General features: G+C 34.1%; 1 pseudogene; it reads right to left on the bottom strand.

Moving 5' to 3' along the window:
* Positions 1-114,314: 114,314 nt before the first annotated feature.
* Positions 114,315-240,051, bottom strand: LOC130708066 (dysbindin-like; annotated as a pseudogene).
* Positions 240,052-288,358: the final 48,307 nt, after the last annotated feature.

Below are 288,358 nucleotides of genomic sequence, written 5' to 3'. Positions count from 1 at the left end.
TGTTAAAGCTCAAAAATGTAAATACATGCAGAAGATTCAAAGTTACAAAACCTGTTTGGGTTCAATTACTCCAACAGCAAATTCTATGTTTTTGTTTATTTGTTTGTTTGTTTACTGCACCTTGGTAAAACAGGTGCCTAAGTAAAATAAATACTAAGTAATTCAAACAAAAATGTGTTTAAAATATAAATAAGGCAGTACTTCAAAATGTTGTACTTATTTGGGCTCAATCACTTTGGAAGGAAATGTAACACCCTACTTTGAAGTTGGACATTTATATTTTATATAACCCATCAATTCTGGTCCTGGATACACACCCCAATAACACTCTTGCACATGTGTATCAGGATACATGCCCACACATTTTCTTATCAGCACCTTTCACAATGGCAAAAATATGGAGAGAACTGAAATGTTCATTGACAGGAAATGGATAAATAAATTATGGTATATGGATTATTATATGGAAGTGAAAATGAATGAGCTAGGTTTATATACAGAAACAAAGATGGATCTTAGAATCAGTGTAGAGTAAAAATAGCAAGTCCCAGATGATTTCATACTGTATGATAGCATTTTTATGTCTTTACAAAAATAGAAAGTAAACAGTTTATTGATAGGGAAAACTACGTATTTGACCAAGATAAACCAGAAAAGTAAATAGAATGATGAACAACACAAAAAATTAAGGGGACAAGATGAGAGAGGAATATATAGATGCAATGGTTTTAAATTTTTTTAATTCATAAAATTAAGAGTGGTTCACAGGTTTTTGTTAATTATATTTAAATATATATCTATAAAATATCTTTTTATATATCATATATCTCTGCTGCTTAAATACTTAAATCCACCATTCAGTTCAGATTATCTGACTCAGTTTTTGAAGGCTTTACCCCCATTACTCCTTCCATAAGTCCAGGCAGCCCAGCTAAGAGAGAGACACCTTCCTTGTGGGAGAAGGAGAGTAAAGTGAGCCCCAGACTTCACTGTGGACACCAGAGTTGGCCTGTCCCAGCACTAGGCTGCCTTCCACATCTCTAGGTAGCTCCTGCCTGCATGTGGCCCCAAGCACCTAGCAGGGCCCCAAATAGCATCCTTGGCAAGCTCCACGTGGGCTCCCACAAACTCAAGGAACAGCTGAGCCTGCTACTCCAGCAAAGCTCCCAGGTGGATTTTATGGCAGGGCTCCCGGGAACCCAGATGCCCATCTCACTCTATACCTGCTGGTTTCAGTGACTCCAGAAGGCTCCTGTGACACCAGGCTTCCAGTGGGCTCCCAGGAGCCCCAGGTAACAGTAGGATGGCACATTCAAAGTGCTGGGAAAAAAACAACAACAACTGCTAACTAAGAATACTTTACCCAGAAAATTGTCTTCTAGGAATGAAGGAAAAGTACAAACTTTCCTAAAGGAGTTTATTAACACTAGACCTGCTGAGGGAGTTTATCAACACTAATTATGTGAGGGGATCGAGTTGTTAAGTGACCTTATTGTAGTAATCATTTTGCAATACAATGCATACATGTATCAAATCACATTGCACACCTTAACCTTACATATTCTATATGTCAATAATATTTCAGGAAAGCTGGTGGGAAATTAACAATAAAAATAATTTAAAAAGTCCAATAAGATATTTCGAAAAAAAAATTAGAAACATGCTAAAATTGAGAAGGGAATTGCATGTTTTTATTCTGGAAAATACTTCATTAGAAAAATGCATAAAATTCACTGTATAATTTGGAGCAGAGTAACCTGGTCAGACTTTCAAGGTAATGTGTCAGCTGTGTGAATAAGAGACCATAGGTAGGCATCGATGGATGTTGGGAAACTAATTAGGAGACTGTTTCAGTTGAGGAATGATTCTAGTTGGAGTAAACTTAGTGGTGGATGTGGTGAGAAGTGTTTGGGTTCTAGATATATTTCACAGTTATATCTATTCATGTAAAATGTAAGAGAAAAAGAGACTTCAACATATGGATTTTGAATTGGAGTAGAAAGGAGTTTTCATTCGCTGAAATGAAGAAGTCTGTTTGAGGGGCATGTTTAGGGGATGAAACACAAGGTTGCGTTTTTGAACATTTTAGATTTGTGATGTCTGTTACACATCCGTAGGAAGATGAGGGATACGTGTCTGAAGTTCAAGGGAGGCATCAGTGCTGCAGCTATAAATGTGGACATCACCGATGAGAGTTTGATATTTACAGCCCAGTGTTGAGAGCTGAAATGATGAAGAGTGAGCCAGGAATGAGCCTTGACAACCTAAAGAGACTGAGCTCAGGGAAGCAGATAGTTAGAACACTGAGAGAAGGCAGTCCTCACGTCCAGGAACGACAGTGTTTGAAGAAAGGAAGAATGAATGAGCAGTTGTGTCAAATGTGGCTGATTACGGTGTAAGAGCAAGTTGAGAAATGACACTGGGTTTGGCACCGTAAAGAGCATCTGTAACTGAGACAGTGGAGGCCCACATCCTACGCCTATTACAAGTTATACATCAAGACAATAGATTCTTTTTTATTTATTTATTTATTTATTTATTTATTTATTTATTTATTTATTTATTTATGGCTGTGTTGGGTCTTCGTTTTCTGTGCGAGGGCTTTCTCTAGTTGCAGCAAGTGGGGGCCACTCTTCATCACGGTGCGCGGGCCTCTCACTATCGCGGCCTCTCTTGTTGCGGAGCACGGGCTCCAGACGCGCAGGCTCAGTAGTTGTGGCTCACGGGCCCAGTTGCTCCGCGGCATGTGAGATCTTCCCAGCCCAGGGCTCGAACCCGTGTCCCCTGCATTGGCAGGCAGATTCTCAACCACTGCGCCACCAGGGAAGCCCCAAGGCAATAGATTCTTAAATAAAATAATCTCTACACTTCCAGCTTGACAAAAACACCTTCAACACAATAAAATAGAAAAACGTGACTAAATTTTGTCACTTTATTAAAGAGGAGCCACAAATTAGATTACAAAGAAAAAAAAAAAGAAAAAATGGCATATGGCGCCACTAGGAAATGATACATTTCTCTGCAATATTCTACTGTATTCACCCTGAGAGGAAGAGTTAGTGACCTTGCCTTTCCTACTGTTTATATACTCAAATCCACCATTCAGTTCAGATTATCCAAGTCAGTCTTTGATGGCAGAAGGTTGAGAAACTACCAACTTTCATGGCATCTGGTTGCAGGCACTGTTTTCTTTGAGAAGACAAGAGATGAAGAGAAAAAAGTGTTCTTCAGGGCCCAGAATAGTGCCAAGTATGTGAATGAATGCTTTAGGTCACAATGTGCTAAAGATCAGATGCTAAATGATGGCGGCATCCATGCATTCTTTAATAACATCTTGAGCCTTGGGAATGGGGAGTAGGACGTTCATGATCTGTCTGGGTTTACAAATATAAGCATATAGGATTGTTTATGAACCTATTCCACTGTACTCTTAAGTTTGGCGTGACTAAAGGTGAGGAGTCCCAGAGTCTTTGCTTCCTTAGGATTCATTGCGTTGCTCTCTCTCTGATTCCAGTGCTTCAGAATGGGGAACACATACAGAACACAGAAATCCTGGACTTGAACAGACTCTGCATGTTACAGCTGAAATTTTTTTTCCTATTAAAGGATGTAGATACTGGGAAAAAACTTGGACTTGGACTTGGAAATGAGTTAGTGCATTCCTTCTTTATTCCATGCCACTTTATATTTCCTAGAGCTAAGGAGATGATCTGGTATCATTTTTATGCATTCCTGACACTCACAGTAAGATCAAAGCCTACTTTCTAAGAACTGAATATAGCACAACTGCTTCTTTTGTTTAAGATTACTTCTCATATACTTTCTCTGACAAGCCAAAGAAATTAAAATTAGAATGAGGAGATTTAATGAGAAGAAAAATAATTTTCTTTGCTCAATGGAATTCATAAATGTGGCTTTTAGAATTCAGGTATCACAGATACTTATTTTTCCACACATTTGAAGTTGAATATTACACTGCATATGAAAGTCAAGAAATTATTTTATGAAATGAAATTAATCATTTTAGTTTGATTGCATAAAAATATGTTATTAGAAGCTATGGCAAATTGATTTTTGGATGGAGAGGGATTTCCAAGGCATTAAGCGATTTGCTTTTGCTTGTCAGCAAGACAGAAACAAGAAATATTTTATCTCATTTGGGCCTGTGGTTCTTGTTTGGTTCATTAGTTTTCATTCAAGTTCATCTACATGCCACAGTTAATACACTAATGCTTTAATGAGTGTGTATAAATAAGCTGAGGCAGAACTTGGTCTATAAATTCCCAAGATACAATTGCTTCTATAATGTATAGTTCCTTTCTTCTAATTATCTTCAATTAATATAGACTATAAGCCAAACTAGTACTTTTCACATACAAATGTGTGTGTTGTCACTGCATTATCCAGAGCGCTAGAAATTTGTATAATTAGAATTTATGTAAATGATGGTTTAATGATTGCAAAATCTAAGCATAATAAAGCTTGAAAACTTTCATGCAGATCTATTTAAATATCAACCCCCTTCTAAAATTTTTTTTTAACTTTTCCACTTCAGTGCAGGTATAAACAACTTCTTTCCATGGAAACTTGATTAATTTTTCAGTTTTAATATATGCCATGTTTATTACAATATAAATATAATTCTCACTGTGAAAGCATGGGCCCCTTGGGGGCAGGGACAATAAAGCATTCATTGGTGTTCTCAGTAAAAAAGTACAACAAATAAAGCCAAGTAAGCTTAGCAAATATTTGTAGGCTCTTCTTATAATGATCCTCTTCCTCTTTCTCCCTCCTAGTAAATCCTCTCCTCTCCTCTCCTCTTCCTGTGTCCCTCCTCCCAGCATTTAGTACTATAAGCTTATAGCCTTATATATGTTTATTATATTCTTTCAGAGTTCATCTGGTTTATAGCTACAGCTGCTGCCTCCAAAGTGTCAAGTCATATTTGCCCTTGTCTTCTCATTTGCTCTCCATCTCATATGTAAAATTGTTACATAGGGTTTCACATTTCTCCAGCATATTTCTCCTGGTCTCCTAATTACTCTTACTTCCTACAATCTGACCTAATGTTATAACCATCTCTTAGTTTGTATCCTTGACTTCAGTATCTTTCCTTTCAACTCTATCCTGTTCCATTTCACACCTCCAGCTTTTATTCTCACACCAATTTTTTTTTCTAAAATACTTATTTAATCATATCACTATTCTGTTTCAAGATCTGTACTACATATAGCCCTCTACTATTTGATATCCACTGTGCAACTTAACCCAGATTTCTAGACTCATTTCTTATGACAATTCCCATACTCTACCAGATTACTCATTAGTCTCCAAATATGCCATGGGATTATCTACCTTGGTGTCTTTTCTTATGATTTATTTTCTATCTTGAAATAATATTATCTCATCTATTCTTTTCTCATTCTTCAACAGTGAGTTCAAATGTAAAGCCTTTTCTGCAGTTGGAATTAATCTCATTCTTTTGGAAATCACATTTTATTTAAACTTTATATGTTGAAAATTAAATACTTATCTTTCCTGCCATATTTTAATCTTCCTAAAGACAAATAAGACATAGCTTTCACCTTGGTAGAACTCATCTTCCAGCATGAGTGATGGTAATGTTCTCTAACTGTATCCTTCTTTCCTGACTCTCTCTTTCCATAACATATTTACAAGGTACTAGGAAGGCTTTTATCTCTGTAATAAACTTTCTGGACTTATGGCATTGCAAAGAGTGAACCCAGCTCAATAGTTCTATATTATACCAATTCTTGACAAGCAGTCAGGGTCAGTAATGTAATTTACAAAATGCCACTAAAAGATTAATATTTAATTATATCCTCCATCATCTTGTTTCCTCTTTTTTTGTTGTTGCTGTGCTACTTCTATTTGCACAATTAACCAGAAAGTTCCTAAATAATAGCAACCATTGCCTTGCCTCTTTTTGTGTTTACCTACAGATGCTACACATAATACTGAACAGAATTTTGTAAACACAGTGAAATCTGACTTGGTAATTGGGTTTTTTGTTTTTTTTCTTTATTTTTCACCCCTATAATTCTTGTCTTGAATCACTCAATATACAATACTTAAAGTTGCATTATACTGACATTTTAAAGTCCCCTATCTATCTATCTATCTATCTATCTATCTATCTATCTATCTATCTATCTAACTGTCTAGTACATTTTTCATCACAATCAAATATACTAGATGTTTAGGTGAGTATATTTCCTTCTCTCATTTAAAACATTTTAAATTATTTGTTCTACTTTAAAAAAAACCAAACTATTCTATTAATATCTTCTTCCTTTTGGCTCAGATTTAGTCACCATCTTTGAAAAACACAACATGTTCACAAATAGAATGTGAGCAACCAAATAGAAGTACCTATAATTTGGCTACTAAGTTTTGCAAAAGATATTCAGTTGAAAATAAAAAGGTTTTCCCTTATAGGAAAAGAGATTATTCTGTAAACATAGTAGTAATAAGTAACCAAAATATTTAAGTTTTCATTTCTGTGGTACAAATGCCCAAGAGTATGATGACTAGGTTATGTGATGGTTACATTTCTAGTTTTATAGAAAACTGCCAAACTATTTTCCAGAGTGTCTGTACCATTTTATATTCCCACCAGCAATGTATGAGAGATCCAGATTCTCTGTATCCTTGTCAGCATTTTGTATTATCATTGTTTTTTATTTTATTCATTCTAATAGATGTGTAGTAATATCTCATTGTGATCTTAATGTGTGTTTCTTTTATGGCTGATGATGCTGAACATCTTTTTCTATGCACATTTCCCATCTGTATATTCTCTTCAATGATATTTTCTGGATATAGATAACAATGTCAGGTATATGGTTTGTAAATATTTCTTCCCAGTCTATAGCTTATCTTTCCATTTTCTTAACAAGTTCTTTCACAGAACAAAGATTTTTAATTTTAATAAAGTCCAATTTATCCATTTTTTTTCTTGCATGGATTGTGCTCTTGGTGTTATGTTTAAGAATTCTTTACCAAACCCTAGTTTCCAAAGATTTTCTCCTATTTTTATTTCTAAATGCTTTATAGTTTTATATTCTACATTCAAACATTCAATATTGAGCTTTTGTATAAGGTATAAGATTTAGGCTAAGGTTCATTATAGATAAATTATGATATAAAATTCAATCAAAAGAATAACATACACACCATACAAATGAAAAAGTCTACCTAAGACACTTTAAATAAAAGGTAGGATTTGTTAAATAAAACGCAGGATTCACAATGGTGTATTTACCTTGACAAAAGCTATGTAATAAATTTAACTTAATTTATTTACTAATCTACTCTTCAAAAATTGACAACTTGGTTTTAACGACTTAACTGTGAATCCCTGGATGTTAAAGATTGGAAGCTTTCAAAAGTTCTTGTAAGCAGGATATGTTTTGTCATGACAGTTTATTTTCTGTCATTAAACTGCTGTTGTTTTTCTTTCTTCAGACACCTCTCTAAAATACACTATGTAATTATGTTTATTATGAGTAAGAAAGAAAATACAAACTTAGAAAGTGAAAATAAAAATTCTGCATTTTATATATAAAAACATATTAATAATAGTAGCCAGTTACGACCAAGAAATTGCTTGTAACAGTTGCAAATTTTTAGATGACCCTGTCTGCTGATAATGGTGAGTCATTCTTGCAAATAAGATGAATATTAATAAATGTCCAAATAGGGAATGCTTTATACAAATCCTATGAGTGTTATTTCAAAAATAAAAATTTTTGGATGCAAAATCTTCCTTAAGGCAATGATGAAATGTGATTCTGTTAATCTTGCTAGGATATCCAATGTGATGTTATTTGGATATTACCAATAACACTTTCTAACATTTATGATAATTTCCTAGTATTCATTTCTATGCAAATAGAAACAATAAACAGTACAACTACTAAACAATAGTTTTAATTATGAGAAATGTAAATAAAATATTATAAAATTATAGAAAAATTAACAATTTGAAAATTCTTGAGAATTCTGATTTTCATTACCAAATGTAATAATTTATGTCTGTTGTAAATTTGGAAAGAATAAGTTAAAGAATTTTAGATGGATGAACTGAAAAGTAAATTATATAAGAAAATAAGTTTACAATATTTAAAAGGGTATAAATCCAAAGGAAATCACTGGAACAAAATTAATGTCCCTACTTGAAAGAAAAAGATTAAAAAGTAAAAAAAAATATAGTACATTTTATTTGAGAAATATAAAAATTATAAAGTATTTTTTTGTTTTTATATTTACATTTTTATTTTTTAATTTAATTTTTAGCATCTTTATTGGAGTATAATTGCTTTACAATGTTATGTTAGCTTCTGCTGTATAACAAAGTGAATCAACTATATGTATAAATATATCCCCATATCCCCTCCCTCTTGTGTCTCCCTCCCACCCTCCCTATCCCACCCCTCTAGGTGGTCACAAAGCACCTAGCTGATCTCCCTGTGCTATGTGGCTGCTTCCCACTAGCTATCTATTTTACATTTGGTAGTGTATATATATCAATGCCACTCTCTCACTTCGTCTCAGCTCACACTTCCCCCTCCCTGTGTCCTTAAGTCCATTCTCTATGTCTGTGTCTTTATTCCTGTACTGCCCCTAGGTTCTTCAGAACCATCTTTTCGGTTTTTTTAGATTCCATATATATGTGTTAGCATACGATATTTCTTTTTCTCTCTGACTTACTTCAATCTGTATGACAGACTCTATGTCCATCCATCTCACTACAAATAACTCAATTTTGTTTCTTTTTATGTCTGAGTAATATTCCATTGTGTATATGTGCCACATCTTCTTCATCCATTCATCTGTCGATGGATACTTAGGTTGCTTCCATGTCCTGTCAATTGTAAATAGTGCTACAAGGAACATTGAGGTACATGACTATTTTTGAATTATGGTTTTCTCAGGGTATATGCCCAGTAGTGGGATTGCTGGGTCATATGGTAGTTCTTTTTTTAGTTTTTTAAGTAACATCCATACTGCTCTCCATAGTGGCTGTATCAATTTACATTCACACCAACAGGGCAAGAGGGTTCTCTTTCCTCCACACCCTCTCCTGTATTTATTGTTTGTAGATTTTTGATGATGGCCATTCTGACTGGTGTGAGGTGAAGCCTCATTGTAGTTTTGATTTGCATTTCTCTAATGATTAGTGATGTTGAGCATCCTTTCATGTGTTTGTTGGCGATCTGTGTATCTTCTTTGCAGAAATGTCTATTTAGGGCTTCTGCCTATTTTTGGATTGGGTTGTTTGTCTTTTAGATATTGAGCTGCATGAGCTGCTTGTATATTTTGGAGTTTAATCATTTTGTCAGTTGCTCTGTTTGCAAATATTTTCTCCCATTCTGAGGGTTCTCTTTTCGTGTTGTTTATGGTTTCCTTTGCTGTGCAAAAGCTTCTAAGTTTCACTAGGTCTCATTTGTTTATTTTTGTTTTTATTTCCATTTCCCTAGGAGGTGGGTCAAAAAGGATCTTGCTGTGATGTATGTCGTAGAGTGTTCTGCCTACGTTTTCCTCTCAGAGTTTTATAGTGTCTGACCTTACATTAGGTCTTTAATCCATTTTGAGTTAATTTTTGTGTGTGGTGTAAGATAGGGGTCCAATTTCACTTTACTGCATGTGGTTATCCAGTTTTCCCATCACTATTTATTGAAGAGACTATTTTTTCCTCTTTGAGTATTACTGACTACTTTGTCAAATATTAGTAAGAATTTCAGGCAATGAATTTTCATTCCTTAGTTTCTTTGGTTGTATCTATTAATTTCTAACGAATCAGATCTTTCTCATAATTTTTTGGACATGTTGCATTTGAGATCCTCTATGAGTAAGAGTTAGGGAATTCACTGTTTATTTGTTTACTTGTTTGTGTGTGTGTGTTTTCAAATAATCTACAGCTATAGGATATTTTGTGTTCATTTTACTTTCTAATTTTGTTATGTGTATATATATATATTTTAGTTTTCCTATTATCATTCAATCATTGAAATTTTAAAATATAAACAAAACAATCAGGCTTTGTGTACATTTATCTTTTTGGACAGTTTGAAAATTTAAACTGTGACTATAAACTTATTGTCAATTTAAATGTTATACTAGTTGATTTAAAAATTTTATAGATTGCAATACTAACGTTAGCTTCTTCTATAGTATGCTGATTTTTAAGCAAGATTATTATACAACTGTTAGACAGAATATATTAGAAACTACATGTATTTAATAGTTATTTCTTAAATACATATACACAATTTACTATGATAAATTATGCACATTCCCCCCTTGTCTTTGTATTTTTTAATTGAATATATTGGCATAGGAATTTGGAATCCATTTTTATTGAAATTATATGCTAATATCCATCTGCTCTCTTTCATTAGAGATTTAATTTTAAAGGAGAAATTATTTGTATTCAAATTCAAAACTTTTACTGAATAGTTTGAAATCCTGGATTATCTTGGGTAGTGAAAGACAAAATATGCCTACTTTCAATAATTATAGGCAATTCATAAATGAACATCCTTTTATATAAGTCCATGTAGGCATATATTGCAAATCTCTGGATTTTTCATTTCTTAAGTAGCTATTTAAATGAAGCAAAATCCAAATACCAAGCAAAAACATTTAATCTATGCAAAACACATTATAATGTTTAAAAGTAAAAGGTAAAGCAGATTTGTTAGCTCAAAGTCAAGCTGGCTCTGTGTGATCCAATTCCTTTGACAATTTCTGTAGATAAAAGGGAGCATAAATTGTGTGTTAAATTGACCTGAACTCTCCAATTGGGTAAAGGGTATGATAGGACCAAAAATTTAGAAAAAGCCTAGACAGGGCTGCAAATCTTACTGGGAAAATTAAGAATCATGATAGGGAGAACTCGGGTGCATCTTACATCCCTGGATTTCACTTGTACTCTCAATTTAGAATTACAGGGAAAACAATTTTTTGAACACTGAACTCTGCTTCATAGATGTGAAGGGACACATTTTGGTGAACTAAAATATATTTTTTAAGATAAAATGATAACAGGAAGTTTAAAGAACAGAGAAAACTGAAAGAAAAAAGATAACACAGAAGCAATGTGCACTCCAGAGAATGCACACACTAATGAAGGTGGATAAGCAACACAATTTTCATCAAAGAGCAGTAGTTATTTTATATTAATTCTATCAAGTTATGTCATTTTATGTTTAATTATAACACATTGGATAAGTTGAATTTGACAACAGTTGCAAATTTTTAAGCTCATAAAAGAAAACTTAATCTGAACCTTGGCTATAGAAATCTTTGCTACTGTGAGTTTAGCTATGTCACACTATGATTTCTTTTTCACCTTTAGGGGAGAATTTAAAGCTCTTCCTGAATATCAGTGAAAGATCTGAATTTGAATCTTTGTTTTGGAACTTATTAAAGTGTGGCCTTGGAGAAAATGGTATCTATGGATCTTAATTTTTTCTTAGTAAAATGTAGATTAAAAATATCAATCTAGTGGGATTGAGTGATTAGAGAAAATGTTAGGTAAATTTTTGGTGGTTTGCTTTATCTCTCCTTTTCAGATTCCTTTTCTGTATTATTTGTATGGCAACTGATTATATTCAGAAGATAACCCCAGAAAAAGAAAGCATGACATTTATTATCTCCCCTACAATGTTTATAATGTGTATGATAGCCACTTGTGAATAGTGTTGTTTCTCTACCAAGGTTCTCAGTAAGAATTAAGTCTTAATGAATTAACTTCTTTCCTATGCATCTGGAATGGTACTGGTTGTATAAAAGTCTTAAGAGAATCACTCAATTATTTTCTCGTTCTGATTTAGAGGAGAAACATCCACCAGGAAAGGCATTGGAATACGTATTTATTTTGCTCAACTCAACAGTTCCTCAAATGCCACAAAATGTATTTTTGGGGAGTCACCAGACTAGAGGTAATCTCTCTGGACCCTGACATAGTTCTGTGATTTTAACTGCACTACTCAAGTAGGTGAGGAAGAAAGTAGTTTGAAATGTATCTTTTACAAAAACCACCTGAGGATGTTCTCAAGATCATGCATATTCCATGGAATTTACACTAAAAATGTTGAAATACAATGTGTCTTTAATACAAAGTTTTAAAAATATTTTTAAAGGAAATTGGTTATATATATTATGGTACATCCATACAATGCAATGCTATTTGCTTTTGAAAAATGAGGCAGATCTGCAAGTACTGATACGGAAAATTTTCCATTATGTACTGAAAAAAAATGGACGGGGGTATAAAAGATTATGTTTGCATTGCTATACCTCATAATCCAACAAACAAAACAGAAACTGGTAAGTAAAGTTCATGAGCCTCAGAAGCAGAATTGAAATGAAGAATATCTTTTTACTTATACAGTCTTTTGTGCTGTTTATTTTTTACTATGTGTATCTATTACTAAATTCACAAAATTTAAATCAAAGTGAAACAAATCAAGCATGAAAAGAAATAATAAAATGTTTTGCGTGAATCCTCAAACTAAAGCCTGATAATATAACTCTTATTTTATTGGGTGGACTTATCAAAATAAATCCAAATTTTCAATGTAGATAACTATTGCCTTTGGAGTATCACCAAAATTCTGGATACAAAATAACATATGAAGAAAGAGCCTTATATTTACTAGCTGAGATAGTCCTGACATTTTAATTTTTCTTAGTTATAAAATAGTCAGAAGAAAGTGTGCCCAAGAGTTAATAAAGAAAATGACCTTCAATATGTTTACACTACAGCAATCTAACAAGCCTCAATCATGAACTACAGAAAAAAAAAAAAAACTTTTGATGTTACATAAGCCTAGAAATAGTATGTTTATGGAAAAATAAGTGATTATTAAAGTGTCATAGTATGATACAAGTTATCAGCTGAATGAAGAATTCTAATGAATAATTGAAAAAACTCCTTAACTCTTAATCACATAATTTTCCAGTTGAGGCAACTTGCTGTTATCTACTATAGAGTTAAGGCGCCCGTCTGCAGCATACCTGATGTTTATCATTAAGTGGGTTTAATTAAATTAACAGCAATCAGCATATATTTATTTCATGCTTCGTACAACTTTTAAATGCTAAATCATACACGTATTTTGTAAAATTAACTGCTAAATTAATTTTGACTGCAAATTTTAAAAAGAGGTTTAGTCAGAGGTTTAGTTTCACTTATAAACTCCAATTAGTTTGACTCCTTCCATCATTACCACTTTTATTCCAAAACTTTTTTTTAAATTTTTAAGTCAAAAGCTTTTTAGCATCACTAGTTATTCTAATATCAGAGCCATAAATTCCTTAAAAGAGATATTTTTCTTAAAATTCACATCTGCTAGCCCTCAAAAAAAATTTTTTTTCCAGGAAGCCACATTATATGAGGACATTTATTGATGTATTTTTTGCCTTTTAATATTACTTTCCCTTTTCTGATCACTCCCCTTCCTCATATTACACTTATTTGAAATATTACCTTTCGTCCTAGGTCTCCTGGAAAAAGACCTCCTACTATTTCTTCTTGTTTGTTTCCTAAGTCAGAGGTGACCACCCCGACCCTGACATCTTCTTTGTTTATACTTTATTAATGACAATCAACACAGTCTGTCTTCCTAATTTATGATTTGTTTCTTCTAGAAAACTTTCCAGAAAACAAAAATACTCAACACATTACACTTTTCTCTGACCTTTTATAACATGATTTATATATAATATGTTTTATATACATAAGTATTATATAGTATACATAATGTATATAGTAGATATAATATTATATGTATATGTACACACATATATAATTGCTAATCAAAATTAGCTTTGTGGTATAAGTCAATCACCTGCTTTTTCATACATCTTCCTCAACCAAAATGTGGCACCCTGACAAAGGGAATATAGAAACTTTTAGTCAGATGAATCTATAAAATTGCCAAGTGAGCTAAAATAAAACAATTCTTTAGCTAAAACTCTGTCACACGATAGGGAAAAATAATAACAAACAAAACTCGACTTCCCGGGTGGTGCAGTGGTTAAGAATCCCCCTGCCAATGCCGGGGACACGGGTTTGATCCCTGGTCCAGGAAGATCCCACATGCCGCGGAGCAACTAAGCCCATGTGCCACAACTGCTGAAGCCTGCGCACCTACAGCCCGTGCTCCGCTACCAAAGAAGCCACCGCAATGAGAAGCCCACACACCACAGCAAAGAGTAACCCCTGCTCACAGCAACTAGAGAAAGCCCGTGTGCAGCAACGAAGACCCAACACAGCCAAAAATAAATAAATTAAATATAAATAAATTAAAAAAAAAACCTCAACAGGTTAAATTACAAGTTTTCTAAGTTCATTTCCATTACTATGATTTTTTACTCATGTTTTGGATTTACTGCATCCTTACTTCTCCACTCTCTCAATTTGATTTTTCCACAGCTACAGATATTGCAGTTGCAGCCTCTGAGTCTTCATCATGCTCTATCTGAATGTATGCTTTCTTTTTACTCCTTATGACAAATTTCAGTAAGGTGACTTGCTTTCACCTAGCACTCTCTGCAATTTTGGTCTGTGGAAATTTAGATGAATCTTCACTGGATTCCATAAGTGAGGGGATAGATTAAGGAGAGTGTTGGAGCTGAAATGGAGTCTGATATTGTGTTAGTTATAGGAAAATATTGAAGCTGTATGTTGTATTTTATGTGTGTGAGTGATTTAATAATTGATTAATATTTTAAAAGAGCTCAAGTGCTTTTATCTTTATTCTTATATGTTATAATGCATGTCGACTGTCTATTCTCAATTCAACTTTACTTCCTTGATAATTTTGTCAATATTGCTATGTTTTGTTCTGATTTATTTATTTTTTCTTTTCTTTTATTTCTACCTTCTCTTTTTAATTCTTCTATCACTTGCTTTTCTATTGAGATATAGTTATTTACAATACTATATAAGTTTCAGATGTACCACATAGTGATTCACAATTTTTAAAGTTTATACTCCATTTATAGTTATTATAAAATATTAACTATATTCACTGTGCTCCTCAATGTATCCTTGTAGCTTATTTATTTTATACATAGTAGTTTGTGCCTCTTAATACCCATCCCTATTTTGCAGCTACCCATTCCCTCTCTCCACTGGTAACCACTAGTTTTTTCTGTGAGTATATCTGTGAATCTGTTTCTTTTCTGTTATATTCTCTAGTTTTATTTTTTGTTTTATTTTAAAAATTTCACATGTAAGTGATAACATAGTGTTTCTCTTTCTTTGATTTATTTCACTAAGCATAATGCCCTCCAAGCAATCCATGTTGCAAATGACAAAATGTCATCCTTTTTTATGGCTGAGTAGTATTCCATTGTTTATATATAACTGCATCTTCTTTATCCATTCATCTATTGATGGACAATTAGCAATCTTGGCAATTGTAAATAATGCTGCTATGAACATTGGGGTGCATGTATCTTTTCAAATTAATATATATATATATTTTGAGAATAGCATTTATTCTATGTCCTTTAGGTCATTCAATGATAAAATGAGGATCATAACAATAATTCCTGCTATTCAGTTGGGGTAAGAACTGAATGAGATAATCCATGTAATATATTTAGAGCAATTGTTAACACAATGAGCACTGTATACATGTAAGATATTCTTGAACACTTACTCTTTGCTGGGATCTTTACATATCAGATCACTAATTTGCATGACAACCCTGCAAAGCAGGTATCATTATCCTTATTTTACAGGTATGATACATTTATATCAGATACAGTATATAAGTATGCTTATACATAACATACAGTATACAAGAACAGTTTAAAGAATAATACTCAGGGACTTCCCTGGTGGTCCAATGGGCAAGACTCTGTGCTCCCAATGCAGAGACCCGAGCTCAATCCCTGGCCATGGAACTAGATCCCACATGCATGCCACAACTGAGAGTTTGCATGCCCCAACTAAAAGATCCAGCATGCTGCAGCAAAGACCCAGCACAGCCAAAAAAGAAAGGGAGGGAAGGAAGGAAGGAAGAAGGGGAGGGAGGGAAGGAGGAAGGGAGGAAATTAAAAGAGCACCCATGACCCACTACTTCGATTAAGGATAGAACATTACCAGTTCCTAAGCAACCTAAATGTCCATCGACAGAGGAATGGATAAAGAGGATGTGGCACACACACACAATGGAATAAATTAGTCATAAAAAAGAACAAAATAATGCCATTTGCAACAACATGGATGGACCTAGAGACTGTCATACTGAGTGAAGTAAGCCAGACACAGAAAGATAAATATCATATGATATCGCTTATATGTGGAATCTAAAAAAAGGGTACAAAAATGAACTGACTTACAAAACAGAAGTAGAGTCACAAATGTAGAAAACAAACTTATGGTCACCAGGGGATAAGGGGGGAAGGGATAAATTGGGAGATTGGGATTGACATATACACACTACTATATATAAAACAGATAGCTACTAATAAGAACCTGCCGCATAGCACAGGGAACTCTACTCAATACTCTGTAATGGCCTATATAGGAAAAGAATCTAAAAAAGTGGATATATGTATATGTATAACTGATTCACCCTGCTGTTCAAATTAATATTTTTAATGTTTTTAATGTTGATGTGAATTAGTTTTTGCAACTAATTATAGATGATTTGTTTCCCTTATTTCTAGATGACTACAAAGTAATTTCTTTATTATTAAAATTGAAAAATTTTAAAGGCCTTAGTGTACATTATTTTGTATTCCTTTTACCTGGAATATATGGGCCTTTTCAAAGTATTTCAAGAATTTTTTTTATTATATTTCAACTCATTTTACCCAATTTGTTGGTTTCAGCCATAGGGATACTTGTTCATATTTTGGAAGGTCTTTGTTCTCTGTGTCTACAATTGTCTTCCTGAATGCTTTAATCTTTGTCTTTCTTTTTTCACTCAGTATAATTGTCTTAAACGCTTTTTTCTATGTCAGTAATTCAATTTTCAATCTCTGATATTTCATTCACCTTATTAATGTCTATAGAGATGTTTTATTTGTCCTCAATTTATTTCCTTAACTTAATAATATATTCATATTATCATTTTTTTGTCAACTTTTCTTTGGTTCATAATTTTGTAGAATTTGTGTTTGTATTGTTAATTTATATTCTAAAGTTTGTACATTTTCTTATATTATTGGACTATTTGTTGTACAAACTAGGGTCTTCTATTTGTAAATTATGAATAATGAATATATGAATAAAAATGGAAGAAATTGTTATCATGAAGATTGGGACTAATAGCCAACTGAGGATGTATATCTTAGAGTCTAATTAGGAGAAAGTGTGAAAATGTTGAATTTAAGAATTGGGCACTTGATAACTTATTTCTTTTCTTTTCTTTTTTTCTTTCTTTTTTTTTTGGACTGACTGTGACAAAGTTGCATCATATATTATGAGACTGTTTTTTAAAAAAATTAACATTTCTCCATAAAATATTTTTATATTTATTAGACACTGAATTGACAGGCTTTAAGAAATAACTAACGAGGCAATTTGATGATGACTAGACAGAGTCCTCATAACAGCTATTTCAGGTATGCTCTTACTTTACCTGAATGGTTTATTGCCTAAGTTCAGAGAATTTGCTGAAACTATAGTTTGTAACCATTCTAGTGTTAGATTCCTTTTGGGAGTTTGAATAGATTAAATAAATGAATGTTCAATATGTGCCTTGCTCTACCAGAATTAATTTATACAGCATTGGGAGCAAAATTGTTTACATCATATTATCTTGTTGTAATACAGCTTATAAAGTGACTTTTTTTTTTAAATAAAAATTTTCATTTGAAAGCTTGTTAAAACTAGACCTTAGTTTTTAGAGAAGTTTTTGGTTCACAACAAAAGTGAGAGAAAGTTATAGAATTTCCCATATACTCTCAGCTCCCATACATGCATAGCCTCCCCTGTTATCAACATCCCCTACCAGAGTGTTACATTTGTTACAATTTTGAACCTACATTACTCATCTTTATCATCCAGAGTCCATAGTTTACCTTAGGGTTTAATATTGGTGTTGTACATTCTATGTGTTTTGACAAATTCATAATGACATGTTTCCACCATTATAGTATTATACAGAATAGTTTTACTGCTCTAAATATCCTCTCTACCCCACTTACTTACCCTTCCCTCCACTCTAATTCCTGGAACTGCCAATCTTTTTACTGTTCCATAGTTTTGTCTTTTTCAGAAAGGCCATATACTTGGAACAGTACAGTATGTAGTCTTTTCACATTGTAGTCTTTCACTTAGTAATATGCATTTAAGTTTCCTCTATGTCTTTCCATGACTCAATAGGTTATTTCTTTTTAGCACTGAAAAATATTATATTGGTCTGAATGTAACAATGATTATCTATCTATTCATCCTCTGAAAAAATCTTGATTGCTTCCAGGTTTTGGGAATTATGAATAAAGCTGCTATAAATATCTGTGCGCAGGTTTTTGTGTGGGCAAACATTTCTAACTCCTTTGGGTAAATAACACATAGTGCAGTTGCTGGATTGTATGTTAAGACCACGTTTAGTTTTGTAAGAAATTGCCAAATTGTCTTCCAACATGGCCATACCACTTTGCCTTCCCATCAGCAATGAATGCCTGTTGTTCCACATCCTCGACAGCATTTGTTGTTGTCAGTGTTCTGGATTTTAGCCATTCTAATAGGTGTATAGTGGTATTTCATTGTTGTTTTAGTTTGCCTTTCTCCAGTAACATATGAAGCATCTTTTTGTATACTTATTCACCATCTGTTGATCTTCTTTGGTGAAGTATCTGTTAAAGTCTTTGGCCCATTTTGTAATCAGGTTGTGTGTTTTCTCATTGTTGAATTTCAAGTGTTCTTGTATATTTTGGATGAACGGTGTTTTTAAAAAGAAATGAAAATTGTTTTCAGTTATATTAAGCCTCATGTTGTTCACTATAGGATAACAACTACTATTTTATTGGTATCTGGCCATGCAGATAACAGAAAAATAAGGGTCAGTTAAATTTGTCAGATTATTAGCTCATTCATTTTACATGTCTAAGTACAAAAGTTTGGAAACACTGAAAGCATGTGAAGCCTAGATAAATGTGAGGTCAGTTGTAAAAAACCAGATTAGTGTTATTGAATTCTATGATATTTGTTTAAAAAAATATAAAACTGTTATAGACTCAGCCTCAGCAGATGCAGAGCATTAAAAAACATGAACATTTATTTGTATTGTGCATTAAAAATACATATAAAATGTACCCAAAAGCATAACTAAAACATATTGCTACTCTCGGTGCTTATGTCAAAGATTTATCCACAGGGTCCACATATTCTGTGTGTCTATTCAAAACTTTGATCTTCTTATTATCACTGTCAGAATATTAATTGAGAAATTTCACTATACCCACAGGAACCATTCAAAGCCTTCTTGAAATAAGAATATAATCACATTTCTTTTTAAAAATGACAGCACTTACCTTGTCTTTATAAAAAATTCATCACTTTACCAAGATTTAACTAGATTTGACTTTTTGTCTCCTCCTATATTATAATAGATTTTGGGGGTCAGCAAGACTCATATCAGTTGACAATGAGTAATTACCTAACTCTTTGTGTGTGTGTTTTTACTTTATGCATCGCATAATGTTAGGATCCCAGTTTGTGCCATCTGAAATATGTCTGCATAAGAAATTAATTCCAGTAATTTTTTATTAGTAGTTGGAATGCCTAAAATTCCATTTCTAGGTGTTTATCCAAGGCAAATGAAAATGTGTGTCTACACAAAGACATGTATGAGGCTGTTTATATGAGATTTGCATAAGGTAGATCAAATTGGGAAAACAACCCAAATGTCCACCAACAGGGGACTAATTAAACAAATTTTGAGATAGTCATAAAATGGAATGAAATACAGTTGAACTTTGAACAACACAGGTTTAAAATGCACAGGTCCACTTATAAGTGAATTTTTTTCAAAAAATTCGTAATACAGTACTACATGACCCGAAGTTGGTTGAATTTTCCATGCAAAATGATGGATAGGGAGGACTAAGGGCTTACTCTAAAGTTATCGTTAGATTTTCGACTTCTTGGGGTGGGTACCACTTACCCTTGCATTGTTCAAGGGTCAACTGTACTATTCAGCAATAAAAGTAATGTACTACTAAATACACCTAAAAATATGGATGCATCTCAAGATCTCAGTGAAAAAGTCACACACCAAGACTGAATTATTCCATTTCATTCCAAGACTGAATTATTACATTGTATGAAATTCTTTTTAAGACAAATTTCATATAAATTAACAGAAACAGGTCAATTGTTTCCTAGGTACTGGGTGTGAGAGAATGAGGCACAAGGGAAACTTTCTGAGTGACGGAAATGTTCTACATCTTGAATGTGTTGGCGGCTACATGGATGCACAAATTGATTAAAACCATTGAAACATATGCTTGATATGAGTGCATTTTTATGTATTTAATTTTTATCTCAATAAATATGATTTTAAAACATAAGATTATTTTTTTCTTAAATGATGCATATATATATAAATTATCCCAACTATTAGTTGGCAACATTTTATAATTGTCTTTTTGTTTTCAAAAATTCTTCATTTTTGTGAGTGATGCAATTTTTCTCTTTAGAATAATATAATTTTACTCTTAAATTCAGTTTTGCATTCCACTGATAGTAATTTTTGGATTGAATTCCAACTTTTAATGGTTTCATCAATCTTTTTTTAACAATATATTTGTTTTATTTATTTTTAAATTCTTTAAAAATTATTTTTTAATGAAGTACAGTTGATGTATAATTTTAATCAAGTTTCAGGTGTACAACATAGTGACTCACAATTTTAAAGGTGAGTCACTTCAATTATAGTTGCTACAAAACATAGGCCACATTCCCCATTCTATACAATACATCCCTGTAGCTCATCTTATACTTAATAGCTTGTACCTCCCTCTCCCTTACTCCCATACTGCCCCTCTCCCCTTCCCTTTCCCCACTGGCAATCTCAAGCTTGCTCTCTATATCCTCAAGTCTTGTTCTTTCTTGTTATATTCACTAATTTGTTGTATTTTTTAGACTCCACATATAAGTGATATTATACATTTATTGTCCTTCCCTGTCTGACTTATTTCACTTAGCATAATGTCCTCCAAGTCCATCCATGTTGCTGCAAATGTGATTATTTCATTCTTTTTTATGGCTGAGTAGTATTTCAATATAAATATATATATATATATATATATATATATATATATATATATATATATATATATATATATAAAATACCACTCTTCTTTATCCATTCATCTTTGATGGAAACTTAGGTTGCTTCCACATCTTGGGAATTGTAAATAATGTTGCTATGAACATTGGGTTGCATGTATCCTTTTGAATTAGTGTTTTATTTTTTTTGGATATATGCCCAGGAGTAGGATCTCTGGATCATATGGCAACTCTATTTTTAGTGTTTTAGGGAACCTCCATACTGTTCTCAATAGTGGCTGTACCAATTTACATTCCCACCAACAGGGCAGGAGGGCTCCCTTTTCTCCAAACCCTCTCTGGCATTTATTATTTGTAGACTTTCTGATAATGGCCATTCTGACAGGTGTGAGGTGGTACCTTATTGTAGTTTTGATATGCATTTCTCTATTAATTAGCAATGCTGAACATCTTTTCATGTGCCTGTTGGCCATCTATATGTCTTCTTTGGAGAAATGTCTATTTAGATATTCTGCCCATTTTTTGATTGGGTTTTTTTGTTTGTTTGTTTTTTAGGTTTTGCTTGTTTTCTTGATATTGAGCTGTATGAGCTGTTTGTATATTTTGGAAATTAATCCCCTGTTGGTCGCACCGTTTGCAAAAATTTTCTCCCATTTTGTAGGTTTTTTTTTTTTTTTTTGTGGATGGTTTCCTTTGCTGTGCAAAAGCTTTTAAGTTTAATTAGGTCTCATTTGTTTATTTTTTCTTTTATTTACTTTACAAGGCTTTAACAGCACAACAGCAATGCCAACAATGCAACTAAAATTCATTGAATTCAATATAATAGAATTGTCCTTTTCTTTCATGATAATAATCCAGAAGTAAGTATCTCATTCTTGTTTCTTTCCTTCTGCAACTCCTAACATGACTTCCTTCTCTGGGTCCTGTCCCTGTTGGCAACTTGTGTCACATCTGCATATAAGCCAGCAGGAAAGTGGAAGCCCAGATACGGAGCATATTCCTTTTAAGTTCGTGACCCTAGTGCAACACATGCCACTTCTGCTCAAATCCTAATAGCCTTACATCAGTCATATGGCCACATCTAGCTATATGTAGGATGTGAAATGAACTTTAAAGATGGATGACTATGCTTCCACCTAAATTCAGGAGCTGTACTAATAAAGGAAGAAGGTTAAAATGAATATTAGTTGACAGCTCAGTCTATAATCTAACTTTTAAAAATATGTTTTAGAATACTGAGACCCTGAGAGGAGAATGAATTGATTTATAATATCTCTCTCTCTCTCTCTCTCTCTATATATATATGTATATATATGAATGATTTGGTAGCTGGAACAGGTATAAAAGCCAGGTGCACTTACTTTCAATCTAATTTTCTTGCCACCTTGGAAGAAATTTTGTAATACAATGGAGTGGCAGTAGGAATAATGTTTCAATGACATTATAATTTCCTTAGCTTTTCTTGAGAATCATAGGGAAGCTATGAGGATTAACTGAAATATAAGATATGAAAATACTTTTCACACTGAATAAGAACAACAAATGTGAGTTAATGTCCAAATTTAAATTAACGACTTCCAGGTTGCTAACTCCAATAGGCAATTTCATTTTTTATCATACTTGATTTATGTACAGGATTATGACCACTTCCTCTTATTTATAATTTTCTCCTCTTGGGTTCTTAGACCACATGTTTATAGGTTTCATCCAAATTACTGGTGTCCATTTCTCAGTTTCCTGTGTTATTTTCTTTTTATACCAAACCTTTTAACATGGAAGTTCTCCCATGCTTAGCCTTTATTTCTCTTATAAATGACACTCATTCCTTTGATAATATTATCTGGAACAATAAATTTAAATATTATATATAGGATGATAATTCCTAATTTTTAAAATAAAACTTATCAACTCCACACTCTTTACCCAGTTCTTAAACAGACATCTCCACTTGAATTTATCATGAAGATCTAATATTGCACATCCAAGTGGAATTCCTGCTCTACCACAAACCTGCTCTACTCACAGTCTTCACCTCCTCAGGTTATAAGAATTCCATTCTTCTAGTTGTTTAGACCAAAGCCTTGCGGTCTTTCTTGAATTCTCTCTTTATCACATACCCCACATCAGAAAATCTATCGTCCCTATGTCCTAAATGGAATTCAAAAGGTGACCTCTAATACCTACCTCCATGGCTACCACCACCCTGGTCAGACCCTCATGATTTCTCACTGTATATACTGGAGTCTCCTAAGAGGGGTCCTGACTTCCATCCTTGGCCCTTTACAATCTATTCTCAACACAGGACCCAGAGAAATGCGCCAAGTGGAGCTGCAGCTGACGGAGTGCACTAGTAAGCTTCATCTGTGTGTTAGACTAGATACAGATCACAAAATATTAAATTTTGAGCCTGATCCCACAATTAAGTGAGATTTCTGGGGATCTTGGAGATGAAAGTTTGATTTTGAATGTAAGAGAAGTGGAAATAACTGTGGACATAAGTCAGACCAAGGCCAGGGTAAACTGCAAAATATGCTAATAAATATGACCAACTACGCATGGTCCTATGCAATATGACTTTCTGACTTTTCCCATAAGGAGATGGAGTTTGTGTGTTATTTTTCCCACTTCTTAAATTTGGACTGGTCTTGCTTACTTAAACTAATAGAATATTGGGTAAGCAATATTAAGTGATTTCCATAGCTAGGCCATAAAAAACCTTCAGTTTCTTTTTTCATTCTTTTGAAATACAGTTTATAGACTTCCCCATAAGAAAGCCAGTCCTGTATATGGAAGGATGAGGAGCCACAGGGAGGGGAACCCAGTCTTCCCCGTGGACAGTCAGCTCCCACTGCCAGTGTTGTGAAAGATCATGTTGGATTTTCCAGCCTAGCCACCAGCTCTCTGAATACAACTGTAAAAATGAGCTCAGGCAAAAACAGCAAAGAAACTGCCTGGGAAACAAATGGAAACTTGGAAATGATAAGTTAAGGTTGTTGCTTTTAAATCACTAAGTTTCAGGATGGTTTGCAATGTAGTGAAGACCAATGAACTCCTGACTGCCCTAGTTAAAATTGCAAACTCCTCTCTGATATCCATCATTGCTTATTCTGTTCTGTTTTTCTTCCATAACACTAGTGACCTCTAACAAATTATATAATTTAGTTATTATTAAAAATTTTATTGAGGTATAATTAGTTTCAGGTGTACACATAATGAATTGTTACTTGTATATATTGCGAAATGATCACCCCGATAAATCTAGTTAACATCTGTCATACATAGTTACAAACTCTTTTTCTTGTGATGAGAACTTTTAATTTAATTATCGTTGATAATTTTTGTTTATTGTTTGTCCCTCTACAAAAGTGTCAGTACTACAACAGAATGAATTTTTGTCTGATTTGTCTAATGATACCTGACATATAGCAGGGATCAAATACAAAAATGAATGAGTGAATAAATATGAACTGTGATATAATGTTGGTATATTTAATATTTCTGGAAAAAGTATCAAAATGAGGAGCTTTATCACTTGTGTAGTTGTGTCACATCACAAATGGGAAGTATATTTTCCTCAGATTTTTGTTTTTACTTATATGGCTATTTCTCAGCATTTTTTCCTATTTTTAGAAAAAGTTTTATTTTTAATTATTTATTATTTTAATTTAAATTTATTTTATCATATTTGTAAATTAAAGTTAACAAAGTTGGAGTTGGCAGGCCTTATTTTTATGCGCTGAGAGAATTATAAAATATGGAGAAGGCCCAACTATGGCAATTACTGACAGGACATATTTTGTCTAATAGTTGGAAACCTGAAAATCTGTTCAGCTCCCAGTACCAGCATGAGCCAACCTCTAAACCCAATCCCTGTCACCAACTTCAAACAGTAAAGTAAGGACAAGTTAGGGAAGGGCAGTTTTCAAAGGGAAGTGCCACCTGTTCTCATAGTCTTCAATGTCAATGGATCTCAGATTTCAAAGATTGCCTTGCAATACCTGATTCACTTTACAGAAATCCTGCATTTATGACTTTAGCTCATCTCTCGTTATCTTCCCTAGCACCATATCAAAGGATTACTGTTAACAACAAAAGGGTTCTCCACAGGGCTAATGTTGACCAGCTTTTTATCTGTTTTATTATTCAACAATCTTACAGAAAGTTTAAATATTTCCAGAGCTACGATTTTTAATTTCTCAGTCCCTAAATTAGTTGTGAACTGATAGATTCCTCCTCCCCAATAAACCAAAGAAAAATTTGAATAGCCCAATATAGGAAATGATGCAAAATATGACTTGAAATACTGGAAATTGAATACTGCCCCACTCCTCTCACTGTGTATATTGCAGCATTTGTATTAGTCAAGACTGTACCACATCTTACAGTTTATATTTATCTAATTTGATCATCACCTAAACCTGTGAAGAAACAGAGATTTTTATAGAATTTCAGTCACTTTAAAAAAGTGTTTTAGACATATGGAGAAACAGATCTGTCTCTAACTCCAATGTTTTTTTTTCAAAACTACAGTTGCTCCTATTGGCACTGAATCATGATTTTGCAGTTTGGGTTATCTGGAAAGACACATTGGGATGAAGTGTGAGCGGCAAGATATTTATTAAAGATAAACATGTATGCAAAGAAAGGGGAGAAATAGGATCAGGCATTGGAAGAGTCTTACTGGGATGCAATGAGGACAAACCACAGGCAACCTGGCAAGAAGCTCAGGGAATATTAGGACCCATCAGGGTGTCCTAGATTGGGCCAAGACGGCTGTATCTTTATAACTCTCCCTGCCTCTTTCAGTCACCAGATATGCACTGACCCCTGGCTAGTCAGTTCTCCACAGCTGGGACAGATCCAGAAGGAGTGAACAGTTGCAAACCATTGGCTGACTGCACTCTCCAGAGCAAGCAGGCAGCAGTTCTTCCTGGAAGGGGAATTTGGACAGCAAGTTCTGTGTCTAACACAAATGTTATAAAAAGAAGCTTCTTCCCTAAATCTCTCCAGTACTCCCTACCTTCCATATCCCAAACATGGGGACTTAGGGAGGAAGCAAATCTCTTAGAAATGCCTTTCTTTCTCTCTCTCTTTCTTTCTCTCTTTTGCTATTTATTTAATTGAAGTATAGTTGACTTACAACATTATATTAGTTTCAGGTGTACAGCATAGTGGTTCTATAGTTTTAGAGATTATACTTCATGTAAAGCTATTATAAAATATTGAGTATGCACCCTGCCTTTAAATACACATAAAGCCTATTAAATCTCACAGATTTTAAAAAGGTGGATAAAAATAAAAGAGTTACTTGGAAAATAAACTGCAAGATAACAGTTCTTCATCTATTATAGTAAACACCCCCCAATCCCTTAATGTACTCTAGTTGGCACATTGAATAATACTTATTATTGTACTTGTCCTATTTTATTGTAATTTTTTTCATCTTTTGTGTATTATAATGTCCATGGAGGCTGAACACCACGTCTTATTCAGTTTGTAGTATATAATACCCTCCATAATGTCTAACCCTTATTAGGCACTTGGTAAATGTTTTCTGAATGAATGTATAAGTTTCACATCCTTCTTTCTCTGCAATCCTAACGCTGCTTTCTCATTCCATGTTTTCCTTCTTGACTAGGTTTAGTGTGAACACAGAAATTAAAAGAAACAGAATAAATAGACATTTAAAATAATAAAATTATTTTGGTAATTCTGTACAGACACATCATAAGACTAGGTATTTTGTAGATATTCACCCAATAAAGTAAATCATTTAGCAATAAAAATTGCAAATTTCTCAAAGTAAATAATTTCTATCAATACTGCATTCCCTCAGAAAGTAAGTTGTTACATATCTTTATACTAGGCACTAGACAACTAGAATGTAAGGACCAGTAATAACTGGAAACTTAACCACATATCACATTCATCAGAAAAAATATTTTAATACAGCAACGTTGAATAGAAATATAAAGAAGGAAGCAGAAAAATTGCTGAAGAATATTGTAAAATTGGAGACACTTTACATTTCTAAAACAAACAGAAAATCAGAGCAATGTGAATTTCCTGACAACTTATTTTGAAGTTTTAAATTCACTCGTACCCTAGGTCCAGGTAGGTTTTCTTTCTCCTGGATCACCATCACTATCTTCAGATTATTGTTATAGCATCACTCAAATCTTCCTTTAATTTTGTCCCTATTTTATTTCTGTTATACCACCAAGTAGTCTAATTCCTTCTGTTTTATTTTCTGACCTCTATGGTACATTCTTTGAGTTCTTTAATTTATAAGTTTTCTTATTTGGCTCCTGTGATCATCTGGGTCAATTTAAATGTACAAATTGATGAGTCATCTAAGTCCAAACTCATAGTAGTTTACTTCCTCAATGTTTCACTCAGTATTATGCCTGTGAGATCCATCTATGTTAATTCTTTAAGCTGGAATCTATTTTTGACAATGTATGAATATACCAAAATTTATTACTCCATTGTACCATTGTTGGACATTTGGTTTCTTTCCAGTTATTGGCTATTATTAGCAAAACTGACATGAATATTTTTTGCATATGGCTCATAGGTCATTTGTCCAAGAACTACTATAATTATATACAGATATACACACAGAATTGAGTTGTAGGAATATGTATAATTAAATTCATCATGTAACCTCAAGCTATTTTCCAAAGTGATTGTTAAATTTCACCCTTTGAGCAACAAAGTGTGAGAGAACCTACTGCTCCACATCTTTGCCAAAATTTGTGACTAACAGACATTTCAATCCCTGCCTACTTATTATTTATGATATATTACGTGGTATTTCATTGTGGTTTTAACTTTTATTTTCCTGATTAATAATGGATGAATATCTTTTTTTTTCTTTATAATAAAATGCCTGCTCATGAGTTTTGTTCATGTTCTATTTGTTGTTTATATTTAAACATATTCATTTATAAGGGGTTCTTTAAATAACTGGATACTAATTCTTTTTTAATATATGTGTTTCAAATATATTTTCCCAGTTTATAGAACACCTTTTCACTCTTTTAATGAGATCTTCTGAAGAATAGATTTTCTTAATTTTAAGGTAGTAAAATATATATCAATCTCTGTTTTTTTATGGTTAGTGATTTTTTAAAAGTAATTCTCTCAAGATTTGAAATGATTCTCCTTTATGATATTATAAATAGTTTATAGTTTTTCCTTTTACATTTCCATATGAATTTGTCTTGTACTGATTGTTTTGCATGCATAAAATAAGGGTATGAATGCTTTTTTTTTAGACATGTGGATACTCAGTAGTACTAGAACACTTTATGAGCAAGTCCACTGTGCAGATTATACTTACAAAAGTTGATTGCAATATCTCCCATATGATCTTCTATAATGTAACTGCCTCTCCTTCATCAAAATGTGTGTTCTATGTTCTCTTACCTTGAATCTGGGTGGGCTTGTGACAGTCCCATTGGAAAGAAGTGTGGCAGAATTTATTACAATGTAAAAGATAAAAGTTCTACAACCCAGTATTTAAACCACTTGATATTTATTCTAAGGAAATTTACAGATGTTCTCCCTATAGTATTTTTGAGACATTCATTGCAGCATTATAGTAGTAATAAGAAATAAGAGGCCATCTAAGGGTGCATTACAAAAGGAAATGGCAAAGTATGATTTATTCATATTGTATATTCTAAATAACTGCAACAGAAGCCAAAAAGAAAGATGCGTCTATATGTACTGATATGTAAAAACTCTCCAAGAAATATTGCTGACTAAAATACAAGTTGAGAACAAAGTGCAAAGTATAAAAATTTATGTTAAAATGTTACTTTAACTAAATATATATATACATATGTAAACATTTTATCTATACAACAAACATAAGAAGACTCTGAAAATTGGAGAGAAGGCAGATAGGATAGTGACTTGGGGACCTAAGAAACTACATAATGATGAGTTCCATGGGTTTTCTTTTTGCAGACAAACAAACAAACAAAAAATCTTTCAAGAGGACCTACAGTTAGGATTCTTTGTCCAAATTATCACTGCTGTAGTGTAGGATAAGTTCATGAAATTCTGGTGGGTGGAAAGACTTTTTTATTTCTATCTGTAGAACTGAAATATATCAACCAACCAGAAAGCATCAATGACTTTAACTGTTCTACAGAGTTTGCCTGAGATCTCAGAATTCTGTTTAAAGGAAGTTAAATAAATAAATAAATAAACAAACAAACATACAGTGATAAAACTCAAATGCTGTGTCTTCTATTAAAAAACAAAACTACAAATCTTAAAACAGATTATAGAGTAGATAATATAGACAATATATATCTTCGCTAATAATTTATTTTCTCGATTCCCTTCTTAAAATCTACTCTGAACTGAAAATTTCTCAAATAATATGAAAATGGAAAATTTCTCTTCCTGAAATATTCTGTCTAAAAAATATTCTTCTTCATTTAATCCACTGTGTTGTTTTATTCTTTTCAGTAGGAACGAAATAAATGGGACAGAAATAAATACGATATAACATTAAAAATATTAAGAATGTGAATTTTGAAATATTTAATTATGTATCCTGAGTTATGTCACTCCACAATTTTTGAAAAACTATATCATCTCCTTCGGTTTATTTTACTGATCATTAACTTTTTCAATAAAGACCTTTCTATTTTTAAAATGTTTCAAAGTTTATTACAGTTTAAAATTTTATGACTGGTTTGTCAAATCATTCAAAAATGTTAGAGAAAAATAATCCATTTAAATGGAAAAGGAGACTGTTTTTTACACATAGCTAAGCAGTCTGCTCATCTCAACCACAATAGGAATGTTGATAAATGTTGATATCATGTTGCTTTTGAGCATAAAATTCGTAAAGCATAGAAGTAACGTTCTTCTCTGTATCTGCACTTGTTCAAATATGCATAACTTTCTTCTCCTGAATTAAGATCACTGGAGAACACATACCTAGAAGAATGATAGGAAACTTGTCTGCAGAATGAATAGAAAGCTTATCCAATAGCATTTCATACAACTGTTCATGTATGACAGTTATACATATTTTGAGAATTGTACACTGTTCTTTTGATTTCAAATACGTCAACAATAATACAAGTAATAACAACAGCTAACAGGTGTGCTAATAATATTATTGGCATATTTATATAGATTATTTCATTTCATACTCACTCATAACAATCCTACAAGTACTGGGATAAAGAAAATGAGGCTTAGAAAGGATAATTATCTCACACAGAGTCACATAGATAGCAGATTTAAAAATACTGTCTCCAGAACTCCGAGTCTTTGCCTTGAAACCATTGCACAGTGATATGGTGAAAACAAAATGCTGTACAGTACTGAGTTTTCCAATATTATAGTGAACACATGTCAAAACAAACTACTCGTGTTATTCCTCAAAGAAGTACATCCCTTGACTTCACTATATCTGTCTATATTGAGATACAGGTCTTGAAATATTAACTATTATGTTTTAATTCCCACTATTTTCAGTTTTCCTAATTGTCTCATAGCTTTCTGCCAATTGATTCAATTTCAGTCTTTGCTTCAGAAAGCAGGATCAGTTTGGGTTTCAAATTCACCTTTGCTAAGTACTTAATTGAAGCAATTTTTCTTAAAAGCATTTAATTGAGAGAGAAATGATTTTTTGTTTTATTTTGTTGTTTTTAATTTTTATTGGAGTATTGCTTTACAATGTTGTGTTAGTTTCTACTGTACAGCAAAGTGAATCAGCTATACGTATACATACATCCCCTCTTTTTTGGATTTCCTTCCCCTTTAGGTCACCACAGAGCACTGAGTAGAGTTCCCTGTGCTATACAGTAGGTTCTCATTAGTTATCTATTTTATACGTAGTAGTGTATACATGTCAATCCCAATCTCCCAATTCATCCCCCCCCACTTTCCCCCTTGGTATTCATACGTTTGTTCTCTATGTCTGTGTCTCTATTTCTACTTTGTAAATAAGATCATCTATACAAATTTTTTCAGATTCCACATATATGCATTAATATACGATATTTGTTTTTCTCTTGCTGACTTACTTCACTCTGTATGACAGACTCTAGTTCCATATTTTGTTTTGTTATTTTTAATTTCAAAAGGCTCTCTTTAAACATCAAGATCCAGAATCTGGTTAGTATAGATCATAAATGTTAAAAAGTAAAAATAAAAAAAGAAACTAGTTAAAGGAAAGATGTGAGAGAATAATGAAATAGCATATTTCTAGCTTGCCAGAGGGCTGCATCCCATCGTGGGGAGACACAGAAGCACTGAGACATCTCTACTTCTTTGCATACATGTAACTCCGGTAGTGCCTTCTACTACTGCTTCTCTGAGGGTGTGGAAAGGTCTGAAGAGTTTATCCTTATCCCCAATCCTCCCCTGTGAGTACCAGATAAAGTAACTGAGGATTGGGGAACGTGAAGCAACACACTTATCTGAGGGAAGCTATGGCATGGGATTAAGGGATGACTGCAAAGGCTGTAGGATAAATATCCCATGCAAGAGACTACATTAAAAAAAGATGGAGCCAAGTGATTAGGTGGGCAGAATCTGAGTTCCCCTCAAGGTCCTGGACACTGAGAATGGACCACAAGTCACATTGCCTGGTAAATTACAGCAGATATGGGTAGAGATGAATCCAATATTTCAGACTAGTCATATTTACTTCAAGCTCAGAAACCACTCCCCAATGACAAGATGATTAATAGCTCCCTTCTCTTCTCAGACACACCCAGAGAAAAAAGAAAATGAGGGGCAAAGAAGAATCATGAATTTGTCTCAGTTTGTCCTGAATTGACTGAAAGTAACCTTCATTTATCAGGTTTTAGTGGTTTTTTTTTTTTTTTTGCCTTCAATGCAAACAGATATTGTGAGCTAAGTTGAATTCTGTTATAAAGAAATAAGACTGCAATTTAACACACAAAGTACTAACTTTAAAGTTTAACTGTGAATTTTAAAACTTCTAAAATTATCATCCACACTCAAAGGCTGACAGTCAAATTTTATTCCTTTATCCTCACCCAAATATATTAAATCAATCACATATTATTGTCCATTCTTTAAACTCTCTTTTTAGAATATTCTTAACTGACTATTTCTACAATAGAATATGATATAGTTATTAAGTTGAAAATACAGTAAATGACATCGTAAAGGAGAGTCATGTAATAATGGGACAATATTAGGAAAATTATTATACTAGAAATCAGAGTTGAAGTAAGTATATATTTCTATGTGGCTTCCTGTAACCCAAACTGAAAAATGTCAATATAAAGATGTAAGTAGTTCTTAATATAAGATGTAACAGTTTATAAAGTGAGGTAACCTCTTTTTTAGTACCTAATACTAAAATGAATTTGTCTCGTAGTTATATCTACTTATCTATATCTATATACTTACATACATATAGTATTAGTATCCTATTGCTGCTGAAATAAAAATACCACAAACTTTGTGGCTTAAAACAACATAAATTTATTATTTTGCAGTTCTGGAAGTCAGAAGTTCAACCTGGGATCCTCTGGACTAAAATGAAGGTGTTGGCAGAGCTGCCTTCCTTCTGGTGGTTCTAGAGGACTCTCCCTCGTGCTTTCCAGCTTCTATAGGCCACCTGCATTCTTTGGCATGTGTCCACTTCTCCATGTTGAATGCAAGCAATTGTTTCACTCTGACTTCTGCTTCCATCATCACTTCTCTTTCTCTTACTCTGACAACACTTCTTCCACCTCTTATTTATAAAGATGCTTATTATATTGGGCCCAGCAGAAGAAGGAATATTTCAGAATAATCTCCCCATATCAAATCCCTAATCACATCTGCAAAGTCCCTTTGCAGATGAATAAGGTAACATATTAATCAGTTCCAGGAATTAGAAAGTAAACATTTTGGGGGGATGATTATTTTGCCTACTATACATATGCATTGTACAATATGAGGAAACACTGTCAATTTAGCTATTTCTTACATTGATGCACTATTGTTCTAATAAATTTGAGGAAAACACTTTTTTAATTTTATTTTTTATTTATGGCTGTGTTGGGTCTTTGTTTCTGTGCGAGGGCTTTCTCTAGTTGCGGCAAGCGGGGGCTACTCTTCATCGCAGTGCGTGGGCCTCTCACTACCACGGCCTCCCTTGTTGCGGAGCACAGGCTCCAGACGCGCAGGCTCAGTAATTGTGGCTCACAGGCCCAGTTGCTCCGCGGCATGTGGGATCCTCCCAGATCAGGGCTCGAACCCGTGTCCCCTGCATTGGCAGGCAGATTCTCAACCACTGCGCCACCAGGGAAGTCCCAGGAAAACATTTTTAAATGTACCTCTCTGCATTCATGTACATGAAGTATATGATTTTTGGTAATGAAGCTTAATACAAGTTTCACTTGTCTTCAAATGTCTAAGTGTAATCATTCAAAATTGTTGAATTAAAACTAAGCTTTAAGTATAAGATTATATAAAGCAAAATTGTCTTATTATTATGAAAATAATTGAATCCTTGTTGGTATGTGAGAGAAGAACAATGCTACCTGTATGTGGAAGAAATCCCCTTCCTTTCTTTTTCTTTCTTTATTGTACTCTTGCTTTCTGTCTTGCTTTGTTTTCTTTTTCTTTTTCTTTCTTCTTTCTTTCTTCCTTCCTTCCTTTCTTCTTGCTTTCTGTCTTGCTTTGCTTTCTTTCTTTCTGTTTTCCATTCTTTTCCTGCTTTTGAGGGGGGTTTAATTAAGCATTTTATATAATTCCTTTTTTCTCCCCTCTTAGTATATCAACTGTAATTTTAAACTTATTTTTAGTAATTGTTTTTGAGTTTTCAATATACATTTACAACAAATCCAAGTCCTTTTCCAAATAATACTATATCACTTCGCAGGGAGTGCAAGTACCTTATAGCAAAGTATTCAGAATTCCTCCATCCCCATCTAAAATTTTTGACATTCATTTCTGTAATCCATGAGCTATTGTCACTGCATGCATTATTGTTTCTATTATTTTGAGCAAACCGTTCTCTGTTAGGTCAATTAAGAATGAAAAAAAAAATTTTGCTTTACTTTATTTCTTCTCTAACATGCTTCCTTTTATTATGTAGCTCCAAGTTTCTTTATTTTTCTTCATTATGAAGGATTTCTTTGAACATTTCTTGTAAGGCAGGTCTGCCAGCAAGAATTTTTCTCAGTTTTTGTTTGTCTGAGAGTCTTTATTTCTTTTTCACTGTTGAAGAATAATTTTGCTGAATACAGAATTCTGGGTTGGTGATTTTTTTCCCCAATACTTAAAATTTTTGGTCCTCTCTCTTCTTGCTTGCATGGTTTCTGAAGAGAAGTCCCATGTAATTCTAATTTTTGCTTCTTCATTGCTAAGGTTTTATTTTTCCCCTTTGTTTTCTTTCAAGATTATTTCTTTGACTTTGATTTCTGAAGTTTGAATATGATATGTCTATGTGTGGCTGTTTTGGTATTTTGCCTGCTTGGTGTTCTCTGAGCTCCCTGGATCTGTGAATTGGTATCTATCATTCATTTGGGAAAATTATCAGTCATTATTGCTTCAAAATTTTATGTATTTCTTTCTTTCTTCTCCTTGTGATGTTCATATTACACATATCTTGTACCTTTTATAATTATTTCACAGTTCTTGTTGGATATTATCTTTTCCATTCTTTTTCTCTACATTTTAGTTTTAGAAGTTTCTATTAACATTTCTTCAAAGTCACTTATTCTTTTCTTAGATGTGCCTTTATTGAAATGGTAAGGTATGGACGGAGATGAGTGTTCTACCATCCTATGATTAGGTCTCAGTCTATTAGTAAACCTGTGCTTATGGGATGTGACCTTCACAATTCCTTCTAATTTTGTTTGTTTTTCCCTCATATGAGAGAAGAAGATCAGCCCAGGCTGTGTTGGGCATTTCCCTTCTTACATATGTAAGATCAGAGGAGCTGGAGTTAGGTATTCTTTTCCACCATGTGGAAGGCTAGAAGAGGCTGGAATTATGTATTCCCCTTCCCCTTGTTAGTGAGGCTCTGGCAAAACCCCAGTCAGTTAGGCTTTAGTAAAACAATTTCTCTTGAAGGTGGGCCTTGTTAAGAGGAACTGCATGCTCTGGTAATATTTCAAAGTGGCTACTCTGCCCCTTCCTGCAAGTAGTAGCACAAAGGGATTTTTCTCTGACCTTTGTTAAAAGAACCTGGTAGGGCACCTGCAGGTAAAAATCAAAAATATGTATGACCATTCCTAGGACTGGACACTCCTGGAGTTTTTAAGCCCCAAAGCTATCTACATTGAGCTTTCATTAATTCAATTACAGTTTCAGTTTCCCTACCCCAACACAAGTTCCCACACGAGTTTCTGTTCCTGGGCTTCTGGTATGGTAGGCTGTGACCCTCCGCAGTTGTCTCTCTAATTTCTGTGACAGCAGTTTGCCCTGTGACCTCAATTCTCTGTTGAATCTCAGAGAGTTGCTGATTTTCAGTTTTTTTAGCTGTTTCTTGTGGAGATCTAGGTGATTACTTCCAAGCTCCTTGCATGCTGGACTAGAAACCAAAAGTTACTTCCTTCATTTTTATTACTGAATTTTTTAAAATTAATTTTTATTGAGTGTAGTTGCTTTACAATGTTGTATTAGTTTCTACTGTACAGCAAAGTGAAACAGCTATATGTATACATATATCCTTTCTTTTTTGGATTTCCTTCCAAGTTAGGTCACCGCAGAGTACCAAATAGACTTCCCTGAGCTATACAGTAGGATCTCATTAGTTACCTATTTTATACATAGTATCAATAGTGCATATATGCCAATCCCAATCTCCCAATTCATCCCACCCCCCCCTTCCCCCCTTGGTGTCCATACATTTGTTTTTATTGCTGAATTTTAACATTCTGTTTTATCAGATGCCAGAAGATTTCTAGGTCTTAATGATTGGCTTTTATTATTTTTTTTTCTTTTTATAAGACCCTCAGCTTGCTTTGGAGAGCGATTTGAAATGAAGCATCATTATTTCTTGCTTGATACAGCAGGATAAACTAAGTGTAAGATATACTGACCTAGTAAATTTTCTACTGTCTTCTTTTCCAGATTAAAAATTCTGAAATGATTGGCCAATATTGGGTCAGAGAGTGGAAATGAAGAACTGTCTTTATCGCTCCAAAGCTCATCTGGGGAGGAATTTCCCAAATACAGCAAAAGGATTGAGATATTGTTTAGTCCCAAATAAAAATAAAATGTAATTAGCCAGTATCCATACATTTTCTTTCCCCATATACTTTGTAATACAGTTTGGGCAATAGGTTTATATTCTGGTCAGTAGGATATAGTAAGAACTAAGGTATATCACTTCAAGTTCTGCCCACAAAATTCTTTGTTCAATAATGCTTACCTCTTTTCCAATCAGCAACAAGTTTGGGGGTGACCTATTTAAGATGATGGTGACACAACAATGGAAGAATAATGGATCCCTGAGATATTGCTTGAAGCACAGCTACTAAGGATAGTAAAGCAACCTGAATTTAACTAGGACATAAGCAAGAAATAAACTTGAATACAGTAAGACAAAAAGAGATTTGGGGGCTTATTTGTCACAGAAGAATACATCTGGCTTACTTTAATATCTAAATCATGACAACGCATGAAGCAATCATTAAGTTAAAGAAATGGTAGAACAAATAAAATATGGCAACCAGATAAAGAAAACTTAAATTCTTAACTATTTTGGTAAGGAAATTTCACTGCATCCTTCATAAGGGAAATGATCTATTCCAATCAACCCAATGCCCTCTTGGGTATAGTACCACTTGAATACATTTGATTTATTATTACTGATGGAATTTTGGACACTTGGAAGTGGCAATAGTTTGGTTGAATGATGAGGCAGGTATAGCCTTGACAACGTTTTTGTTCATTTGCTCAATAAGTAAGTGCTAGGGTGGCTGGGGAAAAGACTGACTTCCACAAAGTAGGAAATTTTGTTGATATTATAAATTGCCTCCTCCCAATAAGAGCTTTTTAGGGGATATTCACCTACAGAATTCACATTCTCCTAATTTGGTCTGCATGCTTTTGGACTGCCCACTTTTATGCCTAGGTGAAACATGTAACATCTATTTTGTACTGAGTTGCTCGATAACACAGTCTCTTGGTGTCCTGTGGTCAGGTACTTAGTCTCCAGCAGGACCTAGTGACAAGTCAGCAGCTATTTCTCAAATGGACTATTTTTACTTGCTGAACAGAGAATGAATCTGCTCCAAAACCACATGGACCCTCTGCTGTGAATGTGATCCTCCTGTTGGGGTTTGCCACAAGATCAATACAGTATCTCGAGCTTTCACTGACACTGCACATTTCCTATTCTGTCTCTTCCTGTCATGTCAGCCCTTTCTAACTCCTGAAACCTATCTATTGTGCCGAGATTCACTATTTATTGTCAGTAAAACCCTTTAGATTTTCAATGCAAACAGTTCTCTTACTTTCTTCCTCCAGTGAAAACCTGGCTTTCCCTGAGAACGTTGCTTACCCTGCAGCATTCTAAAGTGATTCCCCCTATATATCTATATATCTATATATCTATATCTATATATATATACATCTATCTATCTATCTATCTATCTATCTATATATATACACACACACACACACACACACACATATATCCCTAGGGCTGAGATGGAGGCAGGGGAGGAAATGAGGGGGAAGGGTAAATATCCTTATTGCTTCTCTTGCTAATTTTAGAAATTTCCCTTTCCTGCTCTCTAACAACTCCCAAAATTGGTTTCTGTATATCAGATGACCATGAAGTCCCATCGTTGCAGTTACCTTCCCATCCCTAGAACAATCCCCCTTTTCTTTACAGTATTACCTTTTGGCTCACAGTCATTTTTGCCAAGTACACTCTGTCTTAATACTTCACTAATTTTGTCCTCCACTCTACTGTAAACACTAATTTTATCTCATTCTGCCTCTTATCTACCCAGACCACTCCCCTTAAGTTCTCCACTCTGATATTCTTTGGCCCAGGACATGTAATCATTTTATCCTATGAAATTTTTATTATCTCTCAAATATCTGATTTTCTAGCTTTCCTTATCAGCCATGATACATTTTGTGGCTTATATTTAATCATTCCCTTTTCAGCTCCTTGATCCCTGGACATGAATCTTGCTTCTCCTTATTCTCAGCAGAATCACAGCTTTACCAAATCTACCTTGCCTATTTTATAACTGTGTTTGTGCAACTAAATTTTGTTGGAGAAAAATATCCAAGCACTATGAGGGAGTCTCATTTTAAAGTCACAGTCATAAACCTGAAGTTGATCCTTGTTGTTCAGAAAACAATCACTATTCTTCCATTTTTCTTAACATTAGGTAGATCTCTCTTCTCCATCCCCCATTTCCCACTCCAAGGAAGAAATTAAATTTATACGCTCATCTGAAATAACCTCTTCCTAAAAAAAAAAAGGCAGTCAAAATATAATATATGGTTTGCAAAACATATGCACTGTAAATCAGGCTAGAAAAAGACAATGGTTCCTTAGAGACAGGAAACACATGTGATGCGACCTATGATTTACCCAGCTTACTACTTTTAGAGAAGCTGTGGGCTGTGGCACAGGGAAGCAGAAACTAGATACATCCCGAAAGACTCCTTGAATTAAGGAAGTAGAGATGAGAGTCTGGGGAGACCAGGAATGCTAGAATTTTAAGAATGGAATACTGGAGAGAAGACAGCTGCACAGAGAGAAAGCTCCAGAGAGCTCCCTTGAGTATTCAGCAGAGTGGTGATTAGGAAATAAGTGTAAGGAAACTACCAGAGACTGGAAAAAAAAACATCTGAAAGTATTAAAGAATACACTGCCCAATGTTTACCCAGTACTGGGAATTGTGCTGTTGCTACTGGCCAGACTGGAAAACCTCATAATTCACAGGGTATTACATAGAGTACAGAAGAGAGTTTTGCTCCCAAATGGAAAATAATTATTCTTAAAGACTGCTCTAGGGATGTAACAAAGCTTGAAGGTAAGACCCAAAAGGATTAAACTGTTTTCAAGTAATTTAACTGCATCACAGAGCAAAAGTCAAGAAGGTAAAATCACAGTGCCTGGTATTCAATCAAAAATAACCAGGCATGTAAAGAAGCAGAAAAATAAGAGCTATCCTGGGGAGAAAAATCAATCAATCAAATTAACTCAGAACTACATAGATATTACAAATAACAGACAATATTATATTAAGACAATTATTATTATTATGTTCAAAAAGCTAAACAGAGATATCTAAGACATATGCGAGAATACAGTGAAACTTCTGAAGATGAAATCAATATTGTCTGAGATGAAAAATGCATTTAATGTGATTATAGGCAGATTACATATTACAGATGAGAAGATTAGTGAATTTGAAGACACAGCCATAGAATCTATCTAAAATGGAACACACAAAGAAAAATAATTAAAACTAATTTAAAGTGTATCACTGAGATGCACATTGGACAACTTCAAGTAGCTGAAAATATGTATAATTTGAGTCCCTGATGTATATGAGGTAACAACAACAACAAAAAACTATTTGAAGAAATTATGACTAGAAAATTTCCAAATTAATTAAAAATATATAATAAACCCAAAAAGTTTATATCTAAACTTTATATATATAATAAATATATATATATATAAAATAAACAAAAAGTTCAATAAACCCAAACACAAGAAAAATGTATAAAACTATACCAAGGAACATGATAATTAAGTTGTTAAAAAGCATTGATAGAGATAAAATTGAAAAAGCAGTTTGAGGAAAAAACTTATTTTGTACAAAAGAACAAACAAAGATAATACCATATTTCTGATCAGAAACAATGCAAGCCAGAAGAAAGTGTTACAACATTTTAAAGTACTGAAGAAAACAAATGCTCAATTTGTAATTTGATATTCAGCAGAAATATATTCCATAACTGAAGGGAAGAATTCTTGTTCCAGGATATAATGGCATAGATTAAATTTTCCTTGCCACTCCCCTCAAAATACAACTGAATTCCTGGAAATAACTGAACATCCAATCATAAAATCATTCTGAAACTTGGGAAGGAGTAGATAGACTGGATAGAGACTTCAGAGTTTAAAAAAAGCCACCATGATGGGTTCCCTAGGTTTTCTATCTCCCATATATCCTGAACTGTGGGTTAAGAGGCTTGTAATCACCAACAAACATGGAAAAATAAATACATTAATTAAGAAAAGTCTACCTTCTCTTCAAAAAAGACAGGGGAAAGGGATGCCTAGTAGGAATTTCCCTAAAGGTAAACACCTACCCTAGGAACAGAGGTGCCAGTAGGGCGCTGTGGGCCAACCCATCCTCCACTTACACTCACTGGTAGCAGCTGGGCCAATCTGCCTTTAGCAGCAGAACTCAACAATGTGACCCAGGCAGGGTCTACCCATCTCCCACCCCATATCGGATGTCAGCAGGTGGCCTGCTTTGCCTTACAGTAGTCTTAGCAGGCCTGCTGTCTCATAACCCAATGCCCAATCTCAGACAGCCACCCAGACCTAGAAGAGACAAAACAGCTTTGAAAAAGAAGAAAAATGTTTGAGGATTTAGACCTATAGTAACCAATACAGCATATTATTGGTGGCATGATAGGCACATAGGTCAGTGCAACAGGAAAGAGAATTCAGAATAAACACAGACATAAGTAAAAAAACTAATTTTTTTTTAACAATGGTGTGAAGAAATATGTGGAAAAAGAATACTACTTTCAACAAATGATTCTGGAACAACAGGATCTCCATATGCAAAAAATAAACTTCAATTCATATTTGATACCATTTATAAAATTAATTCAAAATAATGGATAGACCCAAATGTAAAACCTAAAATCATAAAACTTTTATACGAAAATGTTAGAAGAAAACCTTTGTGAACTTGAATTAACGAAAGATTTATCAGACATGTCACCAAAAGCAAAATACAGACAGGAAAATAGTTATGCATTGGACTTCATAAATACTAAGATTTCTACTCTTCACTTCTTGGGCTAGGTGATAAAGGTTAACATAAGATTAGCATCAATTGAGGGACATTCTACAAAATACCTGACCAGTATTTTCACCGCAAAATTGTCAAGATCATCAAAGACAAGGAAAATCTGAGAAACTCTCACAACCAAGAGGTAGAAGCCTAAGGAGACATGACAACCAAGTGTAATTCAATTACCTGGATGGGATGCTGGAACAGAAATAGGACATTAAGTAAAAAGTAAAGAGATGTAAGTAGTATATAAACTTTATGTAATAATAATGTATCAACATTGGTTCATTAATTATAACAAATATACCATATTATGTACAATATTAAAAGTAGGGGGACTTCCCTGGCGGTCCTGTGGTTAAGACTTTGTCTTCCAAAGCAAGGGGTGTGGGTTCGATCCCTGGTTGGGGAGCTGAGATCCCACATGCCTCGGGGCCAAAAACCAAAACATAAAACAGAAGCAATATTGAGACAAATTCAATAAAGACTTTAAATAAAATGGTCCACATCAAAAAAAAATCTTTAAAAAAAGTAGGGTAATTGGGTGAAGAATATTACAGGAACTCTCTGTACTATCTTTATAGCTTTTCTGTAGATGTAATTTTTTTTTTAAATAAAGATTTTTAGAAATATAATTGCAAGAAAACAATATTTGCCATTTTTAAGACAATGTTAAGAAAGTGCAAAAGCCAAGACAGACTGGGAGAAAATATTCGCAAAGCATATATCTGATTTAAAAAAAACACACACACAAAACTTGTATCCATACTATATAAAGAATTCTCTAAACTCATTTATAAGAACACAAAACAAAATGAAACAGGTATCACACAAATGTGATGAATATGTGAACATATGTTTAAACAAAACATACACCAATGACAAATAAGAACATACAAAGGTGCTTAATATCATTAGTAGTTATGAAAGTGCAAATTAAACCTACAATGATTTGCCAGTAGACAGCTATCTGAAATTTAAACTTAGAAATCCTGGTCCTACCAAGTGTTGGGAAGGATGTAGAGAAACTGGAACTTTCATACATTACTAATAGGAATATAAAATGGTACAACCACTTTGGAAAATCGCATTATGATTTCTTAGAAAGTTAAATGTACTTTAATACATGATTGAGTATTTCCATTCCTAGTTATTTACTCAAGAAAAGAGAAAGCTATTTGCCCAAAAAGGTTCACAGCAGCTTTATTTGAAATGGCCCCAGATTGGAAATATTGCAGAAGTCTAGCAACAGATGAATAAAAAAGAAATTGTGACTTATTCTTAGCATTCAATTAAAAAGTAATGTACTATGGATGCATACCACAAAATGGATGAATCTCAAAATAATTATGCTGAGTGAAACAATCCACACAATATAGAGCACATACTATGCAATTCATTTATATAAAACTATGAAAATTCAAATTGGCCCAAGGAAATATTTGCAATTGTTGAAAATGTTCACTACTTTGATTTTTATTATAGTCTCATGGGTATATATGTCAAAACTTATCAAATTGTACACTTTAAATGTATGCATTTTATTTTATGCCAAGTATATCTCAAGAGCGCTATTAAAATAAAGCCTGCCCTTTGGTAGGTCTACATTCTTCTCTTTCAATTATTTTTTTTTCCATAGGATATGAGAAACAGTGAATCACATAATCTTCTGCTTTCTAAATTGAGAGAGACAGAGAGATGGAGACAGAGAGAGGAAGACAGAATAAAGGGAATAATGATTTTTTCATGCTACTGTTAATTATAGTGAAGAAAGAATTCAGAGATTCAGCATTAAATCTTCCACATGTATACTGGTATTTTCATAATCAGAAGTTATGTGTGCACAAAATAAAAGGTTAAAAGATACTGTTCTACACTATTGTATAAAACCAAGCATGGCTTTAGATAGCTTTTTTACAAAGTTAATTTATATTTCCATATCTATCTGTATGCATTAGATTATTTGAAGAAGTAGTCATGTACAGTTTTTGGAAGTACGCTTTTTTATCATTTTTTTGTCTTTATTTGCTTACACACACATACGCATGACACATTTATTTTTATACAAAAGAAAACTACATATATAACTAAATATATAACTATACATGTAAATATTTATATATAAGTATTTACATAGTTATATATTTAGTTATATATAATTTTCTTTTGCATAAAAATCCATAAATTGCTTAGGTAAAACATAAATGCAACCTAATATGAACAAGATTTAACATAAATCTGGAGCCTAGAAAGTGCCATGATTTCAGAGCAAAGGCTAAAATATTTTTTAATGCACAATTTAAAATCATTATCTGCTTAGCTGGAAAATCCATACTGGTAGCATGTTATAGAGGAGAAACCAGGATGATTTATTGCATTTATTGAGTGGAGAAATTATATTAGATGGCAAGTATCTTGCATTGGTTTCACTCGCTCACATGGTTGAATCAAAATTTTCTGACATTATTTAGTCTGTATTTACTTCTTTGTTGTCCGTGCTCAGCAAATTACAAGGTATACCGAGAGTACTCAGAACAGACTCCACTGAATATCAGGCCTCTCTTAGTATTAGAAAATTAAAGTTTAATATGGCTAACGGAGATTCCATTGCTTAATGAGGAGCAGTGTTTGCCCTGATCACCAAGTACCCTTTCTGGCTCCTCCAGAAGCCCTCAAAATTCTGTAGTCATTAATGGAACACTTTGAGGGACACATTTGTCTATTAAATAAATATATGCTAGGAACTGTCTTTTCCACATGGGTCTTTTCTTCAAGAAGTTTACATAATAGTACTGGCAACGTAAAGAAAACCAACAATTACAGTGTAATACAAGTAAACATGAGGAACTAAGAGTGTACAGAAATAAGAGTATAAGACTGGAACTGTGTTAATGAAAATGTAGAAAATTTTCCCATTGGGAATGATGCTTGGACTAAATTTTAAAATACAAATAAGAATTATTCAGATGTAAAAGGAGAAATTAAGGTATTCCAAGCAAAGGAGACACAGCATGTGAGAATGTACTGGGGTGAGAAACAGCATGTTAATTGTTGTTTTTCCACCATTATTACACCTTAGTAGTTTGAAAACCACTGGGGAAATTGATGAGTTCCCAGAGAGTAAACTCGAGCACCTGAACAGAATAACACTGAGGCAGCTGGGAACACAGAGATTGGCTGGAAAATCACCTGGAAACATGCTGAGTGAAATGCTATGCCATATTTGCTTGGCCATCTGGCTATTCTTCTAAACTATGATGCCAGAACGAGAGAAAAATTTGGCAAGAAGTATAAACAATGGCATTCAAAAAGTCTGTCATACAGAGTGAAGTAACTCAGAAAGAGAAAAACAAATACCGTATGCTAACACATATATATATGGAATCTAAAAAAATAAAATAAAAATCATTCTGATGAACCAGGGGCAGGACAGGAATAAGGACGCAGACGTGGAGAATGGACTTGAGGACACGGGGAGGGGGAAGGGTAAGCTGGGAGAAGTGAGAGAGTAGCACTGACACATATGCACTAACAAATGTAAAATAAATAGTGGGAAGCAGCTGCATAGCACAGGGAGATCAGCTCAGTGCTTTGTGGCCACCTAGAGGGGTGGGATAGGGAGGGTGGGAGGGAGACGCAAGAGGGAGGGGATATGAGGATATATGTATACATATAGTTGATTCACTTTGTTATACAGCAGAAACTAACACAGCATTGTAAAGCAACTATATTCCAATTAAGATGTTAAAAAAAAAAAACAAAACTAATGGATACACATCCTAGAAGCTACAGACAGATTCAAATTAATGCGCCAGAGTTACCACTTCACAGAATGAAATGGTAATTCAGCCCCATTACTTATGTCCTGTTTTCCCCTCACCATACATTTCTCTGAAGGAAAAAAAAATTAATTTTAAATATGTGTAGTATAAATTTAGTTAAGGTCTAGTTTTATTCTCATTTACAAGCCCTTTTGTTTCTTTAAGGGGACAGTTAATGGGTATGTGCTCATCTCCCATATGTCAATTTTATATTTCAAATTTCATTTTCAAGATTTGGGAGAGAGAGGACATGGTGAATTATCATTAAATATTTTCTCCAAGTGATTATATATTAATATGCAATGTAAATGTGAGGGATTTATTACAAAGATGACCCTGAATCTTTACCTCTCTGTATCCACAGTCTTGCAATGTGAACCCTTATCAGCTGCTCCTTCCTTTGGCACTAGTGGGAAGGGCAAACCATGCATAGGAACCTTCACCTGGCCCCACCCCAACCACCTTTAAAAATATCCAGTGAATTTCCTTTCCTTGCGCTCTCAAGACGTTTTTGTATCTGCTTGTCGTATGTAAGGCAGAAGGGCAAGAGGGAGGTGTGAAGTGTAAAAGTGGTTAGCAGATAAACATCAAAAATAAATTGATAGTCTTCATTACAGTTCACTCCTGATGTTTACCTGATGACAGAAACATGCTATGTTGCATTTAATTGAATTGGAACTCTTTCAAGTAAGCTATTATGGTGATCTATGAGACCCACAAGTGAGGTCATTAAGGGATATGAAAGTTCGATTGATTGGTATTTTTAGGCATTTAAATTTTAACTGTTCTACTTATCTAAAAGGTATATGAGTAGTGATGAAGAAACATGATTTCAAGAACACATCACAGGAAATAAAATTATGAAATTTTGACAAAATATAAGAAAGCAGAACTCTTTGAAGTCACTAGTAAGCAACCAAGATCCGATAGAAGCTTGGAGGTAGTTAGCCTTTGAAAGACTGGGAAATGAAAGGGCAGAATTTACAGGTAGCCGTCTTGCCTGATACCTCAGTTGCAAATTTCAATACCACAGTTAGAGCAGCATAGAACCACAGCCTTACATGCTTAATGTGGCAGAGAACAGAGTTCAGGAATGTAAAAATAGCTGGGAATTAAGACAGAAAGCCCTAGATGTAAGATTACCATAGAAAAACTCATAATTGTATATACACCTCCCAAATGCTTCATTGATCCTTAACATGAATGCCAGGAGAAACCCCAGGGTTTTTCTTCCCTCAAAGAAACCAGAGAGTACTTACCCTTGAAAGAAAGAACTGTGCTGTGTAAGTGTTGCAAGTTTGCTCTTTGACTGTGCATTTGTAAAATTATGAGCAGCTTCAAAAGCAGAAAAGCAGGCAAGTTAATTGTCTACTAGAACACAAATCTCACAAATTCTACAGGAATATAACAAAATTTTAATTTGGTACAAAGTATTATCTAGAGTGTCCAATTATTAACCAAAAATTACTAGACAGACAAAAAAATAAAAGGAAAATGTGACCCATTCAGGAAGGAGGAAAAAAGGAGTTAATAGAGATGGATTCTGATATGTTGCTATTGTGAATTTACTTAAGACTTCAAATCAGCTATTATAAATAGTTAAAATAATTAAAAGAACAAATGTGAGAATGATTAAAGAATAGCATGATATCAATGAGTGGAAAGACAAAATGGAAACAAAAGAAAATGGAAAGCTCTAAGGTTGAAAAGTACTTAAAGTGAAATGAATATGCACTAGACAGACACCAAAGATTGAAGATGGCAAAACAAAAAATGAGTGAAACTGACAGTAAATCAATAGAAATGATCTACATCAAACAATAAAATGCAAACATATTTTTTTAAAAAACAAATGAATGGGTCTCAGAGATATATCAAGTGCATCAATATAGGCATAATTATACTCCAAAAAGAGGAGGAAAGAGAAATGAATAGACAAAATATTTGATGAAATAGTGGTCAAAATTTTCACAAATTTAGTGAAAAACTTTGCAATTTAGGTCCATGAACCTAAATAAACCCCAAACTGTATAAATTACAAGAAAAAATTATCTAGGCACTTCATGGTCAAATTGCCAAAAGCCCAAGTCAGAAAGCAAAATCTTGACAGCAGCCAGAGAAAAGTGATTTACGAGAGAAGAGAGAACAATGGGATGATTAAAAGCTAACGTCTCACAAGAGATAATGGAGCACAAGATGTTCAAATGACATAAATGAAGAGTCAAAAAAAAAATTGTCAGTAGTCCATCAGCTGTAGGAATAATTCTGACCCACTTATCACTACCCATCAAGCCAAGTTACCTCACAGACACAATCAGCTTTTTAAATAAATAAATAAATAAACAAACTGCTTCTGTTTCCTGGAAAAAATGTACATTCACCTTCTGAAAAATGTAGAAAATAGTGTCCTATTCCGTGGTTAGAAGAATATTTCCAGAAGTGAAAAATATACTTCTATTATCACGTCTCCTATTGAAATCTAATTATTCAAATAATTTCTTTACCTCTTTGTTATATCAGTATATCAACATTTTTGATAGATATGCCATAAAATAATTCTAGCTTGACCACTATATCAAATCTTACCTGTAAATTTTGGATTGAGAACATAATCTCTGGGTTTGGGTTGCGATTATTTTACTGGTTAATAGGTTATAGCCTAGAAAGAACTGTGGAACACTAAATCTCACTTCTGCCTCCTTATGCTGTGTAGAAACTTTGTTTGAATGATGATAGTGCTATTCACAAAACACAAATGATCACCTTGAGTTATTTTTCTATTTATAGATAGCTAGTGGAAAGCAGTCGCATAGCACAGGGAGATCAGCTCAGTGCTTTGTGACCAACTAGAGGGGTGGGATAGGGAGGGTGGGAGGGAGACACAAGAGGGAAGAGATATGGGGATATATGTATATGTATAGTTGATTCACTTTGTTATAAAGCAGAAACTAACACACCATTATAAAGAAATTATACTCCAATAAAGATGTTAAAATTAAAAAAAAGATGAAAAAAGTCTTATAGTGAGTTAAATAACATTTTCATCTGCCATGGCTGTTAGCCTGAGCTAAATAATCTAATCATTTAGGGTATTTTGCTCCTTGAAAAAAAATTTTTTATGCTACACATTTTAAGTAATGCTTTTTAACATTCTTATCTCCTTGAAGTATCAATGTGCATTTATTTTTTAAAAATGACAACTGACAGGGATTCCATGCATCTTAATTTTAGCCCTCCCCCCCTTTTTTTATGGGATGACTGAATTCTAAAGAATCAAAGAAAAAATAATAATCCATTTTCTTTTTTAAACATCTTTAATGGAGTATAATTGCTTTACAATGCTGTGTTAGTTTCTGCTGTGTAACAAAGTGTATCAGCTATACATATACATATATCCCCATATCTCCTCCCTCTTGCATCTCCCTCCCAGCCTCCCTATCCCACCCCTCTAGGTGGTCACAAAGCACCGAGCTGATCTCCCTGTGTCTTGCAGCTGCTTCCCACTAGCTATCTATTTTACATTTGGTGGTGTATATGTGTCTATACAACTCTCTCACTTCTCAGGAGACAAACTAATAGGATCGTAAAGTTATAAGAATGTTGAATGGATTAAAGAGGGGTTGTCTAATTTAAAGTCACAAGAGAAAGGAACACAATATACTGCTGTTATTTTGGGGAAATATATTTATGAGTAGAAATTACATGTTATAGCAGTTAGAGAAGTTATACATCTCAATCTACTTTGGAAATGGTAAAACTATGCCAAAATGACTTACTCAGAGGTAGGTAGTGTCAGTCATGATTTATTGTCACAGTACACTAATTCATACACACACACACATCATGTACATATATATATCTGTGCTATGGCTGAGGAATTCAAGAGACATGAAGCTGATTTCTGGAAATGTCCTTTGTAAAATGTGACTGTACTCATTTATATTTGGAAAATCAGATGCCTTTTATATTTGTGTCCTGATTGAAATTTCAGTTTTAACATAGCTTAGCAATGTTATAATTCTGAAGTGAGCATCTTCCAGTGCACTCATGATTTTAATTTTTTTTATTTGTTTAGATTACTAAAAGTGGAATTCATAGGCCAATGATTTTAAAGATTTTAAGGATCTCAATAGTACATATTAGAGAATTACATTCCACAAACACCATAGGAACTTTGACTTTTAGCACAAGTGTATAAGAGCACTCATAGGCAAAATATAGCATTTTATTATAATTAAATTTCTTTATTCACTCTTGATATGATACAAAATTTATAGGACAATTTGTTTTTCACACACACACATATGTATGTGTATATATATGTGTGTATGCATGCTTTAAATCATTGTTATGGTTTATTAGCATGTTGTTCTTGAAAAAATCCACACTCAATATTGCCACAACTTTCTCTACCTAGTTGGGTGAAGCTGACCCTTTACTACAGGACTTAATGGAATTTAAACAATATAGAACAAGAAAATTCTAGCTACATTACAGATTCAGAAAGTAACATTCAGTATTTCAAGAAAATTCTCTGAACTTTTATGAGGCTCAACTTTAAAAGACTGTTTCTCAAAGACGTTTCCATTTAATCCTTACCATAAATTCTAGAAGGAGAATATTACTTCATATTCTATAAAATGTAAACAGGATCAGAAAATGATGCAGACTCAGTTGGAAGACAGAGTTTTTTCCCCAGCTTAATCATCCACGTTTGTGGACAGCACTGGTATAAGACACTCCATGATAGTAATGTTTAAGGATGTCTCCCTCTTCAGTGACGTTCCAGTGTTGTAAAGTTACAGCTTTCTATGTAACCTCCTTGGAGAAAATCTGCTTAAGTTCCAGAATAAAAATAAGATCACCCTCCAGAGGGAAGAATAGGTCACTAAAATTAAAGTTTCCTAATTTCAGAGTTTTTCTCCTATAATGCAGCATACTGCATGTGCACTCAAGTCACCTTTTGGGATTTGGGGGCTCAGGGAACATTCTTGAGAGACTGCTCTGACTTCTGCCTTTGTTGTGAGTAATAAACTGTCTTTGTTTTTGACCCAGATTTTTGTGTTTTCTGTCGGTACACACACACACAAACACGTGGGTGTGTATGTGTATGTGTACCTACCTATGTGTGCCTATATTTATTTATAATGGGTAACTATATGCAAATTATTTCAAATATACAGAATTCCTTGCAGAGGCTTGTTAAAAGAACAAATACAACTGAGGATACAGGCTAAAGATATGTCAATAGAAATTTCCCAGACTGGAATATATCCTAGCCATTGTACTAATGCAAACAAAACAGAACAAATAGACAAAACCCTAACAGTCATACATACAAATTGGAAAGAAAGAGGCAAACCGTGCATATTTGCTGAAAATATATCTGGCTACATTGAAAGTCCCAAAGATTAAAAAACAAAAGCTACTAGATCTAGTAATTCAGTTTAGCACGTTGGCAGAGCAAAGTCCATATACTAAAAATCCATTGTATTTCTACATACTAGCAATGAGAAAATGGAATTCAAATTAAAATTATACAGATAACATTATAATAGTGCCGACCACCCTGAAATACTTAGGTACAAGTCTAACCAAATACATGCAAGATTTGTATATAGAATACTTCAAAAATTGCTGAAATAAGTAAGACATAAACAAAGAGGTATACTGTGTTCATAAATTTAGAAACTCAAAATTTTTATCAGTTTTTCCCAATTTGATATATGGATTCAATGTTATCCCAATCAGAATCACAGCAGGGTGTTTTGCAGAAGTTAACAAGCTGGATATAAAAGTTACATGGAAAAATAATGAAACTAGAATGGGCAAAATTATTTTGAAAAGAAAAGCAGTTTGTGAAATCTACTTATTTTAACATTTATTATTAAGGTAAAATAATCAAGGCAGTGCGGTATTAACTAAATTACAGATCCATACATAACTGAAACAGAATAGGGGAGTCCAGAAAGTTACCCACACATACATGGCCAATTTATTTTTAGTAATGTTGAAAAGGAAATTCAATGATAAAAGGAATGTTTTTGTATCAGTGGTGCTAAAACAACTGGATGTCCATGTGTAAAATAAATGCTCCTTGATCTATACTTTATATAATAAATGAATATCAGTTAATTATTTTTATCTATTTACATTTGTGTGCATGCATGTTCTTCCTATATATTCAATAGCTATGCTAATTGTGAAACAATAGTGTGTATCAGGAAGCCTTATGGGTTTTGAAGTTAGACAAAACAGGGTTCAAATTAAATTCTTCCCTTGAACTCTGAGTAATTTGGCAAATATAATTGCTCTCTTACAGGTTCAATTTCATTATATGTAAAACTTTTACACTTGTACTTACTTCACAGGGCTATGGTGATAATTAAATGAGGTTATTCATATGAATGATAAAAAACCATTTACTTATAATTACTTCATGTTGGGTATCAGCTTAAGAATTTCGGGTGTATAGACTGCTTTACTCCCACATCAAATCTGTAATGTTAATTTTAAGCCACATTTTAGGTATTAGAAAAGGACGCATACAGAAGTTAAAGCAACATACTTAAAGTTAGAGGCTAAGTTTTAGAGCCAGAATTTTACCTCAGACTAGCAGAGTCTCCACACTATTAATCATTCTGTTCTAGTGTTAACAGAGTGATGCATTTGAATGGGGTGCATTTATGATCTAAACATGTACAGAAAACACATGGACCATTTTTTGGTAAATCAGTGTTACTATTATTATTATTATTATTATTATTATTATTATTATTATTATTATTATTTTTAAATACACAGAAATTTAGGTTTTATTTTTATTTTTATTTATTTATTTATTTATTTATGGCTGTGTTGGGTCTTCGTTTCTGTGCGAGGGCTTTCTCCAGTTGTGGCAAGCGGGGGCCACTCTTCATCGCGGTGCGCGGGCCTCTCACTATCGCGGCCTCTCTTGTTGCGGAGCACAGGCTCCAGACGCGCAGGCTCAGTAATTGTGGCTCACGGGCCTAGTTGCTCCGCGGCATGTGGGATCTTCCCAGACCAGGGCTCGAACCCGTGTCCCCTGCATTGGCAGGCAGACTCTCAACCACTGCGCCACCAGGGAAGCCCCAATCAGTGTTATTATTGATACAATTATTGCACTGTAGGTTATGAACTATTGCACAGTGTTTATTTTTCCTTTTATTAATTACACTATGATTTTTATTACTTTGAGTTTTGTGCTAGAAATTATTTTCTTTTTCTTTCCTTTTTTAAAAAAATCAGGCTATTAGCTATCACTTCATGTTCTGTCTTAATAAAATTATTTTTCTCTTACAACGCTTTTCCTCATCTCTACAATTAAACTTACAATTTAAACTATGTGAAAAAGGAGAGTAAACAACATGATATGTTCTCCTCCAAAATATATACATTTTGATGCATTGATTTATGGTCCAGTTTTTTGTTGCTCAGAGGCTTTTGAAAAACTACAGTCTCGTTTTTAATTTTGATGTCAGATGTGTACTGGAACTAGTTAGAATTACCTATATATGTATTTATTTATAATATTCATAATATTATCTTGCTATAAGTGGATTCATGTAGTGTCATATAATTACTTATGAAGGCTATCAATTTGATATAGATGTTACAGAAAAAAGATAGAAAATAAATTATTTGAAATCAAGTACTCAAATCATTAAGTACTTTACATTATATTACTAATGTTCTAATGGAAATGTCCTTTATGAATTTTAAAAATACTGTAATAGCAATTCTTCCTTCATATGGTAGCATGGAGTATACCCAGACTCATACAGAATTCTATCACCATATCAGTATCTAAAATCTCAGAGGAGAATGATATATGCATGAATTGCTATAAAGAAATTATAATTTTTTGAAGGAGAATAGGAAGAAGAAAGGAAAGGAGGATAATAATTGGCAGAGTGAGTATGGGCTCTCAATTTTCATTTTTTTTCATGATCTCTGTATGATCATAAAAATGATTTCAAATTCCAAAATGCAGAGTCAAAATAGGAGATGTTTCCACAGTAATTCTATCTACAGAGAGGCCAAAACTGTATATCAATAGTTCAATCAATGCTGTCTTCTTTACATTAAAAAGGTAATGCTTTGACATTTTACTTAATGGCTTGCAGTGAAAAAGTAAAATCTTCCATGATAATTCCTGTAAGATAATATTAAAAAAAAAGAAATTTCTGAAGGTAAGATTCTTTGTTTATTACAGAAGACTATGCCATGAAAAAAATACTGGTTAGAACAATTGAATTATATGATTGGTAGACTATTCACTGACTCTCATTTTCAAATGGGTAGAAATGGCTTTAGGCTATATACAATTAAGTAAAAGTATAAATATCAGTCACCATTTTATTCATTGTAAGTACAATAGCCCAGTCAGTTGCAAAATTAATGTCTACTAAAATAAATTTCTTGAAATTTAACTTGAATTATTTTTCCTTTAGGATTTAAAAAATGCTCTTGGAAGTTACATTTATTTGGATCACAGATCTGTTCAACCGTTAAAACACACTTCTGAATCACATGGCTAATTCACTGATTGGCATACTCAAGACAGCAAGGTAAAATAAATGTACATTTGGGGAGAAGATATGACTTCCCTTCAAATATGAATTTAATTGAGAAAACAATCTGAGAACTATCATCCATGAATGAAGGTAGAGGCAATAAAGGATAATTAAAAGAATTAATTGAGGGCTTCCCTGGTGGCACAGTGGTTAACAATCCGCCTGCCAATGCAGGGGACACGGATTCGATCCCTGGTCCGGGAAGATCCCACATGCCGCAGAGCAACTAAGCCTGTATGCCACAGCTACTGAGCCAGGGTTCAAGAGCCTGTGAGCCACAACTACTGAAGCCCGTGTGCCTAGAGCCCGTGTTCCGCAACAAGAGAAGCCACCACAATGAGAAGCCCGCGCACCGCAACAAAGAGTAGCCCCCACTCACCGCAACTAGAGAAAACCCAGGCGCAGCAACGAAGACCCAATGCAGCCCAAAATAAATAAATAAATAAGTTTATTAAAAAAAGTATTAATCGACTTAGTTGGAGAACTAGCTTACTGGTTTTTAGTGTCTACCTAATTAAGAGACATTAAGAACTAATGACTGTTTTTACTTATATCCCAGGTCCAGAATGTGAACGAAGGAGTCATTCATCTAAGGCTTCTATGGCTGAACTGCACAGTTGCACAGTGTACAGAAACTCAGTCAGGAAGCTCATAGGTGCTTTGAAAAGATATCTTAGTTCAAAACTAAAACAAAAATAATATTGGGGAAGGTGGTCCAAGATGGTGGCTTAGGAGGAGCCTGAATTCAACTCCTCCTCCCATGGACACAACATATCTACAGCTTCATATGGAACAATTCCCTCTGAAGAACCTGAGAACTAGCTGAACAACTACTCCACAGTGGAGGATAAAAGGGCCACATAGAGACAAATATGAGAGGCAGAGATGCAGTCTCGCCAAAAAATCCCACCTTTGGCATTGTGACCTACAATTGGGAGGTATCTCACAAGTATGGAACTTCTCCCTGAGGAGAAAGGGATTTGTGCCTTACATCAGGCACACCAACCCTTAGAATCTGTGCTGGAAAAATGAGTCCCTAAAACATCTAGCTTTGAAAACCAATAAGGCTTATGTGCAGGAGAACCACGGGGCTATAGGGAATGGAGATTCTGCTTTTAAAGGACTCTTGCACAGACTCACTCACCTCAAGACCCATGCAAAAGCAGCACTTTGAAAACAGCCTAAACCTTATGTGAAAGAGATTATTTTACTAATCCTAAAGTGTCTGCCAGAGGGACAAAAACCTTTTGGGACTCCCTCCCAGTATGGAGGTCCTGGCAGGCACCATTTTTATGTTCTCCTTCTACCTCGCTCTTGCCAGTGCTGGCAGGCACCATTTTTACACTCTCACTCTAGCCTGCTAGCACCTGCCCCTCTTCACTGCTGCCATAGCCCCTCCAGAGGTGGGGGGCGGGAGGTTAGCGGTCTACTGTCCTTTGGGCCCCAAAAGCCAGCAGGGGCAGACAGTCTAAACAGGGGATGCCCCTTGAGTGCCAGTCTCTCATTGCCAAGGGGCAATGAGTTTCTCAGCTGAACAGGCCAATTGCAGAGACAGTTTGAGAACCAACCAAGACCTAAAGCATGATTAAACAACACAGATCATTGCCTACACAGCACTACTCCTTTAAGACTGGGAGAGACGGCTCTTTCATTTAACACATAGGAACACAGACAGTCAAGGAAAATGGGGAAACAGAGGAAAATGTTCCAAACAAAAGCACAAGATAAACCTCAGAAAAGAAACCTTAATGAAAGGGAGATAAGTAATATACCTGATAATTCAAAGTGATGGTAATAAAAATGCTCATTAAACTCAGGAAAAGAATAAATGAACACAGAGAGAACTACAACAAAGTGACAGAAAATATAAGAAAGTACTAAACAGAAGACACAGAGCTGAAACATGCGATAACTGAACTGAAAAATACACTAGAGGGGTTTAAAAGCAAACTAGATAAAGCAGAGGAATGGATCAGCGATCTGGAAAAAAAGGGCAATGGAACTCACCCAAATAGAGCAGCAAAAAGAAAGAAGAACTTTAAAAAGTGAAGATAGATTAAGGGACCAGTGGGACAACATCTAGCAAAATAACATTTGCATTATAGGGGTCCCAGAAGGAGAAAAGTGAGAGAAAGGGGCAGAAAACTAATTTGAATAAATAATGGTTTAAAGAAGAAAGATGAAATGGGTAAAGGGGATCAATTGTATGGTGATGGATCACAACTAAATTTTTGGTAGTGAGCATACTGTAGTGTGGACAGAAGTAGAAATGTAATGCTGTACACATGAAATTTATATAATGTTATAAAGCAATGTTACCTCAATAAAAAATAAATTGAAAAAAAGAAATAGTGACTGAAAACTTCCCCAATCTGGAGAAGGAAGCAGACATCCAGATCCAAGAAGCCCAGAGAATTCCAGAAAAGATGAGCCCAAAGAGAACCACACCAAGACACATTATATTTAAAATGCCAGAATCTTAAAAGCAGAGAGAAAAACAGCTTGTTATATACTAAAGAAACCCCATATGACTATCAGCAGATTTCTCAGCAGAAATTTTGTAGGCCAGAAAGGATTTGCATGATAAATTCAAAGTGCTGAAAGGAAAAAAAAAAACTTCCAACCAAGAATACTCTACTCAGCAAGGTTATCATTTAGAACTGAGGAGAAATAGTTTTCCAGACAAGCAAAAGCTAAAGGAGTTAACTACCATTAAACCAGTCCTACAGGAAATGTCATAGGGACACCTTTAAGCTGAAAAGAAAGGGCACTGATTAGTAACAAAAAAAATATGAAAATAAAAATTTCACTGGTGAAGTTCAACATATAATAAAGGAAGTAGATCAATCACTTACTTATAAAGCTAGTATGAACGTTAAAAGACAAAACTGGTAAAAATAACTATAACTACAATGACTAAAGGATACACAAAATAAAAAGGTATAAACTGTGACATCAAAAACATAAAATATGGAGGTAGAGTAAAATGCAGAGTTTTAGAATGCATTTAAACTTAATTTGCTATTAATATAAAATAGACTGTTACATATATAGGGGGTTATATATGTATATACGTATATATGGAACATTTTAATAAGCACAAAACAAAAACCTATTATGTACCTACAAAAAACCCTATAATATACCTACAAAACCTAGAAAAGATAATGAGAAAGGAAGCTAAGCATAATGCTATAAACAGTTATCAATTCTACATAACATTCAAAGATTTACTATCTGCCCTAACCAAATTCCTCCGAAAAATTGAAGGAGCACTCTTTCTACAAGGTCAGCATTACTCTGATACCAAAACCAGAACAGGGCACCACCAAAAAAGAAAATTATAGGCCAATATCCATAATGTAATACCAGAAACCGTAAAACTCCTAGTAGAAAACACAGGTAGTAGGCTCCTCGACATCATTCTTGGCAGTGTTTTATTGCATTGACTCCAAAGGCAATGGCAACAAAAGCAAAATTCAACAAATAGACTACGTCAAACATAAAAAGCTTCTACCTAGAGAAGGAAGTCATCAAGGAAATAAAAAGGCAACCTACTAAATGGGAGAAGATATCTACAAATTATATATCTGATAAGAGGTTAATATATGAAATATATAAAGGACTCATACAGCTCAATAACAGAAACAACAAAAAATTTGATTAAAACTGAGCAGAGAACCTGAACAGACACTTTTTCAAAGAACACATAAAGATGACCAACAAGCACATGAAAATATGCTCAAAATCACAAATCATCAGGTAAATGCAAATCAAAACCACAAATGAGATATCACCTCACACCTGTCAGAATGACTATTATCAAAAGGACAAGAAATAGCAAGTGTTGGTAAGAATGTGAAGGAAAGGGAATCTTCATGCACTTTTGCTGGGAATGTAAATTGGTGCAGCCATGATGGAAGACATTATGGAGGGTCCTCAAAAAACTAAAAATAGGACTATGACTTCTATTCCACTTATAGTTTATTCTAAAAAATAGTTGAGTTTTCAATGAAAAAGTGCTTTTGTCTATCCTATGTTTTGGTAACTATGTAGGACATGGAAGAAAGAGGTGATCCACAAGAGTGGGGGGGTCCACTGATATGGGGCTTGTTTATGTAAATAAATAAGGGTGAGTAGGATCATATATGGTTAAGGTAATCAGGAACATTTTATTAGAGCAGAAGGTCTTTGAGGTGATCCTTGCAACATAAGTCTATGGCAAGTGGAACTACGGGGTAAATTTCTATTAGATTAATAATGCACACAAAATCATGGAGGAGAAAATGTAGCAAACTGTTAAGAAACAGTGAATATGGCTAACCCAGAAAGACATATAGGAGATGGACCTAAAAATACTGAAATGGGCAATTGTGCAAAAGTTATCTAATGTTTTGCTTGATTGTTGTTTGTTTTACAAATGAAAATGATGTAAGAAGTGGAAGAGAAAGCAACTTGGACAAGTCATTGAAAAACGTTCTCTTTTTAGAGCTTGAGAACTTACTGATTGCTAGGATCTGGGGAAAGGCTCAAAGTTTGTACATTAACAAAATCAGAGGAAAAGGGAAAGAGAGAGAGAAAAGGAAGGACAATGTTCTGGGAATACATAACAACCTGGTCACATATTTTATTTGACTTCTGTCAGATTCAAGTCTCAGTCAGAAAATGCTACATTAAAAGAAGCTGGTGAAGACTAAAGGCTGGGCCTCTACAAGATCTTAATGGTAGGTGAGAGTTCAGTTACCTCACAGCAGAGTTTCACAGAAAAATCTCACCTTTTCACAACAGACTTTTGAAAAAAAAAAAAAAAACTTTATATACATGTACTTTAAATGGACTTCAAATAGGAACTTTCCTGAGTGAAATTCCCAACTGACCTGTCAGACTGATTTTTTTCTGCTCTAATTCCTGAGGGAATGCCTCTCCTCTCCCACCATTCTTTGCAAATTATGGTGAAATGTAGGTTGTGTGTACTGTTCACATGTATGTTGTAGTTAAGTATCAGTGTGTGTTGGGGAAAATTATTAAAAAGTCTTAATGTAGAAGCAAAAATTCTGTACCCTCTGTGTGCTCATGAAAAGTGTCCCTGAGTTTGTTGCCGGTCTGTTGTTGCCTGAGACTGCCTCTTACACTTGTATTCTTCCTAAAGGTAACACTTGGAAATGACTATTTGATTCCTCAGTGCCACCCACCAGGCTGATTTGTCTGAGACCTTGTTTCCCAGCCGTTCTCAACTAGTTATGTTGTTTGAAGTTGTGCTTCAGTGAATCCTTAAAATGTTGCTTATGCCCTCTCTACTTTCCAAACAATAGCTATAGGAAAGAAGCATCTTTATTCCTGGTGGTATGCCAAAACTGAATATTGTAGGAATATTCTCTCTTTGAAGAAACTCTTAAAAATTCAAAACCATTACTCTAACATCTAACTCTTTTTCTAGAATTTAATTTGTCAGTAGAGACATATCCTTAGAATTCTATTTATGTTAGAGTTAATCCTCAAGTAGGTATTAAAAATAGACATCTTTTTAAAAAGAGTACATTTAGACAAATTTAATAAAAGTTGAACCAAAATGGAAAAGAATAATCAGGATTATTGAAAAATACTGCTTTGAAAGCAACATTTCTCAATATTCCTGACCATAACATGAATTTTTTGTCAGTGGGCCATTGCCCCAATCAATTATTTATTTCTCCTGCTGGCTTCCTGATCATACACATTAGAGAGGTAGTGAGTGGTGGGATGGCCCACACCTTTTGTTGTCTCAGATTACAGACATAGAGGTTCAAACTGGGAGAGAAGGGTCTAATTAATGACCCAAATATGAAACTATCTATAGCAAATGGCAATATATTGGCCAATGGTTGACCAAATTGTTGCCCAGACCTCAGGAAGAACCATTCTGGAGTCCCCATCAGAAAACCATTCTGCATTAGGATGGAGTCCTTTGTCTTTTCCTCTGGATACAAGCCACAGTTTCAGGGGTAAATCAGTAAAAAATGGCATCATCACAAAATTGCAGTCATTTGAAAGATCTTCCTAAGAATCAGGATCAAGAATAAATAGATGGATGGGTTGTTAGTTCTGAACCTGACTAACAACATTTGGAGCAGTGACATAGTTTTTGTTTTGTACTGCCTCATATTTTTGTTTTTAGTCAGGTTCAGGCTCTAACTAGGGTAATGGAGTCTGCCAAGTAAATTGCCAAAAGTAAAAATCAGTCATATAATAGGTACATTTGCATATTTTTCTTGAGGGAAATTCCATAGTTTTCATAAGATACTCAAAAAATCTGTTCCCAGTGAAATTAAAGAACATTTGTTCCCCCTCTCTCTCTCTCACACACACACACACACACACACACACACACACAACTCTTGTTGTTTTAAATAAATAAACATGCATGTGAGTAAAATATGCATAGTTACATGAATATATATGCATATAAATATCAGTAATTATAATCCGTCTACAAAGCACCACCATGTGCCTCAGACTGGGTTAGAATTTTACATTTCTTCTTTAAAATAAATTGCCAAAATAACCCAGAGCTACTGTTTTTATGTTCCAGTTCATAGAAATGGAAATTGAAACTAAGAGAGTTTAATTTTATGTTCAATATCATACAGCTAGCAAATGCTAAGTCTCTATCTGCAATAGCTATGCTTATTTCACTTTCAAAACAAAGTATGTAAAGCCATATTCTTTGCTATCCATGATATCATGGATAAAATGTTCAATAAAGCAAAGTTCACTTGTAACACATATAGGCCATATAGTATAATAGAAATTACACAAATCTTTTATTCCACAATTTATGATTTTTTTAATATTTAGCACACAGAAAATTATAAGAAAAGTACTGTACCTTCCATTTTATTTTTATTTCATAACCATTATTTTTTGGTAGCTTATCATGAATTAGGCATTGGGTTAAGCACTTTATACACATATATTCTTTTAACTTCAACTACAAATCTATGAATGGTCTTGTTCCATCTATAAATGAATAAATTGTCTTAGATATTTTAAGTAAATTTAATTTAATTTAAGTATTTGAAAATGGTAATATTATTCTCATTTTATAGATAAGAAAACTGAAGCAGAATATAATTAGTAACTTGCACAAGGACAGTTACTTAAGTGATCAAGTTGGGACAGAAACCAATGTCTATCTAATTGTATAATATGGGGCTGGACAATTAGCAATGTAAGGGGTATAACCTAATGAATTAATTCACAGGCTGTGGAGCCAGACTATGAAGTTAAGATTCTGATTATTTCACTTGTTAGCTGAGTGAGCTTGGGCAAATTAATTAACTTTTCTGCTTCAGTTTCATCATTTTAAAAATGAAAATATTGGGACGTCCCTGGTGGCGCAGTGGTTAAGAATCTGCCTGCCAAGGCAGGGGACACGGGTTTGAGCCCTGGTTGGGGAATATCCCACATGCCGCGGAGCAACTAAGCCCGCGCACTGCAACAAAGACTAGCCCCCGCTCGCCGCAACTAGAAAAAGCCTGTGCGCAGCATCGAAGACCCAACGCAGCCAAAAAAATAAAAATAAATAAATAAATAAATAAATAAATAAATAAATAAAAACGAGAATATTGACAATACTTTTCGGGTTGTTGTGATAAACTCTAACTGCTAATTTATGTAAATTATTCAAAAAATGCTTGGCACATAGTGGGTACTCAATGAATTCACATTTTAACACTTTATCATCAATTACATTACTATTATTATATTATACTGTGTAAAAAAAATAAATAAATAAACAGAAACCTCAACTAAATAGAGTTGGAAGACCGGAAGGGGGAGCTCTCAAACCCTGTGATGATAGCACAGTCCAACAAGAAGAAGAAAGACTCCTCTTCCTTGCTGGCAAGGACTCAGCCAATGAAAAGCCATGGACTCTTTGTTTACTATAGTCATGCCAAATTCTTCTCCCCCTCTATAAAAAGTGTTCTCCTTCCCTTGCCATGGGGGAACTTACATGTGTCTCTCCCTGGTTGCAGACCTTGAATTGCAATTCTCTGCTGATCCCAATTAAACCCATCTTTGCTGGAAAAACATCTGGCAGTCTATTTGTTTCAGGTCAATGATCATTATTATTTTATTATTATTTTTTCTAACTAACTTTCTCAATCTGTGATAAAACAAACTAATAAGTAGAAAAAACTTACCTACAATCTGTCCCATTGTTATGAAGGGTAAAAGAGAGTCTTAATTTGGATGGCTATGACAAAATATCATAAACTAGGTGGTTTATCAAGAAAAGACATTTTTTTCCCTCGCATTTTTGGAGACTGGAAGTCCACAATCATGATGCCTGCGTGATCAGGTTCTGGTGAAGAGTCCCTTCTGGTTGCAGATTGCCAGCTTCTCCTTCTATCTTCCTAGCTAGCTATCTGACATATTCTTATGAAGATACTAATTCCATTTATGAGGGCTGCACCCTCAAGATATAATTACTTCCCAAAGGTCCACCTCCAAAAGCAATCACATTGGGATTAAGGTTTCAACATATGAATTTTGGAAAAGGAGAGGCACAATCATTCAGTCCATTGCATAGGACAATTAATCTGGACATTTTCCAGGTGAGATGCTTTGAGATGGGGTGGAGGTCAGCTGGAATTTGTGCTCCTTGAATCCTGATCTGATGTAGAGAAGTAACGAGTTGAGGAGAGGATTAATATTACAGGTATAAGAAAAAGAAACTCAGTTTCTCAGTTTTCAAACAAACTCTGAAAATTCAAGACAAAGGGACTAGAGAGACAAAAGTATTACATAAAAGGCTTTTTGAGCATTCCTAAGGCAAGATCCTGACATAATCACCCTGACATAATCAACAGGAATAGCAGAATATAGGTCAGAATGAAATATTTATGTTTTTGAGATTTTCCCTACCTTGGCCCACCTTGATGTGTTCTATAGGTAAGTGAATGTTTGCCCTGACTGGGAAGAGGCAGAGGGGAAGAGAGCAATAGCATATAAATGGAAATAGCTTGTGTCTCAGAGACAAGGTGAAGATCCTCTCCCCATGTCACCAAGAAGATTCTGATGATGGTATCTGAAAGAAGGCTCAGTTTAAGCTGCTTCGTGATAAGAGTATATACACATGCCCTTGACTTTGGAAGAGTAGCAATCATGAAAGCTGAACCCATGGATGAACATAGTTCTTTGGTTTTCTAGAAGCAGTGGCTATGTGAGACATCTGGTAAATGGACCAAAAATCAACCTTCCCTAAATAAACCTACAGGCCCAGTGTCAAGTGTGGAAACCAGGTCCCCAGCCTTACAGAGGGTTTAGATGTTGGCTAAGGGAGAGATGCCATGTGTCCAAAACAATGTGTCCAAAACAGTTTTATAGTTGTGATGAGGAGACCTTGCATACCAAAGGCCAACTGGTAACAACTTTGTCAAAGTGGAAAAAAGGGGGAACTTGAAGCTGCTTCGGCTGCTATCAGCAAGATGAGGAGCTCAGATGATCAAAGTTTGACCTGGAGGACTGTCAACCTGAGGACCGTAGACCTCAGTGGAGACCAGTGAGGATAACTGGGTCAGCCGCCTCCTCCTAGTCCACGGTGCCTTACAAGCAAAACTGTTCCTGGAAAAAGAAGGGCATTAATAGAGATATAATACATATACAATATAGAGTAACCTTAAACTTACAGACAAGTCATGAATTCATTGTAATGTACCTTTGTCATGACAGACATTCTGCCTCCATCAAGCTCAAGAGATAAATGAGATTTTTTTTTATTTTTTAAACATCTTTATTGGAGTATAATTGCTTTACAATGGTGTGTTAGTTTCTGCTTTATAACAAAGTGAATCAGTTATACATATACATATGTTCCCATATCTCTTCCCTCTTGCGTCTCTAAATGAGATTTAATTATAGAAATTTTAAATGAATTGGATAGTTGTAAACCTTGGTATGTGGCTAGATATTCTTCTTTTGTTTACTTATACTAACCAACAAAGAATGCTTCCACCATCGTCGCCCTCACTACTCAGTTGGTGGGATTGGCCTTCCTTGCAGGGAAACACACTTCACCTGATCGCTGAATGACCAAGGCTGCTCAGTCAATCATTTAGAGCTAGCGATATGTTCTCACAATATGATTTATTCTTGCTGAGCTCTGGACTCCTGGTGCTGGGCCTCTACCTGACGTCTTTGAGAAAGCACAGTCCCCTTTCCAGCAGGACCCGGTCCTCAACCCTTAGAGATATGGTGGGCCATTATACCTGGCGGCAGTCCACAACATATTACTCTGTTGGGGCAAGGGAGATAGGCAATGAACACTTACTGGGTTCTTTCTGTTTTACAGGTTCTTATTCTAACCTACACTTGTAATCTGAAAGATAAGTACTCTTATCTTGTTTTACAGATGAAGAAGCTAAACTCAGAAACATGAGTCTTGCTCAACTGTAAAGTAGAGCTTATATCAAACCCAGGTTTTTGAAAGCATGTCAGACTTCACTTACACTACGGAAGAACCACACAGGTAGCTGGGGACTGACCTTAGTCCACATTCTTCTCAGATAAAATCTGTCCTTGTTACCCCGATCCAGTATCAGAATCACCCAGGAAGCAGAGTCCTGGGCCCCAACCCAGGCCTACTGAATCAAATTATCTAGCAGTGAGGCCTGGGAATTTGCATTTCATTAATACCTAATGTAATTCTTCATGCTTGCTTACACTTTAAGCATCACACTGTTCTTTAACATAGAATCTCCATCTGAAACAGAAAATGCATAAGAGAAATTCAAATTTACCAAGCTTTTATATTTCTCAGAAAGAAGATACATTTTTGTTACATATACATGTATCTATTCTTTTCCAAATTCTTTTCCCATTTAGGTTATTACAGAATATTGGGTAGCATTCCCTGTGCTATACAGTAGGTCCTTGTTGGTTACCTGTTTTAAATACAGCAGTATGTACATGTCTATCCCAAACTCATAATCTATCCCTCCCCACCACCCTTCCCTGCTGGTGACCATGAGTTCATTCTCTAAGTCTGTGAGTCTGTTTCTGTTTTGTGAATAAGTTCATTTGTATCATTTTTTTTAGATTCCACATATAAGTGGTATCATATGAGATTGCATTTTTGTTTTTTAAATAATTGCTAAAATAATATTTCTATCACCCCAGGACTCACTATCAAAAACTTAAAGTTTAAGGTCAAAACAAACAAACAAAAAACCATGAGAACATTTTGAAGGAGTCCACAAACCATAAAATATCAGGCTTTGCTCCAGCTCTTTTTTGGTGTTACAGTACTTTGAGATGTAGTGTATCGTTACTATTTAATCACCTTTTAGAACTTTTGCAAGCCTAGTGTGGAATGACTAAAGGTAATTTTTACCTCAGAAAAAAAAAAAGCACCTTTAGCAAATGTTATATATTCACACAAGAATTCATTAAACTTTTTTCATTATCTCAGCTGTAGAAACTTGCCCCTGTACTTGATCAATAAATCTTTGTTATTTAAAATTTAAAGTAATGATTGTCTTTTGACTTTTCTCTACAAAATATCACTCTGATTAATAATTAGAACTTCATATCTCCCTCTCCAGCATCACTTGTTATTTGCCTCTGCCATTAGCAAACCCTGTATGTAATTATGTTTATAGCCACTTAACTCCCGATGGATTCTCCTAAGCTGTTTCTTATATTAAAAATATTTCTTACAGAGAAAGAGAAGTGGATACTTAATGTATATTCCTCGATTAAGTTAATTCCCCCAAATTTGATTATTATGTGAAAATACTTCCAGCTTTTTAATTTAATTTGATGACTGTAGCTATATGTATATGTAATCACTAAGTTTAGGTAACATATATAGAGGAAATAAGTCATATACAAATGATGCTATTTATTTATCAGTATCTATCAAAATTATATGAGATAGCTATAAATCATTCCAATACCAGGCAGAAGGAGATAAGTGCTGTTACTTTGATTTAGGGAAAGTAGAGAGCCTCATGAAAAGTATGCATTAGACTTGACAAGTACAGAAAGGATAAAGGTTGTTTTACTGGAAAAAAAAAAACTGAGTGGCTGCAACATTGAGGTAAACAGTTACAAGTGAGCAGTCATGAGTTATTGATTTATTTAGAACAGAGTGTGAGAAAGAGGAGTGAGAGATGATACAGGAAATATAGGTTGTAGACATTATAGAATAACTTCCTAAGGAATTTGGATGTTATTCTGCAGATCAAAGTTATCACTAACTGAGCACCTATTAAATCTGCTATTAAAATAAGCACGTTCCATATGTTAAATAATGCCCTCAAACATCAATGGTCTTCTGTTGATTGATTCAGGACCTTTGCAATTAACTGGTTCATACTCTCAGAGGAAAAAGGAAAGCAAGAATGCTTTTGAGCAAAGACTACAAATTCCTCTCCTATTGTGAATCAGCTGAATATTCTAATTTTGATGCATATATCAAAATTATCCAATAAATGCTTTATATACACATATATATTATACTATCAATTTTTATTGCCAAAATAATTGTAGCACTAGTTAAAACCAGGGAGATCAATTAGTTCTTGAAAGGTCAAGTAGCTGGTTAGTACAGTACGGAGATTAGAGCTAAGACATTTTGACACCTAATTCTAGATTTTTTTTTCTGCATTACTTCTTCAAGCACGTTTATTAAAACTGCTAATTCAGACTACCTGGATGAAGATCAATTTTTATTTTTAAAAGACTGCACTATATTGTTATTGTGGTTTATTTACCATGAAGAGAAACTCTAACAAGGTTAATGAAGTCGGTCAAGTAGGGTTAATTGCCAAAAATAAGTATTATTAGTGTTAAATTAATGGCTTATATGAATATCCATCTTTGAAAGGTCTTTGATGTCAACTAAGTATTACTTGCATAATCTTGTTTACATTGTTAATTTAAACTGAAACATTCTTATTCCCAAAGTGCATACATTTTCATAGCTTTTGCCCGTATTTTCAATACTTCCAAATTAGTGAGCTTTACCAAAAAACAGAGATTTTCCTTTAGAAATTTTGAAAAAAAAATTCCTACTAGGAAACTGAACAAATATACTGATCCAGGAAGATCCTGCAACCATCACATGCCATAATGTGAATTCATAATGTCTGTAACAGCTTAGAAGTTTTCATTAACTTAATTAGAGTTATATAATATTTGTGAGAGTAATACAGTTATGTTATAAGGACTCATGACATGAGTTAAAGAGACAACTGTCCCCTCAGAAGTCAAGCTGAAGTAGATAAGTACAAGTCTCTGTTTAAATTAAATCTGTCAAACCAGCTGGCATCCTTCACAAAGAGTACACATTTCACATTTCAAAACATAGGGGTATTGTATATTTCATGGAACACCTAGACTAATAATAATAATAATAGTAAGTACTTATGGATGATAAAAATATTCCTAGGAAAACGTGGATTATTCTGTAGCCATGGTAACAACAGTCACCAGAACCAGTTTGAACGTGCCTAATTAATAAATGGAAGTCTATATTTATGATAACACACAGCCACTGGAACCATTTTTTAAAGCAGTTTAATCATTAAGTAACAATACCTCACCTCAGTGAACATGCTTTTGCATGCCTACCAATCAATGAGGGCTCCTCGCTTCTAAAAGTCAAGCAATTAAAAATGGATTCTCTTATGAATGTCAACCACTCAACAGCAGTCTCACTATCGACAAATTATGTCAACCCACTTACCTGTAAAATTCCACCAATCCTTGGATTCCATGTTTTCAAAATATTTTATAGAAAATAAGCAGTTGAGTCTCCCTGGAGAGATTAAGCTTAACCAGCAAGCTCTCCCTAATTATAGTAAAACTACATTTAGTTTTTTGTTCTTTATTTTAGATATTGAATAAGAATTTCATCCTTTGACATTACACCAAGATCGTGTTGAAGATCTTTGCTTGTCAGCATTTTAGAGGACCCTGAATCAACAGCATGCACACTGGGCTATTTGTGCGCAAATTCTATTTGTTTATAATATTTGTTTTTGAAGAGTCAACAATTTGAGCTCTGTCTTCTTATTCTAAAATTTTTAGACCAATATCTTTTTATCATGTCATTAGACCTAGGCCTTTGTATAAAAAATTAGATCTTTTCATCATTTGTTCTTGACTACATTGACAATTAAGAATCTAAATGCCTCTCTTTTCTGCTGTATATCACTGTGTGTAAAATTATCTAGTTGTAATTCTAGCACAGTAAATTACTGATTGAGTAACACTTGGAAAGTCTTTGAAGCTCACTGAGACTTAGTTTGCCTATACGGGATATGAGGATAATAATTCCTACTTCACAAGTGGGTCGTGACACTTCTTAAGTGAGACAACACACAAGAAAACATGTAAATATTACTTAGTGATAATTGTTTATAGAATCTGAGTGGTAGTCTTATCTTAAATAGCAACAAATTTTAATCACACACATCTCTAAAATGCTGCTGTATCCCTGTCCTTAATCTCCATCTGTAACTCTAAGCAAGGTTAAGGAAGGCTGCACCTTTTTCATCTTTAGGTTTTAGATAACATGTTTGCACATAAAAATTGGATATATTCTTTTTGTTCCTCATTCTTATTTTCATTTACCTTCCTTTTATCACTTTCATTCCTTGACAGTCTACAGAATATGTAGAGAATGAAAGTATTCGATGTTACTTATAAACAAAGTCTACATTTGATGCATCAGAGATTTGGGGCATAGAAAAATGAAGAATGCAGAACAGGTGGTGGAAATTACATTATCAAAGTCCTCAACAGGCTTGCCTCATGATAGAAAAGATTGGTATTTACTCAAAGAGAAGAAACAAATGAAGAATATGTAATGTTTTTTTTCTTTTGAAGGGCATTTTTATCGCTGAATTCTGTGATGGCAAACTGGGAGAATAAAAATAAATTAGTGTAATTTAAGTCAAATCCATTTGTATTTATCTTAAACTATAACTTAATTAGTAACATTTTCTTTAAAAGAGTTCTAATTTGGGTTTGTTTATTTTTTGCAAGTAAAGCACAAAGGAATGAGCCTATAAAACATTTGTGCATAGTACTGAATTTGAAGATCCAAGTCTTGCAGTATCCTTAAAGGAAAACACTCACTATTATGGAAAAAATTTCATGAACTTCAAAGCATTTGCGTTGTCAAAAGATGAGAACTGACATTATATACTTCTAAAAATTTGTATCAGCACTGGAAATGCTGGACTCATGAAAATTTCAGGAAGAAAGAAATACTAAAAAATGTAAATTATTATTTTTTAATTTAATGTACTATCTTACTATATTATATAGCAGCTATGCTAATTGCACATACATTCATATATTGTTACTTTCAAGGCAAAGTTTCACCAAGTCATTTTCCAAAGTAACAAGTAGATGGCATTATATTACTATCTTTAACGTATATTCCTAATGGTAAAATTGAAGAAAATAAAAATTCTACAAAACATTTTTGTTTTAAAACTCATAAGGTGAGTAAATAAATCTGTTTTTTTCAATAATTTAGTCACTTGAGTCTACTCAACCCTAAAACTATTGCAATTCTAGTGCTTTCCTTGAAATAGTTGCTTTGTTAAATGAAACTAATTACCTAAAGAAAACTACTTAGCACAGAAAGTAATATCTTTAACACGAAATCAAATTCCTTTTATTTTATGACAGTTAAGACTCTATACAGAGTTCCAGTTTGTAATGAAATATTAAAACATACTACAATGTACTCCTCTAACCCCGTACTTAAATAAATGAAAAAAATAATTAAAACAAGAAAAGCAAATAGCAGCAGTGCTTACCATATTATTTGAAAGCAGTCACAGGAAAATGACAATAAAAGATTCTAGGAATCCATGCATAGTTTTTACCCAGACATAAAGGATAGAAACAGAAACCATTCAATCCTCACTTATGCACACCCATTATTAGGTGCACTATATGTTATACATGCTCTACTAAGAAAAACCTCAGGGTATTCGCTAGGATAATCACCAGAAAAGGTGAAATCTACTAGGATTTGTCATTTGCTATCACTAAGTAGAAGTATGGGGGAAAAAAAATATATATATATATACACTATATATTCTATCTATCTATTTTATTATAATTACCAAAAGATATTTCCAACAATAAGAAAAAAAAAAACCTAAAAGAAAAAAGATGAGGAGATTTTAAAAACAAGTGTGGATACTGAAACCACTGATGGCCCAAAGATGAGGGCCAATGAAAATCCAAATTTGTCTTCCTTTCTTGCTGAAAATTTATACCACTTCTAGGAGCCACGGAAAAGACTTTTGTAGAGACGAGGTGGAAGCAAAACAAGAGACTGATTGGCTCTAGTGTAAGTGGTTGCATTATTTGGGAGAGCTTAGTTGGCTGTTTGTAATTCGCTGTCCTTAGGTTTTGATTTTTTTAACCTCAAGGCATTATAGGCTTAGGTTCTGGTTTGCTTATGAAGGTCACTAGGGCATTAAAGCCCCATCATTCTAATGGCTTCTCTGTTTAATTAATTTGACAGGAGGAAGATGATCAGTGCCAGTGTATCCCAGAGATCAACTGCATCAGTGGGGACTATAGTTCATGCCACTAACTTCTCTTACGAAGAGAAGCCACTATAAGGAGCTGTTCCTCAGCAGGAACAGAGAAGTAGGGTGGACTGTGGTGATCATGCAAATGCCCGTCTCATATCTTACACTGCAGGGACCATGACTGATAGCCTCAGGTACTGCACTCAGAATCCAGGACCACATTAGCTTTGAAGCTCTGTTTCCCACAGTAGTTTCCCAAAATTAACTGAATGTGGCAGGGATAGAACGTAGGCACATTCATGTCAAACTGTGGGATTCTTCTAAATGATGACACAGGCTCGAGGACTCCCCATCAGTCTGACTGAAACTTTCTTTGAACTGTTCTACAGTCTGAAATTCTTCCTTCCCTCTATCCTTCACAGAATTCAGGTCTGATCACCCCTCCTTTTCTGACCTGTATGTTTCTCTCAATAAGTATCTTGCATTCCGAAGAGTATCTTGGTGTCTGATTCTCAGAAACCCTAATCAATGTGCTTGTAACTTTCAAATAGAATGAAAATATAGTTAACAGTTTGATAGTGAGTATAGAATGAATATAAATGTAGAACTACATTTTAAAAAAATCTGGAGTAACTACAGTTATAATACAAAATATTACAACTTACTATGAAAGTAATATAAATAATAAAACTAATAAGGAGAGAACTCATGTTTTTATAGAACCACTAAATGCATAAAATTGCTAAAGAAATTTTTAATGAAGTATATTAGAAAATAGCTCTCAAAATATTAGTTGATTAAATAGAGACAATAAGTCATTAATGTGTTTAGTAACAGATGATAATCATGATGATGATGATGATGGCATGATCATCATAATCATAGTTCCTGCAATATATGCATAATAATTAATATTTTTATGCTTTTAAAACAAACTACTGGTAGATTTCTGAAATGAATACTTATATTAGAATACAAACTCAGAAAATAATATCCAAAGTTTCTCAGGGTCCAATCAATGACAAAGATCCATTTTGGAATCCTTATAACCATTATCTGGACAGGTCAAACCTTGTCCATTGTGCATCAACTTTATCAAATTGGTGATGCACTCAGAGAAATATTGACATTTCAGTCTTTGTGATTATGCCTGTATACAAGAAAGAACACTGATTTGAAATGAACTTATGGCCTTATTAGATCTACAGTAGAAAAAGTATTTCCTTTTTAAAAACTGAGAACCATCAATAATATATAAAAAGACTATAAAATGATAGTCTTAGAATTTTAAATATTTTCACCTACAATTTATTTATTCAATATTTGTAGAGTAACTACCATGGGTGCTATTCCATGCACTATTCCATGCATCTATGAGGCTCAGAAACTAAAAAGATATACAGTTGATCCATTTTACTTGTTAAGATTGGCACCATAACCAAATGAAACTCTGACATTATGAACTTAAATTTACACATTTTTAATTAAAATATTGATGCCAATAAAGTAATAGAAAGTTTTGAGGAAAAAAATCCACATTAAGGCTTTAATTACAGAATTTTTATAAATTTTCAAATTTATTATTCATTGTTTACTTTTATATAACACCTATGACATGTGGACCCTAGATAATCACCAAATTTTAGTGTATATGTCTCCTTGTGTGTGTGTGTATATTTAGTTTCTGTATATATTCATATTTTTAATTATTTGATGGGACATGTTTCACTTTGCAAAACCTAGATATCAAGATTCATAGTCGATACTTTGAGACGTATCATTGTATTAAATGCATTCCAACACTTTTCTATTTAGATGCCTTACTCCTGTTGTTAGAAATGATCAATTTTGATGATCATGTACTTGTAATGATTTTTGATGTGGTAATGAAATAAGATATATTTTGTAATACTCACTAGAATTGTACTTACATTGATTAAAATAATAGCAGGATGTGGTATAATAAAAATAAATATAATTTAGCTATAAGACTATATGACTATGAAGCCATAAAATTATGTAAACTAAGACCCATATGTTATTAGAGCTTAGATATTTTGAACCCAATTTCTTGGAAGTCATTTTCTCAATTGGTTATTATCAGTGCTCTATTAATTATAGTTACCTCCATTAGGAATATAAAAGGTAAATATACACTTCAGTTATTTTCAAAAGAAGTCTTTCATGCAAGGACCAAATAAAAATTTTTAAGTTATAAATAAACATCTATTCTTCTATAAACTCAATATAAAGCTTTTGATTAATTTCTATAAAAATACAACATTCCTTTTTCACATTTATTCATGATAGAGAAGAAATTGATGTTATTGAGACTCAGGAAAGCTCATTAAGACTGAATTATTTGTTTTTAAAACAAAAAGCAGAACTGTGATTATAATTCAATCTTACTTATCCTTTCAGTTAATAGGAAAACATATGAATATGTGCCCAAACAACAGTGACCTCTAAAACACCTTAGTATAAATAAAAGTAATGAATCAAATAGTTCATTATTGCTGTTCTGACAGTAATAATGATTTCCCAGAATAGCAAAGTCTAAGGAAAGGGATCAAGTTATCTGAGATGAAGACATACAAACCAGCTCTTTAAATATATTCTGATGACATCAATACATGAGTCTTATATCCTAATTTTTATTTCAGTCTGTTGTTATAGGATTCAAAGGGTAAAATTATTTGGTTTTTTCCCATTATTTTTGGTGAGCAATAATATGTGTATACTTGTTACCTCACCATTGCCTTTATAATAGATTTTTTAAATTGGTAGAGCCTAAATCACCCTTCTGTTTGTAGCATAAAGGTTAATTTAAAATATTAAAACAATTTGCTGAGCCTGAAACATTTGGCTTTCTTTTTCAATTCCCACTTGCTAGATTGAACACTCTTCGTGGAAAGTCAGGGGCTTGTTCAACTGGTCAATCATTTTGGATGACAGCCAAATCACAGGAAACAATGAAGATGCAAAACCAGGCATGATTCTTTATTCCGTAGCGATGGAAACAAGGAGCTCATCTGATGTTCATTTCATTGATGGGAAGTTTTGTTTCACAAAGTTGTAAATTATTACCACTCTTCTTGTGTGAAGGACCTAACATTTTCTCAGTTTAAAGGGAGACAAATGTAGATAAGCACACTGAAGTTGCAAGATGTACAGGATGTACAATTTATATTATATAGACATGTGATCTTTCCTCTGGAATTTCACCCTGCTAAAGGGATATGCTAAGGATCTGGGATCTGTGCAAGAAGTGAGTAGGAAGTGAATGAAAGAGGTCTAAAACTAAAAATAGCTGTCAGATTTTATTCCTTTAAATTTTAAACCAGTGTTATCCTAGACATATTCCAGGATAACGTTTTTTTTTTTAACTAATGAGTAAACCAAAGTACAGAAATATGTAGATACTTATTAGGATTTCCTCCGTTCATAAAACTGGCAGAAACAACAGAAAATACTCATAGCTTTTAAAAAATCATTGCATTCATTTATTCAAAACATAGTTTTCTTTTGGCTTGACAGAGTACTTGAAATTGGAAAAGAGCATTGACTAAAAACAACAAAAAAAACCAGCATGAAACATACATTCTATAATAAACGAAAAGGGTAATTTCAGAAAATCATAGGTTCCCATGAAGGAAAGAAGTAATGTGAGAGAGACTGACTTCGTTAGGATGTTTCTTAACATAGAGGGATCAAGGGAAGCATCTTCGCATTTATATGCTTTGACATTTGAGCTAAGACCTAAATAAACAGTAGTCATCTGTGCAGTCTTGCACACTGACTTCTAAAACAGTGCTCTTTTCAATTTACTATAATTCCATGGGTTCATTCACTTAAAATTAGCATACATTCACAATATGTGTCCATTTATTTACTTATTGATTATTATCCATATGCTTAATGATACCACAAGATAGAATTTGAAAAGGATTACATTAAAAATAATCATTTTTAAATTATGCAGATATGAGAACTTTATCATTTACTGGTATTTCGAGGCACAATGTGATGTTCATTTTTCATTGTTAACAACAGTGGTTATAAATGCATACTAAGCTAGTTTCCATAGGAATTTCTCATTTCATCAACTCTAAATACATCATTAGTTGTTTAACCTCACTGTGCCTGAAGCACTTGTATTAGAGTTGTGCCTCGTATCAGATTATTATTTTCCTTTTGTTCATGTATGCTTTTATTTTCAGAGATATTTTCAACTTGTGGTTTCTTGGAAGGAAACTTTTCTTAACCATTTGCCTATTTTGTGAGCGTTAGTTCAGTTAAAACTTAATAGTATACTTTCTAAATCCACTTAACCAGGCATAGGTAGCCCTCAAATTACAAGTGAAGAACTGAAACAGTGAGGGTGCTACTGTCAAGCACTCCCTCCCCTAGAACTTCTACCTTTCCTTCTTGAGACGTCACACAACCCCTATGACGTGTGATATCTAGGATATGGACCAAGTGGAAGCCACAGGATCAGCCTGTATACTAAATGTTAGTAAAGATTTATTTTATTTTATGTATTTACTTCAGTCGATCGTTTTCCATGCTCCCCGAGGATTGCTCTCAGCGGAAAGCTCTGGTCTTTTTGTACTTGGACTGGAGGGAGGAGCTCAGGTAGCTCAGAAGTTAATGAATATTTTACTTAAGAAAATGTCCCAAAGTAGTTATATTTGCTATTGTACCCTTTATTACTATACAGCTAAAACACTGAGGCTAAAAATGCTCTCATACACCCTTGGTCAACAGGAACAAGGATAATAATGATAGATTAAGGAGCTGCTAAGAGAAGAAAAAGTTGGAGTGCTGCTAGGTAAATATAGCATTAATTTTGATAAACATCAGTTACACTTTAGCTTTTATCTACTTAACTTAGTGGCTAATGAATATACACATTCAGCATTTAGCAACTTTTTCCCAGTAGACTTTCAAGGGTTAAAATTAAATGTAAAAGCTTTTACACAGCAAAGGAAACCATCGACAAGATGAAAAGACATAATACTGAATGGGAGGAAATATTTGCAAATGATATGACTGTAAGGTGTTAATATCCAAAATATATAAACAGCTCATACAACTCAACATCAAAAAACAAACAAACAACCTGATTAAAAAGTGGGTGGAAGACTTGAATAGACATTTTTTCATGAGGCCATGCAGATGTCCAACAGGCACATGAAAAAATTCTCAACATCACTAATCATTAGGGAAATGCAAATCAAAACCACAATGATATATCACCTTACACCTGTCAGAATGGCTATTATCAAAAACACCACAAATAACAAATGTTGGCAAGAATGTGGAGAAAAGGGAACCCTCATACACTGTTGGTGAGAATGTAAATTAGTGCAGCTACTACGGAAAAGAGAATGGAGGTATTTCAGAAAACTAAAACTAGAACTATCATATGACCCAGCAATTCCACTCCTGGGTATGTATTCGAGAAAAAGCAACAACACTAATTTGAAAAAGATTCATGCACCCCAGTGTTCATAGCAGCATTATTTACAATTGCCAAGATATGGAAGCAACCTTAGTGTCCATCGATAGATAAATAGATAAAGAAATGTGGTTTATATATACAATGGAATACTACTCAGCCATAAAAAAGAATGAAATTTTGCCATCTGCAATGATGTGTATAGACTTGAGGGCATTATGCTAAGTGAAATAAGTCAGATAGAGAAAGACAAATACTGTATGATAACCCTTATATGTGGAATCTAAAAAATACAACAAGCTAGTGAATATAACAGAAAAGAAGCAGATTCACAGATATAGAGAACAAACTAGTGGTTACCAATGGGGAGAGGAAAGGGGAGAAGGGAAATATAGGGGTGGGGATTAACAGGTACAAACTGTTAGGTATAAAATAAGCTGCAAGGATATATTGTACAAGACAGGGAATATAACCAATGTTTTATAATAACTATAAATGGAGTATAACCTTTATCGTGAGTCCCACTATACTGTACACCTGTAACATATAATATCACACATCAACTATACTTCAATAGAAAAAAGAAAAAAATATAGAAAGGATTTCATACTAGCTGTTAGGGTTCTCGAGAGAAACAGAACCAATAGGAAAGAAATTTATTTTAAGAAATTTCCTCATGCCAGTATAGAGGCTGACAAGTCCCTAGATCTTCAGGGCAAGTCAGCTAGCTGGAGACCAGGAGAGCCTATAGTGTAGTTTCGGTCCAAATCCAGAGGCCTGAGAACCAGGAAAGCCAATGGGGTGGTTCCAGTCTGAAAACCGGCAGACTCACGATCCAGGAAAAGCAGTTGCTTCCATTTGAAGGCAGTCAGGCAGGGAGAACTGTCTCTCACTTGAGGGAATTTCAGCCTTTTTATTCTAATCAAGCCTTCAACTGATTGGATAAGGCCCACACACATTAGGGAGAGCTAGCTTCTTTACTCACGTTATCAATTTAAATGTTAATCTCATCCAAAAACACCCTCACAGGAACACTCAGAATGATATTTGATCAATGTCTTGACATCCTGTAGCCCAGTCATGTTGACACATAAAACTAACCATTACATTACCTTTGCAGTAAACAAGGGCTAATTTTTTTCAATCCATTAGAAATGTAAAGATCATATTCATCCTCATTTCTGTCAAATATTCCTTCAAGTGAAATATTTTTCTTTAGGTAATATTACTATCATGTCAATGACATTTCATTTTACCTGTGTAGGTGCTATGTCTCTCATCTGTAGTACCCCTCTTTGTAAATGACAGAAGAGAAAGGCAAAACAGAAGAGGGCCCCTTGATCGTGGTGTTTGTTTTGTGGTACAGTAAATCCCTACATATGAACCTTCAAGTTGTGAACTTTCAAAGATGTGAACATGTGTTTGCTTGTCCAATCACGAGTTAGTTCACGTCTGGCATACATTGTCACGTGTGTGCATCCTCAAGTGGCTCTGCTTCTGTGTACTTTACTGTACAGTACTGTACAGAGGTACAGTATCTTTATTTCAAGCCCAGGATGTCCAGAAGCAAGTGTAAAAGCAGCAGTGATGTAGCTGGTATTGCTAAGAAGCGCCAAGCGATAACGATGGAACTTGCTGTGCAACACGAGGAGCTTACTAATGAAGATCTGATGGAATTGGAGGCCCAGAGAAAAGACAAAGAGAGACAAGAGGAAGAAGAAGTAACTGAAGAACTGAAAAGATTCACGACACAGGAAATAGCAAGGGGATTTTCTTTATTTGAGGAGGCACTGTTAGTTTTTGAGGCACAGGACCCAAATGTAGAACAGTACATGAAGGTTGCAGCAGCTGTTCAGAATGCAGTCGAGCACTACTATGTCATCTATGATGAGAAAAAAAGAGCTACTACCCAGACATATCTACCCAAAGGGTAGATAGAATTGAATCCAACAAAGAGCCAGAACCTGTGCCATTAACGTCAGGCGTGAGTGAAACTGCAGCTTGCCTTCCGTCTCCTATTGCTGATGACCCTTCAGCTCTACCATCTCCCACGTCCTTTCCCTCCTCCACTCAGTAATTCTTGTTGCCTGTTCACTCGAGGCCAGCCCCTGTATGCCAGCTGTTGTACTGTACTACTGTACTTTTCAAGGTACTTTACTGTAAGATTAAAAATGTTTTCTTTATTTTTTGTTTGTTTTTTATGTATTATTTGTGTGAAAAGTATTATAAACCTATTACACTACAGTACTATATAGCCAATTGTTTTAGTTGGGTACCTAGGCTAACTTTGTTGGACTTATGAACAAATTGGACTTATGAAAGTGCTCTCAGAATGGAACTTGTTAATATGTAGGGGATTTACTATATTAACATTACTGTGGCATCAGGGAATCATTCAGACTATTGAAAGGTTTTAATCATCAGCTAGTAATTCCTGAATAAATACACTCTATAATTATTCCTCCCTTTGTCATTCCTCAAAATGCTTGAGTAGATAATATTTCTAATTTAGCGTTAAATCCTATTGTGTCCTTTGGTTTTGATTTGATTTTGTGTTATGGAAACAGGGGTACCAAAACCCAGTCAAGGAAGTGTTTGCTCACTGTGAGAAAACTATGCATCACAAAATATACAGTCTAACATTCCATAAATCATAGTGTGAACTATATTCCCATATTAATAAAATAAGTAGAAGTAAGATCAAAATAAGTAAGATACAGAGAAATATGAAATAGAACTAAGAAAATATATTCATGAGCAAAGTATATTACTATACAAGAAATTGAAGTCTATACAATGCATAGTTTCTCAAAAATTTGCATCTAATACTTACAATGTTCTGGTCTCAGAATTGAGTAATTACCAAATTTCATACCATTGTTTTATTGATTCAATGAAAATTATTAATTTTTACTCCTCTCTCACCTGCATAACCCATCACTCTTGCTTATTTAGATTACAATGCAAGTTAAAGTTATAATTCATACTGATTAATATAAAGCTCTGTATTTTCATTTTGGGACTTTGTTATATGCATATTCTACTTGCATTTCATGGAGACCTCCAGGCACTTTACTGTTGATATATATTTTTGACTTCCTACAGGAAAAGTCACATCAATCCAGGAAGACCAGTGTGCTATTACAATGCAGTTTAGTTTTATGTGGATTATTTATTAATATCATTTTTAAAGTGTTATTTGTTTACCTGGTGGTTGTTTTCTTGATATTGAATTTTATCAATATTAGGTTCTCACCAAAATTAGAATTTTATAAGGATTAAGAAAAGTTTACTCAATTAAATTAAAAATTTGTTATTTATTTGTCTCAGCAACAATTTTTCCTCATGTACTGAGCCAAAGAAACAGGTCGATTGATTGTTTTCCTTTATTTCAATCCGTCATTAATTTAGATAATTCCTATATTGCCTTGCATGATGACAGGCACAAGGAATATGACAAAGACTTTTTCCTCAATATGCTTGAATTGATTAATATTTTAGATGGTCACACATTTACATAAAGACAGCAGTCTGTGTACATATTGGGTTTGGCCAAAAAGTTCGTTCGGGTTTTTCCATAACATGTTAGAAAAGCCTGAACGAACTTTTTGGTCTCTCTCTCTCCCTCTCTCTCTCTCTCTCTCTCTCTCTCTCTCTCTCTCTCTCTCTCTCTATATATATATATATATACACACACATATATATATATATATGAATATATATGTTCATCTGTTTTTACTAGGTAATAAAGAGTTTGGGATTAACCTATTTTCTAGATTACTGAAACTAATATTCTTTGAAGGCCAACATTAAAATGACTTTAAATGTTTAAATAATACAATTTAATTATTTTAATTGCAACTAGCTTTTAAATATTGGTCTACTAAAAGTCCAAATACTGGAATAGGATGAATTTCAAGTAGAGTCGGAGTAGATAAGTTATATTCTTATAAAAGGATTTTCTTACCTCATGAAACATGTTTTCCCTTTTCTACACATGGGAGTAGAAAATTTCTTTATGTGAGCCAGAGTCATGATTAGGTAATATTGCATGAGCCATAAAGAGCAAACATTCTTGTGGAAAATAAAATATTGACTGGGACTCACAATGTCTTAGTTGTTCAGACTGCTATAACAAAATTACCACAAACTGGGTGGCTTGTAAACAATAAACATTGATTTCTCACAGTTCTGGAGGCTGGAAATCCGAGATACTGGCTCTGGCAGATACAGTGTCAGGTGAGAACCTGCTTCTTCATGGACAGCTGTCTCCCCACTCTAACCTCCCATGGCAGAAGGGCTAGGGTGCTCTGTGGGGTCTCTTTTACAAGAGTACTAATTTCATCCAAGGGGGCTCTGATCTCATGACCTAATCACCTCCCAAAGGCCCCATCTAAAAGTACAATCACATGGGGGATTAAGTTTTCAACATATAAATTTAGGTGGGGTGGGGGACACAAAGATTCAATCCACAGTGCACAAAGTATGAATAATTAGACATACCTATTTTTGCATTTAAAGGATATTGATGTGATGAAGGAAATTGAACTGAAGCCATGGGAAATGAACTGTACACAGAACTGGGATAATTTTAAGCTAACAATAGTTATCATATTGAGATATTTAAATAATCAGTACATTCAGTACAACTAAGAAATCAGATGCCTCTGCAGGGGTATGAGGAAAGTTACCAAGTTAAAAATTCTCTGCCAATTCTTTTATTATTATGTAGAAATAGTCCACTTTTGGATTTTATTTTCTCTTTGTCTCACAGACTTTCGTAATCATTACTTGGGAGGTAAAGCTCTTTTGTTCATAATGATTGGCAAGATCAGTGTAATGTTTGTTTTTGTTTTATGCATTGAATTGTATGTAATTGACAGATTTTGTGGATCACACCAGCTTATATTCTCCAGAGCTCTCTGTATGTTTCTGTATATTTATGTGTAATACATCTGTTGCTGTCTGCAGCTCCACTCAGAGTCATTTTCTGGTTTCTGTTAAGCAAAAGGGTGAAAGAAAAACAACTTATAAGGCAAAAATGAAATTGTTGCCGGCTGCAGCTCTGAATGAGACTTGGAGGCTCCCTCACTTCTTTGAAGCAGCATGTGTCAAACTCGTTATGAATCAGATTTTTATATTCAGAATCAGAATCCTCTCAGCTGACACAGCTGAAGTTAAAGCCTGGAGGGTGCAGTGCAAGATCCCTGTTTTGCCTTGAAAAATGGAACACTTCCATTGGAAAGTCTTTTGCCTAAAATAATTGCCTCAATTGAATGCTGGAGTGCAGGCACCCAGGAAACCAGCATTCTTTCTTACAAACAAAGACAATAAAAAAATGTGATGTGACCTTTCTTCCTTTCTACAAATTGCCTCTGAGAGCATATCTACCTATCAGTTTGCCTACTCACCTTCCCATGTCACCAACTCCAACTGCTTAATGACTGAAAAGATGTAAACCAAAGCTCCTTATAGAACCACTTCATTAGATAAAACAACTCTTCTTGAAATAGACTACTGGATTGTATTATGATGCTTTGCTTGAGAGGACTGAATGGGAGATTTTTTTTAAAGGCTCCTACTGAGGGGTGGGCAGCTTCTCCTCTATTTTGAAGGTAAATCTATCACACTCAGAAATTTTGGTGGTAAAATATACATAATAGCGTGGTAAGTATGGCTATGTCACGGTCTAGGCATCTTCCTCTCAGGTCTTTTCAATGGAATTTTTCAAGTATATAATGGAATTTCCCGTGAGGACTATGAAAAGACATACTCATAGGAATCACTTTTTATATAGCTTTATTAACTTGCTTCTATAGCACCCTAAAATTCACAAGTGATTTTTTTCATCTGGAACTGTGTTAGACAAATAAAACTCTGATTTAAAGAAACACTGACTCTTGCCTACAAATTGAAAGATATAACTTGACCTTGAAGTGAATTTTTATTCCAGATTAAAGTTATACTTAACAACAGTACAAGTATTCATGGTAAATACTGTTGTTCAATAACAAATAATAAAATATAATATGTAAATATATAACAAAGAGCTGGTTAAATATACACACACATACAAAGCTTGATCTTCCATCCTATTAGTTCCAAACAAATTAAGTAATGATCATTTAAACTTACAGTTTTTTGGTATTTTACCTTTAAAGATGATTTTAAAATTTGTTCATCCAAACAGTTGGAGAGAAAGGAGAGGACGTTTTATTAATACCTATTTTAGCAATGCAGAAATTGAAGCTCACAGAAGCTTAGCGAACATGAACAGAGATTATAGTTAGCACATAATAGAATGAGTGCTTTGGTCCACTGTTTCCTTTGTTCACAGACTGAATGCACTATGTTGAAATGAAATGATCTCCCCTTGTTTAAGTGTTTAAGGAAATAATACTAGAGTTTTAATAGATATTTTTACTTTTGTTCCTTCCAACTGTAAGTATTTATCATTATATAAAACAAAACACAAGTTTTGTAGATGCTTACTGTTATGGACTGAATGTTTGTGTCTCCCAAAATTCGTATGTTGAAGCCTTAATCCCTCACGTGATGGTTTTGTAGATGGGGTCTTTGGAAGGTATTAAGTTTTGATCATGAGGATGAAACCCCCATGATGGGATGAGTGTCCTTATAAAAAGAAAACGAGAGAACAGAATTCTCTCTCTCTTTGCCACATGAGGACACAGTGAGAAGGTGGCCACCTGCAAGCTAGGAAGAGGGCTCTAACCAGAAATCAAATCTTCTGGTATCTTGATTTTGAACTTCCTAGCCTCAAAAACTGTGAGAGATAAATATATGTTGATTAAGACAATGGTATTTTGCTACAGCAGGCCTAGCAGATTAACACAGGTACCAAAAGATATCACCTATTTATTTAAATATAGACAAATTAACATGTGCCTTAAGTTAAGCATAACTAAAAATTTAACGGAGATTTTTAACAAAATTTATTAAAATTCTCATATATTTGAGATTATTAAGGGAAAATTTGGGGGTCAATTTTATAATAACATTGTATCTAAAGGCACAATTTTACTAGTATATACACTGATCAAAGTCAATAAATAGAATCATATTTTTATTTTATTTACCTCCTATTAGATTACAAAGCACAATTGATACCACAACATTTTAACATTTCTAAATATTGATCCTTGCTATTATATAAATATTATTCTAATCCAGATATTACCCATTAGTCTAAGAAACAAAGGTAAGAAATAATAAAATATATTATGATATGACAAATTTTTTGGAAAGTGGTAAAAAGGCACCATGGAATATAGCAGACAGAGCATTTTGTATCAATCATTTCATGTAGTGGAAATATTTAATAATATTATTTTATAATTCTAACTTTTATCTGGATTTGAAAGTATTATCTAGAATTATGGAGGAAGAACTTATGTAGATTAAAACCATTTATTTTAAATTATGTATATATCTATATATCTAAATGTGTAAATGTTTTATTTTAGTGATTTTTCTATATACATAAAAGGCACTCTGTATAAAAATAATCATCTTATTTTCACTATCTTGTGAGATGTGTATTTTCTAAACAAATAATAATATTCTATGACTAATGTACACAAAAGTTTAGTTTAGTTTTATATATTAAATCTCTAGTAGTTCCTATATTACACATTTGTTTTATTTCTATAGAAAAACAATCATATTAGAGAAAAATTTGTCTAAAAGTTATCAAGGCAATAAGCATATGAAGACTAATATATTTATTTCATAAGAAAAATATTTTAATAAACCTATTTTCTTGCAAATTTAGCTAATACTTTTAAGGTAAGCTTAAAAGTGTTAAATTGGTAATGGGCCAACTCTTAAATGTTAAAATCTGTGACAATAATTAAGTACATTTTTTAAATGTTGAATAAGTCTCATTAGATGTTATTTTCACAAAAATAAAATAATCTAGGGTTCTTAACAGAAAAAATGAAATTAAGTCCATCATATGTTCAAACATACAAGTTTTATACTGACTCAAATATTAATTTATGGAAATATTCAGAAAATTTACTTCGTCTGGCAGAACTATTAACCCATTCCCAAAACACTTAAGCAGTTGTGTCACTGAGCTTTTTGCTATTGTTTTTAGTATATTTCTCTTGTCAAATTCTAGGCATTGTTATAGACTTTCATTTCTTTACAAAAAGGTTTAAGCATGAAAGTAGTGACCACCAACACTGCTTTTCATATCTTGGTATTTATGTCATCCATTTATTTCAAGATTACTTCTGTTGCCTACGTTGAAAGGTTCCTTTCATTTTACTACCTAGTAATGATGGGATTACAGTCAAACTGTGACAGGAAGGATAAATTATATGGAGCATAATAAAAATGACTCGGGGAGTGGCCACTAAGACACAACAAACACAGCAAGAATGATACACACACAAAATCCACAAAACAACTTTTATATTAAAAATATGAATCTACTTCCTTTTTTAGTAATGATCATTGTTTATAATCCTTTAAATAATAATAATATATAAATTATTTTCATTAATATTGAAAATGGAGTCAAAATGAACTTTAGAAATAAAGCAAAAACATAGCGTTTATATTAGATATTCATACCCTAGAAAAAGAGCAACTGAGCTATTAACTTAGATAGGATAGTCTAAAACCTAAGTAAAACCTAAGTGTTTATGTAAACCTCAAGCTATGTCACTACTGCCTTAGAAACTTTTCAGAACTCACAGAAAGGGGAGAGGTAGGTAAGAGATTATAAATGGAATGAAGGAAATGTCAAAGATCAGAGATCAAACTGGATACTTGACCTCAAGTAATTTTTAATCCATTAAAATTATAATAATGATTACTGGTAACCTGACTAATATTAAATAAATCTTATTTAAAATATCTTTCCAAATTATACTTTATCACGTCACCCAGTTTATTTACATCAAAAGATTTATTATAATCTGAGATTGTGTTATTTTTGTTTTTTCTTTAAATTATTTCGTGTTTACTGTTTATCTTCACATGGGAAATAAATTGGCATCATGCAGATTTATTTTTCATTTACACTCTTTTGACTCCCTTGCACCTAGTTCAGGATCAGGCATATAAAGGTGGTCAAATTTTAGCTTAAATAATTAATGACTAAATTGATTATGTACAATTCCCTGAGGACAGGCTAGCTGAAAAGTATAGGAAAGTAATTTGACCCTGTGTTTAGTATAAGAGAATAATTTTACCAGAATTTCAATTTTCTACTTTCAATAAAATCTGGACTGGGAACATAAATATGGCATATGACTTAGTAGACACTGATTTATGTATGCTTTGTACATATTCTTCATTTCCTTCTCATGTTCAAGCAATTAATAGTGTCTGTGCTCACTTGCTTTGAGGTGGTTTTTGACAGTGTTTCATGGCTTTTCACTTCTAAAAGCAAAATCTAAATGAGGATGGGGAAGTTTAGAAGGAAAAAAAGAAAGAAAGAGAGAGAGAGAGAAATCAGAGTTACAATAATGTGGGTGATGCTATGATTCTCATAGATACCCTACAGAAATGAGAGATTTATTAGCCTCTACTAACAGCAACCTTCAGGTATTGCTTCAGGTAAAGAGAGCCATCAGGCTCAAGACCATCTTTCTTCTATACCATCTTCAGAGATCCTCATAGCATAGTATGAGGTTTCCATTGAGATTGCTTGATTTGTTTCATGGCCCATTCATTCTTTCTTCCCTTCCCTTTCAGAGGAATTAATCCAATAATACTCTGTAATATACCTCTTGTATGCTAATCTACATTTTAGATTCTGACTTCTAGGGAATTCAACCTGGAAATGTTACTTCAGATTGTTCCCAAAAAGAAGACACTTAGATGGGATTTGGAGCTGGATTGCCCACCATCCAGCTGGAAATGAAGATCTCATCACTGTGGAGTGGAGAATGGAGAGCTCCTGGCCCAAGTTTGCAGTGCAGCTTTCAGTGATGAATTGGGATGCTATAATTGGTGGGAATGTACAAACTGCAAAGTGCATAAGGGCTTGAAGAATTGTGAGAAAAATAATAACATTAAGTACAGTAGAATTGCTAAGCTTGATTGCTTTGGAAAAAGAGAGCAAAAGATGGAGAGTGATTAATTGGCAATGAATGGTAACTGTAAATGTGAAAGCCAGAAGGTCTGCTTGGTATCATACAAGAGCCTCTCACCTCCTACAGTGGGAGGAAGGGGAAAATTCAAAACTAGGTCCCAATGCTTAATTGTACGAATAGCTGAGATCCAAAGAAATTGACATGATTTAGCAACCAGACAGGAATTCTGGAGATGATGCAGAAGAACTGATAGGGTGGCTACTAGAAGCATGGAAAAGTAATAACCCACATTAACTATAGTAGGCAGAAAAATAGCTGCTAAGATATCCCAACCCCCAGAACCTGTAACATATTGGTTACATGGAAAACGTGAATTAAGATTGCAGATGGAATTAAGGTTGCTAATCAGCTGACTGATGTTAAAATAGAGAGGTTATCCTAGATTATCCTGGTAGACCCAACTTAATCTTAGAAGTGAAGGAGGGACTTTGAAGGGAGAACCAGAGAGATGACAGCATGAGAACCTGAGTAATGTTGCTGGCTTTGAGAATGAAAAGGGCTGTGAGCCAAATGCAGGCAACCTATGGAATCTGGAAAAGGCATTGAAATAGATTCTCTACTAGAGCTTCCAGAAGGAATGCAGCTCCGCCAATACCTTAGGCCAATATATTAAGGGCACTAAGCTAATAATGCCAAATGAGATCTAGTGCATTAGTGACCATTTTGGACACATGCCCTCCAAAGGGTGAGAAATAAATCACAGTCTCATCTACAGTAAAATATATAGTATTGTATCTTGTTCTGTCCACCATGAGGAAGGTCACAAAATGTCTAGTAAACCTCTTTGGATTCAGGAGGCAGTATGCTCCACACCAGGAATTCTGCTCTGATCCATAGACTGGAGGACTGCCAGCTTTGAGTGTAGTCTAGAACAAGAACAGGCTCTGCAGTGTATCCAGACTATGGTACAAAAGACTTTGTTACTTTGAGAAATATGATCCAACATGTCTTGGGGTACTAGAGTATCACTGAATGAATTGCAATTAAGTCCACTAGAGTTCTGGAGGAAAGCCATGTTATGTGTATCAGAGAATTATACAACTTTCAAAAAACTTCTGGCATTCTACTGGACCCTGCTAGAGACAGAAAGCTTAACCACAGTATATCAAAGGTAGCCAGAACTGCCTGTCATGGTTAATGTCAGACCACCAACTCACAGGTCATGTAGGCCCAGAAAATATGGAATAATCCATTGCAAGATGAAGTGGTATATCCTGGAGATCACCTAAGCAGTACCAAAGGACATAAGAGCACTGCATGTGCAGGTAGATCAGAACTTTTATGTAAACCACCACTGTTGCACTAGCACCTCTAAAGTTAATCTCTGAGAGTGCTCATATTTATGTCTCATGGAGGTTCCCTTGTGATCAGCTAATGAAGGAGGACAAATTCAGAGCCTGGTTCAAGAATGGATTGGTTTGGAATATGAGGTAGCCTTGAAATACTGTGAAAGAGGAAATCTTCCCAATGAAGGGAACATTTAATATTGACTGCTCATCTAGTTTGAATGGAAAGAAAACTTGCTTTAGAATAAGCATTGAATTGTAGGGACTGGGGAATGTCTTGGCTGACTGGTCAAGGCATGGAAGGGGAGTTTGCAAGTTTGAGAACAAGAAGATCTGGAGTAGAGACATATGGATAGACAAATACTCATTGTTCTCAATAGCTCAGAATTTAACAGGAATGGATAACAGGAGAAGATATTATAGTTAAAATAAATTCTTATGGGTTACAATTGAGTTAAATTAACAGAAGGCGGGAGTGTTTACCAGTAATTTGGGAGAAGAGTAATTGCTTAGGGGCATGGAAACATAGAAGATGGTAAACACTGAAATTATTTTTAGCTGTTCTATCATCAGAATATACCTAGCATATGATAAATTTCAGTAAATATTTGTTGAAATATTTGTGAAATAGTATGAACTTACTAAACACACCAGCCAGGGGAAGTGTCTAAATTAAAATTATGCAAAAATATGAAAAAAATTGTGGTACATGTCCAGTTGATGATTTTAATGATGGCTAATGGGGAGTTTGTAATTGAGTAAACTAAATGATGTTAAAGTTACTTAATATATTCAAGATTCAATTTCCTCAATTTCCTTTATAAAATGTGGTTAGTGATAATATTCACCTCATAGATTTTTGATATAATTGTGTGATTACATCTAAATATATCTAAGTTTGCTGGCAGCCATTTAGTAAATGCTCAAGAAAATTTAGCCATTAAGTGCATTTATTTATGAACTTGTTGCAAGTAATTGTAATCTCTACAGAAGAAAATATCAGTGTCAGTGTTTATTCTCTGTATTTGCCAATGCATAGCAGTATGTTTTCTCTCAGCAGGAAAAGATATACCAAATGACTCTCTATTTAGAGATTAAGTGAAAATTGAGAGAGTGAAGAGCTAATTCCATAAAGTCAGTTGATTGTATTTTTTACTTTTAAATATGCTTATTACTTATTGCCTCTGGCATACTTGAGTGTTTAAATCTGTTCTTTATATTTATACACTGATTCAAGAGCTAAAAGACAGATGACAAGAGATTTAAACAAAATGAGTGAGAAACCAAACACTTCTCCCTTGTGCTGATGTATGCTTTTTCCTACATAAATGCCTAATGTGTTGACTGGAGTGGGGCTGGGAGGATCTTCATTAATACTTATTGTTGTTGCACATGTAGACAATATATCTTTTTTTTAATTTTAGAAAAGTAGTGATATATGACATACTGGAAAGACTTTCATTTTGAAAGACTTTCTACATTTTCTCCATTTTTATCCTGATTATTAATATATATATATATATAAATATATATTTTTATCTTCACTATTAAAATGTATATATGTACATATATATTTAAACCATAGTTTTTAAAAACAGTTCTCCACAGTTAAAGTGAGAAAAAAGAAAACAAGAAATACTATTTGAAATATAAAATAATCAATTCATATCAATCTGAAGAGCTCAAAGTTTTTGAAAAAAAGATTCTCTATTCCTTTTCTTATGTAAGGCAAAGACTATTTTCAGACAATCACTTCTCCAACATCTGTTTCACAAAAAAATCCCACAAAGTTTAAAAAAAAAAAAAGAGTATGATGAGTCTAAAGATTTTACAACCATAAATCTGCAAAAAAAGAGGACTGTAATTGAAATATAACTGCATGTTTTGAAACTGCATCCAAACCTGATTTCCTTACTTAGGATTATTACCAGGTTCAGAACAAAATCTAGGTCACTCTAAGATTTTTTATTAAATTATTACAGAAATGTAGTGTCTACAAATATTGTGAAAGTTAGTAGTGATCAAATTCCTAAGATACACACTAATGCTGCAATTCTTAAATAAGAAATAAATTCTATTTATAGAAAATAATTTTTTGTTGAACATTTCAAATGCCACCTACGAGGAAAGGAGAAGGAGAATTAATTTTCATTCCAGATGATTTGGCAACTCCTCTTAAAGGAGCCATCATTTCTCAGAGTTAGGTTTTACTGCAAGTGACCTTTGTCAACAATCTTTATTTGACAGCATTTCTTCCAATGCTTTGTTATTGCTCAAAAGCTAGGCCAGGATTTTGATGAAAGATGATTCCATAACATGTCTTTACCTACAATGAAAATGTGTTTATTTTACTTTTAAATCAGTGTTAAATTATTCATTTGAGGAAAAGTTATGTAGAATGTTTGAGAATTCAGTGGGGTTGAAAATTAGATTTGAAAAGATAATGACCATTATGTGGGTGTCAAACATCTTCATTCTGGAAGATAAAACACAAAGGGAAACTTCAGTCTTTGTCTGACCTTGAACAATTCAAGGATAAAAGTGAAACATCTAGAAATTCTCAGGTAAAAGCCCTGAGAAGAGGAGTCAAGGTGGAGCTGTGCACAGGATATAGCAGAAATCTTGGGTGCCAGTGATACATGCTTCTTTCCCTGAGTAGTCCCAGGAGCCAAGTCAGAGAAGCAGTGAAGCAAAGCCTGACACTGTAGGAGACAGGCTGGTGACCACATCTAAGAAGCAGACATGAAAAAGATTCTCCAAGAAACCAATACTCTTACCAGTGGAATCAACATTTTCCACCTGAAACCATCTTATGTCAGCTGCCTAGGTGGGTGAATCTTAAAAACCAGAGGCATCGGTGGAGAAAAGAAACAAAAAACTATATTTAATAAGACAAGCCAGTTAGTATACAGCTCAGATTGAATTATCTTAAGATCTTTAATACATAACAAATATTTCCTTTATGCCTACTGTGTATTGGAGAGTATGGTAACTGCTGGAGACACGGTGGTAAGCAAAAGAGATGCTGCCCTTTTTTTTTTTTTAAAGGATTTTCTTTTATTTATTTATTTATTTATTTATTTGTTTATTATTTTTGTCTGTATTGGGTCTTCGGTTCGTGCGAGGGCTTTCTCCAGTTGCGGCAAGCGGGGGCCACTCTTCATCGCGGTGCGGGGACCGCTCTTCATCGCGGTGCGCGGGCCTTTCTCTATCGCGGCCCCTCCCGTTGCGGGGCACAGGCTCCAGACGCGCAGGCTCAGCAATTGTGGCTCACGGGCCCAGTTGCTCCGCGGCATGTGGGATCTTCCCAGACCAGGGCTCGAACCCGTGTCCCCTGCATTAGCAGGCAGATTCTCAACCACTGCGCCACCAGGGAAGCCCTGCCCTTTCTTTAGGAGGCTTATATTCTAGTGAGGGACACAATTAAATATATAAACAAGACGATTCCAGAATGCTTTAAGTTCTGTGAGAGTAAATAGAGAGTAAATAGTGTTAACAGAGAGCAAACCAGCCACGGTGAACACTGAAGGAAGAGCATCCAAGGAAGACAAAAAGAACAAGTGCCAGAGACACAGCTATGAAGGTGCTGAGCTAGGGGAGGAAGCTGGAGGAGTTGGTGTGGCTGGAGCATCGGGAGTGGATACTGGGTACTGTCCAGAACTGGGCTAGAGAGACTAGCAGGGACCAAAGGTAAGAGGCTCTTACAAGCCCCCGGAACAAGTTTAGATTTAATTTGAAGAGGGATAGAGAAACCTCAGAATGTTGTATTTCCTTCCTTCTTCCTGCCTTCCTCCTTCCCTCTCTTTCTTTCTTTTTCTTTTTCTTTCTTTCTTTCTTTCTTTCTTTCTTTCTTTCTTTCTTTCTTTCTTTCTTTCTTTCTCTTTCTTTCTTTCTTTTTTCTTTCTTTTTCTTTCTTTCTTTCTCTTTTTCTTTCTTTTTCTTTCTTTCTTTCTTTTTTTCTTTCTTGCTTTCACTTTTTTGCTTTCTCTTCCTCTCTTTCTTTATTCTGTCTCTCTTTTTTTTTTTCAAACTTGACCTAATTTTATATTTTAAAAATAATCTTTAGCCTTTGTGTGGAGAACAGATTTTAGGGATTGGTGAATGGAAGATGAATCAACAGGACCCATTTAGCAGGCTGTTGTGAGGTCCAGATGACATGTACCAAGGGCCATGGAGGTAGAGAGAAGTAAAGGGAATTTGAGATACATTCTGGAGGAGTCCTGGTGCACTTGAGGAATCACATGTAAGCTCTGGAAAAGGGAGAATCATGGATGACTTCTAGATTTTCTATTTACAAAGGACAAGTTTGCTTCAGAAATTAACATCTCTGCATTGGATATTTGTAGTTTAAAATTATTATTAAACAAACAAATAGAATTGTTAAGTAGTTACAGACACCAATATGAGGGATCTTTTACTTACTGTGTGTGTGTTAGTTTTATTTTATTCTTCCTTAGTTTCTAATTTCTAAGTAAAGTTCATTTTGAAAATTTTATTTCATCATTACTTAAGAGGAAAGAAAGGCAATGAGAAGGAAAGTTTCTTTCCACATTTAGACCTGAAGAGCCAAGAATGTTAGAGCACTTCTGGAGAGCAGTGATTATGGTTTCAGTGATTACATTATCTTGAAATATAGTGTGGAAAACATGATTTATTTTACAATGAGTTTCCTAAAGTGGTGTAGTTATAGCATCATGATTACAGCTTAACCCCATGATGGGGCTCCTGAGTTTGTTCATTAACCTCCTTCCTAAACAATTATCAAAGTGTCATTGCTATTAATATTTACTCACATCTACTCCACCTTCAACAAATATAAATGATTAAACTCTCCCTGTGCCCTCACTATGCCTCATGTAGACTTCTAATGTGGCATCCAACACATTTTGGTTCCTTATTTGACTAGATTGTAACCCCCTTGACATAGTGTGATGGTATCTTATTTTTCTTTGTATCTCTTCCATTAGCACTGGAACATCCTAATAAATCATTACTTGGTGGGTAGATGAATGAATAAATAAATGAGTGAATGAGTGAATAGGGAAACACTAGGGTACAGCTAAGTGGGGTTATCCTCCAAAGCCCTTGATTTTCTGGATCTTGCTCTGTTGGCAATTTGGCATTAATCTTAGGTGAGAGTAAGAGATGAAAAAACATAAGGAGATCAAATGTCCCTAAACAATGGGGAACTAAAACTCTGGTAAATTTAGTTATATTACACTTTTCTATACAGCATCTATAAACAGCAACTCTTTCTCAAAGTATATAAGAGCAACTGCATGTTTTCAATGCACACATACCACACAAGCAAGAATTCTGTTTCATTTATAATAAAACAGAATGCAGACAGATTAATTAACTACAAAATCTGTAACTGTTAATGTAACTAGATTCAGTTTGTCGGGCTAGCATATATTTTTCATTATACACAAAAGGCACGAGAAGCCAAATTGGAATCAATAGGATGCTTTGTAAGCATGAAATTAGAACAAGAAAATTAAGTTCTGCGATTCAACAACCGGAAAGCATAAAGCTAAGACAGTCAAATATCACATTAAAAACAGATAGACATTGGTGACTGCTATTTACCAAAGTCTGTTTATTGAGTTAGAGGAGCCTCTAATCTAAACAATCCTCAGGGTCAGTACTTCTAAAATTTGACTTTTTTTCTTTGCTTTGTACTTCACCCTCCTCCCACTCGTCCAAATACAAAGCTTCATATTTATTCCCCACCAACACTGACACAGGTTGAGTACCTCCCAGAATATTGAAGGATAGTGCACTGATATATAGCCGTGAAGACTGAGAGGGAGAAATGCTGGAACACGCTCATTTCTCCCAATACAAGAGATCCATGTTATTACACAGGCGGGATGTAGTTTCAAATATACTTTGAATTAGGTTGTTCATATTGACTCCCTTTTTGGTGCTCCTGTTATGTAACAATATTGTGCCAGTGAAAGGAATAGAAATACAAACCAAGGTGAAGTAGTTATGTAGGCAAATTTCAGTACAAAGTGTAAGAAGAGAGAAATATGAAATATGAATAAGATTCAGAGTCAGCATTATGGAGACAGTGATTAACACTGGAAAGAGTAGCAGCCCAAGTGCATGGTCTTCCAAATGAAGTTTTATTCAGCAGAAACTTGAAAGATAGACAGGGCTTTAGCTGATGGATTGACGGTGAGAACTTTCCAAAAGATGTAAGAGCACACTTACAGATACTAAAGACCCATGTATGAGCATAATGTGTTCAGGAACAGTACCTAACTGAGCACTGAACAAAATCCATGAATTTACTTCAAAGATACTGTTTCCAAAGACCAACATTATGAGAGATATGTTGTGTTTATGTCCTTTTAGTTAAACTTATAATACGATATATCTAATTTTACCAATAAAACAGTAATATTCTTTAAGAATAGAATATTATTTTTAAAAGTATTGTGTGTATTGATGAAGCTGCCATAATATCAAAATTGAATCATCATCCAAACATAAACAATGGAAAGTATTCAATACTTGAGATTATAATGTTGATAGAAAATTAAAATTTCTTCTCTAAGTGAAAAGTAAACTAACTCTTGGGCTTAATGTCTGAAAATAATGAGGGGATACAGTTGTTATTTTAAAATGTGAAGTATAAAACTGGGATTTTTATTTTAAACACTTAGAGAAAACCAATGTTTTTTTCTCCTCTTTCTGGCTTCGTAAGTTGTTTGCTTTTGTGCTGCTAATGAGTAGTCTTTTACTATCTGTAGATGTTCTGAAACATAATCTAAGGTCTCTACTGAATGTCATCTGTGTCTACACAACACAAGTAATATTATGGTGGGACCACACTCTGCAAAATCTTTCAAATGAGGTAGAAGACTGCAAATAAGAAGAAGCTTTCTTCAAGGCTTAGGTCTACTGTGACCTCTTCTAGTAACTATTTCTGTGGAAAAGTGGTACTGGACTTTCTTATTCAGTGATCCCATATAAAATTTATGTATCTCTTTTAGAAAAAATTACAAGTATTTATTTACACATCTATCTATTTTTCATAACTTAGAGGACCTTAGAACCAGCAAAGAGACTCAATTATTTCTGATATCCCAGCACCTATTAAAGTGTATGACATGTATGAAAATACTCAGTGATTTTTAAATCAAATGTCTAATAGATTAAATTGAATTGAAATGTATAGGGGGAGATAATTTAACTGAAAAGGTAAAAATTGGCATGTAATGACTTCAGAAAAACTTGCAAAGCATACTTTTGGAGCTCCTTAACCCTTATATAACAGTATTGTTTTAATAACTACTTAAATCAAAGGTCGCTTTTTCATTAGTCTTTCATAATACACACTTTATTGCATGTTATCTATAGCATGGCCAGCCAGACTTTGCAAAGATGAAACAGCAAACAGATGTGGCATAAATCTGAAAAGACAGGAATTAAATCTCAAAATTAATGGAAAATTATCACTCCACCCCCTCCAAGATTGTCATAGTCCAAAATTTCAGTTGCTCTGAAATAGTAACAATTTTGAAAAATGAAAATATTAATGAAAATGAAAATACCTTAGTCCTTTCTTGCTACCTTAAATGAAGTTTAGAATTTGATCATGGAAAAAAAAAAACTGAAAAGAAAATGAAGGTGTTAGCTTCAAAGTAGAGTTCATAAAGCAGAAAGTCTTTGTGGGCTGGAGGTGAAAAGATAGCAGTAGTTCATTATAATGGATTATTCCATAAAGAGATGAACCTAATAGCCATCACCAGAGAGGATAAAACTGTAATGTGAGATGTTTAAGATAACATAATGGGATAAAATCTGAAGGCTACAGATCAGTTGCTTAGAAACTCGATAAGAGTAACTTTACTATGTGAGATAAGGGAGTTTATAAAGCATACAAATTATTATATTAAAAGTGATAAATTGCTTGTCCTTTTGTCTTGGAAATTTTAATGTCTAACTCATGCATTTTATATTTTTGTGATGTAGTTTGATTAATAAAATATTATGCTTTCATTGATGAGCAACTATGGCAGTACTGTATGGGATAAATAGAGAGGATCAAGTCAATTTTTTTTACTTTGAGTTTCCCAAGTTCACAGTTTACATCTGTTTTGTCTTTTTAGTAGAAACTCATTTTCTAAGTTTCTAAGAAATGCTGCTTTCTATTAGTAAACTGGGAGGCTCCTTATAATGGAAAGAAAAACTTGGAGCACATAGGGAATAATTAAGACTATGGAAAGACAACACCACCAGCCCAATCCTTCTAGCCTGTCCTTTTTTTTTTTTTTTTTGGTGGGTATTGCCTTTGCTACTGCCCAGTAGACGTCAAAATGATCAGGAAAAAAAAAAAAATTGGTAACCGTGAGGCCCCAAGTGGCAGTATCTTTGCTTCCCCAAGCCCAGATTGGGGTTATTAAGAACAAAAGAGACATTTAAAGGTTTGTTTTTAATTTTTTTTGTTTTTAAATACATCTAGTTTACTTCAAAATTCTTGCTATCCTTATGCAAACCATACAATATAAATACAGAATCTATAAAATATGGCAATGTTGTCAGAGGTCATCTTGTCTTTTTATTACAACTTTATTTCTTTGGAACAGTTTAAATTTTCACAGCAAAACTGAGGAGAAGGTATAGAAAAAATAAATGAATCAACAAGGTAAAACAGAACCCCAATCTAAAAGAGGAAAAAAGAAAAAAAAAAAGAAAAAAAGCCTTGGCTATGGGGGGCGGAGTTTGGGCAGGGATGGAACTGAGGCAGGGGCACGATTTAGGGTGGGGTGGGACCTAGGTGGGTGGGGGATGACGTTTGAGTGTGGGGAAGGGCCTAGGAGGGGTGATGTTCAAGTGTGGTGTGGGGCCTCTGCTTAGGACCTGTGTGGAAGGGGAGAGGCAGCACGTGGAAAGGAGGGCCTCTGGAGTGTGGGGTTCTGGAGTTTGGAGACAGAGCCCTGAGTGCAGGTGTGTGGGTGGGGTTTAGGCCCAGCGCGTTGGAGGGGGTCTGCGAGGGTAGAGGTGGGGCCCTGGGTGGGGGTGTAGGGGCGGGGCTTGGACTCTGTTCTGCAAGAGAGAGGCTCCAAGGGCAGAGGATTAGGTCTGGAAGCCCAACAGGCTTGCCGGTGCCTAAGTGGACAGGGAAAGCACTGGTCGCGTTCCCTTCCTTTCCTGTGCACCCTCCCCCACTGTCTCCCCCAGGGTCTCCCCTGTCCCCGTTGGACCCCTAACCATGGGTGGGTCCCGCTGGGTGTAGGGCTCCTCTCCTCCCCCAGCCACCCCTCAGGAGTGCTGGTCCTGAAGGTCTGGCCTTTACTTTTGCTTCCCCTTCTCTCCTTCCCACTCCCTCAGGACCTGTGTGGCTGGAGGGGGCCTTGGTGGGCAGAGGATCAGGCCCGGGATCTCAGCAGGTTCCTGGGGGCCCAAGTGGGCAGGGGAAACCTGGCCACGCTCCCTTTTGATCCTCTGCCCTCCCAATGGCCCTCCAGTTTCCCCCTTCTGGCGTGGGATCCCTCCCCCCTCCCCCAGCTGCCCCTCAGGGGTGCCAGTCCCATCCTGCCTCCACTTCTCCTCCCTACTCACTCCCCCCACACCCCACATCCTATGCGGTCACTGGGGGTTCCTCCCGTCCCCTTAGGTGTCCGTGGTCCCCCACCGGTGCCTGGTAGGTGCCCTAGTTGTGCGGAGATGCGAATCCCGCGTCCTCCTAGTCCGCCATCTTGACTCCGCCCCCAAGGAATAAAATTCTTAAGGTTGGCAACATCAAGAAGAGTCTGGTGTAGGGATTGAGAAGGTGCAGTTAGAACTGTGGAAGGTCAAGAGAAAAAATAAAGTTAGGGAAGCCAAAGGCAGAGAGGCTTTTCGAAAGAAGAACTGAAATGGGTGAGTAAGCATGGAAAACAGACCTCTAGCAGATTCCATGAGGTGATAAGAGCAAGATACAGATTTCAAGGAATAAGAAATCAGATGATGGAAGGAAATGCAGGTAGATCAATCTTGTGAACATTTTAGTAATTAAAGGAATATCAACAATAGGACAACTCATGGGGAGATCACAGACTAGGAAAAAAACGTCTTCAGAATGAAAAAGCCATGAACATGCTTCAGAATCAAAATGAAGAAGTTAGTTGACAGGAAAAGATAATTAAATTGTCCCAATTGTTTGAGACCCACTCAAACAATTTACACATGTAAATCTATCCTCTCAAGGATCTGTAATATGGATAACATTATTCCTATGGTAAAGCACAGAGAATGGAGGCTCAGAACATTTATGTAGCTTGTTGAATATCCATTTGATGCATGACAGAACCAGGAATCACCTCAGTCTCTCTGAATCCAGAACCAATTTTCTTTTCATTCCTGTATCTTGATTCACCAAGACTGATGCTATACAGTCAGTGAGAGAAACACAAATACTGTATGGTCTTACTTATATGTGGAATTAAAAAAAAAAAAAAAAAAAGAACCCAGAACCCAAACTCATAGATACAGAGAACAGACCGATGGTTGCCGGAGGCAGGGGATGGTAGGTGGGGAAATGGGTGAAGGTGGTCAAAAGGTACAAACTTTCAACTATATGCTAAATAAGTTCTGGGGATGTAATGTATAGCATGGGGAATAAAGTTAACGATTTATTTGAAAGTTGCTAGTAGACTAGATCTTAAAAGTTCTCATCACAAGAAAATAATTGTGTAACTATGTGAGGTGATGGATGTTAACTCACTTATTGTGGTCATCATTTTGCAATATATATTCATATCAAATCATCATGTTGTACACTTAAACTAATACAATGTTATATTTTAATTATATCTCAATAAAACTGGAAAAATACTGATGCTATAAAGCAATGAGCAAAGAACATTTGAAGGGACAAGGTCCTCAGGTAAGGTAAACCTTGTTCTTTCCTTCAGCAATGACTTGAAATCTTCTCCTCACCATAATTCTTCCATATATTTTCGCCCTCTTATTTAGCTGGTATGCCATGTCCTTCTTCTGCCAGTCCAAATGTAATTATTAGCCAACTTAGCTCAGGTTGTAAAATCAGGAGGGAAGGATCTTTCTAAAACTTTGCTTCAGTAGCTGATACTACATCTGAGGCAGCCCTTGTAAAGAAAACCTATCTTCTTGAAGTTCTGTAGACACAGAACTCACTCCTTGTTCACTTTGGCACCATCTCACAGCACACAATGAGATTTTCAATATATAATATAATATATAATTTGATTACATCAACCCATGATATATCAATTCTATTATGTTAAGTATTGTCCTGTCTGGTATGTGTAGATCATATTATATTTTACTTATCACACTGTGGTATTGATCATATATGGGATTTATGCTAAAGAGGTAGTAAGGAAATAATTTGTTTTTGAAGTAAAATGGATGGAAATATAAACTGGCTGTTAAACATTAAAATGTATTTGTAAAGTGAGCCCTGCAATGAAATGATAAGTAGTAAAGTACCTATCCATTACCAAAGATGTTCCTTCAAAGTAGAACAGGAGGAGGATTAAAATTCTGTGGATAGGATATTTATTCATAGTCATTATTCAACAACTGACATTTTGTGACCTCATAAAAATGCTAACACCCATTTTCTCATTCATATGTAACCCCAGAAAAAATTAAACTGGCCCCAATCATAATTTATATGGTCACATCATACCCTGCTTATACTTTAACACTATTTCATCAAAGAATCCTCATATTTGTCACTAAATGACATACTGAAATTCACAACAATATCATATTGAAGTTTTACTTTTTAGTTTTAATATTAGTTATTTGATATATATGACCCACAAAACACAAGTCGCAAAGACAAATAGGATTCCCCAGTTAATACGATATGTTGATTTTCGTCAAGAATAATGTGTTACCTAGAGTTTGCTTATAAGGTAGTCTAAGTTAAATTTGAAACAAAGTTTCCTCCTTTTTTAAAAATCAAATAACATAGACCTAATGTTCTGATAAGATGTCTTTTCTGTGAGAAACCTTTAGGATCCTACACTGTCTACCAAATAATAACATAATTCAAAGTTTGATGTGGTAGGCAGAATAATGCTGCCCCCTGCCCCACCAAGATGTTCGCTAGAATCTCCAGAATCTGTGAATATGTTACCATACATGGCAAAAGTGTCTTTGCAGATGTGATCAAGAATCTTAAAATGGAGAGATTTTCCTAGATTATCTCATAGGGCACAATGAAATCATAAGGGTCCTTAAATATGAAAGAGCAAGGCAAGAGAGTCAGATTTGGAGAAGGAGATGTGGCAATGGAAACAGAGTTTGGAATGATGCAGTTGCTGGAAGGGGGCCAGGTGCCAAGGGATGCAGGAAGCCTCCAGAAGCTGGAAAAGGCAAGGAAACGATTTTCTTTTAGAGCTGCCAGAAAGAATGCTATTCTGCCAACACAATGTGGACTTTCAACCTCCAGAAATATAATAAATTTGTGTTAAGCCAGCAAGTTTATAGTAATTTGTTAGTAATAGAAAACTAATAACTTTGTCAAACAAACTTGACCTTATCATGGCCCCAAGTAATTCTCTATTTACTTTTCCTCCTATTATACTCCTCACTTTACACTTTAGTTGATTTGCTATATTCATCTTATTTGATCATGTCCATGCCTCCATAATGACATGTCTCTGCATGGGTTTCCTCTACGTGGAATACACTTTACCCTCAAAATCTTGTCACAGCACCATTTGTTCCACTAAGTTATTTTACTTTCTGAAATCTAGACAGATATGACTTCTCCTTTTCTGGCCATCCTTTGAGTGCTTTGTTTCTTTCTCTTAATAATAATAATAAAGAATGAATATGAGATAAAAGTTATCTTTAAAATAACCATTCCTTGCTTACCTATTCTACACCCTGATGCAACTCTTGGAAATTAGGGGCACTGACCACCCCCCTCCCCCGTGCAGTGAAAAATCTGCATATAACTTTTGACTAACTCAAAACTGACTACTCATAATCTACTGTTGAGCAGAAGCCTTACCAATAATATAAACAGTTACAACACATATTTTGTATGTTATATGTGTTATATCTGTATTCTTAAAATAAACTAGAGAAAAGAAAATGTTATTAAGAAAATCATAAGGGAAATACATTTACAGTACATATGTGCATTTATTGGAAAAAAATCTGCATATAAGCAGACCTGTGCAGTTCAAACCCATGTTGTTCAAGGGTCAGCTGTATATGCTTTTGTATGTGGGTGTGTTTAATAAATAATGAATGTTGATATAACTCATCTTTATTTATCCAGATAGAGCTCCTGGAGTGGGAAAGTTCTGTGAAACTAACTGCAGGAGTAAGGCCATGGGGCTTTGGTTTTGGTATATCAGACTCATGTAACTGGCATTAAATGATTAAAGGGGTGGAGCTGAGTAAAATGTGGTGCTGAGAGGCTGCATTTTGTGCCCTGGTTAACAGCCTTCACCCAGAATGAAGCATTCTGCTTAATATGGACACATAAGCTTGTGTGTTTCTTAAATCCAATTGTGTTCCCTTGATTATTTTTAAACAAATAGTATTCCTTGACTAGAACAAACAGACTGTTTCAAACTTCTAGGAGATGTATGCAGCTCATTTGTTACTTGATTCAAGAAGCTGATAAAGACTCTTGTAGCAAGAACTATTTGGACTTTCCTAGCCTGTAGTTTCTAAATAATCACATTAATCTTAAACTAGAACCAGGATTAAATTGAACTATAAAATCCATGGGAAGTGCCAAATGTTCTAAGGTAACTCAGCCCAGCCTGATGGAACAAGGATTAGACTGAAGTCAAGGATTTTGATTTTGATTTGACATTTGCACCTCATATTAAAGAAATGAATTCTAAAACGCTTACTAAAAAATGGGTTATATTGTTTGCTGCTTTTTGTTAACTGATCTTAGTTTATACAGAAATACCATGCTTTAATGAAAATGTTGAATGAAATTTTTCATTATCATAATAGATTTACTTATGCTTATTCTCATCTCTCCTGAAGGTAAGCTCTTCTTTTTCAACTCCATTTCAAATGAATTATTAGATGCTTAAAGTTTTCCAAAATATGATTTTTGCATTGATTTAGGTATAAAGGACTAAATTAATGCAATTTGGAAGATCAAAGAGTAAAGCTTGGGAAGGATAAAAATAGAATGCATAGTAAACATGTATAGGCAAACTATTTTGTTGGAAACTACTACAACATTAAAAACAAAATAACAAATATCCATTATGTGAAGTTGCCAGTCATAGAAAAGCTACTTTTCAAAGTCCAAAGATATAAATGTATCTGAAACATTTGAAAATAACAATTTTACCTCTTATGGTTTACTAAGGTCTTCTGGATTTACAGAATTGACTTACCACATTCTGATTGTGGCACGTTATCTTTATACTATTCGGTATCTCTTTTAAAATGCATACAATGCTACTTGTCCTTATGTCTTATTTTTTTCACATTTTAAACCCTGAGGTCAGGGACTGTGTCATATTTAGCTTTATATTCTCATTGTCACCCAATACAATGCTTTGAACACTGCGAGACATCAACTAAAATGTTTAATTAAAATATGGTCCAAAAGACTTAGCACAGCATATGTCAATACACAAAGCAAAAACAATGTTTCCCATCCGTGAAGTGTTTTTAAGGTTTGACCTTGATTTTCAGCAAAAGTTTTGAGCAAGGGAGGAGTAGGGGGAGGATTTGGTTGCTGCAATTCTCCCTCTTGATCAAAAATAAAATATAAATTTAATATTCCTTATCTTTTCCTTATTTTCCTTTACACACTTTCAGATCTATTTGTTGTTTACCAGTGAGCTAATAATGCCACAGGTCTGATTTTCTTCTTCACCTTCAACACTATAGTGAAATTCTGTCCAATTTTTTGACCACCTGAGCATGAACTCACCCAATTCAAAGAAATTCATCAGTGCAAACCACACAAACATATAAATTGACAATTAGTTAGGAAAATTAGCTATAGGTATTCACATTTCTATAACAAAGTGTATCAGTTAACACTTCTCTCAATGGTCAAAACAACTAAATAGCATTTTAATATAATCTTCAGTTATTTCGACGATCAATTTCTTCTGATTATATGCATTTTCAGTTTAAATATGATTATCTATATAACTATGGAAATTTGATCCGCCATTGGTTGAATCCATGGATGCCGAACCCGCAGATGCAGAGAGACAATCATATCTTATTTTTATTTGCATATTTTTTACATTGTACTGATTATAAATCTGTGCCTATAAAACACACTCGAAAATGTTCAATTAGTTTTATGAAGTAAGGTGATTTTTAAAAAATCATTTCAAAATATCTGTTTTACTACATCTTGATTAATGGGTTATTATAGTCCAAGATAGACAAAGCTTTGTCTATAAAATTCACACAAAAAAAATTGATTAATGACTAATATAATAATATAGTAATTGTTAATAAAATAACACCTTTTTAATCAACTTAAAAATGGTTCCTTGGAGTCCACTACAGACAGAGAGAAAAATTTTCTAGAACAATTCTCTGTGGACTAAAACATATACACAAGTGTCTGTCTACTCTGAATAAAGGCATACTGAATATTATCTTTTTTTAATTGTTTAAATGTCTCAATTTTTTAATCATTTTTTTTGCCTAAATGATTTTATTGTACTTTATTGTCCTATATTTTATACAAGAAGGCTAATAGGTGGGCCTACATATTTGATTTTATAAATACATTAGAAATCTCATTAAATTTTCTTTAGGATTAACCCTTCTGAGCTACATAATTGCAACACTTTTGATTTTTCTCAAAGGCCTTATGTTTTTCAAAACTTTTAATCATTTGGTATTTTTTTACTTGCCTCTAGACTTCTCTTTCACAACTCTCCCGATACAGAAGTCATTCTTTTAGTTCACCAAATCCCAAAGCTTTGAAGAATTAGGGAAAAAGTACAATCCATAGCTTGCCAAATTAGGGCACTGATAAACACCTTGCGCTTTCTATTGGGACTACCGTGGGCTATACTCTAGGATTAAAGGTAAACTATCAGTAAACAAGTTCTTATATGGACAGTGATTTAGCTTAAACATATGTAAGTGGCCCTAAGAAATTCAGTCCCGTGTGTGTGTGTGTGTGTGTGTGTGTGTGTGTGTGTTTGTGTGTATGTGGAGTAACGGGACTGCATATGTCAGCAGGTGAGTGTCAATAGCAGATGGGAATCAGGGAAGACTTATCAGGAGTACGATATAATGAAACTAGCTTTCAGTTTATTTCCACAAAACAATAAACAAAAACAAGCACACAATAAAGACAATCAGACACACTGGGACAGCATTACCATAAAGGAGAAGCAACAGAAACATCAGAAAATAGAATAACAATGGAGTCCTTATATTGCTATTATTAGATACAGGTTTTTAAAAGACTGTCATTATGTTCAAGGTGATAAAAGGAAAGATGAAAAACATTAGCAAAGCAGGAGGAACTATAGCAGACTAAGGAGAAAACTAATCAAATATAATTGTAAAACTAAAAAAATAGAAAAACTGAAGTTAGTCAATTATTGGACATTAACTGCAGATTAAACACAGATTAAAAACAACTAAAGAAAAGATTACTGAATTGATAATCAGGTAAAAAAATCCCAGAAATAAGTTGGAGAGGCAAAATGATGGAAAAATATACGTGCAAGACTAGCACATCCAGGAAGCAGTCAGAATCTGAAACATGTCTAATTGGATTTCGAATTAATATGTATTTGTTTTCTAAAATTGATGCGATACTTCATTCTACACATTCAAGAGAAACAATAAACCTTAATCATGATGACTATTAAGAAATTAATATCAAAGTGTAGAAAAAACAAAGAAATAGAATATTATAAAATTATCTAGAAAACCAGAGTATTTTCAAAAAGGCAATGTAGACATAGTTTCTTACCTATGTATCTGCTAGGAAAATGCAGGTAATATGTAAACTTAAAATAAGATGGCTGTTATAATCAATTAGTTTATTTTTGTGAAATAAGTTGAATATTTTGGATTAAAATAGCTTCTTCCACTAATATTTTCAAAAATTATTTTGAAATAAAGTATATTATTTTGAAAATACCCAAAATCTTAATTACAATAGAACATACAATTTCTCTAGAGTATTGTGTTAGTTGTGCTGCTGTAAAAATATACATACTACATATTTATTGGCTTAAAACAATACAAATTTAGTACCTTACAGGTCCGTAGGTCAAAAGTCCAACATGAGTCTCACAGGACTAAAACCAAGATGCTTGAAGAACTATATTCCTTACTGGATGTTCTATGTGAGAATTTGTTTCCATGTTTTTTTGGGTTTATTTTGTTTTTTCAATTTTTAAAGGATACACACATTTCTTGGCTCATGAACCTATTCCTCTATCTTCAAAATCATCATCAATATAGGGCTGAATCCTTCTCACATCTGATCACAAACTTCCCTTTCTACCTCACTCTTCCAATTCTAAGCATGTTTGCAATTTCAGTGTGCCCATCTGGCTAATTCAGTGTTATCTATCTTTTTAAAGTAAGCTGATTTGTAACTTTAATTCCACCTGTGACTGTAATTCCCTTTTTCAATGAAACTTAACATATCTACAGGTTCTGATGATTAGGATGTGGATATCTTTGAGGGGGTCATGATTCTGCCTACCACATGTATTTTTTGACCTTTTTTTTGACTCTTTTTAAAAATAGACAAGACACTACAGTGTCAGTTACTTATTTTGCTATTACTTTCGATCTCAAGATTGTCATAAATGTCTAACTCAGTGTCTTCTCCTTTCATTGAATAATAATTCATTTTATTTGGCTCCCCTTGAATATGTGAATATCAGCAATTCTCATGGAAATTCCAGTCCCATAAGCTTAAACTTGGCAATTGAATCAGCCATTAGAGGAACAATGCTAGTAGATAATAAATAAATATGCTAAAATGCTGTGATATAGAACAGTATTTCCATTTTTATATCCTTCATTGATTTTGTAAGACTGAATAAAAGAAAAAATCATGCATTTATGATTTCAGATTGTTATAGTTGTTATAGATAGAAAACGTGTATTATTTCTCAGATTTTCCAAGTAATATTTTCTTTATTTTTTCCAATGACAGTAACCGTGTAAAAATATGTTTTTAAAAGATAGAATGCAATGTATTAACAGATGTTGAGTTTTTATCACTCAATATATTCACTGGGATGATCACGTGGCGAAAACAATGTATAGGAGATATTAACATTGTGTCACATCTAGACTGAATGGCTTTAAATATGGTTCACAACATAGATCATAAATATAACTTTAAAATGTTAATTAAGATATGTTTTATGTTTCAGAAATCTAAAATTCTGCCAAACTGTTTTCTGTTTTCCTATTGTATTTTTTTTCTTCTGTGGAAATAGAAATTGCTATGTTTTATGTTTCAAAGGATTATGCTCTTATACAATATCTTGCATCATATTTTCATGAAGCAACTGTCATCATATTTTCATGAAGCAACTAATGTTTTAAATGTCAACTAATGTCTACATTTAAAATTTTCATCAATATAATTCTCAGTGACAGCTTATTTTCATCTCTGAAGATGAGTTCCTCCATGAAATATCATGAAAAGATAAATGTTGACAGTGGTGGGAAGTTTTTATGTTGACAGTGGTGGGAAGTTTTTATATGTCCCTTGTTGAAATGAAAAAGTATGACATGTAGTTGTTTCTTCCAATTCTGTCTCTAAATAGTTTCACAATTTTATTATGTCATAAAATAAACCTGCAGGGAAATCTATGTGTTGTACTGAATTGTAAAATACATGATCACTTAACTTCAGTAGAATTACTTTAAGAAATCATTTCTTTTATACTTCAAGACTTAAATGATATTATATATTTAAATAGGTGAGAGTACTTTTTAAAATGTTCTCAAAACTCTAAAATATAATTTCTTTCAAATAGCATCTAAGAGAAACCCAAACATTGAAATATTGATTAAATAAATTCAGCTTTTTTATTGGTGTAGTACAATAAGCTAAAAAGAATTTTATTGATTATGTTGATGGACAATCACAAATTTCCATAAAATGTATTTGGTTCTTGAAAAACTGACTGTAATTTTGAAAACAAAAACAGTGTACTTGAAAAAATTTTAATCACATGCATTTTTTATTACTTTTATTCATACAATTTTTGAATTATTAGCCATTAAAACATTTGTAGTATGATATGTATTGGTTTGACTAAAAGTATAAACTGACTATGTTGGTAATGGGTCCTAAAGCTGCACATTTTCTGTGCTTTCCTTTCCTGATGGATTTTCTTTCAATAAAACTCAAGGCTAAATGATCAGTTCATGAAATATTTAACCACATTACTTCCTGCATTTTCTCATCACCCCTACTTTAAGTGTGCTTGTGATAAATATTGTAGCTTATTGTAGCTTTTCAACTGTGGAGGTTGAAAAGTGGGGTTAGACTCAAAAAATAAACTGCTGAATAAAAAAACTTCACCTAATGTGGATAAAAAAAAAAAAAAAAGAAATAAGACTGAAAAACAAGTTAGAGTTTTTAAAGCATAGAAATAAAAGGGAATGGGATAAAAATAAAAAAGTAGAAGACTGTTTAAACATTCATTTAACCAGGTGTATTCATTGGGATGATCACTTGGCAGAGACAATGCATAGATATACATTTGGGATCTGACTAGAAATATATCTTTCTATTAATTCAGATTCTAACTCTAATCAATTTTATTGCATATTACCTGCCTTAATTTATACTTATGGTACATTTGGAGCCAGAGCATCTATTTAACTTGTAGTAATTTAATTATATTAGATAATGTATTCACTTTTCATTATTCTGCTAGTGGTTCTAACAACGCAGACTTAATGGTGTTTGCAAAGCAGACAGGAGGAAAATCGCTTGATAAAAACACAGTGTTCTGTTCTGCTTCTGTGCCTGCTTCCTCCCTTCATCCTTCCCTCCCTTCCTTATCTCTCCATCCCTTTCTTCCTTCCTTGCAAATCTCAGTGATACAGTAATAATTTAATATTTCCAATGTCACATGTATCACTTATCTGTGTGAAAAGATATTTTTAAAGATGAAAAACAAGAAATCTCATTACAGATTAGCACTAATAGATGAACTTTTGCAGTCGATATTGATGTAGACAACACTAACCTTAAACACTAATTAAGCAAAAGTATTCCCATTCTTCTCATTAATAGACCTGTATTACAGAAGTTTTACTCAATTATTATGGTTGCTGTTATGTACTGAATTGTGTTCCCCCCAAATTCGTATGTTGAAGCACTAACTCCCAATGTGTTTGGAAATAGGGTCTTTAAAGATGCTATATTCCCTTTAAACTGACATTTACTACAATTAACGTTTTATTCTTTATTATTTTGATATTCATTTTATCCCCCCATTAAACAGAAAACAGCTTCTTCTCCCACTGTAGGCCTAAAGCTGTTTGCAGCAGGTGCTTAATAACTGATGGTGAATTGGGGTCTTTTGGAGCTAAGGGCAGTCTTTGTTGACAGCCAGTAAGGAAAAGGGACCTCAATACTACAGCTACAAGGAACTTCTTTCTGTCAAAACCTGAGTGAGTATGGGAGCAAATTCTTCCCAGAGCCTCCCAGTTAAGAGCTCAGGTTGGCTGAAAACTTCATTTTGACCTTCTGAAATCTGGAGCAGAGAAACCTGTCAAGTTAACGCAGCCTTCTCACCTATAGAATTGTGAGATGTTAAATTTGTGTTGTTTTAAGTTGCTAAACTTATGGTATTTGTTATGGCATAGATACAAAACTAGTACAAGTGGATAAAGGTATTGTCAGCCTGATCCATCTACAACAAAGTTCCCTATCAGTCTCTCACATACAGGTAGGGGCCATTGATGGTTGTTGCTTACATCTATTGTTGTCATTAGGGTTTACAAAATGGTGATTTTCCTAATTCAATCATTTCTTCTGCATTTATTCGCTGGAATTCTTCTCTAAAGAAGAACTTTATCAATAATTTAGCTATCCTAAAATAAATTTTGTACATGAAACACAGACTAAATGCCTGATTTTTTTCTCCTTTATTAGTTTTCAGAATACTAAGATTGATTTTGCCTATCTAAGGCAACCAAGTAGGTTTTTTTGTATCATCATAAAGTCAAGGATTGTTATATATTTATGTGTTTCAACCACATTGCTGTCAATTTCTTCATTGCGCTTAAATAGTCTCATGTGTGGACAATGCAAACCCCTTCAAGATAGACCCTGTATTTTTTGGTCAAGACTCCATTATTCTATGATAGCATTATTACTTTCTGACACTCCAGATTATCCAAAGTTTATCTTTTGCATTTTATGCCCTGGACATTGCACTCTACATGTCCCCCAAGACTCTCTTGTTTCTTTGGGGCTTTTAGAGACCACAGATTGGGCCCTTAGGAGTGGTTTTGTTATTGCTTCAAGGTTTTTCAGTAAACAGAGATTGTTCGTGTTATTTGTTTTTTAGAAATAAAAGATAAATTATGGGGCTTCCCTGGTGGCGCAGTGGTTGAGAATCTGCCTGCCAATGCAGGGGACACGGGTTCGCGCCCTGGTCTGGGAAGATCCCACATGCCGCGGAGCGACTGGGCCCGTGAGCCACAATTACTGAGCCTGCGCGTCTGGAGCCTGTGCTCCGCAACAAGAGGCCCGCGCACCGCGATGAGGAGTGGCCCCCACTTGCCGCGACTGGAGAAAGCCCTCGCACAGAAACGAAGACCCAACACAGCCATAAATAAATAAATAAATAAATAAAATATTAAAAAAAAAAAAAAGATAAATTATGAGTTTATATTACATTTACAGTCCAGAGGTTATAATACATGGTATGCTTAACTACTTTGATTTTTATACTTGAATTTTTTAAAATTTTGGTTTCTAAAAACATTACTATAATTTATTATTAGTTTTATTTATCTGACAATTCACATTATAATAATAAGGTTGTTAATTTTGGTTTAAGATTTCTTTGCAGGTTTTTTGTTTGTTTGTTTTGTTTTTTGGTTCTCAGAATTTATCCCTCTTGGGAAATATAGTCAAAATACTGTATCTTAAAGAATTAAAGTATTCTTCACTAAGTGGTTATGTCACCAACTTTATATAAAGTTAATTCATTTATTTCTGTTGTTTTTTAATTTAGGGGTCATGTTTTCTATATATTTTAATTTCATTTAAAAAATTTTAAACATATACATAATTCAAAAGTTAGAAAAAGGTCATTCTGAGAAAAAAATAATTGATTGTGAATTAATTACAATAGGAGAAGAAAATCAATGTAAATATTCCAAAAATGGATTCACCCCCCAAATTATTTATTTTAGAAACAGCATCTAGATGCTAGATGTTACTCAGTATCCCAAGCCAGAAATCTAGGAACCAGTTTGCTCATTCCTGAATGAAAAATTCAGCAGTTGTATCAATGATACAGTTTTAATATTAGATACTTCTCTCCATTCCCAGCATTATCACCCCACTGCAGATCATCCTGACTTTTCCTGGATAACTATAATTGTCAGCTATCTGGGCTACCTGGCTTCATCTGACACCATGTCCATCAGTGCTCAAATGAGTGGTAGAAGGACTTTTAAAAATACAAATGGACATGCCGTTCACCGGCTCCAAAGAATTAACAGACTTCTCTATGCTCCTAGGCTAAAAGTCATCACTTCTTCTTTTGGTAGACTGTAATCTTATAAATATCTATCTTGTTTGTAATCTTGGAAAATAGACCATAAACCTCATGAAAACTGTGTGTGGTAGGGTAGAGATGTGTGGAGAATCAAGTGTGATTAAGAGATGAAAATATTCTCTATGACTAAAGTCCATAATTTCATGAAACTGGCTTTGGTTCCTCGTAGCTGATTTTGTTCACTAATATTTTTTACTTCTATATAAGAGCAAATTTATAAGATATACAAGTAACATAGAAAATTACTAATATGGATTTGTGGAGAAGGCAAAACAATTAATTAAGTACTTTTGCCTTTTAGTGTACATTAAATGAATATGTTAACATTCCCACTCTTGTATCTTTATTCAGGACTTATCCATTGGGTAAATTTAAGACCTTAGTGATACAATATGTGAATCTAAACTATTGCTTAATTTTCAAGATGCAAATATTATATATTAATATAAATAATAAATATGTAAAAATGAATAGGCTATTTGCAGCATTACTTGTATTTCTAAAGAATGTGAAATACTCAATATGCTAAACTTTTGCAAAAACTCATATTGCTAACTGTTGAACGAGATTAAATAGGAAAAAATATCAGAAGAAAAATTGGACACTGTCCATATTTCAGGAACAGATTTTTACTTTAGGATTTTTTTTGTTTTAAAAGAAGGAAATGAAAAAGAAGAAAGGGGGAGGGAAGGAGGAAGGAAGGAAGAAAGGGAGGGAGGGAGGGAAGGGAACGGAAGGGAAGGAATATTAATAAAAATATATGTTTTAATTAGAATGATTAAATCTAAGAAAGGAAAGGAGATTGAAGATATATATATATATATATATATACACACACACACACATATATATATGTGTGTATATTATATATAGTCACATATATGTGGTCTATATTAGGTAGAGTTAAAAATTAGGTGGGTTAAAAGTAGCAAAATCATAACTGTTAGTTTTCCTGGGAAAATCTGGGCTCATTTTCATTGTCCCAACATCCTGTCTAGTTAACATTACTTTTGTTCCCAAGAAGTATGTGGCACAATAAATCACATGGTCACATGTCACACAAATACCTAAAATGCAGTAAAATACACTGTAAACTTATTGTCGTTTAGAACAATCACAAAATGTATTGCTTGATCGCCACTAATCCTTTGTAAAATTTCTATTACATAGTTCTCATACGATGATTTTGAGGTGAGAAAATAATTTTTTTTCTCAGTGAAATTGGTGTTTATAATTTTTCTATAATTATGTCTAATTGAAACTCAAGTATCCTTAATATATCTTCAAATTTAAATGATTGATCACAGTTACTTTTAAAACATTACAAGTGTTAAAATCATTAATATTTTTATATATTTATTCTACTTTTTTGTACCTCAAAATACAAGTTAAGCAGAATGAGATTAAACACAAGTACTGAGAATGGAAACGATTTCCCACCTTAGCTATTCCAACCACTCTATTTTGGATCACAGATGTTTTTGAAAAGGATGGTAGAATCAATTTGTTAATGTGGAAAAAAAACCCATGAGGTGATTAAAACACATTAATAGGCATAAAGATTATTACATAACATGATGAATCACAATTGAAATAAAAGAACAGAGAAGGCTTCAGACACTCTACTCCATCTGAATGGAGTCAAAAGGTGTATTAAGCATCTGGGTTTGTCTCTCTTAGAAGCTAAGATGATGTCTGGACCCTGTATCCCTATAATTCTTTGGAACCACAGAATAATGTAACATGGAAAACAGAATTTTAATTTTGTCTTTGCCTTCCCTCATTTTTTTCTGCTTGAAGTACTATCTAAAATTTACTGTTTTTCAATTGATTTAAGATACAAGCAATAGAAATATAGAAATAAAATATCAAAATAAATGTGAAAGTTATTTCAAAGGTAGTCCTACCAGTCATGTTTCAGACAACTTTTTATGTAATTTTTATCAGTTCAGAATCTATTTCTGGTTATACAGTTCTCAGCAATATGTCCTAGCTGGGAATGGAAAGGTATGGAGAAAAAGACAATCACATTCATAGGCTGGTAATAAACCAAAGAAAGACACTAAATTAATAAATGTCTTGAGTGGTGTATTTTAGAAATATTGGTTCGTAATAATGATAATGATATAATTTAAGCTAGTGCCACTATTAACCATTGCTTTTGGTAATAGAATAATATAGACAGCTTATTAATAAAGTTGTACTGTCTTCTGTTTTTTCACATAAAACAGAATTAAGAGGCCAGCCTGATTGTTGTATGTTTTTAGCTAATGTGCATTATTTTCTCTTCCTTCAAATTTAAAATACTTTAAATTTTTTAATCGTTATTCTTATAGCCCAAACATTTCACCATTATATGTATATTTGTGGATATCTTTTCAATTATGTTGCCTGGAATTTTATGAGCTCTTATAATATGCACAGAAGTTATATTAATCCAAACTGGAAATTTTTCTTCTACCTTGTGGAAGGTAGAAAAATTACTTCCCAAAGATGTCCATATCCTAATCCCCCAAATTTGTAAATATGTTACCTTACATGGCAAAGTGGACTTAAAGATGTGATTAAGTCAAGGGTCTTAAAATGGGAAGATTATCATGAATTATCCAGGCTGACACAATATAATCACAATAATCTTTATAAGAGGAAGGAAAAAGGGTTAGAATTAGAGAAGATATGATGACAAAAGCAGAGCTCAGAGAGGAGAGAGATTTGAAGAAGTTACACTATTGGCACTGAAGATGTAAGAAGGGCCCATGAGCCAAGGGATGTAGATGGCCTCTAGAAGCTGGAATAGGCAAGAGATGACTTCTACCCTACAGCCTTCAGAAGGAATGCAGCCCTACCAATACCTTCATTTTAGCCACATAAAACCCCGTTTTGGATTTCTTACATCCAGACTGCAAGATAATAAATTTGTGTTGTTTTAAGCCACTAAGTTTCTGGTAATTGGTAGCAATAAGAAACTAGTACAAAGCCTTTGATCACTACTGTTTTAGCTTTGTTCCCTTCATAGTCGCTAATTAAATTTATTTTATATTTGCTCTAAGAATTTTGCATTTTTATACTTTTGCTTTTGTTTTGGGAAAAGCTTTAGATGTGTGACTTCCACAATGGTTATTCCATTTACTATGGTATGGATTCTGATTTTTAAAATTATGTGTCTTTCTCATTCCTGGTGTTGCATATTTAGTTGCCTGTCAGTACCACCTTACTACACCATATCCTATTTCATCCCACCCCACTCTTTATTTGTGTTGGGTTCTTCTTCATAAAGATTGAAATCATGAACCTTATCAAGAATATCAGCTTTCTGAACTTTTCTTCTGGGTCTTGAAAGATCTTTTTTCCAGAGGTTCTTTCTGTCCCTCTCTGAGTTTCCTCAGTGAATCAGTGTTTTCTGTTCTCGGTATGTTTTCTCCATTGGCCCCTAATTGGTTACTTTCCATTATTCATTGTCACACAGGACATTGGTGCAACCTTAGTGATTTTTAAACATCAGGTGTTACGGAATCTTTTAGCCCCCTATTCTGTCTGGTGATTGGGTAGTTAAATTTTGTCATTTTCTCCACAACTGAAGGGCAGTGTGATATATTTTCAGTCTGGTGTACTCCTATTTTGTTTTTATTTCTGCTATAAACCAGAGTAGTACATGAAAATATTAACTTCAAATATATATTATCTGCCTTCATCTATAATGCCTCACTTATAAGACTACGACTTAACTGACCATTACCTAGTCTGAATATTCAGATTTGTATATTTACTTAGACCATAATTTGATTTCAGAAATTTAGAGTGAGAATGTAGGAAGCAACTTGCCATTCAATTCTGTCTAATAGTTATTAAATATCATGCCCAGAATCTGGCAGTATAGGGAAGGGAAGAAATGCACTTTGCAAAATTCCTAAGCTGAGCTACACTAGTTCATGCTACAGTTAAAAATTATTTCAACAACCTTGAACCCCAAAAGAGTTTAATAGCCCCAAGTGAAAACACTAATCACACAAAAATGAAACTACAGTTTGATACACATCCAGTTACATTATTTCCAAGAATACAGTCTTTAGTTTTGAACTCACTTCATGTTATAAAACACCAAAATAAATACAGTTGTTGGAAAACCTGGGAGAAGCATTCATGAAAGTCAGTGACTCAAAAGTAAGAAACAGCACATTGGCAAAATGACTACTTATGACTTTTGTACTATTTGAGGGAAGAAAACAATACCTAAAGGGTTGCAGGCTTTTAGCATCATATCATTTTTATTTAATATATAAATGTAAATATATAGATGTAAATGTGTGTGCTAGTTTGCCATAACACTGAAAATTAATTATATCTACTAATGTATTAATTGAAAATACTCTTACATTGAAAAGTAACAGATACTTATGATTTGTTACAGAAAACTAAGACTAGAATATATGCCCAAAATAGCACTGTTTAATCTATTTAATCCTTCAGGTTTCTCGGGGTCTTTAATGATGTGCATTTGCTCATTTATAAGTTCAGATGAAGATCTGAAGGGTAAGTAACATGTTGTAGCATTAGATAAGCTTTTAAACTCTTTCCCATGAGCCATGAGAACAATAATGAGTCACTTACTGGAAGGAGCGTGGTCTCCCTGGAGTCTCGGTAAATGATGTTTCTCAAGACCATGAGTTTATTTGTTGCTCTAAACCACTAACAGATTTCACTGGACTGTATGTTTTATCCAGACTAACTTTCTAAAGGCTTTAAAATTCAGAATTAAACTAGTTACAGACTTCATAGGCTTTCGTGGAAATGATCTGTGAACCTGTAAATGTTTTGCTGTAATGCTCTTTTGGGAAGATTCATATTTAGATAAATTTAATTGATTCATAAATTTTTTCAATGCATAGAATTTCAAGATGAATTTCAAGTGTGATTCCTTGATCATGACTGATTTATGTAGGTTATATGGTAATTCTTATTTAATTAAGATATTTTCATTTTAACAAGAACATACACCCAGCCACAAAAAAAAAAGAAAAACAAAAAGAAATAAAATGGAGGTAATTTACCAGTACCAGGCATGTGAACTATATTCAAATATATGCATATCATTAACTGACAATTTGATCATCGATAAGTTGCTTATCCTATGTAATCATTAATTTCCCTTTGTGAAAAATTAAAATATTGAATTAAATATATTCCATAAAATCTATCAATTTCAAAACATTGTGAATATGTGTAAAGAAAAATAAATCATAATAAAACAACTTGGTAAGTGTGGCACCAACAAAAGAAATAGACTCTATGTGATGGTTTAACTTATAGGAACTCATAGGTATTCAACAGTTGATAAAGATTTTACTAGTGAATTTCTTTATTTAAGGATTGTCCATTAGGGACAAGTTAAACTAGGTTATTATATCAGTGTATCTCTGTTTATAACTTCCTATTTAATTATACAACCAGAAGAAAAATACCTTTTATGCCCGAATGTGAAGTGGGGTTTTTTGCAGAAAAGGACCATAAAATTTTCACTTGAGTGATTTCTATCCATAGAGAATATTGCTGAATTGGATACACTAAAAAAAAAAATCTACTTGCATATGCTACAAATTCATGTCATCCAACCATTAGTAGATGGAACACCATGAAAGCCAGAGGAGGAATCAAGAAAAACTAAAATACTCTGTATAAATAACAAAAATTTGGCAGAAGAAGAAATGGAGAGTAGTGAGACTTTATTGGCTGCTAGAGAAATGTATTATAATGCAGGTAATTGAGGATAAATTTGGCCAGTAAAAATACCCTGTTGTTAAAAGATCAGAATGCTTTCAAAACTATCATGAAAATCTCCTCCTCTTATTGAAGATTTTACCAAAGTTGCTATACTGAACTATGCCTTAAAATAATTTTAATTTCACAATGATTTCTCATAAACATTAAAAAATATAAGCATATATCTTTTGATCTACTTCCTCCCCAAAATTCTACTCTCATCCCCAAGTGGAAACACAATTAACTGTTATCATTTTTCTGTTTTCTATAAACATGTACATATATATAGTTTTGTTTTGACTGTGTTTTAAATAAACAGGATAATAGTAAAATGAAATTTTAAAGCAATTTAGATTATTTTGTGTTCAAACATTTTTAAATTTTCACTTTGTTTGCTTAAATTAACAATATGTACAGGAAATTTTTCCATGCAAGTACACAGTGACCAATTTTAGTTTTAAAACATATACATTAAGGTAGATACTGCTCTCATTGTATTTAAATTTTTTTATTACTAGTGTATCAAAAACATTGATTTTGTGAGTTTTGCATTTGTCATACTCATTAAACTCTATTAAGGAAAACTTATTAGCCTCTTATCATTAAATGTTTCTATTTAAATAATAATTTTTTTCTTTCAAATGTGTATAATTTTTGTTTTTTTGTCTGATAATTCATAGAGCTTCCAACTGTTAACATTAATTGGAAATAGGAGCATCTTTTCTTATTTTTTACTTTAGTGTGAATGCTTTCAATTAATTCTTTATTAAATATGATATTGTTATGGTTCTTTAAAAGATATTAAGTCATTTATATTCCGATTTTGCAATTATAAAGAAAACATCAGAAATGTTTTTAATGTTATCATATGCCTTTTCTTTACTTATTGAGATTTTATTATGCTAATCATCTTTTAATTTGGGGGAATTTCCCAATGTACCATTCTTGAATTCATGAAATAAAGTCTACTTGCTCATGATGTTTAATGTAAAATTTCGGTGTGATTTTTTTTTGTATAATTGTATTCATGTTTAAAATTTAGTGAAATGCATTTATTTTCTGTGCTCAGTTTTGGCTTCAGGATCATGATACCAAATATAATTTTTTTTAAAAAAATTATTATTTTTGGCTGCATTGGGTCTTAGTTGCAGCAAGCAGGATCTTTCGTTGTGTCATGGGCTCTTCGTTGTGGCGTGGGGTTTCTCTCCAGTTTTCTGCCTGCTGGCTTTCTCTTCTCTAGTTGTGGCACACAGGCTCCAGAGTGTGTGGGCTCTGTAGTTTGCAGCACGTGTTCTCTCTCATTGAGGCGCGTGAGCTCAGTAGTTGTGGCACCCTGGCTTAGTTACCCCGTGGCATGTGGGATCTTAGTTCCATGATCAGGGATCAAAACCACGTCCCCTGCATTGCAAGGCAGATTCTTTACCACTGGACCACCAGGGAAGTCCCCCAAATATAAATTGAATACATAAGTACTCAATTATATCAGCTCTCATACTAAATATAACTGAACTCAACCCTCCAAGTAAAAGATAAATATCACCACATTGCATTAAAAATAAATGTGGTGCATTTGCAGTGGACATACATTATATGTAAAAATACAGAAACTTTGAAAGTAATAAGATGGATAAGAAAAAAAAATTGAAAACACTAGTCAAAAATGGTAAAAAATATATTAATAGCAAAATATACTTCAATGAGAGAATGTTATCAGTGACAAAAGAGGAAAACTTCATAGTGAAAAGGGGGATTATTCAAAAGAACATAAGAATCCTAAATTTGTATGAGCCGAATGAGACATCTTTGAAATACATAAAGCAAGAGTTTAAATATTTAAAAGGAGAAATAAACAGATTCAAAATTATAGTTGGATATTTTTAACACACTATTTTTTCAATAAATAATAGAGCAAGTGGACAAAATAGTCAATAAATATATATAAATTAGCAAACAACATTAATCAGCTTGACATAATTTATACTTTTAAATACAACTACCAAACCACTTTTCTTGAGTAAATATGGTCCACATTCCAAAAATATAACATATTCTAGGTCATAAAGTAAGTCTCAAACATTTAAAAGCTTTGAAATACAGATTTTTTTTTCTGAGTAGAATGAAATTACACTGGAAATCAGCAGGGTTTTCTAGAATTTTTTAAACGTTTGAAAACTAATCAACATCAGGATTTGCGCATTGGTTACTACGGACTGCCATTTATAAAGCATTACAAAATATATAAAAATTCAGTCACTTAAAAGAAAGGGAATAGAAGAAGACCTACAGTTTGGGGCATAAAAGTTTGGAAATTTTGACATTTCTAGAACTAAAAGAGATAAGCTTGAAGAAGTTTTTGAGTGGTAGAGGCACACTAAAACTTATTAATACTCTACAGCAACAATCAGATTAGTTTTTTTGTTGTTTTTTTTTTTGCTGTTTTTGTTTTTGTTTTTAAGACTTCAATTTGGAGAGAATTATATTGCCAAGGAGAGTATAAGACTGGTCTAAAACATTCTGTGACTCTTCGGTTCATCTTAAATCAATTGTGGAGTAGCATGTGGAAGCTGCCCAATAAGCAATGAGAGGCTACTGGCCTGTGTTCATTTCAGATATAGCCAGAGAAGCCAGTACATGAGTAGCAACCTCCAAAAGAGTAGAATCAAGAGCAACAGAGAAAAACAGACACAGCAGTTCCTTCCAGAGAGTAGAATCAGAGCCTAAAATGAAACTCATACATGACAGCAAGATTTAAGAATTGCTAGTGACCTTTACTGCTCTAATCTAGTTTTTACTCTTCCATTACATTAATTCCTCTATAGCTATCTCTCCCTGCCTCATTACTGTTATTTGATTGTTTAGGAGTGGTGGTGTGAAGACAACTTTCTAGTTCTTATGTTGGCCAACCACAAGGATCCATGTTTCCATCTGACAGAGAAGACTGTATATCCTCTAGAAATCCTTGAATGTGAATTATATGTAGGAATTGGATGAAACTGTGGTGTTTCTGCATTGACAAGTGGTTAAATACATTCTAAATAAGAGAGTGGGAGTAAAATACATATTTGGGGGCTTCCCTGGTGGTGCAGTGGTTGAGAATCTGCCTGCCAATGCAGGGGACACGGGTTCGAGCCCTGGTCTGGGAAGATCCCACATGCCGCGGAGCAACTAAGCCCGTGAGCTACAACTACTGAGCCTGCGTGTCTGGAGCCTGTGCTCCGCATCAAGAGAGGCCGCGACAGTGATAGGTCCACGCACCGTGATGAAGAGTAGCCCCCGCTCGCCGCAACTAGAGAAAACCCTCGCACAGAAACGAAGACCCAACACACCCAAAAATAAATAAATAACTAAATAAATTTAAAAAAATTATTAAAAAAATACATATTTGGTAAGCAAAATGTTAGATTTTGCTGGAGATTAATCTATGTGCATAAAACCCAATGTACTCTTTTTCCTGGGAATACAGTCAGGATATATTTTCTGTGCCTTTTGGAGTGAAGTTGAACCATACATAGAACTAGGTTATGGCCAATGGAATGTAGAAGAAAGTGATATATACTACTTCTATGGCTGAGCTATAAGTACTTCTCACAGAGCATTCTGTATTTCCTTTTTTCCCAATCTGCATATCTGATAAAGAGGATAAACAGCAAATTCCAGCAGACTAAATGATAGTATTTAGTCACTGAATGGTGGTGGAGATACATGTCCTGCAGACATACACATATAATCTCAGACAATTAAATCTTTAATAATAGTTTAAGCACCTTGCAGGAACAATAGCCATGAAAGCAAGGTTTCCATTTGCAAGACCATTAATTGATGGAGAAAGAGATAAATTTTAGATTCCAAGCAGATAGAGATTTAAGCACCTGGACCACCATAGTTTATTCCTGGGTCTATAGAATAGGGACAACTATGTGATGACAGAAGAAGCATTTTTCCACACAAATATAAATGAGCTTTTGAAAACCAGATGGCAGAAGATAATCTAAGTCATTATGACTTGGGTTTTAAAACTCATAGGTCCTTTAAAGGGGCCCAGAAACATTACCTCCCTGAATTTACACCCAATGATGGAAATTATTACGATAATTTAATAGAAGTCCAGAGAAGTTGTAGGAAAACCTGAAAGCAGAAGAGAATTTTGTTTTACTTTTATGATGTGGAGAAAGGATTTTGAATCTCTTAGGAGATATCCATGTTGGACATGTTTCCTGAAACATAGAATAATGATTGCTGAGGGCTTTCTCTGCATGTGAATCTTAGAACAAAATATCAATGACCAAAATACTACAATGATAGTAGAAATTCTAGGAGGTTTGATTAACTGGAAAAGACTAAAGACAGTTTGCAGACAGAGTGAACTTCATGCATGGAACTCATATTGATGCATGTGGACATTATTCCAGGTCATAAAACTCTGAGATCAGGCAGGAACCGTGACACAGAGGTGGAGGTCAGAGGAAAGAGTAAAGCATGTGGATGAGTGACTCTCCAGTACTCTCCTGGGACAATACATAAACTACTGCAAATAATTGGATTGGTAAAAGATCAGAGAACTGAACCCTAAACTTGGAAGAATATTTACCCAAAATTAGACTGTTTAAAAAACAGAATGAATTTGGCAAGATTAATTTTTCTACCACAGGTAGAAATGGAAGCTGTTAACTAAGTTAACTTTATTATATGTCTGGGAAGAAAGTTAAAATTTCTGCATATGAGTTACATTATAAATTTTAAACTTACATTATTTTTTATTACACTTCCTTGTCTTTGAAAAATATTTACCTGGTGCTTTCTATGAATTTAATTATTTTTATTTTTTTTGGGATAGCTTTAGGTATGTATAATTTAAGTATATATACATGGATATTTTGATTATTCATCATTTATATGCTTTATATAAAACTGTAGGTATGTCTACTTTGAATCTTGTTATTTAACATTTGCATGTTTATTGTGGTTTCTTTTGTCCTTATAATTATTCCAAGTGTTTATTGTATGTTTGAAACTCACCCATGTAGTCTAATTTTTCTTTTTAAAATTTTGTTGGATTATTTAAATTTTTTTGTACTATTTAAAGTTAGAAAGCATATGTCCTATTTATTGATTTAAATACTGAAAGAAAATAATAAAGCAAGTTCTAGATATATGTTTCTCAGAATACCAAAATAATAATAGTGCTATCCTGCATGTTATTTGGAATTCATAAAATAAATAAAATAATAATAACAATTAAATTAATTAAAATGAAGCTAAATATTTTAATATTTCAAAAATTAGAAACATGATAAAGAAAAATGCTGAACATATGTGATTAAAAATTAAATAATTTAAAGAAAATGCTGAATATGTAAGATTATTTTAATATATTTATTAATAAATGAAATTAATCCAAAATTATACAAAAATTATTACAAAATGAAAAATAAAAATTTTTATACAGAGATGGAAATGATATAATGTTTTTTTGAGCATTTCAAAAATGTTAATAATATAGGAGGAAAGATTCCCATATAATGTTAAGAAAACTTAGATACAAAGCCAGATGTATATATACATTTTTATACCAATTACATAAGTAGAACATCTCAAATAGACTGACTCTTTCACATGCACAAAGTGGTAAGAGCTACACTAAAATAGTATTAAGGATTATTCTGTGCTGTAGGATTATGTGTATATTTCCTTTGCCTTTTTTACTCTTTTTTTTAACATATTCTGCATTTTCTAAATATCTTCAGCTAAAGACTAGAACTATAGAATGAGGCAAAACAATGTCAAGACAAATATGGCATGAGGCATCCTCTTTGATTCTGGGGGTCTAACAATAGAACAGGATTTATGAGGACTTTATTCCATGCCCCTTCCATTCTAGGGAGCATGGCATTACACTATCTCTGCACACCCAGGGAGAGTCCCTGCTGCCAGGGGGCCTTCTCCCCAACTGCCTCACCTCTCAGCTATCTGCAGGTAACCTGTGGAAAGGTACTATTCCACGTCCTGTGAGACGGCCTCCTCAAAAACCTTCTGCTGTTCCTTCAGCCTCATTTGCTGGGTATGCTCCATTTCCAAGACCTTCTGGGTGTGTTCTGCATCTAGTTCAGCTTTGAAGATTTCAAGTTCATTCCTCTTATATTTCCTGTAATTTTCCAGTTATTGGGACTGCTTATGTTTTGTCTTTCTATTGCCCACATAAAACCTCCAGATTCAGCAGGTGTTTTTTTGTTGCTGTTGTTGTTTTGTTTTTTTTAAACTGGAGAGGAATTCAGATGAAAGTCCTGAAATCTGGAAAGCCTGAGGAGGGGGTATCCTTGAGAGAATACAAGTATTTCCTACCCAGTTAATTCATCTGTGTTTTCATTTTTTAATTTAATTTATTTATTTTTGGCTGCGTTGGGTTTTCGTTGCCGTGCACGGGCTTCTCACCGCGGTGGCTTCTCTTGTTGCAGAGCCTGGGCTCTAAGCCCACGGGCTTCAGTAGTTGTGGTACTAGAGCACAGGCTCAGTAGTTGTGGTGCACGGGCTTACTTGCTCCACGGTATGTGGGATCTTCCCGGACCAGGGATCGAATCCGTGTCCCCTGCATTGGCAGGCGGATTCTTAACCACTGCGCCACCAGGGAAGCCTCAGCAGGTGGTTTTTATCTCCTAAAAACTAGCCATTAAATAGGTCAGATTTGCTATCATAAATTCTAAATCTGGTATTAAACCTGGAAGTTGCTGGGGATGCACCTGTAACTCTTAGGTGTGTCTTCTTTTTCTCCCAGTGTGCTGAAAGCATAACCACCTTGCTATCCACCAGCTCTCTAGCACCGGCACATTCTCTGGTTCTTCTGTGAAGTGCAGCCCATGTATCTTCATACCTGCTAAGTAATTCTAGTCCAGCAGAGCACTTTGGCAAATATGGGATATTTTGGGGCCAATTTTTCCAGTTGTTGAAAGCTTTCTGAAGTATACTAGTTAAGAAGAATTATAGAAAGATTGTTATAAACTAACTCAATATTTTATCTTATTTCTTTAATTCTAATATAATATCTATTCTCAATAACATATTAAAAAATGTTTTAAAGCTATTTAAACTTAAGCTATTTATGTTTTAAAGGCATTTTAACTCATGCAAGTTCTGCTTTTTGATGAAATAAAGTATTCCCAGTTCTCCTTTATCTTATTTAGTTTCATCATGCTTAGATTCCAGTGCACTATTCACTTAGAATACTCTCATTTTCATATTCTGCTTATTCAAAGGTCTTTGAATGAGAGAATTATTCTGAGAATAAATGCTTTGCTTTGTAAATTACAATTGTCTTCCTTCTCGGGAGGACTTTGTGATTTAGAATTCTTTCTAAACTCTGGCACCTTTGTTCCATTCAAAATATTATTGTAGAATTTCCAAGTACCTCAGGATAATGGGAGCTTTTTAAATTTGGATCTCTACACATCCTCCAAGGGAAAAATTGCTGATCAACAAAGTTAGATAAGAAAATCTTGCATAGTTAATATTAACAGCATAACTAGGACACAGAGAATACACCTTCAGTTTACTTTAATGGTGCATAGCCACCCAAGACCACAGAGTGTGTTTAATGCCTGTACTTAAGTGGAGCCCACGCTTGAATGGAGGTTAACAGGCAATTGTGATGAACACAGGAGAGTGCTGTAGGGTTCTAGTAGGGATGACCACAGATAACATCTAATAATATTCATATTTAGAAGCAGAGGATCCTAACCATGGTAAGAAAGCACAGAGAACATTTAATAGGGAATTAAACAGAATGACTTTATGTGATACCAAAGATGGCAGTGTCATACAAGCAACAACTCTGAAGGCAATGGAGGATCCTCAGGAAGGGACTCTTTGGAGGCTTGGTGGTGAACAGAAATAAAAAGATGGCTGAAAATCAAAACCTTACTGGAATTAGAAAACAGCAAAGAATCAAAATGTGTTAGAACAGGGGAGATTCTATTACTTTCCATTTGTTGAAGAAATCACTGTAGCAGCAGGAAAGGTTGCTCTTGAACTAAGAAATGAAGTATGCCACCAAACCTCACCTTTACATAATTTTTCTGCTGTTAGTCCCAGAAAACTCAAACAATAATTAAAAACATCAACAAAATGTGAACACTGATCCCATCAGAGCTACCATAATAAAAGAAAGCATAAACATAATATTTTTAGGCAAAAATTTCTCTAAACTAAGCTAAGAACAAAAAAGAAAAGTGTAAGACAACATTCTGACATGAATTAAATGTAATTAAACAAGCATTTGCAGAATTGAAATAATACCACAAATCAGAAATACAAAGAATCTGACTACAAATGGACAAATAAAAGAATATAAAATAAGAATTGAATGAATTAAATAAATGAGAATAAAAGACTAGAATCTCTGGAATGAAGGCCAAATGACAAAGGTTTCCAATGGAGAATATATACAATCAAAAACATAACATGGAATTTAGAAAATAAAAGTGAAAAAAAGCCCAAAAATGTCTAAAAAGGTAAAAGTGATGAGAAAGAAGTGGTGTGTGTGTGTATTCAAGACATACAGCAAATTAGACAAATTTTTATAGAAATATTCTACTTAATAAATGAAAAAGAATTATAGAATTAAAATATCATTATTTTTCTATACCTAATATTAATTAATCAGCAATGACTATTATTATGACAAAATAAGAGACAGTAGTGCTTCATGACTTTCTTTGTGAAAGAACACAGCTGCCCTTATGGCATAATAGTCCAAAAGGGAAAAGCCTTCTAGATCTAACTAAGAATTTACAGGATGTAAAGAAGGCAGAGGGGTATGTTAAATCATACCATGGGGATGCAATCAGCATTATCCAGACAGTGGAAAACTCTAAGGACAGGTAAATCTGTGTCCTCAACAAATGAATTATAAGAGGAGGCAGGGAGAGAGAGAGCAGTGGAGGCTACAGCTAAAAAACAGACTTTAAGAGACATAGCAACTAACGTGAGGATCTTATTTGCATTATGATTCAAAAACATTATCAGCCAATTGAAAATTTGAATACTGAGTGAGTATGTGATGGTAGTAAGTAATTACTGTTAATTTTAAGTATGATCATGTTGCTACCTTGATGTTACTTTTTAAAATATTTTTCTTACAGAGATGTGATTGCATACCTATGCTATTCTTTTTTAGTTCATGAAGTTAAAACAGAATCATAAGGTCTGCCCAAAGTGAAAAGAAAGGCTTCTCGCTAGAATCTGCAGGTCAAGGTCCCTCAAGTTCTCCTGTTTCTTGGAGTTGGCAAGCAGTTCTCTGAGGCTTTGGAGTGCTTAGGTCTCATCCCTGTGGTCCTCCTCCCTCATTTCATACTCCATTCCACAGTTTATCCTCTTACGGGCTATCACCAAAGGAAAATTCACAGCCTCTAAATTAACTCCATATAGAGCTCCAGCACAGCTTAATTACCTCACAAAATCAAATGATAAGTTTGTTAGGGATTTTATGGTTTCCTTTGTGGATTTTTAACACTAAATATTTAATATATCTCTCTACTTATATCTCTACCTCTACCTATCTCTCTCTCTCTATCTATCTTTATCTCTATCATGAGCTTTAAGAGCTTATGGAATAGAGTGGTGAAAAAAAACCATCTCTACTCTTACTCTAGTGGAACAGGGCAAATAAAAAGTTGGGTTGAAACTTATAGAATCCAGGCAAAGTTCTGGCACATACTAGTGTTGAACCTTAGACGAGACACCTTTTTTTTTTTTTTCTTTCTGATCTTCAACATACCACATACCAAAGAGAAATTCCCATTACAGTAGATCTAACAGAATTGTCTTGTTCATCAGATGATGATATATGATAAAGGGCCATTCCCACCACAAAAAGCAAGATTTCTGCTTGATCAACAAATTTTTTGTTTTTTCAATAGGTTATAAAAATCGAATCCCAATAAAAAAGGAATACACATAAAAATTTATACGTAAGTTTTTGTAAAATTAAGGGAGAGTTCACATCTAATGCAACTAGGAATAAACATAGACTCTATATTCATCCTATACATATGTGCAAATACATATACACACATATGCATACACTTAAATGTTTTGTTTATAATATCCTTGGTATTAAAATTATAGTTACAATATTTATAATAATTCTTAATGCAAGGTGTATACACCAAATTAATACTTTGTAGATATTCATTTAAAGAATTTCTAATACCTGAAATATAATTACCTTTATTTTGTAACTTTTGCTTTATATTATGATTCAAAAATAACTATGAAGAAGTGGGGCAAATTCATTATTTTTTCTTCAACACTAAGATATTTAGATTGATGATGAAGCACATCGTTAACCAAGGTAAAGAGAGGGACTCCTTACAGCTGCAGCTGGGAGTGACAATCAGTTAAAAGATCTAAAGGGCAACTGTAGCATGATACTCAAATTTTGGAAATAACAAGCTCTATCAATTTTATTTTTAGGAATATTTACTGATACGGAAAAATTTACAGAATTAAGTAAAAATGCAAGTTGCATAAAAATTCATAAACTCATAACAAACATATATTTCTATAAATATAAATTTAAAATTTGGTATTCAAAATATAAAATATAAAATGAACATTTTGGAAAATATTAGAATAAACAATTAGAAATAAGAAAAAAATCAGTAAAGTTCATTATTTTATCTTGTGTGTTACGTGATAACAGCCACCTTGGTTAGAACATATTTTAAAATTCTTCTGCTTCTTTATGTTTTTGTTTTTCTCAAAAAAGCTTGTACTTTTTAAAATAAAAATATGGAAACTTGCCAAGAGCTTAAATAAAAAAATTCCAACATCAATAATGCCATATTTGTTAATGTTAATGCTATGTTTGTTATAAAATATGAAGTGCAAACCAAAATAACACCTTATGTTCCCTCACAATTATTCTTGTAATAAGACATTTCTTGAAGTTTTCATCAAGGTTAAGAGTGAACTAATGGTTCAGTAATTCAAAAGATATTATTACCTTCTGTGGAAAGCTAGAACAATCAGTGTAAGAATGACTAAGGAGAGAAAATCCTTAAGGTCACTTGAATTTTTCTTTGCAGTTGCCTAATCTGTATCTTCAAGAAAAATTGATTCTCCTTATCTTGAAAGACACTGGAAATAGTTACATTATAGAATATGAAAAATTTGGAAAATATTATGCCTCACACAATTTTGAATTATTGTGTTGATCATTTTATTTGTAATGGCCTCTCCAGAAATGCAAAGCTCCTCACAATTATTACATTATTTATATCTACTGGCTTTTTCAAGTGGTAAAATAAAGTAGAATATGTGCAAACAGCAAATGTTCATTACATAATTAAGGCACTCAAAAGGCACACTATTATCTATTCCAAATTATTTGTCAATTTTAACATTTCTGTTCTTCAGAAAATAAGATCCTACTTCTACTACATAGAAATAGGAAACAACAACAACAAAAAAGAAGCTCATATGAATGTTATTTAATGTATTTGTTTATTTCACATTGCGTCTGCCTGAAAAATGCTTAAACAGGCAAGCAATTCCATATGTTTAGCCAAGCAGTCAATTTTTCTAAAAATATAATCATAACTCTATTATAGAGCTTCTATAAATTACAAATAACCTATAGAACAATTATAAAAAGCATAAGCCCTGAAGGTGAAAATTTCATAGGTTCATATCTCAGCTTCACTAGTAACCAGAACTTTGCTCTTAGGCAAGTCAAGTCCCTTAGTTTTTTCGTATTTAAAATAGGATAATAATATAGGGTTATGGTGAAGATAGAAATGACTAATATCAGACACAAAAAAGCACTATATAAAATCTAGTCATTATTATTATATTATTATTATTTCTGCTGACAATACTATATTTACCACTAGTAGTGTTAGTAACACTGAAGGTAGTATTATTTGAATTTTATTTGCAATAAAAACTTAATAACATATTCTGATAGTCCATGGTAGAATGTTAATTCCAATTTCCTGATCATGAAGCCATTTCTACTGTACAAATGAAATCTCTTAGTGTTCTTTCAGAAGAGAAGAAAAGCACTAAGATGTAGAGGCATTTATTATCTGCAGATTATTATGTGAAAATTTCTAAGCATGTTATTGAATTTTTGCAACAATTGAGGTAATTATTTTTTGTTCATATTTTATAGATGCTGAAGCTTTATACTCTATAAATATTTGGCAGAGTGAACACTGCTTTTCTGTAGAAAAAGGAAAAGTCAGTCTTTGACCCACAATATTATAATTAAGCCATTCTTTAGATGTAACACAAAGTAGCTGTATGTGTTTATTTTTCTGATATTGAAGTGACATTAATTGTCACATAATCTATTTGGAGAAAATGTAGGAGTATGGAAAGAGATTGAGAGACATATTTTGCCTAAATCACAGGGTTTTTTTGTGAGGGTCCCAGGAAATGTTTGTGAACTGTGAGAATATATGCCACTGGAGCACTGCACAGCTTTGGGAGTGCTGTGGTAGTTTTGTGTGTGTGTTTCTTGTTGTTGTTTTGTTTTTGACAAAATTGGAGTATTCAGTAGAATTTTTAAAAATTCAAGCTGAGAGTCACACATACCCCAGAAGAGATGTAGTTAACTTTTTTCTTTTGCTCCTTTATAATATCATAATCTACAAACGATTTTTTAGAATACTGTGTTAAATATTGTTTTGACTTATATTCCTTTTTATTTTTTAATATTCTGTAAGCATTCAATAATGGTCCTTGAGAACTTGCTTGCCTCTTGGAATATGTATGTAGAGATAATTCCAAAATTTTCATTTTGGAACTTTTTTTATAAAACATGTTACTACCTACTTCAAGAATAATTATTTTAAAAGAAATATATGTTCATTTTGGTTTTACATAATATTTTAGAAAGTACTTCTTTTGGCTATCCTGTGTTTATTATAAGTAATGACATTTGCAATGAAACTAGTAGCTTGCAAAGCAATAATTATCATTATTGCATTCTCAGTTGTAGAATTATACATAAAGGAATCACTAGAGCATTAAATTTCAGCCTGTAATAAACCTAAGAAAACATGTTATTCAGCAAGTTCATTTTATAAATGAGGAGATTTCAACACAAGGTTGGATGAGACAGATCCTGGACTTTTGCATCACATCCCATAGTCTCCTAGGGATTCTGTCAAGAGAAAACACCTAAAAGTGTCTCAGCATGATTTAGAATGCAAATCATTTGAGGAAGTTTAAAGTTATTAGTAGGCTTTATGAGTTAAATTTCAGAAATATCATAGGTTTTATTAATAGAGTTTCAGCACTATAATTTGAAGCTTCTGTGTCTCTTCAGCTTTCCTACTGAAAGAAATGATTGTGATTTCTTAACCATTGTATCCTGGTGTCTGGCACATTGTCATCATCATCATCATCATCACCATCACCATCATCATCATTAAATATTTGAATAATCCTTACTATACTCTAGACACAGTTCTAAGAGCATTGGATAGATTATTTCCTTTTATTCTCACAGTCACATGAGGTCAGAACTATTATTATCATACTGATTTTACAGATAAGGAAACTGAGGCAGAGAGATGCTAAGTTACTTGATAAGCATACACAGCTGAAAAGTGGCAAAATCAGTATTTAAACACAGAATTTGGTTCTTCAGCATGCATTCTTTACCATTATACCATGTTGCTTCAGCTATATGTTCCATTAATTATGCATTCATTAGCTCATCTGATTTTTAGTATAGCCCAGTGAAGTATTTAGAACTCTGCTCAATATTCTGTAATAATCTAATTGGGAAAATAATTTGAAAAAGAATAGATGCATGTTGATGTCACAGAACCAATGGGAAGATGCTATGGTCTGAATGTTTGTGTCCCCCCCAGAATTTATATGTTGAAATTCTAATCCCCAAAGGTGATGGTATTAGGAGGTAGAGCCTGTGGGAAGTGTCTAAGTCATGAGGGTGGAACCCTCCTGAATGGGATTAGTGCCTTATAAAAGAGGCTCCAGAGGGATCCCCAGTCCCTTCTACCAGGTGAGAACACAGCAAGAAATAGGCAGTCTGCAACCCAGAAAAGGGCCTTCACTAAAACCCAACCATGCTGGCACTCTGACCTTGGACTTCTAGCCTTCAGAGCTGTGAAAAATAAATTTCTGTTGTTTATAAGCTAAAAAAAAAAGAATAGATACATGTATAAGTGAATCACTTTGTTGTACACCTGAAACTAACACACCATTGTTAATCAACTATGTTCCAATATAAAATAAAAAGTTAAAAAAAGCTACTGTATTCTCAAAATTACAGAAAAAAAAATCAGAATCAAAGCACTCAAGTGCCTTATCCAAGCTTATGTAATAAGAGGTACAAGTGACATCCAGAAAGGGAAAAACCTAAATATAATTCTAGTCCTCTTTCAACATCATCTTAAATTAACAGGTTGGAATATATCAGAAGAATAATAGGCTATACTGAGGATTGATTCTAAACTTAAATTCATAGTTTTCTAAGACTAAATATATATCAAAATATCTTTAATATCAAATCATAACTTGGAGGGCACAAGCACAAATGCAGACACAAGAGCAAGGCAAATAATAATTTTGCAAATGCCTCTTATAAACAAATTGCACAGAGTATTTCAAAGGCTCAGCAAGCACTTTTCTACATGGTGAGCATGATTCATGCCCACCCCCATATATAACTCCTCCATAGTCTTCTTACAGTGTATCTTTTGTGTTTCCTGCTTTAAATGTCCATTTTCAAAGAATCATTAAACTAATAAGAGAGTGTACTGGGAAATTCATGATAAGATGAATACCAGTATAGTTTTTGCTTACATTCTTTTTTCCCTCAAACTTGAATAAATTAGGAGTCTATATGAGTAATGTCTGTAGCCTTATTGTTCTTATGTAATTTTCAAGCATCAAGCTCCAGAATAAAAGATCTTAATCACCTCCCTGGGGCCCCTGAAACTTCAATTACTTCACCTAAAACAAAATCCCCCCCAAAATGGTATTCTAATTACGTACTTTTCTTTAGGATCAAAGAGATAGTACAAGAAAGACCTTTATAAAAGGAAAAAGTTTTTGAAATAAAGAGCAATATATTGATACAAATCATATTAATAAATTCTTATCAAATGTTAGAGGTTCTGTATATAGTTTTCTTCCTATTTTCATGATGTATTTTTGGTTCTAGAATTGTAATATAAAGTTGATAAATAAGGAAAGGCTAGGATAGTATAATGAGTTAGAGTATTTTTGATTTTATTTTCAACAAAAATAATAAAACCTGTTTTCTGAGACTTGTTTTTAACTTACCTACTCATTTCCAATTCAGTTCTTGTTTTTTTGTCATTCTATACCACCTCCCTAAACAGAGAACTTTTGATCCTGAAACTGGATAAACTAATTCAGATTCCATTCGAGCAGTTCCTACTGAATAGGATGAAAAATGTGGTCAGTTGATTTGTGTCCTCAGTGAAGATAAATGCCTAGTAGTGAGTAAATATTGGATGCTTATGAACTTAAAATTAAACTAGATAAGTAAAATTTCTGGTCTCTACTCTGTGCCAGTTTCTGATTATGTTTTATTTTCCCCTCCCCTCTTTTCATCTTCATATTTCAACATCAAACAGGACTAAGCCAAACTGAAAATCCTGGCCTCATACTTTCTAGTTAGTATCCAGCCTACTTTAATCTGGCATCTTTCACCATTGAAATTTGCCCATTTTAGTGAATTATTTCAATCTTTTTGTTTTACTTGCTCTTTGTACATTGTAAACAATTATTCATACCTCCATGGAAATTTTCTCCTATTTTGCTTATGAAAAACCAGTTTTGTAGAGTTTTTATTGTTTAATTATGAACATTCCTTTTCAATCCACACATCTGTTTCCTCTTCTCCTCTTTCCCTCTCCTGTTGTTTTCCCTCTTTGTGTGCGTATCTCTGTCTTTTTCTCTTTGTCTCTCTCTCAGTCTCCTCAATTTAAAATGCCTGTCTCAATGATTTCATCCATTCCTTGGTTTACTAGTCGTACTCTGAAGCCTCGTGAATCTGTATCTCTAGTCCAGGTCACTATCCTGGGTTCCAGACAAATATATACCTAAGTACTGTACATCTTCTCTGAGCCCTCCCATAAACATGTGAAACTAAATATGCCGAATGTGAAAAATGATTGTCCTATTTCCAATATTAACATACAACACCATAAACTAAAAAGTTGCTCAAACCAGAAATTATTGAAGCAATTTACACTACTCTTATACCTTTTATCCCCTCTTTCAAATATATCTGTCATCAGGTTCTGTATATTCAACTTAATATAAAGACTATCCCCACCTCTGCAGTTTCTGGTCTCACAGTGTCTTGGATATTAGTATCTAGTATCATAGTGTATAATATAATGTAAAGTCACATGGTCAGGAATGCCCCACCAAATTGTCTCTTCCCAACTGCAAACTAGGTACTCTAAAATGCAAACTGAGTTATTTTATTTCCCTGCTTAAAATCATTCAACGGTTTCTGTTCACCACAAAGTAGATCTTAAGTTAGAAATGGAATAAAAGATTCCTTATGATTTACTCCTTCTTTTGCAATCTTTACCCCATTGTTTTCTTTCTCACTTCTTAAAATATAGTACTATTTGGCTACATCCACTTCCAGAATATACTACACTGTATTATGCCTTCAGGTCGATAGCCATGTTTTCATCTGCCTGAAAGATGCCTTTCCTCTGTATATCCTACACTTCTATCAGGATTCAGTTAAATTATTCTAGAGTAAAATGTTCACTGTATAACTAACCCAGGATAACCTTGTACACCGTTTTGGGGCGGGTCACTTAAATTGTATATTTTTGTTGTTTTTGCCAGATCCATATGCAGTCAATGATTTAGATGCTCTTACTCATAGTGTGATTATTCTTCGCTACTAATTCCACTGAAGTACCACCTTACTTCTTACCAGTTAGAACTAACTCCGATTTCTCATCCCAGGTATTCTATTTACATCCATTTGATTATAGACATTTCTTTCACTCTCCTTTCCCTTGAATAAGCTGGCACTTTTTCAGGGTCTATACTCATCTATTGTCACTGTATGTGATACCTCGCATAACCAGCCTAGGCTCTGAGCTACACTGCAGCAGAGCATTAGAGATCCTCACTGTGAGTCATGTTTCCATATCATACATGTTTCTGTGGCAGGACAAATTGCTGGTGGATTTGTGTAACCCCTCTGTTGGGGAAACATGGCACTTGGAATTAAACACTTAATCAAGTCTTTGTGATTCAAAGGCCTAGTTATTTTACTATAATAGCCATGAAATGCACAGTGTCTCCATTACCTCTTGTTCCCAATAAATGAAAAGTTTCAAGAAAATAAAGAGAAAATTTGAAACTTTTAATGTGTCACAGATGTCAGATGGCATATAATCTTAAACCCTTTAATCCTTTTACAGCTTTAATGAGGTTTAATTTATGTACAATAAACTGCCTATATTTAAATTATACATCTTGGTGTTTTTAAAATATATTCATAAAATATTAAATCACCATCATATTCAAAGTACTAAACATTTCTAGCAAACCCTGCAGGTTCCTGTGGCCCTATTAATGCATCCTTCTCTCTATCCCAACCCCAGGCAAAACCTGATCAGATTTGTGCCACCATTTAATTGATTTCATATTCTAGAATTCTATGAAATGTAATAATATGATGAACAATCTTTCCTCTGTCTTATTTTATTCAATAAAATGATATTGAATGTAGCAGTAGTTTGTTCCTATTATTGCTGAGTAGTATTTAACTGTATAGATATACCACATTTGTTTTTCCATTCTTCTGTTGAGGACATGTATTTTTTCCAATATTTGGTTACTATAAATAAAGTTTCTATGGATATGTTCATATAACTCTGTTGAACATGTGTTTTCAATTTTCATGGTAGTGAATTGCCAAACTTGTTTCCAAATTGGTTTACAGTGTGTATTGGTCTATACTACAGCACAAGATAGTATTTTTATATGGCCAGGATTCAAACATTGGCTATTCATATGGAACTTCTATAATGATGAGCAAGGCAAGGGCTGCATCCCATTTCTCCCATCTGTAACATGGGGATAAAAATATAACCCTATTTAAGGGTTGCTATGAGCAAAAATTACTATGTGTAATAATAAACACAAAGTATAAAATATAGTCTTTGGAAACAAACTAAATGTTCAAAATTGCATTATCATTATAATGATCAATTTTATGATCTAATTGGTAGATTATGGAAAAGAAATCTTTAATTGATTTACCTTCCAATGACAACTTGTATAAAGCCTCTGTTAATTGATATATACAAATAAGACAAAACCATCCATAAATGAAAATATTGGTTTGATTTGTTTCTCCTGGTTTCTATAAACTAATGTGCAATTAGTAAAGTCTATTACTTGGGGTCATATGGATAAGATTGGCTGACACAATAAACTGAACTAATTTCCACTCAATCTGCTCTAGGTTTGTGTGTATGTGTGTGATAATTTCCTGTTGTATGATAAAAATTACTTCCTTGAATTTTAGTAAGATAATTAATTTTTAAATTTTATGATACTGATTTTTCACCTTATGGAGATATTCAGAATTATAATCATCATTCCTATGTTATTTTTAAAAGCTAATTAGATTAGTTACTTTTAGAAAGTTCTGACACATAATTTACTCCCCTAAGCGATTTTAAAATTACATTGTATTATTGCATTAGGTGTTAGATGATTTGTATAGTTTATTTTTTTTAATGGGAGAAAAAATGACCTTTATATTAACTAGATGTTTGCAAGGTCTTTTTCCTCTATTTCTCTTTGGAAATACTTGTGTTGCTACCTTACATGTAGGGCAACTTCTATTTAATTCATACATTTGTATGAAGAGAGTTTACCAACCTAATTCCAGTTCACAATTGATTTACTGTGAAATATCTATTTACTTAAGTTAACAGTGAATGTGATATACTGGGAAGGTTCTGTAAACAAATTGTGTTCATTTCTTGCACCTCAGCAAAAGTTCTCTTTGCTAGTGTTCCAAAAGTGGCTATTATATAACTGGCTCGCTTTTTTGTTTTTTGTTTTTTGTGGGTTTGTTTTCGTAACTTCAATAAGGGCATTGAATAACTCCTTCTAAATTGTAATAGATTTGTATTCCCTTAAGAAGTGATACTTTCAAAGAATACAATGATCAAGAAGTGCAGGAGAGATGAAAGTGAGGAGATGAAGCAAGAAAAGTATGGGAAAGGAAGAAAGGAAAGAAATGTAAGTTCTTTGTGGCTGACCGTTGAGAAGATAAAAGATAAAATATTTACATATTCAATACCACAAATAATATGTAATAGTATAATAAACAAATATGTATAAAAAGAGAAAAGAGTAAAGCAGTAATCTAATCTTTTTATAGAAGTATAGTTGATTTATATTATATAAAATATTATTGTAATGTATTTCTCTGATCTCTGCCTCAACTCACATGTTAGTATAGGCGAATATGGTTTTGAATACAAGAGCATATATAAAGTTAAATACAAATAAGGTTTTGAAGGAAAATGAAAAATTACTAGAGTAGGTTACCAAAGGTGTCCACAGGCTACAGATTATTTGTTTTATAGTGTTTTAAAAAATAGAAGAAAAGTAAATAACAAGAAAAAGAAAAATGTATTGATCTTTCAAGATAGATGTTTAATGTTTCTAGATTGCCTCAGAATCCTCATAACCACAACAGTGCTAAGATGAACAGCCTCACACATGCTCTCCTATGAACATATATATGCTTTTTTTCTGGAATAGGAATTCTGGATCATAGATTACAATGTATTAAATTTGGTTAAGTACTCACAGATTTGTCTTCAGATTGGTGCACCAAACTAACTCTAACGATTAGTACATGTGCATTTCTGTTGGTTTCTTTTTTGAATTTTATTTTTTTATACAGAAGGTTCTTAGTAGTTATATATTTTATACATATTGGTGTATGTATGTCAGTCCCAATCTCCAAATTCATCCCCCCCCCACCCCCGCTTTCCACCTTGGCATCCAAACATTTGTTCTCTACATCTGTGTCTCAACTTCTGCCCTGCAAACTGGCTCATCTGTACCATTTTTCTAGGTTCCACATACATGCGTTAATATACGATATTTGTTTTTCTCTTTCTGACTTACTTCACTCTGTATGACAGTCTCTAGATCCATACACGTCTCAACAAATGACTGAATTTCGTTCCTTTTTATGGCTGAGTAATATTCCATTGTATATATGTACCACAACTTCTTTATCCATTCGTCTGTTGATGGGCATTTAGGTTGCTTCCATGACCTGGCTATTGTAAATAGTGCTGCAATGAACATTCAGGTGCATGTGTCTTTTTGAATTATGGTTTTCTCTGGGTATATGCCCAGTAGTGGGATTGCTGGGTCATATGGTAAGTCTATTTTTAGTTTTTTAAGGAACCTCCATATTATTCTCCATAGTGGCTGTATCAATTTACATTCCCACCAACAGTGCAAGAGGGTTCCCTTTTCTCCACACCCTCTCCAGCATTTGTTGTTTGTAGGTTTTCTGATGATGCCCATTCTAACTGGTGTGAGGTGATACCTCATTGTAGTTTTGAATTGCATTTCTCTAATAATTAGTGATGTTGAGCATCTTTTCATGTGCTTCGTGGCCGTCTGTATGTCTTCTTTAGAGAAATGTCTATTTAGGTCTTCTGCCCATTTTTGGATTGGGGTGTTTGTTTCTTTAATATTGAGCTGAATGAGCTGTTGATATATTTTGGAGATTAATCCTTTGTCCATTGATTCGTTTGCAAATATTTTCTCCCATTCTGAGGGTTGTCTTTTTGTCTTGTTTATGGTTTCCTTTGCTGTGCAAAAGCTTTGAAGTTTCATTAGGTCCCATTTGTTTATTTTTGTTTTTATTTCCATTACTCTAGGAGGTGGATCGAAAAAGATCTTGCTGTGATTTATGTCAAAGAGTGTTCTTCCTATGTTTTCCTCTAAGAGTTTTATAGTGTCCAGTCTTACATTTAGGTCTCTAATCCATTTTGAGTTTATTTTTGTGTATGGTGTTAGGGAGTATTCTAATTTCATTCTTTTACATGTAGCTGTCCAGTTTTCCCAGCACCACTTATTGAAGAGACTGTCTTCTCTCCATTGTATATCCTTGCCTCCTTTGTCATAGATTAGTTGGCCATAGGTGCGTGGGTTTATCTCTGGGCTTTCTATCCTGTTCCATTGATCTATATTTCTGTTTTTGTGCCAGTACCATATTGTCTTGATTACTGTAGCTTTGTAGTATAGTCTGAAGTCAGGGAGTCTGATTCCTCCAGCTCCGTTCTTTTCCCTCAAGACTGCTTTGGCTATTCGGGGTCTTTTGTGTCTCCATACAAATTTTAAGATGATTTGTTCTAGCTCCATAAAAAATGCCATTGGTAATTTGATAGGGATTGCATTGAATCTGTAGATTGCTTTGGGTAGTAGAGTCATTTTCACAATGTTGATTCTTCCAATCCAAGAACATGGTATATCTCTCCATCTGTTGGTATCATCTTTAATTTCTTTCATCAGTGTCTTATAGTTTTCTGCATACAGGTCTTTTGTCTCCCTAGGTAGGTTTATTCCTAGGTATTTTATTCTTTTTGTTGCAATGGTAAATGGGAGTGTTTCCATAATTTCTCTTTCAGATTTTTCATCATTAGCGTATAGGAATGCAAGAGATTTCTGTGCGTTAATTTTGTATCCTGCAACTTTACCATATTCATTAATTAGCTCTAGCAGTTTTCTGGTGGCAGTTTTAGGATTCTCTATGTATAGTATCATGTCATCCGCAAACAGTGACAGTTTTACTTCTTCTTTTCCAATTTGTATTCCTTTTATTTCTTTTTCTTCTCTGATTGCTGTGGCTAGGGCTTCCAGAACTATGTTGAATAATAGTGGTGAGAGTGGACATCCTTGTCTTGTTCCTGATCTTAGAGGAAATGCTTTCAGTTTTTCACCATTGAGAATGATGTTTGCTGTGGGTTTGTCATATATGGCCTTCATTATGTTGAGGTAGGTTCCCTCTATGCCCACTTTCTGGAGAGTTTTTATCAGAAATGGGTGTTGAATTTTGTCAAAAGCTTTTTCTGCATCTATTGAGATGATCATATGGTTTTTCTTCTTCAATTTGTTAATATGGTGTATCACATTGATTGATTTGCGTATATTGAAGAATCCTTGCATCCCTGGGATAAATCCCACTTGATCGTGGTGTATGATCCTTTTAATGTGTTGTTGGATTCTGTTTGCTAGTATTTTGTTGAGGATTTTTGCATCTATATTCATCAGTGATATTGGTCTGTAATTTTCTTTTTTTGTAGTGTCTTTGTCTGGTTTTGGTATCAGGGTGATGGTGGCCTCGTAGAATGAGTTTGGGAGTGTTCCTTCCTCTGCAATTTTTTGGAAGAGTTTGAGAAGGATAGGTGTTAGCTCTTCTCTAAATGTTTGATAGAATTCACCTGTGAAGCCATCTGGTCCTGGACTTTTGTTTGTTGGAAGATTTTTAATCACAGTTTCAATTTCATTACTTGTGATTGGTCTGTTCATATTTTCTGCTTCTTCCTGGTTCAGTCTTGGAAGGTTATACCTTTCTAGGAATTTGTCCATTTCTTCCAGGTTGTCCATTTTATTGGCATAAAGTTGCTTGTAGTAGTCTCTTAGGATGCTTTGTATTTCTGTGGTGTCTGTTGTAACTTCTCCTTTTTCATTTCTGATTTTATTGATTTGAGTCCTCTCCCTCTTTTTCTTGATGAGTCTGGCTAATGGCTTATCAATTTTGTTTATCTTCTCAAACAACCAGCTTTTAGTTTCATTTATTTCTGCTCTGATCTTTATGATTTCTTTCCTTCTGCTAACTTTTACGTCTTAAAGTGATTTTTATTTTGTAACCCAAGTCTTTTACAATCAGAGGAACGTATAATAAGAAGTGATGAGACTGTGTAATATGCCAAACCAGCTTCCCAATAAAGATTAAAATATTTCAGGGACTGAATCACTCTTGGGGGTCATCTATTCCACCTTTCTCATTTGCCAATTTGAAAACTGAGGTCCCGAACAAAACGAACGAAAAACTGTTCAGGATCACATGGTTAATTGGCAAAACAAGATCAAGATCTATGTTCTCCTGATTTCTCACCTAGAATTTTTACAATATTATGTGCTTTTGTTGTATGGTTTTAGCCACTGTAGGTGCTATTATGTAGTGTTGGCAATTTAGTGTATCTCAAGTTAGCCTGTCAATAAGATTTTTTTTATCTAAACAGACACAACATTGACTAACCATTCTTCATAAATATGAACTTAGACTTCAAAAGTGTGTGTGTGCGCACGCACGTGCATGTGTGTGTATAAGGCCTAAATGCAAATATAGAAAGTTTCCTGTAATCTAAAGGCAGCAAATACAAAGCTGTCCATTCAAAATTTAGGCAATGAGATTTTTTGAAGGAAATACATCAAAGAAGTAAAATAAATTGGAAGTCAACAGTTCTATTTCAAACAACTAGATATTAATTGAATTTTTAAAATCTGCTGATGACTGAGGCATAAAAAAACTACATTTTTCTGGAGGGAGAAATGCCTTAATGAACATGGGAGAAAAACTGGTAATTAAAGAGAAAATCTGTGCTATGGCATGTAAAATTTTTTCTGCATTATTTGCTCTGGCCTTCCACCCTAATAAACGAGTTATTGTAAAATTAAGGTCAGTTTCTCATACTGACAGTATTCCCACAGCACCCTCCCACTCATAGTACCTTTGTTTCAAAGCCATGTGATTGGTTTAACAGAATAAATGCTGTTATCATGCAAAGAAATGTGAAGTAACATATGCATCTGTATTATCTATGAATCAATGTATTGAAACTTCTCTAGGTATGCTAAAGTTGGAAAATATTTGTGGATCATTTGTTACACATCTCGCAATAGTGGAAAATTCTGCCAATGTATTGTTAAACATTAATGCTGGCATTACAAGAAGGCCCTAAGTGGCTTTCAGTACGAAAGCTAATACATTTTATATTAGCATTTCTGCTTGGAAAATTCCTAACTAAGCTGCCAAAAGGGGTTAATAAATGTGAGTTAGAAAACAAATTTGTTATTTTTTATATGCAGCCTCATGACTATACTGTTTAATATTTATTAGTAGAGTCAGTAAAATTTCCTTGAATTGTTCGATTGTATCATGACCTAAAAATCACTCTCACAAATGTTTTGACAATACATACACTTAATGTCTTGAGCAATTAGATTATCATGTTTCTGAGTATATACTTTGATTAATACCTTAAGTTCATGATCCAGAAAGTCCACCTTGATCTGTCTTTCAGGCTACAATATAGATTTCCCCTTTAAAATATATAATTAACAAGATTTATAGTCCCTGAAGGGTACAATATTGAAAATAAATAGTTGCATAAAAAGTAAAACGCTATCCCTTTTCACATAAAGAACCTACTATTTCCATATAATTTGAGTTAGGTCTTAAACTAAAGATATGAAATATTGACAAAAAAGAACTGATGGTATAATTATAAAAGATTAAGCACATTCTAAGTACCAGGTAATAATAGTATAAATACTTATTATTAAGCTTTAATATGATTTTATTTATGATAGATATTATAGTCATGTTTTTAGATGAAGACACTAAAACTCATCTTCTGAGTAACTTGTCTAAGCTTACATAGTTCTCTGCACTAGTAAAATGCTGTATGTATTTCAAAATACATCATTACTCATCACTCTAGACTGGGGCAGAATCTCTGGATATATGGCTCAGGGTCCACTCTTCTAAAACAGACTAAGTCCTCCACACCACTTATTCCTGCCTGTACCAGTTAATATTAAAGTGTACATGGCCCTGACCACCTATCTTCTATCACCTTAAGTGTTCTGATCTTTCTTATTACCTGAATCCTAAACTTTTTCACTGTACTCTCAAGAATTGTGCACCATAACTAAGAAATCCTCTAATAACTTTAATCTCTCATCTAAAAGTTCTCTCTACTTCCATTCTTTCTTTCAATGACTCATTATTAAGAATATCACTGGACTGGTGGCTGTTCAATAATGTTCTTGAGTGACTGATTTTTTGGAGATTTGGGGGTTTGTTTCAGTGTCCTCTGTTATCTCTGCAGATAGTATTCAGAGATTATTGTTAATTCCAAAGTTTTAAAGAAATTCTGCTGCCATGGTCTGAATGTTTGTGTTCCCCTAAAATTTCCATGTTGAAATCCTAACCTCCAAAAGTGATGTGTGATTGTATTAGTAGGTGGGGTCTTTAGGAGGTGATTAGGTCATGAGGGTGGTGCTCTCATGAATGGGAATAATGCTTTTATAAAAGTGATCCCACAGAACTCCCTAGCCACTTTCACTATGTGGAGGACACAATTAGAAGTCTGCAATGCAACAGAGGACCTTCACCAAAACCTACCATGCTGGTACCCTTTTCTTAGACTTCCAGCCTCCAAAACCATGAGAAATGAATTTCTGCTGTATATGAGCTCCCCAGTTTCTGGTATTTTGTTATAGCAGCCCAAATGGACTAAGACACCTGCCATGTTCTTCTCACATCCTTGCCCTCATTTATTCCTGCTACGAACAGTTCATCAACTGGCATGAGATTTATTCTCCTTAAATTCCAAGTCCTGCTATGTTTCTGTGCAACTTCTATGAGCAGCTGAATATTCCATCAATCCCTCTGTTCGGTGAAGTCCTTAGCCTATTCATAACCACTGACCCTCTAATCTTTTCCACTTCAATCAGTCATTGCCACGCTCACACCTGGAACCCTGTCAACAAATTAAGTCAATCCAATTCCAAATATGATTTAATCATCCCACTCTGAACCAACCCTTGGCTACTCCCAGTTTGCTCATTTCTCTGGAACTTCTTTTCAACCTTGTCAAGATGTGCAATCCATTTCTCTACTTTTTCCCACTCCATTAACATTAATTATAATTATCCTCTTATTTTTAATTTTCTCATTATCCAGCTTAGATTGCTAATTCACAAAGATTCTTTGCTGGCCTAAATTTTTTCGAACCTTGTTTTAAAAAATCCCGATATTGAATGAACCTAATTCTGGATATTCTCTACACTGGCATCTAAGCAAACTAGTACTTCTAGGAAAATCATACTAAGAGACAAATTGTTTCTTCCATAAATTTGTGAAAAAACAAATAATAATAAGCCATCAGAAAGCGTAAGCAGTGTTACCATCTAATCATTCTCTCTACAATGACTAAATCAAATTTTTTCTTTTCAGTCTCAAACTTCTAACTCTTCCCCTCATTCTCAGAAGATTACTCTGCTTTCTGATTTATAGAGACAATAGAAGTTATGAGATGGGGACTCCTTTATTATACAGTTACTCAACACAAAATACTACCTATATCTAGCGGTGTTTGCCCAAACTACCATCCCCAAAAGCAGAATATGGGCAGCATCAGCAGCTTTGTGCAAGAGCTGGTGAGAAGATGCTACCAAGTGTTAAGGGCTTGGAATAATGAACCCTCCAACAAGTAACTCGTGCCCAAAAGGAGAGGATTCTCTGAGTGAGAAAAGCAGGAATTGAGTATGTGAATTATTTTAAGTACCAGAAAAAGAAATTATAGTTCTGGAGTTGTGGGTAAGGGCAAAACAAACCAAACCAAAACAAAAAAAATGCTTGCAGAGTCAGCAAGTGATCAAATAGGGCTGTGGTGGTCAGAGATATAAAGGATCTCAGAAATATCCATCAAATATTCTTTTGCAAAGGACAGAAATCCACCCTGCATGCAAAATTCAAATTTAGCAAGGCAGAAAGTCTGGGAAAAAAGAAAAAGGAGGTTAATTTAGAAGGTAGAGGGGGTAGAAAGAAAGTACAGTGACAGTAAAATACAACCTATAAATTTGAGAGCACTTTCTTGAAAGGCAATACCTATAGAGATTTAGGAATATCTGGAAACAAGAAAGCATATATAAAACAACAAAAATATTCTAAGTGGATGTAAAGCTATGAAGATCTTGAATTGGCTACGCAGGTCACATTTTGACGACTTCATGATGATAATAGATGAGGAAATAATGAATCGTGAAACTTTGTAAAGTACCCTGGCTTTACCATCCTCTTCACAGAGAACTATAGTTATTCACATATGGGAAACAAAAAGGTTATATTAGAAAAAATGAAGTTGAATCAAATTTTGTTTATGATAAAATAAAGTCATTAGGAAAACAGGGACTACAGACCATATGAAACCATTATCTAATATGTTTAAATGAAATAAAATAAATTAGTAAGGGTGGGAGGGAGACGCAAGAGGGAGGAGATATGGGGATATATGTATGTGTATAGCTGATTCACTTTGTTATAAAGTAGAAACTAACACATCATTGTAAAGCAATTATACTCCAATAAAGATGTTAAAAAAAAAAAAAGATGCATCAGGCCAGAATTGTAAACTGGAAATAAACTTAAAAATAAACAAAAACAAAAACCTATATAGGCCTCAAAATAATTTAAAAAGTCAGAAATAGGATGTCTTGGGATTGAGACATCTCGATCAGACGTTGAAAAATTTGAGAACTGATAAAAATCAAGAAGTATTAAAAAATAAGACTCATTTTAGAAATGAAGTTTAAATTAGGAGAAAAATAAGATCAAAATATACACCACAAAAAGCACACTAAATAAACTAGAAAATAGAAAAGGAAAATTGTGTTATTAAAATTTAAAAAAATGATTTGAAAGGAAGCAATAAATGCAGAGCATAATTAAAGAGGGTGCAACATGCATAGTTGGGATCTTTGCAAAGGAAAGCCAACTCAAGAGTTCAGGGCAGGTAATTAGCTAATAGAAGAAAACTTTCCTGAAATAAAAGGAGATGTATATCTATATATTGAAAGGTACACTATGAAACTCTATTCATTAAATATTTCTTGAATTATTTGATTCAATGAAAGTTTCTAATCTAGTTGCTGGTCTCTTCATACATGGACTGAGTCCACATTTATGAAAACTGGTTTATTCTGAAACAGCATTTTCTCAAGGTGTATACCTGTGCTAAATTTTTCTCAACTTTTAAGTAGTTGTCATCTCTGGAAACTGTAATAACTTTTAGTTATGTCTAAATACATAGGAAGCAAATTCTTCATGAGAATGAAACTGCCCTAAACTTTCTCCAAAATAGTCAAAGACAACTAAAAATCCAAGATCATGTGTTTGAACAATCTGTTGTCTTATTCTTGTCTTATTTGAACAATCTTATTTGTCTTATTTGAACAATCTCTTGCTCTCATTCAAGCAATTGCACTTTTTAAAAGAATTTGGTCATGTAACATGTATGAAGGAAAATCATCTCTACATTTGCTTTTTAATTAGTTCATTCAATTTGCTGAGCCTGCTCTTCTCTCTTCGTTTTCTAATTATGACAGAGAATCTGAAACAGATGGAGAAGAAGCATGACCTACTTGGAAATTCAGCAGCCAGGCCTCTAAGTTTTGTAGAGCAATATCAACACTAAGGAAACATCAATTCAAGTGGATTCCAATATGCAATTGAAGTCATTAGTATGGATCGTGTCAAGCTTTTAAGCATTTACCTTATTTACTGAATGACCTAATATTTCTAAATGGTAATGGAGAGAGGCTGGAGTAGGAAGATAAGGATAGACTCTAATACAAAGGTCCTTAGGGCCCCCACCTGAATTTCAGAATTACTATCAAATAAATATTTACTAGTGTCCTTTCTCTTACATGTAGACAATAACTATAGATATAGGTGGTTGACTAAAAATTAAGCGCTAAGCTGCAATCAGATATTGAAACTGAATTCCAATATTCTCTTTAGTGAATCTCCCATGATATATATTCCATGCATGGAATATTTTATCTATGTGCATATTAATTAAAACTATTAAAGTAATCACTGAAAATATATCTCCTGATCTATAGAATATATGAAATGTATGTTCTCAGGTCCTTGTGCTAGATACAAAATAAATATGAGTAATGTGAATTAAAATTCCCATGAATGTATCATTTTGCAAAATGAGCTTTACAAATTCCATGTTTTATGCAATCCTGAAAAGAAAAAAAATGATTACCAAGCCAAATGATGCTGAAACAGTTTATCAGCTGAATGATGGCAGTCAGCAATTAAGAATAGTCAAGCTTTGCAGAAAGCAGCAAGATATTTAAAGGAAAGGTACTTTACAAATATTATGAAAAAAGTAAAATGTCTATGACTCTTTTGTGTTTTTAGAATAGGAAAATAAAAGTAAGAAAAGAAAAATTTAAAAGTAAAAGCACCAGAATACATTTTAAATTTTATAAAATAACAGTAAAACAGTATTATGAACCCTTAACTTTTGTCTTTTTAGATTTTAGAACAATAATAACATAACTAGGACTTGGTTGTAATTCTAGTTCTAGCACATCCATTTACAATTTATGTTTCTAAACCTCAGCTTTATCATATATAAGTGGACTCCTATGATAATGAAATGAGGTAATCAATGTACAATAACAGGCAAACCAAATGGCATACTGTAGCTTCCCATAATAGGTGTTTGGTAAATATGGGTTTGTTTTTCTTGTTTTCCTCTATGATAATCCATTTTTCCAAAGTATGAGTAAATGAAAAATAATGGTTACACCCATCACTTCAACAATGATTGTATTCACAATCAACTCTGTCCTTTCTATCTCTATTTTTAGATAAGGCCATAACATAAATGACTTACCTTTATTTTTAGATTAATTGGCTAATAAAATAATGTCCATGGAAACCATAAGATACCAAAGGAATGTAAATGCGAATAAGTTAATGATAATTTAGAATTTGTATTAGTTATGGTAATAGAAGTTCTTATACAGATAACCCCAAAATAATAGTTTAATGCAATATGTTTCTTTCTTTTTCACTATTCTGATTGTTGATGGTAAGAACTGTCACTGTGCTTCATAGTCCTTTAGGTGTTTAGTGACTTAGGAGTTAGAAAATACGCTTTTACATTTGGCTACTAAAATTTCCTTGAGAGCCACCCTCAATTCAGCAAGGACTGAGAAGGACAAAGAGACTGTTGAAGTCATGCGGCAAGTTTCGTATAGAAATGGCATGGAAGAGGCATGCATCACTGCTCTTCATAATCCACTGGCCAAGGCTTAGTCACTGGGTCATAACTAAGCTCAAGGGAGACAGGGAGAAAAGGGAAACTGGTTTTTCTGAATTTGCTAGTTAATCTGTGCCTAAGAAATAGTGAGAACTAAATATATAAATAGGAATAACACAGTAGCTTTTATATGGCTATGTGTGTAACATAGTTATCAAAAAGTTTTCCATGTGTGATAGAAAATTTAATTTAGAAATACATACATTCATTACAAAATGAGAAGTCTTTGTCAGTGCATATTAATCACCCCAGTGAGTGTTCAGTATTAGATCAAAAAGCAAGGATTTTTTTGGACTATATATATTATTCTGTATTACCACATATGTATATAACAGGTGGGGAAGCAAATTAATAACCTTTATAATATGTGTTAAAGATAAATACAGTACCTTTCATCATTAATGACTTTCTGGGGTGGGTGAAAGGGAATAGAAGTATTAGTCCCAAAATAGTAATTTTGCAAGTCTTGGAGTTAGATATCTTAATCCAACTATAAGCACGTTTTAAAGATTTTAAGGTTTGAGATATCAAGCTAAGGAACAAAGGAAATACTTTTAAGGTAATTAGGGGGAAAATCGCTCCATTTAAAAAAATTAAACCTATCTTCATCAACTTTCCCTGATATATTTAAACATTTCACTTAACCACTTAAATTTAGCTTTGTAAAAAGTGATAAGATTTTTCTAAATAAAATAATTTGACTCCAGAAAAGAATTTATTTGAACACAGAAAACAAAATTAATCTTTTCAATGAGCCATTATTCTCTATTAAATCTAGTATTAATAAGAGTCATTTGAGATCTTATACCAGTTCATGTTAGAACTCCTACAATTCAAGAAAAGAAAAAAAGAAGGCAATCCAGTAAAAAGGCATACCATGATTTAAGGATTAAAAAGAATTAAGGAATAAAGGAATATGACAGGCATTATTTAAAACAGAGAAAAAATAGGTTATTCTAATAAATGTTTTTAGGTCCTTTGAGGAATGTAAAAGGAAATAATATTACTTATTAATTTCCTTTTAATTATTATTAACTTATATACTCACATTTTCCCCAGTTTTTCATTTCTTTGTTTTTGCTTTATTTTATTTCATTTAATTTTTTTTTCGTGCCTGTGTGCCTAATAGATTTAGAGGGCAGTAGGTTGTATTTGTCTTTTGGCCGTTGACATTAATGAAGACCACTACTGCCAGGAGTTATTTCCTGTCACAAATAAGTGGAATATGAAATTGTATTTACATAAGTTAAAATTAAGCTGTTTTCAAAATGGGAGTTTTATACAATCAATATATGCACCAATAACACTAATAAAATTTTTCCAAACATAATTTTAAATGATATTGCAGAGTATATTAATAAAATAGGCTATACTTTTAGACAATAGTTATTGTTCAAATCCTCCAATTAATGACTCCCAGTGGAGAACATTTTATTTCCTACAGGAAGCTTCAAGTGTCAAAAAAGATGGAGTCTGTTAGAGAAAGATTAAATTAGTATGTTGGATTTCAAGAAAGTTCATAGCTTAATTCAGTTCACTTTGCTGAAGTGGTCTGTGCGATTTGTAGTCAAACCTTGTCAAGTAAAAGTTTATGCTAATCAAAATGTTTTTCTAAATCGTTTTAACGCATAAGTTAAATGTTTCGACAATATGATGCTGTTGTTTTTATTTCATCTAAGTTTCAAAAGGATTCATTAATGATGCTTTTCACAGACCACCATACAGTCGCCTAAACATTTTTTTAGTATCAGGGATGGTTTCAGTCCAAGTTTGGGAGATTAAAAAATCAACATGTATTCTTTGTCCAAATAACATGATACCAAGTATTATCATAGTTCATAAACTCTCTGAGCCTTGCTCTTTATCCTTCTAGTAGACTCTGTGAATGATTGCAAATCCCCAATCTTTTAGTTAGATAGATACATACATACATACATAGAAGATAGATGACAGATAGATATTATGTATTTATATTTAATAAATGTGTATCAGTCTTTATCTCTCTATATGTAGTTATTTCAAGAGATAAAAAAGGACAAACCTTTAGCTAGACTAACCAGGAAAAAGAGAAGCCTTAAATTCTTTTTTTTTTTTTTTTAATTAATTAATTTATTTATGGTTGTGTTGTGTCTTCGTTTCTGTGCGAGGGCTTTCTCTAGTTGTGGCAAGCGGGGGCCACTCTTCATCGCGGTGCGCGGGCCTCTCAGTATCGCGGCCTCTCTTGTTGCGGAGCACAGGCTCCAGACGCGCAGGCTCAGTAATTGTGGCTCACGGGCCTAGTTGCTCCGCGGCATGTGGGATCTTCCCAGACCAGGGCTCGAACCCGTGTCCCCTGCATTGGCAGGCGGATTCTTAACCACTGCGCCACCAGGGAAGCCCCGCCTTAAAGTCTTTAACTCAGGAATGAAAGAGGGAACATGATTACTGACCTTCCAGAAATAAAAAGGACTATAAGGAAATACTATCAACAGTATGCTTATGTGCATGTACAGATGTACACACACATATTTGCAGCCAACACTCATCAGGCAAAAAAATGTATAGTTATGGTTTTTGATTCAGTTATCAAGAATCAGTCTTGTGGCTTGGAAGCAAAGAAATCTAAATGATACTGTATCATTGTCAGCAAGGTGAGGGTGAAATAGTTTCATAGATTCTGAAGGACGGGCAGGAAGTACCAACTCTGGTTGGTTGACATTTGTTTGAGTTCCCAAACCTGAAACTTTTAACAGAATTTCTTGGGTTTGAGGAACAAAATGAAAACAAATTTGTTTATAAATAAACAAAAAACAGATTTATTAAGTCAGAATTTCCTGGAGGAAAGAATTAAATATTGTGATTTAAACATTAGATCCAGGTATTTGTTATGTAGTCAGAGCAGATATATTCCTGGAGGGGAAGTCTTCGTGTGATTGCATAAGTGTAAGGTGAATGATAACAAAGCTTCAGTTCTGAGTGTTAGTTTCCAGACTTTGAGAATGTAAAGCACCAGTCACAGAGCACACACTCAGTTAAACCTATAATAACATCTACCTATCTATTGGAAATCTGAGCATCAAATGCATACAAACACAAACAAGCTGCATATTAAATATGCTTCATTTGAGGCTACACATACAATTAATTCATAATGTTTTAAATTAAAAATTGGAACTGGAATTTAAAGTAGATGTGTTTAACATAAATCTCTATTTCCACAGGTAGAAAGAGAGAGAGAGAGAAGGGAAGGGGAGAGAGGAGAGCCGAAAGGGAAGAGATGACGGTCTTCATGCAATATAAATGCTATTATTTTTCTGTTGTTGTTTACTTTAGTGCTTACATTCTACTGATTTAATACACAATTTGACTAAAAAAACTCTTTAATTTTCAAGCTATTTCTTTTGTCTGCATATTTCTCAATATAGCTACATAGATATGTCAAATTTAAATATTTTCCATAGCATATAGATATGTAATTACGGCTATTTTTATATCTCTTAATAAAAAGAAATAGCTTAAGTATTAAATAATAAGATCACATAAAGACTCTCATGAGAATTTTTGGCCATAAATCATGCTTTGAATTTTCAAATATATGAGATAATTGATATGAGCCTCTAGATTTACAGGCTGAGAAATCGACTTTTAATTATTTTTTTTTTTATGTAGAATATTTTCAGTGTTTTTGTGAGTGAAAAGAATAGAGAGAAACTGAGGCTATTACATATACGTTAGTCTCAAAGTACAGTCACCCAATGGAATTACTCAGGTTACAAAAGGTCCTTTCCCATATACAAGCAAGTATCTCCTCAGGTTGAATCACATCTGCTGTGAAACTCTGTAACAGATAGAATTCCAGTCTGTCATTTAATTACTATAAAGAAAAAAAAAATACATGGTCTTTTGATTTATGGAGATGTTAATAATAAAATATCAGTCACAAAATTGTATTTTCTTTTTTTTTTTAATGGAGAATACTCTTTATTAGTAGAAGTCAATAATTCATCATATGACTTTATACTTTATGACCCAGGTCTAGAAACCATACAATTGCTAAACTAACTCCTCCCCACTATTAGAAGCAACCACTGGACAGTGCAAAGTTACCCCTCCCCTCTTAGTATCCAGGTCAGGACAGTATACATAACATCAATTTGGATGAAATTCATCCACAGACACTGATTCAAAATATGACAGACTTCGCTGGCTAAGAGAACGTGCAGAACTCTATTTAAGAATTTAGAGGGACCTCCCTGGTGGCGCAGTAGTTAAGGCTCTGCACTCCCAATGCAGGGGGCCTGGGTTCAGTCCCTGGTCAGGGAACTAGATCCCACATGCATTCCACAACCAGGAGTTCACATGCCACAACTAACGAGCCTGAGAACCGCAACTAAGGAGCTTGCCTGCTGTAACTAAGACCTGCCGCAACCAAATAAATAAATAAATATTAAAAAAAAAAAAAAGAATTTAGAAAAGACTGCAAAAAGCTGTGGAAAGTCTAATAGACCCATTCCCTGGCTATGAACCCTTTTAGTCCCTTAAAATTGCTAATACTACAATCTCAGACAACTGTAATGAGAGGAAAAATGAGCAAAATCACCTTTTGGTTTTTAATTATCTTATTGGTTTTCTTAAAAATAACAAGTATTTAATGTAACATGCAAATAGAAGTATATTTTCAAACATCAAAAGAGAAACTTGGAAAATAAAATGAAAAACTTTCCCAAATAAACATTTTGGTACGTACCTTTCCTGACTCTCTGCACCCATACCACATAGGCTTTTGATTTATAACTAGAATCACACTATATATAGTTTATCTAGAATTTTTTGACTTGTCAGTACATATGAAAAATTTGTTTTTCATTGCTATATTCGGTGAACGCAAGAGTCCCTGACACATAGATAGAACTCAATTTACCTCATGCTTCCTAACATCTCAACAGCACCCTATTACGCGAATGTCCCATTGCTCAATTATTTCCTTGCTGATGAACATGAAGTTAATTTCAAACTTTCCCTATTAAAAAAACCAAAACTCAAATTGGTTATATCCAGCTCAGATTTCTCCCCTGGGCTTCAAATTTGAAATGACTACTGTATTTCCACGTCTAACAGACATCGAAAGCTTCACACAGCCCAAACTGCAATTCTATAGTATCCTCCCCATTCCCAGCCCCCAAATCCCTTAACCTTCTCTTCCCTTCCCTACGACCACAAACCCACTCACTTAAACCAAAACCTCGCATTCTTCAACCAGCCAGTCCTGTCAGTTCTATTTTCTAATTTTTTCCCGGTATTTCTTTCCCTCCACGCCAGCCTTCACCCAAGCAACTTCATCTCGTTTAGATTAATGCAAAAATATCCTTCTTCCCTTCTTGCACCCCATCCCCCGTAATCTATTCTGCACAGAGCAAAACAACTTCATTAAAAACAAAGTTAGATCAGGTCATTCCTCTGTTAAAACCTTTCAACCATTCCTCAAAACTCTCAGAACAAAGCCCAAACTCCTTATCAGAACCTGTAAAATTCTAAAACGGCTCCTGCCCACCTCTCTAACTGGGCCAAATCCTCTTACTGAACCCAGCGCCCCAAACGGCACGGCCACGTGTTCACTGAAACATGCGCCTCCCAGGCCCAAAGCCTCCCCCTTCCTTTCAGAGCAGGGGGACAGAAAAGGCACCCACGCGATCCTGAGCACCGTCGTCCTCTCCTTACGTCTTTCCCTCTCCTCTCCTGCCCAACACCCGCCTTCCACCTGCAACGGCTCGATCTACCACCTACCTTAAAGGTGACGTAGCCGACGGACGTTTCAAACAGCACCAACATGGTGAGGACGGGTCAGGGCGCTGCGCGGCCCGCCCCCGAGCTCTTATATCAGTGAAAAAAGACCAAGTCTGCGGCTCCCCAAGGCCCGAAACGCCGCGGCTGGCCAAGCACCAGGGCGCCCACCTTCCCGCAAAGAACCAGGCCACGTTGCCTAAACGTTCCGCACTGCAGTATAAGCAGAACGCGTGAACGTGCTTCTTCTCCAAGGCTTCTGGGATAACACAAAATTGTATTTAATTCTCCTCCGTATCCTCTTATCCAATCCCCCTTCCCCTTTCCACATCCTTGCTCACAATGCCCCACTCCCAATTAAAAGTAACCATAATTTGTTCATTTTTGTAAAGTATCCATTTATTGAGAATTGATAAAACATTACTGAGATTTGCTGCTAATGCTGTTAGAAGGGGATCATATCTGAAATTGTAGGACTCTCCAACATTGTCATAAATTTGCTGGAAATCTGATCAGGTTTTATCATTTCTTTTCAGTGACAAGTTCTAAATATATATGATTTGTATTATATCCCCCTCACACTATCTGGAATTTGATATATGATATTTCACACATCACAGCAATTTTTCATTAAAATAAAATATTAAATGGGAACATGATGAATATTTACCTCAAAGCCAAGTCAGGATTCTGGGATTATAGCTTTAATAACAAAAACATGTGATTTTTCATGAAACTGATGAATTTGTTTGGGTTTGGAATGTCTTTTGCCTAATAATGACCTTAACGTGTTTGAAAAATGAAGATATTTTGATATATGCAAAATAGTTGCTGCTTATGAAGGTTAATAGATAGCATTTAAAATAATTATAAATTTCATAGATTTTCCAAGGGGTTAATTTCTAATATCTTTGAATCATTATGTCACAAGTTTTTCTTAATAATTATATCTTAGTTTTCTGATAAAATGATGTAATAGGATTTAATGCAACTTGATTCTTTGTAATAATAGATAGACCTCATATTTTATTTAATAATATGTAAATTATTATGCATCTATTATTAAAATATTGTAGTCTTGAGATAGCATAAAATATTATTGTCCTGTCCTTTTTGAGATCAATAATGGATTATCAATAAATTTTATATCATATAAATAAGATGCCATTTCATAAATCAGTGAAAACATCATAAATATATGAACATTGCTTAGTTACTTATTAAGAACCCAATCAAATGTAATGATTACATAGTAAAATTTTTTGAATTAATTAAAGTATCTCTTTTTCTTCTTTCCCTTACAAAATATTTGTCTTAATTTATACCATATTAATGATTAAGTCATAAGGAAACAATTATTGTACATACACTTTATGAAAATTCTGATAATTTGAAAGTTATTTTTATTGGCTTTAAATTAAAAGCAAGCTTTGTAAAATACACATTTAAATAAGAAAGAAAGAAGTGTGTGCTCATGGAATTTTTTTTTCTCATAGGGAAAGTAGTTGTCACATTCCTCTTTATGTTTCCTCTTTTGGAAATCAGCTTCTTTTCCCCTTCTTTGCAACCTTTAACAATAGGACTAAATCACGGAGCTTTAACCCATTACCTCATGTATGCACATTCTCTGCCACTCTAGACCTTGAGCGATGCCAAAGGTGGTCTATGAGAGAACGGAAGCCAAATAGAATGAGTGCAAAGGCAAGCAGAGGCGACTCAGGAGGTATTTTCTGTTGGAATCCTGGGAACCCACATGAATATAGTGTAATTTTGGCATTGTAGAAATAGAAGCAGAATACAAGTAGGCAGGGATTGGTTCAGAGATTATGGTACCTCACCTTTCTTCGAGTCCTATGTGGCATGGAAGGGATCCAGAGGTTCTAGGGAGGAAGGTCAAACATAGCTGAGACTTGGGAGAGAGCCCTGACCTTCAAAGGGTGGTGTAGTTGAGTGAAGAGACCTTGAATTAGAATCTGTGGAATGTATAGTTTAGGCAAGGACCATATAGAGGACATAGCTAAGAATCTGGTATTTGCAGAACCAGGGAGAAGTGCAGGGGACAGACTGGAAGATAGTGGGCCCTGACTACATCCAGATAAGAGACCATACATTAACTGTAAATAGTTTTTATTAGGAGAAGCAGCGATAGAAAGCACTGAAATGAATCCAGGAAATGGACTCAACAGTGGAGTGAGCAGGTAACAGAAAAAGACTGTACAAATGATCAATCACTCTTTCCACCATGAGGATATATACACCTTCTTTTGTCCCTAGATGCCAACATGGTATGCCTTAAATCCTTGGGTTGCCTCTGGATTTGGGGGTTATTGTCTTTTAACAAAAATGAAAAAAATCAGCCATTATTTGAGCATCTCTTCTTTCCCATTCTCTATATTCCTGCATAATCAGGTATGTGTTCAGCTATCTCATACTATCCTTCATACTATTTAACATTCTCTCGTATTTTCCATCTGTCTACCTAGACTACATTCTATACAATTTATGTTTTTCAGTTTATTTATTGTTTCTTTAGCTGTGTTTAATCTGCTAGCTAGCTGTGTTAATCTGCTAGATCTATCATTGAGGTTGAAATTTGAACTACCCTATTATATTTTCATTTCATTAAGTTTTTCTTCAAATATTCTTCTCCCAAGCTTACAATTTTAGTCTTATCTTCTAATGCATCAAATGTACCAAACATATTTATTTTATATTTAATTCAGGTAATTGCAATAGCTGAAGTTATTTTGGATCTGTTTCTGCTGTTTCAGTGAATTAGGTATATTAGAAAGTTCAGGATACGAAATTTACTCAGAGTTTGTCCCATGTTATAAGCGCAGTGGTGAGTAAAATCTGTATCCTATTGTCCCTTTCTTTGATGTTACTAGGTTTGTCTCTTTTCTTCCTGTCAAGATCTACTACTTTTTTCTTGACCTTCATTCATTTTGACCCTTCCTTTATTTTGTTGACTTTTTTCCCCTATTTTTAATTCTTCACTCCTTCCATCCTTCTCATTCCTCATGCTGTACCTATCTCTTCATTAGGACCATCACCTCCTTTCATATGTCTGTACCTGTGATTTAAGGACAAATTACAGAATTTCAAAGTGAATCAAGTAAATTTCCTACAGGTCTGTGATTGTAAGAAGGGTGTGTAACTAAGTGTAACCAAATGAGTAAAGTCATATGTGTCTTTCTAGCAGACACTATGGTCCATCACTGACTTTCTATGTAGCCTGAAATAAATAATTCATCTTAGTATTCTAGGTCCTTCACTCAATAAAATTACATAACTGGTATTTATGGAAATATAAGTTTTCTGGGCCTTAAGTTTCTGTAAGCTCCAACAATAGATTAATAAGGATTAATAGAAGGCATGTCTTTATTTATTTACATACTGATGTCATTCCCTCAACATTGATCTAATATTGATAGAAGACAAAAATACTAAGTGAAAAGGACTTAAAATTTCTGGAAATATTAAGAATATATTATATTCTTATACAATTTTCCTTTTTACAATGCTACAGATGAGAGATATTGTTCATAATTTTAGTGATAGAGAGCTATTCTCCTAAAGAATTGGCACTCATCATCTTTCCCAACAATGACAACTAGATAACTGCTTATGTTTTCTGTTGTGCCTTGTTTTCTATGAAACTCTGGGACATCTGAAGCTCATGCATAAAAAAGGCATTAAGATGCATGCTTGGTACCTTTGCTATTTTCTTCTTTGACTATGATTTTCTATTTTTGTTTTACCATTTCATTTTCTATGACTTTTCTGGTAAGCCATCAGCCTTGAAACATTTGCATGAAGAGAGAAATATATGTATACACATATATATGTATGTGTGTGTATATATATATATATATATATATATATATATATATACACACACACACACAAAATGGCTTGTAAATGGGAGATTCCGCAAATAATTTAGAAGGTTCTAAAAAGTCAAGTAATCCCACATGCATTTGACATTTTTAGAATGACAACAATCATTATTTCTTATGATCTTTTTTCTTTGGATCAGAGATTGATATTAGCTGAACAATGTAACAGCAAACCAAATTCTGTTTTCACCTGTGTTATCATGGAAATTAACTTAAAATTTCAAAAATATAACACAATTTGTATTTTGATTGTAACATAATTTTCATAAACTTATAGAACTATGTCAATATAGAATAGAAATGAACACTATAATACATGAACACAAAGCAATCTTAGAGATGAATATATATAAAAGTCATGTTTTTCATCCATCTAAATCTTGTCTTTTTCACTTTAGCCAGCATGTGATTGACATTATAGAAAATCATCTTAAACAAAGAAATGTTACCTATATGTGGATGAGGTGGGGAGGTTTGATTTTATGTGTCATTGAATAAATAGAAATTTATTTTATACTTCATATTATTGGAGGAAATTGTTATTGCTTAATTAGTAAAAATCTGGTTTTCCCATGCCCTATCACGTCTTGTACTAGATATAGGATCAATCTTTAGATAAATATTTTTAGAAATAAAAGAATATATATGTATATTATATTTGTTTTATAATAGATAAGGTATAGGTTTTCTCTACTAAAATCTAATTAGCCATCTCTAGTGTGATAGAATAAGGGAATGAAATCCAAGGATCCCAGAGAAGGCTATCAAATTGATGGATTAATGGAGCCCAATTCATTCAGGTTTTCTGATTTGTTTTTTCACTTGGTTCCTATATTTTTCATTTTATACCATTCTGTTTAAGAAATGTTCAGTTTTTGAATCTTTAAAATTGAATTATATTTATAATATAGTAAGTATCAAATAATTCATTTAAGAATACAGTTTTCACTGCTAGCTATAGTATTTCAAATTTGTTTATTTTCTACTTTTAAAATGTGTCATCCAATTATATTAATAATTTATATAGTTTATTTATTAATATTATAGACAATTAAAGAATAAACCAATGGGAACTTCTTTAATTAAAGGGAGCTTATTTTCTTCCAACAAAGGAGAAAATTATAGAAACTTTAATCTCTCAGAAAGTTTGGCATACAAAATATCAGTAAGCATTCCAAGTTTCAATCTCAAAATACTCCTAATTTTATACTAAGAAGTGGTTAACCAGTTCATATAAATCATTTCTAATAAATTAAACTTATGTCACTGGAGAATGAAGACAAAACATAATTTTAAAAATGAAACTCTAATATGAAGGTATTATTTCACTTCATCTATTAATGTGGTCTTCTGAAAAATTTAACTTTTAGTCTAAATTCTGTTTTCCCTCTAATCAAAGGTCAGTAGATAAATTAAACATATGTCTTAGGGAATCTTGATCTTCTTTGGGGAGAAGGGGAAAAAAATACTGGAGCAAATAATTTGCAAATTTAAATTCACCAATGCTTACCAATTCTGATTTTTTACATAAACCCTGGAAACATGGATCAGTGCATTTTTTGTGGGCATATAAATTTGTAAGGTAAATGATATTGGTTCTTCAACATTAATGCACCTGAACCAAGAAAAAAATCTTTTATTATACTATTATGCAGTATGGTAGCCATGCAGATATTATACTCAGATCTTTAATTGTCTCCATAGAGATCCAGAGATGATTAAATTCCCAGCCAAGGAAGGTCTCTTACCTAAGACATGGAAACAAGGAATGAAGACATCAAGATGAGTTCCCCTGATCACCAGGGCTCCTCAGACTTCTCTGAACACTCGGAGCTTGTAGAGGTGGCCCATCTAATGTATTAAGAACTTGCACTTCCCTTGCTTGAGGAGATACTGTGGACTAATAGGCATTCCCCTCAGGAGCTGTCCCAGGCTGATAATTACAGTTAAATCTTAGCATAACCAAGCTGGCAATATGTTAACTTCAATATAGAGAAAAGAGATTACAACCCAAAGGAGCTGTAAAAATTAGCTAGCATGTAACAACAGGATCCAAGGGAGTACTCCTGGTATTGGATTTTGTCCCTAGCAACACTATGTTTTATTAACTAACTCATCAACTTCCTGTCAGTAAAGCCCTCTTGGCTGTTCCTCTGACCTTGCTGATTTTTACAGTGGTTAAGTAGCACCACTGGCCTCTACTGCTGTATTTCAAGGGACCTGGAATAGGAACTAAATAAGCAAGAATTCATTGACTTAGGGGCACTTTTATGGAACAGAATATTTAACTCCCTGGCAAGGACCCTAGGGATTATGCAAATGAGCTGCTAGGGTGGCACTTATAAAACCTAGAAAAAGTGATGACCCCTAGTGAGGTTGAAATGCCTGAGTTACCTTGGCAGATATTAGATAAAGGAATAAAAAGGCTGAAGGGGCATGTGTATAAAATAATTATGTAATGTAAGACCAGAGCATCCACAAAAGAGCATGTGCCATAGGAAGGCCCAGAGAACTCACATTTAGTCAAAGATTTAATAACTGCAGTGGTGAAAGGGACACTAGCATCGCTGAGAGGAGGCTCTCCTCCACAGGCTGGAGCTAATGGTAGAAGATGTAGCCACAGAGCTTGTGTGTTAATAAAAAGGAAAGAATGGATCTTCAGAATAATAGAGGCCAGGTGTTGTTGCTTAACCACCTGACGCCAGAGAGTCACAAATTGCTGAAAAGATCAACAAGGTTGGAGAATGGTAGAGACCTTTACTGAGAAGGAGTTAAGTTAGTTAATAGAACGCAACATTACTGGGGCAAATCAAGCAGGGAATGAAGATGCTCTTCAATATCTATAATCAGAAGAAAGCATGAATGGAACAGTAGGCCTCTGAAGGTGGTTTCCCCCAAAAAAAACTTATGATCCTTTTCTCAGTTCCCAGACATGAACCAATTTTCAGATCCAGAACTTGTTGACTTAAGTCATTATGTACTGAAATGATTCCTCCAGTTCTTCCCCCAAAGAGCCTATGGATATTTACTCAGGTGACTGCAAACCACGTGAAGGCAAACACCCAGATATTTGAGGACTGTTGGATATAGGGTCATAACCGATATTTATACCTAGAAACCTGAAGTGCATAAAGGCCCCATATTTAAGTGGAGGTATGCAGGGGCCAGGTATTAAGTGAAATATTAACTAAACTTGTGTGATTATTTCCCCAGCCCTTGAGTGTTATAATTGGAACTGATATCCTTAGCAATTTAAGTCCTTCACCTACAGGGTAAAGCTGTAATAGAGGGAAAGACCAAATAAAAACCTCTGAAATTGTTCACTTTCAGGCAAGAGAGTAAGTCAAAACAACAATGCATTTCATGAAGGAATGGGGACAGAGAGTGAGTAATGGTAAATAATGGTGCAATACTCGAAGTTCTAAAGTATTCAAACTTGGTGGTCTCAATGTAATTCCATTCAATTCATCAGTGTGTCCTCTGCCAAAATCTGATAGATCTTGGTGGCCATCGCAACTCAAACAAATAGTAGCCACAGTTGCAGCTGCCATTCTGGCCATATTTATTGTTGCCATAGATTAATAAGACCTCAGATGCATGGTATACAGCTGCTGATTTGGAAAATACACTTATTTTTATCCCAACAGAGAAGACGATCCAAATCATTCCATACCCACCTGGACTGTACAACAACATTCATTTACAGTTTGCCCCAGGCCTATGTTATATCTCCTTTCCTCTGTGCTCTAGACCATCTGGAAATCCCATAGAATGTCACTCTGAATCATTATATCAATAGCATCATGTTGATCAAGACGGATAAACATGAGATAGCTAGCCTGCTGAAGACTTTTGTAAGCTACATGCACTCCATACCGTGACAGATAAACCTTTTGAAGATGGAAGGCTCTGCAACTTCTGTAAAATATTTAAGGATACATCAGACAGAATACAGCAAGAAATTCCCTCCAAAGTAAAAGTCACTTTGCTGCATTTTGCATCATCTACTGCAAAGGAGCCACAGTGCATGATAAGCCTCTTTACGTTTTGGAGGTAATACATTTTACAGCTAGGGCTACTGCAACTGCCCTTATTCTCTGTGACATGGAAGTCGGCCTGATTTCAGTGGGGTCAAATGTAAGAAAGGGCTCTTCTGTAAGTTAGGGTACAATGCAAATAGCCTTACCCCTTTGGGCTTCACAATTGGAGACCTTATGTTGTTAGAGGTGTCATTGGTGGGATACGACCCAGTATGGAATGTATGGCCAGACCCAGTGGCAGAATCACAATGTGAGCCACTGGACCTTTGGAACAAAGCCATGTCACCTGTACTGGAGTATTACACCTTTCAAGAAATAGGTTTTAGTATGTTAGTAGTTCTGATAGAGACAAATGTTTGACTCTGGGTTACTAGGTGCCCATTCATTTGGAACTGCTCATTATGAGCTAAATTCTATTGGACCTACCAAGACATAAAGATGGACCAGCTCAGCATTAGTCCATCATATGATGGAAATGGTACATATACTACCAAGCCCAAAGAAGACCAGAGAGCATGAGTAAACAATACAAGCAAGTAGCTCAGACTTCCATGAAACTCCATGGTATAAAAAGGGCCCTTAGCTTACATATATGGCTACAAAGAAGGAGAGTGGTTCCCATTTAACTAGCTGAATGAGAAAGAAAATCTTGAGCTATGTTGATAAGTCCGCTCAGTGGGTGTATGTAGCTGAAAAATGGATGGCAGCTACATTACAGGGGCATTCAGGGTTTTCCTTGAGAGGTAATACTGAGGTAAAATCTTAGCAATGAACAAAAAGTTCATTCAATGAATGAAAAGTTTCAAGAAGTGCACTGATCATCCACTTCTGTGAGAGGTGGAGTGGTCTGAGGTAAGAATATATACAGAATTCTGGGCAGTGGCTCATGACATAGACTGCTGGTCAGGTTCTGGAATAACAATGACTAGAAGATCTGAGACAAAGAGGTGGAATAGAATCATGTACATGGACGTATGGGATTAGAGAGAAAGTGTGAGCATTTATGTATTAATGTTAATGCCCACCAGAAAATATCCACCATGGAAGACACACTGGAAAACCAAGAATACAAAAATGAACTGGCTAATCAGTATCAGCCAGCCTCTGTTATTAGCCATAATGGAATGATGGCCACAGGAATGGAATGACCACAGTGGCAGATATAGAGGCTATATTTGGGCCACAAAGCATAGACTCCTTCTTACCAAGGTCAGTCTAGCTATCGCCTCATGTGAATGTTTAGTCTGGCAGAGATCAATACAGATTCCCACACTATGGCACTATTCCTCAAGGAGAATTGTGGTGGCCCCCAAGCTGTAAGCTTATTCAGCTTTCTGCTTTCCGGAGAACTGCTTGTCTCTCTCTTGGTATGCACTCCTGACGCTGCGGTATTGAGCGTAAAAAAGGAAAATGGCTTGCGGCCAGTTTCGCTCCAGGTGCCTGCTCTGCATCTAAGAGCCCCTGGTTGTTCCCCAGAAGAAGGACGTGCTGCCCTGAGGGGGAAGTCTGTATCTCCAAAGAATGGCCCATAAGGCATGCTGACGCATAGATAGTGGCGCATAGATAGTGGCGCATAGATAGTGGCGCATAGATAGTGGCGACAGAATTATGCGGAAATACAAGGTTTACTGATTTATTGTCTGATATTCGTTCCGTACTAAACCTATATATACATTCATGCTCTTTGAATAAACTTGCCTTGCCTTGCAACCATCAGTTGTCTTGGCCCTTCTGACCCCATACTGGTGCTTTTCAGTTCCTTACCCCTCACCGCCAGGAACTTCTAGCTTTCTGCAGCCGGTCTGCGGCAGAGAATAACCAGCCACTTGGTTGCAAGTTGATCTCTTTGGGCCTCTTCCCTAATAGAAGAGCCAGGGGTTCATCCTCACAGGGACTGATACCTTTTCTGGGTATGGGTTTCCTTTTCTTATTTGCAGAGTTTCATCTAGCAACACTGAATGGGTCCCTACCAAGTATTTGACCCATAGCCATAGAATCTTATAGACCTTAGCATCCAGCCAGGAGACATTCACAACAGTGGAGGTGCAGAGTGGGAACATGACCTTTTGATCTGCTGGTTGTATCATATGACACACTATCAAGAAACAATCGGCCTGATAAATCATTGGAATGACCTATGGGAGACACTACTGTAGTGTCAGCCAGAGAACATACTCAAGTACCAGAGGAAATACTCAAAAAGGAGAGGTTACCATCCTCTAGGGTACATTATATATGCTAAAAGCAGGGCCTTAGTATGCATTCCTGAAAGGAAGAATACATGATTCTGGCAACCAAAATAGGAAGAAAGAGCAGCCCCACTTATCATCCCTACCCATGACCTCCTACTAGAGAACTTCTGTCTCCTGTCCCTAAAACTCTGAGCTCTGAATGATTAGGAGTGTTGGTTTCCATAAAGGCCACACTCTTGCCAGGGGACATAGCAAGTGTCCTATTGAAATGTATATTATAGCTGCTATCTGGGCACTTTGAATTCTTTGAATCCATTGATGAGTGGGTGGGAAGAGTCACCCTTTTGGCAAGAATAATTGACTCTGATCAACAGGAGAAGCCTACTGTTTTAACACAGTTGGAGCCAGAAAGTATAGAACCCCAGTGATTTACCTGTTTGCCATTTGATTCTCTCTTGCCTAACAGCAATGGTGAGTAAACAAATACAGCAACCCTGGCCTTTAGAAGCATAATATTATCTAAGGCTCAGAGGATTAGTGAATAAAAGTTTGGGTCACATTACCAGGAAAGTATTAATAAAGACCTACAGATGTGATAGCTCTGAATAAGGGGAATTTAGAATGAATAGTGCGGGGAAGAAGATGATTAACATTTGCAGCCTTAAGACCATCACTAGTGACATGAGCTATAATTTGTCCATCTAACTTCCCTCTTCTAAGTTTCTCCTCAGACAACAGGCTACAGAAAACCTGGAGAAATCACTGCTAAGAAAAATGTGGAGGATTGATGCAGCTCAAGAGGGGTAAGAAGTCAGCTATACAGGCTAATAAGTGTGCCACCCAGATCTCCCTTCAAGTGAGAAACTGATCTGAGAATTATAGACAACAGCCTCCAGCTTCTATATATTTCTTTTGAATTCACTGTAGCACCAAGGCCATATTCTCTCTGGGCTGCCCCCAGCCAATGTCTAAGCATGGCAAAGGTACTAGAAGTACTATAGCTGTAGTCTAAAGTGCTTCCTACTATCTACTCTCCCTTTCTTCCCCTTCTTGTTTCACAGCTATCAGATGTTCATTAAAAGTTTTTCTTGCCAACCCCTGATCCTTCTCCTCTTCAGCTTTCCTAGACATTAACCTTAATAAATCCCATTCATGTTTAATTCTCTCCATGCTTCTACTTCTTATAGGACCCAACATGGCACACTAACTCTACCAATCTTCTAACTCTTGCACCCAGAGGAAATGAAATAAGACCCATAGCACTAGTAGTACCTTAGTTCAATTATAGTTAATCCATCACAAGGTACATTTACTGAGTGCCACAATATGGCAGATAGATATAGATATATATAGATATAGATACAGATATAATCACCAACTATTGTCATACATGTACACATATAAATGAATGAGATATGGTCTTTATTGTCAAGAAACATAGGGTCTATCTGGAGAGACAGATACACGCAAAATTACTAAAATCACATTCATTCAGTGATAAGACCATGTCATAAAGGAAATGTATCAAAGTGTTTTGGGAGGAGAGAATCTCTGGGAGGATTTTATAGTGAAAGCTTCTAGCACTGATCTACTTGTGGTACATTATATTTTCCAAAAATGACCATAAGAGCATTTGTAGTCTCACATGATCTTTCAGAAACTTGTCACTCTCAAAAGGTAGAGTCCATTTCCTCTCCCTTGAACTTGCTATTGTATTTGAAACTGACAATGAATAGAATGCAGCAGAAGCGATACTGCATAGCTGCTGAGGTCTAGGTCCTAAAAGGCAATGCAGTTTCACCTCAGGGTAGATGAGCCAATACATAAAAAACAAAACAAAAGAAAACAAAACAAAAACGCTACCTTAAAGATTCCGTGTTGGAGAGACTCAAGGAAAGACTGCACAGAGATAGAGAAAAACGGTCAAGGAGGCCCAACTCTAAGGCTTCCTAGTCCAGGTCCCAGACACATGAGTAAGCAACTCATCAGATGATTCCAGCAAGCAAGCAGCCTTCCAGCTGCTCCAGAGGCAGCAGAGCTTAGCTTTCCTTTTCAAGGACTTTCCATATTGCAGTCCAAATCACAACTAAAACAAATATTATTTTAATCAGTTAAGATTTGATATACAAAATGAGGTCAAATGTACAAACTTCCAGTTATAAATAAGTCATGGCAATGTAATATACAGCATGGTGATTATAGTTAATAATACTGCACTGCATATTTGGAAGTTACTAAGAGAGTAGATCTTAAAAGCCCTCATCAAAACAGAAAAAAGAAAATTTATAACTATGAATGGTAATGGATGTTAACTAAACTTATTGTGGTGATCATTTCACAATGTATACAAATATCAAATCAGTATCTTGTACACTTGAAAGTTATAAAGTGTTGTATTATACCTCAATTAAGAAATTTGGTGTAGTTTTCTAGATTCAATTGCAAATGAATTTCAACAGTTTTTCAATTGATTGATAAATAGAAGTGTATATGAGTGTGCATGTATTATCTGTTCATCATATATTCATTCAGGGGATTTCCACTCATTGATTTGTATGAGTTCTTCATTTTTAAAATATGATATTAGTATGATTCATAACTGTTATTTTCAAATGACAAAGAATTTCTCGACTGAAGCTAAAATGGAACTTACTAATTCATAGAGCCAGAAGGGCCAGGCCTTTAAAAATTCCAGACATACAGTCAAATGTTCAAACAATATTTTAAGAATCTTCCATTTTATCTTTCAAATGTAGTCTTTTTTTTATGTTGTTCATTTTTAACCAGTCTCTCTCTTTGTGGTACTAAAAATGGCCCTCAGCAGCTCTGGATTCCATGATCCACACAGTCAATGATACCATCAAACTCAGACCATTTCTTAGAAAGTCGTTGTAGCATACTTCCTGAAGATGATTCCTTGGGTTGGCTGGAGAAATATATCCATCTGTGAATTGATACGTATGGCCTGGGAGATGGGTTGCCCTCATGCCCTCAATCTTAGCCCTAAGACATTGGTTAAGCTCCATCAAAAAATACAGACAAATTCACTGAAATATCCTTTTAAATCATTTATTACAAATATATTTTCCTGTTTCATTTTTGGCCATTTTTTTTTAGGTATTTCTTCTTTGATGAATAGTTTTTCATTTTCATGTAGACAAGAGAATTGCTCTTTTCCTCTTTTCTCTTTCCTTCAACAATTTTTAATGACTTCGTGTATTTGATAAAAGTTATTTTCTTCTACTTTTAGGCAGTTTTTGATATTTATTAAACTTTAATTACATAAAATTTGAAATTGATCTGAGCATCTATATTGATTTATTTTTCCAAGTGTTAGCGTCTTATCTGAACATCATTTGTTGGATAATTCTTCCTTTCTTCATTGATTTGTAAATCGTCTTGTCATAAATTAAGTTTATATGCATAGTAAGTATATTAAGGATTATTAGGGGCTATGAATTTCACTAAGTTGTTGGCTTTATTTTTTATCAGTAGCACATTTCTTTGACTTCTATATCTTCTCATAATTTATTATTCAGGAGTTTCACTGATTCTTCCAATTTAAATTACTCATTTTTATGCCATGCTTTAGCCAGTAGTTCAACCCTCAGAAATATATTTGTTGTAATGAATTGTCTCAGCTTTCTTTCTTTTGAATGAATTACACTTACTTTGTAACAGCTTTATTGAGGTAAAACTGACATACTATAAAGTCCACATGGAAAAAGTGTAAAATTTGAAGCTTATATATGCATATACCTGTGAACTATCACCTCAATCAAGATAATAAACATATCCATCACCCCCAAAAGGTTCCTCATGCCTTATTTTAATCCTTCCTTCCTGCCCTTTTCCACGGTTGACCTCTTGTAGTCAGTGGTCTGCTTTCTGTTAATATATATTAGTTTGTATGTATAAGATTTTATATAAATGCAATCCTATAATATGCATTCTTTTCATCTGGATTCTTTCACTCACCATAATTGTTTTGAGCTTCATCCATACTGTTGTATTAACAATCTCCTCCTCTATATTGCCAAACAGTATAATTCATCTGTCAGATTTGCCACAATTTGTTTATCCATCCCACTACTTATGGCTATTTGAGTTGTTTCCAGTTTGGGGCTATAACAGAAAAATAGGCTTCTATAAACATCTGTGCAAAAGTCTTTGTGTAGATATAAGCTTTCATTTTTCCATGATAAATAAATATCTAGAAATGGAATGGCTAGGTCTAATAGCAGATGAGTGACTGACTTTATCAGTGTCTAGTCGTGTTTTAATCTTAGATTTAAAATGAGGAGTCAGCTTTATACCTACTTGCTTTCATAGGAATTATCATCTGTTATGAATCAGATGAGCAAGGGAAACATTACAAAAAGAGACAAGACCATGGGGTCCTAGAATTTAAAGCAAGAACAATTCTTGATGATCACAGATTCCTAAGCCCTCATTTTACAAAGGGAAAAAAACTAAACAAAACAAAACCTCAATATCTGAGAAGAGTAAGTGACTTGCCCAAGGTTACACAGAATCAGGACAATTTTCCAAAGATAATTGCTGATCTATTTATTTTACCAGTAACATTGGCTTTAAATTTTTTTTCAGTCATCTTTTTTAGGAAGGAAAACATGCAAAAGTGTTTTTTTTTTTTTTAATATTTAGAGCAATTTTACGTTCACAGCAAAACTGAGCAGAAAGTACAGAGATATCCCATATACTTCCTGCCCCAAAACAAACATAGCCTTCCCTGTTATCAAGAGTCTCCACCAAAGCAGTACATTTGTTACAACTGACAAATCTACATTGACATATCTTTGTCACCCAAAGCCCTTAGTTTTACATTCGGGTTCACTCTTGGTGTTGCACATTCTATAGGTTTGGACAAATGTATAATGACATATACCCACCATTATAGTATCATACAGAATATTTTCACTGCCCTAAAAAGCCTCTGTGCTCCACTTCTTCATCTCTCTCTCCCCCTAATCTCTGGTAACCACTGATCTTTTTACTGTCTCCATAGATTTGCCTTTTCCAGAATGTCACAGAGTTGGAATGACACAGTATGTAGCCTTTTCAGATGGGTTTATTTTACATAGCATGTGTGCATTTAAATTTCCTCCATGTCTTTTCATGCTTGATAGCTCATTCCGTTTTACTGCTGAATAATATTCCATTTTATGGATATTCCACAGGCTATCTCTTTACCTACTGAATGTCATTTGGTTGCTTCCAAGTTTGGGCAATTATGAATAAAACTGCTATAAACACCTTTGAGCATTTTTTTGTGTGGACAATAATGGACTTTTAAAGAAACTACAAACTGTTTTCCAAAGTGTGTAATTTTACATTTCCTACCACCATTTTATAAGCATGGAGCTTATTCTCCAATTGGAGCAGTTTCTCCAGTTCTCAGCCAATACTTAATATGGTCAATCCGTTTAATTATAAATATTCTAATAGGTGTTTTCGTGTATCCTATTGTGGTTTTATTTTGCATTTTCCTAACAAGTATTTGTTGAGCATCTCTGAAGGAGCTTTTATGAGACCCAAATATCACTTGACATCAAATAGGATATCATTTGACATCTAAATATCAAATACTTTTCTCATTTTTGAGCTTTCTGGTTCCTTTACTGATTTTTTCAGAAATTTTGTATATTATGGATCAAAGTCCTTTATCAGATACATGATTTGGAAATATTTTCTATCATTCTATGAATATTATTTGTCTTTTCTTTCATTTGACATCATTTAAAATAAAAAATGTCTTTCAATGATGAAATTCAAAGTTTATAATTTTTTCCTATTTTGGATTGTGTTTTTGGTACTGAAACTAAAAAATCTTGGTCACTGAAAGTAATAGACATTTTCTCATTTTATTGTTGGAGTTCTATACTTTTAGGTATAGACTTATGTCTGTGATACATTTTGAATTTCCATTTGAATTCATATATGAGGCAAGGTATGCATTCAAGTTATTTATGGTTAATTTCCATTATGTATATAGAATACATTCAGGAAGATAATTTTTGATAAATTGAATAACATTATGAAATAAGATTCTTTAGTGCTTTTATCATTATTTTATCATCTGAAACCTACTTTGTTTGACATTAATGTAGTCACTCCAACTTTTTCTTTCAAATAGTGTGAGCATGTGTATCATTTTGTATCCTTTTAATCTATTTATTTATATTTAAAGTAGGTTTCTAGTAGGTAGCATAGAGTCGTGCCTTCCTTTTTGCTCCAATCTGACAATTTCTGCCATTTATTGGGGTATTTGGATACTCTATATTTAACATTATTATGTATATGTTAGTTATAGTTTTCAGTTTAGGTCTGTTCTTTTGACATTTCCTTTGTATTTGTCCCATATGCTTTAGTTCCTTTTTCCTCTTTTTTCTAACCTCTTTGGATTAATTGAATATTTTTTATAATTTCATTCTATCTCTTTTACCTATCACTCACCAAACGCTGATGGCAAAATGACATTCATTATTGTTTCCACAGGGGAATATCTCTGTTTTATAGTTCCTACAGATTATATAATCGTTTCACCATTTTTTTCCATTAGGGGTTTTGCATGCAATAGTTCATCTTATTTTTTTAGACAAAATCATTAATCTCTTTTTAAATTATAGCTACACTTTATTTATCCAATTAACAGCTGATATTTTCTGCAATGATAGGCTATTCAGGTCTTTCTCCTGGATCACCTAAGATTTTTAAAAGAGAAAAGCCCAAGAGTCCTGGTCAACATGACACAAGATCACAGTGAGAAAATGTATTTAATTATCATCCTCCTGTGGTCACACCATCTTCTAAACTGAATGTTAAAATCAATTGCATATTGGATTTTACAAATGATTTTATTCTTTGGCCCTTTAATTCTATTGATTTGGGCACCCTCCACCCAAACTTCACTTTGCCTGACGTTCGTTGCCCGTTCCTTAAATCATACCATCACTTCCATCTCTGCATCTAGTACAATCTTATTGCCTAAGAGAATACTTCCAAATATTATTTTACTCTAAATTATTTTGAAATATTTTAAATTGGTTTAATTCTATTAAAAGTCCAAGGTAAAACAAAACACACTTAAATATTTAAATGTTAATTAATTATAAAGAATTCCAGTATTGTAATTGATTCAACAAGTCCATAAGACCCTTAAATGTATTTATGTAGTATTTTCTTTAATGTGTTCTAAACATCATTTTATAATTTACTGTTAATTCAGCAAGAATATTTTATTAAGCACATGCTATAAGCCATGAATTCTGCTAGATGCTCTGACAATTCATGACTCAGAGTATTTCTCAATTAGGTATTGCTCTATCATTTACCACCACTCAGATTTATGCTTAATGTGTTTATTTGAGCTGCACTGCTTATTAGGAAAACAAGCATTTGAACAGACCATACCATTTACCGTATTTATTTCTATCAGTTATTTCTTGCAATTTAATATTAAATAATTAAGATAGAAATGAGACTATTTGCATTTGTATTAGTAAATTGATCAAGTTATGGTAATAGGCTCACATAAACAACTTCACATTATTATCTGAAAAAAAGCTATGAACAATGACAAATTTCATGAACTAAATATATAAAGGTGTTTATCATCATGACAATGCAAAAATGGAAGAAAGTTGACGTTTTTAAAATTTATTTTTTGATTTACTCATTTGCAATTGCTTTGTCAAATATTTGAAAGCTTTTGATTCTTGCTGAAGTCATCAACATAAAATTAAACACAATAGGTGTTCTGTTTGATTCAAAATAACTAAAATTTCATTATAATTTCATTATCTACAATGAAGCTATGACAATGAATAAGTATTTTAGATTTTGCCAATCTGAGATTTTATGTTGTAAGAAAATACATAGTGATATCAAAATAATTGCTTACAGTGATACTTTTTTTTGACAGTTTCTAATTCTGTCAGCCTCCTAGTATGGTATGGAATTAAACATATGTTATATTTTGCGTAAGATAAGGGTCTCACAATATGAAATCATCAACCATATTGACTATAAATTGGCATATGTGAAATTTCTAAGAGGAAAATCTTTAGATGTAAATCTGTGAAGTAGAGATAATTATCCCATCTTTACTTTGACTTCTGGAATGGATATACTACAGATACATATATATATATATATATATATATATATATATATATATATATATATAATATATATATATATATATACACACACATACATATATATACACACACTTAAAAACCCTTTTATTTTTCAAGAACAGATGAATAAGATATAAATATCTGTCTAATTCAATGACTCACAGTGAACACAAATTAAATTACTATGGTATATGAATAGGAATACTCTATGCAAGGTCTGGGACCCAACCCAAAAAATAAAAGTACGATTCTATATCATGGATATGAAGGTTATTGTTCTTATTTGGAAGAAGATAATTCAATATGCCCCCAAATTTCAGTAGTGCCAAAAAGGCAAAGAGGTTAACTATAAAACCATTTGTGGGGAGTGATGCTAATTTAACTTAAATATCAAATTAAGATACCATTTTCAAAACTAACACAACATTGTACATCAACTATACTTCAATTAAAAAAAATAAATATCATTTGCAATTCAGGAGAATGCATTTATCACTGCTGCTAAGGTATAGTTTATTGGGTGTTATAGACTTTGAAAAAAAGAGACACAAGGTTTGATATATATTCATACTGTAGAGTGATTTCCTATTGCAAATGATTGGAACACACTTCTGGCATCCTAATGTTCCTGTGCTGATGGGCTCTTGTTTTGTTCAATGTGTCTAAAGCAATAAAATCTGCTTGTAAGCTCTCCTTTGGCAGCTGAGCACTGCATGCGTTCAGGTCATTATGGCGGTAGGGATGCTCAGTGGGGAAAATGGTATATAAATAACGATAACATGAGCAGAGTCTGATTAATCCTTACTGGCCAGTGACTATTTTTAGGATCCCCTTGCATTTGGAAGGATTTATGCTTCTGAGGAATTGAATGTAGAGTGTGAATGCTAACTCCATTCTGACAGCACAAGAGGAGCTTTTAGAAAACAATTACTTTAGAAATGAGTTCTGAAAATCAGAGCATTTTTAAGTATACTTATGTAGTTTTTAAGTAAGTATGCAATATGTTTTGAGAACTATTACTATGAGAATATTTTATAAAAGTCCCCCCAAAATGTAAATCTCAGGGAAAGACAACAGTTGTTTTCCATTAGTATTATATTCTATTTCTTAATGATAACTTTTTGATGCAGTCTCTGCCATTCATTTTATTTTATTTTATTTCATTATTTTAAAAAATTATTTCTACCTGATACACTTTCTCATTCTCTCCTTTCTTTTCTCTCTTCCTCTTTCGCACACACACACACACACACACACACACACACCACAGAGATATAAAACAGTTTTTCCCAAATAAAGAAATAAGGTAGAACTCAAAGAGGTGGATACATATATTCATGTGTCTGATATTTGGGATATTTATATAATTTCATTTCCAGTTATACAAAGCAACATGGGTAGCTTCCAAAACAATTAAGTATTTTAGCTCTATCAATTAAGAGAAACAAGCTTATATTGTCAGTTAATAGCATACATCTTCATATCAACTGTGACTACATATTTTAACGTTTTCATTACCTCAAAACCACAAAACATCTGATTGAGCTACACCTGTCTATTATTTGCAGCTTTTTCTGTGCTGGTAGGATCTAATGTTTGACAAACATTATCATAAGCTCTATCAGACACTTAATTTAGATTTATAAGTACACTACCACAAATATCTTGTGCTGATGACCTAACCAGATTGATTGTTATCTTAATTCCAATATGATAGACTTATTGGTACTTTCGTCTAGCCAGTCTTTAGATGACTGATAATACTGACTGTGATTACTTCTCCTGGTACTAGCCACCAATTTTTGAGGATTGGTAAGAGATGCTATTCCAGGTATTCACATTTATGGTTTATAATTATCAGACCTACTGTAATGTAATGTAATATTATCCCTATTATACAAATAAGAAGGGTACTACAGTTCAAGGGTAATAGCTTGACCTATATAACAGAACTAAGTTAGTGAGCTAGGTCTATAATGTAAAGGTGTATGGTTCCAAAGCCGTGATATTTTACACATTATGTCATGCTATCTGAGGTTGATTTAATTTGATTTCTATTTTTAAATATTTTTGCAATCTATCTGAAATCTAATCACAATTTGTCATTATCTCTTACCATAGGCAAAATGAATTCTTGAAACTAGTCACAGCCATTTATAGTGAACATTTGTGACTCATGTTGGCCATGGGGCACTACAAAGATGAATGTGATAAGATCCCTAAAAAGAACACATTGCAGATTATAATGAATAGTATTAATACACACTTGGGATTTAAAAATGCTATAAAGGAGTAATTAATTTTAACTTGTACAATCTAGCAAGCCTTGTAGGAGAAACAGGTGTTGACAAATAAGTAAAACTTGAACACATAGATATGGGGACAAGGAAAGGGAGATAAAAGATTTTAAGCAAAGGCACTGAAGTTGAGAAACATTAGACTGAAAACTGCAAACATGGACAGAACACAGTTTTGCTTTCCCGAGATGGTATATGTCTAGGATTTGTGTTTGTTGTAAGATACAATGATAATACCCTCACTACCACCACCAATACAACTTCTTTACTTTTTTCCCTTCCTTCTGAAAATACTGAAGTCGACAACTAAATATAGTAATTGACTAAAATTATAGATTCCATAATATATAATGTGCTTTTATATACATTTTAGGTTATTTTTATAATAAAATAGTAAGCCAATTCTTTATTTCAAAATTACCTTTATGACCTATTGAGAGTTGTTATGAATGAAACTGCTTAGACACTGGGAATAATTTGATTTGATGATTACAACTCACCACATTCTAAGGAAGAATTAAACTTGGAAAGAAATTGAACCTATGAAAGAACATGTATATACATGAGCATATTTATTAACTCTTATCTCCTAAATCATCTCTCAGCATTTTGTACCTGCTTTTAATATATCATTTAGAGAACTGTATTTGAATTATTTATTTTACATGTTTGTTTCTCCCCCCAAATTCAGTCTCTTCTGAATGAAGTTCCACATCTTTCCATTCTTTAGATTAATAGGACAAAATACTTTGTCATATTTTCATCTTTTGAAAAAGTGTAAAGTTGATTTATATTTAATAATGCCTTGTTAAATTCAGAGAATAACCTTTACTATGAAAGCACAAGTATTGTCATATTTCCTACAGAAAAAAATGCACTTGTATGACTCTGAACCAAATGAATCTATTTTATGAGCACTATCTTATTTGTAGTTTAAGAAAGTTCAACAATTATTTCAAAAATGATGTTTTCAATTGGGGTATATTAATGTAGATAAACATGCATAACTCATCTGGATAAATGCCTAATGAAAAACATTGAGATAATTCTATTTTAAAGAGGGAAAGACATAAGTCATTTACAATTGTTAAAAGAAGTATAATTAAAACCATAACAAAGAACCAAACAGAAATTATGGAGTTGAAGAATAAAATGAATGAAAAATTTTAAAACTGCAATGTAGAGTGTCAACAGCAGACTTGATGAAGCAGAAGAAAGAATCTGTAAACTCAAAGACAAATTATTTGAAATTACCTATACTACCTAAAGTGATCTGTAAAGTCAAAGCAATCCCTATCAAAATTCCAATGACATATTTTATAGAAGTACAAAAAAAAATTCTAAAATTCATATAGAACCACAAAATACCCTGAATATCCAGATTAATCTTGAGAATTAATCTTGAGAATCTTGAGAAAGATGAACAAAGTTGGAGGTAGCACACTTCATGATTTCAAACTATATTACAAAGCTATAGTAATCAAAAGAGTATGGTATTGGCAAAAAAGAGACACATGGATCAATGGAGCAGAATAGAGAGCCCAGAAATAAACCCACACATATATGGCCAACTAAACTTCAACAAAGATAGCCAAGAATACCCAGGGAAGAAAGAATAGTATCTTCAAAAATGATGCTGGGAAAACTGGATATCAACATGGAAAAGAATTACATTGTACCCTTATCTTACATCATACACAAAAACCAACTCAAAATGAAGTAAAGACTTAAATGTAAGACCTGAAACTATAAAACTTCTAGAAGGAAACATAGGGGACAAACTCCTTGACATTGGTCTTGGCAATTTTTTAAAAATTTGATACTGAAAGCACAGGCAACAAAAGCGAATATAGACAAATGGGACAGCATCAAACTATAAAGCTTCTGCACAGCAAAAGAAGCAATCAACAAAATGAAGAGGCAACCTGTGGTATGGGAGAAAATATTTTCAAACCATATATCAGATAAGGGGTTAATATCCAAAATATATAAGGAACACATTTACTCAACAGCAAAAAAAAAAAAAAAAAATAAAGCAATCTGCTTAAAAATTCAGCAAGAACCTAAATAGACATTTTTCCAAAACACATACAAATGGCCAACAGGTATATGAAAAGATGCTCAACATACTAGTATTTCAGAGAAATGCAAATCAGAACCACATTGAGATATCACCTCACAACTGGTAGACAGTCATTTTCAAAAAGTGAAAAAAAGGGCTTCCCTGGTGGTGCAGTGGTTGAGAATCTGCCTGCCAATGCAGGGGACACGGGTTCGAGCCCTGGTCTGGGAAGATCCCACGTGCCGCGGAGCGACTAGGCCCGTGAGCCACAATTGCTGAGCCTGCACGTCTGGAGCCTGTGCTCCGCAACAAGAGAGGCCGCGATAGTGAGAGGCCTGCGCACCACGATGAAGAGTGGCCCCCACTTGCCGCAACTAGAGAAAGCCCTCGCACAGAAACGAAGACCCAACACGGCCATAAATAAAAAAATAAAAAAATTAAAAATTAAAACGTCTATTTAAAAAAAAAAGTGAAAAAAAAAAGTATTGGTGATGATGTAAAAAAAAGGAACTTTTGTACTCCATTGGTGGCAATGTAAGTTGGTACAGCCATATGGAAAACTGTATGGAGTTTCCTCAAAAATTAAAAAATAGGACTATCAAATGATTCAACAATTCTAATTCTGGGTATATATCCAATGAAATAAAATCACTATCCTAAAGAGATATTCTTCTCCACATTATCACTGACCTCCAGTATCATTTTCCTCTCTCACCAAATGCACATACTCCAACATATTTCAATTCTGTCCTTGGGTGTATATCCATCTTCATAAAATATTTAGTGTTGTATTTGTTTATAGGAATTTATACATATTTCCCTTTTTATTTTCATAACTGCTATAACTCTTTAGATTTTATTCTATTCCTTGCTCATTAAATGTACATAGTTATTAAAGTACATGTAAATTGGCATTTGTAAATGCTTTTCCTTAGAATTCCCTAACCGAGCAGCAATTTGATATTTTTGTATTTTTTTCTACTTTATTTCTATTTTTCTAAATTTTAACGTATCTCCATCCTAATTTTAACTTCTGCTTTAATCATACTGAAACTCCTTTGGTCCTAGGCCACTTGTCATGCTTTTCTTTCCTTTCCATCCTTTTCATCTTCCTAAAATTCCTTTTCCTTTCCTGTGTGCTTGAAAACTCTCTTCCAAATACTGTTTCTTTAACTTTTGACATTGCCTACATTATTAGTAAGTTAGTTAAATAAATGAAGTAAATTAAAACTTAAATTGACTTAAAACACACACACACATATACACTCATTAATTTACAGAACCAGAGTCTTAAAGAGAAGGCAGGTAGATGATTAAAGCAAGGACAAATTGTTTTGCTAAAATCCTGGCTTTGCTCTGCCCCCAGCATGTTTGCTACATCCTGAGACTGGACCCTTCATAACTGCAGCAGCTATTTGGGTTACGCTTCCTCATGCATAGTTGTGAGCAAGGGAGCCTGTCTTCCTCAGGTTGTATTTTAATGGTAAGGAAGCTTCTTTCCATGAAGCCTGTATCAAATTCTTCTCAGGTTAACTGACCAAATTTGCTTAGGCCTGCCCTTTTGTATGTCAGATACTTGCAAGGGGGAATGCGTTTACCAGGATTAGATTAGACTGTTTTGAACACATCAGTTTCCCTTGAAACACATGGGTTGAGGTCTTGAGGAAGCATACGTGCATCAATCAGGTTTCTCTTACAAAAGGAGAAAGAAGCATTTGCACACTGAGAAGAAACAACATGGATACCACACAGACTCACTCCTTACCCTGTTTAGTAAAATTAAATAAATGCTCCTATCTCAGACTTACACAGCACAATAAATATAAACATGCATATGGGTATCATATGTTTCATTGTGGAAGATCAGTACTTTCAAAAACTGGAGGAATATTAAAGAGTTAACTTTATTAGATTTGGCTTCCTCTTCATTAAAGAAGGGACATGATGTTAATCGCCTCCCTGTGCGGTTGTAGTTTTCAGCACCGTTATTAGCACATCATACTTGGTATTGTCCTAAGCCTGGGTTGATTATTCAACAGTGCTATTATTAATAACTCTCCATTCTAGATGAGCATGAGCTCGGCAGTTTACAATTTTCTAGTATGATTTAAGTTATAACATTTGGCTAAAGTCAAAGTTTAAAAAAAACAGCCTCTTTCACTCTTGTTAAGAAATTATATTGCAATTGCAGTTGTTTTTGAAACACACATTTACACACATACAAACACATACACACACACTCATACACACCCTCAGCGTAGAGATTCTCAGTTGCAGGTGAGATAGTATCAGGATTTCTTTTCAGAAATATTTGGGAACACCCATCTATTACCTTATTGTATATTTCACGTTTTTCATTCTCAGATATCCTTCTTGTCTTAGTACACTCAAACTTGCCTATTTATCTTCTTTTGATCTTTCACACTTTAACACGGATGTCTTTTCAGCAGAGACAGCTTCACTGGCCCACCTCTCCAATACTAGGACCGTGCTTTAAACAGATACCTAGGACCATGTCCTTTGTATTCATAATTCAGAAGATTTATTAAGTAATAAATTATACATTTATTTGTAATGATTTGATTGTCATGTTATTTTCAACAAGACTCTTTTTGGATTTTGTTCATAATATTATTCATTTCCTACCACATATTCAATAAATATTTGTTAAATATGGTATACTGGGTAAGATTCTCTGGAGGCTGTTAATTTATGAGTGTTCTGTGTGGCCTGGGGGAAAAAGTCAGTATTCTAAATGGATATCAATCTCAGGCTATAACCTCAGGTACTACAAATGTAACTTCACTTTTCTATTAAAGAACTTAATTTATAAATGAGCTTTATTACATTACATGATAGAGAAACATTATTCAATCAGTAATGAAAATCTCAACCCATTATGTGTTTCCCCAGTCAAAACAGGTCTCTTTCACCCCATAGTTGAGTTCTATGATCTGGGGCTTAGGTAGTAACCTACTTGGAGGGTGAGATTATAAGTTCTTTGGGTACAGTCACCTCACCCCACTGGCATCTGCTGAGTCATCTCTATCCTCACCAAGTCTCACAGAGTCAGACCATATAAAGTGTTGTTGAGGCCTCCTTCTCCCAATCACAAGACTTCTCTAAACCTGGTTGTCAACACCATATCCACACCTTTCTTGGGCACAACTGAAACATAATGTTACTCATACTGGTACATAAAAACCTAACAAAACTTTCTGAGGCCCCTCTGACTAAAGGGCTCTTGCTAGTGTCTCTATCTTATGACTTCTGAACTATGCTGGATGCCATAAATGCAATGAGGTGTGCCAACTTCTCAGGCAACATAAAGAAAGCAAGGCTACATTAACTGTCAGTTAGAAAGGTTTGATTGATAAAGAAGACTCATATGACCCAAAATAAAAATACTTACATACTCATAGTCTATTGCAGGAAAAGATACAATATGACGACAGTATTAAAGTAAGGATATGTATCACAGATGAAGGATGCCTCATAGGAAAGTGTCCAAAGAAGCCAGGTGTAAGCCACTAATTGCCCTGCTTCTGTAGGGTTTATCAAACAGAATTTCCCTCTCAGATCAGGATCATTATATGTATACAAAATACCTCAGAAACAGAACCCAAATTGGGGACTCCCTTGAGGTTTCTGATGGTCATGTAAGCATATTCTACCTAATCAGACCCAACTGCAAATTGTCCCAGAAACCTCACAGATACCAGGTGAAAATCATCAATCTCACTGTTATCAATAGAAGAACGCTGACAAGCTGATACAAACCATCTCCAAACTCCATAGACCTATGGCTACCAACCAACACTATTTAATCAGTATGTTTCGTGCCTCGATCAGCATTCAGTGCCCTGCAGGTAATTCAGCAAGCAGAGCAGGCCAATTCCAGGGTGGAATTAAACTCAGCACAAAGGAAGAGCCTGGATTTATTTGAGCAATGTCTTCCAAAATATATTTACACCTAGATTATTTCTCTCCTTTTATCCTCCAACAGCAGTCTATAAATATTTAAATCATTTGGAACTGCATCAGTGTTCTGGCAGGAAAAGAAGGCATATTCAAATACAGCAATTAAGGAGCCTTCAATAAAGAGACATTTTCAAACGGCAGCTGGTTTGACCAATACAGGATGTTGCTATTCCCAGAACTAAACACAATGGTAAAATATTAGCAGCCCTAGGTCAGAGTAGCCAAGGAAATAATAGCTTTTGGAAACCAGAAAAAGTAACTGTATGGAAAGGATAACTGATGGAAGGTCCAAGAGCTGTGCACTTCAGACACTGGATGCAGCCAACCAATGTTGATCAATAGCAATATGGCTTCAGGGGAATGGAGAATACATACCCTGGCTGTATTCTCTTCCTTGACTCTGATATTCTTCCAGAGGGCAGGGGAAGTCATTGATACATTCAATACAGTGCAGAGTCTGAGACACAGAACACGTGAAGAATATGAAGAATGCATCTGGAGAGGCAAGAGGAGAATATCCATCATGGTGTCAGGGAAAGGTAAAAACCTGGCTCTTAAGTCATGGTGCATTCTTAAAAATCCATAGTATTTTATGGAATATAATTTATGCTCGACTACCCTCAAGGATTGAAAAGTAACATTGCAGGACAAAACAACATGAAAGCATAGGCATTTTATACTCAGAATCATTTTTTTCTTTTAATTGGGGAGATATATTTATTTATTTATTTATTATTAACATCTTTATTGGAGTTTAATTGCTTTACAATGTTGTGTTAGAGTCTGCTGTATAACAAAGTGAATCAGCTATATGTACACATATATCCCCATATTCCCTGGCTCTTGCATCTATCTCTCACCCTCCCTATCCCACCCCTCTAGGTGGTCACAAAGCACCGAGCTGAACTCCCTGTGCTGTGTGGCTGCTTCCCACTACCTATCTATTTTACATTTGGTAGTGTATATATGTCCATGACACTCTCTCACTTTGTCTCAGCTTACCCTTCCCCCTCCCTGTGTCCTCAAGTCCATTCTCCACGTCTGCATCTTTATTCCTGTCCTGCCCCTAGGTTCTTCATAACTATTTTTTTTTTTTAGATTCCATATATATGTGCTAGCATACAGTATTTGTTTTTCTCTTTCTGCCTTACTTCACTGTGTATGACAGACTCTAGGTCCATCCACCTTACTACAAATAACTCAATTTCCTTTCTTTTTTGGCTGAGTAATATTCCATTGTATATATGTGCCACAACTTCTTTATCCATTCATCTGTCGCTGGACACTTAGGTTGCTTCCATGTCCTGGCTATTGTAAATAAAGCTGAAATGAACATTGTGGTACATGACTCATTTTGAATTATGGTTATCTCAGAGTATACGCCCAGCAGTGGGATTGCTTTGTCATATGGTAGTTCTATTTTCAGTTTTTAAGGAACCTCCATACTGTTCTCCATAGTGGCTGTATCAATATACATTCCCACGAACAGTGGAAGAGGGTTCCCTTTTCTCCACAACCTCTCTAGCCATTATTGTTTGTAGATTTTTTGATGATCGCCATTCAGATCAGTGTGAGGCGATACCTCACTGTAGTTTTGATTTGCATTTCTCTAATGATTAGTGATGTTGAGCATCCTTTCATGTGTTTCTTGGCAACCTGTATATCTTCCTTGGAGAAATGTCTATTGAGGTCTTTTGTCCATTTTTGGATTGGACTGTTTGTTTTTTTGATATTGACCTGTATGAGCTGCTTGTATATTTTGGAGATTAATCCTTTGCCAGTTGCCTCATTTGCAAATATTTTCTCCTATTCTGAGGGTTGTCTTTTCATCTTGTTTATGGTTTCCTTTGCTGTGCAAAAGCTTTTAAGTTTCATTAGCTCCCATATATCTATTTTTGTTTTTATTTCCATTTCTCTAGGAGGTGGGTCAAAAAGGATCTTGCTGTGATTTATGTCATAGAGTGTTCTGTCTATGTTTTCCTCTAAGAGTTTTATAGTGTCTGGCCTTATATTTAGGTCTTTAATCAATTTTGAGTTTATTATTGTGAATGGTGTTAGGGAGTGTTCTAATTTCATTCTTTTACATGTACCTGTCCAGTTTTCCCAGCACCACTTACTGAAGACGCTGTCTTTTCTCCATTGTATATTCTTGCATCCTTTATCAAAGATAAGGTGACCAAATGTGCGTGGGTTTAACTCTGGGCTTTCTATCCTGTTCCACTGATCTATAGTTCTGCTTTTGTGCCAGTACCATACTGTCTTGATTAGTGTAGCTTTGTAGTATAGTCTGAAGCCAGGGAGCCTGATTCCTACAGCTCCATTTTCTTTATCAAGATTGCTTTGGCTAATCGGGGTCTTTTCTGTTTCCATACAGACTGTGAAATTTTTTGTTCTAGTTCTGTGAAAAATGCCATTTGTAATTTGATAGGGATTGTACTGGAACTGTAGATTGCTTTGGGCAGTATAGTCATTTTCACAATGTTGATTCTTTCAATCCAAGAACATGGTATATCTCTCCATCCCTTTGTATCATCTTTAATTACTTTCATCAGTGTCTTATAGTTTTCTGCATGCAGGTTTTTTGTCTCCTTAGGTAGGTTTATTCCTGGCTATTTAATCTTTTTGTTGCAATGGTAAATGGGAGTGTTTCCTTCATTTCTCTTTCAGAATTTTCATCATTAGCACATAGGACTGCACGAGATTTCTGTGCATTAATTTTGTATCCTGCTACTTTACCAAATTCATTGATTAGCTCTAGTAGTTTTCTGGTAGCATCTTTAGGATTCTCTATGTATAGTATCATGTCATCTGCAAACAGTGACAGTTTTACTTTTCTTTTCTGAGTTGGATTCCTTTTATTCCTTTTTCTTCTCTGATTGTTATGGCTAAAACTTCCAAAACTATGTTGAGTAATAGTGGTGAGAGTGGGCAGCCTTGTCTTGTTCCTGATCTTAGTGGAAATGGTTTCAGTTTTCACCATTGATGACAATGTTGGCTGTGGGTTTGTCATATATGGCCTTTATTATGTTGAGGTAAGTTCCCTCTATGCCCACTTTCTGGAGGGTTTTTATTCATAAATTGGTGTTGAATTTTGTCAAAAGCTTTTTCTGCATCTATTGAGATGATCATATGGTGTTTCTCCTTCAATTTTTTTATATGGTTTATCACATGGATTGATTTGTGTATATTGAAGAATCCTTGCATTGCTGGGAGAAACACCACTTGATCATGGTGTATGATCCTTTTAATGTGCTGTTGGATTCTGTTTGCTAGTATTTTGTTGAGGATTTTTGCATCTATATTCATCAGTGATATTGGCCTGTAGTTTTCTTTTTTTGTGACATCTTTGTCTGGTTTTTGTATCAGGGTGATGGTGGCCTCGTAGAATCAGTTTGGGAGTGTTCCTCCCTCTGCTATATTTTGGAAGAGTTTGAGAGTGATAGGTGTTAGCCCTTCTCTAATGTTTGATAGAAATCACCTGTGAAGCCATCTGGTCTTGGGTGTTTTTGTTGGAAGATTTTAAATCACAGTTTCAAATTCAGTGTTTGTGATTGGTCTGTTTATATTTCCTATTTCTTCCTGGTTCAGTCTCAGAAGGTTCTGCTTTTCTAAGAATTTGTCCATTTCTCCCAAGTTGTCCGTTTTACTGGCATATAGTTTCTTGTAGTAATCTCTCGTGATCCTTTGTATTTCTGCAGTGTCAGTTGTTACTTCCCCTTTTCATTTCTAATTCTATTGATTTGAGTCTTTTCCCTTTTTCTTGATGAGTCTGGCTAATGGTTTATCAATTTTGTTTATCTTCTCAAAGAACCACCTTTTAGTTTTATTGATCTTTGCTATCATTACCTTCATTTCATTTTCATTTATTTCTGATCTGATCTTTATGATTTCTTTCCTTCTGCTAACTTTGGGGTGTTTTTGTCTTTCTTTCTCTAATTGCTTTAAGTGTAAGGTTAGGTTGTTTATTTGAGATGTTTCTTGTTTCTTGAGGTAAGATTGTATTGCTGTAATCTTCCCTCTTAGAACTGCTTTTGCTGCATCCCATAGGTTTTGGGTTGTGTTTTCATTGTCTTTTGTTTCTAGATATTTTATGATTTCCTCTTTGATTTTTCTAGTGATCTCTCCGTTATTTAGTAGTGTATTGTTTAGCCTCCATGTGTTTGTATTTTTACAGTTATTTTTTCCTTTAATTGATATCTAGTTTTATAGCGCTGTGGTCAGAAATGATACTTGATATGATTTCAGTTTTCTTTAATTTACCAAGGCTTTATTTGTGACCCAAGATATGATCTATCCTGGAGAATGTTCCATGAGCACTTGCGAAGAATGTGTATTCTTTTTTTTGTATGGAATGTCCTATAAATATCAATTAAGTCCATCTTGTTTAATGTTTCATTTAAAGCTTGTGTTTCCTTATGTATTTTCATTTTCGATGATCTGTCCATTGGTGAAAATGAGGTGTTAAAATCCCCTACTATTATTGTGTCACTGTTGATTTCCCCTTTTATGGCTGTTAGCATTTGCCTTATGTATTGAGGTGCTCCTATGTTGGATGCATAAATATTTACAATTGTTATATTTTCTTGGATTGATCCCATGATCATTACGTAATGTCCTTCTTTGCCTCTTGTAATAGTCTTTATTCTAGTCTATTTTGTTTGATATGAGAATTTCCTCTCCAGCTTTCTTTTGATTTCCATTTGCATGGAATATCTTTTTCCATCCCCTCACTTTCAGTCTGTATGTGTCCCTAGGTCTGAAGTGGGTCTGTTGTAGACAGCATATATATATATATATATATATATATATATATACATATCTTGTTTTTGTATCCATTCAGCCAGTCTATGTCTCTTGGTTGGAGCATTTAATCCATTTACAGTTAAAGTAATTATCAATATCTATATTCCTATTGCCATTTTCTTAATTGTTTTGGGTTTGTTTTTGTAGGTCTTTTCCTTGTCTTGTGTTTCCTACCTAGAGAAGTTCCTTTAGCATTTGTTGTAAAGCTGGTTTGGTGGTGCTGAATTCTCTTAGCTTTTGCTTGTCTGTAAATGTTTTAATTTCTCTTTCGAATCTGAATAAGATTCTTGCTGGGTAGAGTAATCTTGGTTGTAGGTTTTTCCCTTTCATCACTTTAAATATGTCCAGCCACTCTCTTCTGGTTTACAGAGTTTCTGCTTAAAGATCAGCTGTTAACCTTATGGGTTCTTTCCAACTCCAGTGTTGAGTGGAGTTGGGTCTTAACTTTGAGACAGAGATCTCTGGGAGAGCTTTCGCTGATTGATATTACATGGGGCTGGGAGGTCTCTGGTGGTCCAATGTCTTGAACTCAGCTCTCCCACCTCAGAGCCTCAGGCCTGACACCTGGCTGGAGCACCAAGACCCTGTCAGCCACACAGCCAGGTACGTGGGGAGTGTCTTGCCTTTTGGGAAGTCTCAGGTCTTCTTTCAGCGTTCAGTAGGTGTTCTGTAATTTTCCACATATATATGTATTTTTGATGTTTTTGTGGGGAGGAAGTTGATCTCCACGTCTTACTCCTCCACCATCTTGAAGGTCCTTCCCTATAACATCTGAGAAGCAGGTGTTCTGGCCTGTGTGATCTGGCTTTGTGTGTCTCTGTGAAACCGGCCTCACTGCATCATGCTCCATCAGATGAAATTTTAATAACCCAAGGGGCACCGCTGAAGTCCCAACACATCTTTAACCTGACGCTGTTTTCAAACTCATAAACTCAACATACTGAGAGGCCAACCAGAAAGTATTCAGATTCTTAGTTTTCTTTATTAGCAGTAAATATGAAAACAAGGTTCTCTTTTTTTCACAGCTCTCCCAGGAATCATGAACTGAAGTCTGAGAAAGGCAATTATGTAGAGCTGTGATGGAAATTAACAACTAAAGCAGTGCCATTCGAATTGAATTCCGGATACAAATGCTGGTCCAGACACCATTTGATTCTGGTCTTTAGATGGCTTGCCTGAAATAGATTTTTGGTTAATTACAATAAGGCACAATGGAGGAGACCCCTTGCCTGACAACTGTTTTCCAACAGCCAGATGAAGAGACACATAAGGCCGGGTCCTGAACAAAGGAGCTCTTGTCCTCGTGGAGTTTGGGGACCTCTTTGGGTCGGTGGGAGTTTCTCACCCTCCTCCCCTTCTCGCCCGTTCCCAGCAACTAGAAAGGTAATCACAGAAGGGATTGGAGAGGTGGCGGCAGGGAAGAGGGCAGCAGCTGCTGCAGCCGCCTCTGGCTGTGGTGTGGTGCCTCCCGCAGAATCATTTTCTCTTCTGTGTTTTTTTAGGGTGGAATTCCATCCTGCATGTAGTGATAAATTGGCTGGGGAAAAGGCTATGGGGCAAAATGAAATTACCAAAAGCATAAAAGACATTGTGTTAATATACTAAAGTATCATTTACTACTATGGTTATAAATCCTTTGATTTCTATTATCTCATTTTAATTGATAATAAGATATTTATATCTTTAAATAATGTTTTGATATTTATATTTTTATCAATATATTTAAGCTAATCTTTTCTATAGTTGGACAAATAAAGATATTTAGGCTCCAAGAAATTAAACCACTCTTCTAATATCACACATATTTTGGTTGCTTAGTCATACCTAGAATCCACACCTAGTTCTCTGATTCATTTTTCTTTCTACTATAAATCTGACTACATAAATCATATATTTGATGCAGTATAGTAAATAGATAAGCAAACAAAAATTGGCCATACCCTTTCTTCTACATTTCAACCATTTCTTCTAAATTTCAACATGACACTGGAGCACAAATATTAGAAAAAAATACAAAAGTTATGCATTTTGAAAAATGAACTCCTCAATTAGACAACAACATAATAGAGTACACTACATTGTGACTATTTATATATTGGGATAATATTAAGAGTCAGAGACTGAATATTTTAACAGCATTTCAAATGTTACAAATTAAAATATGTATAGTTACCATCTCATTTTATGAATTAGATTTTTATAGAAATTACAGACAAAATGAGATATTTCAGACATGAAACTTATTGATTAACATGCCCAAATAAAAATCTATATATTTTTTGAAATTAATGTTTAAAGTCCATCACAGATAAGTGCTACATTGTTATATCCTGGAAAACTTTTGAGTAGTCAACTATACCTATATGGTACTAAAATGAATTTTCATGATTTAAACTGCAATGACTAATCCAAAAGCTGAATTATTGGGTGTGATGACAAATTTTCTATGTCAGCTTGGCTAGGTACCCAGATAGCTGGTCAAATATTATTCTAGAAGTCTATCAATATGTTTTCTACTTTCTTGTCCAGGTTCACCACTAACCACTATTTCCTGTTCCAGGGCCTCTAGGTAAATAACCCAATGAAGTTTGTATTCATTGGTTCCTAAACACTTCATTCTTTATGCTTCTTAGTCTTAGCTCACTCTCTTCTCTCTCCTTGTCTTCAATGATTTTTCAGCACCCTTTCCTTCCACTCCAGAAAAATCATTGCTTATTCTTTAACACAGTGCCCAAAATTGCACTCTGCTAAGTCCTCTTTAACTTTTCCAGACAAATTTGTCATTTCCTTCTCTGTGCTCCCACTGTATTACTCACACTTAACATGTACTATTAAATATTTCTGATATTCAAAAAGTTTAAACAATAATATGAGAGAATCATGCTCACACAAGCTATTGTAAGAAACAAAATATTATCAGTAAAATAGAAGCAACCTTCTTCTCAGAGTTAACCACTATCTTAATATTGGTATTTGTTGTTTTTATAGATATTTTATGTTTTTATTACATTTTATATCCTTAAGTATATAGAGATATACAAATATATAATATATATATTATTTGCATGTCTTAAAGTTTTAAATTAATAGTCTCTATATATGTATTAATATGTATGTATTAATATATGTAATATATGTGTATGTATGTGTGTTTGTCTGTTCTTTCTTCTACAACTGACTTTTTTGGAAAAGAGGTTCAATAAATTTGTGGTGTATATATTTATGAGGAAACTTGTGGTATCTTTGCATGGCATAGATGTAACTTATTTAATGTTACCCTGATAACAGACATTTTGGATGTCTGTAAATTTTTTTGCTGTTACAAAATCTGTTGCTCCAATATCTTTGTACATATATGTGCATTACTTTCTCTAGGCCTCACACTAAGAAGTGGAATTGTTAGCATCTAGGACATGCATATTTTACCTTAATTTTTATATACTGACAAATTGTTTTCCAAGGTGGTATTCCAATTTTATCCAACTAACAATGCATAAAAGTTCCCATGGCTCCATATGTTTGCCATCATTCGGTGTTGCTAGATATTTTATTTTTTCATAATTTAATGGATGTGACATAGTATCTCACTGTGCTTTTATTTTCCACTAATTTCGTATCCTCTTGGTCATTTACTGTTTTCTCTTCTGTAAATTGCCCATTCATTTTTTTTTTTTTTTCTTCCAGTTTACAAGACATCTTTTCTGTAGCCTGTGATAGCCTCAAGGGCAGAGGCCATGTATTATTCATTTTTCCACCCTGGCATTTTATGATGATCAATTAAATGTTTGATGATTGAAAATCATAAGTTCCCGATAGGGGCTGGTGCAGGCATTTGGTATCTTTCTCATGTGATAGCCACTACATAAGTTCTTACATTTATGTTACCAGTCAGGGTACAGTTTCCTATTGTGCTTTGAATTTTGATATGCTTGGTTAAAAAAGTTAATTCAAAAAATATTCTAGTGGAGAATAATGATACATTTACTAGAAATGCTGCACATGGCTTCCTCTGCTTAGCTTAATTATAGCAATTTTAAGTAGTGAAATCCTGTGGTGGAAAATACTTTTTAAAAGTCTGTCTTTATTTTTGTAGTCTTAAGTATATGGCTAGGAATTCATAAGGCATAACATTTATAAAAGTCATAGTGGAAATGTTTTCCTTTGTTTTCTGTTGAATGTTGCTCAAAATAAATTGTATGTTAGCTGATGCCTGTAAGTATTTAGATTTTATAATAATGCTGTAGTTTAAATAGAATGTGTTTCAAATGATTTTGAGCTTCATATGAACAAATTGTCCAATATTTTTCTGTCTGTGCCAATTATTATACTTAACATTTATTGGGCTTCTGTAATGTACTGTTTGAAAAATATAAATTATATAAAGTATTTAGTAGAGATAATTCACATTGTAGAATTTAGAACGTAAAGATGTTCAAATTGCTACATACAAGGCAACCAAATTTTGACATATTAACTGTTGTGACCTTCCTTTTTATTTAGGAGATATTTGGAAAATTCTATGTTCACTTCTTTCATATAAAAAATGTGACTCCTCAGAACAAAAACAGTGAAATGGTTGGCTTTTGATTTTGAAAGCTAAGGTCTAGGCATATGCAAAAAAAAAAAAAAGTCAGTAAAATGACAAAGTTTGCTTTTGCTAACATTGAGTAATACCTCAAATTAGTTTGACAGGGAGGAGGGACAGTATAATGTAACGAGAGCAACAGAATAGATACAGTATAGATATCTGAATAGAGGGTCTCTGACTTGCAGGTACTCTGGAATGAGGCCGAAAGGCCCATAATGCTATATGAAAGAGTTCAGATTTATACCACAAGGAATGACAAGGCATTGCAAAATATTAAATATGGGAGTAGCAGGATTAGATTTGCATTATACAATAATTAATATGACTGAAGAGTGAAAGATAGAGGAGGGAGTGATTAAAAGTAGGGGCACTTAGAAGTCAATGGCAGGTCTTAAGGAGAAATGGAAACTGAACAATTGATATACAATGGGGAAAGGGAAGAATAAAATCTAGAGTGGTTGTCCCAGATGAATTGAGAGGGTTTAAGAGTAATAGTAACAATAGCTAACATTTATATTGTGGTTGCAATATGCTAAATAGTAGCTAAGCAATTGTAGCTAGTAAATGTTTAACCACCAGCTCTCTGGAACCAGGGCTGGGTCAGGGGAGGGCCCTGATTTGTAGTTTGTCCATTGTTTTGGTGTAAATACCCCCAGTATGGCCAACTTCAACCTACCAATAAAATATCACTCAATAGCAGTTGGTCAGAGATGTGAAAAATCTGCTCTCACAAGCTGGTGTGAGTTGGCTCCAATATGCCACTAAATTTTTTTTTACATGTGTTAACTTATAATCCTCATGACATATCTGTCTAAGTCAGGGTTTCTTAACCTCGATATTGTTCACATTTTGAACAAGATAGTTCTTTGCTGCAGGGTGCTGTCCTGCAAGTTGTTGAACGTCTAATATCATCCTGGCCTCTACCCCTTAGATGCCAGTAGTACATCCCCCACATTAGTTGTGACAACCAAAAATGTCTCCAGTCATTGTCAAGTGTTCTCTAGGGGAAAAAAAAATCAACTCCAGTTGAGAATGACCATTTTAAGGCATATAATTTTCTTCTTTTCCATCTTCTTTTCTTCCTCAACTTCTTCCTGATTCTTTATTTTCCTCTACTTCTTTTTATCTTTGCAAATGAAGAAATTGAAACTTAGAAAAGTTAGATACATTTCCCATTGGACCATTCAATATATAAACTCATAGTCTGACCCCAAAGCAGATAGATGGAAGGACAGATAGATATATAGAGACATAGACATAAATATGTAATCTCAATGCTATAATTATTGGATAGGAATTATCATGAATCAACCAGTCCTTATCCTGACACCCATTTTGCATGGTCATTAATTTCATCCTTGGTTTAATAGAGAGTTTCTGCTTGTAGAATAAAACAATATATTAAAATTAATAAATGATTAACATTATTTTAAGATAAAATTTTGTTGTGATCATTCATAATCATATCTCTGTGACTCAGTTTATTTTTTGTGAAAATGGGATAGTAATATATCTACATCAAGAACTGTTATGCAAAAAGCAAAATAAGAGAAAGACAACTACTATATGATATCCCTTATATGTGGAATTTAAAATAGCTGAACTCACAGATATGGAGACTAGAATGGTGGTTACCAGGGGCTGGAGGGTGGAGAAAATGGGAGACATTAGTCAAAGAGAACAAATGTCAAGTTATAAAATGAATAATTTCTGGGGAATCTAATGTACAGCATAGTGATTATAGTCAATAATAATGTATTATACACTTGAAAGTTGCCAGCAGAGTAGTTACATCAGTACCTGTTTTCACTAACTGAAAGAAATCTGAAGAGGATTTCCACTTAAGAAAAAAGCCATTACTGTACTAATACAGATATTTTGGACAAGCAAATTGGCATGACTGGGACTTTTGGAAAGCAGGGGAACACCCTTTGCTTTAGGCCATTTCAGCTTAGGAAAGGTTTCAAAGGAATACTCTACTTTCAGAAAGCACGGAAAACCTGTGTTAGCTAACATTATGGTAGTAATCATTTTGCAATATATAAGTGTATCAACACAATCAACAGCTTGCACACATTAAATTCACACAGTATTATATTTCAATTATATCTCAAAAAAGCAGGAAAAAAACCGGCTTGTTACGCATATTAACTAAGAGACCTACTCTGCTTAGAATAGTGCCTGGCACATAATTAGCTATGAATGAGTCTTAGTATAAAGCAAACAAACAAATAAAAACAATGAAGAGAGATACTATTAAAGAGTAGCAATGGTTTACATATTTTCAGTTTTATCAGATGTTAGAAAAGTTTCAGGTACAAATTTGGGGAATCATAGGTTTCTAAATCTACAAGATAAACAACAAGACCTTGCTCTAAGCACATCACAAATGTTTTAAGAAAATGTCATGATGGCATAAGTTGTCCTACAAGTATAATATATTATACATCCTCTAAGACACATAATGTTATGGATATGCATACCTAAAAGTTTGGATTGGTAGTTTATCAAAAGAGGAAGAGGAAGAAGTAGGAGGAGAAAAGGGAGAGGGAAGAAGAGGAAAGAGAAAGAAAAAAACTATTTGGAAAATTTGTCTACTTCAGTGTCATTTTTCTTTTTCAAAAATTTTAATTATTTTGGAGTATGCTCAGAGGTCAGTAGCAAACTCACCATAAGTCTAAAGAACAAGAAGCCTGGGAATCAACTTAGGAAATTATTCTGAACACATGTGCCAGTACATGGTTTAACTCTCAGTAAGTAGAAAAAGTCTAAAAAATTTTAGTACAAATAACATTGTTTTATATGTCCCTTTTAGTTTTTGTTTAAATATCTATTGTGCCTTGATTGATAAATATGATTAAATACAATGCTCTCTAATTTCCCCAACGAAGTTAAGGAGAAACTGGACTGAAAGTACAAAATTCCAAGTCCAGCTGCAAAATTATATTATAAAAGTTTCCATTAAAGGCAAGTGTTTTCAGTCCCCTCCCGTCCCGACCTACTGATATCATCTCCATAAAACTTAACATTTCAAAAACTTTTGTTATATATTTGATTTGTTTTTGGTTATTTGAATGAAATAATTTTTAGATCTTCTAAGGTGAAAATTTTCAAACATATTTTGTATAGCCCTTTTATCTTTATAATATATTATCGTATTTGAATACTGCAATATCTCAATCCTGGTGAGTTAAGCAAAACAGGACTTTTAATCCAATTTTTAGAATAAAGAAATTGAGTCTCAGGGAATCTTACATTATAACTTTAGTACATACAGCAGGTAGCTGCCAGAGATAGTAGGAATGTGATCTTCCTATCCTTAGTGACTTAACCAAGTTTGCTTTACACTATAAAAATTCATTCTGATTTCATTTATGAATGTAATTTAGCTCTCTGTGAACCCTGCAGGGGTCCTTTCTTTTCCCCCTGGGTAGTTTTAACTCATAATGAGTATGTCATGTTTGCAGATTTCATATTTTAAAAAGTTGAATTAAAATATACTTTCCACTTTAAATTTACTAACTTCTGATATATCTGTCATAATAATTTCCAAAAGTTGTGAGCTTTCAATAATTAAACTATCTGAATAGTTTCCCCATGTTTCCAATTTTGTAACACTCATCCAACAAATATCAAATGCTGATTAACGCCAGACTTTGTTTTAGGCATAAGGGATACACTGGAGAATAAGGACTAATCCTCTCCTCTTTGTGGAAATCATGGCAGAGCTGGAGAAGCAAGTAATAATGAGATAAAAAGACATATTTTAAAACAGTGATGTGTTCTGAAGAAAAGTTAGGAAGGGAAAGTGGTAGGGTATTTTATTATAAGATACAAAGTAACATGATACCCCTAGAAAATTACCCCTAGAATTTGGGAGTTGACATTCTTTATAATTTGGGAATTTCTGTCTAATCATAAATACATTAAATTATCAATAATTTTATATGTAAATATCTACCCCCATCCCAGGAATTGGTTGACTAATTTGGCTGTTCTTTTTTTGTAAACTACCAAGTTTTCTTTTAATATATAACTTATATTGGTCTCCTTAATATTAGTAGTCGTTATTCTTCAGTCTAAATCTCTAATAGTTGGATCATAGCTCACAAACTTAGAATTTTAAAAGTAGGAAGAGATCTAAACATAGAATTCCAAAGTAGGACGGGATTAAGGAATTACATTTTGCTGATCAGGACCATTTGGGCCTAAAGAAGTTAACCAAATTTCTGAACTCCTAAGGTGACTTGAAAACCCAGCTTTCCATTTCCTATTTTATTTTTTTGTATTCTTTGTGTTGATATGATACACCTTACGCATACCTATAATAACCTGTCACCTATGTGATGCAATCTTAAGGGGAAATATTAGAGACTCCCTATACCCTCAAAAATCACCTCTCACGCTGGATGATGCCTATAACCCCCACAGTTCATGAAAAGTTCATAAATATTCCTTCTTAAATTTCACAAAGCCCTGGCAAGTGTGATATAGTAAACATTATTTGTTATTCACCCATTTTTTATGAGTTAAGCTTATCATATGGTTTCTGAGATCAGGATTTAATAGTGTGGAAAAATAAGAGATCTTATCACCAAGGGGATGAGGATTGATAGGCAGCCATATGGAAAACTCAAAAAGCAAATGTTGTCAATTTCACAGTTTGGTTTAATAAACACAGCCATGAGAGTAAAGAGGTTCTCCAAACACTGAATTGTTTTCTGTGAGGAGGAAATGTGGAGGTCATATCCTATAGGAAATCCTTAGCTCCTGCTTCCAGTTCAAACACTCCCTTGTCCATTACCTGAACTATTTCTTAGTTTCTCATTCAGTCTTCCATTGCTATGCTTTATTCTCGTCCATTGCGTGGACACCAGGTTAGTTTCTCAAGTTCAGATCTAATTATATCACATTCTTCTCAAAAGCCTAAATTTTCCCTCCTTCTATTATCTATGAAAAGAATCAAAATTTCTTACTGCTAGTCAAGATTTTCCCAATGTAACCCTGTCTATGCCTTTTTTCTCTTTACACCTTGTATCATTATGTGTCTTTCTGTAGCCTCAAAGGTACGCTCTTTAAATATATTTTCAAGAGAATCTTTATAGGTAATTGTTTTATGGAACAAAAATAATCATGCTAAGGTGGTATATGGTTCAGAGAAATAATAAAGGAAAGGAAAAAGAATTATATAAGAAATGGTGAACAACTAGAAGAATGATTTCTAATTATATCTACTATAAAATGATCTTTTCATAACAAACATGGATTCTATAGAATTATACATTGTGTTTCAATGCAGATGCACAGTTATGTTAGAATAAAATATTTCACAGCTCTAAGATGTGTTTCTGGTCCCCCAAAGTTCCTGGCCCTCAAATTCCAAAATAAGATTCTAAATTTATTTTTAATCCTACCACTCAGGTAGGTTAAAGCCCAGGAGGAGGGCATAGCCTCCTCTCTGATCCTCTGTTTATTCAGAAAGTAAATTTTAAAATTGAGAACTTTTAGTTATTATACAGAGAACTTAGCTACCTTGAACAGAGGAACTAAATGGGGAAACCTCAATCTGGATTAAAGTTAGGAAAAAAAGGGTTTCTAGAGAGTAGGCTTTTTAAAAATAAAGTTATAAAAGACTCAAGATGATTCAGAAAAGCATTATGCAAGGATGGAGAGAGTAGAATAGGAAGATAAAGAGGGGACCTAGTAATGGGTTAGGTCAGGGATACCCTAATATATATTATTAGAGATTTAATTATTAAACTGCCTTTATTCATCAAAATCAATTTTTTTCTCTACATTTTCATATGTTAATATAAGTAACCCTTATAAATCTTTTCAGAGCATGGGTCTGAAAATTGGAATTATTCAACACCAGGGATAACCCAATTATTCTGGGAACTGTCACTAATATCTGCCAAAAACTTGTTTTCTAGTATAGTGAATGCTAACACTATAGATTATAAAGCAATATGCACACAAAAGTTCTGTTAATTTTTCTGGAGAATGAGATAGTGGAATTTGAATTGCATTTTTATATTTAACTCTCAACTAGTATATCAAAATATAAGAAAAACATGAAAGAGAAACCCTTTGAAATCTATTTATTTTTCCATAACTGCATATTATATTAGCTTTAAGAATGCACCTCCCAAGACGTACATATTAATTGATACTTTTGGTTCAAAAGAATCATAGTTCAAACAACACCATTTTATTTGTATTTTCTTAATAATAAATGACACATTTTATTCTTGAATTCATTATATTCATTTGAGCCTACCAACCTGCTGTAATTAACATTTAAACACTTTAATGTTTACGGTATTTACCTCAGATGCAGCACAGGTACATCTTTATTTCTCACTAAAGTGTGGAATTGTGAGTTTACCTGGACAAAATATTGTACAATTCCCAGGGGCCTTATTTTAGCCTGAGTCCCATACAAAATAAATTGATGTGAGGCAAAAGTGCATGTGCTAACAGTTAATTGAGTAGTATAATTGCTAGGAAGCAAAAGTGAGGGATAAAAGGGATATAAAATGAGGGAGAAAGGAGAGCAAGTACAAGGAGATGTTTTTCTAAGCTAGCCACAGTTTCCAAACAAGCTCAATTTCATAGGGCAACTTCATAGCTTCCCCTTGAATTATTGTGCCTGACAAAATCCCACGGGGGCTATAAGTGGTAGACAAGCATATGTCTTATTTCTAACCACATTTTCTTTCCCCCTTCCCCTTCCTATCCCATTTGATTACAGTTGCCATTATCTGCCTTGCACTTTCACAAGGTCCTGTCACCAGTCCCTTCCAGGTGACTGATGCAGAAGCCAGACTCTGCTACGCACTGTCTGCCAATGCATAAATACTTCAGTGTGTACCTCTCTGTCAGTCTGTGCTGCCCATGGGGCCTAGGGATCTGTAGGAACAGCAGTGGCAGTTAGCTAACACCACAAACTTCCGTTAGAGCCACATCAGAATCTGGAGTAACACATGGACTGATTTTTGTAGAGACTCTAACCTTTCCTACTGTAGTAAAATATTTTGGGTGGTCTTCTTATAAAAAAAAAAAACACAGTGATCTTTGTATTAGTCAAGGTTCTTCAGAGAAACAGAAGCAATAGAATGTGTAAATATAATATATTAAGAGATTTATTTTATTTTGACACAAACCATCATGGGGACTGGCAAGACCAAAATCTGTAGGGTAGACTGGAAACTCAGGGAAGAGTTAATGTTGCAGCTGAAGTCTGAAGACAGTCTGCTGGCAGAAATTATTCTTTCTTGGAGACCTTAGCCTTCAACTGATTGGATGAGGCCCACCCACACTATGGAGGGTAATCTGCTTAACCCAAAGCCTACTGATTTAAATGTTAATCACATCTCAAAAAAATACCAGGACAGCAACATCTAGACTGGTGTTTGACCAAAAACTGTGTATGATGGCCTAGCCAAGTTGACACATCAAATCGTCCATCACAGTCACCTTACCTTAAATGTATAAAATGTGTGTACGTATGGGTATGTGTATGTGTGTATACATATATATTTCCTTTTCTTTCACATTTCACTGGTCAGAAACATCTTCTGGAGGGTTCTTCCAGAGGTCTTTATGATTTGCAATCCAAACTTCAAAATCAAATGAAAAATTTTTCCTCATTTTAGGTCACCTTGTTCTCCAACCTCATGTTTATTTCTCTGATATCTGCTGTGTCTGATGCTAAACCTCATTCTTGGTCCCTTTCTTTAATTATTTCAACCTTAAACATGCTTTAATACCATTCTCCACTCTTGGAAGAAGTAATTTTGATTATTCCAATGATCTAAACTTGCCTATATTTTTATCTTACCAGTTAAAAATTCCTACAAAATTTTTTAAAAATTATTTATTTATTTACTTATTTTTGGCTGTGTTGGGTTTTCATTGCTGCACACGGGCTTTCTCTAGTTATGGCGAGTGGCGTCTACTCCTTGTTGTGGTGCATGGGTTTCTCATTGTGGTGGCTTCTCTTGTTGTGGAGCATGGGCCCTAGGTGCACGGGCTTCAGTAGTTGTGGCATGAGGGCTCAGTAGTTTTGGCTCACTGGCTCTAGAGTGCAGGCTTGGTAGTTGTGTCACACAGGCTGAGTTGCTCCACAGCATGTGGGATCTTCCCAGACAGGGCTTGAACCCATGTGCCCTGCATTGGCAGGTGGATTCTTAACCACTGTGCCACCAGGGAAGTTCAATTTAAAAGCAATACAGCTCATCAATGAATTCAGTAAAGTTGCAGGATACAAAATTAATATACAGAAACCTGTTGTGTTTCTATACACTAAAAACAAACTATCAGAAAGAGAAGTAAAGAAAACAATCCCATTTATGATAACATCAGAAATAATAAAATACCTAGGAAAAAACCCACCTAAGGAGGTAAAAGACCTGTACTCAGAAAACTATAAGACACTAATGAAAGAAGTTGAAGAGAGCACAAACAGATGGAAAGATATGCTGTGTTCTTGGATTGGAAGAATTGTTAAAATACCACACTACTCAAGGCAATCTACAGAATAAATGCAATCCTTATCAAAATACCAATGGCATTTTTCACAGAACTAGAAGAAAAAATGCTAAAATTTATAGGGAAACACAAACGACCTGAATAGCCAAAACAATTTTGAGAAAGAAAAACAAAACTGGAGGTACCATATTCCCAGATTTGAAACTATTCTACAAAGCTACATTAATCAAAACAGTATGATACTGGCACAAAAACAGACACACAGATCAGTGGAACAGAATAGAAAGGCCAGAAATGAACCCACACTTATATGGGTGATTAATCTGCAACAAAGGAGGTGAGAATATACAATGGGAAAAAGACAGCCGCTTCAATAAATGGTGTTGGGAAAACTGAACAGCTACATGCAAGAGAATCAGATCAGACTACTCCCTCACACCATGCACAAAAATAAACTGAAAATGGATTAAAGATTTAAATATAAGACCTGAAACCATAAAACTTCTAAAAGAAAACATAGACAGTACTCTCTCTGACATCAGTCTTAGTAATATTTTTTGGATATGTCTCCTCAGGCAAGCGAAACAAAAGCAAAAATTAAAAAAAAAAAAAATGAACTACATCAAACTAAAAAGTTTTTCCACAGCAAAGGAAACTATCCACAACATGAAAAGGCCACCTACTGCATGGGAGAAGATATTTTCAAATGATATATCTGAAAAGTGGTTAACACTGAAAATATACAAAGAACTCAACATTTAAAAAAATCTCAAACAGTCCAATTAAAAACTAGGCAGAGAATCTGAATATACATTTTTCCAAAGAAGATATTCAGTTGGCCAACAGGCACATGAAAAGATTCTCAACATCAATAACCATCAGGGAATTGCAAGTCAAAGTAACAATAAGATACCATCTCACCTCTATCAGAATGGCTATTATCAAAAAGACAACAAATAACAAGTGTTGGTGAGGGTGTGGAGAAAAGGGAACCCTCTTGCACTGTTGGTGGGAATGTAAGTTGACACAGCCGCTATGGAGAACAGTATGGAGACTCCCCAAAATTAAAAATAAACTGCAATACAATCCATCTATTCCATTCCTGGGTATTTACATGAAAAAAACCATTAATTAGAAAGATATATGCAGCCTTATGTTCATTGCAGCATTATTTAGAAGCAACTCAAGTGCCCATAAACAGATGAATGAATAAAGAAGATGCAGTACATATATACAATGAAATATTACTCAGCCATAAAAAAGAATGGAATCTGGACATTTGTGACAACATGGATGGACCTAGAGGGTATTATGCTAACAAAAAGAGAAAGACAGAGAAAGACAATGATTTCACTTATGAGTGGAATCTGAAAAACAAAACAAATGAACAAACATAACAAAACAGAAACAGAGTTATAGATACAGAGAACAGTTGGTTGCCAGAGGGAAAGGGGAGGGTGGGGAGAGGGAAGAAATAGGAAAAAAATTGTTAATAAATAAAAATAAAAGCAATACAAATTTCCTGTATCAAGCTAGTGAGGTAAAGACACTATACTTCCCCTTCTTTTATTTTTTTTAAATTTTTAAGTTCTTTTCATTATGAAATCTTTTGTATACATAAAAGACTGGATGGCTATACTTTGCCAATATATGTGATGCTCTCTGAGTATTCTTTTTTGACTCTATTCCCTTCCTTACTTCCAATATATACACTATTCTGTATATTATGGTAATCATCCCCAGGTTTTCCGTTAAAATTACCACATATGTGTATGTCTTTAAACAACATGGTATTTGGTTTTTACTGGATTTGATTTTATATAATTCGAATCACATGTTTTTCTGCAGTTTATTATCAACGTTATGCTTTTTTTGTTGTTGTTGTTGCATTGGGTTTTCGTTGCTGCGTGCGGGCTTTCTCTAGTTGCAGCAAGCAAGGGTTACTCTTCGTTGCAGTGCATGGGCTTCTCATTGCAGTGGCTTCTCTTGTTGTGGAGCACGGGCTCTAGGTGCGCAGGCTCAGTAGTTGTGGCTCGGGGTCTCTAGAGAGCAGCCTCAGTAGTTGTGGCGCATGGGCACAACTCTGCATGTGGGGTCTTCCCAGACCAGGGCTCGATCCCATGTCCCCTACTTTGGCAGGTGGGTTCTTTACCACTGCGCCACCAGTGAAGCCTCAATGTTATGCTTTTAAGAATACACAGTGTTAGTGGAATCAAACAGTATTTGTCTGCACCTAATGTATATTGGAATGCATTTTTAAGGTTAACTTAATATATGTCATGCAAACATATTGCATCTTCTTTCTTTTTTACCCTATGCTATACAGTAGGCCCTCACCAGCCATCTACTTCATATATAGTAGTGTACATATGTCAATCCCAATCTCCCAGTCCATCCACACCCCCCCCTTGGTGTACATACATTTGTTCTCTATGTCTGTTAATGTTTAATGGGGACAGAGTTTCAGTTTAGGAAGGTGAAAAATTCGGAAGATGGATGATGGTGAGAGTTGCACAACAATGTGAATGTACTTAGTGCCACTGAACTGTACAGTTAAAAATGGTTAAAATAGTATGCTTTATATTATGTGACTTTTACTGCCATAAAAAAACATTTAAAAAAAGAATACACAGTATTGATGCAAGTAGCTGTATTTCCTATACTTCCTCTTCTTTAAAAGTCATCTTAAACACAGAGAAAAAGAAACACAAATAGCAATTTTGATTTAGAAAATAGAAACTAGGAGACAATTGTAAGTCTACATTACTGTGCATGAAGACTGAAAGTAATTGGAAGAATAGTAAATAATTTTGTAGAAATTAGGAAGGTTATCTTCATGCCTGCAGAAGAAAATACCCCTGAGCAATAGGTTTATAGAAATCACGTACCTCTTCAAAGTCAGAAAGACACTTTGAAGTGTGGGTGGGTGGAGGTGAGGGATGAAAAGGCTGAAAAACAAAAGAATTGTATTAGCATCTGCTGTGACAAAGTGAGAGAGTGGCATGGACATATATACACTACCAAATGTAAAATAGATAGCTACTGGGAAGCAGCCGCATAGCACACGGAGATCAGCTCAGTGATTTGTGACCACCTAGAGGGCTGGGATAGGGAGGGTGGGAGGGAGGGAGATGCAAGAGGGAAGAGATATGGGAACATATGTATATGTATAACTGATTTACTTTGTTATAAAGCAGAAACTAACACACCATTGTAAAGCAATTATACTCCAATAAAGATGTTAAAAAAATTTTTAAAAAATAAAAAATAAAGAGCAGTTAGGCCTAAAGACTGATTCTATCCACTTCTATCCAATTCTGAAGGAAACAGGTATATTCTCTAGGTCAGAAGGCTTAGGAATCCTGTCACAGATAAGGACTGGAATAATGTTCCAAATGAAAATATGCCCAGACCATCAATGTGCCCTATTCAATCCCAGAATTCTAGGTGTAAGGCATTTTTATCCCAGGAAGGTGATTATAGCATGATTCTGTGGAAAAACTTAACTGACCTAGAGAAGCAATATGCCCCAGAGAAAAGACCACAAATCCTTTTTGAATGTAAAACCGGAGGCCTCCCAATTATTCAAAATCCCATATGAAACCCCAGAAATTGATAAAGCCCACTCACACCACTTTAGAGATTAAAATCACAGATTCAACATTATATTAAGATTCTGTTAACTATTGAAGTCTGCTTGTCAGAAAAAAAAAAAAACGGGGTGGGTTTGGGTGGGAAGGAATCATGATACTTAATTCCCTGGGCAGTCTCCTTCACCTACCTTTTTTTCCCCTTTTTTAACCCACCTTTATTTTGAAACCATTATCCTGACTTGGCCTACTAATGTAAACAAACAATCAGGTTTATGAGATGCGGGTAGGTGACTGCTGGTTGAGTAGAGTCTTCCAACAAGACATTCCAGTAACTCTTAAGGGCTTCATTCAAATATAATACATAAAGAAGCATCATCGGACATTTGTGAAGAACTTCCAACATGAAAGGGAAAAAGCCCACTAAAGAGAATAAGGGGACTAGGAAAGATCAGAGAAAATGCAATGAGCAGAAGGAGTTATAATTCATTTAATAAAGAATGGGGAAATAAGAACAGGATGCTACACAGTAGGGAGACCAGAATGAGGCTGAGGCACATAGACAGACACACACACACACACACACACACACACACACACACACACTGTTTACAGAAATTATTTAAATGCTGAAATTAAAAAAAAAAATCAGTGAAGCTGTTAGAAAATAAAATTGAAGAAAGTTATTAGATTGATTTTCAGAGTAAAAGCAAGAGAAGTCTCAGAGGACAACCAAACCGTAGCACTATGGAGAACATTCCAAATTGCAGCAAAAGCATGCAGGGTCCTAGTGCTTCAGAAAAGAGCAAACGCAATGGACAAATTTCTTAAATAGATTTGGTTGAATGAAATTAGATACAACGGTAGATTTTGCAATGTTATTAGGTAGGGATAACTTAATAATGGGTTTAAAGAAAATTAAGCACACAAAAAAGAGAATTATCAATGCCAAGAATAACAGAAAGTTGCACAAGAAAGGAAATTTAATCATAGTACACTTCTTGGGTTCACAGTGAGAAATTATTCATAAAGGCATACAATATACAACATTAACAAAGAACATACAAGTACTAAGCCAAGAAATTGTGACTGAACTATTTTGGGAGTATGGCCAGAAGGCAGAGTGATGGAAGGAAGTAAAATTTTTCATCTACTGAAATTGTAGATTTTAAAGTGAATTTAAAATTGATGAATCAGGAAACAATTTTTGGTAGAAACACCTAGGAAAATACCAGAAGCAATGCATAATAGTTAAAAGTGATTGTCTCTGTTGAATGGGGCAATGATGGAAAGGGGAGAGTCACAGATAGAGCACTATATATTTTTAATTTTTTTTTAAATTTCTTGTAATATTTCTGCATATTTTGCTTGTATTCATTCACTCCTTTTGTATTTAAAGCTAATTAAAGGGGAAACATTATAGACTTTTCAAAGGAATTTTGGAAAAGAAGATAAACAACATTACTCAAACATAAAACTGCGAACATAGTTGGATTTCTTCCCACAGTGTGCATATTTTAATAAACTAAACGGTTTAAATACTGATGTTTTCATATAACATGACAAATTAAACACTTCGATGTTATTACAAATTCAGTATGAAGATTATTTTTGTTTGTTAAAATACAATTGCTTCAAATAAATATTCCATAATTTATCTGTTTGCCTCTCTTGGTCTGTTAAGTAGTTTTGTTGTGTGATATTATGAGTTCAGAAATGACAAGATGAGAACAAACATCTAAAGATAATTTTCTCAAAATACACTTTCAGAGTTGGAAACACAAATCAAAATTTTAATGCTTGACTCTGTGCTGCCAAAGTGCTATCCAAAGTGATTAAACTCACATACCCTACCATCAGAAGTAAGTATAAGTGCTTATTTCATTATGGATTCTCCACTTTTTCCTTGGCATTCCTAGGATAGTTTCTAAACTGCCAATCAGAAAATCTATCCTCCTCCCATTTCAGGGATTGACAGAAGAAATGAATATTTCCCCAAGCAAGTGTTAAATGAAAGTATATTTGGTTATTATTATTATGTGTACTAATATCTCTCTATATTCCTTCCCCATACAGAATATGCCCTTATTTCTAATTCTGTATTCATATCATCAATCTAATTAAATGAAATATGAATTGTAAATGCCAGACATTCACCAAGACAGTTTTTGGACAAGAACAAAGGGCCAAAATTGGACAAACAGGGAAAAAAATATAACTTTACCTCCTTTTCAACCAATATAAGCATAGCATTTTAACTAAAAAGAAAAAAAATAAGAGAAAAAAAACCCAGGAGGATTTACAATCGCCAGTTTCAAAACAGAAACTTCAGGGCTAGGAAAGGAAGGAGGGAGATAGGTAGTGACTGAGGTTATAAAAGGGTAGCATGAGGAATGCTTGTGATGGAAATATTCTGTATCTTAACCGTGGTACTGGTCACACAGATCTATACATGTGATAAAACTACACAGAAATTACATAGAATTACTGTGTACAAAATACACATAAACATACTCAAATGGTTGCATGTAAAACTGATGAATTCTGAGCAAGTTTGATGGATTGCATCCATGTCAATTTCCTAGTTGTGATAGTGTATCATAGTTATGCAAGTTGTTACCATTGGAGAGACAGGCAATCCAGGATCTCTGAATCTCTCAGTATTATTTCTAACAACTGCAGTACAAAACTCCAATTATCTCAAAATTGAATTTTTTTAAAAGAACACTTAATCTTCTTAGAAAACACAGAAAGGGGAGTGAGGTCTATTTTTTCATGTCCTCTTGATGGGTTCCCTGATTTCAAGACACTATGGGAAAATATTAATCAAGTTTTAATTACAAATAAATGTTATCTTTCATAACTGTAAATCTGTATATATTTATTATTTAAAAGTCAATAAAATAAAATACATGATGCAATTCTATAATTACAAACTCTTCAAATGAAGGTCTAATTAAGTAATTTTTCCCCACTGTGGTCAAATAGTTAAATATACAACAAGCATAGGATATCTGGACAGACTAGAAAAGTCTTTTAATTTAACCCATATAAATGATTTGCAAGATTTGCAAAATACATTGCTCTATTATATTAAATTCCTATAATAACAAATCTTAATAACTTAAACTTTCATATAAGATTGCTTCCATTTTCTTCCTTACTTAAAATGAAAGAGTCATAGCACAGTTCTGGAAAAAATGAATGAATGAATGAATGAACAGTTTAGGGGAAATAACCATGATGATAGGGGTCTAGAAAAGGAAGTTGTGCAATTTTCTGTCTTGGAGCTCTCACGAGTTTCAACTACTGAGAAAAATCTACTCTTACACAGGAGAGAAAGGAATAAACAAATCTTAGATCTGTTAGAAATTTTCCCTAAGGAGAAACTCACAAAAATTCTGTACGCTTGGATCAAAAAAAATTCAATAATTGCAGTTAAGGGAATTATTTTATAATCACCAAGAGGAGCAATCCCCCAAGGATTCCTGACACTACCCCCCAAAAATGAAAAGGACTTACCAGATGGAGCTCATATGGCCTGGAATCTTGCCCTATTAACCTGCATGTAAGGAATGAAGAAAATCCTTGTTTTCTTTCATTCAATTTGTTTATTCATGGCAGAATTCTTATTGAGCAAAATTAATTTTTACCTTAAAGATCAGAGGGAGGACATAGCTAACCTCAATTTTAGCATATATAAATGAAAATTTAGTTCCACATTTCTTGACACTCCATGCCTTATAACTTTAATGTCTAGCAGAAAGGGAAAAAAATTCAACATGATTTTAAAAGATTGCAGCGCAGGTTGCTATGGGAGAGTTGACGTTGGAAACTTAGCCAAGCTTGAGAGTTCAAGGAAAATTTCCTGTAGGTGATAATGCTTAGCTGAGAAAGTGCAACCTTTGATCCCATACTTGAACAAAAACAAGGTTATACATTGAACTCATAAAGGGAAAGGGGGAAATTAAGTTTTTTAGACACTGTTTTCAACTGCTTCCTCTTTTAATTTTCTAGAATTTTGCTGGGTGTTTCAAAGTTCAAGCTGTAAAGATATTTGCTTTCAAAAAAAGTAGCAGGAGTTGGTTTTGTTTATATTAGATGCAGAGCGAAAAACAAAAACAATAACCAAAATGAAACAAAAAGCACTCTCATTTCTCCTTTTATTACAGCACCAAAAATACACATGATTTTTTTCTATATGAGATAATATAAACTAGAGAAGATACATCTAGTTAACATTTCCAGATCAACCAAACACTTTTATATTTTCCTCTGGGGGCAACACATTTAACCTCTTAACACTTTTTTTTGGATTCTGTTCTTCTAATGGTTTTAATCTTCCCTCCACGGCTGCTCCTTTTCAGCCACTTAAGAAAATACCCATTCCTTGCCTTCTCTCTTAAAAATCAGTTTCCCTAGGGGTTTAACCTTGTCCTCTTTGCTGGAACCCTCTCCTTGGGTAACCATATTTACAAGCATTACCCCACATTAAATATTTCAGAAATCTACATATCAAAACATACCTACTCACCAGTTTCCATCCCTGCTCACCACATCATATGTTGGACATCTCCACAAGCGTCTCTAATTCAACATTTCGAAACCTGCCTTCCCTTCAGTGGTCCTTGTTTCAATGAACGGTGCCATCATACCCAGTTACCAAGTCAGAATGCCACAGCGACTCTTTCTTCTCCCTTACTGACATATTCAGTCTATTATCAAGCCTACCGTCTTCCTCTATCACACTCTAAAAGCGTTGTTGCTCTTTACTCTAAACGCCAATGCATTGTCCAGATCATCATCACTTAAAATACATTTCTAGGAGACCCTCCTTACTGATCTTGCTTAATTCACATTTACCTCATTTGAAATCATTTTCTGTGATGAACCTGGAATAACCATTATTGTATGTGTCCCTGGATAACTCTCCTCTCAACTCCATTCAACAGCTTTCCATTGTATTTAGGACTAAGTACCACTCCCTCAACAAAAACTTTCAGGGTCCTGCGTTCATGATTATGTCTTGTCTCATCTATTTCCACTTCCAACTCTACCTTCCAAATATGACTTACTTCTCATCTCTGGATAGTCACACATTCTGTTTCCACAACCTAAAATACTTGCCACCTTTTCACTTTTCTTAGGAAATTCTATTATCGTTCAAGTTTCAGCTTAAACATTACTCACCAAATACATGAATTCTAACATTTAACTTGATTCTTACTAGTGTTTTTTAGGATGGCAAAAATAAATAAATAAATAACTTCTTCAATCAACAGAAAACAGAAAAGAGTCTTTCCATGAGGAGATAAACAGGTCACTAGATAAGAGGCTTAACAATGAATTTAATATAGAAACCAGAATGACTATAGGAAAAAATGTAAGAAGATAAATATCTTACTAATGCTCATATTTCCTTCAGTCTCCCTTTCCATCCTCGTAAAGTTATCAAATCTATTTTTCAGAAATTTACTCACATGACATCCTAATTGTGACATTTATTGGCAATTGTTTAGCTCCTTATTTGTGCTGGTCTATCTTTAAAGAATTCTCCAATCATTTATTTTTTTCTATCACTCAAATAAAAATATTAGTGAGCCGTACTGTCAGAATGTATTTAGCATCAAATTCAAATGTCACGATGTAGAAAATAAGTAATCAAAAACATGTATATTGTCACTTTCTGTCAAACTCCTAAGAGTGGGTAAAACATGGTAATTAGGAACAAAAATGTAAAAGCCAGGCTGACTGTATTCAAATATTGGCACTGCCATTTCCTGGTTATGTCATCTTGGATCAGCTAATTAATCTCATCTAAAAAATAAAAATAATATTAGCACACATATCATAGAGTTTAATGCTATTTGAAAGAACTACAGGTGTAAATTTTGTAGAACAGTGCCTGGCACAGAGTAAACATCATGTTAGTGACAGCTATTATTATAAATTATCTGTGCAACTACTTAGCGTTTGATATGGGATTTCAGTAAAAGAACAAAACTGCAAAGTGAAAGAAACAACATCATATTCTAATCTCTCACTCACTCCAATCTAGTCGATTTGCCTACATAAATCAGAGGACACAGGATTGGCATTCAAGGAAACTGAAGAAATGTACCAGCCAGCAAATGATACAGTGGTCAATGATGACTGATATAAATTAAATTATACAAAAATATACAAATTAACATGCAAGTCATACTGGAATTTTGTACACTAAAAGCTAAGTTGTAAAAATAAACAATGGGTCTCTCACTAGGATTCAGGACATCAGAGTTGCAGATAAAGGGTTTTCTCTTCTTTTCTTTTCTTTTTGCTTCTCTCTTCTCTTCTTTATTCTTTTCTTTTCAGTAGAGAGTTCTCCTATCATTTTGGCACTATACCAACTCAACTATTTGTATCAAGACTCTGTCCATATTGTCATACAAAATCGAGGTGCTTTTATCTTAGAATCCAGTTGGTTAATGTACCTGTCTTCAAAGATCTGTCACCACACTACCAAACATGTCCTGTGTGCTTTGTGTCAAAGGAGGGAAGATGTCACATGCCTATAAAAGCACCATCTGAGAATCATTTTATTTCTTAGTACAAGCTTAGTGCCTGGCTCATAAATAGTACTTAATTAATATTTGCTCAATACATGCCTTATTTATTGGAATTCACACTAGAATAGTTTTCATCATAGAATGGATCCAATGAAATTATTTTGGTATCACAAAGAACTTAAATACCAGCTACATAATCAACCTAACAGAAGTACATATATTTATTTAGCCACTGTTTTTAAGTACCTAAGAGGAAGTATAACATGGAAGTTATCTGGGGAGTCTCTGATACCTGACCTATCTTAAACATGGCTTCACCACGTACCAGCCATGTAAATGACTAGTGTCCACATCAGTAATATGGGAGAATATGTATGTCTATAATATAAATTCATATATATTATATTTATATATACATATAAGAGAGAAAAATTACATGATGTCAAGAAATATTAGTACCTCATATAGCCTTAACTCAAATAGATATGTCCTAGAGTACAGAAGAATTACAGAACATCAAAAAGCTTAAAATTCAGCTTCTAAGACAGAATTGAAGTCACATAATACAGTTGGATGACAGAATTAATTAGTACCTAATGGAATCTTGGCACTGGACTAAGTGCATGGATGGAGGGGGTTAGAATACAGAGGAATGATATAACATTCATCCTACCTTATAGAAGTTTTCGAATACTAAATGTAGCAAAGTCCAGGATTCTTAATTGTAACATAAAAAATCTGGATTGGTCTTTGTCACAGTTTCTTCCCAATTTAATACTCTGTGTTCAGTGTACCAGTAGCAACAAACAACTCAAGAGGTTAGAGCCTAAGCACTTGATGCAGTCAGCAAGTGTTGTGAAGGTGAGAGGTAAGAAAACTCACCAAGCATTACATTCTCAAGGGGAAATATTAGAAAGTAGATCTTAAAGAATTAGTAGGATATGGATAGAATAAAATGGGAAATCATTCTAGGCCAAGGCCAACCATAAGACTGGAATCAAGAATGAGTGAGTGAAAGTAGGAGCATATAGAAGAATACAAGTGGGATAGTCAAGACGATTTGAGGCTTTAGAATTCAGAGAGAGGAAATATTTTTGTTGTCATAAAAGGCAGGATTTTCTTTTTTTTTAAGATAGAGTAATATTTATATTTATCTATCTATATCTATATCTATACCACAATTTCTTTATCGATTCATCCATGGAGGGGCACTTATGCTATTCCCACATCTTGGTTACTATGAACAATGCTGCAATGAACATAGGAGTGCTGGTATCTCTTTGAGGTACTGATTTCATTTCCTAAAAGTACATACAAACTTGGAGGACATAATCCTAAGTGAAAAGCCAGACATAGAAAGAAAATTAGTGCATTATCTCACTTCTATGTGAAATCTAAAAGGTTGAATACATGGAAGCAGAAAATAAAAAGGTCATTACAAGGGTCCAGAGGGTACAGAAAATGGGGAGATATTGGTCAAAGTGTACAAAGTCACAAGGATGAATAAATCTAGAGATCTAATATACAGAATGACTACAGTTAATAATACTGTGTTGAATACCAGAAATTTGTTAAGATTGTAGGTTTCAGGTGCTCGCAACCCACACAAAAATGGTAACTATGTGCTGAGATGGATATGTTAATTAGCTTGACTGTAGTAATCATTTCACTGTGTATTTGTATATCAAATCATCATGTTGTATGCCTTAAATATATATATCATTTATTTATTGAACATAAATAAATTTTAAAAGAAGAAAGAGAGAGGCTTTGTAAACTTTAAAGAAGTGACATAACTAAGTAGTCTAATTACTCTGGCAATAGCAAGGAGGATGTATTGAAAAGATCAAAGCCTAGAAACTAAGGTATCAGTGAAGTGACCCTTTCTGTAGTTGGACTGTAAGGAGGTAATATCCCAGGGTAGAATCATAATAGTGAAGATAAAGGAGAATGGAACTGAGACGTAGATTTCAGAAGTTGGACAAATACAGAACCTGAAGGAAAACAATGACTAAAAGATTACTTTCTGGTTTCAAACCGAGGTGATTGGAAGAATGGGAATGCAGCCAACAGAAACTGAAATAAGAAGAGGGAAGTGTTTATTGAGGAAAGAAATACTCTTCATATGTGACATATTGAGTTTTAAGGGATGGTTAGTTAGCTACCACATAGAAAGCTGAGTGATGCAGCTTATAAATCAATTGGAAAAAAGTCAGAGATTTAAACTATGTAGGCAGCCATGTAAAGCTCAGATTGTGAGCCTGGGTAATTCTGCAAGGAGAGAAGAGAATGTTCCAAGAGTTGAGTTTTGGAAATAACCACTATTAAGATTCAAGAGAGGGGAAGGTGGATCAAGAAGCTAAATTACCTATGAAACGTCTATTGAAAGAACTTATGTAATGTCAATTGGAATAGCCCCTGAAATGCCACATTTTTATAGCCAAGAACAATTTTAAAAGTCAAAGAATACAAATTAAGTTAGAAAAGAAATATATGTCATTTCATCAAAAACAAATGTTGACATTTTAATTAGGCATGTCTTTCCTCTCCTACAAGTCCTGCGTAACACATAGTACATGTGAACTGAACATGGGCTGTTTGTGAAACTGAGCTTGAATATTCAATATGGTTGGCAAAGAGAACCTTATCTGGTAAACTGTGACTATTGCTTGATATTGTGGTAATTAATTTGAATATTTGAAACCATATATCTTACTGGAAAATTCATAAGTCTAAGATGGCTTTTCTAATCTATAAATTATTTATAGATTATTCACAGGGAGAAACATTTTCTTCTCTCCCATTCTTCTTCATATGTAGATTTTTGCTAATTCTTTTTTGTTTGTTTCTTTTATTTGTTTCTAGATTCATTTTCTCTTGATGCTTTTATTTTACTTTATTTTATTGGTCTTATTAATATTATTTTTATTAATTTTATTCATTACTTAGATTTCAGGGAACATTATAGTTTGTGGAAAAATGTGCATTTGTAAAAAATAACAATTTTTAGAATCAGAACCAATATTTCTGATATTTCAACATTCAACATTTAATATTTTTTACCATTTACTTTGTGGAAACACTAAGTGCTTTATGTGCACTAATGTTTCATGTACAAAACAATGTTATGAGGTAGGTATTTCTGTTACATGAATGTTTTGAACATGAGAAAAATGAGTCATGGTGCAGTTAAATAACATACCTAAAACCACACCTGTATGACATCCCAGCTGCTTTCTTAAGACCTCTGAGATTTAATGACAAGACAAATTTTTTTGTTACTGTTGAGGTGAAGTCATTAGAAAACAAAGAATATTGGGTTGTTTATTTTATGGTTTCGTTTTATTTTCCTCCCCATCTGCACTTTGTGAAATCTGCTATCATTTTAAGTTTGTCTAGCAATACTACTTATTCATAACTTACTTATTTCTGATTATCTTCTAGGCACCACAATGATATTTTAGGCATCTGACATCAAATGGAATAAAGTGACTGAGATTTTGGTTTTATAGATCTAATGTTTGATTTTCTACTAGTGTGAAACAATAAAAGAGAGAAAACACTTAGCACAGTTCATTTTGGTTTTTTTTCCCAAGAAACATATTGTATTAGTTTGCTATAATACCACAGACTGGATGGCTTAAACCACAGAGATTTATTTTTTCACAGTTCTGAAGGCCAGAAGTCCAAGATTAAGGTGTCGAGAGGTTTAGTTTCTTCTGAGGCCTTTCTCCTTGGTGTGTAGATGGTCACCTTCCGGCTGTCCTCATGTGATATTTCCTCTGTCCATGTGCAGCTATAGTGTCTCTCTGTTTGCCTAAATGTTCTCTTCTTATAAGGACACCAGTCAGATTGGATTAGGGCCCCACCATAACACCCTTATTTAACCATAATTACCACTTTAAATACCTTCTCTTCAAATTCAGTCACAGTCTGTGGTACTGAGGGTTAGAACTTCAACATATGAATTTGGGGAAGACATAATTTAATCTATAATGTATTATTAATAAATTCATAATATATAATCAATAAACACAGATTTTGCATATATTTTTCAGTAATTGATACATTAGTGGGTAAAGTTTTATACAAGGCAAATACCTGGTTACCTTTCTGATACCAGATTTAAGTGTTACTAATCAATGTTAAATGTAACTTTAGTCTAAACCAAGTCTGAAGAAGTATTCACTTTGAAGTATCTCTCTGCAATTATAGCCCTGAAGGGAATATCTAGTTTGTTCTCTGAGTTTTAATTATAGATTATTTTAGGATTTGGCAATAAAGGACTTTTACGAATACTTCCCCCATTCTCTATCTCTGTTAGAGGAGGTCTTGTCCCAATCTAGTAATGAAACCTATATTTGAATATAAGAATCTTTGGCTTCACAGACTTTTATTTTGGTAAGTTGATGTTGGCCAAACTCAAATTATTGTGGTTGTGGGCCTTTTGAAGTATTGTTTTAAATTTGTTGTTTGTCACTTATTATGGGTCACAAAATAGATTTAGTTTGTGAGAGCCATTATTATTATTTCAAATGAAACAGACTAAAAGAGAAATAACAGAGTACAGCATAGGTTTTATGCATTTCAGGTGTGTGTGTGTGTGTGTGTGTGTGTGTGTGTGTGTGTAGTGTCATGATGCAGAAAGTGTATTTTTAATGTGCCAGTGTTAAGAGGTTCAAAAGTCACCATTCTAAACATGTTGTAAAAAGGATAAGTATCAGATTTGCTTCTGAATCAATAATCAAAATCCCCTATTTAATTAAAGATTTTAAGTAATTTCTGAGCCTTTAGAGAATAGAAGAACTACTTTAAGCCTAAATCCACAGGTACTTAATGAAAAACCTTTTAACTGGGGCCATAGTAGCCAAGAATAAGCACTTATTATCAGCTACAGCTATACACTTTATTTTCTCATTCCTGAGAACCACTTATACACCAGCCCTATCACTTAGAAATAAGTGTGGCTTGTGATGAATGTTGTAGACAGAATTCCCCTTGGAATTCAATGTTACTGATCAGAAATGCTCATCTTAATGGGTGACTCCAGATAAACTGAGGGGTCATCTAATTTTCAAGATATCACCTAAAGGAACAGAACAATTGGGCCACTGTCTCCCAGATCAGTCAGTTCCTACTCTGTTGTCAAGAGTAGGAGATTCTTCCAAGACGAACATATGTACCTGAATTTTGGGGTCAAAAATATGCTGTTATGTTTTACTAGCATATTTTCTTATATATTTTAAATGATATTAACATTAGACAACAGCACATTACTGCAAATTTTCTGATAATTTAAAAGATGTTTTATCTTTTTCAAAATTGCACTATTAGTAAATAAATATATTTGGTATTTTCATTATTTATTCTTCCCTAATCAGTGCAATCAAATCTGTAAAAGAAAGCCCCTGTACACACATTTATTTATAGGGATCCATGTTAGTACTGCTATCATGAAAAGATAAACAGGAAAATAAACAAAAAATTTAAAACAACACAGATATTTTGGAAAAAAATTTGAATGAGATAGGAAAGAACAGCTGAAAGATACAACAGATAGAAGAAGAACATATTTAATTTTACGTAGAAACTATTTAACAATTGCACCAGGTTAAAAAGAATAATCCATTGCTTAAAAAATGAAAGATAACATAGTAGAATAAAATGAAAGCATGTCTGATAATGCCTAGAATAGACATTAAGGGGAAAGCAACAATGATTTCATAGAATTTAAAAAATAAATTATTAACACTTAAAACACATAATTAGCACTATTTATAATAAAAAGAACATAGTATAAGCTTTAGGACTCATATAGAGATACTAATAAGATCGACCCAGGAAAGGAAGAGACTGCCATTAAGAAGAGAATAAACGAAACATAAGAGAAGTGAACTTTGCTAAAAGAGCTTGTGTATGCAATATCAATGCGTTGTAGTCTCATAAAATTTACCAAGTAAAGTAAACAGATGATCTAGAACATAACCAAAAAAAAAAAATGTAAGCTATTTCTAGGTCTATTTTCCTTAACATTAGACTTCAGAAGACAGAAGACAGAGGAAGATAAAATAATGAACCCCCATATTTTTCCAAATGAGAACATTTAGAAACACTTATAATGGCAAACAAATGAAATAATGACTAAAACAGATAGTCAAGAATTCTGAAAGGATGTCATCCCTTCATAAAAGGAAATATAATTTGAAATTAAAGAAACCTATCAAAATAAAGTTACAAGTAGGGAACATATGAAACATATGAAGTATATTGCTTCACCACTTTGGAGCAGGAATATGGGAAGGGAGGAATGAAACAGTGCAGAATTCTTGTTTGAAGCAGGACCCTCAAAATCTGTCTTGGGGTCTTCTAGGATATTGTTGTTTAAAGCTGGCTTTTCTTTCAGGGTATTTTTAGGGACTTTTTGAGATAAAAATCCCCATCACCAGGCACTTCCCACCAATGGTTGTTTTTACCCAAGAGAGTGAGTCCTTGCTTCATGTGGCTGCAAATATTTCTTTTCTCAGTTCCAAGACTTCTCTTGGTTCACAATTCTCATTCTGCTGACCTCTCTTCTCCTCTCCAGGTGGCAGTAGTATGCAAAACTTAACACAACTTCATTTATTCTTTTTTTTTTTTTTTGAGGTATAGTTGATTTACAATATTATATGTTTCAGGTGTACAACATAGTGATTCACCATTTTTAAAGGTTATACTCCATTTATAGTTATTATAAAATATTGGCTATATTCCCTGTGCTGTTCAATACATCCTTGCAGCTTATTTATTTTATACATAGTAGTTTGTACTTCTTAATTCCCTAACCCTATCTTGCTCCTCTCCTTTTCCCTCTCCCACTGGTAACCAGTAGTTTGTTCTCTATATCTGTAAGTCTGTTTCTTTTCTGTTACACTCACTAGTTTGTTTTATTTTTTAGATTCCACATATAAGTAATATCCTACAGTATTTATCTTTCTCTGTCTGACTTATTTCACTAAGCATAATACTCTCCAAGTCCATCCATGTTGTCGCAAAGGGAAAAATTTCATTCTTTTTATGGTTAATTCTTAACAAATGAATGTTTTCACAACCTTCTCTTGTTATTCTTCAAGTAAGGGAAGGCATTTAAGAGTCTTCAAGACTCCCAAAACAAGCTCTCTCCAATTCTTTTGACAATCTGCATGTTGCATTTGACATTTTGTTTGTGAATTTCACACCTACTGTATGTCCATGTCACACAGAAACTTAAAATTTAAAATATCATTGCCAGAAAAACTAAATTAAAAGAGAAAAATGTAAGTAGAATAATGAAGGAAATTCAAACTAAGTTAAATAAGGAAATCTTGACCTTGTGGCTTTGACTATGTAAAAGATAAATTTGAGGAAATGATATTTGTCTTCAAATATTTGAGGAAATAAAATTAGAGTTGTTGAAAAATTGATAAAGAATATAACTGTTTCCAGGGTGTAAAACCTTATAGGAGAGAAGTTTTTCTCAATAAAATTGAGATCTTTCTAAGAAATGAATGAATAAAAGTTGAATGAATCAACAATTAATGAGTGAAAACAAGAAAAACAAAAGTCATCCTCATAAGCAATAAGATAAAGGACACTGATTTCTGAGATTACCTAAATATTTCCCCATATCATTCTTTCTTGTCAAAAATTTTAAATACTCTTAACATTATAAGTGCATGGAGGACAAACATACACATGCATTTTCTCACACATACTACATCATTTGCTACTCAGGAGGTCAAGATCCTTTCATTCTGCTCAATATTTTTACTGTATTCACAGCTTTAGAATTTTGCTTGGCAAATATGTAAGCATATCAAAATGAAGTTCTCATTTTAAAAAATGCACTTTAGATACTGGAGTCAAATATTACTTAGTAGTCGATTTTTGTGTTTTACGGACTTTGGTTTTCAAAGAAAGCCTATTTTAGAAAGCCAAAAAACTATATCCCTATTTCACACCGACTGGGGCCATACTAAAAAAAAAAATTTTTTTTCTACTCTCTGAAAATAAATTATTAAGTAAGGCAGAGAACAGTTATTTTATGTTTAAATATTTTAAAAACATTTACAAAATTAACTGAAAGAAATCTTTATCCTTCTCTGCTATTGTTTCAGTGTGTGACCATCTCTAAAACAAGAAGGGCACAGTCCCATAGGTCTGGGAATGATATGAACAGATGGACAGAAAAGTCCTCTGGGTTCTTTATCAGTTTCTGCCATTCTTGAAGTGGTAATCAATAAAAAAGTTTTCTCATAAAATAAACTGAATATTTCACTGGTAAAAAGTGATTATCTTCTTTATTCCCATGGCTGACCTTAATAACTCACAAACTCCGTAGGCATTTTGTGTTGTCTATGAGTTATGAAACTTTCATACTCATAAAAGAAATAGAATAATCACCCTTCACTGCAGAGATATTCTACACTCCTCATATTAAATCAGTAAGAGGCACATGGTTCCTTTTGATTGCAAGAAGACTGAATAAACATGACAGGTATCTATCTAAATTCATATGTATGACACCTGAGGATCACTATTTTGAAAAGGGATTTTATGTCTGCATTGCCAATTTTTTTAAAAAGTCTGGACATTTTATTATACTTGACTTGAATTAGGAAAATATGATTCTGTATAGCCTAGTACATTTTAGGAGGGCTCTTTGACTTATTTTATAATTGCTTATTTAAGCCTATCACCTTCACATTAAAAAATACAATTAGATTATTTTAGTCTGTTATCATTATATTTTTATAGAAAGAGATTTAGCAATTATGTTAACTTGTAATTTGTATGTATCATCTGCAGAACACCCACTGTGGTATATAAAACCGTGGGGATTCCAACAAAATTGGTTCCCTGACAAATACAAGGTACTGCATACACTGCATTAACAGAAATGACTAGATCAATTGAACTTTCCTGAGAAACATAAATAATGCATCTCTCTATACTTACTGAATAAATAACCCTAAACAAGACAGAAGGATATGATAGTGAGACAACATTTTATATTTTAGAGGTAGCAGTCCTTCAAAAATAACAGTATTGTTCTCTTTTCATTTATGAAGAAACACTGGCTGGAGAAGTTAATAATTTATTCAGGAATACAAAATTATATTTGGCCAACTGAAAAACTAGAACTAATTATTATTTAATTAATTTTATTTTTTAAATTAACAAAGAAAATTTGAATCTTCTTGGTGTACAACTTTAGCACATGTATAGATTTGTGTAATTACCACTACAATCAGGACATAGAATGATCCCATTGCCCCAAAAACCCTCTTGTCCTGCTCCTCTGAAGTCATATCCTCTTTCTACCGCTAACCTCTGGCAAACACTGAATATTTTTTGTCACTGTAGTTTTGGCTTCTCCAGTATGTCATATAAATGGAATCATATAATATATAATCTTTTGAAACTGACTACTCTCAATCAGCATAATGCCTTTGAATTCATCCATGTTGCTAAGTCTGTCAGTATAGATTATTATACCAATATATATATTATATATATATATATATTATATATATATAATATATATATTGGGGGGTTCATGCTAGCTCTTCTGTGCATAGTAGAGTATAGGCAAGAGTAGAAAAAAGAAGAAAGGTAGGACAGTAAGGAGGCTAGAGCTATAATCAAATGTGAGAAATGGTGACATATTCTGGAGGTATTCATGGTAGATGTGAAAAGAAACAAATACAATATATATTTGGAAGTTGGGATTGACAGAATTTGCAGTGTGAGGAAAAAAAAAATCAGGCATTATTTTTTGCTGTCTTAATTTCTGTTGGCTTTGAGGTTTCTCTGGTTTAGACACCTCTGTACCACCTTATTCCATCCTATATTTGCTCTCCCTAGCCCTAGTTTTCCACTGAATGAGCAGAGTAACTGTATAATTAGATTCGGTTGCACAACCCAAATAGGACACCATATTTAAGGTGTGGAAAAAGATGTTAAATGTCTTATTTATGTCTTCGCCAATGAAGAACCTAAAATCCACTCAAATACTCAAATACAGTAGAAGAGATATTGAAAAACTGGCAGAATGTCTTCAAGTGCACACTTAGAGTAAATGTCATACCAGACTACTGAAGAATTAAGTATTTGTTCAATTGTATTTTTGTTTTCAATTTTTATTTGCACTGTCTAACTTAATAGCTTATAGAATGATTGGATTGAAGAACTGGCTGTAAATTAAAAACAGCACACAATAATATTATTGATTTAAATTGCACTGTTTATATCTAAGTAAAATGTTTAACTGCTATGTATGTATGTATGTATGTATCTATCTAATATTTCATACAGGTTCTCTTTATCCTCCAAACCTGTAAGTTACATTAACTTTTTACAATTTTTACATGATTCATGTTAGTTCTGTTCAAAGCAAAGGAGATCTGTGGTCAGATAAATAGAATAACCCATTGAGTGTATGACTCTTACCCTTTCCAAAGGTTACTTATGCATACTTCAGATATATTCTAAGAATTCATTATTTAAAGAAAGTATTATATTTTATACTTAGAAAACATGGTTTTCCTAGGATTAACTCCAGGTATTAAAAGAACTTGAAACTAACTGTGGATACAATTTTTATTAATATGTTATATGTAAATTATTAACAGATTAAGAAAGTAATCAAAAGTCATATCAAATATTCTTATTTATATCTAATATATATGTCCATAATTTTGCAAGAATATACATACATACATATATAATCATGAGCAATAGAAAATACAAATTTTAATAAATAGAAAAATAGAATGACTGAAGGAAGGCAGCATAAGGAAATGCCTCTGGAGTAGGGAGTATTTTGTTTTCATGTTTACTTGATCTGCTCTGTTTGCCTGTATCTCACTGGAGTAATCTATTCACCAGGATTAAACATTCATGAGTCCCTTAAAAGCAGGTGTTTAGTTTTTCCAACTCTGAATATGGGAATTCCAAAAAGGCTTCACAGAAAAGTGAAGCTCTCATAGGGGACTGTTTCTTTTTGAAATGTTTAATGAGTTTTCAAGACTCTCACTGAATTTCAATAAAGTTGAGCTGTTGACCAGAACACCTGCTTGGCTTTGAAGACCACTTTCAGTTTAATTTTAGGCTTGTTCAGGTTCAAGTAAAATTAAAAATATACCAGCAGCATTTAAAAATTAAGATGTTATTTGCATTAGTTCCTTTGGTAAATACTGTTACAATATCCATCTAGAGATACTCACTTGATAGTAATAAGGATATCATAAGAATATCTATGGGGTTTCATAATAATTTAAAATTAATTAAAAGAACTATTAGTTTAAACTGTAATCATTTTCAAACACAATAAACACAAGATCTTAGTATTTAGTGTTTTTAAATTATTATTTATAATACATTACCTAGAATCTCTCTTTTCATTATCACTTCCCATTAAATTTTATCAAGTAATATACAGTGGAATTAAAATATTTTAATGTTATTAAAACAAAAATTTTATTCAATCTAAATCAGTATTTTTAAACCTAGAAAGTTGTTTTGGGGAACATGTATTTATATGTGTGTGAGTTTAACATTGTGAACTATATACACACACATATATACACACACATTCATATATGCATAAATATGTATATATATATAAAGTATTATTACAAAACACACATTATTACTATAAATGACATTGAGCTTGAAAACTGAGGCCATTTTTTAATGAATGTGGTTATTCTTTTTCCCCATCCTTTTGTTTTGATCTATTTCATATAACAGGGTAATACCTTAGTGAATACATTGCTGGAGGAAATAGGCTGAGGAACCAAAAAGGGATGAATATGGTGTCCACAGCCCTCCTTTCCCTCTTCTTCTACACTGTGGCCTCTTCCTTCATTCCCAGACATCCAGGGCCATTTGCCTATGCTTAAGCCGCCCCCTTCACCACTTTTGGGTAGTCTTTTATTATTGATTTACTTTAGATATAATTTTATAAATACTTGTTTCATTGTAAATTTTCATTGAAAAAATTAAGATCTTGGTGTGAAAAAAATTCTGACTCACAAGTCCTCTAACAGTTATAACAGGTTTCTACCATAATTCCATCTGGTTTCTTTAACGTCAAAAATCCAGAGCACAACTTAAGGCTTAAAATAAGTAATGCAACTTATTTTTTAATAAACATGTGCATTTTTTTAGAGTACTGAAATAAGAATTTAGAGCTTGAGTTCAAATTCTGAGTCTTAACGTATGATGCTTGGGTAATTAACCTAAACCTCCATGGATCTAATTTGTCTTCTCCGTAAAATCAAAGGGTTTTTACTAAATAATTTCTAATCAAACACTGATAGCAAACTATGGAAATGAGAGCACAAAACAGAAAAACAAAACAAAACAAAACAATTTCCCAATGTTAGGGATGTAGCTAAATGTGGCGATATGGTTGATAATCTGGTGCCCTATGCAAACATTAGAATTCATGTTTTATATAGCATATACTAGGGGACAACACTCCTGATATCATGGCAGAAACAATTCCATTAACAAAGACTATGAACCTAATTTAACATAGAAAATAAAAATACACTTAGGAAAAATGCCTAAAATAAAAAGTACTACAATTTTATTGTATTTTCCCCGGTTTTAGGAGTATGTGTACTCTTTCTATACTTTTATATTTTTTGTTTTATAGAATTATTATAATTTCTCTTATTATTAGGAAAACCATGCTATTTTTGAAAATGATGGATTGATGTACTTTTAGGCAGTAATACCAAGGCAGTATTATCTTGATCTCTTGCCTAGTTGTTCTTAGTAGCATAAACTGTGAGGATCCTGAGAAAGACAATCACAAAGAAAGCAAAGCAATAATTTATTATTAGCTAGGATTTGGCTTACTCCTATGGTAGAGCTCTATCATGCTGAGCTGGAATATGAACATGACACCTTTCTGCTGTACTAGGAAAGCCAAAGTCTGGAAATACGTCTTTTCTTTAAAGTCAAAACAGGTTTTCTATTTATGTACTGACTTATTTGTACCTCAAGTATTTATTTTGCACCTGCCATTTCCTCCAAGCAACAGGAAAAAAACCTATAAAAACCCCTGCCTACATGGAGTTTATATTCTAGTGGAGGAAGAGGAGATAGACATTAAACAGGTAAACAAATAAAAGGTAAGGTACATCAGGTAGTAAAAAAATCATAAAGTCTACTAACACAACATTGTAAAGCTACCATACTCCAATAAAAATTAAAAAAAAAAAGAAAAAGAAAAGAATAGGCACATTATAATGTGTACAATTGTCCTTTAAAAATTAGGAGCAATGATAGGAAAAAAGAAAGATGTATTGAATCTAAATAAATCTCCCTGCCTGTGCAGAATTATTCTCTTCAATATACTTTGTAATACTTCATCTAGGCTAGTTTTAAATGCCTCCAGGGATTGTATTAGAAATACTGTACAGAATAACTCTATTCTCTAAACTTGCTAACCATAATGAGTTGCAGTAAGGGTGGAGTGGCAGCCAGAATAATATTTCTATTAAATTTTTGTCAATTTAAGTTAAAAAAAAGAAAATAATAAAGTCTAAAACTTCAATGTTAAATAGAGAACAGGGAGAGGATACAATGATTGATTCAAGCATATCCTCTGCACCAGAGTAGAAGATGGTTTAGCTCATGAACCACAGAACTGTGAGCTTTTGAGGCTGGGGCATCAGGTAAAGAAGGATGTCCTATACAACAGCACCCATATTATGGCATATGAATGGGAGAGAGAGAGAGAAATACATGAAAGAAAAGATGGTAGGGCTTTCTTTCTTAAGAGCCCTGGGTTTATGTCCCCTTGAGACTTGCAGAAGTGAGAAAGCAGGAAAGGAAACTGATTACAATTAAGGGAGCACAATAAATTAATGAGCACCTTCTTTGGAAAAATTAACCTTGCTGTTATTTCTACTCCATTATGTAGGAAGAAAAATGCAACAGCAAAAGAAGTCTCAAAAAAAAGGAAATCACAGAAAATAGCCACTAATTCTTACTACTCTAGTTATATTGGAGAAAGTCTCAAAAGGGACCGTAACTATGTATATTTGAAATTTTAACTCAGTATACCAATATTACCCATTGCCATGGTTACTCATTTTATTATTCTAAAACCTGAATCACCCTTTTACTCTCTGGGGATGAAGCGACATGACCAGTTCTTGGAGACTGGAAGAGGATGCTATGGAGGAGTTTTGAGTCACCTCTAGAAACTTAACAAGGATTGTTTCTAAAGGGATTATGATCTATGACATGTAATCTAGCAGTTACAGATCCACCAGAAATATGATCATCAAATGGCTCTGTCTAAGCAGAAATACTAAATATACCACTTAGGCATACCAAATGGAGGACAAGGGACACAAGATTTCCTTCAGCCATTATAATTATATTTCCTCTTCTTTCTTGGATTTGATGTAGGCCCTTAATATCTGTTGTTAAAATGTGTCTTCTACCAGTCTATCCACAGTTGATAATTTTAAAATAATGGCTTTTATGGTATCTAAAAATTTTAAATGACATACATTAACTCAACACTGAACTATGCATTTTCCATATATAAACTCCTGTAATTTTCAAGCGTGTATACACACACACACACCTTATATGTTAGTTTATAATTATTCAAAATTTTTACACATCAAAAAAACTGAGGCTCAGTGTAAAAGTAAGGAAATTCCCAAGTTACCAAGAACCAGAAGTGAAATCCAGTTCTTGTTTCCAAGCCTCTGCACTTTTTACTGACTAAAATTTTCCTCAGGCATGATGACAATGATAAACCCATATCTCTTAGAGCACTCTTTACTTTAGAAAGCATTTTATTTCTTTTATGTCAGGTAATCATATCATCAGCTCTGTGAAGAGAGTAGGATAAGCATTTTTATTCCCATTTGACAGGAGAATGCTTTCGAATACAAAAAGTGCTATACAAATGTAATATGGTATTATCAATGTCTTTGAAAACTAAACTTGAGTGGTAAACAATTGAAACAATATTTACTGTACATTCTTCCATTTACTGCATCAAGATCCCATTGATTTTCTAGTGTGTCTAGGACTAGGTCGACAGTATGTGTTTAGTGATGAAATACAATCTAAGTTGATGATAAAGTTGTCAGAAGAAAGAAATATACAAGTATCAACATTTGTGCTAAAACTTCAGTTGTTAAAAATGAAATGCTACTTCAGGACAACAAGCTCCATTGCTTAAAACTACAGTTTTATTTCCTACACAATGAACTCTCTTAGAATTCCTGAAGTTAAATGAAGCATAGATTGGGGATATCCACCATTCTCATCACAGCTGTTGCAAAATCATGGAGCACATTGCCAGCTCAATGGGAAAGAAATTAACTGCCCATCTGTGCAGTATATATTTTTTGGCTTCTCATGCTTGATTAGTGGGAGGATTTTTCAGTATACAATAATCTAACCATTTCACAGAGATTATGTGTGAAATTGAAACATGAACAATAAGATCCTTCCTTTACCTGGAATCTTCTAGAAACAATTAGGACCTACTGCATGAATAAGTTATATTATTGCAATTTAACAAAAATATTTGAGAGAATTAGTATCTCTGAATCAGACAGTTAAGGATTAATGGCCTCAAAACTAGCATTTGATGGACATTAGATATGTGCCCTTTAGGAGTAAAGTAATAGCTATAATATTGAGAGGGGGTTAATATTTTTGTGACAAAAATATAAATGCTGCCTGAGAAATAAATAGTTTGCATATGACTTTGCTAGTCCTCATTAGAGAATCACCAGCAAAACATGGCCATATTCTGCTTTAATAAACAGAAAACTCTTCACAAAAGAAGTCAACATATATGATCAATAGACTCATAACAGTGAATATAAAGGAAATTTAATGGAAACTTGATAGTAATCATTAAAAAGCAATAATCAATGTAATAAAATAATGTATGACTTCAAATGATTGAGATATTTTTAATTATGGCTACTTTACACAGTGCAAAGTCTGAGCAAGGACTAGAAGATGGTGAAATAAAAGTATAACATTCACATTCAATCAGTATTTCTCATTTGTCTACCTTAGCTCACTTATGCAGCAGGAAGATAAAGTTCAAAAGATAAGGAGAAGAAAGACATTCTAAATCAAAAGTGCACTCTACTTTGTAACCAATAGCAAAAAGGTAATATATTCAGTAAGATGTTGCATACCACGCAGTCATATCCTGAAAATTAATTCATTATTTAGGTAGTGTTCAGCCTTTCATTAAAGAAAAGGAATGCAAATAATAGATCTTTCAATACAGATAACGTTCAAATTATCTCTAAATGTCAGCTCTTTCCTTAAACACTTTAAGGAAGAAACTTAAAAGCAAATGATATATGGCTTTGCTATAACAGAAGTGAGAGCCACAGGTTATGAAAAGAGGGAGAGGGATGGGGATAGGAATCAACTAGCCAGCCTGGGTGAACTTCGAGTTTAATTTGGAAAGGTTATCAGTCAGGTTTTGAAAGAAAAATGCTGTTAAAAATCACTCAAAATTCAGTGGTTTATTACAGCGAACATTTATTCTCATGTTCACAGGTGTGTGGATTGGAAGAAAGCTTGGGTAATGTCAGCTGGGCTTGAATGGGCAGCTCTGCCTCAAGCAGTGGTTACATTCAGCTTAGACCCAGCCTGTGGGTGGAGCCCACATCTGTCATGTATTTTTTATCTTCCTTTGTTAGTGGCTACCCAAGACATGTTCTCTTCTAGAATAGTGGTAGTGCAAGGGCCAGGTCAAACTACACAAGCACATTTACAGCTTCTGAAAGTACCACAACCACTCCTAATCCACTGGCCAAACCAAGTCTCATGGCCAATGCCCAAATCAGAGAAATAAGAAAGTACACTATGCTATGATGAGAGGAGGTGTTGAAGGCATTCAAAACATAGGGACTCTAGGAAACAAAGTCATACAATATACTATAGGTTGGAACAAAATTTCATGGGGGAAACGGATAACACACCCTTAAATGGGTCTTTGTTACCTGCAGTGAAAATCACAGGCAAAGTGAAGAAATTGATTCACTGAACATTTTGTTCTATGATGAAAGTTCAAGATTTGCATTGATTTTATTTTCAACAAAACCAATTACACCAGGTGAATATAGAGAATCTTTGAAGGAACTGTCCATGATAACTACTGGGTGAAGGTGCAGCTAATGTTACAGAATCTCAGCTAAACCTGGAGTATATAGTAGGGTTTATTTATTTTTTGCTTTCAGTTTTACTCTGACTTTGATTTTTCATGTTTTGCTGTCAGCAGGAAATAAATGTATAGGAAGGTGTCCAACCAGAAAAGCAAAGTAAAATATCCATGAGTACGTATTAATATTTCCTTTTTAAAATAATATTTTAGTTGCACTAAAGATTGTATATCTGTACTAAATAAATCAAATATATAGGGAAAATTACAAATAAACTCATGTTATTAATCTAAATTCTCAATCCATTATTATTCTCTATCATACTTTAAGCACCTACTATGTGCTAGCCACTGTGGTTACTCCTGTGGTTACAAGGATGAAAATGACATATTTTCTGACTTGAAGAACTAGTGCAATTGGGATTAGACTCTTTAGACATTCTTTCTATCCTTACAGTGGTTGAATTTTTTTTTCTTTTAAGAAAAAATACTGGACAATAATAGGAAATACACTTGACTAAGTTTCAGGAATTTGGATTTTAGCCCTAAATTTGTCTCTAATTATACATGCTACTTAAGCAAGTGACGGGAATACACTGTATCTATTTCCTCTTCTAGAGAGTGGAAATCATGGTATTTGCCACACACATTACTAGAATTTCTGTGAAGGTCAAATAGAAGTGAACATAATATCAAGTTAAAGAAAACTATGGAAATTACTCTTTCGGGTCTGTATCTTACTTGTGACTCCTCGGTCACTTGACATGAAAATAATAAAACTTAACATTTGAATTTTGCTTTTAATTTTTAAAAATATTTCCAATATATTATTGTGGAATAATGGCTCCACAAGTGTTCCTATGTCCGAATCCCTGGAACCTATAAATATTTTTCCTTACATACTAAAAGATACTTTGCACATCTGATTTAATTAAGCATCTCGAGACAAGGAGATTACTCTGATTTATTTAGATGGGCCCAGTAAAATTACAGGATCCCTATAAGAAGGTCAAAGTGAAGAAAACTATATGTGATGTAAGCAGAGGTTAGGGTGATGTGGCCACTAGCCAGTGAAATTGGTAGCCTCTAGAATCTTGAAAAAGCAAAGAAAAAGGAATGTCCTAGAGCCTCAAGAAAGAACCAGCTCTAGTGACACCTTGACTTTAGTCTAGTAAGACTTTGATTTTGGACTTCTGACCTCCAGAACTAAAGGTAATAAATTTGTGTTTCCCTATGGAAATGTGTGGCACTTTGTTTCAGCTACAGTAGGAAATTAATATACCCATGTATTACTTTATCTCTTTATTTTGTTATTATATTACTTTATTCATAGTTTTATCTCCTTATTACAAATTCTTTCCACTTCTTTCAATGTATGTGCGAGTCACTGCTTTTACTCAGTATTATTTACTATAGACACATATTTTTCCCCTTCAAGAGAGAACTGATTAGTCATTTCAAAGAACCTAACAAATATTAATTATCTATATATCAAATTTCCATCATATAAATAATACCTATTAATATATATTCATTTAAGACTAGTAAGAAGAGTAGAATTATATTTTTAACTAAAACTACACATGAATGTGAAAGAATTTTCACATACAACTATGAGATAATTTATGATATTCAAATGATATTTGCTAGAGTTTATACAAAAGAGTGACAATGGAAAAGCTTACCACTAGTTCAGAGAAACTAAAACTAGGAAAATGAGCTAATACTTAGCTTACACAATGAAAAATGAGATTTTTAACCACAGGTTATAAACCATGAAATCAATGATTTGAAAATTATCAAAAACCTAACAATTGAAATAGAGCCAAGAAGAGACATAATTTGAAATAAAAGAAGAGGTAGATGAAGAGGCCAAGTAGCCTTGTAATTGAAGCAAGAGAGATGGATCTAAGAGTAGAGGCAACATAAAAAACATTTGGAAGTCAGTAAGAGAGAGAAAGGGAGAATGAGGTGGGGGAGAGATAGAGGGCAAGAGGAAGAGAAATAAATTATATTATAGTGCAAACAGATGTCAGACCACCTATCCAATACTGGATATAGATTATGTAATTAGTATAGTAATACTTTATATATGTAAAAAGTTTTGAAATTCAGGGCTTCTGCTAGTTTATATCTGTTAATTAATTACAGATTTTCTAAGAATTTGATTCTCTGACGGATAGAAAAATTTTAAGGAGTATAGATTTTCTTGGCCTTATTCTGACAAGTAAAACAAACATGGAAAACAGGAATAATAAAATTCCCATATTGATATGGCCATACCTAAAATAAATTGTGACTATATAAGCACAGACCCCAGACCCCCTATGCTGGTGACGCTCATCAAAGGGGAAATTAGCCTTTGGAGGCTAAGGAGAAGGAAATATTTAAGTAAGAAGAGTATCTGCTTCAGAGTTTGAAAAGGCAATTGGTGGTCCACGTTCAATACCACAAGGACTTGACATATTTTTAATGTAATAAATGTTTATGGTTAAAAAGGAGTGAAGGACAGAAGAAATAATGAGGAGGAAAGGAGACAGGAATGAAGAGAGGAATAAAGGAAAGAGAAGAATAAAAGTATTATATGATAATTAAAATCAGATTCAGGTAATAACATGAGTTTGCAGGTATAAGAGAAAATGGGTTAACAAATCAAGGAGGAAAGTTTGGTGAAATGCAGCATTATGAGATGCTAGTCAGAAATTGTTTTTAATGTGCACTGATGAAAATTCTGTGCAAAGAATGTAAAATCACCAGAGGCAAGATACAGTCCTAGGAATTGAATAAGTAGATATTTGATGTGATAGACCTGCATTTAACCTCTGATGTGATAGACCTGGTTTTCAATTCTAGGCTCCAGTTTTCCTCTTTCCCCACCTCCTTTTGTTTCTAGTATAGGGGCATATGTAGGGAAGTCTGGGAAACTAGCAGAGAAGTCAAGTCTTGGGGACTTAGGCATGAATGATAACTGTTTAAACTGGTCGCTCCTCAATGAACAGTAAAGAGCTCTTCGAGGGTTGAGCTCTCTCTCTCTCTGTCTCTCTGTCTTCCTCTCTCTCTCTCTAATGTTCACGACCATAACTCTTAGTGGAGATATTGACTCTTTTCAGAAGCATCTTAGATAAGGGAGCTATTACTCTCCAGCTGGCTGTATGCTTATTTCTGGCAGGTTTAGGTGGAGACAGTCTTTACATGGCTAGTGAGAATAATGAACTCTTTTTTCACATTTGTCTCTCAGTTTATTGAGCATACCACGCCTGTTCTTACTCTAGGGTCTTTATGTTTCCCCTGAAATACTTTTTTTCTCCTTCAAAACTTATGCTTTCTTATAATTTTTCAAATCTTTTCCTTAACAGATTTTCCTTGGAAACCCTTTAATAAACATTCATATTCAGTGGATTTTTCCATCATAGTTCTTCCACCACAATTGTAATTATTTATTGTTTGATTATTTGTTTAACATCAGATGCCCTCGACTGTAAACTTCCTAAGCATAAAGATGGAATATCTTTTATTCACTACCTCTGCTTACCTATCAAGGTGTCTGAAACATAATAAGTGTCTAACCTTTACCAATTAAATTAATTAATGGATGGATAGGTAGATTGAGAGACAATGTATCAATTTGTGTGGCTCTCCTGAAAATTCACATGATTAAGTTATATAAACAAATAATGAAAGGATTGGCAATATACTGAAGAACAAATAAGACAGAATTCTCACACACCTGTAAAAGTAGCATAGGAAATATGAAAACAAAGGTAGATGGTGTTTATAAAAATGCTGAAAACAGTTAAAGCTGTTTTGCATATTTTGTTCAAAACAAGAAAATTTAAACAAAACAAAACAAAATAACACTGCTCTGTTCTATGGTTTGACTGTTTTAACAACCTGGATCTGAATTAGCAAGTCCCTCGTTAAGCTGTTGCCTTAATTCTTCTTAATATTTTTATGACTCAGATAGAATTCAGGATGTCTAACAGTCCTCTACACATGTTCCTGCTGTTTCATTCAGGCTGCTTCTTCTCTGGATATGGTTACTGAGTCTTGATCTCAACGATGACACTGCTTTGTGAGGAACTTCCTCTCTATCAGGTCTAAGACTGATTTTCTAGAATAGATTGCACTGGTAGCCATTCCTGACCCTTCTCCTTTCTTAGTGGCAAAAAATTCTATCCCCTACACACCAGGCTAGTACAGCAGCACAGATGAGAGAAACAAAGGAGACCATGTATTATGGAGAGAGAGGGGTAGGCGTAAGCTTTGCCCGTTCTCTGCTCTCCCATTGGACTTGAAAAAACATTAGAGTGATCTTGTCCTTGATTCATAAATTCAGATAAGTTTATCTGTCAAATTGTGAAAAAGAAGTGGGAAGCATTTGTATTTTTATCAATAAATGGAGACCTGTTTGTTACAGCAAAAATAACAAATAAATTATTAAAAAATAAATAAAACTAAAGGATACAGTTGTAGACATGTTGTTTAAGAAGCTGTCCTTGAGGACATTTCAATGTATCTTTATTTCTGTGAGAGAGCCTCAGTTTGATAACTAGATGTGTTATTTTACTAAAAGTTTCAACTTAGAACTGGCATAATGGGCCTGGGGATTCAGTACACTGAGGATAAAATTTTGGGACATTGTCATTTCATGTTACTGTGGGATTAATTGAAAGCCTATGAAGCCTTAGCATTGCTGGATCAAGTATTCAACTGCTTGGATTTGAATTATGAATTATAGCTTTTACTCTTTACTTTATGAAGAATCTTTCTTTATGAAGAATAAATTTTATGTATCATTCTCTCATCTGTAAAATGGGGATAACAATGATGTGTAGTTCATATATTCATTTTTTTGTTGAATCAGCTAATACAAATTAAAAATCTTAGCACAATCTTTGGCACCCTACTCAGTAGATGTTGGCAATGTTTATTTTAGCCTTCAGAATGCAACTGATAACTGAACAGGGCATGTGCTTATGGCAACTAAAACTACCTTGGTTGAGGACATCACTATGGATCAAAGAGCAACTAAAACAGAGATTAAGAGTTTCTTTACAATGGAACATTCTTCAGGGTGCAGGGTAATATTCTTCAGGGTGCAAGGTAGTATCAGAGTCAGATGTGACAAAAGGGGCCTGAATATATGTGTCCTGACACTGCTGTTCATGAAGAGGGTATCTTGTCATACAGTTGGTGGTGATCATGTTTGCAGAGTCCAGGAACAAGGTATCCAGTGAATGCTGTTAGTGCCCAGATGTGTGGTTTGGCTCTCCAGTGGTTTAATTATTTTTACCTTAATATTTTGTAGATTACTAGACAGTTTTATAAAATCCTAGTTCCTATCATTCTTGGATATATTTATGTTGAACATGTGCAATTCTCTATTCCACTGTATCTCAGGTATATATCCATCAGATATATAATCACTGAAAGTCAAAACCTGTGTGAGACAAAAATCACTCCATTCAACATGACTGACTACAATGTCTGTCTTGTGGCAAAGCATTCTGTATCTAAATGTCATTCGTTACAGGGTCAATACCCATTAGAGTCAAGCTTCCACTAAATGCTGGTTAGTGATCTTGATGATGAAAAATACACTTTTAAATTTGTTAACTTAAAAGACTATTTTTTATTATGCCATATAACTGTCTAGGATTATTATTCTAAACACAATGGATGGGATGGGTCATGAGACTATTTTACGTTCGCAGGTTCATCCTAACTCAAATAATTGTTTTTAGAAACCACACCTTTAACTACCTATAATATATAATCATCATTCTTCCCTCCTGTGACAGATTAAAGCAGCTTGCAAGTTATAAAACTGATTTAATTCTGGGTAGCAAATGCCTTTCCTCAAAATTTAAACACCTTGTTCTTTTTTTTACATTAAGAATATTTCTTGGTGATAAATATCACTTGGTTGCTGGAGCCTTTTGCTTGTTTGATTTTTTTGTAAACTCAGTACATTTTCAATTTTTTTCTATTATTCATAAGAGAATTCAGAACTGCTGTTCTTTCTATAGTTACAGGATAATTACGTGTTTTCTCTCTTGGGACATATATATGAGTAGGAGAGGCCACTCTTGGGAAAAGTTGGATGCAGAAGAGGGTGCTAAAGTTATGTGGTGGAGTTTATAACAAAGAAAACATAACAAAATGAAGTTTTAAAAAATGCCTTGAGGTAAATCCAATTATGCATGCAAGTTTTATACTTTTATTTAATAATTGTGTTATTTTATTTATGTTGTTCTCCCATGCTCTCTCCCTTTTATAAATGAAATTCAATCTACCAATATTTATATTTATTTATTTGGTTTTGTGGCTGGTGGTGACTTCTGGTTTTACCAGATATTTGATTTCAACAGTTAGACATGACTGTAATTCTACTCTTAGAATTAGGTGGCACTATATCCTGCATAAAATACATTTTGAAGAAAATATACCTCATCCTTTCAGCATAACAACAAATTTTGAGTAATTTGAACAGCATGGATAACATCTTAATATACTTCATTTCAATCAATGATGTATAGTTACAAGGCACTTTCACATATCACATATTTTGCCCGAATTTTGTAGAATGGGAAATTAAATGATAAACTGACTTGCCATTAGTCTGGGCATAAGTGCCAGATCTAAGACTTGAATGCAAATATTCTCATTTCAAATATTACTATAGCTCTAAAAAACTAACATGTGTAAAATCAAAATAACTCTATTACATCTTATGATTTGGAATATTATAATTAAAATAGAAAAGTACCTTTTATACTTATGTTGTAATGAACAACCTTAAAAGTGTCCGAAACATAATATTAGAAGCTGTAGCATTTGAGTCTTTAAGAATTAACTTTGGCCACTGAAATTTCTTTAATTTTAAAGAAAGTAAATTCAGTGCATCCATTTTTTTCTTCCTTCAGAATCTTTGAAATAATTTAAAATATATTTCCACGTAATCACTGAACAAGTCTTTATGTATGATAGTAAAGATTAGATAATAATCTGCTTAATTTGAAAACTGTAGTCATACTCTATGTGTTGTATATTTTTGTCTGTATAATTTTGTCTCAGACATGAACTGGGGTGTGTTTATTTTTATGTTTTGCCCTTTTCCCTCTAAGTTCAGCAATCTGATTCAGTTGAAAATATTTGGTGACTGCTACAGTTCTACATTTTATGATCTTCCTATGTACTGATAACTGTGTTAAAGATCATAGGGTGAAAAAGAATAGTTCTGTTCCTCATCAAGTTGATAGTCTAATGGGAAAGACATGTGTAGTGAAATCATTTCAATACCTAAGTCAGAGAGGTGTACAAGAAGCCATAGGATCACAGAGGGCAAGCATTAAATGTAGCTGTCACTTAGAAAAATAATGCTCAAACTTGTCTTTCTTGGTGTAATTCTTTTAAAATATTTGCTCATTTTACATTTAAAAAATGTTGCAGAACATCACTTTCTTTATTAACTTCAATAATTATATACTCTGATGGAAGAAGTTCCCTGGGTCTCAGACTATGTTCCTGCAACAGTCCAGGGGAACATATAGCTTTTATGTCTCTGTGACTACTGACATCCCTTAATATTGACTTCTTTTTATGTAGAACAGGAATTTGTGAAAAGTAACTTATGGGTTTTTTCTCCTGCGGCCCATATGCTGAACTGGCCCCCTGGAAGTGGACTGCTCTAGATGTTATGCAGGTGGCCAAGCCCTTTGAAGGTATTAAAACTCTACCTTAACCACTCAAATTGAGTTGGATGAATTCATATTCCACTTATCATACTGCCCTGTAACTGTCAAATTACTAGCCTGTATCTCCAAGATCTTGTTAACTCCTCAAAAGCAGAGGTTTTCTTATGCATTTTTCTAGTCATTGAATCTGGAGTTGTAACAAGCACATAGTTCAATATGCTCAATAAATATACGGTGAATTAATTAAGACAGGATTTAAATCCACCTCTTGAAATTAAAACTTTTTTTTTTTTTTTTAACGTTAGGATACCAATCGTGTTGTGTCCTAAATTCTGTGTGTCCTGAAAAGAGGAAAAGAAGTTTTCCAATGTAATAGTAAGCAGCTGTTTAAAACAGATCAAAATCATTTAAAAAGGTTTCCTTCCTTATATAGGAATTTGACTCTGGAGAACATTTGATTCACTTTGGTTATTCAGGGCTGTATCTTTGGTACAAGAATTCTAAGTCTCTGAGTGGTTACTGTAACTTGTCAATGAATCAGAATCCTTCGGGAGCAAATCTGTTGACAAGTTACAGTAACCACTCAGAGACTTAGATGTTTTACCAAATGTCTATTTTTATTCTCTTATGTGTGTGTGTGTGTGTGTGTGTGTATATATATATATATATATATATATATATATATATACGCCAAAATATATATATATATATGTGAATAAAGATAGAATATATAGATGTTAAATAGAAAAATGATGGGTGAAAAGAGTGAGCAATCAATTAATTAAAGGTCAGGGAAAAGGGAAAACAAAAATAAATAGAAAAATAAAATTAACAAAAAACTAAAACTAAAATACAAAATATGTATACACATGTAAAATCAATAGTTATATTCTACAGTTCTTCAAACTGGATAGAAAAAAATCCAGGTATTTTATTTATGAGCAATACAACTACAGAAAATGCTTAATACGAAGGTTCAGGAAAGGCTCTAGTAAAGAAATGTGAAAATAAAGAAACAAAAGCAAAAGACATAAAAGACAAAATAGTCTCTATACCAAAATAATTATTAGTAATAAATAAAGCCCTTACATATTGGTAAAATAAATAATACAAACAACATGCAAAAATCTTGTACCTGAATTCACTTCACAATACATTCTCTACATATGTAAAGCAAAATATGAAACATTGTAAAAAGAATTAGACAGTCAGTCATAGTAGAAAATCTAAAAGATTTGTTTCAGAAAATATTCAATGAAGTATACAATTTAAGGATATAGGTAATTCGTGAAACACATGACCAGGTGGATATACATAGATTTCTACATTCAATAATTAGACAATACTCAATTTTTTGTTTTTTACAAATGCACACACAACAGTTAAAAAATGGAAGTCATAAATAACAAAGATTGGATAACACAGTAATCTGTCAAATTAAAAATTAGAAATCAGTAACTATAATGTACCCCCAAATCTCAATAGTTTGTGAAATGTAGCATCTATATACTTCTAAATACCTCGTGGATCAAAGAAATCATAACAAAGTAAGTATTTATGAGAGAAAAATAAGAAAACACTACATGTTTAAACTTGGATGTAACTAGTGCAGTACTTAGACGTAAATGTATGGCCTTAAATGCTTATATATTTGACGAAAAAGTAGAATATTAATGAAATACTACAAAGTAAAAATGGAAGATTAAATTCATTCATTATGTTCATTCCTGAAAACTCACTATGACAATAATAAAGAATTAATAGTGTATAAATTCACACCTACAAAGAGGACAAGAGACACATTTTGGAGGATGGAAATAAAATACATTTTTACTGACTTACAAAGTGCAAAATGCAGATTTGTAATGCAGGATTCCCCTTTTCCCCCCACTGCAACACACACACACACACACAAGACCAGGTGTCAGAAGCATCAAGTTTCTTTAAAATTAAAACTCGTGATGGATTTAGGAAAGATACAAGGCTAAAATGAGGATGGTTGCCTATAGATGGTTAATTCCCTCACCAAGCTTGCCCAGACAGGAACCCCCTTCCCATAACACAGCACCTAGCAGAACTACAGAATTTTATGCTTAAGATAATTTAACTAGGTGAGATATGGACTGAGGAACTCCAAAAAGTTCTGGTGGCTGGGCTGAGGCAGACTTGGTGGGGTGTGAAGAGAGAGAGAGAGAGAGAAAAGAAATGAGAATGAAAGAGCTACTATGAACATTTGCATGTAAGTCTTAGTGCATGTGGATATAGCTTTCATTTCCTTGGGTAAATACCTAGGAGTAAAATTCCAGAGAAATGCAAATCAAAACCACAATGAGGCATCACCTCACACTGGTTAGAATAGCTATCATCAAAATTCGACAGATAAGAAATGCTGGAGAGGATGTGGAGAAAAGGGAACCCTCCTACACTGTTGGTGGGAATGTAAATTGGTGCAGCCACTATGGAGAACAGTATGGAGGTTCCTTAAAAAACTAAAAATAGAGTTACCATGTGATCCAGAAATCCTACTCCTTGGGCATAAATTCAGAATAGATGAAAACTCTAATTTGAAAAGATACATGCACCCCAATGTTCACAGTAGCACTATTTACAATAGCCAAGACATGGAAGCCACCTAAGTGTCCACTGACAGATGAATGGATCAAGAAGATGTGATAAATACATATCTGTATAAATATATATCTACACAATGGAATATTACTCAGACATTAAAAAAAAGAATGAAATATTGCCACTTGCAGCAACAAGGATGGACCCAGAGATTACCATACTGAATGAAGTAAGTCAGACAAAGACAAATATCATAAAATAACACTTATATGTGGAATCGAAAAAATAATACAAATGAACTTAGTTACAAAACAGAAATAGACTCACAGACATAGAAAACAAACCTATGGTTACCAAAGGGGAAGGGGGAGGTAAATAAGGAGTTTGGGATTAGCAGATACAAACTACTATATAAAAAATAGATAAACAAGGTCTTATTCTATAGCACAGGGAACTATATTCAATATCTTGTGATAACCTATAATGGAAAAGAATCTGAAAAAAATATATGTGTAACTAATCATTTTGCCTTACACCTGAAACTAACACAATATTGTAAATCAACCATACTCCAATAAATAAATAATAAATAAATGGTAGTGTTCTTTTGTCTTTTGAGCTAGTTAGATTACAGTGTTGTTCAAGTCTTCTACTTGCTTATTGAACTTTTGTCTAGATGTTCTATCCATTATTGAAAGTGGAGTTTTGAAGCCTCCAACTCATTATAGAACTGTTCTCTATTTCTCCTTCCAATTCTACAAATATTTGCTTCGTATGTTTTCAGGTTCTATAGTTTGGTGCATATATGTTTACGACTGTTATATCTTCTTGATGAGTGGACTCATCAATATATAATGCTCTTCATTACCTTTTATCACTTTCCTTTTCTTTTTTTTTAAACATCTTTATTGGCATATAATTGCCTTACAATGGTGTGTTAGTTTCTGCTGTATAACAAAGTGAGTCAGCTGTACGTATACATATATCCCCATATCCCCTCCCTCTTGCGTCTCCCTCCCACCCCTCTAGGTGGTCACAAAGCACCCAGCTGATCTCCCTGTGTTATGAGGCTGCTTCCCACTAGCTATCTATTTTACATTTGGTAGTGTATATATATCAATGCCACTCTCTCACATTGTCCCAGTTTACCCTTCCCCCTCCCTGTGTTCTCAAGCCCATTCTCTACAACTGCATCTTCATTACTGTCCTGCCCCTAGGTTCTACAGAACTTTTTCCTTTTTTAGATTCCATATATATGTGTTAGCATACGGTATTTGTTTTTCTCTTTCTGACTTACTTCACTCTGTATGACAGATCTATGTCCATCCACCTCACTACAAATAACTCTGTTTCATTCCTTTTTATGGCTGAGTAACATTCCATTCTATATAGGTGCAAAATCTTCTTTATCCATTCATCTGTCAATGGAAACTTAGGTTGCTTCCATGTCCTGGCTATTGTAAATAGAGCTGCAATGAACATTGTGATACATGACTCTTTTTGAATTATGGTTTTCTCAGGGTATGTGCCCAGTAGTGGGATTGCGGGGTCGTATGGTAGTTCTATTTTTAGTTTTTTAAGGAACCTCCATACTGTTCTCCATAGTGGCTGTATCAATTTACATTCCCACCAACAGTGCAATAGGCTTCCCTTTTCTCCACACCCTCTCCAGCATTTATTGTTTGTAGATTTTTGGATGATGGCCATTCTGACCGGTGTGAGGTGATACCTCATTGTAGTTTTGATTTGCATTTCTCTAATGATTAGTGATGTTGAGCATTCTTTCATGTGTTTGTTGGCAATTGGTATATCTTCTTTGGAGAAATGTCTATTTAGGTCTTCTGCCCATTTTTGGATTGGGTTTTTTGTTTTTTTGATACTGAGCTACATGAGCTGCTTGTATATTTTGGAGATTAATCCTTTGTCAGTTGCTTCATTTGCAAATATTTTCTCCCATTCTGAGGGTTGTCCTTTTGCCTTGTTTATGGTTCCCTTTGCTGTGCAAAAGCATTTTTCATTAGCTCCCATATATCTATTTTTGTTTTTATTTCCATTTCTCTAGGAGGTGGGTCAAAAAGGATCTTGCTGTGATTTCTGTCATAGACTGTTCTGCCTATGTCTTCCTCTAAGAGTTTTATAGTGTCTGGCCTTACATTTAGGTCTTTAATCTATTTTGAGTTTAGTTTTATGTATGGTGTTAGGGAGTGTTCTAATTTCATTCTTTTACATGTAACTGTCCAGTTTTCCCAGCACCACTTATTGAAGAGGCTGTCTTTTCTCCATTGTATACTCTTGCCTCCTTTATTAAAGATAAGTTGACCATATGTGCATGGGTTTATATCTGGGCTTTCTATCCTGCTCCATTGATCTATAGTTCTGTTTTTGTGCCAGTACCATACTGTCTTGATTACTGTAGCTTTGTAGCATAGTCTGAAGTCAGGGAGTCTGATTCCTCCAGCTCCGTTTTTCTTTCTCAAGATTGCTTTGGCTATTTGGGATCTTTTGTGTTTCCATACAAATTGTGAAATTTTTTTCCTACTCTGTGAAAAATGCCATTAGTAGTTTGATAGGGATTGTATTGAATCTGTAGATTGCTTTGGGCAGTGTATTAATTATCACAATGTTGATTCTTCCAATCCAAGAACATGGTATATCACTCCATCTGTTTGTATCATCTTTAATTTCTTTCATCAGTGTCTTATAGTTTTATGCACACAGATCTTTTGTCTCCTTAGGTAGGTTTATTCCTGGGTATTTTATTCTTTTGGTTGCAATGGTAAATGGGAGTGTTTCCTTCATTTCTCATCATTAATGTTTAGGAATGCAAGAGATTTCTGTGCATTAATTTTGTATCCTGCTACTTTACCAAATTCATTGATTAGCTCTAGGAGTTTTCTGGTAGCATCTTTAGGATTCTCTATGTATAGTATCATGTCATTTGCAAACAGTGACAGTTTTACTTCTTCTTTTCCATTTGGATTCCTTTTTCCTTTTTCTTCTCTGATTGTTGTGGCTAAAACTTCCAAAACTATTTTGAATAATAGTGGTGAGAGTGAGCAGCCTTGTCTTGTTCCCAATCTTAGAGGAAATGGTTTCAATTTTTCACTATTGAGAATGATGTTGGCTGTGGGTTTGTCATATATGGCCTTTATTATGTTGAGGTAAGTTTCCTCTATGCCTACTTTCTGGAGGGTTTTTATTCATAAATGGGTGTTGAATTTTGTTGAAAGCTTTTTCTGCACCTACTGAGATGATCATATGGTTTTTATCCTTCAATTTGTTAATATGGTGTATCACATTGATTGATTTGCATATATTGAAGAATCCTTGCATTCCTCGGATAAACCCCACTTGATCATGGTGTATGATCATTTTAATGTGCTGCTGGATTCTGTTTGTTAGTATTTTGTTGAGGATTTTTGCATCTATGTTCATCAGTGATGTTGGCCTGTAGTTTTCTTTTTTTGCAACATCTTTTTCTGGTTTTCGTATCAGGGTGATGGTGGTCTCGTAGAATGAGTTTGGGAGTGTTCCTCCCTCTGCTATATTTTGTAAGAGTTTGAGAAGGATAGGTGTTAGCTCTTCTCCAAATGTTTGATAGAATTCACCTGTGAAGCCATCTGGTCCTGGGCTTTTCTTCGTTGGAAGATATTTAATCACAGTTTCAATTTCAGTGCTTGTGATTGGTCTGTTTATATTTCCTATTTCTTCCTGGGTCATTAGCGGAAGGTTCTGCTTTTCTAAGAATTTGTCCATTTCTTCCAGGCTGTCTATTTTATTGGCATATAGTTGCTTGTAGTAATCTCTCATGATGCTTTGTATTTCTGCAGTGTCAGTTGTTACTTCTCCTTTTTCATTTCTGATTCTGTTGATTTGAGTCTTCTCCCTTTTATGCTTGATGAGTCTGGGTAATGGTTTATCAATTTTGTTTATCTTCTCAAAGAACGAGCTTTTAGTTTTATTGATCTTTACTATTGTTTCCTTCATTTCTTTTTATTTATTTCTGCTCTGATCTTTGTGATTTCTTTCCTTCTGCTAACTTTGGGGGTTTTTGTTCTTCTTTCTCTAATTGCTTTATGTGTAAGGTAAGGTTGTTAGTCCACTGCCTCAGTTTTAGGATGATTCATTGTCTATTCAGGTATTCCACAGATGCAGGGTCCATCAAGTTCGTTGTGAAGATTTAATCTGCTGCTCCTGAGCTGCTAGGAGAAATTTCCCTGTCTATTCTTTGTTCATGCAGCTCCTGGGGTTCAGCTTTGGATTTGGACCTGACTCTGTGTGTAGGTCGCCTGAGGGCGTCTGTTCTTCGCCCAGACAGGAGGGAGTTAAAGGAGTGGCTGATTAGGGGGCTCCGGCTCACTCAGGCCGGGGTGGGGGAGGGGGAGCAGGGGGAGGGGTACGGAATGCAGGGCGAGCCTGCGGCGGCAGAAGCCAGCAGTGGCAGAAGCCAGCGTGATGTTGCAACAGCCTGAGGCACGCTGTGTGTTCTCCTGGGGAAGTTGTCCCTGGATCACAGGACCCTGGCACTGGTGGGCTGCACAGGATCCCGGGGAGGGAAGGTGTGGATTGTGACCTATGCTTGCACACAGGCTTCTTGGTGGCTGCAGTAGCAGCCTTAGCGTTTCATGCCCGTCTCTGATGTCCACGCTGATAGCCGCGGCTCGTGCCCATCTCTGGAGCTCATTTAGGCGGTTCTCTGAATCCTCTCTCCTCGCGTACCCGAAAACAATGGTCTCTTGCCTCTTAGGCAGGTCCAGACTTTTTCCGGACTCTCTCCCTGCTAGCTGTGGCGCACTAGCCCCTTCAGGCTGTGTTCACGCAGCCAACCCCAGTCCTCTCCCTGTGATCCGACCGAAGCCAGAGCCTCAGCTCCCAGCCCCCGCCCGCCCCGGTGGGTGAGCAGACAAGCCTCTTGGGCTGGTGAGCGCTGGTCGGCTCCGATCCTCTGTGCGGGAATCTCTCCGCTTTGCCCTCTGCACCCCTGTTGCTATGCTCTCCTCCGTGGCTCTGAAGCTTCCCCCCCCGCCCACCCCCCCATCTCCGCCAGTGAAAGGGCTTCCTAGTGTGTGGAAACTTTTCCTCCTTCACAGCTCCCTTCCAGAGGTGCAGGTCCCATCCCTATTCTTTTGCCTGTTTTTTCTTATGCCCTACCCAGGTACATGGGGAGTTTCTTGCCTTTTGGGAGGTCTGAGGTCTTCTGCCAGCATTCAGTAGGTGTTCTGTAGGAATTGTTCCACATGTAGATGCATTTTTGATGTATTTGTGTGGAGGAAGGTGATCTCCACATCTTACTCCTCTGCCATCTTGAAGGTCCTCCTATAACTTTTTATTTACAGTGTATTTTGTCTGATATTAGTATAGCCACCCCAGCTCTCTTTAGATTACTATTTTTCATGGGCTATTTCTTCCATCCTTTCACCTTCAACTTGTATGAGTCCAAAGTGAGTCTTTTATAGACAGTATGTAGTTGGATCATGTCTTATATCCATTCTGTCAGTCTCTGCTTTTTGACTGGCAAGATTAATCCATCTACTTTTAAAGTAATTACTGATAAGGAAGTACTTCTGCCATTTTGCTATTTGTTTTCTGTATGTCTTATACCTTTTTGTCCCTCACTTTCTCCATCACTGCTTTCATGTTGATTGTCTGGTAGTATTCTGTTTTGATTTCCTTCTCTCTCTCTCTTTTTTTCTTTGTGCGTGTGTACATTTCTTAGGGGTTATGGTGACAATGTGTTTTAACAAGTCAAGCTAAAGACCTCACACTACATGTCATGTGTTGAGCCCTGTGCTGTGTGTGTTTTAGTGGCATCTCCTCAACATTCTGTAGCTCCTGAAGTAAGCAGTGGTGATTGAGACCACAGTGATCACAGCCAGGGGCTGACCTCAGTGAGTTTCCTGTATTTATCCATTTTACAGATGAAGAAACTGGGGCTTAGAGGCTTTGAGAGATTGAGTGACTTGCCAGGTTTACAGAGGGGTCACTGAGCTGGGTGGCAGATTGGTGGGGCTGAGGAAAGGGCTGGAGAGGAGGAGGTAGAAGTCCCTGGACCTGATACTAAGCAGGGCTCCACACATATCTGCTGCACAGAGAAGTGTGGAACAGTGTGACGACTGGACAGTGCTACAAGGGGAAAGTGCAGAGCCCTGCCTCTGCCTCCTGGTGCCAGTGGCCTAAGCAGCTGCATGTTTTAGGTGCTGAATCACAAACTCCTTGTACTTACCCAGCTCCTTCCCAGCTGGGCCAGAGTCTCTGGGCCTCGTCAAGTTCCTGGCCAGGCTGACCATGGTGTGCCTCCCTGGAGGAGTTGAGGCTTGCATTCTGACCCAAGATGGATCCCTGGTAAGTACTTGGGTCTTGCTTCCTTGGAATTTGTTTCTGGAAAGGGAGTAATATTTACAGTTGAGCACGTGGGGGAAAGTGCATGTGGGGAATGCTGGAGACAGATTTAACTGGGGTCCCAGCAAGCTACTCCACTCCCAGGAATGGGGTATGGTCAGGCCCTGTTTCTGCAGCACTGGTCTCAGAGGAAAGGACAGTGATGCTGACACTGGTAGGGCAAGGCCAGGCAGCACAGGCTAGGGGACAGCTGCATCGCCCCCAGGGCAGCTTCCCAGAAGAGCTTTCAGGTCTAACTAGGAAGAGCCTGTGGGTCCTTAGGATCCCAGCCAGACCATGCTTTCCTGTACCATCTCCCAATGGGAAGATCATGCCATGTCCTGAGGGTACTGCCTATGCTCAGGATGAGACATGAGAAGTGATGGTTGTAGATTTTAAGAAGCAAACCAACAGGTTGTGGTCAAAGAAAAACTTAGTGCAACAGTATCAGTAGTGGGTTGACGGTCCCCAGGATGCATGGGGACAAGCTGGCAGGACCTGCTGAACACGAGGCCAGCCTCACTGGGGAAGGGGGTATATGGGTGCTATCCCTGACCCCCAGGCCCTTCTGGAGGTGGGGTAGGATCCAGCCCTGTAGTTACCATGGGAAGAGCTTACAAAAGTGACCTTCTGCACGAGGAAGCTTACCTTGGACTGGGACGGAGATGGGTGCCAAGCAGCAGAGAGAAATGGCACCCTACCCCTGGTCTTTCTGGGGCCCCCAGGGTCCCAAACCCTCCCCTAACCACCCAGGGGCCGGCAGCATCTACCCCTTGGGGTGCATCTGTGTCACGTCAATTGGAGGGGCTGCCACAGAACAAGGGTGGGTAGGTGGTAGGTGCTCCCCTGTGCCTGCCTCATCTGGCCTGGGTTACCCATTGGTGAGGCGCTCTAGGCTTGGTCGTGGGGGGGCGGGGTGGACGGGGTTGCAGCAGGACAGCTGAAGCCACTGCCACTTCCGTGCTGGGACAGCTGTGATTCGGGGTGCCCAGCGGTCCCAGGACACAGACCCCAACCAGTGGTGAGGAAGCCACAGCCTAATGGACGCACCTCACCACTAGCCCCTTCTTCTCAGACAGCTCTCCATCATGCTCATGCTGGCGCAGTTGAACCCGCTCGTCCAAAGGTCATGAAGAACTGGAGCGCTTCGAGAAGCAGTAGCAGCCGGAGCAGCTGAGCCCGGCCAAACTGCTGCTGCTGAGCAGGAACAGGGGCCACTGGGCCGACTGGCTCCAGTTGTACCGGTGAGGCCAGCCATGCGTCCTGGCGGTCAGCAAATCTCCACGTTGTCGGGGTGCCGTCACCATTTCCCCATGAGGCGGCCGCAGACGAACCCCGCCCCCCATGCAGGGAGCCAAATGCGGGAGGGGCGGGAGTGAGGGGCTGCATTTGCGGGAAAGCCAGGATCCCAGAGTTCCACTAGGAAAGAAAGAGAAGCGCGCGGCCGCCGCCGCTGCCCGGCGCGCTGAGCGCATGCGCTTCGTGCAAGCTGAGCGCCCGTAGTGCGTAGTACGTCCCGCGGAACGACAGCTCGCAGAGCGCCGCTCCACGCTGCCGAGCCGAGAACCCGGACGTCTCAGAGGCAAGGAAATAAACCCCTGTCCCTTGTCTGTCCCTCTCTTCATTTTCTGAATAGTGTCTTCAGACGGCCAAAAATTCTTAATTTTGACAAAGGTTAATTTATCATTTTTTTCCTTTAAATTTTGTGTATTTTCTGTTCTATCAAAGAAATATTTGCTAACCTAAGGTCACATGTTTTTTTCCCCAAGTTTTCTTTTAGATATTTCTGATTTTAGCTCTTATATACAAATCTATATAATCCGTTTGAAATTACTCTTTATATGTGTCATGATGTAGGAGTGAAGGTTATTTATTTTTTTCCACATGAGTATACGGTTACTTCAGTATCCTTTGTTGGAAAGACCATACTTTCCCCATTGAATTATCTTGTCACTTTAATAAAATCAAATTGAATCCATATATGTGTGGGTCACCACGTGGACCCATGCAAACACTCCTTTCTGTCCCAATAACATATATTTAATATCTATGCTTGTGACAATACCATACTGTCCTGATTACAGTATAACAATGTACTGCAACTCCTTAACTTTGTTTTTTAATTTTAAAATTTATGTTGCCTTTTGTAATGTCAATTTTTTTATTTATAAATATTGGGAATAAGCTAGTCAGGTTCTTTAAAAGGGCTGCTGAGATTTTGTTTGGGATAATGTTAAATCTATAAATCACTTTGGGGAGAATTATCACTTTAACAAAACCGAGTCTTACAAATCATGAAAAGAATGTAGTTTGCCATTTGCTTAGGCCTTCCTTAATTATTTTCAGTAATATTTTGTAGATTTTAGTGTATAGGACTTGCATGCCTTTGCTTAAATTATTCTTATTTTCTTTTAATGATACTATGAATGGTTAAAAGCCATTAATTATAATTTATTTTGGAATACTTCAAGTATATATAAATAAATTAATTGTTGTAAATTGATTTCCTATTCTACAAATTTACTAAATCTATTTAGTTAATTCTAGTAGAATTTTGTAATTGTTTTAGTATTTTCTACATATACAGTAATGCATTTTGAATATAGTTTTTTTAAAACTCCTTTTCCAATAAGTTTACCATTTATTTATTTATTTTTGCCTCGTTCTTGTGTTATTGTAACATATTTATATTAGCTTCCTTGAAGTCTTTTACTGCTAAATTCAAAATCTGAGTCTTCTTGAAATTAAGTTTTTATTTATTGGTTTTTCCTGCTGAAGGTGGGGCAGAGTTTTCTGTTATTTTGCATGTCCAGTAATTTTATATTTTTATTATTTTCTTATTCAGATATAATGGACATATTACATTGTGTAAGCTTATGGTGTGCAATATCTTGGTTTGATACATTTATATATTGCAATACAATTATCACCATAGCGTTAGCTAACACCTCTAACATGTCACATTATTATAACTTTTTTGGTGATGAGAACAATTAAATTCTAGTCTCTCAGAAACTTTGAAGTTTATAATACAGTATCGTTGACCATAATCACTATGCTGTGCATTACATCTCAGAGACATTTATCTGCTTACTAGTTGCAAGGGAGATGTTGTTTAAGGGTAGTACTTTTGTTTAAAACTTTGGGCATTTTATATAGTTGGTTGCTGCTTTTTAGTAGACAATACACTTATTAATATTTAAGATTTGCCTGCACAGTTGCTGTTGTTATTGTTTTTGCCTGACTCTGTATGTCTCTCCTGTACACAAGTAGTTTAGTTTCTGTGTAATATGATTTGTTATTTTCAATATTCACATGTTGGATTTTTGTTCCCAATTATCTATAATGATAATATTCTGTCTCTCATAATGTTCATTTCTTTGTCCTTTCTTTTCCATTCTAAGAGCTTTTCTTCAAACTTGCTCAACAACTGATTAGTTGTTTTAGTGGTTTATTGCATTTTTTTGTTGTTTCTTTTGTTTTGTTCTTAGTTTGTTTTTTGTGTTGATTGGATTAATTCTGCCCTTTACTCTTTTTAGTATAGATTTGAATAGATTTGTCATTTCCATGACATTTTTCCTTATTTCTTCTATTGAGTATTTAATATTTTCTTGCTTTTTAATATTAGCCAGCTTTCTCCTGGTGATTTTAGATGTTATGCATTGAAGCCACATTCTTGTTAATCTATTGAAGAAAAAAGACTACAAGATTATCCAATAATAGGGAGTAGGGAGTACCTGTTTACCTTTCAACCTCCTAACAAGGTTTTTTTTTTTTTTTTTAAATTTTTATTGGAATATAGTTGCTTTACAATGTTGTGTTAGTTTCCACTGTACAGCAAAGTGAATCAGCTATAATGTATACATATATCCCCTCTTTTTTGGATTTCCTTCCCAGTTAGGTCACCACAGACCATTGAGTAGAATTCCCTGTGCTATACAGTGGGTTCTCATTAGTTATCTATTTTATACATAGTATCAATAGTGTATATATGTCAATCCCAATCTCCCAGTTCATCCTACCCCCTCCCTTTTCCCCTTAGCATCCATATGTTTGTTCTTTACGTCTGTGTCTCTATTTCTGCTTTGTAAATAAGATTGTCTATACCAATTTTTTCAGATTCCACATATATGCGTTAATATACAATATTTGTTTCTCTCTTTCAGACCTACTTCACTCTGTATGATAGTCTCTAGGTCCATCCACGTCTATACAAAGGACCCAATTTCGTTCCTTTTTATGGCTGAATCATATTCCATTGTATACATGTACCGCATCTTCTTTATCCATTCCTCTGTTGATGGACATTTAGGTTGTCTCCATGTCCTGGCTATTGTAAATAGTGCTGCAGTGAATGTTGGGGTACATGTGTCTTTTTGAATTATGGTTTTCTCTGGGCTTTTTAACTTTGTTTTTTAATTCTCCAGCTAGAAATGAACTCAAGAAATGCCAAACTTCTAGCACAATTCCTTGATTTTAGCACTTAATTTTTTTTTTTCTTTTCTACTGGTGTCTTCCTTTTATTCTGTTTGCCTGGCTTTCAAGTTCTTAAAGCTTTTGTGGGTACACAAAGTCATAATTCTCTTCCACTTCATGACTGGACATCTCTAAATATACAGTGCTACCACCAGTCAGTTCCTAATTTCAGCGTGGGACTTGTGATATTTACAACTACCTACCCTACTTTTAAAATACACTGTGAATGTGGAGAATATGGAATTTCAGAGGTTGAAGGGAGGGGTCATCTTAACTTACAAGTCAATTCCCTATGTGAGGAAGTAAATGTCTGCCATCTTCTCTGAGCATTCTGTGCCCCAAGTTTCTGGGTCAGCAGATGGTGGGTAATAGATATAAGAATGAAACAACTTTAACTTTTTCCTTAGTGTCTTCTCATGAAGCAATTGTGGTACGTGCTGTAAGTTCAATTTCAGTTAGGCTTTTCAGATTTGGATGCCATATCTTATCATTAATTAGAGATTCCCCCTCATATTCTGTCAATTTGTTTGCCAGTCTTTCTTTTTCCAAGTTGCAGAGAGTTTTCATTTTTCTATATATCCATGCATAAAAAATTTGGAAACTCTACAGTGGTGAATGCTCAGCCATTTGTCATTTTGATCTAGGTGTGTCTAGAGATACATTTGAAAGCTTTATCATGATTGAACCGTATCTGTTCCCTTTGACAGAAAAGTCTCCTTGATTTTATTTTGTGAGGTTATGTGGGGAAGCTGTGCTATAAATCCTTCATCCTCTTCTTGTTCTTTCATAAGCCATCTTTACTCAGTAAAACTTTGATTTCAGAGTTTTTGAAGTCTATTTCCAAAAATCTTGCTACCAAGACTGCATCCGAAGAGATTATAAGAATTGGACTCATACTTTTGACAAGATTTCAAGTAGTTTATAACATTTAAAACAAGACATTTTACCTCAATGTGTTCTGTTGCATTGTGGATGAAGGGGTATAAATTACAGATGTAAACTACTGCGATTTTTAAAATTAAGTAGCAGCTAAAGAGGAATTACTAGTTTTAGTAATTATTATGTTGATTTCTGTGTTCTCTGCAAGGTTTTAGATTTGATTAAGGATGGGTAGCTCTTCTCATCAGTGATTCATTTGTGCTAGCAATAAATAATTATTCCATTAACTACTAGTATGGTGTTAATTTATGCAGATTAAAATTTGATATCTTTTGCCTTTGTTACTTAGAGCTTGCTGTAAGACATGACGAATAGGGTTAGGAGGCTCAAGGTCTCCTTTTGTTTTCTTCAGTTATTGCTTGTATGAGTCTGAGCAGGTATCTTTATTTCTCTAATACAAATTCTGCATCTTAGAATGCTGATAGAATACCTGCATTGCCTTTTTCACGTCTCCCACCCCTAGGATTGAATATGGTAGTATATGAGATAAATTTAGGCTATAGAGTGATATCAAAATGGATGTCATTACCATAAGTAATATTAACCATCCAGTTTATAGAATGATTCTGGATACACACTTACTCATTAGATATGTGGAGAAGTGTATCTAACTGCAGTTAAATCCTTACAATAGCCTACCAAATGACACCCTTGATTTCAGTCACTCCGCATGCCATTTCACCTTAGACCATTCCCTCACTGTTCAATTTTTGTTTCTTCTTATTGCCAGTAGAAAAACTTTAAAATGTCTTAGCATGGCAAGTTGAGTACTTCATAAGATTTCTTCTTATAAGTTCATATAATCTTATCTCTTGCTACTGAACCCTCTTCTTCTGCTATTCTTTACGTATTTTGTATTTTGTAGGTACCAAACTGCTTGTTAACACCTGGGCATGCCAGGGTCTTTCTTGACTTGTCTTTACTCACAGCCTTCAATATCACTGAAGTAACCTAACTTTTTTTGTTTGTCCATGCAAATCCAGGGTCAAATATTACCCTATCTGGGACGCATGCTACATTTGCTAAAGTCAAATTTAAATGCTAACTCTATAGAGCCCGCTAATCATTGTGTTTAAACCTGTATATATTCTCCTAAATGTACCTAGTTCTGTTGTTAATTGTGTGTTCCATCTATCATTAAGTAATGAAAGCTTTGAGAGCAGGAACCAGTTGTTCTCAAATTTGACATAAATGCAGAGTACTTTTCTGGCAAATAAACAAGATAAAATCGTGTACATTCATATAGTTGAATGATACTAAGCAGGTAATTTAACTTTATCTCAGTTTGCACATTTATAAAATTGACATTATAACGTGCAGGGAAAAAGCTTGTTCATGCAATTAAATGGTATCATTTATGTTATTATTATTATTTTTAGTATTTTTTAAACCTGTTGGTCACAGTATTCATTTGCTTCTCCTACCACACTGTATTCAGCACTCTGCTCAGATATACGATAAGTATTTGTTGAAAAAAATTCTCAGAAGTTTGACTATATGCCTCTTTAGCTGTGTTTTACAATATCACTTGCTGAAGGGTGTATACTCACTGCTCTAATAGACTCATAAAATGGACTACACTTCAAGGACATTTATAGTTAGGTACTGGTCTTACATTTCAATTAGGAATTGGGTTGCTGATAAAATATTTAAAGCAAGAAGAGCTTGATATTAAATTTTACTTTAGGTAGTAACCAAGTTAAACACTGCATCTAAGTAAAAGTAATACTCTAATTACTGTGGAATTGCTATAAGCAGTTGGTGACACTCTTGCTATTGTATTCTCATCAGGCATGACCTTCCATTCTGCAAAGTCTTCACAATACTGAATGAACTGGCCATTCATTGATTATACCTTCATACTAATGCAGTGTAACATTTCACATGCAATTAGGACACATTACTTTGAAGAATAAAGTTGCAGAATGAATCTCACTGGGCTGTTAAAAGCCAAGAACACTGCACAAAGTATTGGATTATTTGATGTTAAAATGAGTACATGTTTTATTGGTATTGCCTACTTTCTTTTTCAGACTTTTAAGATATATGTTAATTAGGCAATGTGAAAAGCCATAATAGAAAGTTCCTGAATTAAAAAGGGAACCGCAGAAAGGATTACTGTGCTAGGAGTCAGGATGTCCGATTTAGACTTAGCTGTGCTACTGGCTAAATGTTTTCCTAAGAGGTACTTCCCCCCTATGAGCCTCAGTGTCTCTCTGAGTCAAAAGAGAATTGACTTGTAACTTCAATAATGATTACCTTTGTAATCATTAAAACCTTTGTAATAGAGAGACATTAAATATATCTATTATGTATACCTTTATATTTATGTCTTTATGTGTAGATAGCTGTATCTATCTCTTTATCACATGTATCCCTATGTATGTATACCTAATACAGATATGTTTGCATTTCCATTTGCGTGCATAGATGTAATATAGCTTAACAGTGTTTAATATAGAGCATCACTATATTCTATAATTTTATTTTTGGAACATAATACACAGTTTATTCTCCAATTAGACCATTTTGAGGATAATAATGAATAAAGAATCTTCGGTTTACAACACATAGAGTCTCGAAAAAACGCTCAATGGTTTATTTGGAAAATGTGCTTGAGTGTTGTTAAACAAAAATTACATTACAATTTAAAAACACAAAACAAACCATCTGATTTAATTGAACTCAAGGGATGCAAGGATGTCCATCTAATTTACCATATCATTAAGCAGATAAAGGCTGTTGACTTATATAATTGGTAGTTGGTTTTTGTGTTTCAAAATGTACTTCAGTCATTACTTTCTGAACAAAGAATCTTTTACTTCAGGGCTTCCCTGGTGGCGCAGTGGTTAAGAATCTGCCTGCCAATGAAGGGGACACGGGTTCGAGCCCTGGTCTGGGAAGATCCCACATGCCACGGAGCAACTAAGCCCGTGAGCCACAACTACTGAGCCTGCGCATCTGGAGCCTGTGCTCCGCAACAAGAGAGGCCGCGACAGAGAGAGGCCCGCGCACCGCGATGGAGAGTGGCCCCCGCTCGCCGCAACTGGAGAAAGCCCTCGCACAGAAACGAAGACCCAACACAGCCATAAATAAATAAATAACTATAAATAAATTAATTAAAGAAACGTTTTAAAAAAAAAAAAAAAAAAGAATCTTTTACTTCAGTATTCTTAGCTATAGAACAATAATTACATTTCTCTATTTACAACCATATGATATCTTGTATTAATAGAACATCTTGTGAGTAAACTTGGTGCAGTGTAGAACCCATAAGAGTGTATGCATCAGAAAGTGCTCATTTCTGTGAAGTGTTTAAAAAGAACCCTCAAAAAGGGAGTCAACGAGTGCATGAATGCATAATTTATGGACTAAAACTCCAGTATGATGGGTTCTATACATTAATGGCATGTAGCTGAAAATTATAGACTCAGTTCTTAATTCAGTAACTTGTTATCTTTAGACTTTTTTTCAGAGCACAAAAAAGTTTTCTAAGTTCTTATCCTCAACTAACTTCATATCTTGATTTAGAGATAAAATGATGGAACTTAAAATATTAGTTAATACAAATGACCAACATATTTGGGTGAAATTGCTGTGTCACAAACTTTAATATTATTAGGGAATGCCTAAGGATATTGATAAAATGCGGATTTCTGATTCAGTAAGTTTCAGTAAGTCTTCTAGATGATGACAAAGCAGTTGGTCCCTGGCCCCATACTCTGAGTAGCAAAGTATATGCTTTAAATGATGGCTAATCTACTCTGTATGTTAAAAGGGTTTATAAGAAAGAGAAAATTAAAACTGAAAGAATTTCAAAGGAAGAGAAATGCTCTCTTGAGGAAGGAACTTGTAATGTTACAGCAAATGTAAGGAGTAGCTAGCTATTTCCCAAAGAGATCGGCGGTCGTTTATGAAGTAACTATATCCTGAGTAAAAACATCTTTCAAGGGCTCTTGGATATAGAGTCTAGGGAGAAAACTAATATCAAGAGACTCAAAATACTGTCATAGTTGCCTTCTTACAATGGGATTATACAGAAGACCTGTGATTAGGATAAAGACTTGGTCCTGGTCCAAGGCCATGCCGCAGCAAGTCTATTAGTTTACAGATCCAATCATTGGCTGTTGCACCTATTCCTGAGTGTATAATTACAGAAGATATAGTTAGCAGAACACTAATATTGGGTCCCCTGACCTATGCAGTAAGAACTACTATTGGGGAAAAGGCAAATGGAAGTCTAAAACTTCCCTCCTTTGACAGATTAATGAAACGGAAACAACATTGTATTACAGGTGCAATGACAGAAATTAGAACACTCATAATATACAGACTTAAAGAATGCAGCACTGACTGTGCCCATCATATTTGCTTTTATTTCATCAGAATTACCTATGCAAAACCCTGATGAATTATGGCAGAAGATAATTAAACTTAAAGAGAAGTTGTGGTCCCAATTTGCTCTGCCTCACTTGATGTGGTATCTTTTCTATAACCTATTATTACTGCCTCACTTGATGTGGTATCTTTTCTATGACATATTATTACAGCCTCTGGCACTTTGTATTCAGCTGTTTATCTGATGAGTTCCTCCTTTTCAGTCCCATCAAGAAAGAACATCAGACTGTAGTTTTTCGTTTTGTCCTGGGGCAGAGTTAACTCTCTTGCTCTCTGTCCCTATATAGTTCAAATAAAATTTTCTCATGTTGACATTTGACAGAACATCTACTGATGCACTATCGTGGTGACATTGTGTTACTAAGACTTGACAGATATTTCTGATACATGGTAAGACACCTGCATACCAGTGGTTGGAAGATAAACTTTCCTACTGTCTTTCATGATCAGTGAAAACTATAGAATGTGAGCATGCTGGGATAACTCCTCTCAAAAAGGGGGTGGCAATATATTTCATTTTGAACCTCCAACAATTAAAAGAGGCACAGTGTTTGATCAGCTTCTTTTGAGTTTTGGAAAGATTGTATACAGTACTCTTTGGGAATACTCTTCTGATATATTTGCCATGTGACTCAGAAGGTTGTCATTTTTGAGAAGGCTCAGCAGCAGGTCCAGGCTGTGGTCCAAGAGGTATTTATGGAATATAAATATGCCTTGTGAAGTTCCTGACAAGTCATGATAGGGTATCTCAGTGCAGACCTCTACGTTCTGGAGCAAGGGCACATCCCTCCAGGCTTAACGTGTAGCCTCTTCAAAACCATATTTTAAAAATATTTCTTAATCATGGTTAATGGAGCAACCATACCACTGTTAGTGGTCCTCTGTGTCCCTTCCCTTCGTCTGAGCAAATTACCCACAGAGGACATCTCTCAGAGCCCTTCACATTAAGAGGACTCTACCTTTCTTAGAAGTCATTTTGACAATCATCTTGTGCTCATTCATGCTTCTTGAGGACCTCATCGCAATCTAATAGGTTAACAGTTACATCTTTCAAATATATAGTACTGCATGGTTTTCGCCATACTGATCTTTTCATAAGAAACACTCCAGGAACTCAAATAACATGTTTATGTAATAGATTCCAAAACTCAGTATTATTTGTAACAAATATTTTTCTTTAATAATAATCTTGGTGCTAACATTATAATGTTTTCTTGATTAATACTGAACTTCGCAACTTGTAGAACAGCATGCTAATGATAGATATTTCTCAACTAATATTAGAGCATGTTGTCATATATTTAAAACTACAACACTGATAAGCATGTTACTGTCCAAAAATGTTGTGGTAGGGATTTAGAAAAAACAAATAAATACTTGAAAAATTATGCAGACATGATATATTTTTTCACGACTATCCAGGGAGTAGTAAGATTTCTTCCACTGAAATAATTGATTTTTTTTTCAAAGAAAGAATGAGAGAGAGACAGACAGGGAATGAATGAAAGCACTTGCAGTAAGACTGAAGGCTTGGACTCTTGTTCCAGTTCTGCCATTTATTTTAGTCTTGGGCAAGTCACTTCACCTCTTTATGTCTTACAGGATTTTGTGTAGAATGAGAAAGAATACATAAAGTTCTTTGTAAATAATTAAATTAGATTATTACAATACTAAAGATACCTTTTAAAAGTGATATAATCCTTATAACCCAAAATGTGTAATGTGTGTGTGTGTGTATTCAAGTTTTTTGCCACCTGGATATAAATTTTTCATAGTTAAAATAAATCACATAATTCTGCTTTTAATTTTTGGTATGACTTTATAGACTAATACGTACATAACAAACCAGTATCTTTATTTGATTAGCTTGGAGTTGGAAGTGTGGTAATACAAAAGTGAGAAAATGAAGAGATGGCTGGTTATTTAAAAATATCACTTTAGTGTTTCAGTGATCACTTTGAAAATGAGTTAATCTCTGTAGTTTTCATATATTATAAAAATAAGGTAAAAAAGAAAACTAAATTTGTATTGCTATCACATTTAATTGAAATACCAGCAAAAACCAAAACGAATAAAAAGTATTTACATAGTCATTACCAAATTAACCTTAATTACCTCAGACACTGGTGTACTTTCTTCCAGGCTTAGGTGAACAACATAATGATTTCATAATATAATATAAAGAAAATGTGCAAAGAAAATGGCCAAAGCTTTGGAGTCAAGCAACCTGATTTTCTCTCCCACCTATCTTACTTTCCAGTTATTTGATAAGGAACTAGTTTTTTAACCAATATTCACAATGCAAAGTAAGTGATGAATAGTTAGTTTGCTTGCTTACATTCAGTTACTTTTGTACAGACATCTATACTGCAACCTTGAAAAAGTACCTAGGCTTCTATCAGTTGGAATTTATGAAACATCAGATGATACATAAGCTCTTCATTTAGAATAAATGTAATGGAAGCCCAATTATCTTTTCTATTTGCCACTCCTTTGCTCTTTAGAGTAGATAAAAAATAAAGACAATATTCCAAATAGTACTGGCTTTGATTAAGATTGAAAATACTGTTAAACACTTTTGTTATTTTTATTTATTGGGCTTTTATTTTCCTCAGATCTCATTCATGCTATATACTTTCTCTGAAAATGGAGCAGGATTTCGATGAAATTTCTTCAAATAAAGGACAGATTAAAGGTATCCATCAAATAGGCCCAAAACCTATACTGGGGGGCTGGGAGATGTTATATCTTTGGGCACTTTAGTTAACAGTGCCTGATTATGTTTAAAGGACCCATTACATGTTTAGCATATTTACACTTAGCTTCTGGGTAGTTTTTATATTGCCATTCTATACATCCAGATACACACATATAAATTTATATGCATATTCACATCTGTACACATGCATTATATATATATATATATATATATATATATATATATATATATATGCATTTTATATCTATATATGCCTCCATCTACATTTAGGTATTTGCATAAATTTAAATATATTTGAGTGGTCCCTTAATCATCTTTGCTTGGTAAAAAAATTACCTATAATAATAGGATACAACGCTTATGAGTATGTTTAAAAGCTATTTGGTTATGTGACATGTATATTCTGTGTGTTCCAAAATACCCCTCATTAAACATATAGTACTTTTCCATGTATGCATTCAGTATTATTTTTAATATGTCAATGGCCTTTCCCTGCATTCATTTTTTTCTAAATTCTGTAATATATTTATGGGATATAATATAAATGCTCCATTTTAAATGCTAATTTAGTTTCAGATGTCAAGCTGAATCTTTGCAGATTGATACATTCAGATATCTAGACAAAAGACTTTTTCCTGTAATATTAGCCCCATATTGTTTTTAAAATGGACTACCTCAACGTGAAATAAAGTCCTGCTTGAGAAAAAGTGAAAACAAAACTGCTACACTCAGGGAAAAAAAAAAGAGTATTTGTAATATTTTCTTTATAAAAATTGCATAGAATTTTACTTAATGTATAAGTTTATATGGAATGTCTAAACAATTCCTTCTGATGTAAAAAATTCAGCTTTTAGTAACTATAATCTTTAGAAATTCAACATTGATCTCCCATGTCATCTCTTGCTTCTGAGTATGCATATTATTTCTACATATTAATATTAAACATGCTTAGCAATATTTATTTTAATCAGGGAGATTATCATATTCTTTACCCATTATTTATATATAATATAGAATCAGTTTTTTATAGCTGAATATTTTTCTAACCAATCTTTGCACTTAAGATAATTAAATATCAAGGAATGTATAATGCCAATGGTAAACCTTTCTAATATTGCAATGGATTTTCGCATTTAACTTTGAAATATATTTTTATGAAAATGTACATACCATTCTTAGTTAAAAATGCATTATTTCATACTGGAAAAAATAGTGTCTTGTTGATATTGTTGTTTTTATCCCTCTACCCCTGATCAGTTTTGATAGTTTTTAAACATTCCCCTGGTGTAGAGATATAAACAGTTTTTATTTTTCCCTTTCCCTATGGCAACTTATGCTGTCATATTAACTATTTGAATTTCTATAATTCCAATTCAATCCTAATGTAATAGACATATTTAATAGATTTTAATTAAATAATTAAAAAGTAACAGCATTCAGAATTTGAAAACTTTTCTCCTGATTTTTCTGATCTAATAAAATTGAATTTATAAAAACAATCATAAAACTTGGTTTTACTGGTAATGAAAATAAGATGCATGTTTAACATAAGTATTGTTTGAATAAGAATATGAATATCTGACCTAAGTGGTATATATGAAGAAAATTATATTGAGCTTTAGGTCTTTATATACTGTCTTCTAATTTTTATATCCATTGCTTCTTTCCAAATACTATGCAGGGAGCTGTACCTTTGTACTCATAATAATTCAACTGTGATACCCACTTTCGTGATACACATTTTTTCCTTAATTAGGTATCTCTGAAATTGAAATTTTTCTTTGGCTTTGGATGCAATGATTCATTTCATACTATGTTTCAAGGACCATTCATCCATTTACTCATTTATTTAATATATAACTCTTAAGTAACTAATATGTGGAACACTATGATCCCCCTATTGTAAGGAAATATAAAGATGACTTAGAAGCTGGATGTTACCTTCAAGCAGTGGATACCATATTTTAATAGAAAAATGTCATGCTTTTATTTTAAAATCATAATACAATGTAGTGTATGATCAGTGCCATGAAATAAATGGGTTTGTTGATAAGGTTAAATGAGGGGACATATGTAAAATGTGTCAAACAGTGCTAATAAATGTTAGGTAATGAAGCTGATGAGGGTGTCTGTGCTGGTGGCGATGATCATGATTATCAGTGCAACTTGGTATGTGGCTTGAATTTGCCCAGCTCCTCATTCTTTTTTTTTTTTAATTAAAACATTTTTTTCATAATACTCATTCTCCCACTCCAGCCAAGCTGGTGCGAAAGTGGGAGTGCTCCATCCTACCACTGAACTGGGAGGATATGGAGTCATGGCAGTAATGCTGACCACAGAAGTAGGGTGAATTGCAGCGGCTATTCAAATTTAAGGGCCACTCATGAGTTCAGTATACCTATTTTATAAAACTGAATATTATAAAACTATTTATTAACTGAAAATTATGTAGAACTCAATGGCTGAGAGCCTTGTGTACCGTTTAGCTTGTGCATTTATTCTTTTTCCTTTTTCTTTTTTTTTGTGGGTCTCATGCCCCCTTCACCCATTTGTCCCACCCCCTCATCCTCATCCCCAGCTCTGGTAACCACCAATCTATTCTCTATATCTATGGGCTTTTTTCAGATTCCACATATAAGAAAGATCATACAGTATTTGTCTTTCCTTTCTCTGACTGACTTATTTCACTTAACATAATGCTGTCAAGGTCCATTCATGGTGTTGCAAATAGCAGGATTTCACTCTTTTTTTAATGGCTGAATTACATATAATGTATGTATACATATATATATATATCCATTCATCCATTGGTGGACACCTAAATAGTTTTCGTATCTTGGCTATTGTAAATAATGCTGCAGTGAACATGGGGGTACATTGTTACTCCCTATTTCTAAGTGTCCCAAACTGCTTTATGTATTTGTTTTCTTACAAGCAATATATTTTTAAGTCTATTATATGTATCTATAAAAGAGGCTACATAATATGGTGGTTAAAAGAACTGAACTCTAAAACCAAACTTCCTGTTCAAATTTCATCACTCACTTATATCTGAGTGACTCTGGGCAACTGAGTTTCTCTCTGTACTTCAGTTTTACTATCAATAAAATGAGAATGATAATAAAACCATTTACCTCATAACAGTATTTTGATTATTGAGTTAACCTGTTACATTAGAAAAATATGTAATATATAGTAATTACTTTGCAAATTGAGTTATTTTTTATTGTGAAACCTCTAAGCTTCTCTTTGCATTTGGTGGGGGGGGAGGAGGGAGGATGGATAATGAGTTTTCCTGCCGTATAGTTTCCTTTGTTCTATAATCTGAAAACTTTTGTTGAGTGCCTAGAATGTTTCAAAGACTCAGTTTTCTTTATCCCATCTACCTTAAGTTTTGGCCTAGGAGCCGAACTTGTAGTGAAATCAGCATCAATTATGAAGCCAGGGATACTTTGAATGAATTCCAGTTTACTTATTTAATATGCAGTTCAAGAATATTAATTTAATATTTATGCCTTAGTTACCTTGACTATAGAAGGGTAACAGTGCTTGCCTGATTTAAGCATAAATCAAATAACATGAAGCAAATATTTCACCCAGCTCCTGGCACTGTTGCTTCTTCTGTTTAGTTATCTCCTACCATACTCTGATGTCTTGTTGACACCCCAAAATATGAAAAAGAATGTTCTTCAATCTAGTTAAAGAAAACTATGTCCATTATTTCAGAGGTCTTTAAATGTGGAGGATCACAAAACACACATGATATTTCTAGAATCAAAAGCTGTCTACCTAACAACAACAGAAGTGGTTGAAAAAGCCATATCATTTGTTGCTACACAAATGATATATAGCTATAGTACTACAGGCACAACTTATTTTCTTGCTGGTGATGGGAGAGCAGGGCGACACTAATTGTAATGAAAAGCGAAGGATAGGTTAAAGTAGTCTATGTCTGCCTAGTACCAGCATAAGTGGATGTAAAATTAAAGTATCAATTTAACCCCATGATTGTTAGTTTGTTTACATAATGACAATTGAATACAAGCTTTAATTATACTTATCATGTTAATTTGCATGGCAACTAAGTAGTGAGAAGATGTTAAAGGAGTCATGAGTTTAAGCAGAATGCTTCCAAAGGAAAATAACCTCCATAGTCTTATAACAATGACATAGAATAATCATGAGAGAAATTTAAAGTGTGACACAGAGAGCTAAAAAGACAAACTGCATACACCATTATTTCACAGAAGTGATTTTAACACATCAATCATACTCAGTTAATAAATATATTTTATTGGAGACAGGAACAATTTTTACCGTCACACGTTTCAAAACTCACATAAACTTACTAGGATTAAATTACATTTCTATTTTTCAATATTTATGCATACGTATATCTGCTACAACTAGACTTAGATATCATTTTAAATATTAAGTATTATGTGTAAACTTTAATTAGAGGATATATATATGTAATGTTTGGTATAATCTACAACACGATATTTATTTATTTATTTATTTATTTTATTTTATTTATATATTTATTTTTAAACATCTTTATTGGAGTATAATTGCTTTACAATGGTGTGTTAGTTTCTGCTTTATAACAAAGTGAATCAGTTATACATATACATATGTTCCCATATCTCTTCCCTCTTGCATCTCCCTCCCTCCCACCCTCCCTATCCCACCCCTCTAGGTGGTCAAAAAGCACCGAGCTGATCTCCCTGTGCTATGCGGCTGCTTCCCACTAGCTATCTATTTTACATTTGGTAGTGTATATATGTCCATGACACTCTCTCACCCTGTCACATCTCGGCCCTCCCCCTCCCCCTATCCTCAAGTCCATTCTCTAGTAGGTCTGTGTCTTTATTCCCGTCTTGCCACTAGGTTCTTCATGACCTTTTTTTTTTTTTTTCCTTAGATTCCATATATATGTGTTAGCATACTGTATTTGTTTTTCTCTTTCTGACTTACTTCACTCTGTATGACAGACTCTAACTACATCCACCTCATTACAAATAACTCCATTTCATTTCTTTTTATGGCTGAGTAATATTCCATTGTATATATGTGCCACATCTTCTTTATCCATTCATCCGATGATGGACACTTAGGTACAGCACAATATTTAAAACAATTTATTTTGTTGTTGTTTTATATTTCATTTTCTTAATTTCTTTCAGGGAACAGAGAATTGAAGTTATTTACCATTTTTTTACTTAGTATCTAGAAAACTAAACTAATTGAAGACATTTAGTAGATAATCTCTTAGTAAATGATTGAGAAAATGGAGCAAGTGCAGGTTTCTCTTTAAGGAGTACTTCTGTAGGAATATGATGCTAGATAACTAATGGTTGTCAGCCATTAAGCTTAAATTTATGTCCATTTTTAGGGAGTAAAGTGGCTTTTTGGCCTGGAATGGCTGGAAACAGAGGATGGAGAGACCTAAAGGTATGGAATTTGATTTAACTTGATAGTTAAAATTCTTTAAAGAGAAACCATTTTCTTCCCAAGATGACATACCTTATAGCAGAGCCTTACCTTAGACACAAACTTTCTAGACTCCATTTTTACGCCAACACAAAACGTGACTGAAAAGAATATTCTAAACAGAAAAATGTTAAATCCAAAGTAGACAAAAAGAAGTAATTAATACAGGTAAAAGTAGAAATCTGTGAAATAGAAGACAATAGACAAGTAAGCCAAAATCTTTTGAAAATATCAATAAAATTGATATAATTGTATCCATATAGATTAGACAAAAGAGAACACAGACATATTATTCTTATTTGGAATGAAAATGGGACATCATTATAGCTCCATATGCGTTTAATATTGGAAAGGAAATATTATGAACAACTTTAAACAATTAATTTAACATCTTAGGTGAAATGCACACATTCTTTGAAAGTCACAAACCATCAAAGCTCACTCCAGAAGAGATCTATAACCTGAATAGTCTTTATCTAACATAAGTAATTAAATTTGTTTTGCAAAACATCTTAAATGAAAATTCTGGACATCAGTACAATGACTTTCACAAAATATTGAAGTAGAAGTAGTATTACATCTCTACGTAGTCCTCCAGATAATAGAACATGGGAAAAGAGGTCAGCATCGCCCTGACACCAAACGTAGACAAACACATTCCAAAAAACAAAAACTGGAGACAGATATCCCTCTGGAACAAAAGCATAAAATATTCAGTAAAATTTTATAAAGAGATAATATAATATAATCAAGTATGTTTTATCCCAGGAATGAAAGTTTGGCTTAAAAAGTAAATCAACATAATCAGCCTCATTAACACATTTTTAAAATGAAAAAAACATATGATCATTTCAATAAATGCAAAAAACATATTTTTAAAAAGCTCATACATTTAAAAAGTTCTTAGAAGATTAAGAATATAAGGCAACTTTCTTAACCTGGTAAATAGTGTCCACATTAACCTAAAGCTCACATCCTATTTATTGGTAAACTCTGAGTGTTTTCTCCCTTAGATATGGAATAAGACAGGGATGTGCTCTCTCACCACTCTTATTCAGTATCACACTGGATGCCCTTGCCAGTATAATAAGGCAAGGAAAAAATTTTAAACGTTGAAAATCTTAAGGAATCTATAAAAAATTTCTAGAAGTAATAGTTGAGTTTAGCAGGGCAATATTTAAGGCGTACACACACACACACAACACTAGCAACAAACAATTGGACATTGAAATTGAAAGAGTCATGTAAATATCACCAAGTTATGAAACATTTAAAGATAAATTTAACAAAATATGTTCAAGACCTGTACCCTGAACACTATAAGATTAATAATCATGATAAATGGAGAGAGAAGCATGTTCATGGACTGGAAGATACCATATTGTTAGGTTAAATTATATATTGATCTATAAAAGCAAGATAATTATGATCCTAGAAAAACATTTCATAGAAATTGATTTTCTACAACATATACTAAAATGAAAGGAACTGAGAATAAGCAAAGCAATTACAAAAAATAAGACGAAGATGAATGAAGTACATTTGCCATAAAACTGTAATAATGAAGACAGTGTTATGTTTGTGATAAAGATAGACGTATAGATCAATGCAGCAAAATAAAGAGATCCACATGCATGTGGTAAATTGATTTTTGACAAAGCGAACAAGGTGATTCAACAGGGAAAATATAGTTCTTAAGCATGTGGTGTTAGAAAAATGGGTGTCCATATATAAAGAAAAAAACCTATACCTTTACCTCCCACATACAGAACAATAAATAAAATGACTCATACTCCTATTTTAATAACTAAAATTAGAAAGCAGGAAAATCTGTGTGACCATTATTTTTAGCAAAGATTTCTAATATTAAACAAAAGAGTAAAAGAAAAAAGAATAAACTGGGCTTCTGAAACCTTAAAACTTTTGCTCTTCAAAGGATGCTTTGAAGAAAATTAGATGACAAACCAAAAACTGGCAGAACCCTTTGCAAAGCATGATTCTGAGGAAGACTTGTGTATGTAAAAAATTCCCTAAAACTAAATATTTGAAGAAAAATAGGCCTCAAAAATTGGACAAATACTTTTGATGGGTAATTCACTCAAGAAAAAAGAGGAATGAGAAATGAGCAATTGCAAACATGTTTAATATCATCCAGCATTAGGGAATTGGAAATAGGTACCCCTGCACATCCACTAGATTAGCTAGAATTAAAGAGACAGTAAAAAATGTGTTGGAGAGGATATGGAGCTAACAGAACTCTCTTTCATGCTGGTTGATAGAAAATTGCTGCAGATACATTGGAAAGAATTTTGGCAAATTAATTTGGCATAAAGTTAGTATTGGACCTAGCAATCACACTTCTATATATTCATCCAAAACAAATAAAAACAATGTCCACACAAAAAAATTTGTAAATGTTCATAGTAACTTTATTCATAATAGAGAAAAACTCCTAAAAATAACCCAGATAGTTAGGCCAGTTGTATCAATAGAATTCTAGTCAGCAGTTAAAAGGAACACCTATTGATAAATGCAACAACAAGGATGGACAAAAAAGCATTATGCGAAGTGACAAAAGCCAGGCACAAAAACCTGCATACCATATGATTCCACTTATATGAATATTCTAGAAGAGTGAAAACTCTAGTGACAGAAATCATAACAGTGGTTGCTAAGGGGCCCCAGTTTGGGAGATAGGGTAGAGGCCTGATTGCAGAAGAATACCAGGGAGTTTTTTGGGTGATGGAAATGTTTAGTTTCAGATTGTGGTGGTATTTATATGAAGTGTACATTTCCCAGAACTCATCTAACTGTAAAATTAAACTTGGTGAATTTTATTTTGTATAAATTAAACTTCAATGTAGATGATTTAAAAAGTAGTACTATCCACAAGTTCTTTGCTGTACTACATATCTCCAACAGTGGGGTAGCATGGCATCTGAGTGTGTGTACATAAAGAGAGATTCATGTGTCATCACAACATTCAAGGGTAGGCAAAAATCTGCCTTTGCCCTTTTCTACCCCACTTTAGGGGAGCACCTCTTTAACGTATTAGTTAAATTTTTCCCCTTTCAATGCTGTTCGCTGAATCTTCATTATTTTTGCCCAGAAGTATCCCTTCAACCCTGTCCATGCTTCCAAAAAATTGAGACCTTTTCCTTCACAACAAAATTTATCTTTCATAGATGCATTTGACTAAAAATTATTGTGTCCACAGTATGCCAGATAATTGGGCACTTTCACATACATTTTTTTCTTAACCTTCATAATACTTCTCTGAGACATGTGTTATTTCCAGATCAGGGCAGTGGTATTCAAGGCAAGAAGCCTAAAGAGGTTCAGTGACATCTCAGTATTACCAGTTCACAAGCACTTGGATTGTTGCATGCTGCCTCTGATCCTGTAAGATACGGTGTGTTTTCCAGTATAAAATTGTTAGGGGCTCATGATTAGTTGAATGTTAATGTTTCAAGTACATAGTTTGATTTTTAAAAGTCAGGTTGGGTGTTCATAAAAATGAATAGGAAGACAATTCATGGATTGATGTAAAATTACTATAATCAAATGAAACTTAGAAATAAATACACAAGTAATTTAGAAAATCATCATTTGATTATAAGACATAGAGATATACCATTCTGTTTAAATAGTTATATCTGATAGCAGAAAGAAAAGAAACTTTGAAATCACTTTAAACATAATGACAAAAATCTTTTTCAATAGAGATAACTCTGAAAATGAACATATTGTATCTTAAAACTTTTTTACTAGTCACCAATAGTAACTACAGATTGATGAAAACGTTTTCTTGCCTCATTAAAAGTGTGCCTAAATCAAACAAAGATAAATTTAGAAGTAATATCTATAATAAGAGCCAGTTCTTGAAATTCAGGATGTTGGAAAATTTCTCAGTTGTTTTCTACTGTCTTCTAAGTGAGTCACAGTTTTCTTCACTTGGCTTCCTTTGTTGCAATAGGCATAATATACTTAAGATGAAATCCCTGAATTTACTTTTATTATCATAAATTTTTTTCATCAACTTGAGTAAAAGAGTTGACTAAGACCAGCCCCCCACCCCGCCTATACCTTTTTATCAGTTCGGGGAATTAAACCTACTAATCTTGCTGTTCCTAGAATAGGACAATATACAAATCAGAGTAGAAATTCATTACCTATGGAGTTGATATAAAGGTAATATCATAAATGGTGTATCAGCTGCTAACAGTATCTATCAAAAGTCTCACGTGTGAAAATGACAATCTTTAGCAAAGCACAGAGGCTACATTATGATAAAGAAGAAGAGTTGCTCGTTGCTCATTTACTCTCAGTCCCATGCTCCAGAGATAAAACAGAATAAATTTATAGAATTATACATTACTACAGGCTCCTAATCATGAACCTTTCAGAAGAAGAGGTGTTGGAAACTTCACACTCCTTTTTTTAAAAAAAAGATATTGGAGTGTAGTTGATCTACAGTGTTGTATTAGTTTCAGGTATACAGCAAAGTGAATCAGTTATACATATACATATATCCATTCTTTTTCAGATTCTTTTCCCATATAGGTTCTTACAGAATATTGATTAGAGTTCCCTGGGCTATACAGTAGGTCCTTGTTTATTATCTATTTTATATATAGTAGTGTGTATATGTTAATCCCAAACTCCTTTTTGGTAACCACAAATTTGTTTTCAAAGTCTGTGACTCTGTTTCTGTTTTGTAAATAAGTTCATTTGTATCACTTTTTTTTTTTTTTAGATTCCACATGTAAGTGATATCATATGATATTTGTCTTTGTCTGACTTACTTCACTTAGTATGATAATCTCTAGGTCCACCCATGTTGCTGCAAATGGCATTATTTCATTCTTGTTTTATGGCTGAGTAGTAGTCCATTGTATATATGTACCACATCTTTTTTATCCATTCATCTGTCGATAGACACTTAGCTTGCTTCCATGTCTTGGCTATTGTAAATAGTGCTGCAATGAACATTGGGGTGCATGTATCTTTTCAAATTATGGTTTTCTCTGGATATATGCCCAGGAGTGGGATTGCTGGATCATGGTAGTTCTATATTTAGTTCTTTAAAGAACCTCCATAGTGTTCTCCATAGTGGTTGTACCAATTTACATTCCCCTCAGTGTAGGAGGGTTCCCTTTTCTCCACACCCTCACCAGCATTTATTGTTTGTAGACTTTTTGATGATGGCCATTCTGACTGGTGTGAGGTGATACCTCATTGTAGTTGATTTGCATTTCTCTAAGAATTAGCATTGTTGAGCATTTTTTCATGTGTTTGTTGGCCATCTGTGTCTTCTTTGGAGAAATGTCTATTTAGATCTTCCACCCATTTTTGGATTGGTTGTTTGTTTTTTTTTTGGTATTGAGCTGTGTGAGCTGTTTGTATATTTTGGAAATTATTCCCTTGTCTGTAGCATCATTTGCAAATATTTTCTCCCATTCTGTCAGTTGTCTTTTCATTTTGTTTATGGTTTCCTTTGCTGTGCAAAAGCTTTTAAGTTTAATTAGGTCCCATTTGTTTGTTTTTTTGTTGTTGTTTTTAATTTTCATTACTCTAGGAGGTAGATCCAAAAAGGTATTGCTGCGATTTATGTCAGAGAGTGTTCTCTCTATGTTTTCCTCTAAGAGTTTTATAGTGTCCAGTCTCACATTTAGGTCTTTAATCCATTTTGAGTTTATTTTTGTGTGTGGTGTTAAAGAGTGTTCTAATTTCATTCTTTTACGTGTAGCTGTCTAGTTTTCCCAGCACCACTTATTTAAGAGACTGTCTTTTCTCCATTGTATATTCTTGCTTCCTTTGTCATAGGTTAGTTGACCTTAGGTGCATGGGTTTAGCTCTGCCTTGTTGGAACCTTATTTGACCTAGTGTCTGCATTAGACACTTTTTCACTATTTAACTACAAATTATTTTTGGACATATATCCTCTCATAAATTGCTTTTCTAAGATCTGGAATTCTCTAACATTAAAAAAACAACCAAAACAACCAAATAAACAAAAAACATCTTCAACCATTCTGTCACAATTAGCTGTAAGACGTTGGGCAAGAATATGATTTCAGAACGGTCTCGTGTCAGTCCCTCACCTAAAGCAATGGTTAAATCTGAGTCTGTGCAATTTCAAATTGTCTAGGTATTTGAGGCTGAAATAATGACCATTTTCTACATAATTTAATAATATCCTCCACACAGATGGCTGTAATGGCCTTCAGAAAAAGTGTTCTATAATGTAATTATTTAGTCTTATTGACCTGGTCTTAATACAGGTCAACCTCAAATGCAGAATCTTTTCACAAGAATGTATCCTTGAAGGGTTATTTTCTTTATAAAGGGAGAGTGGACATTTAATGCCTCTTGGTTTTTATCACGGTTTTCTTTAAAGGAATTAAAAATAGCACCAATTATACAGATTTTTGTAATAATTAAGTGGATCAAAGCATATAAATCATTAGAGCAGTGTGTTACACAAAGTACAAAATGAATAAATGTTAACTTATTATCTTAATAACCGATAGATGTTATCTGGTAGCTACATTCTAAAATCAGGGACAGGTACATGATCCAACCTAGATCATGTGCATATCTCTTTGAAGGCTGAAGCTCAGGGTGTCCCCTCCTAATCTATTTTCTGTATATCAAGGATCAAACCCGAGATAACCCTTTGAAGACAACTACAGTTGTCCAGGCAATAGATTGGGCATATTTTATTGCTGTTCTCAACTTTAGAGAAAGGGGAAAAAAAAAAAAAAAAAAAAAGCACATGGAATAGGGTAAATCCAACAAGGCTGCATTACGAGATCTAAATGTTAAGAGTGTTAGTTCCCCCTGAAGCTCACTAGCTTTGTAATGACCTCAAATCCTTTAATCTCTAAGCTGAGGGTTTCCCACAAGATGTTCTTGAAGGCGCCTTTACGTTTTAACTTTCTGTGATATTATGGTTCACTCCCATAACACTTTTTAAAAAAGTGATAAAAGATAAAAATCTCTTGAGAATGTATGTTTATTTTAAAATTTCAATTATAAAATCCTCTCTTGAACATGTACCACTCAGCACTCTATTTGGCATGCTGTGATGTCTGAACAAAAATGTTAAGAGATGCCCAACAATTATTTGAATGTTGTAGCCACCGTTATTAGACAGGAAACAAGCCTTGGATACCCCAACTAAGAGCGGAGAGTTGGATCAAAATATGGTTTTAATGATTATGGTTGTCTCTGAAAATTCAAGTCATATTGGCCATATATATTTTTATTTTTCATCTAAGTTTCATATATGGATTGTACATATGTAATTATGATATCATGATAGAAAGTAAAGATATGTACCCACATTGACTTGAATCTTGTAAACAATTTATAATTATTTTATACTTGCTTCCATTTTGCATTTGTTTTTAAGTTCCTAAATAGCTACTGAAACATCCTTCAAGTTTGCCTTGTGATTTTGTGTGACAGAGATAGAGATAGAGAAAGAGAAATGGGGTTCAGGGAGAGAAAGAGAGAGGGAGACTGAATTTGGAAACTAAAACTGAAAATAATTTTTTTCCTATTTTTCTTATTTTAATTGGTAGGTCAAAATCTTAGTAAGACTATGTCTAAGTAAGAATGTAAGGCAGAGGCAGAAGAAAATACTACATATTGAAAGTGTTTAAATACTGCATGTTGTGAAGGACTGAGGATTCAGGGCAGTAGACCTGCTAAACTTCAAGCCATGGAATAAGACTGGCTGCCTTTTTAATTATCTGAATTTGGTGGAACAGAATTTTATTGGCCACTTTAATATATGACACTTATCTACTCTGGTTGATTAAATTTTAATTGACTACTTAATATTTTGTGTAGGTGGACTTTTATGTGTTTTGTTGATAAACTAACTTGATTTAATTACAGAGTGAAAGTTACACACTTCACGTGCTAATTGTAAAGAAAAGGTGCATTATGTATCATATTTCAGACCAAAATATGTGCCATGTATTAAACAGTGCTAAGAAAAAAAACCAATCTCTTGGAGGCAAAAAGATCCCTGGAATTTCCTAATTAGAGCATTTTGCTCTTTAAAAATAACTCAGCTTATTTCTGGAAAGCCTGTCTTGTATATTCAGAACCTTAAAATACCCAGTGAATTGGTGAATTTTTAGATCATGAGTTGACTGAATGAACATATAATAGTAGAACATAATCAGAGATGTTTCTTGTATGTAGACAGAATTCACATAGAGGTCTGGAAGAAGAGCTTTAGTGACAATATATTTTAAATTTTCATACTAAATATGATTTAGGCAACTTCTGAAAATTTGATTAGCATCAATGCCATCTGGGAATCTTATAGGAAATACAAATGACTGGGTCCTTGTCCCAAGTGAGAGAATTGTAACCTCTTTATCTGTAAAAATGAAGATAATAGTAACTAGTAAGATTGTTGTACAGATTATGTAGCTAGTTCAAATAAATATCCAGTCCCCTACTAAGTATTCAATACATTAGCTATACTAGTTGCTGTTATTATTATTAATTTTGGTGCACCCTGAAATTTGAAAACGATGTATTTACCTGTTTTCTATTATGCTTTAATAATAATAGGAAAGAAAATACTTCAGAACCGGTAATGCTTTTTAATACACATATACATATTTAATGTTTTCAAAGTTGCTTCAAGTCACTGATGATTACGTCAAAAATGGTGAACCTCTAAAATTTGACGCATTTGTTTTGCAATTAGCAAAGTTCGCTGATCATTCTAGAAATTTCATTTACAGACCTAGACTTCAAAACTAGAGTGTTGTCTTGGTTTGTATTATTATCTACTCCTGAAAATGATTAGAAAGAAATTGGAACTTGGATTTCAGAATTTGCTAAAATGTTATATTGAAAATCTCTGTCAGCGCTTGCATTTTTAATGATCAGTGCAAAAATTACCCATTATTTTCACTCTCATATGACAAGTTAAATTGTGTTTCATTTTATTATTTTATAGAACAATATTTTTCTCATAAATCTCTAGGACTTACAGCTGAGAATAGCTTGATGAAAGTTATTTCTCTTACTTTTCTTCTCAAAAATGCTCTTCATCTGGCATCTCTAAATAGACAGCAAATTGCTATATGCATTATACATTTTTTCCTTAAACTGACAGTTCAGTAACTGGCTGTGCTTGTGTTAACTTAAATTGCTTCGGATATTGCCTGTGAAAACTATCAATCAATTCTTCAATTAATAGAGTGAAGATAATTTCAATTGAAGACATAAATATCTAAATAACAGTAAGCTATATTTTTGTGCATATGTGCATGCAGTTCTCTTTTAAAAACTGGGGCTTTTTTCATCTCATTTTCTTCATCTACTTTAGATTTATTTATCATATCTATAGTTTCCTGGTTCACATAAGAAATGTGAAATAGAAGAGCATGAGATCTGGACTTACATAAGTCCTTAAATTGTTAACACGGAACGTCTGACTATAAAGTTATATTCAGTATATTCAGTATATATCAATATTTACGATCAGTGAAGAACAGTGACAGACTCTTCCGTAGTGTTCAATAGAAACTTTCTTATGTCATTCTAAAAATGTAAAAATAAAGTAATGCTTACTGAGTACTTACTTGTTATCATCAAAATCAATGACTTTATACTTCATTTAACTGTATCACAAAACTGAGAATCTTGTGTTATATGTAAAATTAGAGCATTGAAATTTTGTATAGCTACCAAACTTCACACAACTTAGAGGTGACTGGGATCCTGCCCTGGATTAACTGATTCTAAAGCCCTTTTTTTTTTTTCTTTTTTTCTTTTTAAATTTCAGTGAGTTTCTGACCTTTTGTCTATCTACCCCTTCTTGCTTATGTTCTTTACTGGTGCCCAGAGAGGTGTGTTACTATAATTTGACTACAGTCTTACTCAGAGGTAGCTGACGCACAGTAAATTAGCATAATACGAAGTAAAACCTTTTCCTCATTTTTAAAAATAAACATTCTACTTTCTCCCACCTTCTGTTTTTGCATGGAATCTGAAAGCACTCAGGTATTAAGCAAATAGTCAGTTTCCCTATTCTTATTCCTCCTTTATACTTCTTTCATTGCACACTAAGTCCTGCCATCTCTTCTGACATAACTGTTTTAGAAGTTTCTCACAGGCTGCTCATCATTGATTCCTTCCCACTCCCCATCATTTACAGTGAACACACCAATATCAATTAGTCTTGAGCTGCTTGTTATTTTTTGACCTTTAAAAAGGCCAAGTCCTTCCATTTATTTGTTTTCTGCTGTGTACTTGACAATGTTGTTTCCCTGATGGAGGGTCATGGGTCGATTCTGATTTGATAACTTAGAATTTTTCCTCTCAATTTTGTAACTCAATGAATTTTTGACAATTTCAATTTATCGACTCTGTGCACATGTTCCTTGACTTGAGCTCCTTCTATAACTGTTTCTGATTTTATACTGAAATATAGTCGTGCTTGGGAATCATTCTGAAAAGTCATTACCTCTGCCTAATTCTTATTCAAAACACTGCACTCTTCCTTCATCCTCTCACATTACCAAGTTCACACCCTCTCATATCTTCTGCATAGACTACTATTCACTATCTTTAGAAAACTAAAGATTTGAACAAGTAACTTGACTCATAATCAGGGGGAACATTATATTCTTCATTCATTGAGGGTATCTACTTGATTGCAAATTTCCATTAATATTGCACTTGTCACAAAAAGCGAGTTCAAAATGTTGACCATTGCCACTGTATATCTAGCTCTATGTGATAGAAAAAGGTTGAAGAACTTAGTTCACTTTTGGGATTTTAACCTTTTGTATTAGATTGAATTGTATGAAATGTCTACTTTTATAAGTCAAAAACAGTTGAACGTCAATGATTTATTATGGCCCTATACGACCTACATTTTAATGATGCCTTAATACTTATATCCATCTACATCTTACTCCAGACACAATATTAAAAACCTGATGCCAGGTCTGTGGCTCCTAGCTGGATGTCCTGTAGGGACTGTATTCATTTTCTATTAATGCATAATAAATCACCACAAATTTAGTGCCTAAAAAAATACCCATTTATTATCTTGCAGTTCTGTAGGACACACAGTTCTGTAGCTTGGCTGGCTGTGCTGGGCTCCCTGCTTAGGTTCTCATAAAGCTATAATCAAAGTATTGTCTGGGCTGTACTTTTATCTGGTGGATCTGAGGAAGAATTTGCTTCCAAGTTCATGTGGTTTGTTGGAAGAACACAGTTCCATGAGGTTGTAGTACTGAGGTACCCATTTACTAGCTTGCTTTCAGTCAGGGTCTCAGTTTCTCTAGGCTTCTAGAAGCAGCACACATTTTTGTTATATAGCCCCTTCATCTTTAAACTAGCAATAAATCCTTCTTTTACTGAAAATCTTTTTGACTTCCCCTTCTGCCACCATCCAGAGTACTCTTCTTTTAAAGGGTGTGCATCTTCCTTTTCCCAAGTGATATAACATAATCATGGGAGTGATGATATATCATCATATTCACAGGTCCCACCCATACTCAAACAAAAGGGAGAGTCTTTGGGGGTCAATCTTAGACTCTGGTCTACCATAGACACTTTACAATCAATACCTTCAAAAGTGAAGTATTGACCTCACTCAAAGAGCATCAGTCCTATTATTCTGCTCTTTTCTCAGTTAAGTTGATAATACTATCAGCAGAGTTACCAGTGGCAGAATTGAAGGAGTGAGTCCCTATTTCCTCACTTTCTCCTGATTTCAACCAATTAATCCTTCACCATATTCTACATACTTAAGATATTATTTGAATGTACCCTCTTCACTTTATTGTTATTGCTATTGCATTCAATCTAACCCTCAGCATTTATCTACCATATTGCATTATTCCAACATATCTTTACATTACCGCCAGAATAAATATCAATACACAAAACTAAGCATAGCACACCTCTACCCTAAGTCACTTGATGAATGGTTTTCAGTGGTATGGTGCAAGAGGTATATCAGAATAAACTTGGGATATTTTTCCAAATGCTTCTGCCTCCTTACCCAACCCCTTTCATTCTTATATTTTAACCCAGTCTCACACTGATAATCTGCTTGATGATGGTTGTTTAATGGTTCTTTGATTTTCAGATGAAGTTCAACTTTCACAGAGTCGTAATAGAGCCTCTATGATCTGATTTTTGTCTCTAGCTTGATTTTCTACGCCTCCATGTCTGATATTTCACTATTTCTGGTACTTATTCCAGTTATGTCATTATATTTAAACTTGGCATTACCACTCATAAAGTTTACTTTCTAGAATTTCTTGGCTGTCTTCTTGTCTTTTCAGATTACTACTCATTTTGGATGGTTACTTCATATACTAACTTCTCTAGGTTGATATTCATGATCTCTTCTTCCATTTGTTCTCCATAGAGCAAATTAGGTCCCTCTTGTGTATAGTTTTCATTTTGGACTGTGTTTGTCTTGGGTCTTAGAAGTTTGATTGGCATTTCTATTTATTTCAGTCTCTGTGGTGGTCAAACTCTAAGGTGGCCTTCAATGATCCCCAGTGCCTGGTGTCCATGACTTTATGTAGTCCTCTTCCTTGGATGTGGGCAGAGATGTGAATTTCTTCTAATGAATAGAATATGGCAAAGGTGTTGGGGTGTCACTCTCATTATGTTACATTATTTAAGATCCTGTCTTGTTATAGCAAGCTTGCCCTAGTGATTTTCCTTGCTGACTTAATGAAGTAAGTGGCCATGTTGAGAATGCATCACGTGGCAAGAAACTGTGGGAGCCCTCTAGGAACTGCAGATAGCATCTAGAAGCTGAGGGTGGCCTCTAGATACTGAGAGCAGACTCCAGCAGGAAAAATGCATCAATAAGTCAGAGCCCTCAGTCCTATAACCTGAAGGAAATAAATCTTCTCAACACTTGAGTGATTTTGAAAGCACTCTAGTTAAACATAAGATAAAAACACAAACTGGCTGACACCCTGCTCTCCACCTTTTGAGACCCTGAGAAGGGGATTCTTCTAAACCATGTCCAGGTCCTGAACCAGACACTGAACCACAGAAACTGTGAGATAGTAAATGAGTGATTTAAAATCAAGCTGCTAACGTTTGGCGATTTGTTATGCAGCTATAGGAAACTAATGCATCTCCAATGCTAAATATTGACATCCTCAAGAGTAGATTTTTCTTAACCATTGTTGTGTATCCACTGTCTGCAGTAGAGTCTAATAAACAGTATATGCTGTGTGAAGGATTTTTGAAAGGATATGAGTTATACAGAAGACATAGACACTAGCATCCTTTCTGCTGTTTTTTTTTTTTTAAACCAGTTCACCCACCCAGAACTTCCTGTCTTCTAAATGCAAAGAGCCCTGAACCTCAACAACAACAATGTTGACTTTCATATGCTTGTTTTTATCTTTCTGACCTTGATTCTTGATTTGAATCTATACCTTAATGTTTCCTTCAGTTCAATATACTGAAACTTTTGTCTTAAATTCTTGAGATTTAGATTTCCAGAATAACATCATAACACCTTTATTTTAGATATTTACATCGTGTCACTAAGGAAACCTCCTGATTCCAAACCCCTTTCTTTCAGAGCTATTCTGCTTGCCAGATGGGATACAAAGGGAATTCAGATAGTTGTTTCCTGATAATCCATGGTTCTAAATTTTATCGTTTTTCTCTGAGAGTCAGCTGTTCTTCAGTCCATCTCCATTGAAAAAAATTTGTTATGGGCAAAAGAGCACCATGAACAGATGCTTATATTTATACTAAAAAGAACAGATGTGAATATAGAGTAGTTGGTGCTGTGTTTCTAGTCACCACTGACCTAAGTGCCTCTTTTCCTACTAGATGTAATCAGAAAGGTGTGGAAAAAGAAAGTGGACAGAAGCCATACCATTATTTTTTTTCTATAATTACAGTGATATAAGAACACAAAAGTCTATTATTTTTAAGGGAGTCTAAGCTGATGGGTTTCTTCGGATCTCACCAATTTAATGATACACCCCTCCCCTATCCATTACTCATGCATCCCCCCAACAACTATATTGATTAGGATTTCTAGTTGCTTAACACTGAAGGATACACAGCAGAAAAAAAGGCTTGGTGGAGACCTGAATATACTGATTTTAAAACAGACCCCTTCTCAAGGCAGAAAAGAGAAAACCCACAATCTTAGCTAGCTACCTGAACCTTCTCCCTGATGACAAACATAGAATACGTATACTACCATATTAGTTGGTAATATCTGCATTTTGGCTTGAAATATCCCATCTATAGAAACCTCTGACCTAACTATTTAAAAATCCCACACCCTGTTCTTCCACTCCAAGTAGTGCTAATAGCATAGCCCTCAGGTCCCATCAGTTTTAGTTTTGTGGCTCCCCTCTTGATCCTAAACAGGGAACAGTTTGACATAACAAGAACTTGGCCTTTTCCTAGGATTCATAGAATAATGATATTAGTCTTTTCTCTATCTACTTTTATATCAGTAGGAACTAAATTTCCCAAGAGAAGGATGATCTTACTTTTCCCCCAACTATTGCTGTGGCATTGCTTTTCAAATTCTGATCATTCCTGCCCCAATCCTTCCCTGTCCTGGACATGCATTCTTTCAGCCTTACAGTGAAAGTTTCCTTGTTTCAAGCTAATTTTGCAAAAGAAACTTTGTGTATTCACTTACAAAATGGTATCCTGGTATAAATTATCACACTTGGATCATAAAAAGCTGAGATCATTGCTGTCTTCAAGTTTAGGAGGGATTTACCCACAAAATTTTATGCTAGCACCATGAAGATGTCATTCTCTTTTTCTTGCCTAGATTCCCCATTCTCTTCAAGAATGCCAAGACAGTTTTTGAAAATACTGTTCAAAGTCTTCTATATATGTCTTTTTTACATTCCCATTGTTCATTACCTGAAGATTAATAGAATTTCAGTAGGATTTTGTTAGCACACATGCTCTACAGAGTCAAGAAAGAACATAATAAATCCACTTAACTTACCAAATCAGAATTGTATATACCAATTGACCATAGTCTTCTGGCAAATACATTCTACTCCACTCAGTTTATGCCTTCTCTGCTTCCTCCTTTCAATAGCAAACAAAACCACCAAAATAATAAACATAACATCTGTTCAGTATATAGTGATTCTTTATGACAAAAGAGCAGGATACAGAATGTCTTACATATTCCAAGTCATAAATTATTTTTCTTTAGCTTGTCATATTTTGTTTTCTCAAATGTTGCTTATTAAACACCTAGCATCGTAGCATATGTCCATGTGTTCAGATTCATAAGCTATTCGTAATAAACTAAAAGAATCCATGTGATATTGACCAAGATGACCTTAACATCCTCCTCAGCTTGACTAAACTTTAGACCAATTTCTTCCTGACTCTAGATCTCTGGCCACTGTTTTCTTACAGTTTTACTTTAGAAAACGTGTAACTGCAAATTCTTTTTCAGCTCCTTTGAAATGGAGATAAATCCCCCAGTTTATTGTCAGTTTTATAACGCAGGAATGTCTTTCTTAAGGACCTGGGAGCTATTCCACTGAAATGTAACCATCAAGAAAGATAGGAGTCCTCTCTCACAGTCTCTGTGTAAGGGCAGGAGTCTAACTTCAGTAAGTGCCAATTAGCAAAAACATATGGCCTAATCACACTGACCAACCTTCTTCCTAATGTTCTTGATTACTTTTTCTTTTTCACTAGCTCACCCAGGATTTAAAAACTGTACTGCCTTTTGTTTCAATGGAGTTGAGTTCATTCTCTCTTCCCTATTACAGTAGTCTCACTCCTTATTGCAATAGTCTTGAATAAAATCTTCCTTCTTTATTTAACTCTATCCAGTACAAGTTTTCTTTGACAATATCCATGTCCTTATAAATTTATTAACATGAAATAAGTTTTCTATTGTGTGATGAGAAACAGTAATAAATCTAGACTGTGTCTATGGAATAACTATCAGCAATTTTATTCAGTGACTGATCTTATATACAGTACTTAATCTGCAATATTTTGCACAATTTCCATATTTAATTATTATTAGATTTAATTATATTTTGATTCCAAATTCTGCATTTATGAGAGCTGATAACATTATAACCTAAGTAAAAGCACTACAAAGCCCTTACTGAAGCTAATTCCAGATGGGCCATGGAAAATGGTTAAAATGCAATCATGTTAATGAAAACAAAAAGTTTTACCTAGTCAGTTAGCTTTCAGAATATACAGCACAAGCAAAACATAGTTTGTCTGTTTTTTTTTGTTTTGGATAATAGCCAAATTAAATATAACTTGGATACTAATAAGTTTAGTCTTTAGCCAAAGAAACCTAATTTACTTTTAGAAATAGGATTTTCTTCATATTGATGTTATGAGAAAGAAAAATTAATAGATTTATATCCTCTTTAAAAAAGAAAAGGCTAGTCTAGGCTATAGGTAAACCAACCTTTACTATACCTACACCTAGGTGATTGACATATATGCCTTTTTTGTTTATATGGGAATGTTTGGTATCTAAAATCATTACTTAAATACTCAAAAATAATTTTATTATGCTTTTTAGAAAATACTAAAGGAAAATACTAAAATTTTAAATTATGCTATATTTAAAATGCTCTAAAATATTTTGAGTGGGGCTCTCTATATAATAAGAATTGCCTTTTCATTTTCTACATATATCAACTGTGCCAAAGAGTAACTTACTGAATGTCTTCAGACATAACTAGAGAACATAAAGCCTTATCTTACAAGTATTATCTAAACATTCCTCACTGGATAAAGGGAGATAGGCTAAGAAGTTATAACCTTCCAACCATCAAGATTTAAAGAGCTATCGTTTATCTCATATGTGACTGGCACTGAATATTGATCTATGCATTAGAAAGGCTTAACCACATTTCTCAGTAGTATGTGTAATAGATGTTGATGGTACTTAGTAGAACAGCTTTTTGACAAGAAAATTACTTATGTCCAGTATAATCATTCAGACTCTGACAGTTCAAACGCTTATCCTAACAGAGATGACTTTGCTCTTGCTAGTAAATGAAACTGACATACGGGTTGTTGAAGGAAATAAAATATGCGGCATTCCAATTTCAGTGTTAAAAACAGTCTTCTCATTTTGCTTAAGAATTCTGAGATCCATATGGTGATTAAAAACCTAGAAAATTTGAAAACATTATGCTAGTTTTGTTTCAGCCTACACATTTTAAATATTCACTGAGTAGTCAAAAGGATTTATAGTAATACAGGAATGTCTGTGTAATATATTATGATAAGATTCTTGAATGAATTTGGAAAAATGCAAATGAATAAAAGGTTTGAAATCATTCAGAATCTGGCCACGTATTTAGAGGTTGGACTTCAAATATCTCTCCAGATACAGAGAGCTTTTGAGAGTTAGTTGAGTATCTTAATTTCTTAAAATAATCTGTGATTGTAAATGAAGGACAATTATATGGATATTAGAAGATGACAATTATTTTTGGAGATTAAATTTTCAGGAGGATTCCTATAATTATTGAAGACTTAACTTTTAGAATAGTCAATGAATGTACTGAAGGAGAAAGTTAGTTTAATGGAAGAAACATATTTTCAGTACAGGCATACCTCCTTTTATTGCACTTTGCTTTACTGTGCTTCATAGATAGTGCATTTTTTAACAAATTGAAGGTCTGTGGCAACCATGCATCAAGCAAGTCTATAGGTGCCATTTTTCCAACAGCATTTGCTCACCCTGTGTTTCTGTGTCACATTTTGGTAATTCTCACAATATTTCAAACTTTTTAATTACTATTATATTTGTTATGATGATCTGTGATCATTGATCTTTGATGTTACTACTGAGACTTGGTGAAGGCTCAGATGGCTAGCAGGTTTTTAGTAATAAAGTATTTTTTAATTAAGGTCTGTAATTTTTTATAAAACATTCCATGCAACAAGAACAGAATATATATTCTTCTCAATTGCACATTTAACATTATCCATTATAGACCATATTATGGGCCATAGAGCAAAACAACAATTAAAAAAAAATAGACATCATGCAAAGTGTGTTCTCAGACCATAAAAGAAACTAGAAGTCAATAACAAAATTATATCTGGAAAATTTGGCAATTATGAATAAAGCTGCTATAAATATCCTTGTGCAAGTTTTTGTGTGTACACAAATTTCAGATTTCTTGGGGCAAATACCAAGGATTACAATTGCTGGGTTATATGGTAAAATTGTGTTCAGTTTTGTAAGAAACTGCCAAACTGTCTTCTGAAGTGGTTGTACTACTTTGCATTCCCACTAGCAATGAATGAAATTTTCTGTGGCCATCCTTGCCAGTGTTTCATGCTGTCAGTGTTCCTGATTTTGGCCCTTCTGATAGGTGTGTAGTGGTATCTAATTATTGCTTTCATTAGTATTTTGCAGATAATATATGATATGGAACATCTTTTCATATGCTTGTTTGCCATCTGTATATATTCTTTGGTAAGGTGTCTATTAAAGTATTTAATCCATCTATTAATCAGGCTGTTTGTTTTCTTTTTCTTACTGCTGAGTTTTAGGAGTTCTTTGTATATTTTACCCTGAGAAAACCATAATTCAGAAAGAGTCATGTACCACAATGTTCATTGCAGCTCTATTTACAATAGCCAGGACATGGAAGCAACCTAAGTGTCCATCGACAGATGAATGGATAAAGATGTGGCACATATATACAATGGAATATTACTCAGCCATAAAAAGAAATGAAATTGAGTTATTTGTAGTGAGGTGGATGGACCTAGAGTCTGTCATACAGAGTGAAGTAAGTCAGAAAGAGGAAAACAAATACCGTATGCTAACACATATATATGGAATCTAAAAAAAAAAAAAAAATGGTTCTGAAGAACCTAGGGGCAGGACAGGAATAAAGACGCAGATGTAGAGAATGGACTTGAGGACACGGGGAGGGGGGAGGGTAAACTGGGACGAAGTGAGAGAGTGGCATGGACTTAAATATACTACCAAATGTAAAATAGATAGCTAGTGGGAAGCAGCTGCATAGCACAGGGAGATCAGCTCAGTGCTTTGTGACCACCTAGAGGGGTGGGATAGGGAGGGTGGGAGGGAGACGCAAGAGGGAGGAGATATGGGGATATATGTATATGTATAGCTGATTCACTTTGTTATACAGCAGAAACTAAGACACCATTGTAAAGCAATTATACTCCCATAAAGATGTTTAAAAAAAAAGAGGCCTTTGTATATTTTAGATAAAAGCCCTTTATCAGAAGTGTGTGGGTTTTTTTTTTTTCCAAATATTTTCACTCAATCTGTGGCTTGTCTTCTAATTAGTTTGACTTTGTCTTCTGAAGGGCAGATTTTTTTTTTTTTTAAGTCTTTATTGAACTTGTTACAACATTGCTTCTGTTCTGTGTTTTGGCTTCTTGGCCACCAGGCATGAGGGATCCCACCTCCCCAACCAGAGATCGAACCTGCGCCCCCTGCATTAGAAGGCAAAGTCCCAACCACTGGACTGCCAGGACAGTCCCATGAAGAGCAGATATTTTTAATTTTAATGAAGCCTTATTATTTCTGATATTTTGTATCAATGACAGATCAAACTGGTACATAAAATCCTAGATTTCTCCCAAACTCAAGACAGTTATGATGGGCCATCCCTGCTGAGTGCTTTTCATGAAATTGACTAAGACCTGAGGAGGCCCTACATTACAGCTAAACTTTTCTCTCTGTTCAACTCTACTTACTTGCCCTCCTTTCCAAATGTGTTGATCCATAATATTTTACATGTTAATTTATCTCAGATTTCACTTTTCCAAGAAAACGGCTTGAAACAGAGATCGTCAAAACAGCGGGTCAGCTTTTCAGATTCTTGTCTAATAATTTTGGAATTAACTAGAGGAAGATGACTGGATTTCAGCCTTCTCTTTCCAGTCTTGATCCTTAAACCCTACCGTGACTTATCAGCTTCCCAGTACCTTCAAACAAATTTTTAAAATAAATTATTCAGCTCTTCTAAATAACATTAGTAAGAGGCTAATCAAAATGACCTAATCTTCCATTCCCATAAAACTATTCCTTTATTCAGCAAAGCAATTTAAAATTTAACCCTAGTATTATACATGTTTAGATAACACAGTGTATGTTGGTGCCATTGTCAGTACTTAGATGGATAAAATATAGATCTGATTAATGTCTAATATTCTTATGCATGTCCTCAGTAATATTTATACCAAATGTTTTTTCCTTTTATTCTAATATAAATTAATTTTTAATTAAAACTAGTATAATTTTTTGTAAATACAATATTATTTGTTTCCAAAAGAGAACTTTGGAAACCTCTATTTTATATAAGAATTTAGGTCACAATTTTAACATGTATATATATCTTAAAATAAAATAGATACATATATATTTATACACACAGATATTCTCTCTCTTTCTGCATTTATGATGACCTTTCTTCACTTTCACATCTTAGATTTTAAAGCATTATCCGTATTGCCTTCCTTAGGACCCTACTGTAAGTAAAATAGGAATTGTTATGTTTATATTGGCTTCTTTGAGTTTTAGTTACCTGTTTTTCTCATATTCATGTCCAGCAAAATTTAGCTTAAAAGTAAAAATTGCATTTGGTTTTATAATTTGGTTTCATTCTTGAATCAATTAGCTGTTCAGTTTTGAATTATTAGGCCATTGTTCTTGGGATCAGATAACTGTCACAAATTCAGTACATTGCCTCCTATAGAATTTTAATCTCTCTTTCTTAAGTTTAAAAAAAATATTGTGTGCATATCTCAGTTTCTTCAGTTTCCTCCAACTGCCCCAACTCCCAGACGCAGCCCTTCCATGCACATATAGCAGTGCCTAGAATTTAGTTTGAAAAGAAGTAAATGATTACATATTGTGTCTTTATGAACTAGTTGAATTAAAGGATAATGACTGACTATATGATTGTCAGGGAGCACCACATATTTTAATTAGCACTTTTTACAAAAGGATTATAAATGTTGAAAATGATCATGAATAATGTGCCTACTAGACAATAGTACTTTATTCTTCTAATGTTGATAGCAGTCATAGTGCAACAGAAATTCATTTAAAGACGTTGACAGATTATGAGCAGAAACATGTCTTTTTACTTAAGTATACAATTGTAAGCATTAACGAGTTTTGAGAATGTTTTCTATGTTTGTATTTCTCCATATCTACATAGAAATTGACATTGCATGTTGTCATGTATCACCTTGACTTCTTTAAATAGATAAAAATGGAGCTTCTTTCCTAGTCCTCAAACAAGGTGGAATTGTCCCTTACATATTGACTCCCTGTCACATTTCATAGGCCATGACATAAATATCCAGACTCCATTACATTTAATTGGAATAATCAGTCATATGCTCTCTTTTTGATGAAATTCCAGTGAATATGTAGGTGTACCATTTCCAGAATAAACAACAATAAATTTAATGTTATAACACATATATTTACTTCATATAATTCGGTTTCATAATTTTTTCATGTCAAAACTACTTATAATAAACTTTAAAAAATTTATTGTAGAATTACATAAACAATATTCATTAGGAGAGAACATGTTAAATCTTTTAAAGTAAATAATTTAATCACACAAAGAAATAATTTCCATGTCACATGGATACAGTACTAATATACTCAAAGTAGATACATTAAATTTTCAAAATTTTAGATTTTAATTCTTTTAACTTCAGGACCTATAATTTATTAAGTGAAGCACAGTGGGTTTGGCTGAAAAACACTCTTCAAATTGATATTTATTTTATATTTCTATGATGGCTCTTGTATTATAGAAGAAAATCTAAGAAGGCTATTAGGTCACAGAATTGAGTTTACATTGTAGGTCATTAATTCTATGACTTTGAGTAATTCTGAGGCTTTTTTTCTTCTTCTATAAGGTAAAGATAATAGAATCTGTTGTATTTTTTCTAAAAGATTTTGTGGAGACCAAATGAAATAATTTATAAAATGTTCTGTAATTATTAGATGCCACTACTACTAAGTAATAAATTTTATCAATAATAAATTTGCATTATCCTTAATGCCTTCTATGTTATAAACTAGCAAAAAAAATAGACAATTTAGAGTATATTTAGTGTAAGATCTTATTTTTAACATACTGATTGTATCTTTTCATTCTGTGGTTTGAATTTAGTAAAATTTCATGGTTATTTTTGAAGGAAAATATAAAAGCATTTAATTAAATTCAAAAACATTGACTGAAGATCCATGAGACACTGTGAGACATATAAAAATATGCAAAACTGAATAACGTGTTACTTCCTTCAAAATTAGTGAGTATACTAGGAACGTGATGATGAAGAAGACAGAGATATGTCAGTAAATAATTGCAATAACAAGTTCAAAAGAAAGAATTGCTCAATAATGTTATATGAAGCATACCATAATGCCACTGAGTAAGGAGGCGGTATTTTTTAATACTAAATCTAAAGGAATATTTCCTAGAAGTAATGAAAATTTACTTAGACTGTGAAAATTTAAAAAAAAAATAGCATAGAAGAGAAACAAGGGAAAAAAGAATAAAGCTTTAGTGAAGGCAGGACATTACAAAAATGCTTATCCAGAGAACAATTCTGGTATAGTTGGAGAGAGGGTATGAGCTGCAGCACTGGAGTAGCTTCAGAGATATGGATTTGTCTATTTGGTAGATGGCCATGCAGGTCCTATTAAGGATTATGAACATTTTTTTTTCTATAAAGAATGGAGAGCTATTGAGAATTTTAAAAAGAAGATATGGATTTTTTGTTTGTATTTGTGGCAAGTAACTCAAACTGGGGTCAATAAAAATTGGCAAATGGAATATTTGGGTAAATAAAGTGAAGTGAGGAAATTATTACAGTAAATCAGTTGTGAAATAATGAGATCTGAATTGGGATTTAACAAGAATATATAGTTGACTAATATACATTGTGGAATTAATGTCTGACTGGATTGCATAGGGATGAAAAAGAATATTTGAAGGTAGCTTTGAAATTGCATAACAATGAGAAAACTTTAAATGATGCAGGAAGTAGTAAATAAACGAAGAAATTTGGGGTGAAGAGAGGATGAGGAATGATTAAAAGTATTTACTTATTCATTTTACAAGTATTTATAGCACTCCTAATATATGCCGGGCAGCTTATCAGGCCTTGGGGATAGATGGCAAAGTGTATAGACTGCTGTTAGCGGTGTCTCTGTCTTCTGCCATGTCCTCATTGCCTGAAATGGGCCAGGAAAAGACTCAATAGCCATATTTAATAGATGACAGGCCCAACATTAATGACCAATGTTAATTAGTGACCAGAGGCTTCACTTCCTCTTGCTCCATTCCTGTGTTCCCATGTTACATAAGCCTTAGGAAAGAAGCTACAAAAATGACTATTTTGAACTCCCTTGTAAAGTTTGCAAGTGGGAACACAGAGCCAGATACAGTCAGTTTTATGGAATAAAAAAAAAAAATAGCCTACATTGTTAAGATATAACATAGTCATATTTACCTGTTACACATTTTAAGCCTAAGTGACTCTTTAATTTGACATTTTCCACATCTATTTTCTGAATATAGAACTGATCATTTTACATCAGAAAAAAAATGATTGAAACACATATTTTATGGTATTATTATGAAAGTACAAGTTACATATAGAATATGTAATGGCAATATACATTAAAGATAAGTTTTGAAAAGATTTAATTCTTTTTTTTCCTCTCAAGTTGAAATTCTAATAAATAAAATATGGTGCCAAAGAGAATATATGTATGATAGTGTGTTGTATTAGTTTGCTCAGGCTGCCATGAAAAAATACCGTGGACTGGGTGACTTAAATGATAGACATTTATGTTCTCCCTGTTCTAGAGGCTAGATGTCTAAGATCAAGGTTCTAACTGATTCGGTCTCCGGTAAGAGCTCTCTTCCTGGCTTGCAGGCAGCCATCTTCTCCCTCTGTTCTCACGTGGTGTTTCCTGCTGAGAGCACACACACACACACACACACACACACACACACACAGACAGAGACAGTGCTCTGATGTCTCTTCTTATAAAGACAATAATCCTATCAGAGCAAGGCTTCATCCCTATGACTCATTTAACCTTAATTACTTCCTTAGAAGCCCTATCGCCAAATACAGCCACACACTATGCATTAGGGCTTTAACACGTGAATTCTGAGGGGATACAAACATTCAGTCCATACATGTGTCTTGAAAGTGAATAATTGATTTGAGTTGAAATTGTTTAATCTATAGTGAGAATTATTCATTTTTAATAATTTCACTATAGTGTTCTCCAGAAGGTTTATTTTCTTGAAATTTATTTTTTATTAGAGTGTTATATATTGATGGCTGTTATATCTCACCGTTATTCCTGGAGGAATAGTAAATATAAAGTTGTGTTATATTTTCTTCATCATAAGGTTGGAAATAAAGAATGTTTTCTAAATCCAAGTCATAATGATAAGTGATTATACTACACTATAATAACATTGTATGTGTCCATGCACTTACTCATGGATCTTCCCATAGAAATGTAAAATGAAGGCATGATTCTTTTTTTTTTTTTTCTCATGTACCCTGTGACATATTGGGGGCCTGAAAGGTTTACAAATGCAATTATTTGTGGAGACAGCAGGCAGCCTCAGAACAAATTCAAGAAGAATGTATACTCTCAAGGATGCTCATTTTGGAAGTTCACTTTTCTTGTTTTGTTTTGCTTTTCTAATTGGAGTGGTTTACATGGAAGAAAAGATAGGCATTTAAATTGAAGCAAAGCCAAGTGTAAAATTTCGGTATTAGTTCATTGTCAGTCTGAGATCAATGAAAGCCTTATCTAGAAAGAGATTCAGAGAAGACAGAAGTCAAGAAAGAGGAAACAAGATGCAAAAAATTAAACACACACACACACACACATGCACGTGTATTAAGTTGAGAGATAGGAAACCAAAAATATATCACAATCAATAGTCAGATGGCAAGCACAGAGGTCTGATTTTAGCAATGAAATAAATTGCTTCTGACAAATTCCCCAAGATTACAAGAGTAAAGAATTTGTCTTGGAATGATTCCTATACACAACTATCCCCATATACAATTGTGATAATAATAGTGTAACATGATTAGATCTGGTGCCGTGACAGATTATTTCCCATTTAGCCTCAGAGACTAAAAGTGACGACTGAAAATAAGGTCACTAAGTGCACTACGTTCAATGACTCATCGGCTCCTAGTGTCACCACCTGCAGCAGAACGTCACTGCCTTAGTTTTGTCATTTCAGCAGATTTGGTGCTCCGGACTCCTACTCCCCATTATTGATATAGGAAGAGTACTTGATGCAAGGATAGGCTATCCTCTGGGAGAGCTCAGTGTTAGTGTAGTCATTTCCTTTCATTTTGGGAGGAGGGGTGGTCTCTGAGTAGTTGCAAACCCAAAGAAAGCTAAGGAGGATCCAGGAGAATCTCTTAAAAGTTAGGGTAAATCGGATGCAAAGAGAGATTGACATCTAAGTCCTTGAGTGACCGGCTGCTCAGTCATCATGCTTACAACCATTCTTTGTGGTACAGAATCGGGAAAGGGCTTAGAGCCAAATGATATGATGGTATATTCAGGTAGAAAAGAGAACAGTCCCACACATGCAAGCTCATAGTTTATGAAAAATATGGTACCTGGAGCTCATATGTGCATATGAGTTCTAGAAGTAGGCAGTACAGGAGATATTCAGTGAGACTGGGGGCTGCAGGTTTTCTTGTAACAACCAGATCATGAAACAAAAGGTTAAGGACATGAGAGAAAGTAGGTACATGGCCACAGGACTATGAAAAAGAACCATTTTTACCTAAGAGAGTTGCAGGGAATTAGATTGGAATGTCTAATAAAAGAGACTACTATTAATGGACATCAAGCTTTCTGGGAATGAACTATATAATGAGCAGTGATCCCAGCAGACTTTACTATAACCTCATGATAGCATTCATTTAAGGAATCACATCATGCCAGTCAAATATAAGTAGATAAGGTAAGCAAGAAAAAGTATATATATATAATTTATTTATATAATGTAAGTATATATAACGTATAAAATTTTCTCTTTCTTCAAGATTACCCTTCCTGAATTATGTAAATAATTGTATTGAATCTTAATTACTTGGTTATAGAAAGGGAAACAAGAATCTATTAAACACCCCCTTTACTTTTTCCATTGTTGGTTAAAGGCAGGGATTATCTCTCCTCAAAAGTAGTAACTTCACCAAAACACCAATATTTTATCAATTTAAGCCCCTGTTTATATCATATAAAATCCATCATAATATTTAGGACTTTCTTCTTTCTGGTGTGTATAAGAGACGAAGAGAGGGGATAGCGAGTATACAGTGTAATGCCAGATGCTGCAAAAAATAACTCCACAAAAACCCAGTAAAATCCACTAAGGTCTAAAATGTGTCCTTTTAATTTGTAGGAGGATTTTCTCTGAAGTATAAATAAGATACTCAGTATTAATGCATCTTTGGCTCCTCCATCCAATACATAACTTCAAAGTTCTCTGTATTGCTTTGCATACAACTAGCTGGAGAAAAGGGAATAGTATGATGATCAAATGTGGAAGATAGTAGTAGGCCCTACTCTGAGCCACAACACTTGTACTCATATTCCAATGGCTAGAATTAAGGTATATGACTGCATCTTATTGCAAGGGAAGCTGGTAATTTCAGTCCAACTATGTGCCCAAGAAGAAGAGGAAAAGAACTAGAATAACCAGTTACTCAGTTCCTTTTCTGGTTTACCAGTTTGTCTTCCTGGCCTCTTTATAACCCATACAAATGATATTCACTTAATTCTCAAGGGATTCAAGCAGAATTTATCAGAATAATTTAGGCTATGCTCATTAACTGACAAAGGCAGTGTCTCAGTGGTTTAATGCCACTTAAATTTATTTGTCAGTCCACAATACATGCCTGATACAGTTCAGCAGAGGGGCTCTGATTATAGTGATCACTTAGGGAGTCAGTTAGGTGGAAGCCTCATAAAGGCATATACTTCCATGATCAGAACATGGCAGGGGGAGCAGAACACGGAACTCACACAACTTCTGCCAACATTTCATTGGCTAAAGCAAACTACTTGTCCATAACAGCTTCCAAAATTGTAGGAAAATATGTGCCCAAAAGGAGGAGAAATGCAATATATATGTTAGATCTTTATGATCTTTCATAATTCCAGTTATTACATTCAGTTCAAAGTCCCAAATATCCAGTAGCTGTGAAGCACTTTCCATTAGGTCATTGTTTGTATGGTTCTTTATGAATTGTCAAGCTATGAACTAAAAAGAAAAGTTATTTGTTCTACTCACCCAGTACGTAATGGTGAACAAGGAGAAAATGACCACTGTGCACACTCCCTTTCAGAAGAGTGGAGATGGGAAATCACACACAGCAATCATTGGTTTATAACAATCATGAAATCCTACTGAATAGCCTTTGTAAAAATTTCCTTCCCTGTGGGCGGTCTCTAGTTCTTTAACTAGACTCAGATTCTGCTCTTTGGAAGGAATAGCATTGTCAAGTGTCTTCAATGTCCTGTGTGTGTGTGTGTGTGTGTGTGTGTGTGTGTGTGTGTGTGTGTGTGTGCACGTGCATGCACACACGTGTACATGTGTATACCCACCTTAGTTATATCCTTCCTCACTCATCTTCCTTTAAGGCATCATCTAAAGTGGTTACTTGGAAATATGTTCTCATTGGGGTCTGCACAGCTTCCACTGCTTTTATCCTACTATTGAAAGTTTGGGGTCAAAGGAATAGTTTAATACTTAATAGACAAAGCCACTTTTACATTAAGCTCTTGCTGTTCTTGGTAACACAGTTTCTTCAAAAAAAAAAAAAAAAATAGAAAGCTTTGTCTGTTTTCTTCTAGAAATGTCTGTGTTCCAGTAAGCTTTTTTTTCCCCTAGACATAGGTTTTAAGTTGGCTTTATTTCTCAATTTCTTTAGATCTATTCATTCTCTTTCAACACAAGGCTATTTGAAATTATTGACTTATGTGGGAAGGAAAGACCTTTAGTTTGTACTTTGTCACAAGGCTGAGTGATATTGTTTAATGGGAAACTTAATGGACATTTATCACTCAAACAACTTTTGTCTCATTTACTAGATTTTGAGGCCAGAAGCAGCTGGGTTTTGAAACTGGCAAGCCCACACATTTCTGGACTTTATTTATTCTCTTACATTTCTGCCTGGAAATCGTCAACTCTTTTCTGTGCTTGAGCTCATTTCTCTTGTTTAGTACTCTGGTAAAAGCAGGAAATAAATGCCAACAAATACTATCATTCCATTTCTTTCCAAACACTTCCCACAGAGCTGCAATCTTGTTAGGAACATGGACTGCCTTCCAAGTTACCAACCATAACAATTTTGCCAACTGTGTTGTTTCTTCATAAAATGGATCTTTAGTTTTCTAACTGTTGATAACAGTTTCCTCACAGATCACTACTAAAATGCTTATCTAATTGTATCAGTTACTATGATACTCTGACCATCAAATAATTTCTGCATTAGTTAAAGAAACTCTGAAGCCTGAAACAAATAGCTCCAACATGAATAATGGTACAAACTGCACAAAACTACTTTCTAACTAATATGTTCTAAACACATGTTCCTAGTCTGTAGTATATTCTTTAAAAATATGTTTATATTTCCCAGGAAGCCAAGTATATATCAGCTGATGTGAACAAACATTTTATCTTTTCCACACAAAGCACAATATGATACAATACAGTTTTTATCCCACCCAGCTGCTTTGTGCTGTTATTCACAAATATATTTCTATATGCTATAGCCCCAGCAATATAGTATATGCATGTAGTTTTTTTTAATTGATTGTTAAATCCATTACAAGAAGAATAAATAGTTCCTTTATAATGTCTTTTATAATTATATGATTACCTCTACTGTTTTTCTTGTTTTTCATGTGAATTCATATCACTGTGTTGGGTCATTTGCTTTCAGCCTAAAGAGCATCCTTCAGTATTTCTTATAAAGCAGATCTGCTAGCAGTTTTTGTCCATATGGGAATGTTTTTCTTTTTCCTTCATTTTTGAAAGATAACAGATAGCTTTCCTCAGTGTAGAATTCTATTTGACAAGTTTTGTTCTCTTGCTTTTTCCCTTTGAACACTTTGAATATGTCATCCCACTTCTTCATGACTTCCATTGTTTCTGATGAGAAATAAGCAGATAATCTTAGTGGGGTCCACTTTTAAGTGAGTAATCAATTCTCTTAATACTTTTAAGATTTCCTCTTTGACTTTGTCCTTCAACATTTTTACTACAGTGTTTCTACTTGCAAATATCTCATTTAACCTACTTGGAGTTTGTTGAAGTTTCTAGATGTGTAGGTTAATGTTTTTCAAAAAATACAGAAGTTTTCAGCCATTATTTCTTTAAATTTTTTTCTACTTCTTTCCTTCTCTCATATCTGGTACTACCATTAGGCATATAGGCATACCTTGGAGATATTACAGGCTCAGTTCCAGACCACCTCAATAAAGTGAATATTGCAATAAAGCAAGTTACACAAATTTTTTGGTTTCCTAGTGCATGTAAAAACTATGTTTATGTTATACTGTAGTCTATTAAGTGTGCAATAGCATTATGTCTAAAAAAACCAATATTTTCATACCTTAATTAAAAAATACTTTATTGCTAAAAATTGCTAACCATCATCTGAGTCTTCAGTGAGCCAAAATATTTTTGCTGGTGGAGGGTTTGAAAAATTTTAAAAATTACCAAAATATTACACAGAGATACAAACTGAGCAAATGCTGTTGGAAAAATGGCTCTGATAGGCTTGCTCAATGCAGGGTTGCCACAAACCTTCAATTTGCAAAAAATGCAATATCTGTAAAGTACAATAAGGTGATGTGCAATAAAACAAGATATACCTGTATGTTGATGTGCTTAATGGTGTCCAATATTTTAAAAGTTTCTTTTCATTTTTCTTCATTCTTTTTTCTCTCTGTTCTTCAGATTGCATGATCTCCATCACCCTATTATCAAGTTGACTAAATCTTTCTTCTATCAGTTCAAATATACTGTTAAACCACTCTAGTAAATTTATTATGTTTCAATTTTACTTTTCAA

Source organism: Balaenoptera acutorostrata, chromosome 4, assembly GCF_949987535.1.
Source record: "Balaenoptera acutorostrata chromosome 4, mBalAcu1.1, whole genome shotgun sequence".
In the NCBI taxonomy this organism is placed as follows: domain Eukaryota; kingdom Metazoa; phylum Chordata; class Mammalia; order Artiodactyla; family Balaenopteridae; genus Balaenoptera; species Balaenoptera acutorostrata.
Note: the sequence above shows the minus strand (reverse complement) of the source record. Positions and strands in the feature narration are given on the sequence as shown.